Source organism: Bombyx mandarina, chromosome 05, assembly GCF_030267445.1.
Source record: "Bombyx mandarina strain Sakado chromosome 05, ASM3026744v2".
Classification (NCBI taxonomy): domain Eukaryota; kingdom Metazoa; phylum Arthropoda; class Insecta; order Lepidoptera; family Bombycidae; genus Bombyx; species Bombyx mandarina.
Window position 1 is genome coordinate 4,242,651 of NC_143212.1, and position 287,245 is coordinate 4,529,895.

General features: G+C 39.0%; 8 protein-coding genes, 1 long non-coding RNA gene and 2 other non-coding genes across 23 annotated transcripts; 5 read left to right on the forward strand and 6 right to left on the reverse strand.

Moving 5' to 3' along the window:
* Positions 1-355: 355 nt before the first annotated feature.
* On the reverse strand, positions 356-32,528 carry cd (peroxidasin homolog cardinal). The gene is made up of 14 exons (XM_028178364.2): positions 32,349-32,528; positions 25,349-25,482; positions 23,665-23,891; positions 18,595-18,832; positions 12,869-13,074; positions 11,945-12,115; positions 10,566-10,724; positions 9,088-9,306; positions 7,990-8,187; positions 7,115-7,251; positions 5,725-5,892; positions 4,626-4,867; positions 3,718-3,884; positions 356-2,430 (listed from the first exon to the last, which is right to left on the reverse strand). Exons 2-14 carry the CDS (start codon positions 25,477-25,479, stop codon positions 2,216-2,218), a joined length of 2,478 nt encoding a protein of 825 aa, XP_028034165.2. The 5' UTR covers positions 25,480-25,482; positions 32,349-32,528; the 3' UTR covers positions 356-2,215.
* Positions 32,529-41,898: 9,370 nt separating this feature from the next.
* Uba5 (Ubiquitin-like activating enzyme 5) lies at positions 41,899-52,460 on the forward strand. Its single transcript, XM_089727331.1, has 9 exons — positions 41,899-42,813; positions 44,053-44,188; positions 45,399-45,595; positions 46,100-46,286; positions 46,643-46,754; positions 47,286-47,383; positions 48,685-48,811; positions 48,988-49,061; positions 49,707-52,460. The coding sequence occupies exons 1-9, from the start codon at positions 42,677-42,679 to the stop codon at positions 49,818-49,820; spliced, it is 1,182 nt and encodes a 393-aa protein (XP_089583457.1). The 5' UTR covers positions 41,899-42,676; the 3' UTR covers positions 49,821-52,460.
* Positions 50,786-66,228, reverse strand: LOC114246050 (mutS protein homolog 5). The gene is made up of 18 exons (XM_089727332.1): positions 66,110-66,228; positions 65,789-65,870; positions 65,240-65,308; positions 64,239-64,443; positions 63,246-63,474; positions 62,077-62,247; positions 61,180-61,318; positions 60,781-60,843; positions 60,597-60,701; positions 60,009-60,105; positions 59,549-59,733; positions 57,612-57,657; positions 57,390-57,528; positions 56,670-56,890; positions 55,462-55,607; positions 54,650-54,859; positions 53,291-53,440; positions 50,786-52,533 (listed from the first exon to the last, which is right to left on the reverse strand). Exons 1-18 carry the CDS (start codon positions 66,205-66,207, stop codon positions 52,438-52,440), a joined length of 2,451 nt encoding a protein of 816 aa, XP_089583458.1. The 5' UTR covers positions 66,208-66,228; the 3' UTR covers positions 50,786-52,437.
* A 502-nt stretch (positions 66,229-66,730) lies between these two features.
* Positions 66,731-75,047, reverse strand: LOC114246049 (caveolin-3). The gene is made up of 3 exons (XM_028178429.2): positions 74,722-75,047; positions 68,376-68,555; positions 66,731-67,102 (listed from the first exon to the last, which is right to left on the reverse strand). Exons 1-3 carry the CDS (start codon positions 74,791-74,793, stop codon positions 66,914-66,916), a joined length of 441 nt encoding a protein of 146 aa, XP_028034230.2. The 5' UTR covers positions 74,794-75,047; the 3' UTR covers positions 66,731-66,913.
* A 3,408-nt stretch (positions 75,048-78,455) lies between these two features.
* On the reverse strand, positions 78,456-202,428 carry LOC114245984 (uncharacterized). 4 transcript variants are annotated; one of them, XM_089727337.1, is made up of 21 exons: positions 202,245-202,427; positions 161,064-161,118; positions 116,104-116,226; positions 115,688-115,813; positions 115,342-115,462; positions 114,957-115,087; positions 113,493-114,496; positions 112,877-113,106; positions 111,935-112,111; positions 111,204-111,367; positions 110,365-110,520; positions 108,242-108,535; positions 107,817-107,944; positions 107,035-107,170; positions 85,322-85,470; positions 84,717-84,831; positions 84,449-84,571; positions 82,581-82,716; positions 82,295-82,463; positions 81,733-81,781; positions 78,456-79,945 (listed from the first exon to the last, which is right to left on the reverse strand). In XM_089727337.1, the coding sequence occupies exons 3-20, from the start codon at positions 116,191-116,193 to the stop codon at positions 81,775-81,777; spliced, it is 3,456 nt and encodes a 1,151-aa protein (XP_089583463.1). In that variant the 5' UTR covers positions 116,194-116,226; positions 161,064-161,118; positions 202,245-202,427; the 3' UTR covers positions 78,456-79,945; positions 81,733-81,774. The 4 variants fall into 4 exon arrangements, with proteins under 4 accessions (XP_089583463.1, XP_089583462.1, XP_089583459.1 ...); XM_089727336.1 differs by lacking the exon at positions 81,733-81,781 and having other exon boundaries at positions 108,242-108,490; positions 202,245-202,428; XM_089727333.1 differs by lacking the exon at positions 81,733-81,781 and having other exon boundaries at positions 202,245-202,428.
* TRNAA-AGC (transfer RNA alanine (anticodon AGC)) lies at positions 86,605-86,677 on the forward strand. Its single transcript has one exon. It is a non-coding gene; the product is annotated as a tRNA-Ala (tRNA).
* Positions 189,016-189,087, forward strand: TRNAW-CCA (transfer RNA tryptophan (anticodon CCA)). Its single transcript has one exon. It is a non-coding gene; the product is annotated as a tRNA-Trp (tRNA).
* A 17,880-nt stretch (positions 202,429-220,308) lies between the features above and the next one.
* On the forward strand, positions 220,309-231,314 carry LOC114241243 (Bromodomain containing 7/9). 10 transcript variants are annotated; one of them, XM_089727541.1, is made up of 15 exons: positions 220,406-220,462; positions 220,495-220,605; positions 220,699-220,808; positions 221,157-221,183; positions 221,522-221,644; positions 222,411-222,617; positions 223,615-223,815; positions 224,240-224,263; positions 225,780-225,912; positions 227,321-227,458; positions 228,106-228,246; positions 229,492-229,628; positions 230,299-230,471; positions 230,867-231,045; positions 231,122-231,314. In XM_089727541.1, the coding sequence occupies exons 2-15, from the start codon at positions 220,578-220,580 to the stop codon at positions 231,214-231,216; spliced, it is 1,716 nt and encodes a 571-aa protein (XP_089583667.1). In that variant the 5' UTR covers positions 220,406-220,462; positions 220,495-220,577; the 3' UTR covers positions 231,217-231,314. The 10 variants fall into 10 exon arrangements, with proteins under 10 accessions (XP_089583668.1, XP_028027837.2, XP_028027838.2 ...); XM_089727542.1 differs by having other exon boundaries at positions 220,309-220,605; positions 225,783-225,912; XM_089727546.1 differs by lacking the exon at positions 220,406-220,462 and having other exon boundaries at positions 220,559-220,605; positions 220,890-221,183.
* A 10,953-nt stretch (positions 231,315-242,267) lies between these two features.
* Positions 242,268-254,738, forward strand: Hey (Hairy/E(spl)-related with YRPW motif). The gene is made up of 3 exons (XM_028171957.2): positions 242,268-242,792; positions 244,426-244,634; positions 252,893-254,738. Exons 1-3 carry the CDS (start codon positions 242,596-242,598, stop codon positions 253,417-253,419), a joined length of 933 nt encoding a protein of 310 aa, XP_028027758.2. The 5' UTR covers positions 242,268-242,595; the 3' UTR covers positions 253,420-254,738.
* LOC149502911 (uncharacterized) lies at positions 247,557-255,456 on the reverse strand. The gene is made up of 3 exons (XR_016323110.1): positions 255,290-255,456; positions 255,087-255,196; positions 247,557-247,743 (listed from the first exon to the last, which is right to left on the reverse strand). It is a non-coding gene; the product is annotated as an uncharacterized LOC149502911 (long non-coding RNA).
* A 13,158-nt stretch (positions 255,457-268,614) lies between these two features.
* LOC114241257 (uncharacterized) lies at positions 268,615-279,113 on the reverse strand. Its single transcript, XM_028172059.2, has 2 exons — positions 278,779-279,113; positions 268,615-270,179 (listed from the first exon to the last, which is right to left on the reverse strand). The coding sequence occupies exons 1-2, from the start codon at positions 278,824-278,826 to the stop codon at positions 269,724-269,726; spliced, it is 504 nt and encodes a 167-aa protein (XP_028027860.2). The 5' UTR covers positions 278,827-279,113; the 3' UTR covers positions 268,615-269,723.
* Between the last annotated feature and the right edge of the window lie 8,132 nt (positions 279,114-287,245).

Here is a 287,245-nt window from a genome sequence, read left to right on the forward strand (position 1 = left end):
ATAGTTATGCCGGAACAAGTGTTCTTTTATTTAAAAAAATAAAACAACGTCAAATATCGTTGACATTTTTGTTAAAGACCCGAGCGGAGCCGGAGCGGTCCGCTAGTAAAATATAAATTAATACATTGTATATATTAATATTATTTAGAAATGAACAGAAGTTATATGACAGTTATTATGGCTTAAGCTTTTGCTATTAAGACACTGTATACGAGTTTTTCAAGTATGGCCAACACCGCGCCAGTGGGCGGTCGATCCTCCTTACATGCTTTACAAGAGCATTAATTCCTGCTCTATCTACGCTAATAACAACTACACAATTCTATGCCAACAATAAGAAAACAATCATGAGTTCTTTCTTAGTTTTATTTATTTATAATAATTAACACTCGAATCAACATACATTACATTAATAAAGAACTATTATTTAAAAAAAGTGGTTTAAATTTAAGTTGACATTTGATCAGAAGATTAGGTACTTGATAACTTTAAAATATGTCATTAGTAATACGCAGGATTGTTTCCGTAGATAAAGCTGCAATAACCAATCGATAAACAACGTTCATTTAATATTTTAAACTAGGCGCTTTAGATAAAAATTCTAAACCCGTAATGTAGGCAATGACGGACAGATAGAGACAGTCCCGCGCTCCGATGTGTCAGTTAATCTACTATCTATCGTGCTAAATTGTGTTCGGAGTTAGCAGCGTTCATCTCATCTTCACTGTCGAATACGGCTCCAATCCACATTAACAATGAAGCTTTGTCATTTCATTGTTATGTATACAAGCGTACAATAATAAATTAATTTTATTAGCTTACTACAACGGGAATTACCTGAGTTGTTTCACAGTTTAAATCGAAATGTTTAAACAATAGATAAGTCGATTAAATCCAATCTATAATTATGACAAAAAAAAGACAATCCAAATTGCGAGATTGTAGACGTATGAAAAGTAAATGTGTTTTTGATTATTACACGTTTGACGAAATTTTGTATCGACTTGTCAACGTCCTTTAACACATGCGTAATGTTCCAGACAATAAACAATTCAAGTGTAAATTGATTGAATGCTATGAACCGAATTCAAGAATGATTTGTGGCGCACTAATTATGTAAGGAATTGTAATTACGTAATTCAAATACGGATGCTCTTATTGTCATACCAATCGACACCGGAAAACGTTGTAAGGTATCAGTAAACAAAAGTGATAGAAACGTTATCTTCTTGGAAATTTTTATCATGCACCTGATTACTTCACGCGCCTGATAGTATTGCAATACTAAAAATACGAGTATTTTTCTCATCTTTTCATATTTTATTAAAAATAACTTAATATGAGAATGCAAGTTGTTAGATTTAAAATTTGAAGCGCCTAAATAACTGATATTAGCAAAACAATTTTTCCAGAAAATAGCTCAAATGTCTTAGTTATAAAAAAAAAACAATCTCATTTTAAAATATAATTTCCATTTGAACAATGTGTCGTTTATTATAAATAATTGTGTTTCACTAATAGGAGGTATTTAATAAACAATAACACAATAATATTAACAGATAATAGGTACATAATTACATTCATTGATATATAAAAACCCTACATCAATGATTACATCAAAGTTGGTACTACAACAGACAATAATAAAATATTACTTAGTCATTATTAAATGCAATACTTAGCATTGAATAATAATAACAGTGGCATTGGTAACATAACATTTTTGTAATGAAATTTGTTTGACGTAGACTTGTTTTAGCAAAAAAATATCAATAATTTAATTGCCATGACGTTCCAATGATTAGGTCTTTTAATCAAAATAGTAATTACACTACAAATGCTAAATTAGTAATGTAAAAAGCACTTCATTTACCGAATTATTATTAATTAATGATTAATCATGTAAAAGGCGGTCATGGAAAACAATTTTCAACTAAATTGAAATAAAATGCAAAATGTTCACGAAATGTTAGATGATTCTTCGAACTGGTAGACTGGATTGCTGTCGACTTTAAGATACTTCTGGTTTAAAGATAGACGCTGTCATTACCACAAGCCATCTCCGGAAGCGCAGACCAGGGTCGAAAGCGTCAAGGTGTTAGGCAACTTTGAATAGAGCATGATTTGTTTTCATTGGTTTGTACTTGCTTAGCTTATACATCTATAATATATTTCTTATCGTAGTAACCCGAATTGTTACATGGTGGTGTATACACTACTTCCCTTTCTTCTTCTTGCCGGGTTTGTCGGTTTTGGTGTTGGTTCCGTCGGCCCAGGGCTTGAAGCTGGGCTGCGGGAGTTCCATGCAGTCCACGAGCGGGTTGGTGGCGCTGACGGCCTCCATGACGCGCGGCTGGGCCACATCCAGCAGGGCTTCGTTGGCGCAGATCACGCCCGCCAGAGTCGTCTTCCGTATTTCCGTCAATTGTTCTGAGTAGGAAAGTTTCTATCAGTGTTGTCTGATTTTTTTTGCCTTGTAGCGTGCAACATTCGGTCACATTCGGGCGTCATCGGTCGCGATCGGCATTCCCGAACGCGCAGGTGTCCCGTGACGTCATGCAACAAGATTGGCGCGCGTCGATTTAAGTTGAATGTAAAAATTATATTTTTTTAGTTTATATTTTAATATGGTACACATTATAGATATTGTTGAAATTGTGTGTTGGACTTTTATATGTTCGGAGTAAAATATCCCGCGAATGCGAGGGACAAATAACAAACCACAGCCTATCTATTCTAGTAACCTCGAGGGGTAAATCTAGTAGGTATGAACTAGATTCACAGAACTGGTAGAGGCACAGAATTTACGGCGCTCTGACCTGACGTTTGCTAACACTAGCCCGAGTAAGAGCCGTGCTTCACAGAATCTACAACCGGATCGGAAACGCGATTCACTGAGAAGATCGGTCTGAATGAATGCATCGCGGTGTGATGAGTATTAAGTCTAGAGCACACCACGAGACGGAACTGTAGGAATGTTATCTTTCGAACTCTAGTCAAAAACCAGTTTCTGTTTTAGTTAACTCTCTCAGAATAATATTTAATGCAACTATCTTTAAGATTTAAAGGCTTTAATGTTTTACCAAAAGTAGATTTGCCTCATGCTTTTAATTTTTAAATAATTAACTTAAATACCGCATAATTACTCAGTTTTAAAATGTATACAGGGTGTCCCAGAAAGAATAGATAATTCTGAAAAACCTCATAGTAGAGCTATTGAAGATTCAAAAAAAAAATAAAAAAATAATTCTTAGGTAGTACCCAAATTAAAAATAAAGAAAAAATACCAAATCCCTCTCATGTTTAAATTTAAGTTCAGATTAACTTTTGTAAAGAATTACACTAGCTACTCATACGATTTCCTGCATATTCCTTAGTATAGTCCATGTAGAATATTATAACACCAAAAAGCCTAAGGATTTCATTTATTGTAGCTGTTGTATATTCCAGAAATGCACAGCAGTATGGAAATTACCAACTTTTTTTTTAAAATACGTAATTTGGGTACTAACTAAGAAATTTTATTTTTATTTTTTATTTTGTGTCCCCAATAGTTCTACTTTGAGGTGTTTCAGGATTATCCATTGTTTCTGGGACATCCTGTATATTTAACTACGTACACATTAATTATATTTACTGATAAAAACACATAACATCCATTTGTTAATTTATTTAAATATGAACTGGAAAATTCTATAACTCGGTGTTGGTACTTACCGGCGGTGAAGCCGACAACCGTGTCAGAGGTCTCATACCAGAAACGGTCTCCGATCTTCAGCCTTAAGAACTGGTCTGCGATGAGACAGGTGAGAGTGGGTCCCAGGAGTCGACCCTTAGGATCCTCGGCCAAAGCGCCCGTGTACAGATCTATGTCCTCCACGTTACTGGTGACAGATTTAGTTGATTTTATATCATAAAATAGTTTCAAACTATTTTTGTGTAAACTATAGGTAAGTTAAAAAAAACGTTGTTGCCACCGCCCGCCCGGGGACTCTTTGAACTCGCTGGTGTGCTAGCTTCGTGGTAGGACCTCTTGTGAGTCCGCGCGGGTAGGTACCACCGCCCTGCCTATTTCTGCCGTGAAGCAGTAATGCGTTTCGATTTGAAGGGTAGGGCAGCCGTTGTAACTATACTGAGACCTTAGAACTTATATCTCAAGATGGGTGGCGCATTTACGTTGTAGATGTCTATGGGCTCCAGTAACAACTTAACACCAGGCGGGCTGTGAGCTCGTCCACACATCTAAGCAATAAAAAAAAAGATATAGGGACGATGGTGGCACGGGTGGGACCGAACTGAAACCACGTTCTGGCACCAGCCATCCACTGACTAATAGTGGTAGTAAGTAAACGTATTCTTAATTCAAATTTATTAAAGTTTTTTTTTCTATTTTTTAGTTAGATTTTCTATAAAACCGTATTTTGTTAGTTTTTTTTAAGCTATTATTTATTTTTCACTTTTTAGTTGAATTTCAATTTTTCAATTTTTTTTAATATTGAATTGTCATCGGTCCTTAATAAGTATACCCGAGTTAATGCGACGTTTTGAAGGGGGACAAAATCATTTTTAAAGATTCCGTTACATACTAACATACATACGTCTGAAGCGTATTAAAAAGAGCTTACTTGTAAATCTTGTCGATTCTGCTCATGGAAGATTCATCGAAGATGTCACTTAGATCACTGAAGTTGTGCGGTCTGGAGAGGCCGCAGTGCTCCCTCCAGTGCGGGTAGGAGGGCAGGCCGTGGTCCCTGCCGCGCTGGATGTTCAGCGACACCAGGTCCAGGCCGCAGGGGCCGAAGGGCCGCGCCGGAGTCGTCGCGTTGCCGCTTGCCACCGCCGGGTTCTCGAACAGGTGATTGCTCAACTGAAAGTATTTTTGATCCAGTTTTACTGAATTGATAACCTACCGCAGGTCGATAAGGATTTCTTTTCCAGCACCAACATAAGTAGCAGACTACTGAGTAACAGTATACATGTGGTATCTGGAACTCAAGATTATTTTATCAAATTGCAGGGTTCACCGCTAGAGCAAAGTCCTCAACCTCAAATGATGTTACCTATCCACACCGTCAGTAAGTACACATATACATATTTTTTCCGAGTATAAGTATATAACACGATGCTATTCCTCCACCGTGAAAGTCAATCGTGAACATATGTTTATGTACGTATTTAATTAGATAATAACTGAGAGAAGGCGGCACGACACGAAAACCCTCTTGTCGTGGCCGCCGGTAATTACACACCTGATCCTTTGGACCGAATGGTAAACAGTCGTCCTCACCCAAAACACGTCATTACGGATCCTCCCGATCCATTAACGGTGCTTTTAGGTACCTCAAGCACCGGTCACCGTCCTCGCCGAACCCATCGCTTGCGACGAAGGGCTCGCGAGTAAGCTAACCCATAGACACAGCCCACTGAGTTTCTCGCCGGATCTTCTCAGTGGGTCGCTTTTCCGATCCGGTAGTAGATTATTCGAAGCACTACTCTTGCTAGGGCCAGTGTTAGCAACACTTTCGGTTTGAACCCCGAGAGCTCACCTACACGTTAGGGTAAAGCTGAAATAGTCTCTCATGGCTATCAGCATAGCTAGGAAAAAAATAGAAAGTTCGTACACGTCTGCCGGATTCGAACACCGACAGAGTCGCATCGCTCGACACGAATGCACCGGGCGTCTTATCCACTAGGTCACTTGGGATATTGGTATTTATTATTTACCTCGCTGGTAACGTGAGGATCGACCGCGTGCACGAGCGTGTCCATGGCTGACTTGACGGCGTTCTTGCTTCCCTTGTCGTTGTACAGTGTGTAAGGGTTGAACAGCATCTGGTGGAGCTGGATGTAGTTCACTGTTCCGTTGTTCGCTTCGACGTTGTGAATTAGGCCCTGAAAGAGCAAAGGTAAAACTAATTCTCACGAAAGTTTTTTTTTGGAACGAAATTCCTTATGGGACGATGCGGAACCGGGAAAAAACGTCCGTAACGTAAGATTTTTATTATTTATGTATAGTCTTAGTATGATGGCCATACAGTGTCTAATGTATAGTCTACGTGAAGACGGTTATTATTCTTTTTCATATAAATAGATGTTGCTTTGTATGTTATCTATATATGTATATAAAATGAATTGCTGTTCGTTATTCTCGTTAAAACTCGAGAACGGCTGGACCGATTTGGAAAATTTTGATCTAGAATTATTTGTGGAAGTCCAGAGAAGGTTTAAAAGGTAAATAAATAATAAAATAATAAAGTAGTTTTATTTTTATTTTTATCAATCAAAAATCATAATAAAAATGTATACTCGAATAATTATTTTCTATATACCTCGAATAGAACTTATAATTAATATTTTTATAATAAGGAACTTCGTTCCAATCCGGTGTCCCACGACACCACACATCTTTTTTTTTATTGCCCTTGTAGGCAGACGAGCATACGGCCCACCTGATGGTTTGTGGTTACCGTCGCTCATGGACGTCAGAAATGCCAAGGGCAGAGCTAAGCCGCTAATTGCAGATGTGCTAGATGTTAAGTGAAGTGGTTTCTAGAGATCACAGGCTACTTGAAAGCCACCGCTTCTGTTGAGATGCAAATTTCAAGATCCTAAATATTACTGTTCAACAAAAACTTTGGTTCAGATGTTCGTAACCATAAAAACGGGTTAAACTGATAATTGGTACTTTAAAGCCTCAACTGTCTTAGGGTAAGCAGCGATTTGTGTGGAGCCGCAGCCGGTGGAAGATAATCAGGCTACCGCACAGGTAGGCACTACCACCCTGCATATTTCTGCCGTGAAGCAGTAATGCGTTTCGATTTGAAGGGTGGGGCAACCGTTGTAACTATACTGAGACCTTAGAACTTATATCTCAAGGTGGGTGGCGGCATTTACGTTGTAAATGTCTATGGACTCATGTAACCGTTTAACACCAGGTGGGCCGTGAGCTCGTCCGCCCACTTAAGCAATAAAAAAGAAAAAAAAGATCTATGATAGATGGCCAATACTAATGGCGACTTCCTTAAAGAATCAAAAAACTTACAATCCATGAGCATCTGTCAAAGTTGATTTCAAAGTAACTAATAGCGTTGCGTGTCGGGAACTCAATACTCACGGGCAGGAGTGTGTGGGCGAATCTGAAGGCGGCTGCAGAGAAATGGTTGGCGACGGAGGGGTCCACGGTCGGGTCGTACATGTCGGAGTAGCCGCTGTCCTGCACGGTCAGGTTCAGAGCCCACATAACGTCCTCACCTGGAAACAATGGCTTTGATGCAATAATAACATCTGTACACTCTATATTGCAACCCTTCTCGAACAAGAAGACAGGTTTTTTATTTTTTATTGCTCAGATGGTTGGACGAGCTCACAGGCTACCCTGGTATTAAGTGGTTACTGGAGCCCATAGACATCTACAACGTAAATGCGCCAACCACCTTGAGATATAAGTTCTATGGTCTCGCTGTCTATGCGCCATTTTCGGAACCACTGTTCGAAGGTTACGGCGGTGCTCTGGAGGTTTTTCGCTATAAGGGACTTGTTCCTACTCGAGTAGTAAACGGTTGTATCGTCGGCGAATAAAGCTAACTGGGTCGGCGGCGACCGGGGAATGTCGTTGATGAATAAACTAAAAAGGAGCGGCGAGAGGACATAGCCTCCTGGGACTCCAGTCGTGAGCGGTCGCGGTGAGGAGCACCCGCTACTCGATATCGAAAAGAGCGGTTCGACAAGAAATCCCGATAATGAGCACGAGACTGTCCGGCACGCCCATGCGGTGTGTCGTACTGTACGCACCGGGCTTTTATAAATATAGGTTTCTTAAATTTATTTCGATTAATTTTAAATTGGATGCTACGTATAATAAGTGGTTAATAGCGGCTGAAAATAAAAATGATTTTTATTTCTTATAAGGTATTTAATAAAGTTGTCTCAGAAGCTTGAAGCAGTGCGTTTGTTTAAATTCCCACGTTGTTATCTAAATTTCATACTGACCTAATATCGACGGCAAGAACTCAGAATAAGTGATGTGCTGCATCTGTGCACCAATAATTTTCCTGGTCTCCTGGAAGACGATCTCATCGGTCCACGTGGGGTTGTAGATGCGCAGTAACGTCGCCACGCGGTTGTGCTGTCGCGCCCAGATCAGGTGCATGGTCGTCAAGTGGAGGTTCTCGTTGGCGCGGTCGTCGCCTGACCAATAGAGATAATTTTTATTTTTGTATGAATCAATGAGCGCGTTCCTGAAATGCTGCTACCTACCTTGAGGCATGAGGTTTAGCTCTGTCGTATTGTATAACGGCTGTCCCACCCATATTCAACCCAGGCGACGGGGCAAAATAAAACCACCGTCGCCCAAAACATGTCTTGTCAGATCCCTCGGATCCACTTTCGGTGTTTTTAGGCTCTTTTAGCACCGAGCACCGTCTTCGTCAAACTCGTCAACTCCGACGAAGAGTTCGACGAGCGAACTAGCTTATAGACATAGCCCACTGAATTCTCGCCGGATCTTCTTGGTGGGCGCGATTCCGATCCGGTAGTAGATTCAGCGAACTACTGCTCTTGCTAGGACCAGTGTTAGCAATTCTTTCAGGTAGAGCCCATGAGTTCATCTACCGGTCCGCGCGAAATTGGAATATCCCTTTAGACTACCAAGGATTAGGTAGGTAAAAATGTCCCACCCTTAAAATCGGAACGCGTTACTGTTTCGCGGCAGAAATATGCAGGATAATTATGTCCACCCGTGCGGACTCACAAGAAACCATATTACTAACATCATGTCTTAAAATAGCGTATGGAACCCTTTTAATTACGTTTTACTCTGTTTGTCCATTTGCCACAGAGTTTACTTAGATACTGTTGGCACTAATAATATACTTTGTATTTTTGAATGATACGTGTAATTTACAGGCTTGTACAATGGCTTATCGAATTTTTAAGGAAGTACTGTAGTTTTGGTCGAAATCGAAGTAGATCTATTTAGTAACACAATGCAGTAGTTGGCAAACGGAAATACATGAAGATCAGAGAATTTTATAAAAGTTTTTTTTTTTCATGATTGAATATTAAAATTAAACCCAAAAAAACAATCACCTGATTCAAAACAATAGCGTCCTTTAGCGCTCATCTCAACCGTATTACAGCCGTCATTTGGATCAGTGGAAGGAGGAAGGAGATCTCTACTCCCGACCCTCAGCATCCTCAGAGTTCCACCAGTACCGTTTCGGAGCTGGCCGGCTCTGGCAGCCGTGTACCCGTAGACCGTGGAACCATCGATAAAGGCTGTGGCTTGGTTCAGCTGCTCACGGGGACCTGAACATTTACTTTTTTTACTGGAATCGTAGAATTCACAGCATTTATTCCTTGAAAACCTTTGAGTTCAGAGTGTCATGAACGTCTCTCTAAAATCTATATATTAATACGTGAAGCAAAAACTTTGTATCTATTTTTACGAAAATCGTGCGGACGGAGGAGTATGAAATTTCCCACACTTATAGAGAATATAGAGAAGGAGTGCACAATGCTATTTTTTTTTAAATTATGCATTATGTTGGGGTTCAAGGGGAAGTTTGTAGAGTTCCAAAGAGTTAGTATGTTGTTTGAGCACCTTTATTATATTGGTTAAGCACAGACGGTAACGTCTTAACGAGTGCGTGTTGCTAAGTGCACTGCGCTAAGAATGCAATAAAATAACCTGACACCACAATGCATCGTGCATTGTGCACGGCGTGTCCACGTATTGGTTAGGTATGTGCAAACCGTACACATTAAAAATACATTAAATCAATAAAGAAAACATTACACACACTACCATGTATTTGACACACACACACTACTATAGGTACTATACTATTTGTTTTTTGTCAAACTTTTGTTATTGCTTAAAGTCTGTGGTCAAATTGAGAATAGGTTAATATTGTTTATCTTTAATATTACGAGTATAGTCTATAGTGTAGTCTTGGCGAAATCTGTGACTATAGAAATATAATAAATAGTATTTGATAATAGAACCATAATAATGCATGCGTGCATTTCGTAAATAATATAATTAGTCACCACTGCACATATAAGATCTTGTATCAGGTAATCATTTATTTTCTTTTTTTATTACATAGATCGGTGGGCTCACAGCCCACTTGGTATTAAATGGTTACTAGAGCCATAGCCATAGACATCTACAACGTAAATACGGCACCCACCTTGAGATATAAGTTCTAAGGTCTCAGTATAGTTACAACGGCTACCCCACCCTTCAAACCGAAACGCATTACTGTTTCACGGCAGGAACAAGCGGAGTGGTGGTACCTACCTATGTGGACTCACAAGAGGTATTTCCACCAGTAATTATGCAAATTATAATTTTGCGGGTTTTTATTACAAGATGTTATTCTTTCACCGTGGAAGTCAATCGTGAACATTTGTTTAGTACGTATTTCATTAGAAAAATTTGTATTAGTATGAACTTCATACGTCACGTTTGTCCAAAGAAGTTTTGTTATATTTTAGAAAAAAATCGCTTTGCAACTTTTGTCATGATTGTAACTGTGAGGTGAGGAGCGTGTAGATCTTACCGTAATTACAAGTGAGTGCTGGAGCAGATCTGACGAACTCCATGCAGGTGACGTTGAACGCATCGTAGAACGGATCTTCCACGTCCAACTGGACCGGGAAGCACTCCGGGTGCGGCGGCTGGGAGGGGTCGCAGCACGACAGCGCACTGCTGTTCTGACCTGGAAACGAAGCTCACAGTTAACTAAGCACAGTTATTGGTGGTAAGACCTCTTGTGAGTCCGCACGGGTAGGTACCACCTCCGTGCCTATTTCTGCCGTGAAGCAGTAATGCGTTCCGGTTTGAAGAGTGGGGCAGCCATTGTAACTATTGAGACCTCAGAACTTATATCTCAAGGTGAGTGGCGCATTTTATGTTTACATGTCTATGGGCTCCAGTAACCACTTAATACCAGGTGGGCTGTGGGCTCGTCCACCCATCTAAGCAATAAAAAAAGCTGTTTTAGAAGTTAGACCATTTAGATCTCCATATCTGCACATTTTAACGCAACTATATTATATTTATCGTGATAATATGGTGTCTATGCACAGTTCAGGGCTTTACCAGGTTGCTGTCACGTACATATACTATTGTTACACAATAATTGACCTACTATTACTGCTGCATCAACTGTCTGCGGCAGTACTCTACACTTCCCTCTAATTCAATCATAGGGAGTGATAGTAAGGGTGGTTGCTATTAAGGGTGTATATTTCAGTAACAAAGCAATCAGGGGCCGCGATCTCAACGGCAGGATAGCCGATATAACTCAACGCAATTGGGACTTCGTGAATTCACAGAGGGGGTGGCAAAATTCAAGTATTTTTTATTCCTATCTATTCTAGTGAACTCGAGGGGTCATACTAGATTCACCGAGCGAGTAGGTGAGCTCACGGGGCTCTGACCTGACATCGTTAACACTAGCCCTAGCAAGAGCAGTGCTTCGCAGAATCTACCACCAGAACAGAAACCCGACCCACTGAGAAGATCCGGCGAGAAACTTAGTAGGCTGTGTCTGAGGGTTGTTCAAATCGTGATATTTGTGGGCTTCGACAGGGCTTGACCAACAAAAGAAATGAGTTATCTATCTCAACTCATGTTTTAGCTGAGGATTGGGTTGAAAAATGACCGAAGCTATACTTCATGGTGGTATGACGTGCCAGGTTCTTAATATAGCGTCCAGGCTTGGGCCAGTTCGGCTTTAATCAAGTTGAAATTTGTAGTGTGCAGCTCGCCCAACCTTATATTTGTAACTGCACACACTAAATTATGACAGTATTACACGAATTGGGGACTTGAACAGTTCTCTTTTATTTTGCCTACATCACTCCAATACATGGCGAATTAACTTAGAGAGCAGTTCACGTATTAACCCGACGATAGTATAGATGCATATCTTACCTTTGCTAAGAGCAGTTGCAGTTATGTCGTGGTCTACGAATTGTCCCCACACGGCCAGCATCACAGTGAACTCAGAGTCGTGAGCGTAGCTTGGTCTGTGGACAGTCACGCTGACGTCTCGCGCACTCGGCAGAATTGTGCCGTTGACACCCGTGCGAGGGGCACTTATGCCTGAAACGGGCATTTATAAGTTACGACTTATATTTTACGAGAAAACTTAAAAGTCAAGAATCAAATAAAGAAACGATAATTGGTTATTAAAAAAAGTACTAACTATTAAAATGTTGGTATTTAAAAAACGAATTATTAGTCCGGTGGGGTTTTTTCGCAAATTCTTTTAAAGAATGTGGCGGTTTTTTTTTGGAATTGGTGTTAGAGACAACATGTTTCGACATTCGACAAGTATGTTTTAATGTCATTTAATTTGAAATAAATGATTTGAATAGGAAGTAAGCGCCTTGATGCGTATTATGGTGATGCGAACTATCACAAGAGATGAGATTCGGAACGCGTCTATAAAACCCCACAGTTGATACTAACCATATAAAGCGTAAAAAATAGTATTTCTGTTTACGTGCTTAAGCATGTGTTGTTATTATGGATGAATACTGAAGGGAAAAGAGGACGCGTCAAACATCTCAGGATGGGCACCAGCGCAGAACAGCTATAATGAAAAGGAGCATTTCACTCTGTCATTTATGTCATGAATGAATGCTAGAGCAATATTTTATAGATTATGTTTACTTAAAATGGGGGATACCGTGAGTTTCAGTTTGAAGAGTAGGATTTGACTTGATTTGTCAAAATACGCGCGAATCCATTCATGTTACGTCTGTGGACTCTGCCAACCACTTAATACCAGTTAAAGCTCTATCCTTACAACACATAAAAAGCGCTGAACTGGTTCACTACGAAATTTCTTACCGTCAGCATAATCTGGTGGAAGAACTCTTCTGAACGGGATCCGAGAGACGCCAAATTTGTAAGGATTTTTCAAATTGTTACAGCTGCCATCTTGAGCTCTATACTTCGAAGTTGGACAGGGCGGTGGACTGTCAACGCAGTATAGCGGCTGGGAGAAGGTGCCGTTGATGAGTGGGCCAAGTCCAATACTACCATTGGTGCTTATCCTGACAAGAAAACGATAGATATTAGAGCAAAAAGGGATTTATTTAAATTAATTATCTATGTAAGAAGGTCCAATTAATTGAGTACCAAAATGAAATGAACGATTATGAAGATTAGATTAAATTCGATTAGATTTTAGTTTTTAGTTTTTTATTTTTTATTATTGTATTGTGATGTCTTTTTGAGGTCGTTGTTACAATTTTTTCTTGACATGTGTATTCGGTATCAGTAGAGGATGACGCTTACTGTTACTTTAGATATTTTCAAAAATATGCGATGCGCTGTTTAGCTTTTAAAAATTAAAATTTAGACAAAATGTCATCTAAACATTTGAACATTTTAATCCCAAATTTGCATCAGTCCAAATTTTAGTCAGTACGTAGCAGTTGAGACTCCTGTAACGAGCTTGGCAGCGGCTTTTGTTGTCTATGGATTCTGGCTTTAGAAACATCTGTTGTGTTGCTTAAGACACCGTGTATAATCGTAACGGGAAATGAAACTATGTTTATGGGTTCAAATCTCTCGGATCGGTACTTTCAGATATGAATTAATGATCGTGTTTAACTACGTGCTATAAATCTGCACAGATAGGGACTACCATCCTGTCTATTTTATAGTTGCATTCCGGATGGAACGGTGAGATGGGAGGTGAGACGATTAAAAAGGAAAATTGGCTGAACTTAACACCAGTTGGGCCGTAAGATTGTGTACACATCACTACATAGTATAAAACAAAGTCGCTTTCTCTGTCCCTATATCCCTATGTATGCTTAAATCTTTAAAACTACACAACGGATTTTGATGCGGTTTTTTTAATAAATAGAATGATTGAAGAGGAAGGTTTATATGTATAATAACATTCATTAAATAGTGGAGAAATCAATAATAAATTACAGTTTCCGAAGCGAAGCGAGGGCGGGTCGCTAGTTTGCAATAAACATATAGTAACAACTAACATAAGCCCGTTTGCTCATCTAAAATTTGAAAATTATGGCAATATTTTTAATTAAGTCGTAAGTTGATAATGTATGTACATAAATGAACAAAACCAGCTAGTTCTCTCACCTTATTTCGTGAACCAGTTTTAGAAAACTTACTGTGTGGCTGTTTCGATCTAGAGAAGATTAAAATTCATATATCCATAATTCGAAGTGTTTTAATTAAGTATTTTGCTGCTTAGTGATATTATTCTTAAAATTACTCATTCTATTTTTACTTTTCTAATTTGAAGATGTTGTCAACTATTGCAATATATGTCTCGATTGCATCTTGCAAGGTTTCATACTTCAGTGATCTTGCATGCAATAAAGGTGACATCTGCCATATACTTATTGCCAATTTGTCAATGTTTCGTATTGACGATCTCATTGTCGGTGCAGCTAAATCAATCTATATCTAATCTAATATTATAAAGAGGAAAGATTTGTTTGTTTGTTTGTTTCGAATAGGCTCCGAAACTACTGGACCGATTTGAAAAATTCTTTTTCCATTAGAAGCCGACATTGTCCCTGATGAACATAGGCTACTTTTTTTTATTTATTTTTTATTAATTTTTTTTGGTTTCATGTGTGTTTTAATGTTTCCGAAGCGAAGCGAGGGCGGGTCGCTAGTAAATAAATAAACATGGAATTCGTTTTTTAGCACGTGTCAGGCTACTTAGATAGATACCTGGCTTTGGACTTGCGACCCGACATAGTCTCCTTACTCGTTGCGAATACTCATTAGACGGGAGACTGTTTACAGTGGACCATAAATTGTACATTTGAACAGTTATTGAATCTTGTAGAACGGTCCGTGCCGGTATCGAGTAGAGGGAACCCGCACTCTCCCTCGTCACATTACGGCGAGAGCGTCGCAAGGCTCCGCTCTCTCCCCTTTACTATTTTGTTGGTACATCAACGATCGCCGGCGAGCCATCTAGACCTCTTCGCTGATAGCACTATCTATCTGGCTATCTACCATTCGAGTAGGAAGAAATTGTTAATTTATCGGCGACTCCAGACCGCAGCAACTACCATGGGACAGTGGTCCCAGAAGTGGCGCATCGACATCAACGAAAAGCACAGCCCCCTCCCCCCCCAGCGAGTATCTCAGGCGTGGTAACGAAATCACTCCATTACCCTCTTTGGCCAACCCATACCGTGAGACTCGAAGGCCACCTATCTAGGCGTCACCTTCGATAGAGGAATGACACACCATCCACACACCAAATCAGTCCGCGACTGAGCTGCCTTTTTACCCAAAATACTCTATCTCACAACCTGCAAGCGAAGTAAATTGTCCCTTCGTAATAAGGTGATACTATACAAAACTTGCATCCGTCTCGTCACAACTCACTCGCACTCACATAACCTTCTTAATGGGTCGCGGTTCCGATCCGGTGGTAAATTCAGCAAAGCACTGCTCTTGCCAGGGCAGATGTTGGCAAAGTCTCCCAGGATGAGCCCTGTGAGCTCCGATTCGTCTACACGTCCGGTAAAGCTAGCACAACCCCTTGAGGTTACTAGCAATATGTAGGAAAATTATTTTAAAAAGAAAATGTCGACCTGTATAAACTATAAACTCTCTATTTTAATAGCCTTGTTTTGTAAAAGAAACCGTGGTTCGATCTACTTACAAATAGATTGGATTATTTGTGCGTCACCCGATACTGCGGGTTACTGGTTTCGGCATGGAGCGGTTGACCAGTCAGAATGAAGCCAGACTAAGCAAGATCACGTTACATGGTTTAGTTGCGCGATATTAAGTTACTGCCTCAACCAAACAACAGACTATATCGTGGATTTTATTCTTGTGCACGACGTTCAGTGGTTTTAGCGTGCCTATAGTCACAGCTCACAGATCCGAGGGAGTAATTGGGATATTATCCCAAATTAAGCTTTATTTTCTATTTATCAAAACGTTTCGGCGAATCTAGATAACTCGAGCTGTCATTATCGCACCCCATTTTGCATTTGCGGTACCTTAGCGTGGCATTTTCACGCTAACGAGCTATTTGTTATCGGTGCAATCCATGCTACATACTTAATTCCATTTAGAGTTTGCGCTTATCTCATATGAAATGTTCTTGGAAACAGTAGATTTATTAACCAAGAGAATAATCTAATCAAACTATATAGTAGCTACGGAAGTAATCATATATGCAAGTTAAAAAAGAATAAATATACCTAGGGTTTCTCTAAATATCTTCAACGAACTCGAGCTGTCTCTAACGGGGAATTGAGCGCAAGCGTTTTCTTACTGAAGGATAAGAACCCAGGAAAGCGACCAACTAAAGGACATTTATAAAAAAGTTATAACATTGAAAACTCCTTTTTTATTTCGTGGCAGATGTAAAAGGAAACGTAAGATCATAAATAATCTTTATGACTTATTACTGTTCAATTGGACGTGGTATAACAAGATGGGACCAAATAAAAACAAGTAGGTTATTTCAATTAAACTTATTGTAATATTAATTATGTATATGTATATAAAAATTTCTCTATCATAGTCTATTGAAGACAGAACTGGTGAGAAGAGACCACCGTCGCTTTGACAAACGGCTGTTAACCATTAAACAATTTTCAAAGGTTTATAAGGGATATTGCAATAGGAAACACCAGAATGAGACGTCATCTCATGAAGCTTACAAATCTAGTGTTTAAAAGCCTAATTTGATCTATTGCGAATATTTTTTCTTTAAATTAAGACAATACATTATTCACGATTCGAAAATATTCATAATGTCTCTAAAAGTGGACATCACTGACTCCCTTTTACATAACAGCATCCAATTGATGTAATAAGTCCGGACGTCAACGAGCACAGAGCTCCAAGATACTAGGTCGATCAACACTAATCCTACAATCGATGGTTAGAACGCGGAAAAAGTAGAGGTATTTACTTATTAGATATATCAAACGAAGATCGTACTTTTGTACAATGAGGTATACCTATTGCAGCATATTAAATTTGAAACAATTTGACCCTTACAGGTGTTATGATTGCGTTGATGTACTTCTGCGAGTACAGAATTTTGCAGAAACTAGGAATGCGGTATGGGAAAGAGCGCTATTCCCTCTCGGCACCAACCCATCGCTGTCGAGCTGGGGCTTAGGATAGGAATCTTACTCGAATCCTGGTCCTGTAAGCGTTTCGTGTCCCTTCCGTATGGGGTCCGGCGAGGGAAACTCAAGAAGACGACGTATATGCTACTCTATACCCGTCTTAGGCTGCCTGTCCACCGGAGCGGAGCGCGGCAGTGAAGCGGAGAAACAGAGAAATATTAACCAATAAGATTTCACAAAATCTCCACTCCTCTAAAGTGGATAGAGATTTGCAAACTATATAGTTTATAAATTCATACAAAAACCGGTAAGCGGAGCGGGGAAGCGAGAGCTGGCGCGGGCGCAAGGCGCGCCCGTAGTGAAAACTGACTCGTCGCATAGGTACTAAACTCCGCTTCGCCTTACTCCGTTACTCCGCTCTACTGCCTCGCTCCACTCCCGTGGACAGGCAGCCTAATGAAAGAGTCAGCGATGGCGATTGATCGCACTCCCCAACCCATGTGGGTTCTAACTCAGAGCTGTATAGCGGGAGTACGAGTAAGCGGAGCCGCCTAGGATGGCTACGGAAAACCCGTCGGACGAGTGACTCGATGATCATGTCGCCGACGATTTCGCGTAGGGGGTAGGATATAGGGGAAAGAGGTGAATCCATACGAAACAATTCACCCCACACGCGGGTTATTGAACGACAGGCGTTTTAGCCAGTTCAACTGCGACATGCAACTTCTACCGCCTCCAAGGCGTAGGCGGAACCGCGCCTACTTATCCATATGTTGTCTAGCTAAAAATAATACTCAAACTTTGTTTTAATAGCCTACGAGGATACGCCATGCCCCATCTGGGCAGTGCAAAAGAAACTGACATAGTTTTCAGAATAGCAGCTGTTTAGCAACATTCACATTATGTATTATTTCATAATATCACCTATACGAATGTGAATCAAGGTATCAAGAAAAATAAAAAAGTTAATTATTAATTTATCGTTTGCCAAAGGACTTTGGCACTAAGTTGCTGGGCGCTTCGAGGTCGCATTTAAAAAACGTTGAAAAAAATGACACGTAATTGAATGGAGGTTATTTTATTATACTGTATAATAATATATTTCGCTTCATTTGTTTTATTGGTAGCATTATGAAAAATACTCGACAGTAAAATATTTGTTCTTTGAAAAAGAAAAAAACAATTATAAAATTGAAACATACAATTTGTTGGACTTCTACTAAAATAAAATGATGGAAGTTTTTTATTTTATTTTTTGTTTATTGCTTAGGTCGGTGGACTAGCTCACGGCCCAGTTAAAACGGCTGCTCCACCCTTCAAACCGAAACGCATTACTGCTTCATGGCAGAAATAGGCAGGATGGTGGTACCTACCCATGCGGACTCATAAGAGATCCGACCACCAGTAAAAAACAACGTACCACGGCCATCCTTGGCCAATATTACAAAAGTATGAGTGAGGAAGAGTTCTTACTCAGTAAACAGGGCTTTAGTGGTGTGCTCAGCAGCATAGGCAGCATCAGCAAGTGGCTTGACGTCACCCCCGGTGGCCGCTGCTCTCTGCGCCTTGTTGGCGGGGTCGTCTCTCTTCAGTGGCTTCCGAAGATTTTCGACTTTTATCAGATCCTTTAAAGCAGCTTTTCCTTTGAGCACTGCATCATCGATTTCCTCTTTTGTAGGCGGCTTCCGTGACCACGGTGGCGATTTTTTATCTGTTAATGTAATAAAGTTATTTTGATTTTTTTAATGACCTCGAAAGCTGGAGGTTAGCAGAAGCCGTCTTCCTGTCGTCAACCGTTAATTGGAGCCTTTGATTAATAAAACTGGAAAGGATTTTTACTGCCCTTGTAGGCAGACGAGCATATTGCCCACCTGATGGTGAGTGGTTACCGTCACACATGGACTTCAGCAATGCCAGGGACAGAGCCAAGCCGCTGCCTACCGCTTAATACTCGCCACAAGCCTCATTTGAAGAAGGACATGTCATAGCGCTCGGGAAACACCACGGATGAACTCTACTCCGGTGGCGGGCGGTGCGATGGTAAAAACGAGATGATGGCATCATCTCGAATAATTCCTCAGAGCACTCCCCATGGAACATACGGTACAAAATACAGAGGTAAAAAATAAAGAAAAAATACAGTAAAAAATACAGAATTACTGAGAGGATTGAGTTAAAAATCAAGGTGAGGATGTTATCAATACGAAAGGAAGATTACCCACACAATTATTTCAGAGCTGGTTGACTGATAATTTGTAATCTTAAAAAAATACCTTTCTGTATACCCGGAAAGATATAATCATGATCTTATTCTTATTTAATATTAGACACATCTTGGCCTTAATAGTGGTTCCCTTTATGTACACGTGAACAGCCTTGAATAAAAAAAACAAGACTATAAAAATACTTCAATTTGAATAACCTAAAATTGATGGTTGTTTGTTTGGTATTTCATTATAAACTTTGTTGAAGGGTCAATTAGTAGACCAATATTTTTTTTTGGTATATTCGTTGCCTGAATGAGCCTACCAATATCCGCCTACATAAAATGAATGTTGTATGGTGGCAAATTCTTGACTGCAAAGTGACCGCCGACGACCGCTTGACACAGGAGGCTTAAGGTCTTTATTCTGTCCAAATCAACATTAAGCCTTAAGATGTTTCGTAAAGATTTCTGCTTCCATTTTAGTATAATAATATGTTAAGCGCGTCGTGATGTTACAAGGTTGCAATTTTCAATCCTAATTAAAATAAGTAAATTACCATGCGTTATCTGTTCAGTAAAAAACCTGATACGCTAACGATCTAGTTCAATTAAAATCTACTTTAATGATTACGCAATATTTCGTAATTTAAGGTGAACAATTTATTGGGCTAACAGGAAATATCTAAAATACCCTGCCTATTGGTTTAACTATCTTGTGCGTCAGGTACTGTTTTTCGCTATTTCACAAAGAACAAATGGAAATTAAATTACAAGGGCCAGCAAAGTCCAAAATACCGGCGTGGCCAATTACTTTTTATTACATTGTTATGTTATCTGTTCGTAATATTAGTAAAAGCCGATTTCTACGTATTTTTATCGAAAAACACTCTTATGTAACAGGTTTAGTTTTTACTAAGAAACTCCCTAGAGTTGTTTGTTTAATATTGATCAGTTGAATAAATATGGGTAACTGCCATCCTAGGATTCATTGCCCAGTCTGCTTAGTGCGAGTTTTTTAATATTCTCGATAGCGGAAAAGTTGACTCAAATTTGTATGGAGTTGGAACGTTTGCCTACGTTTGCCGCTAAAGGCGCTGTTCTAACTGAATACAAATTTGAGTTGGCTTTTACGCGATCGAGAACATTAAGAAACTCGCACTAAGCACACTGCGGACTATTAAAATTTTTGAAGGAACTGGTATTGCGTTAGTAGCTTGAAGTGTAATAAAATGCACAATACGGTGTAATCTGGAATCTGTTGTTAATTATGGGCCATCCATAAATTGCGACACACGAATTTTAGGACTTTTTAACCTCACCTCACACCATTCAGAGCTCTCATAATTTTTTAATTTTTTTATTGCTTAGAGGGTGGACGAGCTCACAGCCCACCTGGTGTTAAGTGGTTACTGGAGCCCATGGACATCGACAACGTAAATGCGCCACCCACCTTGAGATATAAGTTCTAAGATCTCAGTATAGTTACAACGGCTGCCCCACCCTTTAAACCGAAACGCATTACTCCTTCACGGCAGAAATAGGCAAGGTTCTTAACCCGTTTTTAACCTGTTCATTAATAATAAGCCTAGGGGTTATTATAAATTACGTCACGGGTCTAAGGGCTATCACCGGAAAGGAACAACAGCTTTCTAATTACTCAGTGGTCACTGAGTAATTAGAAAGCTGTTGTTCCTTAATTTTTACCGCAAAATCTAAAATAAAAAGCAGAATCGGACCTGTTCAATTTTTTATGTAGATCGTATATATTTTTAAAGATAAAATCCATTTCATTATCATACACATAAATATTTAAATAATTTACGCATGTATTCCGACCTGTTTCATTATGTTGCGGTAGGTATTTTAGAAATGGTATTTAACGAATAATTCATTTTTAACTAGTCGCATTATTATTTTAAAAAGACTTGGGGCATTACGCCAGGGTGTCCTCGGTGTGGCGCCGCGTGTCTGGTTGTAGTGTTGACCGCGGGAACCCCCCTACTCTAAACGGGTTCTGACCCCGGACGGAGATCGGACGTCGGGTGTAAGAGTGCAGGGGAGTCGTTTAGTGGGTGGGCCCTAAAATCCTTGGGCCCGCGATCGGCTCTCAACACCTGCAGATCGTTGAGTCTCACATACCCCGCGCGCCCCCTAGGCGCGGGGACCTCGTAGGAGGTTCGGCCCCGGCCCGAAAAAAAAAAAAAAAAAAATTACGCCCCGTCTATAACTCTACATCAGTGATTCTCAACCTTTTTTTGTTGCGGCACATATTTAACGATTTCAAAATTTGGCGGCACACAAAGAAAAAGATAAAAATAATTTACTTACTACCGAATCACATTCATTTGCCAATTTTAACGAAAGAAAATATGCAGTAACTACTATGCAACACCTTGTGAATCCCAACTATCACTAAAACAACACGTTTTGTACGCAGAAGTGGCAAGTGTGCGCCGACTTGAGACAATATTCCTATTGCTATGCACGCCGCTTCATCATAATTTGGCACTAAGAAAAACCGCGTTGCAAAGCAAATAATAAAATAATTTATTTTTTTGTGGATTTAAATATATATTCATGTTAAAAATATTTTTGTTTTTAAATGATATAATTTAATAATATTAACATTATTATATATTTGCAAAATTTGACGGCACACAAAAGTGCCGCGGCACAGTGGTTGAGAATCACTGCTCTAGATTATTACTCACTTCAACCTTATACACTACTAGCTGTACCCGCTTCGCTGGGCATTTAAAATTAACATTATTATTTTTCACCCCCACAAAGATTCTCATCATTAACGCCCCCGCAACTGGTGTAGGGAGTCCAACACTCATATAAATATTAGCCTATCCATTAAGTACATGTATGTTCTACACGGATACCAAGTTTCAAGTCAATCGGATGCACGGTTCAGTAGTTAAGCAGAACATCCGTAAAAACCACTGTAGATTTATATATTAGTATAGATAAGTAGATTAGAAAGAAAACTGGAATCTCCCGTGAAACACACTAATACTCCTTCAGTATAGTGTCTAAGGGAAACATACTGTCGGAAATATACGAGAAACTTACTGTGTACGTCTAAGGGTATAGATTGCCCTGGCAAGGTCTTAATCGTGGTCTTAATAACTACGAAAGACGTGGAAGCTAAATATTTGTAGACAGTTTTTGGGCGACTCTCTGGCATGTATCTTATTCATTGCTGCAGTAATTACTTAAAATTCAGTCTTTGACGAGCCCGTAGTATGATGCTACAGTGGCAAATATTATTCTGCCCAGTTATTTATAAGATAAAAACGGATATAATATCCTGACATTTTAATATCAAGCAAATATTGTCCGACCTTTAAATTTTGACGGGTCAGGATCCAACGAATAACGCAGCTTTGGAGTGGCACTGAATTTGCATTAAAAAATTATGTTTATTACCCTACTAACGAATGATTATTTTTATTTTATTTTGTTTATTTTATTTTATTTGGAAGACAAACAGTGAACTTAAAATATATAGAAACTAACCTTACAACTACGCACCATTTAAATCTCCGCATTTAAATAACTAAGTAAACGATTATGGCCTCGCATCGCTTAGATTTAAATAATTAACACAAAAAGTAAAACAAATACAAAAATAACACAATGAAAAAATAAATAAATTGCTTAATAAATAGAAAATAATTATCATTGAGAAATAAATAATTATGTCACTTGTGTAATAAAAATTGTAAGTGGCGCTAAATTCGGTGTTTGATCTCGACAGCTAAACAATTAAACATTCCGATATTTTAGCTACTTAGTTAATTATACCTTCAAGAGTTGTTGCGTTTTTCTGTCTCGATGCAAACATGCATTGCGATTTGAATTTGGATTGTTATTTTTTATATTGTAATACAATTGAGGTTTTGACCCTGTGAAACAGGCTGGGCGAAAAATTCACACTGCGGTCTTTAGTGTAGAACGTATTCATACTGTGATACTGGGTAACCACTAACACCTATTAAACTCTGTTCTAATTATAATTAGAGTAATGAAGCTTCAACGGAATTGTCCACAAGCATTATTATACTTTTTCCCCAATCTATTCGCTGATAGCCTAAGGGGCTATTTCAGCTATACGCGGACGGGTCAGTGAGTTCACCGGGTCAACCTGAGAAAATTTGCTAACACTAGCCCTAGCAAGAGCAGTGCTTCGTAAAATCTACCACCGGATCGAATTGCGGCCCACTGAGAAGATTTGGCGAGAAACTTATATATCTATAATCACGTTGGTCCATATGCATCCGTAACGAACAAATTTATGCTAAATAAATAAGTAATTCTAATTTACCAACCTTTTAAAGGCCACTGTAAGTTGAGGAATGGCTGTAAAGACGGCGAAACAGCTGTGAGGTTCCTCTCCACGATCAGAGGGAGTGGAACATCAGATGGTATGATCACCGGCTTAGCCGTGGTCTTCGTTGACAGTGTCTCCGTACCATTTTCATTTTCAATGTCATCGAACACGCCCTCAGCGAGATTATAGGACACGGTCACCAATAGTGAAATCCCGAGGATGGCGCTACAATAATATTGGCTTACTTTAATGTTGTAAATCACTATCTGGTTTTCTAAGCGCAGTCTTAAAGGGTGGTAGCCTAATAAGATAAGTAATAAGGTAAGGTAAACTTTTGGCGAATAATAATACTATTTTTCTTAATTGAGGGCAACTAACCGCTTTAAAGACACAACAAGATGACGTTATCAAAAAAAAAAAAGTTTGTGAAAAAGGTACCAAAACATCGGCACAAGTGTATCAAGATACCATTCTTGAGAAGGTAGTGAAGCCCCTTAACAACACCATGTCAATAATTAATCAAGAATGGTCCTTCCAGCAAGACTCGGCGCCAGGTCATAAAGCTCGGTCTACGCAGTCTTGGTTGGAAACGAACGTTTCGGACTTCATCAGAGCTGAAGACTGGCCGTCGTCTAGTCCCGATCTTAATCCGCTGGATTATGATTTATGGTCAGTTTTAGAGAGTACGGCTTGCTCTAACCGCCATGATAATTTGGAGTCCCTAAGACAATCCGTACGATTGGCAGTGAAATTTTTTCCCATGGAAAGAGTGCGTGCTTCTATTGATAACCGGCCTCAACGGTTAAAGGACTGTATTGCAGCCAATGGAGATCACTTCGAATAAGCTTTTTATACTCTAAATTGTTTTATATTTATGTATTAAACTAACACACTGTAAAAGTAATAAATGTTATTTGCAATAGAATTTTTATTATTTTTAATTGTAACAGTATTTATGGCCAGACTAAGTAGACTAATAGGTAAATTTTTTGCTAGTCTATCTATACGGACGATAGTGAGATAACGCCTTGGTGGACATTAAGCTGTTATTGAAGCTCAATTGATTCGCGAACGGCTTCGACTTTCGACATAACGGTCCTGGCGACAACCATAATAGAAATCAAGTCCACACATTTAGATTCGGATTATTATCCAAGCCCCTATGGAAATTATCTTTATGTGGCATTAATAACATTTAATTTAAAATTTAGATTAGCAAACAGGCCGATGATATGTGAATGGCCCCCATTTTATATCTGTAGAGTCGTTGTTGATTCCGTGTGTCTAATAGTTTTCAGTGTTACATCATCTTACCAGTAGGCTGGTAGTAGGACGCTTCGTGAGGACTCTCAAGATTGTACCTTCATTTACATATCGTCTATTTCTGTCGAGATTCAACCAAATGTTCCAATTTCAAGTTAAGTATAAGGATTTTCCGTTCTTTGATTTTCTGTTTTATCAGAGTGGTAGGTATTCGCTCAGCTAGTAAAATATTTTTTTTTATTATTGTCCTTGTAGGCAGACGAGCATACGGCCCACCTGATAGTGGCCACCTGATGGTGAGTGGTTACCGTCGCCCATGGACTTCAGCAATGCCAGGGGCAAAGCCAAGCCGCTGCCTACCGCTTAATACTCTCCGCAAGCCTCATTTGAAGAAGGACATAAGTACAATGCATACTTACATGAGTACAACGCATATGGCACATTGAAAGTGCTGTAATCGTTTCTGGTATCTGCGGCCCACACCGGAGTCGTACACGTACACCGGCTGCACCAGGGGCGTACGCTCCGAACTAGTGGTCGGACGCTGCATCGTCTGTAAAAAAGCTCAATTTTAACCCAAATAGCCACTAATATGGCACATTACTGGTTGTCGTGGCGTGCAACCTCTATAACAGGACATAATAAGACCTACAACGACTAGACATAGACACAGACTAAGACAGACACTTGACAATAATTCAAAAATAAAGAGAGAAATCAAACGAGGGCGGACGTGACTAGCGGCAGGCAGTACATTTTTTTACTTCCTAAATGACGACGAAATGAGACGACAAGAAACGAATTGACCGTTCTCATATGTATATAAAATAGACGACAAAAGAACGAACTGACCGTTTAACTGGTTGTGGGACCTCTTGTGAGCCCGCACGGGTAGGTACCACCACATTGCTTATTTCTGCCGTGAAGCAGTAATGCGTTTCGGTTTGAAGGGCGGAGCAGTCGTTGTTGCAGATTTTTCTCTATAATGAAAACCGAGGCCTATGTAAAATTAGCCCACTGAGTTTCTCGCCAGATCTTCTGGGTCGCGTTTCAGATCCGGTGGTAGATCTAACAGGGCTAGTATTGGCAACGCCTCCTGGCTTGAGCCCTGAGAGCTCACCTACACACTAGCCTAACGCTGATATAGCCTCTCAAGGCTATCAGCATAGGTAGGAAAAAATATATATGTAAAATTGTGAAATTCCAAGCATTTCAGCACAGTTTGTTTTAGACTTCTAACCAATAAAAAGGCATTTTAAATCATTTTAACGTGTTTCTTGACGTAAAATGTGAACTAAAACGCCGAGTCGCCTGCCTGCGTAAGTTTAAAAAAGCGTTTCATTGCTCCGCTATGTTACAAATTGTATTTAAATAGTGGCAAGCTAAAAAACATGAAACTAAGAACACATCCTTGAAAATAAGATATGACGATCAAAGTCAACATGTATTATAATACTTACAAGTTGTAACTTACCTAGTCGAACATTTTTGATAATATAATTATAATATAACAATTTACATAATTTTCAATGAAAAATTTTATAAGCATTCAAGTGTTTTTTGATGACCTATTCTCCATGCGGTATTCCTTGAATGTCGAATCGCTTATAATGTGTTCCGTCAATAGATTTTCATTTAACGCATTTTGGAGAGCTTCCACACAAGCCAATCTCTAATATATTAAGTGTATAATCTATGACACAAGCTGTGGTGATGGCGGCTCTGTCTGCGAAGCCAACAGGGCTTTCAAATCGGTTTTTGTCTTCGACTTTCCTTGACATATTTATCACTATTAATTTTTAGACTTTAGTGAATTTTTAGGATATGCAGCGTAGAAAATAATTTCACAGTTTTGGTCTCTTATAAAAACTATTTTATTTATTTATTGTTAACATAGAAGTAGAAATACAATCATAATTTGCATCTGTGCTTGAACTAACTGATAAAACCTGTATCTCAAGCAGCAGTGCTCTCGGACAAAGAATACAACAGCTATACTTCAGATACAGGAAAATATAAAATTACTAGACAAACATTATTGTCCATGTAGGTAGAAAAGCATAAGAATCTCCTAAAATTTTAATATAATGCTGGCGCAATGTTGACTTTGTTGTCAATGACGTAAAGTAATATTTGAAAGCCAATACTAGCCGTCGTGGCCTAATAAGGATAAGGCGCGCTTTGCATTGGTATCAAGCGATGCACCGGTGTTCGAATCCTGCAGGCAAGTACCAATTTTTCTAATAGGTACTTAACAAATGCTCACGATTGACTTCCACAGTGAAGGAATGACATCGTGTTATAAAAATCGAACACGAAAAATTATAATTTGCGTAATTACTGTTGGTAGGACGTCTTGTGAATCCACACGGGTAGGTACCACCCTACCTGCGTGATGAAGTAGTGCGTTTCAGTGTGAAGGGTAGGGGACCCGTTGTACTGTAAAACCAGAGATCTTAGAACTCATGTCGTCAAGTTTGAGCCCCGTGAGCTCACCGACTAGTTAAGGTTACGCTGATATAGCCTCTCAAGGCTATCATCAGCTTAGATAGGAAAAAAAAAGAACTCGTCTCATGCGCTCCGGTAACCTCTTAACATTAGGTGCTCACCCCCGATTACTCTCTTTAGACAACCCATACCCTGGGCCAGGAAGTTCAAGTACCTGGGCGTTACCCTGGATGCATCGATGACATTCCGCCCGCATATAAAATCAGTCCGTGACCGTGCCGCGTTTATTCTCGGTAGACTCTACCCCATGATCTGTAAGCGGAGTAAAATGTCCCTTTGGAACAAGGTGACACTTTACAAAACTTGCATAAGGCCCGTCATGACTTACGCGAGTGTGGTGTTGCTCACGCGTCCCGCACACACATAGACACCCTCCAATCTCTAACTAGTCAGGTCATAAGTATTGTCACACAGTAAAAACTTTTCTTTTAGAATGCTGGCCACAAAAAAGTATATTGAATTCGAATTTCGAATTGTTCATGAAAATAAAAATGTATACTTTTAGAATTTTACTCATTTTTAAATATGGAGTGGGCGCTTAAAGAAGACCGTGTTGCAGTTATTGCGTTGCATCGTTGCGGTTACGCGCCAATTCAAATTTTTAACATACTGAAAAATTTGAATATAACCAAAAGATTCGTATAACGTACCATCAAACGATACAATGAAGACTCTAGTGTAGATGACAGGTCAAGAAGTGGTCGCCCTCGGTCTGTTAGGACTCCAGCAGTGATAAAAGCTGTGAAGGCGCGAATTCAAAGAAATCCCAAACGTAAGCAGAAACTGTTGGCCCTTCAGATGGGGTTAAGCAGAACCACGGTGAAAAGGGTGTTAAATGAAGACTTAGGGCTTCAGGCATATCGAAGAAAAACAGGACATCGTTTGAATGCTCGTGTAATGGACCTGAGACTGAAGAGATGCCGCGCTTTGTTGAAGCGGTACGCGGGAAAAAAATATCGGGAAATTCTTTTTTCGGATGAAAAAATTTTTACCGTAGAAGAGAGCTACAACAAACAAAATGATAAGGTGTACGCACACAGTAGTGAAGAAGCGAGCAACCGTATTCCGTGTGTCCAACGAGGTCATTTTCCATCCTCGCTCATGGTATGGTTGGGAGTTTCTTATTGGGGATTAACAGAGGTACATTTTTGTGAGAAAGGTGTAAAAACGAATGCAGTTGTGTATCAAAATACAGTCCTGACGAACCTTGTGGAACCTGTTTCTCATACCATGTTCAATAACAGGCACTGGGTATTCCAACAAGATTCGGCGCCAGCTCATAGAGCGAAGAGCACACAAGACTGGCTGGCGGCGGGTGAAATCGACTTCATCCGGCACGAAGACTGGCCCTCCTCCAGTCCAGATTTGAATCCGTTACATTACAAGATATGGCAACACTTGGAGGAAAAGGCGTGCTCAAAGCCTCATCCCAATTTGGAGTCACTCAAGACATCCTTGATTAAGGCAGCCGCCGATATTGACATGGACCTCGTTCGTGCTGCGATAGACGACTGGCCGCGCAGATTGAAGGCCTGTATTCAAAATCACGGAGGTCATTTTAACTAAACTTTAGTGTCATAAGAATCTATGTTTTGTTAAGTTCATTTTGATATATGAATGGTTACATAATGGATAAACTTGTTTCAATTATTTTACATTAAACATGTGACAGAATTTATTAATATTTAACCTGACTAGGTACAATCCCGCTTTTGCAGGTTAGCCGTCGGAGCTCCGTGGTTCGTGAGGAACGTTGACCTACACGATGACCTGGGCCTCGAATCTATCCAGAAATACATGAAGTCAGCGTCGGAACGGTACTTCGATAAGGCTATGCGTCATGATAATGCCTTATCGTTGGCGCCGCTGACTACTCCCCGAATCCTGATCACGCAGGAGCCAGTCACAGTCGACGCCCTAGACACGTCCTTACGGATCCATCAGATCCAATAACCTTTGCATTAGACGCCTTCAGCTCTAACACTAGGAGCAGGCTTAGGGACCCCGGTAACCGTACTCGTCGAACTCGTCAAAGAGTTCGCCGTGCAACCTAACCCATGAATCAGCTCGCTGAGTTTCTCGCTGGATCTTCTCAGCGGGTCGCGATTCCGATCCGGTAGTAGATTCATTCGCGAAGCAGCTGCTCTTGAGCTATTAGGTCTCCTTCGGAGGCGCTCGGGTAGCTGTTAGCAAATCCCACCCCTCCTGGCTGAGCCTTTGCTCGCCCACCTGTCCTGGTGAAACTGGAAAGGCCTCCGGGCCACCAGTAATTCTTCAATCTTAAAAAAAAAAACATTAGGTGGGCCGTGAGCTCGTTTACCTATTAAAGCAATAAAAAAGAAATTAAATTACGTAATTTAAATAGCTTTAGTAATAGTACGTAATAATAATAGGTGATAGTTATGTTTATGGACATTAATTAGGTCAGGGCATAATGAATTATTTGATGAGTACCTAGAAATTCATTTGTTCAGGTAGTACTGATTTAAAAGCATTTTGGTTTTAAGACTCGTTTATTCCCACATTTTAATAACGCTTACCACCAAACTATTTTATACTTTAAGGAATAACAAACCCAGTCGAAATTTATTTTACATTTTGTAAAAAAAAAATAAGCATTCAAATTGGCGGTTATTAAAATTTCTTGAATGCTAAAATTTGAATCTCATAAATAGAATCCAGTTTAAAAACTTTTAAATAAAAAAAATTGTATTTGTGTCAGAATTTTGAATAGGAATGTATTTTGTGACTAGACTACTTTGTAAAGCGTAAGAAAATTCGAATGGAAAAATATAATTCGTTTTATTGAAGAAAGTAGAATAACGTTTACGATTAATAGTGATGATTTGGGTCGCCATAGAAAATAATGCTCTACCCTTGCATAATATAACCTTTTTTTAAACTTTTTCTGGGTCTATGCTTTTTATTAGAGAAAGGTATATATTATGTTATTATTTAATGGGTATTCTTCAAATTACAATAAAATTGATTTGTTGTTAGTTTTCTCAGTTTCATTATGGATAAATTTAACATCACATGGTTAGAAATTTGAATTTTGTTTATTCTATTTTAGTATTTTTGCTGTCATTTAGTTCGTTGACCTTTTTTTTATTAACAAACATTTCGAATTAAACTCGGTTAGCTTTAAAATATATCGTGACGTTGGCCATGGCGTTAACGAGCTTTTAATCACTAATATACGCAAATTCAAATTCAAATCGTTTGTAGGGGCGTAGTCACCGCAGAACACAAGCTATGCGACAGATACCTGAATATCGCTAACGACATTTTCAAGGTAGGCTTGCTTAAGTTCCGAACAATAACGTACGGACCCCTGGCAAGGAAGCTTGGCATTGACTATTCACAGCAATGACGTAGCGGTACTCCTTTCATTGCTTAGATAGGTTGACGAGCTCACGGGCCACCTGGTGTTTAGTGGTCACCGGAGCTCATAGACATTAACCGCGTCAATGCCACCGCCTTTTTTGAGACATGAGTTGTAAGTTTCAGTTTTTAAAATACAAAGTCTGCTCCGCTATTTAAACCGAAACGCGTTACTGCTTCACAGCAGAAATAAGCAGGGTTCCTACCCGTGTGAGCTCACAAGATGCCCTACCACCATTAGTTACGCAAATTATAATTTTTGCGGGTTTGATTTGTTTTACACGATTCCTGTAATTCGTGTAAGTTTCATTAGAAAACTTGTAACCTGCCTGCGGGATTCTGTGATTCTGCGCTATCTAGTCCACGCAACTATCCAGTAAAATCATTAACTTTCTGTCTGGCGAATTCAATATATTTTTGCAATATTTAATTTTTTCAAAGACGTAATGCTATGCTAAAATTTTATAATTATACTAGCCGTACTCGCCCGCTTCACTGCGGCATTTAAAATTAACATTATTATTTATTTTCATTATTATAAGGGAATCCAAGACTCATATAAATATTAGTCTATCCATTAAGTACATGTATTTTCTACATGGATACCAAGTTTCAAATCAATCGGATGCATGGTTCAGTAGTTATAACGGAACATCCGTAAAAACTATTGTAGATTTATATATGTATTAGTATAGATATGTTTTATAATAATTTTAATTTCCTCTGTGCATAGGTATCTTTTAAAATTTCATTTAAGTTGTAAAACGACATTAAAACAAACTTTTTTCATAGACTGAAAATTTGTGACAATAATGGAGATTTAGTTTTTAGTTTTCTTTTTCAGTATTTGTATAAAAGAATTTACGGTCCACGTGGGCTTTTGTTTTCTACAGCTCTGAAGTATCGCAACGTGAATGCTGTTAACTTCGAGAATTGGGGCCTGAGTTCCAATTGGATTGGTTAGCGACTGTCCCATCTGTCCAATTAGAACGCGCGACTGTTTCGTGACGAAATAGGAAATAGGCAGAAAGGTGGGCTCAAGCAATACGCCTTGCCATGAGTATATTTATGGAAATTTTATTTTTTCTTATCATATTTTGATAATATCGGTTTTATTATTAATTATACTTGCATTGTGCAAGTCATTTGCCAACTTGTGCCAGGTCAGTTAGGTATTTATTGCTTAGACAACTTGCCGGTAAACAACTGGTAAAATGAATTAATCATTTTTTTTCAGTCTTGCTTTCAATATATGTATGAATTTAAGAAACAAATATAAAAATAAAAAATATTACCAAAAAAGAAAACCGACTTTATGAAAATTTAATGAGAACGTCATTAATGTAGTCGAAGACAATTTAACGTGTATTATTAAAGATAACTCAGAAACTATTAATTGGTCTTAATAAAATTTAAATAAGAACTTTAAAATCGGTTCACCTATAAAACAAAAAATACAGTCTAATTGAGAGACTCCTACTTTTTTTGAAGCAGGTAAGTTCAGAATGGAAACGTTTTAATACTCACGGTAAATCGAAAGGAAACAGTTCTTGTATTAATTATCTAAATAATCACAGTCACAAACGTAGCATTATTAACAATACGAAATAGAAAAAAGCCAAAATACATAGGATATATTTAAAAATAAAACAAGTAAAAAACACAACCGTTAGCTTTCGTTTCTTGGCTCAAACTAAAAAACAAACAGGTCTATAACTCCGCTCCGATTAAACTATAGTCTATTAGCTTTATTATAGTACCTATACCTCAATAGTTGCGCTATTGGTTTGAATTGTTTAATGTTACTTCTAGTATTGGCTAGTACTAGTAAACTAGTAAATTGGTGGTTAACATTACACTATATCCAGCTAAGAATTAAATGTTTACATGTTGCACGAAACGCATTACTTGGGTCATGTTTTGCGGCAGAAATAGCACTTAGCCTTCGTGTCAGTTTTCTTGTGACCAAACTTCGCACTGGTCAAGAAATTTCACAGGACAAGTTTTTCCAAATTATACATTTTGACCTGTTACACGGACAAGCCAGGATGAGTACGAGTGACATTAAAATGAAATCTTAAACCTTGAAATACAAAAATATCTAATAGTATATTTATACGTACCTATGTACGTACGTATTGCTATGAGCGCATCCCTACATCTATAAATTTATCTGTTAACGAAAAATGTTACACAAGGAAGTGAAAAGAGTTAAAGTCAAGTCAGAATGTTCTAAAATATTGATATCACACAATTATAATATGTCTAAGCAATGAAACAAGCAAATCATAGTCTATTACAAATCTATTACAAATATATAGTCATAAAGTGGGTTTAAAAGCAATGCAGCACATCAATAAGGTCATTGACATTAACCTGCAAGGCTAAAAATGTATGTTGTTAAATGAATATAACTTAGATCATTTAACTAGTTTTGCTTGGTATATACGTATGTATGTATAGGTACTGTGAACCTCTCGAAGAGGCTGTCAAACTTGTTTATTTTTTGTTTTAAAAATTTTGACTTGGAAAGACGGCTTCCGCTGTGTGCCATGGTCACAAATGAAACCGAATAAATTGTAACCACAGAATGAACATTGTATGCTGCCGTCTTGTGTTATTGGTTTATTGTCTCTCAACGAAGGTTGCATCCTGCAGTACATCCCGCCAATTTCTGCCGTGAAGCAGATATACGTGTTCATTTCAATGGTAGGGTAGCTGTACAATTGACACTACGACCTCATGTCTCAAGGCAGATAGCGGCGGATTCATTGAGGTTAATAAAATCATGTGTGCAGTTCACACGTGGTAGAAGTGAAACCGTCAAAAGTATTCTATTTCATTCTCCCACATGTTAAATCCTAGATATGTATGTAGGTACAGGCTTGTATTTTTAGTGTCACTTTTCGAGTATCATTTCCGTTTCAACTAGTTGTTTCATCGAGTTTCAAATCATAGCACAGCTAAAAAAAATTCATTTCCAAAATAACTATACTCGTATTTCACGATCCCAAAATTATGTACACATGTCGTCTGCTGTCTGAACGAAATATCTGGAATTTTTTCACATAAAGAAAGGTAAACATACATACCTTTAACATTTAAAATTAGTTTCAAATGTACACCATGTTTCGGTAAGCAGCGGCTTGGTCGGTAGGCAGCATCGGTAGGCAGTAGGTAGGCTTGGCTCTGCTCCTGGGCTGAGCATTGCTGAGTCCATGGGCGACGATAACCACTCACCATCAGCTGGGCCGTATGCTCGTCTGCCTACAAGGGCAATAAAAATAACTGAGGTTGTAAGACAATTTTGCATCTGAGAAAATAAACATTTTAGTAAAACATCATATTCTTTTATTTCTTGATTTTCAAGGGGTTATCAAAGGAGCCCTCATTGTTGAATGCAAACTCTGACGTGATTCCTTGTGATGCAGCCAGACCATTTCACCCTACTAAAGACTTCTTACAAAGCTTATGAAATATTATAAGAGCATTATTAAAATAATGTATAACACGCAAGTAGATATGTGCCGTTTATACCACTGTGTTAGTGGACTGATAATGCGACGGTTTGAGCAAAAAATCAATTTGTATGGTTCATATGAGCGTATTCCGGAAAAAAAAACATTTTTTTTAAATTAAGATGTCGCTTAGTAGACTATAATTTATAAGTTCTAATTCCAGACAGCCTGAAAGATGGGTTGGAGTAATGCATTTTTCAAAGCGGGTCATTTTTAACATATAGGTATTTTCACTTTATTACATTTAAAAGGTAAACAAAATGCGTAAAATTTTCTGCCGGAATCATGTTTCACAATAAATATCCTAAATTAGCAGTCGAAAGGCAGATGTAAGACCCAGGGTAGGTAAATCTAGACGTATTCCGCGATGTGACTAAACCGGTGCTCTCACGAGTGAAAATACAAAGTGAGCCATCTAACGTTATCCATGTAGTGACGGTTGTACAATGTACATGTTTTTTTTTTTTTTTTATGATTGAAACTTTACTGGTGGCCCGAAGGCCTTTCCAGTTTCACCAGGACAGGTGGGCGAGCAAAGGCTCAGCCAAGAGGGGTGGGATTTGCTAACAACTGCCCGAGCGCCTCCGAAGGAGACCTAACAACTCAAGAGCAATTGTTTCGCGAATGAATCTACTACCGGATCGGAATCGCGACCCGCTGAGAAGATCCGGCGAGAAACTCAGCGGGCTGATGCATGGGTTAGGTTGCACGTCGACCTCTTTGTCGAGTTCGACGAGTACGGTTACCGGGGTCCCTAAGCCTGCCCCTAGTATTAGAGCTGAAGGCATCTAATGCAAAGGTTATTGGATCTGATGGATCCGTAAGGACGTGTCTAGGGCGTCGACGGTGACTGGCTCCTGCATGATCAGGATTCGGGGAGTAGTCAGCGGCGGCAACGATAAGGCGATTATCATGACGCATAGCCTTATCGAAGTATCGTTCCGACGCTGACTTCATGTATTTCCGAATTGATTCGAGGCCCAGGTCGTCGTGTAGGTCAACGTTCCTCACGAACCACGGAGCCCCGACAGCTAACCTGCAAAAGCGGGATTGTAGGGATTGGAGGGTGTCTATGTGTGTGCGGGCCGCGTGAGCGAACACCACACTCGCGTAAGTCATGACGGGCCTTATGCAAGTTTTGTAAAGTGTCACCTTGTTCCGAAGGGACATTTTACTCCGCTTACAGATCATGGGGTAGAGTCTACCGAGAATAAACGCGGCACGGTCACGGACTGATTTTATATGCGGGCGGAATGTCATCGATGCATCCAGGGTAACGCCCAGGTACTTGACCTTCCTGGCCCAGGGTATGGGTTGTCTAAAGAGAGTAATCGGGGGTGTGAGATTCCTCCTCCTAATCCGGGAGGAAATCCGTGTGGAGCTTCCCCTCTGAAATAGCACCGCAGTACTTTTCGCTGGGTTGATGTCTATGCGCCATTTTCGGAACCACTGTCCTAGGGCTAGGGCTGCGCTCTGAAGCTTCTTCGCGATTAGGGACTTATTTCTACTAGAATAGTAAACAGTCGTGTCGTCGGCGAATAAAGCTAAATGGGTCGGTGGCGACCGGGGAATATCGTTGACGAATAAGCTAAATAGGAGGGGTGAGAGGACAGAGCCTTGCGGGACTCCAGCTGTGAGAGGTCGTGGGGAGGAGCGGGTTCCCTCGACTCGATATCGAAAAGAGCGGTTCGACAAGAAGTCCCGTATGATGAGCACGAGACTATCCGGCACGCCCATGTTGAATAGTTTGAAAATCAAACCATTGTGCCAGACTTTGTCGAACGCTTTTGCGACGTCGAAGAAGAGAGCTCCCGTGTATAAGGGTTTTGGTCGATTAAGCCCCACAAGAATGTGCTCCGTGAGGCGGTGCACCTGTTGAACGCATGAGTGATTTGTACGGAATCCGAATTGTTCATCGATGAGAATGCCCTTGGATGAGACGAAGTCTCTGAGGCGTTTGTAGAGCAGACGCTCATACAGTTTGCCTAGAGACATGAGGAGGCTAATCGGGCGGTAGCTCGTCGGATGATTTTTTGGTTTACCGGGTTTATGTATGCCGATAACGTCCGCTTCTTTCCACACCGCGGGAAAGATACAGTTCGCCATAGCGGCATTGAAAATAGATGCCAACATCACGATGAGTTGGACGGGTAGAAGTTTAATAACGCGGTTAGATATACCGTCGGAACCGGGAGCCTTGCGAGGACGTAGGTCTTTGATCAAGTCTTTAACTTCTATCGGGGTGACGGGTGGTAACGCATCCGATGGTGGCAAGGAGGCTCTGCGTTCTACCTCACTATCTACTAATTCTACATGAACAGGGTCCACGGATTGAGTGCTGGGCGTGCACTGGGTTTGCAATGTATCGGCCAGCAGCTCTGCTTTTTCGTCATCATCGAACGCCGCTAGTCGGCCTGAAGGGCCTACGAGGTGGGGCATAGTTACTACCGTATCCGATTTGAGAGAACGAGCTAAGCGGTAGTAAGACCTTTGGGAGGGCGCGAGTCCTTCTAAGAAATCAGACCATCTGGCATCTCGGACTTCGGCGATGCGAGACTTTACGTCGCGTTGTAGGGCACGCATTCGAATACGATTTTCCGCGGTAGGATACCTGTCGTAGGCGCGTATCGAGGCGTACTTAGCTCTAAGGAGTTCCCTAATATCGTCGGACAATTTGAAGCGGTGAAGGAAGTCCTCCGCTACAACTTGTTTCGATGACCTATCTAATGTCGAGGTGATGTGTGACGTTAAGATGTCTATGGCTTCAGCGGTAGCCTGAGGAGACGGGATAGAGTCCGGGTTAAACGGGAGCGATGGTGGATCAGATTCAGCCAGGCTGATGCCCAGCGTGTGCCAATCCACCACAGTCCTCGTGACGGGAACGGAATCGGGAGCGCGACCGAGCTTCAAAACGACGGGACGGTGGTCTGAATCTAACTCTGAAACTACTTCGATCGAGTGTAAGCGCAGAGTTACGTTTTTTAATAACGCTATGTCGAGTATATCCGGGCGATGCGCGATATTTAGCGGGTAGTGAGTCGGGGTTAGCGGAGCGACGATATCGAAGGCGAGATCATCGACTAACGCGTCAAGCCGCCTGCCATTCGGGGTTGTGGTGTATGAGTTCCACCTGATGTGTTTACAATTTAGGTCGCCCGCCAGAATGACAGAGCTCCCCATACCGAGCAGCGCCTCGATATCACTGCTTAGAACGATCTTATCCGGTGGAAGATAAACGGACGCGATAACGATCGGCGCGTGTCCCGTCAGTGAGATTCGGCACACTGATGCTTCGATATTAGCGAGCGCGGGAGGATCGAGCGGGACGCAATGCAGGGCTCTTCTATAGTAAATGACGGTACCACCACCACGGGCAGAGAGCCTGTCGTTCCTGACCATATTATAGTTCGCGATTTTAGGGTCACGGCGCGCGGGCTTAAGTAGGGTCTCCTGCACTAAAAAGATATCAATTTGATGGTCACGCAAAAAGTCAGAAACCTGATCACGTTGATTTGCGAGACCGTAAGCGTTAAAAAATCCTATCGTTACGGATAGGGGCTTTATTCTACTTATATACGCCATTGATTACCGGCGGAGTGAGGGGAGGACGTACGTATTTAATGACGCGTATACGTCGGCGTATTCTTGCACAACGGCGATAAAGTGTTGTGCAGTGGAGGCAGCGCGAATGGCGTCGCCCAAAGCGTTAACGCGCTCAAAGTTGATCGACTGAAAGAAGTCGATCGCTAAAGCGAGATTGTCGGACGCGGTCGGAGGACAAGTCGCGGGAGAGGGACGAGTCGCGGGGGCGGGACGAATCGCGGAGGAGGGAGTTGTAGCCGTGTTCGTGTACGGCAGCGGTTTTGCCCAGGCCGAGACACTGGGCACCGCCGCCGGAACGAACGCTGGCTTAGCCTGCGACGCAGAGGGTGCCGTGGCTTTGATGTCTGGGCCGGAAGCTCGGAGGCGGTTTTGGCGGGCGACGCGTCGATTTATTTTAGGGGCTCGGGGGCAACCACGGTAATTCGCGGGGTGACCCTGTGTTCGACACAGGACGCAGCTAGGCGGTTCCGTCGCGGTTTTTTGGTCGCGAGCGCAGAGGGCCGTGGCGTGATCGCCCAAACACTTAACACATCGGGGACGCGCGTGACAGTTACGGGAAGAGTGCCCGTACAATTGACAGTTATGGCACTGGCTAGGAGTGCCTTTTTTATGGGGGGCTTCGATGGCGATACCGGAGAGCCTACAGACGGTCTGTGTGTTGAAGATTTTCTTACCCTCGGGGGTAGGCTGGAGGGTGACTAGAACCATATTATATGGCTCCCTACCGCGACCGGTGTGCATACGGTGCACAGAATTCACTGGAAAGCCCTGTTCTAACAGATCGGCCTTGACGAGCTCTACATCTAACTCTTTAGGGATTCCGCGTATTACAACGCGGAGTTCGCGCTCCTCCTGGAGCGTATAAGTATGGAAACTTATACGTTCCTTACGGAGGTAAGAAGAGAGGGCCCTATGGTCGTCGGGTGTTTGAACCTTAATTTGAATGCCGTTCGCGAGGTTACGGGCATTCGTGAAGTTGATATTTTTGGCCTTAAGGGCCAGGCAAACTCGATCCCAAGCTGCCTTCTCCTGAAGGATAACCGGGGGAGGGGTCTGGGTTTTATTTTGTGCCACCGGACGCGGCGACGGAGTGGCACGGGCTGGGGGCGCAACGGGAGTCTGAGGGCGGGGGCGCGACGCGTTCACGGCTTTGCTAATTTTAGCGGCCGCGGGAGCTCGAGACTCCGCGGCACGCTTCTTACCCTTCTGTACCAGGGTGAATCCATCCGTCGATGAGGCGGGGGCGAGGTCGACCTCCATGTCCGAGTCAGAGTCGGAGCACGAGGAGGCGAGTGCAGGCGACCTACGAGCAAGTGTAGGTGTTTTAGAGGGCGCGACGGAGGCCGCGGATGATCGCTCAGCTGAAACGATGGTCACGGCGGACGATGCAGCAGCTTTTCTCGCCAGTATAGGCGACACGGGAGCGGCAGGCACGACAGAGGCTGCGGTGCTCAATGCAGAAGCTCTGCACGCAGGTACAGGCGACGCAGGAGCAGCGAGCGCGGCGGAGTCCTCGAGAGGGCTCGCAGTGTGATTGGCCTTGAAGGCCAGAAACTCTGAGGCGAGCTGTGGGTGGCGAAGTCGGAGGAATTCCGCGAATACAGCGTCCATGATCGCTGAGTACCCAGGTGGGGCGGTCCCGGGTCTTGAAACACTCGCCTTGCGGCGAGGCCCCAACTTCTCGGACCTGAGCGGTTCTATTGAACACAGGTGGCAATGCGGTGCGATTACTACAGGACAAAGAAAAAGCACAACAAAACAGAAATTACAAAAAGAAACAAAACAGATAAATACTTGCAGGAAAACACTTTGTCGGCAAATGTTCCACGAACACAAAAATAACTAAAACAAAACAAATAAAAGCTTCCAGGAAACACACTTGGTCGGCAGATGTATCACGAACACAGGCCGCGCGAACAATGGCCGGGCTAACAAAAGCCGGGCGAACAAAGACCGGGCGATCGAGTGGACGATGAGCACGTCCGCACGTGACGGGTGCCTCTATCGGAATGATATGTACATGTACATTACCGCCATCTCATCTCATTTCGCTTTGACAAATACTTACCGTCAATCGTAAAAAGCGACCGAAATTTCTCCGGAGAATTAGTAGCAGCGTTTTATTTTTATTTTTTATTGCTTAGATGGGTGGACGAGCTCACAGCCCATCTGATGTTAAGTGGTTACTGGAGCCTATAGTCATCTACAACGTAAATGCACCATCCCATCCACCTTGAGATATAAGTTCTCAGTATAGTTACAACGGCTGCCCCACCCTTCAAACCGAAACGCATTACTGCTTTACGGTAGAAATAGGCAGGGTAGTGGTACCCACGCGCGCGGGCTTGAAAAAGATTATTTCACTCTTTAAATAGAAACAATATTTGCATAGAATATGAGTTCTAAGTATGAAGTCTAAGTAATAGCCGGGGTGGTAGCCTACCTGTGCGGACTCACAAGAGGTGCCTACCACCAGTAAGTCTTCTCTAAGTATTTATTATACTGGCGTACTACGACCGTCTATCGGAATTTACTAGTCGTCTTGTGTACCTACTTGTACTGGTAGGTACCGCCAACAATCTGCACCAAAGCAGTAATGCGTTCCGGCTTGAAGAGTGAAATGGCCATTATACAATTAAGACTTAAACCTGATTTCAGGGCAGATGCTCTTCACATAGTGATATGTATGGGCTCTGGAAGCCACTTACCACCAGGGGTGGTGTGAGCTCTTTATCCGTCTAAGCAAAAAAAAAAACAGTACAAAGAAACGTATGACAATTTTTTTTTGTTTCGAAACTATTCTAAAGTTCAGAATAACAACAGCTAGTTGGTGATTCCATGACTGCCGGTGTCGGGTTTAAGAAAATCTTTAATTAATAAATATATGAAATACTTACATGCATTAAGAAAAAATTAAGTAGATTTATTTCAAATTGTAATAATCCATTAGGATTTATGTGTAGCTGAGGTAAAATGGAATTAAATAACATTCAATTAAAACTTGGGAATTTACTGAGACTTTTTGGAAGAACTCAAGAACCCACGTCCAACGACTTTGTTGCATTTTCCCGCAACTATGCACTTAATAAAGTTACCATTATTCTACTTTTAAAACAGAAGAAATAGGTACTAAATTAACTAATTAAAATAATTCATACAACTTGGCTTCTCGCGTTCTTCAACAGTAGTTTCAAATTAGACGAAGGCTTGGATACGAGGGCGGCACTGAAAATTTCGGGAATTAACAAAGTGACACAACATTACTATTTAAAAATGTATTTATTGCTTTTCGAAGTATTCTCCGCGAAATTTTACACATTTTTCCATACGATGGAACCAATCATTGAAGCAACCATTCCATTCGGAAGTTGGGGTCTCCAAAATGGCCGTTTTGTAGGCGTCCACAGCTTCTTCAGGTGATGAAAATCTCTGTCCACGCAATTTATTCTTTTTTTTAGGGAAAGTATAGAAATCATTAGGGCTTAGGTCGGGGCTGTACGGCGGATGGTCTAATAATTCTATGTTTTCTTGCTCTAAAAACTCTTTTGTTCTGTGCGCGGTGTGAGAACTCGCATTGTCGTGATGGAGGATGATGCGGCGGTTGCAGTTCTTTTTACGGAGTTCAGAAACGACCTGTGGCAAACAAATGCTAGCATACCATTCTGCATTAACCGTTCTTTGTCCCTCAAGAGGAATAGTCGTAACATGGCCGGTTTTGGAGACAAACGTGGCCACCATTTTTTTTGCAACACTACGTGAACGAACAATTTTTGTTGGCTTTAACTCATTTTCGAACACCCAAACTCGTGACTGGTTTTTTGTTTCGGGTTCGTACGCGTATATCCAGGATTCGTCACCTGATACAATGTTGTATACAGCATTTGAGGATCCTGCGTGGAATCTTTCGAGAGTTCTGACGCACCAAGTAACGCGAGCCGCTTTTTGCTCTTCACAGAGCGAATGCGGTATCCATCGGGAGAACAACTTTTTTAAACCTAATTGTTCATGCAAGATTATTTGTATTTGACTCATGCCAATGTCTAAAGTTGCCTGAATTTCGCGGTATGTCACATGTCGATCTTACTCAATCAGCTTACGCACAGCATCAACGTTTTCTTGAGTGACTGCAGTTTTTGGACGACCTTGACGGGGATCATCACTGAGCTTGACACGTCCACGTTGAAACTCAGCAAACCAGCGATAAATTGTGGTTTTGGATGGGGCTTCATCACCAAATGCAGAAATCATCCGGTCAACACGCTGTTTTTGTGTTAAACCACTTCGAAAGTCGTTATAAAACATCGCTCTTGAATTTTCTCGAGTCAATTCCATTTTCTCAACGACTAAACAAGTTTGACAAAACCTCGTGACAAGACCGAGAATCTTTTTTTAAATAAATAAATGGTATTCGATTTTTAAAACCAAGGAGTTTTCAATTAAAAAGATTTTAATATGACAGGAGCAGTGGAAATATTCCATTCCCGATACTTTTAGTGCAGCCTAGTATATAACATTACTTTTTTAAATGTTGCAAGAGAATTTTGAGATATGTAATTTTCTTATATGTACACAATACATAACATTTTGTTGAAATTAATGAACGAACATTTATTAAATACATTACACCGTGGCATGAGACGTCACCTTGACGTTGACAGATAGCACTAAATCTTCGAACTTTGTTGGTCTTGGTGAAAATTTCTATACCAGGTTTAGTGGTAAATTTATGTGAAAATGGCTTCAGTGGATGAATTGCAGAAGAAAATAAAAGAGCTTGAGGCTAAATTAGCCGCAGTTGAAGCAAAAGGAGGTCCAATGCGGCAGAAAATTGAAGTTATGTCGTCCGAAGTAGTGGATTCTAATCCTTACAGGTTTCTAAATGTTTTATTATTTATTTGAATTAACAGATACATATAAGTTAATTTAACTTTATTAAGTTAAAGTTTTTATTTTGAGTTTAATCCAAGTTTCATGTAGAACATGCAGAAAAATAGAAATTTCACAGTAAATACCTTCCCTTTAAAACAACTGACATTACGCTTTCTCAAATTTCAATATGTTCGAAAAAATAAGCTCTGCCGAGAAGAATATAGACAAACACATACAATTGAGCGAATGTATATTGTTGAACCAATGAATATATGAAGACATTTATGAATTTAGACTTATAACTTTTTTAAATGTTGATTTTGCAAAAGGACAGCATATTGTTTGGCCATTGCTTAATTTAAGGTTATGGGTTAAAATTTTAAAGAGCTATGTTTTAGAAAATCTAGTCACTTATCAATACTATCAAATTTTTTATCATTAGTATTTTATTCCCAAAGATTTACATTATAGAGAGCAACTTAACTAAATTTATAGAAAATCAAACAAATTGACTTGGTAAGCATTTTACACAAATTATTCAATCCAGGATGATATAGGTAGTTAACCCACCTAGATTTATTAAAATATCATTTTGTTGGAGATAATGTATTGACAAATTTAAATATGAAATTCTATAGAATGCATAAATTTAGATAAAAATCTAGAAGGAAGATTATAAACAGATAACTATTGCAGAATAAAATGAGATCATCAAAATTTGACAAAATCATTACCCCATAGTCTCATCTATCAAGGTTTTTATATTTTATTGGATATGGAGCCTTGAGCAAATAATATTGTAGTATATTATTACTACTTTGCCTCTCATGTTATACCATATAGATGTATACAAAAAAATAATTATATTAGCAATCTGAACTAAGAAAATTATCTTGGTGCTGATTTTAAGCTAAATTAATAACATTACTGTATTGTGATCCCTGATACAAATGTAAAACATTCAGTTAATTGGTTGTCTTGAAGTTTCTGAAAATTTTGTTGAAAGATGTATGTAGGTAGATCTTGGTTAAGCTAATAAATGTGTTAAAAAGTTCAATTCTCTAATAGTTGTATAATTTATTTTAATGAAAGTATGAAGTAATTCTTTGTTGATGTATTATTATTTCATGGAAAAAACAAAACATTTCTCTAAAAAGTTACAACCTGCTTAAGTTATAATCCTAAATGATATTTATGAGCTTACATGCTGAGAATTCATAGATATTCCAAAATGTTTCCAGTCGTTTAATGGCTCTCAAAAGGATGGGCATTGTAAACAACTATGAACAGATTCGTGAGAAGACTGTAGCTGTAGTTGGTGTGGGAGGTGTCGGTAGTGTGACTGCTGAAATGCTGACTAGATGTGGAATTGGGAAGGTATGTATGATTCAAAATATATTGAAATATGTAGACTGGCATGGCAGACCAGTTAGGGTATTAAAAACAATAGTTCCATAACTGTGTGTATTAAAAACATGCTGATTTTGTACAACACAAGTCCTATGTCATGTTCAGGGTAATGACAACATTCAAGTTGTGATGTCTATGGAATCTGGTGACAATTTTAATGGTGGTTGACTGTGCACCCATCTAGAGTACTAGGAAAAAATGGTTGTGCAAGTGATTGCTGATATAACAATATTAAATCATGACTAAACTCATATAATTTACTCTTTTTTTTTTTTATTGCCTTTGTAGGCAGACGGGCATACGGCCCACCTGATGGTGAGTGGTTACCGTCGCCCATGGACTTCAGCAATGCCAGGGGCAGAGCCAAGCCGCTGCCTACCGAAACTCATACTATTTGCACCTTGTAGTATAGCTGTGCAGTGGTGTAGCGTGGGTGTCAGCCGCCCGGGGTGGAAGACAATTTTGCCGCCCTTTTAATTAGGTATTTCACTTTGATATCTATACTAATATTATAAAGAGGAAAGATTTGTTTGTTTGTTTGTTTCGAATAGGCTCCGAAACTACTGGACCGATTTGAAAAATTCTTTTTCCATTAGAAGCCGACATTATCTCTGATGAACATAGGCTACTTTTTTTAAATATTTTTTTATTATATTTTTTTGGTTTCATGTGTGTTTTAATGTTTCCGAAGCGAAGCGAGGGCGGGTCGCTAGTATACATTCATTCTAGAATGTTTTTTTGGCAAGAGCAGTCATCATTATTTTGCATTATATCTACAGATAAGATTTTAAATAAAAAAAGTTTGCACACACACACAGACGGTGTTGCCACTTCAATGGGTCAAATTTGTAGTTGCGATAAAAATATGAAATGGTTCAAATATTTTTATTATTTATTGTAAAATTTTGCAGCCCCCTAAAAAGTGCAGCCCGGGGCGGGCTGTCCCCGCCACCACGCTACGCCACTGTAACTGTGTACCATAGTATCATATAAGATGTAAGATCCATGATTTCGTCTGATACTGGTTTGAGTGTCCACCGGATGCCTGATACAGAGTGACAGTTCACAAAGTACAAACATACAAAATATAAAGTATGCTTAGTTTAGTAGATGTGTGTTGTTTTTCATTATTATTTACTGGTTTCTGGAGATGCATCATAAGTTTCTCTATTTGCAGCTTATCCTCTTTGACTACGACAAAGTAGAACTTGCCAACATGAACCGGCTGTTCTTCCAGCCTCACCAAGCAGGGCTCAGCAAGGTGGATGCAGCTGCTGCCACATTACAGAATATTAACCCTGATGTCACCATTGATGCTTACAACTATAATATCACAACTGTTGATAACTTTCAAAAGTTCTGCGATACAATTAGGTATTCAATTAGTTAGATTGTTAAAAGTTTGAAAATTACATGTGGTTCATTAGATTAAATAACTTTGAGCATAATATCAAATTCCTACATTTGTAACTCATATTTTATGAAAAAATTGTTTCTAGTGTGTGTGAAATAATCTTTTTCAAGTTCCAAAATATTTCAAGCATGAGTTTGATATGAATTACCATTTTAAAATTTTGACAGTGAGACAATCATTATTAACTTAACTTATGAGACAATTAATAAAATAAGAAAATGAGTCATAGTAATGTTGTTTATAGTGTTGTTATTTCACTAACAAAACATATAAATAATGTTTATATATTACTATTATAATACTATAAAAAAGGAGTCCTTAGAATTTATATCTCAAGGTGGGTGGCGGCATTTACGTTGTAGATGTCTATGGGCTCTGGTAGCTACTAAACACCAGGTCGATCGCGAGCTCGCACACTCAAATAAGCAAAAAAAAAAATGTTATTGTCGTCTGTTTGTTTACAGTAAGGGTAGTTTAACCGGTGGCGCCGTTGACCTAGTCCTTAGCTGCGTGGACAACTTCGAAGCTCGCATGGCCATTAACACAGCTTGCAATGAATTAGATCAGAAGTGGTTTGAGTCTGGTGTTAGTGAGAATGCTGTCTCTGGACACATACAATTCATTTCACCTGGGGAGTCGGCTTGTTTCGCCGTGAGTCATTCTTGTTAATTGTGTCTCATTTATTAATTGATTCTGTAGTGCAATTAATTAAATAATTATGATGATTAAGGAATAATTTTGTATAATAAAGTATTAATTACTATATTACAACACAAAACACTTAATGGCCTTTGAATCACAATGTTTATAACATTGATGGTATAAGGAGTAAAATAGTAACTATACGGAGATCTTAAAACTTATATTTCAAGGTGGGTGGCGCATTTACGTTGTTGATGCCTATGGGCTCCGGTAACCACTTAACACCAGGTGGGCTGTGAGCTCATCCACCCATCTAAGCAGTAAAATTAAAATAGAATAACGAAATGCATTTTTCACATTTTCAGTGCGCCCCTCCGCTGGTGGTGGCCACTAAAGTAGACGAACGCACGCTGAAGCGGGAGGGAGTGTGTGCGGCCAGTCTACCGACCACCATGGGAATCGTTGCGGGATTCCTTGGTAAACGAAGCTATGTTATCTGCAGACGGCGATCGAATAAGCTTTGATTTTTGAAGTGAAACTTCGTTAGGCGCCTTGAGAGTAAAATGTAACTCACGACAGATTCGTTACGGCTAGAGAGAGAATATACAATTTAAGACGAGCGAGAGTGAGAAAATAGATAGAGCGTCTCGCGAACCACTAGACCGTGGAGACAGGGAACGGACAAAGCGAGCTAGGTCGTTTTTATTTTATAAACAGCGTTCTCTATTACAAGAGAAATTTGATTTAGGGATGAAAATGAAGATAACTACAATAATGCACACCGCAAAAGAAGTTTCACTTCTTTCATGTGTACCAAGTTGCACGCGTACCACTTTTTTATAAATTTGCTTTAAAAAAAAAAATGGTGTCTGATGACATGACACGTGCGCTAATTTTCAAGTTAATGGGACGTATTGAAATTAGTCAATTGCGCTGAAAGATTCCGTCGCATAGATACTGAATGAGCTCAGAGCGCCTTATTCTACATAATAAAGTATTATTTTTCAGTACAAAACACTCTGAAGTATCTATTGGAGTTCGGTAATGTCACCCACTACCTGGGATACAGCGCGCTCACCGATTTCTTCCCCACGATGAGTTTGAAGGTAATGCTCCAATCACCTCACCTGTGATTTATTGCTATGGCACATTCCGGTAAAAAAAAGGAAAAAAATAGTTTTTGTTCCCAAAAAAATATTTTTAGTTTATTTTGTCAACTTGTTTGCCATTATCATAAATTAATAATAAAAATTAATGTTACCCTGAAAATGGTCGTTTAGAAGTACAATATAATAGTAGGAAATACCGTTTCAAATGATAACCTGCCTATTTCTGTTTAAGAAATAATAATTAAATAATAATTGTAAATAGATACGCTTTAACAAAAAACGTCTTCAAATAGAAAAAAAAAAGATATTTCAAAACAAATTAATATACACTAAAAACAATAATCATCGAAATCGGTTGGCGTGATATTGAGTTGTTCGTCTATTTGTCACGCACGTACTTAATGCAAAGGACAATGCCCATTTTCTTAGGGCGTTTGGACCCCTAAAAAAAGTTGTCGGTTGATGATGGTTTTAACTTAATTTGATAGACAAAGAAATATCGTTTCATATTTAGAAAACGATTTTTATATTCTCACCCAGGTTTAAGAGGAATCTGTTTTTTTCTGCAATTAAAATTAAGTTGTTAATTGTTTTCTTCGAAATCAAAAATCGCTCTCATCATTATTTACAGTATTAAATAAGTTAATTGTGGTTAATGTTGCTAGAAATAAGCCCTTACGTACATTTTATTATTATTATATCCTCATAATAATAATAAAATGAAATGAAAATCCGGAAGCCTGCAACGATATTGTTGTTGTTGTTTTTAAATTCGCCAATAAGCAGGCGAAGAGCGTAGCCTATACAGCCTAGTCTGTCGTAGTTATATTTTTTTTATGTCAATAAAAACGCCACACGGGAATCATCAAAATCGATTCACCCACTCAAAAGTTATGAGGTAACAAACATAAAAAAAACCATACAGTCGTAGTGAGAAACTCCTGTTAACGAATCAACGTCGCGTCATACATTGATGGTTGTGATTGGCCTATGATGACGTCACGAACCAATCTTAAATCAGGAAACGTAATATTGGCACCAATTGTCAAAATTTAAATTATTACTCGAAGAAAAAAGATGGACGCGCATGTCAATTCTATTTTGTAAGATAATTAAAAAATAATATAATGAGTATGTATTTGAAGAAGTTAAACGCATTTATTCATTTTCTTGGCCACCTCAAGATACCTCTAAGAAATAGACGCAACACCTCCTCCTTTTTGTGAAGTCGATTAAACAAAAAAACATGCAGCCCTGGACATGCGACTTGATACTTCCATTGTTGCGACACGTTGCAGCCCAACCCCACGTGCGACGACGCGTCGTGCCGCGCGCGCCAGGAGCAGCGCCGCCTGCAGCCGCGCGTGGAGCTCGCCGCCGAGGTCACCGAGGACTGCGGACCAGTACACCAGGACAACGATTGGGGTACGTGCCGCCAACACACTCTAACTAATGCTGTACCAGTACCGCCCTCCGTGTGGGACATACGGCAGGACGGTTACTGCACACGGATGGGCGGTCAGGAATTAGTAGTAGAGGACAGCAGCGCCATCTCTGGCTAGAGAACAAATGACTAACTAGAATATTGTGTTTCGTTCCAGGGATAAGCGTGCTGGAGGAGAACAGTCCCGCGGACGAGGACTGCCCGGGGCTGAAGCTAGTGGACGGAGTCCAGGTCGGTCACATGCTTTGTGTCTATGTAAACGTGTCCAGTTATAAGGTTGATGAAACTATCACCTCTCATAATTTTACATTCGAATTTTAATTTTCCTCTAATGAATACCATAATAGCCGTCATACTGCACCTATATAGTCAAAACATTTTTTAATGATTTTCTGAATTGAGTTAATATTTTTTCAAACAATAAACTATTAATGTCTATACTAATATATAAATCTAGTGGTTTTTACGGATGTTCCGTTATAACTACTGAACCATGCATCCCATTGACTTGAAACTTGGTATCCATGTAGAAAACACATGTACTTAATTGATAGGCTAATATTTATATGAGTGTTGGACTCCCTACACCGGTTGTGGGGGCGTTAATGATGAGAATCTTTGTGAGGGTGAGAAATAATGTTAATTTTAAATGCCCAGCGAAGCGGACGGGTACAGCTAGTTTTATTATAAAAAATTTTACATACTTTCTTTAATTTTATCCTGTACCTTACCTAATTGTTGGCCACATTATCTGGAACCTCTGGTATTCCAGCTAGTTTTATTATAAAAGTTTTAGTATACTTTCCTTAATTTAGTCCTATAGCTTACCTAATTATTGGTCACATTATCTGAAACCTCTGGTATTTATATATCCAGGTGGCGTACAGTATCCCGGTGGACAGCAGCACCCCGGAGTCCAGCACGGGCGGCGCCGTGGCCGCCTCGGAGTTGTCGCTGGAGGACCTCATGCAGCAGATGAAGACGATGTAGACTGCTCAACCGACCACCGCGAACTGTTGCTCCAACACCGACCCGGAACGTGAATTATATACCGCACACACGGTGCTATAAAGTCACTTATGCAATTTTTATTAAAACTGAACTGTGTATGAGAAAATACATTTTTTTTATAGTTATTAGTGAGACGAGCGAGATGTTTGCTTTTTCTGATGAAGTTTAAAGTTGTAGTTTAAATATTTTCATTTTATTTCTATGGCCTAACATAACTAAATAAGATGTTGAATATTCCAACGTTTCTCCTGAAAAATTACATAATTTGCATAAGTGACGTTATTGCAGCGTATGTGCGATATCGTAGAGCGCGTGACGTCATCATTGACACGTCACTACTGTTGTTAATAAACCGTTAGACCCGACGAGTGGGAGAATCTATATGACACGTACAGTTGTGTTTATTCATTAATGAAACGTTCCACCAGCCTCGTAACAAGTTCCGTAGTGGCTCGCGCAGTCAATGTTTAACCGTTGTAACTATGTTGAGACCTTAGAACTGATTTCTCAAGGTAGGTGGCGCATTACCTCGTAGATGTCTATGGGCTCCAGTAACTTCAAATAAAAACTTTATGAAGTTTGTGATTGAACCACGTGAGGTCACGATTGTTGATAAATTTAAACAGATTGAAGCGCTATTCCGATCATAAACTGATACAAAACAGTAATGAACATTTAAATATACCACATATAATATAAATTGTGTGTATATTTTAAATATAATTTATAAATATCTAATTTGAATATTTAATGCTATTATGTTAAAAGAAATTTTTATTCGATAATTATTACAAATATACCCATAAAGTTCAATTTTGGAGCAACACTATATTAAAATGGCATATCCTATTGTATTAAGTATTTAAATGTTGTCTTCTGTATACGTAGATTGATATCATATAGAGGTGTGTTTTTATAAATGCTATGCCGGAGACTGCAATGGTTTTCAAATAAAAATATATGATGCCAAATTAATAAAAAAATATTTATAAAAAAACAACACCCTTTGTTGCCGATCTAGATCTGGGCTAAATCTCACTTTTTTTGCTATAGTTGCTTTGGCTTCGCTTCTTTTTACGCAATATCGCACGTATTCAAACCTCTAACAATAAGATATAAACTTAGTTTCATGTAATTATTGGATTCCACACCCTGAATAACTTTACTACTTTCTTAGTTATGAGCGAATTAATTGAATGTAAATTCGCGGCTGACAAAGGCCCAATAATGTAGTGAAATAATAAATTTCATTAAATTCAAAACTACATGTCTTAAATTCAAAACTACTGAGTATACAATCTGTGAAAATACTACGTGAAATTTGAAAAATTTGAAAACTTATGTATGCGAATTTCAATATCTAAAAATATAATTCGCTAAAATGTGTTGATTTAGCTTCGCCTGTAGTAGGTAGGATAGCCGCCTCCGAGCCGCCTCAGCGTCGCGAGCGATGCCGATGTTTGCTGGCGGCGGACGGCCTCGTGTAATGTTACAAATGTTAAATTCCAATTACGACAAAAAGAATATTAAACGAACTACATTACAGCACAAATTTGATTGTTATAAAATTGTTTGTATAAATATTGATGTGTTTTGTCGTATCGCATCGCAAGTCCTTTGATATAACGACGGTGCTTTTATTTTATTTTATTTTTATATTCTTGTCTCTAAGTTTACTTAAGATGTGTGTAAGTTCCACACTTAAAATATATTTTTTATTTCCTTCGTTGTGATTAAAATACTTTATATACTTTTGTACATATTGTTATGTAATGCGCTTGCTAAATGTAATTTACATAATTGTAAGTTTTTGTATGCTTTTTTTAATGAAAGAGTAATCTTTTGTAACAGTTTCTGAATATGGTTGTGCTATGTAATTGAATAAGAAGTTACTAGATAGACGCCAAGCTTTTTTTTTATCTGTAAGTACACGATTCTCTGTAAACATCGGTCTATGGCGTAGATTAGTCTTGCCTTAAACTTTTTGTCATCAGTAATGGGTGCTTGATACATTTGACAGTTATAAGCAACGTATATCATTATTTTTCTTGAATTATTTCATTTATATTAATTTTAATTAATTTCATTTTTGAGACAGTAAACTTATTCAATTAAAGAAATATATAGAGATATGAATAATATAGAAAAAAGTAGTATGAAGTCCTCATGCAGCTTGGCGTTAGTGAAATTGGTCACAAAATGCTATTTTATTTCGTGACAGCGGATGCGCGTGAAACTAAACATTCCGGCTTGTGAATTGTGTACGCTTAAATTATATAAAGTAACAACAATATAATAACTATTATATCAAAGTATTGAATGTTAATAAGTATATAAAAAGGCAATATTTGTTTCTTTTTTCCAATCGTTATTTTATTATTTCAGCCATTTGGATACGATGTTCTAGTGCTTATAAACGAAAACAATGAATCAATAAAATTGATGTCCTGTGTTTTTATAAATTGAATTTGGTGTATTTAATCTTTAAAAATACTAAACTGCAATATCAATTTACATTTTATATTATTGTTAATTTAGCTAAGATTAAAAATATCAAAATGTGAAATAGAGAAAATATGATGTATATTATGTGTAATTAAATAATGTCCTTTAATATAAGTTTTTTGACAATTTCCACGCGACTCCTCAGCTTGGACGTTATCTGTTCATTAGCCGGCGGTAGATCGTTGTTCTGCAACAGAACAACTACGACTGATCGTTTACGCTAATATTATCGTAATGATCGTAATACGCTTTTATTTTATTGTTAGTTTTTTTAAACTATTATCTATTTTTAATTTAACCAACCGACTGATCACCGTTTCAAAACATCGAAAAATGCACACCAAGGTAGGTACATGATAAATGTCACCTCAATTCTGGATTGTCATATTGAATAGAGAATTACAAACGATTTAATTAAATTTGAATTTTACAAAATTAGCAGAAATATTGATGGAATGATTCGCCACTCTTTGGTTTTGGTAGTAATCCAAGTTTTGTATCAAAGATAGCTACCGCCTTAATAGATGTTTTTATTGCCAATGCATATTTTTAGGTTTCGTAAACTGAAGATAGAATCACAATATCATTTGAGATTATACAGCGGGGAAAGGGTTTGAAAAATTGTGTGTAGGGTTTGAAAATGTTAACTATATATAATAGGGTTGCCACCCGTACTTTATAATAAATTATTGTACGTTATTTCAGGTAATTGTACTCTATACTTTATGTGAACAATAAAGTACACGAAAATACTTTATTTGGCATGATTTGGATTTTTTTAAGATTTTGAAAAGTTTAATCATATGTATTTTTTTGTTAGGCGAAATACATCGATTTCAAAGTACAGGAGATGTTTATGAATTTGTCTATAGTATTTATCAGGAGCCGTCTGAGGGTGCAGTGTCTCATATATTAAGTGTATAATGTATGGTGCAGTGGATGACCTGCAGACAGCGCGCCAGTAGGTCGGCGCGGCGCAGCGCGGGGCCGCCCAGCCCGGCGGCGACGTGGCGCGCCAGCCCGGCGCCGGCGACGCCTGTCCGCGCGCGGTACAAGAACACGGGGGAGCCGTCGCGCATTACGTGATCGAATGTCTGACGCAACAAACGTATTTATCTGCGGTTACACATTTACCTTCAATATTTCAAATATTCAATATACTACAATTTCTACCGTAAAGTATCACTTGTCTTAGAGGGGTACCTACGACACTTGTTCCTATTCCAAACGAATTGAAGTCTCAGTCTTAAGTAGACATTGACAGACATGTGGTGACGAACCCCAACCCCAGTGTGGTCAGTTCACGGAGGGCCCAATTTCGGCGGTTCGTGCTGGGGTCATGGTCCAGGCGGCTGGCCGATCCTTCGGCTGGTCGTAGGACCGTCGAGGCGATTCGCCTGGTCCTTGTAAATTGGGTGAATCGTCGAAACGCCTCACTTTCCGCCTTACGCAGGTGCTTACTGGGCATGGTTGCTTCGGTGAGTTCCTGCATCGGATCGGAGTCGAGCCGATGGCAGAGTGCCACCATTGTGGTTGCGACTTGGACACGGCGGAGCCCACGCTCATCGTCTGCCCCGCATGGGAGGGGTGACGCCGTAACCTCGCCGCAAAAATAGGAAACGACTTGTCGTTGCCGAGCACTAATGCTCGGCGGCGACGATTCACGGAAGGCGATGCTCGACTTCTGCGAGTGCATCATCTCGCAGAAGGTGGCGGCGGGGTGCTTGAAAGATGCATAATCCCGCTACCGTCGAGCGGGGGCCAAGGAGGCGAAGCTGGCCCAAACCCTGGCCCTCTAAGTGTTTCGAGTCCTATCACATGGCGGTCTGGGGATCGGCGAAGGGGACCTAAGAAGATGACGTGCAAACTGCTCTGCACGCGTTTTCCGCAAGAGCATCTGGGTTATGAAAGGCCGGCTATAATCGACCCACGCTGGTTCTGACCTAGCGGGGTATTCTCATTTTAGCAAATTCTAGCAAAACGCCATCTAGACGGGCTTCGGATAGCCTACCGACCGAGAGGGCTACTGGGCAGTGGGCCGACCACTGGTCTGCCTTTTCATGAGTTCTGACTCTTGCGAGGTTCGGACGTGGGTTGTTGAGCGACTAGAGGTTTTAGTCAGTTTGTCTCTGACATACCCCGCCCTTCATCTCTAGTGGAATGCGGAAGTCCGGCGATTTCCTCGTGACCAAAAAAAGGTCGTGGTACCGCTTTACATAGCCTGAACTGTGAACTTGGTTGTTAGGTTATTAAAATAGAATATAATCTAAAATGTTCTATAAGAATGGCGTTGTTAATATTACCAAGAACGTGAGTAGTGGCGAGGGAGCGATGTAGTGGTGCAGCTGCAGGAAGTGCGTGGCGAGCAGCACGTGCGGGCGGCGCGCGCGGGCCAGCACGGCGCCCAGCGCAGCCGCCAGCAGCGCCGCCCCGTCGCGCCGCGCCGTGCCCTTGCCGAACTCGTCCACCAGCACCAGGCTGCTACTCGTCGACTCTTGTAGAACCAGAGCCATCTGAAATGCTCCTAACTTTCGGTGCCTGTGTTTTGATACCGGCACCCGATCTATTTACTGGCGGTACGACCAGTTGTGAGTACGCGCGGGTAGGTACCACTCTGCCTATTTCTGCCGTGAAGCAGTGATGCGTTTCGGTTTGAAGGGCGTAGCAGCCGTTGTAACTATACTGAGACCTTAGAACTTATATCTCAAGGTGAATGGAGCATTTACGTTGTGGATGTCTATGGTTTCCAGATATCACTTGACATCAGATAGATATCACTGAGTTATAAGTGAAAGCACTAAATAATTATATTTAAACGTTTAGACAATCAATGACAGTACACGTATGTTCTATTTTCGTCACTTGAAGGCTGACGTCTTCAACCATTGCATACAAGCAAAATTGCAAATTAACTTATCTACGTCTTTAGTTACATATGTAACAAAGAAACAATATTCTAGAAAGCTCTCTGCAACTTTTTCGATGTCAATATTTGTATATATTGGCTGATCTTTAACCATTAGAATTATGTACGTATTCAATTCTAAGTAATCTAATACTAGTACAATACTATTAATATTACAAGTACAATACTACTAACAATGCTAGTAATCACCTGTCTCAAATCTATTAGGAAAGCAGACATGTGCGCTGCGATGCATTCAGTTGACTGCATCCTTGTGAATATGTGACTCACGATGCCTATGACAGCCGAGTCAGCCGGCACGAAGCTGCCGATGTGAGCTAAATACACTATCAGACCTGGAGATATTAATAGTGTTTTACTATGCTCCTGATCAATTGGCTGATTGTCTGAGGAATGCAATTAGTATTTTAGATTTTAGTAATTTCGTATCTTCACCCTACCGAGCTTTTGATACTGTGAACTGCCCGTGTGGTGGAATGTAAGCGACATATTATGACAATTATTTAAGTACGTTTACTTTTAAGAGTCACATCTGGCTTGGAGTGAAGTTAAGCTATTTCTATAATCGCATGTATTATCAGAAGTCACAAAGTCTTCCAAAGTGCAATAGAAAAGGCGCACGGAGTTTCCTTACGTGATCGGTTTAGGAATGAAGAGATACACAGGAAAACCATGATAACCGCCGATAAAGCCGATGTTGAATTGGCAATGGCAGAACAGAGCACATTGCACATAGAATATGACCAATCATGTGGACCGATAATTTAATGAATGCGTGCAGCGCAGAATCGATCATTGGGGCGAATCATTGAGGAGGCCTAAGGCCAGCTGTGGACTTCTGTAGGTTGATAATGATAATAGATGCATGTGATGTCTTTTGCTTGATGAAATAATCTTAGCATCGAACGAAATACAGTTTAACTGTCCACCTATTTTAAGAGATGATTGTGTTGAAGTAACGCTCTTCAAGATAAGAGACCAAATATAAACCTAAGAGAGATCTAATTTCGCGGCAGACAACGACGGTGACTTTAGCCAAAACTAAGCACCCGTATGAACATCCTTTTTTTTTGAGGATTGAAGGGTTACTGGTGGCCCGGAGGCCTTTCCAGTTTCACCAGGACAGGTGGGCGAGCAAAGGCTCAGTCAGGAGGAGTAGGATTTTCTAACAGCTGTCCAAGCGCCTCCGAAGGAGACTTAACAACTCAAGAGCAGCTGCTTCGCGAATGAATCTACTACCGGATCAGAATTGCGACCCGCTGAGAAGATCCGGTGAGAAACTCAGCGGGCTGATGCATGGGTTAGGTTTCACGTCGACCTCTTTGTCGAGTTCGACGAGTACGGTTACCGGGGTCCCTAAGCCTACTCCTAGTGTTAGAGCTGAAGGCGTCACTTACCTATCTGCTTCATATAAACAGATTTTCCACTAGAGTTAGGGCCGGTTAGGATTTTAACACAGCCAACTTGTTCGTTGCTCTCGAAGTCGTTGGGCACAAAAGCCTCGCACGTGGTCATGTGCAAGGGGTGCTTGCCTTGCTTGATACTGATCGACTTAGTCTCGACTAGAGTGGGCTGGGTGTAGCCGAACTCTTTACTAGTTTTCGATATTGCTATGAGACTGGGACAATTCAGTGGAACTTTATATTGATTTTCTAAAATTTACGAGGAAGATAGCGTTTAAAAATAAACTACGGCTTATTTATATAAAATGTAGTGCTGTTATTATGATTTTGGGACGTGTTTTTCGACTTGTACAAAAACATAATTTCCCAATATTCATTCATTTTCAGAATGGATACGTCCTCTCTATGGTTCAGAAAATTAAGGTTTTTATTTTATAAGATGGAGGAGGTTATTGAACACAAAGGCTTTTCTAGTTCCGCCAGGAAGAATGGGATTTGCTAACAGTTACACCAGTGCCTCTGAAAGAGTCTGACAGTTCGATTTCTACCTCATGTGTCAAGGTGAGTGGCGTCATGCACGTTGAGATATGTATGGGCTCCGATAACACCAGTAACACCGGGTAAAAACATCTATGTTATAAAAAAGAAGCTCTGGTATCAGAAATATCTTTGTAAATGATTAAAAGTGACCACATTAAGTATCGATAAACTAACCAATCTAGCATTGCACAGTTATCGATAACGCTAGCCAGGGTGTGGAGGTGCTCAAGCAGTACTGCAGTCAGCCTCATCATGATGCGGGTCTCATGAGCTACTATCTCGGGATACGTGTCGCCGAACATCACGTCTAGTTCTGATAAGTTAATTATTTATGAAAAAAATTAAATTTAAAACAAGAAACTAAATGTTACAGATACTACATACATACATACATACCTTCGCAACCCTTACTTTTGTAGTGAACGAACTCGTTGTTCTGAAACTGAAAGCATCGTACCTAACTATGCAGGAAACATTACAACACTATATAGATTATTCTATTTAAACACTAGACGTACCCGGCTGTTTCACCCGCCGTTCTATCTGTAATTTAGGAAGGTTAGCATTCGCTGCGTTGTCCCGGAATAGAGAGTTGTGTCGCCCGCTGGGTCAACAACTACCAGCCGATGAGTAGATTTATCGGTACGAAAACTCACGAACCAAAACTGTCAGATTTACTTTAAGATATCTTTATGCGATTATTTCGTCAAATTCTGTTCGTTTTTTTTTTGCTTTGATGGATAGACTAGCTTACGGCCCACCTGGTGTTAGGTGGTTACCGGAGCCCATAGACAATAAATGTAAATGCCGTACATGAGACTACATTGCCATTGAGACATGAACTAAGTCTTAGTTTTTACAGTACAACTTAGTTTTTGTGTGATTAAGTAACAAACGTAATTAATAGTAAAAGATTTTAGTTGATCTCTCGTCTTCCTCGGTTTCAGCGATCACTCGAAATTCGTAAGCACATGTGAAGTTGTGGCCCAGATGTTTAGTTATGAAGCCAAAGAATCAATTCAAACCGAGACGAGTGGTTGTTTTGTTGCAAGAATGAGCAGTGTGTTTAGTGCGAGTTTTTTAACGTTCTCGATAGTGTAAAAGTTAACTCAAATATGTACGCAGTTGGGACGTTTGGGCGCCGTTTCAACTGCATACAAATTTGAGTTAACTTTTACGCTATAGAGAACGTAAAAAAACTCACACTAAGCACACCGGACTGTAGACAACGTACACGTACTACAGCGAGAGGAAGATGCGATCATAGACTATATAAATGATTTTTTGTAAGAAATATCATTATTGCCGTAAAAATGTTTTTTTTTTTATTGCTTAGATGTGTGGACGAGTTCACAGCCCACCTGGTGTTAAGTGGTTACTGGAGCCCATAGACATCTACAACGTAAATGCGCCACACACCTTGAGATATAGTTCTATGGTCTCAGTATAGTCACAACGGCTGCCCCTCCCTTCAAACCGAAACGCATTACTGCTTCACGGCAGAAATAGGCGGGGCGGTGGTACCTACCCGTGCGGACTCACAAGAGGTCCTACCACCAGTAATTACGCAAATTATAATTTTGCGGGTTTGATTTTTATTGCACGGTGTTATTCCTTCATCGTGGAAGTCAATCGTGAACATTTGTTGAGTACGTATTTCATTAGAAAAATTGGTACCCGCCTGCGGGATTCGAACACCGGTGCATCGCTAGATACGAATGCACCAGACGTCTTATCCTTTAGGCCACGACGACTTTTATTACCGACGATTATTACGAATATTACCAATGAATCTAGTCACACTTTTATAGGTTTAAGAATCAGTGAAAGATAAGTGAACTTTATACAGGAGAGTAATTAGGGTATTTTTATAGAGCATAATTGAAGACATGAGTGGATGAAGGGGTTAAGTACCATTTTTAAGATTATTGAGTTTTTACATTGAATGATGATATTATGTGCCTATAAACCATATTGGACCTTAAAACTCGGGGTTCAAAGGCTATTTGATGATTGAGTTGTGTACGAAGAAAAAGTACAAGTGATAAAAGTTTGTTGCCCGTTTTTTCAAAATAACTAATTGTATCTTAACCCCTTGATCCACCCATGTCTTCAATTGTATGAAATGATATCATCACGGGCGTGTGCCCCGCCCTGTGTGAAGGTTGCCAGTCGGACACAGTCGTTGGGATAGCCGTCTTAAAACACAATGAAGATTACAAATTCATGTCTCAAAACAGATGGCGGCATTTACAATTATGTCTGTGGATTCACTCGAGTAGTACCTAGTACCAAATAATTTCATCATTGAAGAAATATGTACAGAGCCTCACCATAAACTTCAGGCCGGGTAACTCTTCCCTCGCCCCCATACCGTCCCAAGCTTTCACGGCGAGTAAGTACCCTAAGTGCGGCATGTAAAGCATGCTGCATTCTTCTATAAAAGAGGGCAGTCTTTCCAACTCCACTTTAGCAGTTTCCGACATGAGCCCGTGGAGACTGGCCATTGTTCGCTTTTCTGATTGTTTTCAAATTATTCAAGACAACTTTATATTATATGTGTAAGTGACTTAACATGAAACTAGATATACTTAATAAGGTATAAAAAAAAACTAATTGTGATTGAATGTCATTGAAAGGAAATTATTGTGAAATCTTGCAGGTACTAATTTAAGTTTTATTTTTAAACATGGCATCATTGGTTCTATAACAACAGTTACATAGAGATAAATCAAGAGATAAATAGAGAATCTTGAGGGATTAGATACCTATGTACAAACTCATAATACTTACTTCGATCTAATTCAGGATCCACACCGGATTTTACAGTGAATTTTCCTTCAGTTTTAGACTGATCAAAGTCTATAATGCGATTCATGTATAGGGCCATCTGGTATAAATACAAAAATATCCAATTGATTTCATTATACTATTATATCATTTTCATTACTAATTCAAAAATGTACCTACCTTGATAAAGTTTATTTTAATAAATTATAAAGTCATATAGGTTAGATTTCGACCATTTGTCTTATATGTTGTTGACGGTACTGACATTGGTGTGCTAGCTTGTTTTTGTACTACTTATTCGCTGCCTTGCCTCACCTTGGTTGCATAAGAGGCTATTCCAACTTCACGCGGACGGGTAGGTAGAGCTCATGGGCTCAACCTGAGAGAATTTGCTAGCCAGCCCTAGGCCTAGCAGTGCTTCGCAGAATCTACCACCGGATCGGAATCGCAACCCACTGAGAAGATCCGGCGAGAAACTCAGTGGGCTGTGTCCATAGGATCTTTAGCCATGAGCTCCTCCACACATATACTCGTATGTATATAACAACAATAACAGGTTATTGACTATTTAAATAATATTTAAATTCTGACCTCATAAAGTTTCTTATTATCGCATGAGGCAAGCTGCTCTAAAAAAGAACTGGATTTTCCGGCGTTCTCACACATCTCGCATATCAGCACCGCGTTGTACAGGGTCTGATGACGTGTTATTCAGACTTAGAGTTTTAAAAACAAATATTTAAGGTACATAGTTGTTATATATGTTTATGCTTACGTTGTACAAAGATTTCCATTGATACGGTTTTGCTGAAAGTGCCTTAACTTTGGCTAAAATACCCTGAAATATGTAGACTTTGTAAAGCCAATTATAAAACAATATTGCTAAACAGTATATGAATAAGCTTTGATTGAAGTATCTCCACGTCAAATTAATAACAGTAGTCAAAAATTCGTGGATAGATGATATCCCATAAAAGAAATCGTATCCATAAAATGGCCGTAAAGATAGTTAATTATCAGTAATACATGGATCAATTAGTTTTAAAAGTCAAGACCATATAATAATATATTCGTGTCTACAATCAAGATGTTTATATATATATCACGACAGTATTCTAATTTATCCTGAGATTTTTTCACGTCAAATAAACTTCGCGATAAAAAAATAACTAACATTAACATTCCTAATGAACCTTAGCGCAGAACAGATATTCCTCATTAAAGGATCATTCTGTGATCGTAAGAAGTAGGCCACGACTTCTTGGCGGCGGCGCAACTCCGCTATATCCCTGCTCGGATGCTGCATCAGGACCCTAGAGATTGTCGAATTAAAACAGTTTGACAACTGATGATCAGCGAACTCTCTCTAGCCTAGTCAAGCTAACTAGACTTATTTCCTTCGCAACAAAAAAAAATCGGTGTTGTAAACGTGGTTCGAACGCACTTTTATGATTTAACCTTTTGACTGCCATGTAGGTCCCCGGTGCCCTACGTGGCTGAAGGCACTGAAGTTATTGTTACGATTTCTGTTACTATCTCTTCTCTTCTTCAATCCTTGCCCACCCAAGGCTGAGTGTAGGTCTCTTCAAATGCACCCCACTCTTGTCGGTCTCTTGCCTTTCGCATCCAGTCCCTACCAGCCGTTTTGACCGTATCGTCGGTTTACCTCGTTGGTTGTCTGGTTGGTTGGTTGCTTGGTCGGTTTAAGGCCAATAGCCTTCTGTTACTATAATTACTTTATACTTTATGCATATGAAATGAAGAGTTCTTTATTTTTTATTTTACTAAGTATCAAGCGTCTATGAGGAGAAACAAAAAATAAACGTATGGGAATTTATCTAGAAGACTTTGCGCGATGCAGGTACAACGGTAGAACTTTATATATGTATATCTTCGGAAGGAGAAAACATATTGCGCCGACCCCAAGTGACTGGGAGAAGGGCAGGAGAATGATGATGTATATATCCGGTTAACCTGTTGATTTTGTAATAGCGTAACAAGTTACGAAGTTATGTTCTATATTTCATTATCACTAAACTAAACCTAACCTTAAATAGGATAAATATCTGACCTCATTTTGCTTTGTCCCACCTTCGAGCAGCACCTACTAAACAGATGGAACAAGCTAAGCCCTTCCCTGTTGCTTCCCTGGACGCCTCTCTTGAAATTGCTGGGATGTGAGATGGTACTGAAGATCTGCAGGCCGCGGTACGTGTCGTCGTCGATCGTTACAATGTCGCGTCTAGTGTGTTCGTATTTAAAATAATAGGCTTGGAGAAATGAGATATGATACTTAATCTTTTAATATGACGTTATTTGGTCAATTGTGTAAATATGATATTAACACATTGGCTGCCAGGTAGGTCACCGGTGCCCTACGCGGCGCACTGAAGTAATTATGTCGATTTCGGTTACTAAGCGGATGGATTGCCGAACTTTACCCTCTTTTGTTTTTAATGTATATTTTAGTCTTTTAGGTCTCTTGAAACTAGATTCAATCTCAGTATCTTCGAATTCGTCTTTCCACAGAGTCTACTAGATATGCAGACGCCTTAGTAACCACAGAAATCGACATGATTACTTCAATGCGTCACGTAGGGCACTAGTGACCTACATGGCGGTCAAAGGGTTAATACTAAGGAATGATGCGACAACATTTCTTTTCGTCTTTGAGTTTGTCGATTTTTCATTTCTGCGTCGAGAACATTCGACGTAGGTAATTGTGGCGGGTAGCCGAACACAAGATATCCGACAGATGCCTGAATCGCACTTATGACATTTTGAAGATAAGTTTGCATATATTATAATATATGTACAAGTTCCAAACAACAACATTTGCCGGTCATCGTTCTCGTCGCGCGTAAATTAACCCACAGACACAGCCCACTGAGTTTAACGCCGGATCTTCTCAGTGGGTCGCGTTTCCGATCTGGTAGTAGATTCTGCGAAGCACTGCTCTTGCAAGGGTTCGTGTTGGCAACAACGTCAGGTTTGAGCCCCGTGAGCTCACCTAATTGTTAAGGTTACCCTGAAACTGTTCCTCAAGACCATCAGCTAGGTAGGAAAAAAACAAGTCGCCGTCGGTCTACCGAGCAATATCACCCGCTCGGTGGAAGATCTACCTTCATAGTTAAACCCCCAAATAATTAAGTGCTCTTGTAACGTCGATCTTGTTAGCAGCTAAAATGCAAGATCGTGCGCTCTTATGAGTATAAATAAATACAAACGAGATTAACTTACAAAGAGATTGTACGCAAACTTAAAAACTGCGGCTTATTGTGTAAGCCCACGTTCAAAGAGCTCCAATGTAGGTCCAAATACCGTAGTAAGGCACCGAGTGAGTGAACTGTCTGTGTTTGACTAAAGTCTACGACGGTCCGGAGGAAGAGGGTGCGTTCCTCCTCCGTGCAGTGTGGGGGCTCGCGCGGGAGGTACAGGTTGAGGATACGCCGTTTGCAGGCTTCGTAGTCTTGGATAAACGGAAGAAACTAATACAGCCATACTGATAAGACATTAAATATCTTTTAAATGTGTTTCACTAGATGATAGTTCGGCAAATCATCTGACGATGATGGCATTACTATAACTCGAGTATTTCTTTCCGGAAATTGGTAAAGGTTTTAATGTTAATTCTATGATTTTGGATGCCACATTACATTTTATGGTAAGCTTTGCGTCAATCAACTAATTTTCATCGTCAGCTAATTTTCGCCATTGTGAATTAAGTTATGACTTATTTCGTAATTTAGACATATTTATAGCCACATTTCTATTGCTTCAGACTAAATATATTTCTAGTGGGGCGTGCCCAGTCTAGAACTCACCATTCACTTAGAACCCGAGCCAGTATTACGTGTTTCACTTTTACGCAAATACGATTGTACAATTTTTTTTAACGTTTTTATCATCGTATCGCCCACCACCGGAGTAGAGTTCATACATACTACCTGGAGCCACTGCGCTCATCCACAGTGCGTTTCCAGAGGTATTTTTCCGGCTTTAGAATGAGCTCCCCTCCACGGCTTTTCCCGAGCGCTTTGACATGTCTTTCTTCAAACGAGGCTTGTAAAGAGTACTTAGCGGTAGGTAGCGGTTTGAATCTGCCCCTGGCATTCTGAAGTCCATGGGTGACGGTAACCACTCACCATCAGTTGTGCCGTATGCTCGTCTGCCTACCCAGGCAATAAAAAAAATATTACTATAAAATTTTATTATATATTTTATTAAACTTACTATATTCCTTCGCAGACAAAAAAACCAGCTTACATCTGCCCAAATCATTGGCATCGTTTTTGAAAACGATGGTTTTTACCAGTTGCACAAAGGAGCTTTGGTTTTTGCCGTCCAACAGTATCATGAAAGGTTCAACTTGTCTGAATAAGTTGCAGAACATTTGGAACTCTGGGGGACGATCGACAATTTCTTCCAAGATAAAGAGCTGGTGATGGTTTGTAAGGAAATATATGCAACCTTTTAGGTGTTCAACTTTGCATAAGCATTTATAGTTTGACTGTCACATCATAATAATATGTACGTAACATTACAATACTTTGATTCCCAATAACTTTGAGTTTTATTATTAGAAAATGAAACATTAACTGTGTAATTCAGACGGGGTGTTTCTCTTGAGAAACTTGAGCTTAGCATTGAAATATAAAATAGATTTTCCTATTCAATGCTTCAGCAACTATATTTGATATACTATATAGGTCTATGATATTTAACAGTAAGAGTGTGACAAGTTCAACATAAACAGAACAAAGCTTAGTGATTTTGGCACACTTGTATTTCCGCAGTGCTTCCCCGATACTTTATTTATTTATTGCTATTATGGGTGCACGGGCTTACGGGCCCACGGGTGTTAACTTGGTTTCCGGAGCCCCCAGATATCAAAAAAACGTTATTGCCGCCACCCACCTCGAGATATGAGTACTAAGATCTCAAGTATAATTACAACGGCTGCCCCACCCTTCAAACGCATTACTGTTTCACGGCAGAAATAGGCAGGGCGGTGGAACCTACCCGCGCAGACTCACAAAACGTACCAGCGCGTGCCACCAATTCTTATGACAAGTTATTCTGGAGTTCGGAGAGAGTAGTAGCATCGATATGCAAGTACGCTCTGCTAATCAACATTCGATGAGTTCAAATCAAGCTTCGTTTTCACGCTATATTTTGGAAATTATTGTTTTTATATACATTTAGCTAATACATTCTATGGCTCAGGAGCATACCTCTCCAGTTTGAAGAACGTAGTAAGCGGCACCGATCTTTCCGGATCGAAAGTACACCACCAACAATTTCTAAGCGAATAAAAATTAGTTTTAAAAGAGTTAAATTCAGGACATATTCTACCACTGAACCAAAAAATCAATAAACAATAATCAATAAATAGCTGACGTAGAGGATTTTAAAAATCAATCACATTTTCATCAAATTTTAAATAATTTTTTCTTTGATTTTGGTATAGAAAAATTTAAAATGTCCTACATTCAATCACTCGCAAGTTAAGATCTCCTCTCATATCAAGAGTATTCAAAACTTATATTCAACACAAAAACAACAGCACAGAGAGCTTGATGCCATTTTGAACAATAATACCGATTTCTACGGAGAATCTAACCTAGATCCAGTACAGTAGGTACTCAAACAGATAGGTCTAAAAAATCATACACACAAAGAATTTGTAATAGATGTGAACTGGAAGATTCTCGTTTCATTATTGACGATTTAATTAATTTTTTAAGATATTTTAAATACGATGAAATTAAATAAGCCGTTACCTCTTCAGCATCAGTGTCTTCGGTATACTCGTCTGGATTCTTTAAAGCGTTGTGATTTGGAGTTATCGTTATATTAGTATTTCTGTAAGATAATATGATATTAGTGATGTCAGACATTTATACTTATGCCAACCATCAAATGTTCACACAAAACATTGTCACGCATACTACATACAGTAACTGAAAATTCAAATGAAAGATCGCGTCTTTTGGGTTGTTAGCTGATTTATGTTTCCAGTTAGTAAAATCATATAATTTTCTTTTGAGTAGTACTCATTAGTTGATACTTTGAGTGCATAGCTAAATTTAGAATTTACTAACCTTCGACAAGTCGATATGATAAAATGTTCATCTTTTTTGTTCAATACACTATTACAGCTTGTGTTTTCTGCAAATGATGAAATACTTTCTACGTTCATTTTAAAGTTAGAATAAAAATAAATAACTAGAGATATTATATTCAAGTCTCTATCAGTATAAAATCAAATTTCAGTTTCCCGCCAAAACAGATTAATGTTCGTTCTTAAATGTATTTTACGGCAAAGGAATTATTAAACAAGGTTTCTTTTTTTTTTCTTAAATAACTTTTTATAATTTAAGTGTTTTTAATTCGGGTAGGCCTTGACATCTGCCATACGTCTACGACATGGGAAGAGTAGATATTCTTGATCGTCATGCATCACCGTCATACGCAATTTAGTGACACAACTGAGCAAAAACGGCAAGAAAGTCAAGAAGCTTAATGTAGTTTTATGTCATAATATTGGTATAAATAGGTTGAAAAACAATACAATAATAATAAGTTTATTCAAAGATTTATTAAGATGTTACATGTTAGCATATGAGATCATTTAGTATAGTTAGTGCATTTCAAAATCACAAATACCACAACTGCTTTACAATTATACTAAGATTACCATTATACTTTTCTTCTAGTTGTTGCATCAGTTGCATCTTAAAAATAATATAAGCCGTTGTTGTTTTTTTTTAAATCTAAGATATATTTTTATTGTAATCTATTATTATGTTTGATATTTTACATACTACATAATATGGTAGAATATGGTAGTAGAAGACCATATTTACTTGATATAAAAATTAATTGTCTGTAATTATTCGTTGTAACTATACGATCAGTAAATCGCGATCTTCGGCTGCGTCTCGGCGGAAGTTGACGCGAACGTTACGACAAACATGGCCGACGGCTTCCGCTGCGGGCTGCACTGTCGCAGCCATGCACGCCTGCACCATAGTGCGTAACGACGCGCAGTATATCTTCAGTGAGCGCAAGCACGGAGCGGTACACCAAATTTGCTGTAAAGCATTTTAAAATAAATAATAATTAAAACAAAAACAAAAAAATTGGCTTTTATAAAAAATCCAAGTAAAAAATTTGTAAAAAAAAGCGTGGAGTGCATGGTGTCAAATATTTTATTGATAGATATGAGTAGAAGGATTATCATTTTGATAATATCTTTAAAAGCAATCCACGCTTCATTAATATTTTTGATTTTTTAGTTTAATTAGCATTAAGTATCATAAATGATTCAATAATGTACATTCAGACAAATACAACAGTTTCCAATTTAATCTAAGTGAAAAAAAGAAGGCGCTCAAATGAATTTGTTGTTGTTGACTGCCGAAAGTAAATAACGGGTCTAACTGCTTAAAAATAAGAATTGTCATCCGTCCCTGATAAGTACGCCACATTTCGAGTCATCCCGACGTTTTGAAGGGGGTCAAAAACATGTTCAAAGATTCCGTTACATACTACCAATACATACGTATGAAGCTAATAAAAGCGTATTAAAAATAGGAAACAATCCTGCAATGACTATATTATTTATTTGTTTATTGCATAGAAGGTTACATGAGTTAACGGCTCGCTGGTTGTTAAGTGGTTACTGGAGCCTATAGAATTACAACATGAATACCGCCATCCACTTTGAGACATAAGTTCTAAGTCTCAATTGCATGTATAGTATGACGTCTACCCCACCACTCAGACTAGAATACATTACTACTTCACGGTTGAAGTAGGTAGGACGGTGGTCCCTACACGTGGGGTCTCACAAGACGGCCTATAACCAATAATGTATGGGCAGAAAGGTTCCAGCAAGTCGAGATGGTAATACTAATCTCGATTTCAAAACACGCCCTCCTTAGTACAGTGGATACCAGGGAGGAGTAAATTAAGGAAGTGGGAAACAAAAGGAGTAGATTGAAAAGAACAGTTAATTGGAAAGTGGTACATAGTTACTTGCACATTAGTTAATTAATTTAGTGATGTACAGGGTGTAGTCATTTTTCTTTACTAACGTAAAATACCCCCTATAATTCCCCCTACACCTTGTTTTTTATGTTTGAAGGATTACTGGTTGCTCTGAGGCTTTTCCAGCTTCACCAGGACCGGTGTGCGAGCACAGGCTCTGCCAGGAGGGGTGGGATTAGCTAACAGCTGCCCGAGGGTCTCCGAAGGTGACCTAACAACTCCATAGTAGCTGCTTCGCGGATGAGTCTACTACGGATCGGAATCGCGACCCGCTGAGAAGATCCGGCCTTACACCTTGTATGTATGGGTACTTACTTCAAATGCTAAACAAGCGCACCCACAGCCGAGGAGCAGGGCACACGGAGGGGCAATCAGCACAGCGAGCAAAGTGTAGCAGCAGTTCCTGGATTGTCTGAAGCACACATGGCTGAGTTGCCAAGCGCATTCCGGACTACGTACGCCTTCCGGCTCGCCTATTATATCGTCCCATACTATCTGAAATTTAAAATTACGTATATTTATAATTGAAATAAACAAAACATTTTCAAATAGATACAACTAGACGATCTCGTCGCCGCACTCAATTGGGTGATTATTATTTTTTGCTTAGATGGGAGGACGAGCTCACAGCCTCCCATCCCATGATGGTGAGTGGTTACCGTCGCTTATGGACGTCAGCAATGCCAGGGGCAGAGCAAAGCAGCTGAAGAATTCGAGAAGCCATGTCCAGCGGCTTTGTCTCATTTTACCACATTTGTGGCCTTTCAAAGACGCTAAACAGTTTCATCATTCACGTTTATCTGAAGAAAATTTAAATTAACAAAATAAAACAGTTCACACAACCTCGGTCCACGCATTCCCGCCAGAGATTCCATCAATATATTTACTAAATTAAGATCGATTAAAAATATTTTTCAAAAATACCATACAAAGAATATAGAGTCGTTGGTGGTTGGTGTCGTAGACCACTGGTAGACATTCCCCACCATATGCGCCGTTTCAAGAATGACTGCTTTTTGCATCATTCCCTAACTAGGGATTTATTATAATAATTAGGGAACTGTCTTAACTACTTAAATACTATAAATAAAATACATTTAAGAATATTGTTTTGAATACTTTACAGTTATTGTGGTCATGGAAGGATGACTGAAAATTGGTATTTTTTTTTTGTCTACGACATTCGACTTCCTATAAAATAACAAAATTAAATTGTTTTAGATTACTGTTTTCAATTTCCACAAGGTTTCATTACTTAAAATATTGTAGCCTTCAATATTTAAAAGAATGAGCACGGAATGAAGAATGCGAATGATCCATCGAAATACCGGCACTATAAACTGATTGGCCCAGCCCCGAAGTATTCACGCGAAATCGCTTTGCACCCCATTTGACTGAGTGAATTGAATTCTTGATTGAGGGAAAGTCGATTAGTTTTTGCGTGTTAGTGTGTCAATGTTATAGGTCGTAGTACATGTTTACTACCAATATTTGTAAAGTCTTAGATCGGCGAATGAGTTAGTTATTTCAACGGCTCAATCTTTATTGGTAGTTGAAGCTCACCAGTGCGCGTAATAAGGGCGACGGAGACTTTGTTATCTGACGCTGATCAAACTATCGTACCTAAAACAACTTAATTACATTATCAAAAGGTTTTACCTACTTTACGTATCAGTAGTTTAGTTTCGGACATGCAAACTCTAGTATCAGACTATGAGTTTTTAAAACTGATAGTCTTGAAAGACCATTTTAGCGTAACCTTAACTAGTAGATGAGCTCACGGGGCTCAAACCTGACGTATTAGACTATGAAAGACTATCCTACGAAAAACATTACATTGATGAAACTTACATTACAATTGAGATTTTGACCTCAAGCCAAGCGGAGGTATTCGCGTTGTCTATGGGCTCCAGTAACCACTTAACTGCAGGTGGGCCATAAACTCGTTCACCCATCCAATATAAAAATAAAAACATTACGATAAAGCCTATTTAAATTTTCATCAACTGCTTTACAAGGTTTTATAATATATAGAATGCTGCCAAAGTAGATTCAATTTAAAGTCGACCGTAATAACTGAAATCTAAAATTTTAAATTCATTTTATCTAATATTTTTTGATATAACAGATTCTGAAAAACAAAAAACTATTTTTTTTAAATGAAATTGGTAACACTAAAACTCATCAATGGCTACTGTACAAAACCTCTTTTATTTAATAAAACAGTTTAGTTTTTTAAAGGATTTTTATTCAGTATCAATCAGTGTCATGGAGTCATTCAGTAAAAAAGAAAGCTCAGTTTTGTATAGTTTATTAATACTGTTTATTATTTAACTAGCGACCGCCCTCGCTTCGCTTCGGAAACATTAAAACACACATGAAACCAAAAAAATAAAATAAAAAAAGTAGCCTATGTTCATCAGGGACAATGTCGGCTTCTAATGAAAAAAGAATTTTTCAAATCGGTCTAGTACTTTCGGAGCCTATTCGAAACAAACAAACAAACAAATCTTTCCTCTTTATAATATTAGTACAGATTTTTAATATTAATTTTAAAAGTGATTAGGGGCTATAAATGTTGTTTACTTATTATATCACTGAAAACACAATTAAGGCTTTATTGATTATTCATTTTGATATACTCCATATCATTATATATGTATTTATGTGTATACTTAAAAGAAAATGGTGTCCAACTGTTTTGTCTTTTTCTGTTTATATCTAGATGTTGATGACATACAGACATGGATGAATCCTATTAGCCGCAACGAAGTGCTAAAGCTGAAAGCCGCTACCTAATGGGCTTAAAGTTTTACCTGAAAATCCTATACTGTGTGATTATATCTCAGTCTACACTGTGATGCGTTAAATTGTTTTGTGGTCTGACATTATTAATCATTAATAATCACGAAGTTGTCATATCGCCGATTTCAACATGCATCGCAATTTCCTTGGTGTATCATGTATGACGAATTAGCTTCTGTAGCAACTAAGTGGTGGTAGGATCTTGTGAACCCACACGGGTAGGTACCGCCCTGCCGATTTCGACCGCCAACCAGTGATGTGTTCCAATTTGAAGGGTGGGGAAGTCGTTGTACTAAAGTTTTGAAGTCGTCGTAGCCTAAAGGATAATACGTCCGGTGCATTCTTATCTAGCGATGCACCGATGTTCGAATCCCGCAGGCGGGTACCATTTTTTCTAATGAAATACGTACTTAACAAATGTTCACACGATATACTTCCACAGTGAAGGAATAACATCGTGTAATAAAAACCAAACCCGCAAAATTAAAATTTGCGTATTTACTGGTGGTAGTACCTCTTCTGAATCAGCACGGGTAGGTACCATCACCCTGCCTATTTGTGCCGTGAAGCAGTAATGCGTTTCGGTTTGATGGGTGGGGCAGCCGTTGTAACTATACTGAGACTTTAGAACTCTTATCTCAAGGTGGGTGGCGGCATTTACGTTGTAGATGTCTATGGGCTCCGGTAACCACTTAACATCAGGTGGGCCGTGAGCTCGTCCACCCATCTAAGCAATAAAAAAAGAACGATTCCATAGTCTATAATGTCGTAAGGTCGGTGGCGGAATTTTCTTGTGGGCTCTATCATCTATGGGCTGCGGTAATCACTTAACACCAGTTAGGCCGTGAGCTCTATTACCCTTGTAATAAAAAAAAAAAAAAAAAATCTTATCATTCAAAACACCTACATAATTTATGTCATAAATTAAGATTAATAAAAAACAAATCAGCGTATTAAATTAATATGCACTCAACAGATTTATTATCCATTTGAATAATTGAAAAGTGAATTAAAATATGTAAAATGAAAAATGGGTGGTCGAAAATGTCAGGGGCTTGCGTGAATCAGATAAGGTTTATTTTGTTCTGGCCGGGTTGAAAGTACTGGGCATCTAATTAGAAAACTGGAAGGCTTAAGTAATTCACAGCGGGCGCCCGGCCAGTGGTCACGCGATTCCCTTATTGTTTCATTAAATATTGTCAGGATTCGTATTAAACCACTGAATGTACACTATACGTACGGTACTACGGTACTACACTATATGTACACTTTACTGTTTTCCATTTTTTTTATTGCTTAGATGGGTGGACGAGCTCACGGCCCACCTGGTGTTAAGTGGTTACTGGAGCCCATGGACATCTACAACGTAAACCCGCCACCCACCTTGAGATATAAGTTCTAAGGTCTCAGTATAGTTACAACGGCTGCCCCACCCTTCAAATCGAAACGCATTACTGCTTCACGGCAGAAATGGGCAGGGCAGTGGTATCTACCCGTGCGGACACACAAGAGCTCCTACTACCAGTAATATTCCACCAGTCCATATTTGTATCGAATACAGAATTTGTGGGTTCCGTTGATTATTCACTAAATCTGATTTTATTAATAATCTTATGGCGTTAGCTTAACATAAAATAATTTTAAACTGGCTATTTGAAGCGATATGCTGTTTCGCTTGATGTAACAAATTAATATCTCTGGTGATTAATATCACTAAAGTATCGTGATTGTATAGCGCATATTAAGAATCCTATAGGATTCAAGGCATTGCTTACAGTATTTAATACTTTTAGGAAAAACGTTTAAATAATTTTAATTTCCAAAGACAGAGATTTCCAATAGTTAATAAGCTAGTCAAGCTCCGGAAATCCAAATGGATGTAAAAACAATTCAACCTAAAATAATAATGATTCACTAAGTAAATATATACCTAGAGCGCCTTTACGTATACGCGTAGCAATAACAATAAAATGGCGTTCTTTTCCGAACTGTTACAAAATAAACAAAGAATACCAGTCTGGCTAATGACGTCACCTAACGAAGGGCTTTTCATGGTTCGACCTTCATTTTCCATTTGCCACTTAAACAAAATAACATAACACATATCATGAACGGGTTTTTTATTCAGTTGTTTTATGTAAATTTCGCGTCCGGCGCTGAAACACGAATCTATTTTTAAGGGTTGTATTTTCATAACTACAAAAGATGTTATTTGTTGAATATTATGCTCTATAATTATTACCCGTTTTTTTGTAAACTCATAAAGATGAGAAAATTGTTTAAATGGCATGGTCCATGTCAAAAAACTATGCTACATTATAAGCAATCATTTTAACGTCAAATCCTATTAAAATATAATTTAATCTCTTTTAAAACAGCTGAAATGGTTCGGCATGGAATGGGTTATTTCTCTAGGAATTCTTCCCTAATACCTATGTTGAGTCTTGGATGGGGAATGCATTAGACACAGGCACTGATATCTCCGTATCATACATTTCTTGGGCGAAATTAATATAAGTCTTTAAGGAGAAATAGCCGTGAAGTGTCGTGGCTCGGCGACATTCTTAGTTTGTTGAATCTAAGCGATTCGGTAGCTAACTAAAGATAAGTAGTGGTCATTGAGAATATCTACCCATTACAGTCTCGATCCTGCGGACCGAATTTCGACGTCGCCCAAAACACGTCATTTCAGATCCTTCCCGATCCTCTAACGGTGCTTTTAAACTCAAGCACCGGTCATCGTTCACGTCGAACGTCGAACAAGCGACGGCACTTGCGACGAAGGAGTCGGCGAGTAAACTAACCCACAGACACAGCTCACTAAGTTTCTCGCCGGATCTTCTTAGTGGTTCGCGCTTCGCGTTTCCGATCCGGTGGAAGATTCTGCGAAGAACTGCTCTTACTAGGGTCAGTGTTGGCAATTTCGCAAAATTAATCTTGAGATTAGGCAGTAATGGTAGTATTGCATCAAATTAAATAGAGCTAACAAATATTTCCAATTGCAATAAAACTAATAATTCAAATCGAATGTCATGTAACGTAATTAGCGAATCATCAAATAAAGTATCTCCGGTGCCAAAGAGCCTCAGTCTTGAGAAGGTAGGCTAAAGAGCAGTCTGAACAACTTCAAATATATTCCTATTTAAAATTTAGCAACAATTTAATAAATGTATAAAGTAATTAATGTCAACATACAAATTAAAAATAATTGGCATTTAGTGAACTCAGTCCTGGATTGACTTTCAGATTATGATTACTGGAAACACTTACGAAACGAGAATAAATATACTCATACGGACCGCCATACCGACTTAGATCAATAATAAAACCAAGACTTCAAGGTATAACAATCTGATTATTATAAAGGGCACATTCGTAGTAACATCCTTAATATTTAAACGGCTGGTACTAACCCATAATAGCACAATTTTAAAATATCGTCATACAACACTTTAGCCTTCCGCGACCACGAAGTCTGTAAACTATGTGATACTCGGAAAAATTATACCATAAACAAAGCGAGACTAAGTCGTAAGGATAATAATAAATATGTCTACGACTCGCAAAAAGCACAGAAAATACTAACACACTCATCTTTCCTTACGTTTTTTTAGTACCTTTGTAGGCAGACGAGCGTACAGCCCACCTGACGGTAAGTGGCTACAGTGGGTTATAGACTTCCGCAAGTATAGGGCATAGCCAAGTCGCTGCCTGTCTTACGTAAATGCCTCTGCAGAGAAGGAGTTATAGCTTATGGACACCAATTACCGCTAAACATCAGTTATGCCATTAGTCTATAGGTCTGCGCTAGTAAAAAGAACTTATAAGACATCCCAAACAAACAACAGAACGGTACCTGTAAGTGCTGATTCAAGTTGTTAGGATCCCTATCCTCCAGCGCTTCTCTTACTCCACTCTTCGCCGTCATTATCCTAATAGGCGGCGTGATCCTAACCGTCTCCAGTATTTCGGTGAGCTCCGGTTCAGTCCGGTCCGGTATGGGTGTCGGTATGAGTACCGGCGGAGCGGAAGCCAGTTCAGCTATGTTCGGCAACAGCTTGGCTTTGTGAGCGCACGCTATACACTGACGGGACGTCGAGCGAGAGAAAGGGACGGCGGAACCGCCGGATCCCAACGGTACGTCTTCATACGCCACGTCGCCGTGTGTGAACACACCTCTCGCGATATTTTTCAATTTTTTTATCGGTTACTTTTTTGGTTTGTACTTAAAGTATAGCTCTAATAACGTCATTTAAGTTTAAATCAAAATTGAAGGCATACTATAAAAGCTATAATAATTTTTTGCCATTTATTGCATGCACTATTCTAGAAAACATTAATGAAAGTTAGGGTTTTCGAAAAGTTGAATTTACATTAATATAGTTTACAGTAGAAATATGAGTTAAGAAAAAAAAAGTTTCCGGTCTACGAATTTTAGAAATTTAAGTCTTCTTAAACCAAACAAAAACTTAAAAATTAAATTCGAACTTTACAAGCAAAAACTTTGTTTAAGCTTAACCACCGACACAACTTTCCAAATGCTCACTATTTGACATAACTAAAAACATTTCCTTCTACAACGTCATATGTCATGCGCATGTCAGTTCTTCTATGACAATAGTTAAAGTTAGACGTATAAATACCCGATATAAATTAAAAACGCGATAGTAGGTATTATTAGTGCTTTTTATAGATTGGCGTTTCTTTTGAATGGCTAAAGAGCTTTCGTGGAGCAATTTAGTGCTGACGAGGCGTTTTATGCATACATTGTGCGAGTTTTTAACGTTCTCGATAGCGTAAAAGTTAACTCAAATTTGTATGCAGTTGGCACAGCGCCCCTAGCGGCAAACGTACCCAAACGATCCAACTCCATACAAATTTGAGTTAGCTTTTATGCTAATAAGAACGTTAAAAATCGCGCACTAAGCACAACTGTAACTATATTTGAGACCTTAGAACTTATATCTCAAGGTGGGTGGCGCATTTACGTCGTAGATGTCTATGAGCTCCAGTAACCACTTAAAACCAGGTGGGCTGTGAGCTCATTCAACCATCTAAGCAATAAAGGTCCAGCAGTTAGAAATGACAGTCAACAAAGCTCTCTAAGTGGCAAAGGATAATGATAGGTGGAGAAAATCAGTGAAAAAACTATAGAAAAGTCACGTTCCTCAACAAAGAGAAACCGATTGAGAAGTAGTGTTTTTGTGAGCCTACATCATCGTTCTACATATCAAGGCCGCGATGTAGTCGTGACGCGTGTTTTAGTTTTAAAAGGTCATGCAGCGGTTATTCAATCGGCCTCATGTCTCAAGGTGGGTGATTCAATTCACCTTATGATCTTTGTGAGTTCCAGTAACGACTTAACATCACATAACAATACCATAAAAAAAAGTTCTGTTTAGTCTTCCGGGTCATCTGTTTTGAAATTGTGAATGATAAAATTTTTTCCTCTGGTAGGCAAAATCATATCCTACACCGTGTCTTGGTCGTATTAGAGGCAGGTACTGCGACTTTTGTGAAATTAACCCTTTGACTGATATGTAGGTCACCTGTGCGCTACGCGGCTCACTGAAGTAATTATTTCGTATTCTGTTACTAAGCGCCTGGATTGACTAGCTTTGCCTTATTTTGTTTGTTAATGTATGTTTTGGTCTTTTAAGTCTCTTAGAAATAGATTCATTCTCAGTATATTCGGATACATCTTTCCCAGAGTCTACTAGATATACCGACGCCTTAGTAAGAAGATCGAAGGGAGAGATAGACATAATTACTTCAGTGCCCCACCTAGGGCATCGCTACATGGCTGTCAAAATGTTAATAAGAAAGAAAAAAACGTACATATTATTATTTGGTAACAAAACAAACAAAGCATTAGTATTACGACAATCGATCAGGAATATCCATCAGCAAGAGTCCGTCGACCGGGCTTAACCGGGTTACCGCCGCGCCCCGGTCATAACTACCCTTTCGGACACGTCACCATAATTCATTAGATTTGAGCGATTTAAATGTAAAAGTCAAACTACGTCGAAAACGTATGGGTTGGTTAGGGAATGGTTTAGTATGGCACGTAATGCATTAAAAACTGGGTTACAATTATGTGATATATTTAATTCTTTACACATTCGTACGCCATAGAACCGATTGAATTGAAACTTTGTAAATTTTGGCAATTTTTCAGAAAAGGATTTCGGACTCCCATCAGGCGTCGTGGCACAACATAGTGGGAGTATTTTTACAAATGGCTGTTTTTCATACATGTACATAACTAAATAGTGATTAAGTTTAACTGTTAATAGGTTACATTGTTGAAATCCTACTCCGGTTTGAGGGGAGATCCGTTGTACAGCGCAATTAGAGTTGATCTTGATCAAATTTAGATGGGTGGACGAGCTCACAGCCCACCTGGAATTAAGTGGTTACTGGAGCCCATAGACATCCACAACGTAAATGCGCTACCCACCTTGAGATATAAGTTCTAAGGTCTCAAGTATAGTTATCAAATCAACTGTCAGATCAAATGGAGCCTCATCTGCTAATCTACGTCACTAAAAATGTTACGTGGTTTATACTTGCTTTTCAAGCAATTATATATTTTGTTAGATTGCGACTGAAATTCAGTTAGTTTTAATTAATAGGAAGAATTGAGTTTCTCGCCGGAACTTCCCTCTTCTGTGAAACATCGCACTTGCTAGGGCTAGTGTTAGCAACTTCTCTCAGGTTGAACCCGTGGACTCACTTATCCGCACGTAGTTGGAATAGCCCTTTAGGCTACCAGTGAATAGATCGGGAAGAAAAAAGAAGAATTCACATCCTGAAATTAATCGCCTATGAACTGCTACGAAGTTCAAAAAACGATAAGCGACCTCCCGGAATATTCATTTTTAAGTACCTACTGAAGTCCGATTGGAATTTGTTCTTTATTATCCTAATTTGTTGCAATTTCATATACATTGACCATAATCAAATTTAATAATGATCAAATTTTGTCCTTATTTTTATTTATTATGTGCTAATAAATTTTTTTATTTAAAATATAAAATATTGTAAGAAAAGGCAAAAATGTTTGCAACTGAAAATTTTTAAACTGATCCCGTTAAAGAACATAATTAAGGTGGTTTGGTTTTAGTGAATATATAGTACGTACATATTGTATAAGAACCGTGTAAAGACAAAGGTATGCTAGTATAGGTAATGCTAGTAGAGTTATTAAGCGGTAGGCAGCGGCTTGGCTCTGCCCCTGGCATTGCTGAAGTCCATGGGCGACGGTAACCACTCACCATCAGGTGGGCCGTATGCTCGTCTTCCTACAAAGGCAATAAAAAAAAAATATGCTATAGCGCTCAGCGTCGGCAAAGTATTGAGAGACGTTGCCCATGGGAAATTTTTTCAAGTAATTTGCGGCTGGGTAGTTCGGCACAATATGTATTCAGGTTGTAATTTGATTTGGATTAGTTACAATCGACCGCTGGCTAGTCGTTATCCCTATGGTGGTGGTGGTGGTAGTAGTTAGGTAGTTGGAAAAGAAAAATCGATGCTGAGGTTATGTGACAAGAAAAAACCAAACTAAAACATAAATAAAAAACCAAAAAAGTTCTTAAGTATATTTTTCCATTTTTTACATAAGCATATTTTTATTTATATATTATCCAAAATATCGATGACTACTCTATTATTTGCTTTAAAATGTCAAAGATAAGAGAGCACTTTAAACAATCCATCAAGTATTACAATAAGAGTTAACAAGTGTCAGAAACCGTTTCTTACGTCCTAATAATTGAATTTTCAATGTTACGGGCTCTCTTGTAAAACACATAAAATTTCATTTAAAACAAGTCATATTTCACCTTTCGATATATCGTATAATTATTAACGTAATTTATTTAAACATACAATAATATTATTCTTGGTCTAATATGTATTAAGAATAGCACCACTGCACTCTATTTAAGACTATATTAAAGCTCGGATATTTAAGATAATTGGAAGACTTTTTAAACTTATCTATAAAATTAAGATTCCTTTACATTTTTCCTTAATAAAAAACTATATTCTTATAACATTAAAGCACTCTTCGGAGTCAATACATCAAGATATAAAACTATACGCTTACATACATTTTAAAATATACAACTACTTTTATTGTTTATGGTTTTGACCGCCATCTTTTATTTTAACGCGTTGTGTCAAAATTTGGCGGGGAAATGTTTTTAACTTTTGTAGCCTATATCAGCCACAGTAAAACAGGCCCGCTATGAGTGTTTCTGAACAAACTTTTTTATAACGACAATAGATCATATTATAACATAATATGAAATATAACCTATTGCTTATTGGTTCCATAAGGGCGTATATGTGAAATTTATTGGACAACAATCGTTTGTCTTCAAAGAATATAAAAGAATACTGTAGAGTATTCGACTATTAAACGTCAGAAATTGTCCTTAATGTGTTTTTAGTTAGAACTAAAACGTTTTGATAGATATGCAACACAAACAGCTGACCAGAGGATAGCGTGACCTGTTCGTATCAGGTTTAACGTTCACAAATCGTTAGTTGGACACATTTTGTGGTTATGACAAATAACATGTTCGAGTAAATCAGTTGGCTTTTTTATTTGCGTGTCGGAGTTTCTTTAGTAATATTTTAAGTCTCTAAGGTACATAACTTTTTAAATAATTTATTTTTTACATTTGACTTCACTACGATTACTAACAGAATTCTAATCGCATGAACCGATTAAAGCATTTTTTTTTATAATTCAACGAAATTAATCCTTTTCATGTATATTTTAATTGACTCATAGATGGCTGAAAACATCATGACGTCTGCGAAATGTAATGCTAAAAGCACTCTTATTTTTTTCACTATTAAAAGTTGATTTTAGTTAATGTAAAAATACATTTAAATGTTCCAATAAAAGTTTTAAGCTTAAAATAAGAATTACTCTTCTATTAAGGCTTTTCATATTATTATGTGCCGTGTGTGCTCAGCGGATAGCGACAGAGGCTCGCGCGGGCACCGATGGACGAAGCGTAGGCACTATAGCAGGCTCTTCAGAATCTTCTTTCGTAGTATCGCTACAGAAAATTACATCATACAGTATGAGTAAAAACGTAGAGTTTACATTAACACCACAATCGACTGAGGCATAAGGTCCAATCTAGTTTTAGCAAAATCACTTTTATAGTGTTTTTTTTGTGTATTCAAATTAAGACTTTAATTTTAGAACAGTGAATGATAGATTGAATATCAATAAATAGAAACATTATCCTAAAACGACCGCAAAACTATAAAACGTTAGAATCAATTACATAAAGAAAGGTACAGTTTGCAAAACTGTTATCGTGGATTTCGGATCCCATGCCACTTATGTTGGATCAAATTGTCCAATAATTCCTTGAATCTTTAATGAGATAAATGAAATTATATTAATAAGAATAATTGGGAACAAATCACGGTCATCAGGTCCCAATTTAGGATTCCCTCTTTTATGGGTACCAGAGACTGACATACATACTTATTTACGTTTAATTATATAGATAATAAACAAACCTGTTCATCATATAATTTTTCCCGATGTGGGAATCGAACCCACGACCCTCGGCACAACAGTCAGGAGTGTTAACTATTGCACCACCGAGTCAGAAATGGGTGGTAATGGTGTTACTCCATTTGATAAAATACAAACTGACCAATACATTTTATTCATTTGACTTTGATTGTCAAACAAGATTTTCCACCAGCATTTACAAGCACTCTGAATTCGCCCGTATTTTCATGCTTAGGCTTTAGATCATTTTCAATTACTAAACATGCTATTACGACAATTATTTGTACGATTGGTTAATAAAGTGTTACAACGCGGCTCTGCCCCTGTAGGCAGGCTCGGTAGGCAGCGGCTTGGCTCTGCCCCTGGCATTGCTGAGTCCATGGGCGACGGTAACCACTCACCATCAGGTGGGCCGTATGCCCGTCAGCCTACAAAGGCAATAAAAATAAAATAAAAAAAACTTTAAAGGTATTGTGTTATCAAACTACTCTGTTAAAATATTGTACTAATTTATCTTGCCAATCTACACTACACCATCCCCGGTCATGCCGCTAACAATGTCCAAATCACGTGTTAAAATTAAATATACTGAGCTACGTCACTTAATAATGACGATTCGGCATCCATGTGATAGTGGTACATTTTAAAGGCAAGTCTGGTTTAAACTTTTCTAAGCGCGCCCATATACGGACACATTTTGTATTGGACCCCGCCATTTGACGGAAATTTAACGAGTAGGTTTCTCTATATAGTAGTATCTCTCTAGTATCTCGCTGTAATAGTATTCTAATGCTTATAACAGGTAGAAATACAAATCAATCCAGCATGGATATACGATCAATTTTTTTTAATTTTTATTGCCATACCTTTGCGTATTATTGTATTTGTAGGATTTGTCAATTATTATTTGGTTATTTAGACTTTATCGTACAACGATATAAATTAGTTGAAAAAAACATAGTTTTTTTGCCGCTAAAGGCAGACAAGCATACGGCCCACCTAATAATGAGCGGTTACCGTCGCCCATGGACTTCAGCAATGCCGGGGGCACAGCCAAGCCACTGCCTACCGTATTTATTTTATCTAAAGACGTCCAAACGTGACCTGACCACGAGTCTCCGTTACAAAAAACGATATAGAAAATGACGCCTCGTTCCAACCCGCTATCCATAAGACACTCGTCTTTAGTATTATTATTTTTATTAGAAAACATATTATGGTGTTTACAGTTAAAGCTCAGCATCTACGGCGCGTCGTTATCTCAAAGCTCCTACAATAAGTCGTAGAGCGCTGACAAGCGACTAAAGCACTCACCTGTATGAGTTAGTTAGACAATAGCTCTAAACGGCCACAAAATCACCACCTTAAGGGAAAATAATTGTTATTAATTATAATTTGTAATCATCTCAGATTTCGTTTTACTAATAAGCTTAGTTTCACTACTGTATCATGCATTTTTACGTTGTCTGCGGGTATTATTGTTTTAAATTTATATATTTGATTACTTCATTCATATAACATAATAATTATAGAACATATTTATTTTGTAGCTTTATATGTTTAAAAACAAACAAACTATTGTTCAGCATAATTATCAGAAGCAACACAATTCAACTGTTAATAATTAGTTAGAATTTTTTACTTTAGGCCGCGACATAACAGCATCGAGGAAATTATTATTTATTAATACACTTTTATTAGCTTCAGACGTATTGTACGTTTGTAACAGAATCTTTTTTTACTATAAAATCATTTTTTCTTAACTGTTTTCAATTCAAATTTATTTTCTATTTTTTAGTTGAATTTTCTATAAAAGCGTATTTTGTTAGTTTTTTTAACTATTATTTATTTTATAATTTAGAATACGATCAAATACCTGATTTTGATGGGTTGTCTGAGCGAGAGTTCGGACCCCGAGGAGGAGGGGGTGCGGCCGGCGGCGACGAGGCGGGGGGCGCGGGGCGTGCGGGGTGAACGGCCGCGCGCGAACTCAAGCCTGTAGTTGTCAGAGCGTGGGCTGCCACTAAACGCCTCCGTCTCCGCAGCTGCACGTGCGGATTGACAACAACATTAGTTACTGGTGGTAGGACCTCTTGTGAGTCCGCACGGGTCGGTACCACCACCCGATATGCTAATTGATTAGTTTATTATCGTAATCTAACCGTTGTAGAGCGCTTGAGTAGACTTCGGCATGCGAGCGGTGGCGGGCGGGTGGTCGTGCGCCTGCGCGGCGGCCCAGTCCCGGTAGACCCGACCCGCACGCTCTGTGCGCCATTCCGACAACTCCACGCAACGGATCTGCAAGGATGTGTGTGTGTACAGATTAATGAAACGCTCATATTGTGTGATATGTTTTTTTTTTCAAATGTTCTTGATATTGCCATTACTATCCTTAGTAGATGGTTTTTAAGACGTGAAAAAAGTAATAAATGAGATACATAATATTGTGTTCATGTAGTTTGAAAATGGGTGGCTTATTTTAGGTCACATTTTGAATCACCATGGCGAGAACGAATCGATGTTCATGTTAGACATTTTTGCAATTAGATCAAGTGTAACCCTAAATAAAATGGCATAAAGGGTACATAAGACACAACGTCCATCCAAAATAATAAATCGCAGAACTGCAGTTAACTAATTTAACTATCTACCAACACGCGATCCTTGAACCGGTCTAAATAAAACTGTAAGCCAAGTCTGCCTGTGTTGGCATCCTTGACAATAGTTGTCATGAATCGAACCCAATCGACTGGTCGTACACAATGCTACCGATATGGTAACAGAAGCACTCGCATCGCGTACGTCGGTCTGCCTATTGTACTTGACCCAGTATTTATTTTGTGCACGCATTAGCGTTATTACATACATACATAAGTAATGTATTAACTTTACTTATGCACTGAAAATACAGTGCAACCTCGATATAACAAATCGAAAGAGAACTACTGGTGGTAGGACCTCTTGTGAGTCCGCGCGGGTGGGTACCACCACCCTGCCTATTTCTACCGTGAAGCAGTAATGCGTTTCGGTTTGAAGGGTGGGGTAGCCGTTGTAACTATACTTGAGACCTTAGAACTTATATCTCAGGATGGGTGGCGCATTTATGTTGTGAATGTCTATGGGCTCCAGTAACCACTTAACACCAGGTGGGCTGTGAACTCGTCCACCAATCGAAGCAATAAAAAAAAAAAGAACAAGTAATTAATATCCGTTATATCAAGTAATTCGGTTAGCTGAGGTTTGTTATAAGATTGGGTTGGTCTACCATTTGTTATAATGTAAAAAAAAGGTTTTATTCACCTCAACATTACATACTCATGTTGTTATAGCGAACAACCTCTACTAATAAATGACAACACATTTTTATCAAATTGCAGTAGGTATTTTCTATTTAAAAACCATTAGGTAGGTAATAATTATTCTCAAACCTGTCGAGCCTGATTCGCATACTCTGGAATTAAGGGTCATATCGGTGAGAACGTTATAAAGGCTTTGGGTTTACAAAATTCGTTAATAAGAGGTATTTTCCCTTTTTTTTAATAGTTGAAAATTCGCTATGAAGAAGTTGTTCCCAAGAAATCTTCGCAAAGTAAAGGTATATTTTACATCGACTCTTATGGACAATTCAAGAGGATTACGAAGAATTTGTTAAGTCGAGGACGTCGTTATTAAGGTTGAAGTGTAAAAGAAAAAAAATATCTTATAATAGTATAACATACGACGGTTTACAAGCTGTCAGAAGATAACTTTTTATTACTGGTGGTAGGATCTCTTGTGAGTCCGCACGGGTAGATACCATCGCCCTGCCTATTTCTGCCGTGAAGAAATAATGCGTTTCTGTTTGAAGGGTGGGGAAGCCGTTGTAACTATACTGAGACCTTAGAACTTATATCTCAAAGTGGGTGGCGTATTTACGTTGTAGATGTCTATGGGCTCCAGTAACCATTTAACACCAAGTGGGCTGTGAGCTCGTCCACCCATCTAAGCAATAAAAAAATTAAGTCCGGCGTTAAACTGAGTGTGTACTCACGGGAGTGGTACTCTTGCTCCTGGCGCTGATTTCCGAGGAAGCATTGCTGTGTCTCTGGCGCGAGTCCCGGGACCTCTCCGCGGCAGGAGAATCCCGACACGAACCGTCCGGTTCATCGCGTGCCTGGAAATTTTAACAACAAATACAATCTATTCTTTTACGTCCCTTTTCAAACCATGCATTTTGTCATATGTAAGAGTTTATTTAGGAGTGGCGGGATATGTCTAGATGTGGACCATGGTGGCCGACCTCGACATGACGAACTTACTTTAGAGTGTGGGGTGGTGGTGGGCATGCTGGCGGCTCCACTGCTCACCAGCCGGAGCTGCTGTCTGATATTCGCCTTCTCCCTCGCACGCTTGCGTTGGAACTCTTCTTCTACCCTGGAATCCGAAATACGGCAATAAAGCCGATACTCATAACTAGTTCAAATATTTAAACATACTCCATTCTAATTTTCATTTTGTGAGGTGTATTGCGGAGTTCTAATGAAGATATATCACTCTTCCCCCTATTTCTGTTGCGAAGCATTTATATGTTGCGGTTTGAAGGGTAGGAAAACAATTATTCTAATAGAATTGTGAAAACAATATCATATTATTAAATATTAAACAATCAGCTTTCCACCTGAAGAATCTTTCGCATTTCACTTTGTAACACGTAGGCGAACACCTACGCTGTCCAGTGGAATTGAAAGCTATATCTTTCTAGGATTCGCCTTACCACATTTCGTTAAAATCTGTTTAGTACCTTGGGCGTGAAAGCGTAACAGACACGCGTTGTTCCCATGGCGTTTTTGGTGAAGATATGTTTTCACGTCTTCATTTTATCTCCCTACTTGGTAAAAATCACAAGGCTATACCCAAATCCTACCTCCGCATGGCCTCCAGTTCGGTTCTTCTCTGTTGCTCCTTGAGGTCAGCTTCTTTGGACAACTTCTCGGCAAGCTTCTTTCGCTCTAGCTGTCGCACTGTAGATTGGAAGGTGAACCTCTTCGCTCGACCTTGTTGATTTGATGATTTCTGTGAGACAAATAAAAATAACATTTTCATTGAAAAAGTTCTTTATAAATTATTCATCTAAATTTAAAGCTGAATGCCAAGGTTTGTAAGGTTTGAGATTGAAGTTGTAAAGTTGCCCACATCGGACCTATAATTAATAGTTAGAAGTGGCAATCTGCAATGGTGACGGACGCCGAAGAATCTAAAACTGGTGGAGAAAATGAGTTCCTTTACGGAGACCTTAAATGTACAAACGGCAGATAAAAAAAATCCAAACATATTTTACTTGATACGTGTTATCTCGGAAGTTGGATACTTTGAGATATCCTGTCACAATCATTTCTGCATCGCACCACGCGCCACTGGAGCGCTTTCATCCATACTTCTTAGAGCCATTGCATTCAATTGTGTTTCCAAATGACTTTTTTGCCTGTCTATGAAATGAACCCGCGTCTATGCTGTTCCCGCCATAACTTATCCATCTACAAATGACGCTTGAAAATAGTCCTAAAAGATAGGGCTCCGGTAACCATTGAACACCAGGTAAGCTATGAGCTCGTTCACCTAATTAAGGAAACAAAAAAAAGTAGGCTGCAGTATTGATTGTGTCCATCAGTATAGGTTTGTAAGCATCGAATACGCGATGAAAAATATTTCATAATCGCATATGTTTAAAAAGTAATTGCTATACAACAAATCAAAGCGGATGATGGATTTTCTATTTGATTGAAAACATTTTAAATAGGCTGACAGGATGTTTGCCACCTCTTAAAAACGGAATAAAATAAAATTCTTGTAAATAATATATAACATATATATTTAATTTCAAAACGTTTTCATGTGTTTTCATTATTCATAAGTTAATAAGTAATTGTAAAGAAGTATGTTAGAGCTACAATTATCGTTTCCAAAGCTCGCTCAGCTGTTGGCATCATTTAGATTAAGTAGATAAACAACATTAATGATTCTATCACAATATATTATTATGGCGTCTTGTGTTTTGTAAAGAATCACGAAATTTTTTATACACTCATTCCGTTTCAAAAGTGATTTAATAAAACTTTACAATACCCTTTAATAATTTAAGTAATGTAACTGAAAATAATATTGTATAATAAAAGTTTATAACAGTAATTTTTGCATTTCTATTCCGTTGGGGGCGTAGCTCAGATGGTAGAGCGCTCGCTTAGCATGCGAGAGGTACCGGGATCGATACCCGGCGCCTCCAATATGAGAATAGCACGTATTTTGTTATTCAAAACGATTTTATTTTTGCAATGATTTTCTTTTTAAACCACATTTCACTGAACTTGAACTTTATAATATCTTTATACTATTATTCTTTTACGAAAATACCAACCTCGGGAATTGATGCCCAAAGATTGATTTAATTTTGGGCTGTGAGCTCTTCCACCCATCTAAGCAATAAAAAAAATACAGTGGCTCGTATTGTATCAGTTATAGGCTATTGATGACGATTATATTAACTGAAAGAGGTATGAAGTTAAAAATAGACTCATTATTTCGATCACAGCTTCGACTTCAAAATAAGATTAAAATACTCAAATATACTTTTTTGATTCCAAAAAATCCACTCAATAATCCTCTTTCCCCCGATGTTATACAGTGACCTCACATATGATTGGTCGGAGGTGGCTTACACACAGTTAATTCCTATCTTCTTTGTCAATTCATTTGACCCTTAAAGCGTTTTGAAAATAACACAATAAAACTGGTTTTCTTTGTATGAAGTCCCGCACAGTAGGCTTCACGATAATGTGAAAGAAGTAAAATTTGTACTTACAATATGATAATGACATTTTAAATATTTCGGCTTATTCAGTACGATGGTCATTAAGGTCTCTGCCGTGCTTATAATGATCAAGTACATCGGGAGAGTACAATATTTAGTTGAATTAAATATGTACTCTTGAGTATGTTTATAGACAATTAATAATATTTTTCAAAAACACGTAGGTATGTTTTTAAATGTTTGTTCATATACCTTAAGCATTTAACTGTATACAATCTTGATTGCTTTTTAATTTGTATTCATATTCCCTGCTTGTATATTTATTATCCTCCTCAGTGTTTCTCTAACGTCTACTATATTGTGCACTTATTATAATGTGTTTTTTTTTTTTGCATAGACGGATGCACGAGCTCACGGACATCTTGATGTTAAGTCCTTACCGAAACCCAAAAGGCATCATGACGATGCTGCTAACCACTCCAATACTCGAAGTAGCTTTAAAAAATTGTATATTTGTGGGTTTGATTTTTATAACACAATGAAACCCCATGCGTGGAAGTCATTAATAAAAATGCGTGCCCAAAAAATCCCATGTCATGCGTTAAGTGCGTATTTTATGCGCTTATGCGCTTATACATCCGAATGCACTAAGCTTTTTATCCTTTAAGCTCCCACGACTACTTCGAAATGTTTAAAGGATTGCTACACACTAGCCGGTGGAAAAAACAAAATAATAAACGAGCTAAAAGAGCATTCACGTTAGAAAACGTAGAAAGTTAAAGTCAATGAATATATTCTCGTTTTGTTGAAAACCACGCAGTAAATATTAGGCACATATTATTTAGAGCGTGCGAACAAGATTCCGTGATAAAATAACCCAAAAATATTACGCCAATCTATTTAGAACCTTAGCTGCTTGTGATTTAATAGAAAAATTGAATACGATGCCAGCAATGCCGTGAATAGTCTTAATGCGTCTAATAATAAGGTTTAATTTACTAAAACAATGAAATATTTTCGTGCGTAATTGTATATCTGTTTGCACATCAAAACCGGCGTTAGTTAGGTAATATTAATTGCAGTTTTATTGTAATTAGATTTGATGCAATAGAAACTAATTCACTGTGCGTTTGCAATCTATTTGCATAATTGATGAATTTTTTCCTGTTTTCTATGAACATTTTTTAACTGACGTAGTAATTTTTTTTATCTTTTGTTAGAGTAATTTCCTGTGTAATCCTAAAAAGCTACATTATCTCTGAAATAAATTCGACGCCTTCTTCCCTTAAAACAATTACGAACTATGTATTATGAACGAACTTTACGGTAAGCCGCGACTCACTTTTCAAGTATTCTTTGTGCAACCAAATTTTAATACCTTTTTTATACCTTAATGGACAGATGAGTATACGGCCCAACTGATGATGAATGGTCAGCGTCGTTCACGGATGTCAGCAATGTCAGGGACAATGCTTTTATATCGTTTAAGTTCAGTAACTATTCCAAGGTATTCTAAATTATATTAGGAAGCATTTAAAATTTAGTGAGCAATGTATTTACGTTATAAATAGCCTGAATGGGAATTGAGTGTCTTTGGTTTGGTAATGCGAGCTCATAGTCTACTGGTAACGTGCTTAGCACGCTTAATCTTTCATGTCAATGCGAATATATGCAGTGTTAACAATCAAGAATCCTCATGAGTACACTACACGATACGGTCATGCTTGAAGAAAACTTTGACGATACTTATGTTATTGTTCTCGAATCTGCAAGTTCTCATGGAAGGCTATAAAAATACCATTTTCTTTTTAAGCCTTTTCTTGTATCCCTTAGTAGCATTTCAAGGAAACTTATGCACGTTATATTAAAGCTTCGATTTTTGAAGGTATATTTCATTCAGACATAACACAAATAGATCTACACATAATTACGTTTCTCTGCGAGTATTATCCTCAAAAAAACTTTACTAAGCCCATCATAAAAGTGAGTTATCCCTTCAATAAAACAAAAACATTTTGTCACGTGCATCAAGATTGTTTGGCCTCACTAGATATGACCTCGAAGATAATGTTCGTATGACAACTACACAGCGGCATGGAACATAGAACTTTATCATAAATAGCGGACAGGAATATGCGTAAGATTCAGTATTTTTGAGTCTTTTTGGTGAAGAATTTAGTGCGTTCAAATCGAAACCCATATTTATTATGAGAGTATTAGGGTGAATGAAGCTACGCGACCTCCCGATATCATACTTTCCCCACGTCATTTTGATCTTCGGATTGGTACCGCTTGCTAAATATATTTGGAATGGGTTTAGATATGTACTTATTCCTGTCTTTGATAGTACTAAATTGTATTTTCTGGTTTACCATGATGAAAATTGGTTTATTCGTGGTAAGGCGTCTTGTGAGCAAGCACGGGTAGGTAGGTAGGTACCACCGCCTGCTTATTTCTGCTGTGAAGGGTGATCGGGTGCCACCGTTGTACTTTAAAACTGAGACTTAGAGCTCTTGTCTCAAGATGAGTGGCGGTATTTATGTTGTCGATGTCTATGAGCTCTGGTAACCAGTTAACAACAACCACTCATTTGATATACAGTCCTCACTTATCAGTCATTCATTCACTCAATTACTGTTCAATATATAGTATAGGTATAATTTAAGTGTGCAATTGAATTTGTATAATTCGACATTAATATTGAACAACACAGAAATACCTTGTAGTAACGATCATGGTAACATATCGTGAAATTATGCGTAAAATTATTAACGGTACAAAAATATTACCAACCAAAACAAACTTGTCAATACTAATGAAATATTTACAAGTCAAGCCGTTTAAGGATCATTGAAAGGTCTATGTATATTGGTAAGAGAAACAATAGAACCTCCAGCTTAAAATGAACCGTCTGTATTCAAAAAAATCGGAGGTGAGAAATTTTTTAACTGACCCGGAAAATTTTGTGTCGTTTAAGTCATGATACGATGCTTATAAAATACACAGATTTGGAAAGAAAGGAGAACTAAGTAGAATAGCTATTTCATGAGCATTTGTTAGGTTAAGAGGTATCAAACGAATCGGTGAGCGTACAAAAATGCTCCATGGGTCCAGACTATTAAAACATTTGGCTTTGCCGTAGTCGGATAAGAATCAATACAATTTATCAATTTGTGAAATAGCTGTTTGACGCACCGACCGCACTATCAAACTAGGGTAGGATTGTATGGATTTCATCATTGATTTGTAGGTTGGGATAGCATCTTTTTATTTTCATATTTGGCTTGCCATACAACATGTCACTATTTAAGTTGTGGGGTAATTGACTGGTTGTTAGCTCCACAGTGGCGGATCTATCAAAAACATGAAATTTTCTTAAACCATTTATTTTTATTTTATAACTAGCTGACCCGGCAGACTTCGTAGTGCCTCAATCGATAAATAAAAGACCGACGGGGGACACATCAAAGGGAAAACAAAATTGTTATTTTTATTTAATTACGAGCATTTTCATAATTATCTACCTTTTGAATCTTCTCTGGACTTCCACAAATAATTCAAGACCAAAATTAGCCATATCGGTTCAGCCGTTCTCGGGTTTTAGCGAGACTAACGAACAGCAATTCATTTTTATATATAGAGATTTCGGACGTATCGAATACTTTTAAGGTTTTCTTTTTAAATGGTCACTGACAATTGATCCGCCAACTATTTTGTTTTTATCTGCACCTCGCGTAATCTAAAGCAAATTTTATTTCGTTTCAAAATCTATAGGAACGTTTTTTTAATTTCGCTCATAATTCGATATCCATACATATTTGACTGCTTACTGGTTTGGTTTTACATAACAAAGTACGATTGCCATAGTATTTGGGTCGTTTGATTGTCCCATAAAAGCGCCATGTCCTTGCAGACCGTCCCGCATTCATGGTTATCATGACCACATAACAATGGCAAACTGAATCATTGGAATGTAGCTGACTAGTTTTTAAAGTGATTAATACTTTTTATTGTTTGTAATAAAAGTCTTTGCCCCCGATATTAATACTGTTACTAGATTATTAACAACCCATAAATAAGCAGCCGTAAATTTTCACATGACAAAGTGATTTCCAGAAACTGAAAAGTTAGTTATGCATAGATGGAACACGGGACCTATGTGCTTAGTGCGAGTTTTTTAACGTTCTCGATAGCGTAAAAGTTAACTCAAGTATGGAGTTGGAACAGCGCCCCTAGCGGCAAAGGTAGGCAAACGTTCCAACCAAAATTTTAGTTAACTTTTACGCTATCTAGAACGTTAAAAAAATCTCACTAAGCACTCTGGTGGATGTGAACGCATGATGAATCCCGGAATTGACGACATTTGAAGTAAAGTGAGAACCTACCAAGTCGCGAGAAACGATGTTTGTGAACGTGTCGGTAAATATGGATGCTTGTTCAGGTGCCGATGTGTTTGCTCGGCACAGTTACTGAACGTCGTGCTGGTACTAAAATCGAATATTGTTTTCGTTTCCACCGATTCAGCAATGGGATATGTCTTTAAAATTTTTATGTGAACAGTTAATTTTTTTCCCTCACCATAGACGGATTCTAATTAGTATTTTCCTTAAAGCTGAGAAGCCAATATGTAATAAACTTGGCACGATATGCGAATAATGTTGGTAATTTAATCTTCTTCTTTTTCTCCACCTTGTCCCACTAGGTGGGGTCGGCACAGATAATTTTTCTCTTCCATTCTCTTCTATCAGCCGTCATCTCAACACTCACTCCGCTCTTTCTCATATCGTCATTCACACACTCCATCCATGTCCTCTTTGATCGATCTCTTCCCCTTCTACCTTGCACTACCATTTCCATACATATCCTTATCACATGCATCTTCTCTCTACGCATCACATGTCCATACCACATACCAGATATGTTGGTAATTTAATCATATTATTAAAATGACTTAAGTGATATGAACTGATATGTAGTAAAAAAAGGCGAAATTTATTCAATTACTTTTCACCTCGTGGTCGAATATCAGCTCAAAATTCATTACATCTGAAAATTTTGATTTATTTAATGTATAAATTTTTCCTATTTTTTGTGGAAGTAAGAAATGAGATTTTTAATATTTTTATTCATTGATAACACTAAATAATGAAGTCTGAAATGTCCTTTTGTAGCTTATTGGGAACGAGTGTATTCCTTGATAGCTAGCTCTCCTGTTTTTGTGACCTCCGCTTGGGTACCTCCTAAGAAGTTGTTATGAAGAAGTTGTAACTATACTTGAGACCTTAGAACTTATATCTCAAGGTGGGTGGCGCATTTACGTTGTAGATGTCTATGGGCTCCAGTAACCACTTAACACCAGGTGGGCTGTGAGCTCGTCCACCAATCTAAGCAATAAAAAAAATATGTTACCACACAATTAATTTTTAAATGAATTGCTAAGTAATGAGCAGTGAGTCTCCTATAAGGTTGTAAGTCATAATTTATTTTTTAAATTCCTCAATATGGTTCCGAGTTTTCACTACATTAGATAAAGCCTTCGACATCATTTTTTCGCATTTTTCGTTCACTATTTTGGTCGCACGTATAGTTAGAATACTAATTGGACGACCAGATCTTTTCTGTCACCAATCGAAGATGGAGACGTTTTATTAAGCACAAAAACTTGACTACAAAGGGAATGTAAAATTTATAAATAGCATTTGCTTTCATACTTTCTTTGTGTAATGCTACTCAATTCGATACTCTTTAGCAGCATACTCCATTTTAATATCACAAGAATCTTTAACAAGCTTTGACGCGAAAATAATGAAACATATTGAATATAATTATATGCTGTTGCAAATGTGGTGTTATTTTTTTATTGTAATAGTAGGTATTGATGCTCAGACTGTGTATTCCTATTGTTTCCCTCTTACCATTAGACCAGTAAATTTAATGAGTTAATCGCCAAAATAAAATTTACGAATGTAAAATACGTAAATAAAATATGCTTAGGTACGTAATGTAAAATAATACGATTTCGTCCGAAAGGTATTTTTGCATAAAGTAAATACAAGTTAATGTTTCTAAAGTCGATGGATAGTTTGCGAACGTAAAAAAAAAACAACAAACAAAAAACTTATTTATTCAAATCGAATAACGTACCAAAACGAATCTGTTATCCGAGCTAGATACAACCTAACAAGGTATACTCGTAGGTATAAATAATTCATGCGATAAACTTTGTTTTAAATTTGTTTATATGCAAAATAAACGATTGCTTCTTAACTAGGAAGTGACCTTTTATTGGGACGTACAAAAAAACAGATTTGTAGTGTTCTTAAGTTTTTTAGTAGGTATCCTTAATCTTAATTACCGATATTTCTTGGTAACGGGTTATTGCATTTTTACTATCGCATCAACCTTTGTATCTTAATCTGGGAGTGATTGTTGTAATAAAGAAGGGATACCTAGATATTACAACGTCACCGCTATCAAGGTGCGAAGATATATTATCATATATTTATATAGATATATTACTGGTGGTAGGACCTCTTGTGAGTCCGCGCGGATAGGTACCACTACCCTGCCTATTTCTTCCGTGAAGCAGTAATGCGTTTCGGTTGGAAGGGTGGGGCAGCCGCTGTAACTATACTGACCCTTAGAACTTATATCTCAAGGTGGGTGGCGCATTTACGTTGTAGATGTCTATGGGCTCCAGTAACCACTTAACACCAGGTGGGCTGTGAGCTCGTCCACCCATCTAAGCAATACAAAATAAAAAATAGCGAATTACAACTTTTAACAATAATTACAATCTTTACATAATTAATTCCGATTCAATTGTAAAAGTTTTATTGTCAGTAATATTTTGCGTTGTGTATTTAATAATATACGCAACCACGAGTAGAAAATATCTAATTAAAACGAAGATCATTTATTTTAACTGTCATCTAACGAAATCATTGAATGTCGTAGTAAACTCTAGCACCGGTTATCGAAGCAGCCACACTCATGAGACGAACCGGCAATGAACTCAACAGGCCATTCTTTTTTCGTTTTCATTAGATAATTAAGAAAAAAATAAACAGTTAAGTTTTATAATTGTTGCAATCAACGCAACGTTAGAACCGAAACAAATGTGTGTAATTGTATGTCGGTTATCGCGATACGTTTTCGTTGGAACTTAGGCGCGGGACAACTGTTTTTGTAACGGCATAACACGTCTAGCTTCCCTGTTCGGATGGCGCAGTCCGCCATAAATTTTTTTTTTATTATTGAAGTATTACTGGTGGCCTTTCCAGTTTCACCGGGACAGGTGGGCGAGCAAAGGCTCAGCCAGGAGGGGTGGGCTTTGCTAACAGCTGCCCGAGCGCCTCCGAAGAAGACCTAACAACTCAAGAGTAGCTGCTTCGCGAATGAATCTACTACCGAATCGGAATAGCGACCTGCTGAGAAGATCCGGCGAGAAACTTAGCAGGCTGATGCATGGGTTAGGTTGCACGTCGAACTCTTTGCCGAGTTCGACGAGTACGGTTACCGGGATCCCTAAGCCTGCTCTCAGTGTTAGAGCTGAAGGTATCTAACGCAAGAGTTATTGGATCTGATGGATCCGTAAGGACGTGTCTAGGGCGACGACGGTGACTTGCTCCTGCGTGATCAGGATTCGGGGAGTCCGCCATACTGAAGATCACCTAAGTCTATTGATGGCTCAGTTGGATTTGTACCACAGTTTAAAAGGTATACTCTTAAGCGGGATAAATATTTCGAAGCAGAATTAAGCAGACCGGTGGTAACCTCTCCTTTCGGGTTTGCGCCACGTACGGTCACGCGTACTTAACGAAGTAGCTAAATTGGGGTGTTAGCGATTGCTGCTTCTGCAGATGGATAATAGGGAAACAGCAGAAGCCGGAAGAGGTTCGCATCCCTTACCTTCAGCAGAGCAGAATACATTTTTATTTATTGCTTAGATGGGTGGACGAGCTTATGGCCCACCTGGTTGGTTTCTGGAGCCCATTGACATCTACAACGTAAATGCGCCACCCACCTTGAGATATAAGTTCTAAGGTCTCAGTATAGTTACAACGGCTGCCCCACCCTTCAAACCGAAACGCATTACTGCTTCACGGCAGAAATAGGCAGGGCGGTGGTACCTACCCGTGCGGACTCACAAGATGTCCTACCACCAATAAAGAGAGTACATTGAAATCCTGTGACAGATCTCTGTCCGCTACGTACCCAATCACCTCCCAAACTCTCTTATAGTCGAAACGTGTAAAAACCACTGAACCGTAATATAATATAAGTTGAAAAAAAATACAAAACTAAAATATTTTAATAAACATTAACATAAACAGATCTGACTAAGAATTTAGATGTCGCGTCAACGAGATTCTAGTCACGCGTAAGCCCTTCGAACGTGTTTATTAACAAATGTTTTGAAGTTGTAAATTTAAGATTTCTGTGACTTGCTAACGGAATTATGTTGGTTTAAAAAATGGATTCTTATGTTATTCGTCAAAATATACAGCGAGTATGTAAAACGAACATAAATAATTAATAGGCGGTGGCAGATCCGGTAAGACATCTTAACGTGAGCGCCGTCACTTTTGGAACATGAGTAATTCATATGAGGATTACATAGAGGGTCTCACTCTTCAAGTCCGGGCGCAAGACTGTTTCGCCGCAGACATGGGCGGAATAGTGCTACATACCCGTGTGGCTCTACACTGTAATCACACAATTTTAGGGGACATCCGGGCTCAGGGATGTCGGGTGAGTTACCGCCGCCCGATATTCGGCGTTGACTGTTTTGCGGTAGGTTTCGTCCACACCAACCCTCCTCCTCCTTTCTCATGCGGGCTTGGGACCGAAAACGGCGGACAGCGGCGGATTAGTATATCGGTAACGTTAAAACAGAAAAATGGGCCAAAGGAGTGACAAACTGGTGTCCAAAATATAAAAAGCGAAATAGAGGAGACAACAATGAATAGATGGAAAGATGACATCAAAAAAGTGGCAGGAACGACTTGGATGAGAAAAACGCAGGATAGAACATCATGGAGAATTCTTGGGGAGGTCTATGCTACAGCAAAACGATTAAGAAACCGGTGTCGAATAATAACACTAGATAATAAGTGTATACTTACATATTAAAAATTTTAAATACCTAAATATATCGCGCTAATGACCTAGTTATTAAAATAAATAAAAATGTTACTTAAATTAGATTGTTAATAAAGACTATCTTAATCTTAACATTAATGTCGGTAACGTTTACAACTCGTAAGTGTGAATGTAAGATAGACGTGTCGAATTATGTCACTTAAAATTTCAAAGACGTACAATATGTCTGAACAAGAACTATAAATATTTGACAAACATTCATGTGTAATTTCCCTAGGCAAATGTCATTTTACGTAATGTTTTGCAACAACCGTTCTTGGTACATCCGTTGTTCATACTAAGCACTCGCTTAAAGATAAAAATAAGAGTTGAAATTGAACAATACTAACTAAAGAAATATGCTAAAAATTGCAAATAAGGTGCGGTTTTAATGTGACGTAAGCCGCTTCTCAAACTATGTGATTAATACGTAATAATAACAAAGGTTATAGTAACCGGCAAACATCGTGAGCAAATGACCTTGGCTGCGCAGAACCGAATTTTAGATCACTTTGGTGGTGAGGGTGAGGCGCGACGGCAGGGGAAATCGTATCGAGCGCGTTATTGGTAGATCAGTCGAACCTTGCGTAAAGTACGCTTGCGTACAGTGAAAAATCTATCGTTATTAATCGTTAAGTTATATTTTATTATAATTGCTTGTTGACTTTGTTGCCATTGCTATTTGTTGAGTGTTTGTTGATTTTTTATAAAAAATACACTATGCCGCGACAAACTGGTGGAGTATTCAAAAGAAAGGGTAGAAAAATTGTGTACGACGTATATTGCTTCATTATAAAACAGGGGAAGAATGATATTATGGAAAAAGTAAAACAGACTTCGGAAGCAACAAAAACATCAGTGAGTACTGTTAGGTGCATTATTAACGAAGCTAAAGGCTCTGGCTTGCTCATCGTGCTTGGGACTCCGGGTAAGAAAAGATCAGGGAAGAAGAAAGTTACCGGAATGGATAGTTTCGTTCAATCTGTAATAAAAAGGCTTCGAAAATTTTAAAGAAGATATACATTTTAATGGCTCGGAATGAAGTTTACGACGAATTATGAAAGAGCTAGGCTTCAGATGGAAAAAAAAAACAGAAAATAATCGGAAGCTGGTAATTGAAAAAAGTAACATTCGATTACTACGAATCGAATATCTTCAAAAAATAATTAATTATAGACAAAAAAGAAGATCGAACCGACCGAGTCGTAAACTACACCGATGAGCCCTATGTCGACTTAACACCATGATGGCGACTCGGGTGATGAAAACAGTGATGATGATAATGGTCAAGATTATGATAACGAAAAAAAAATTACAAATACCAGCTTCGCTTCAACTGAACGAAGACCTGGCAACAGCTCTAGTTTTGACTTAATAGAAGGAATATCTATTTTACCCCAAGATTAAATTATTACAATTATTAACCTATATTTTTTGTTGATGTTCTAATAAATATATAAATAAATACATATGTTGATTTTATTAATTTTATTGCATTATGACGCAGAGTAAATAATATTTTTGCACGTGAGTGTACCATGCGCAAACTTACCCCCACTACGTCAACAAATGCTCAAGAAGTTTGCCGGCTATTATACATAACGTGTGAGACCAAAAACTAAGTAATTTGAATATGTCATTATGACATATTTCAATGAGTAGTTGCATTTAGACTATTGTTCTAGATATTTTTTATATCTTTTTTTATGTGGGTGGATGAGCTCATGGACCACTTTATATGTAGTGTTTACAGGAGCCTGTAGCCTGTGCCCCATCCTGCATTACTGCTTCACAGGAGAAATAAGAATTTACATAGTAACGAATATTTTTGTATAGCTAACGATTGAATTTTACGTGGCTGGATTAGTTCTTCTCTCTATCTCTTCTTCTCTTTCTATTTAGTTTTTAATAGTGAAAACTGTAATAGTAGGTAGCCTGGTAGAGAATAAGTAAGTGGAGAAATAGACGACCTTTTCACAGTATTAAGATACTAATATGTTGTTTTTGATAATATTTGAAGAGTTCTCCACATGGGTCTTGCTAGTCATTAAATTTCACAAGCAGTTAATCTGCATTATGCGAAGCAACAGTAACGTCTGTGTGTAAATTCTCAGTTTTCGCTCGTTCTCAGCATATTATTTTTGGGGTTAAATATATACAGAGATTGCACTTGTCGTACTGTTGTGTAATATTCCAGTAAAATTAGCATTTATGTAAACAACGCCTTAATATTTACCACGTAATGAAAATTCGTATCACTTGTGTAACAGCAGCTGTAGGTTTTTTTTATCCTACCTATGCTGACAGCCTTGAGAGGCTATATCAGCTTCACCCTAACGTGTAGGTGAGCTCACGGGGCTCAAGCCGGAGTGGTGCTAACACTGGCCCTAACAAGAGCAGTGCTTCGCAGAATCTACCACCGGATCGGAAACGTGACCCACTGAGAAGATCCGGCGAGAAACTCAGTGGGCTGTGTCTGTGGGTTCGCGGTAGGTACGAGAGTATAAAATCTTCAGTCATTAATGTCTAACCTTTGTTAGTAATAGGTGACGTTTTTGTTAACATACCATTTATTCATATTATGTAAATTAAATATACAATAATGAAGCTACAGGTAAATAATGAGATGCGTTACGTGACATCATTGATGTTCGAAGGCCGACGTTGTAATTGTGACCCCGAGCGGTAATTAAACATTAAACAGGTTCTTATAATTGTTTTAAACTTTCGCACCTATATACAACATACACTATTATTTAGCGAGTTCTTATGACGATAGTTTCTGATATTTCAGCGTTGTTCGAAAGGTAAAGTCCATGTGAAAATCGTTGTATAAACCTTTAAATAATGGTATGTAAAGTTCGGTTGTAAGCAAATCAACTGTTACTCTATAAAATTATTTAAAATTCATATTCCATCCAATGATGTAGGGTTTTGTAAAAATAATATTTATTTTCAATTCTTAAACACAACACGCATTGTATTGTTATCGATAAATTTACAAAATTGTGTTTCATTGACACGGGCAATACCAGGCAATACCAAGAGTAACGAACAGTTTAAAATCTAATTAAACTAAAGAGATAACGCTTTGACGATTTGACTTATAGCTGATATACTAAAAATGCCATTGCCAAATATTATCTTCCCCGTTCATAGGGACTCCTTTGCGATGGCAATCGCTTAAAGTATTTCCTCAGAGCATTCCGCTTGGAACATTTATGAAAATATCAAAGAAAGCATCGGTAGCCGTTTAAATATCAGACAAAACACCGATTAGATGCTTGTGTTACCAAATTTTTTTTTTTTTTTTATTGCCCTTGTAGGCAGACGAGCATACGGCCCACCTGATGGTGAGTGGTTACCGTCGCCCATAGACTTCAGCAATGCCAGGGGCAGAGCCAAGCCGCTTGTTTAAATAAATAAAAAAATAACTTGTTTTTAACAAATTTATATTCGTAATATATTTGAATGTACACGCACCGCCACAAATAGAGATGGAGAAGCCTCGCAAAAGCCGCGACCAATAAATAAAACGATAACCATGACCACTCCGCCAGGAATGTACCACTGAAGAGGAGGAAGGAGGATTGTATTCGACTATTATTGTTACAATGTCAACTATAAAAACGGAGAACGTACGAATAGCCGTTGCGATTACGTACAAAATTCTTCCTTGGTACTTGTAAATTTATGATATACTAGCGACCCGCCCTCGCTTCGCTTCGGAAACATTAAATTTTATTATTAATAGCTGAGTCTCGCGACGTTACCTGCTGTTATTGTCGTACCGTGAGTGACGCCACGGGGCGAAGCTAGTCTAAAAAAAGTAGCCTAAGTTACTTTTTATATCATCAGCTACCTATCAGTGCAAGTCTCGCCAAATTCGGTCCAGCCGTTCTAGAGATTGGCCGGAACAAACAGACAGACAGACAAAAATTGTAAAAAATGTTATTTTGGTGTATACGATACATACGCATATACATATATTCATACGCATGTAGTAAAAAGCGGTTATTTCAATATTACAGACACTCCAATTTTATTTATATGTAGATTTGGGGCAAGCTTTTCGGTAGATGCTTTGCCTGCGTATGATTTGTGCTGTGACGGGATGAAAGATAGCCTAAATTCTTTCGCGGGTTTCAAATTCTTATATCGAGTTTTGGCAAAATCGGTTCAGTGATTTGAGCGCGAAAACCTAACAGACGGACAGCTATTTTCATATCAACATCATTATTTACTATGTAACCTCTAATATTGAATAGTAGGTATTTTCATATCTCGATTCATGTTTTTTGTAACGTCTAATTTTAATAATACGTAATTACAACTATATTACGAATATATTCCGTACCGTAGTTTCGGAGTTGTGCGCGTACAAATAAACCGACAGACAGACAGACAGACAATGGTTGCTTATTTTCTATTACTATTCTTAGGTTATATACCGTTTTTCTATTTAATTACTTTTGTTCAATTACATATGCATAGATGGTAATGATAATCAACATAACAATACAGAAAGCAAACAGATGCAATTAATTCTTATTTTCTAATTTTCAGTACTCCTTAAGTAATTTATAATTAATCATTTAATATTCACTGCCAAGAATGACACGACTTCTGTCTGTTTATATCGATAGCTATTTTCAAATGTCAGTCGTTTGATAGGAATTAGAATGTATGTTTTTTTGTTACTTGTAGTGTAGTGTCTCATAAAAAGCAAGTGAGTCATACATGGAATTAATAAGATTTAAGACAAGATACATTGTGTAATAAGTTTACGTTTTTTTTTTTTTTTTTATTGCCCTTGTAGGCAGACGAGCATACGGCCCACCTGATGGTGAGTGGTTACCGTTGCCCATGGACTTCAGCAATGCCAGGGGCAAAGCCAAGCCGCTGCCTACCGCTTAATACTCTCCACAAGCCTCGTTTGAAGAAGGACATGTCATAGCGCTCGGGAAACACCGTGGAGGGGAGCTCATTCCATAGCCGGATGGTACGTGGCAAAAAAGATCTCTGGAAACGCACTGTGGATGACCGCAGTGGCTCCAGGTAGTACGGATGAACTCTACTCCGATGGCGGGCGGTGCGATGGTAAAAACGAGATGCCGGTATCATCTCGAACAATTCCTCAGAGCACGTAAAATAATAATTACTAGAAAATAGTTCGTCTTGACTTTCTCGTTTTTAATTACGATTTTAAATTATGATGTGATTCGAATGTGTTGTGTAATTATATTTAAATTAAAAAGTAAGTAATGATTTAAGCATTGAATACTATAATTTGAACAATGAAACAATTGTATGAAAAAAATCAAATGTGTTTAATAATTAGCATAGTAATGAAAATGAACATAAAGACAGGCAGACGATGGAGGTTACTCGACTGTGTAATGTAAAAGATTCTCGCATTTGTTTTTTTTTTTTTTTTTTTTTTTATTGCTTAGATGGGTGGACGAGCTCACAGCCCACCTGATGTTAAGTGGTTACTGGAGCCCATAGACATCTACAACGTAGACGCGCCACCCACCTTGAGATACAAGTTCTAAAGTCTCAGTATAGTTACAACGGCTACCCCACCCTTCAAACCGAAACGCATTACTGCTTCACGGCAGAAATAAGCAGGGCGGTGGTACCTATCCGCGCGGACTCACAAGAGGTCCTACCACCAGTAATTACGCAAATTATAATTTTGCGGGTTTGATTTTTATTACACGATGTTATTCCTTCACCGTGGAAGTCAATCGTGAACATTTGTTGAGTACATATTTCATTAGAAAAATTGGTACCCGCCAGCGGGATTCGAACACCGGCGCATCGCTTCAACACGAATGCACCGGACGTCTTATCCTTTAGGCCACGACGACTTCAAAGAGATGTTATGTTTGTAGAGATGTTAAAAAAAATACTTATTTAACACTAGCTGACCCGGCAGACTTCGTAGTGCCTCAATCCATAAATAAAAGACACATCAAGGGGACACATCAAAGGAAAAACAAAATTGTTTGTTTTTGTATAATTCCGAGCTTTTTTATATTTTCTCACCTTTTAAACCTACCCTGGACTGCCACGAATAATTCAAGACCAAAATTAGCCAAATCGGTCCAGCCGTTCTCGAGTTTTAGCGAGACTAACGAACAGCAGTGCATTTTTATATATATAGATATAGATAAATTAAACGACTAACGAATGAGTGTAAGCGGATAATTTTGGATGGATCTAAAATTTTGTACTCAATTCCTGAGATGGTTCTGAACTATGGAATTATGAAATGATTCTGGTCATAACAATTGAAATATTTTTATATTATTTGTAATATGGATGGCCGGTTCGAAAGTTATATGTTTTAGATAATGAAGATACATATTTTCTTTGCATGGAAATCAGAAACGATTAAAAAAACCAGAATCGCTTTTGATTTTTCAGAATTATCGTGTAACAAACATAAAATCGAAATCACTTACATATATGTTTCTATTAAACAGTGTTTCTATTAAGTTTGGGTTAATTTCGATCGAAATAAAGTTACCAAAAATATTTCGAAGCCAAGCTAGTTGACTTAAAATTTGAGGAACCAATAATACTAATTTTTAAAAACATTTGCACGGTTTAATTATGAATATTAATTTGTTCATCGTTACACCGATGTTTTGACTATCGAACTTATCGTATTCGCCGAAGGAAAAAAACTTGGAGATTGAAAATAAATACAACATTCAACTGTAAAAGTGCCAGCGATTATAAAAATATAATTAAAATTTAAACTGACCGTACAGCATTAAACAGGATACTGGCGTCAGCACGTGCACTTGTCCGCGAGTCGACAGGTGACCGGCACGTGTGGCGAGCTAGACTCTGCGGCACACATCCCTACTCCCGCGCACACGGTATCTCCGGTCGCACTGATGCGACTGCGACATTCGCGAAACACCTGCTCTTGAGTTGTTAGGTCTCCTTTGGAGGCGCTCGGGCAGCTGTTAGCAAATCCCACCCCTCCTGGCTGAGCCTTTGCTCGCCCACCTGTCCTGGTGAAACTGGAAAGGCCTCCGGGCCACCAGTAATACCGCATTCATAAAAATATGCGACTGCGATTTACGATGCGAATTAATCTAATGTAAGTTCCAAACGCATCGTGTGTGATTTTGTTGACATAATTAATTTAAACATTTGCATAATCAAATCTGTAAGTAGATTTAAAAATCCGATGCAAGTTCTTCGAGATTGAAACTTACAAAAAACAACTAAAATATAGTCAACTTAACAAGTAAATATTATTTTCCGTTAACATTACTGTAAATTATAGGTACGTTACATTGCGGCCTAGGAAACGGAGACATTTTGTTTATTTTTTTTTGTCAGTATGTTTATGGTTCTCATTTTGTCGCATCAATACAAAAGTGCATTAAGGCAACGTTAAATCAATTTGTTTATTTTGTTGATGCTTTTATGTTGTTATCATTTACAAGCGCGTGTTTACAAATTGCTCGCACTACTAACGATACGTTTATTTTTTGTATAATAAAAATAAAGGGATCAATAAAAATTCTGAAACATAATTGATTCCCGTGTTTTATATGAACTTCGATTATATTTTGTTTGTATGTACATCACTAATTAATAAAATAATTATAAAGGTAGCCATTACGTCATTTCACTATAGTTTTCTTTTTTTTACTTTTTCACTAAGCCAGTTGTTCTCAAATTTACTTAGTTTACATGAAATTGAATATTTTCGAAAACGGATTTTTTTATTGCTATTATATTTTTTGTATGCGGCCTACCTGATGGTGAGTGGTTACCGTCTCCCATGGACTTCAGCATTCAGCAATGCCAAGGGCAGAGCCAAGCCGCTACGTGCCGTAAATGGAAAAATGGATGGAATGAAACCGAAAAATATGATCTACTCTAATACACTCTCTGCCCGAAACGGGTTTGTGGACAAAAATTGCAGTCAGTAATCTCCGAGTTATAAAATCGCATGGCCTATCAATCGATAAATGCTCATATATTGTCTCTCATTTGTTATTACAATTACATGCTTTTATTAGCTTGGTATGTATGTTGGTTTGTGTGTAACAGAACTTTTGAATGTTATTTTCAACGACTTCATGAATCGGATGGATTAAGATGAAAATTGCGCACGCATCAAGTACATACCGTTAATAATAATTTTGAAACCTTTGCTCTCTAACCATTATCAACAGGATAAAAAAAAAGATAAAATTAATTATTCGTTCAGTTTGCTATTTAAGAGTGTTTTTGTTTGTTTTTGAACTATCTAATTTATGTATATATATTATTAATTTAGTATTCATATATATATTTTAAGTGACTAAATGTACTGCTGGAAGTGGAACCATGGTAGCCTCTTTGATCGGGTAGGACGAGTTTATAAAATTTCTCACGTTTGATCTTTTGGGCGTTCGTCCAAGTCGCAGAAGCTCCGTGAAGTTATAAAGCAGTTAACATGTTTCGTGTGAAGCTCGATTTGTGATCGCGCATGTTAATACGCACAATGAGCGATGTCCCGAGCATCATAACCAGATCCAATGTTTTCGGTAGAATGTTTCATTCAGTAAAGAGGCAGTCAGTTTTTAACAAATATTTAGTAATCTTCTAAGCGGCAATATACTGTCTCTTTTTTTGGGTCCATATTTAATCTTATCCTAGACTTGCCTTATTCTGTTGTTCTTGAATTTTAATTGATTTTGTTTCGAATAATCACTGTTTGGCCATCCTTTCCCAATGGTTTATGGTCCAGCGGTATTGTGAACACCCAGAGTGTAACACTCAGGTCAACATTAGATTTTCATACTTTTTGAGTCTTATAATTCTTACTACTTACTCGAAAGAAATACATAAAATCTTTGTGAGTCTGAGTGTCCTTGATATTTTTCCCTGTATGTTTCCGATATCTATAACACTATTTGAGATATTGGTTATGGACTGATATTTATTTCGTATGTACGTTACAAACTTTATACTAGGTCTTCAAGTGCTTACCATTTTTGTAACACATTACTAGTGTGTTAATGAATATATCGAGATATAACCTTATTTGTTCATGAAACATAGTAATCCCGAATAATACGAAGCGGATCTTAGCTAGCATTCTGCATAAGACCGTCTATTGTATTGTATGCACTCGCGATTCAGTTATCAGATCGGTTCGCAATGATTAATCGATTGAACAAGCACGATTTGAATAGCTGAATGCTAACACTCTAAAAAGGTTTAATGACTCCTTGAATAGCTGTGAAGTGAATAACATTAGCATTATGTAAGCAAATAATACGGATACGCTTTTATTAAAAAGCTTTAGACGCGTTCCCACACCGATGACGACCGGAAATATTTTAATCTTAAACTGAAGTAAAATTTACATAGCAATTGACATGGCATAAACTTAACTAAAACTACAAACGCGATTTTAATCAAAACCTGTTGAGTAGTTCAGCGGCTCTCAACCATCGACACATCGGTGTGTTGCAAGTTGTCAAGTAGTGCGTCGCGATATTTATAAATACTATATTTTATATAAGGAGACCGGGGGAAATTGCATCGTCTATCTATAGGGTAAATCTGCAACGGTTTACTAAATGTTAACTGTCAATTACGTTTAATAGATTAATGATTCGCTGCAATTATTGAAATTTTTGCATGAGAGTATGTGTCGTGATTTTGTGAAAAGTTCTTGAGTACGTCGTCGAGTAAAAAAGGTTGAGAGTCACTGGACTAGTTTATGTGGAAAATCTATTAATAAAAGATAGCAGCCGATAATTCTAGAAGGTCGTATATAATTCTCGGCTGCTACTATAGATAAACAAACTAAGGATCATTATAGTTCCGAACATTGAAACATTGTTCCCACGCCATTTTGTCATAATTATTGTCTGTCCTTTAAAAGATTTATATCTATGACAAACGACCTTCGAACAACGCTTCCTTATTCGTTCGTAACTGTAACTTAAAATCTATGCCGTATTTTTTGGAAAATTTATTTAATTTATTTTTTCTAACTTTTGTATGTAAATATATTCAGAAGTTTATGATTCGATCTAAAATTCACGTGTGTACATAATATGTTGTAAAGTCACTACAATGACGCAAGTCCAAAATAAAAGCCTAAAGTCGCATCTTCATAACCCCTGGACCAATATCTAAAGGGTTTTCTAAAGGGTTGTGTTCAAATTAGGTGAGCGATAATTTCTTGTCTCATGTTAGTTAAAACAAATGGTTGTAACAACATGGACACAAAAGCACAGTGTAATAAGTTCTAAAACAAAACAGATGAGCTAATACATGATCGATGGTGTCAAGATTGTTGATTTAGTTATGTGCAAACAGATTACGCCTTTTTTGTTGCTGTCGAAAGCTCTCAAGCTTACCACTATGGTAAGTTTTTACTCATGCGCGGAACTTTGATGGAAATGGCACAAGTTCATTTAAAGTCAAGTGTGACGTGTTTGCCATAAATGTGTGATATTATTAAAAACTAAGGGCTAGGAATGGAGTTGAATATGGCTCTGCAGGCTCTATATGAGACAAAAACAACCTGACATTGCTATTACATTAAAATTATAGAATTCCCCACTAAACTAGCAGTCCCCACTTACCTTAACGAACGTAAAAAACATCCACCTAGACCAAAACAACATTATAAAAAGAACTTATGTACTCACAGTGGTTGGTTCGACTCTAGCTGGGAGGGCGCGTGCTACCCCGGGCGACGCAGATCTTTCTCGTTCTCGCATCTCGCCGCCGAGGCCCCCGCGGGCTGCCCTGGCCGCTGCTTCCATACAACCACTAGATTTACTCCTGTTGGAGGGAAACCATTATAAAGCAACTTTTTTAGTCTGTGGTATTGAAGTTTGATTAGTTAATAAAAAGGGGGTTTAAAGGGAACTCATGGGGGCTTATGGGCTCCAGTGACCACACAGCATCTGGCTATGAGCTCGTCGTATACAGAAGACCAAAGTCTCGTAATGTACCAGCTACGTAATTGGTTTTTTTTCCTACCTATGCTGATAGCCTTGAGAGGCTATTTCATCTTCTCCTTGACGTGTAGGTGAGCTCACGGGGTTCAAAGCGGGAGTGTTGCCAACAGTGGCCCTAGCAAGAGCAGTGCTTCGCAGAGTCTACCACCAGATCGGAAACGCGACCCACTCAGAAGATCCGGAGAGAAACTCATTGGGTTGTCTCTATTGGGTTAATTCGCTCGTCGAGCCCTTCGTCGTAAACGACGGGTTCGACGAGGACGGTAACCAGTGCTTGTGGTGCCTAAAAGCACCGTTAATGGATCGGGCGGATCCGTAATGACGTGCTTAGGGCGACATCGACTGTTTACCATTCGGTCTACGGGATCGGGTATGCTAATTGTATGCGGTAACAGTATATCTTCGACATAGGCGAAGTTAGGGCGTAGATAAATCGTTGCCTAGAGCTAGATGTGAATAGTTCTCACCTCACAGGTCTTGCAATAGGTCCAATCATAGATAGAGGCTGTTCGGCGGCTGGTGGTGGAGGTAGGTACATGACGTGACCGCCCCACGATAGGTATGAAGCACCAGGTCTCCAAGGTGATATATCGCCCTAATGAAAGGAATCAGTATAAAAATACATTTTGATCTCTAATTTATTTACGTCATTTGTCTCTGTCTCAATTCTCATGGTAACATATAACCGACACAATAAAATAAACCAACAAACATATGCATGCTCACATTACACCTGACCACCGGAACTCAAGATAAAAAAGAAAGGAAGTATAGAAGTAGGTAGATATGAGGCAAATTCGGGCCCGGTATTTAAAATATTTAATTTAATAGTGATTGTTTTAGATTATTTCTTCAGCAGTAACTGAGCTATGTTTAAGCCCGATGCGTATACCTTTTCTGATGGTGGCGACGACTCCTCCTTGATGTCATCTTCTCCGGAACCTTTAGCTTTCATCGGTTGCTGATACAACAAGGGATTTGACAGAGAATTCGGTGCCGATTTCGTCAAGAACCAATTCTGTTCAGGTTCCTCTAGCATGGGTTCGTGCTCCAAATCGAATCTTCTCGAACCTAAAGCCGCTCCTAAGGCCCCCGTGACCGACTTTCTGAACTTTTGCAGGCTATTGAACCCCTGCTGGATCTGTTTTCCCTGGAAGCATTCGTAGAAACACGACATCGCTTTAAACTAGGGGGATGTTAGTTAAGTTCTAGGCTTTGGACTGACGAGGAAAAAGGTTGATTGGTTTTCTTCAAAATAAATAGTCGTTGTACAGAGTCCGGCCATTAATGAATTTAGAACTTGTATTGTTTTTGTATTTGTTAAATGTTATAGTACAATAAATTAATAATAGTGTAAGACAATAAAGAGCAACGATTGCTATGATCGAATTACACAAAGCAGTTATGGAGCCACGTCCCATAATATAAATCCTTTATATTTATTTAAATATATAATTCTATTGTACGTGTGTATGTCACTAAACTCCTCCGAAACGGCTGGACCGATTTGAATGAATTATTTTGTATACGTTTGGGTGGCACCCTGGATGGTTTAGATTCCCAAATCAACCCGGCAGATGGCGCTGCAATCGGTATCTAAACGGCTGGATCGAATTGAATGCATTTTTGTGTATGCATTATATAGTTCTATAGTCGTATAGTTCATATACATATCATATTAATTATATGAGTATCTGGTCCATAGACACACGTGCACTGAATACTCTTTAGAATAACATTTTCAAAGTGGCGTCATTTATATTATAATTTGAAAAAAATAATGAAACTAGATAATTTTGCTTTGTGCAAATGTCTTTTACTCTTGTTATTTTGATATAAGCTCCCTCAATACCAATAATGTACAAGTTGAAGTACAGTTAAGTGAATAGAGCAGCCTATTTGTTTACTTAATATTTATCAATAAAAATTCTCAGTTTCTAATTCATCAACCTTTCTTCCCCGTCAGATGTAACGGGAGGTTAGGTGAGTTATTAGTTTGTTAGTCACAATTTATTTTTAAGTTGTTATAGAAAGTTTATTGCCAATTTCATAATGTTCAGGTGTTTTGTTACAATACGGAGTGCATTCTGTGCCATTGTCTGTAATTTCATTTGCAACACAAACTTATATGATGTTTTCTTTATCAATGTTGAAAAACATAATGAGACCGTTATTTTTAATTGACACGGTAAAAAAAACTTCAGAATATTTTAAAACCAAATGGAGTAGTTATGGTGTGAAAATTTAAAATAGTGGTCATTTCTATTGAATAACATTTTCTGTGGTTATATTTATAACTTTTCAGCGTCTTATTTTGTCAACATCATTATAAATACTGGTTATTATTACTAGTGGTAGACTTAAGGGCTGGGTATTATTTCTGCTTCAAAGCAGATTTGTGTTTCACTTTGAAGAGTTAGTATAGCTGTTATACAATGCAGTTGAGATTTCAACTTCACGGTGGTGTCGGTATTCATGTGGTGATGAGTGACTCCGTACCACTAATAGGAGGGGGATGTGAGGTCTTTCACACATCTACCGAAAAAATAATTTACACCACTAAAACCAATGCCTCAACTATAACTATATATTTAAAAATTATGCATACCCTAAGTCAATTATATTCGTACATTGTAGGTGATTACCATATATTACGATTACTATTTAAATTAGAACACATACCGACAACCTTGTTTTGTTTACCCATTACCACACAAAATTTCGTGAGAACGGTGGGACACCTGTCACCAATCACCAATCACAGACCACAATAGATATAAAAGAGTGCTTCCGTTAAAACTGTTTCTAATTGTTGTTTTTCTACACAATCTTTGACCTAATTGACTGACATAAAAATCTTGAAAAATAATAATTAAATGTAATATAAGTGATATTACATTCTTTGGATTGTAATTTTTGAAGTATCTTTAGTCAATCAGATCGCAGACTCAACACCGATATTGTAACAAATCCACCGTCAACCACATAACGTCCCGTCTAGCTAGTGCGACTGACCGTGACGTGCGAGTCCCTTGGGAGGGAGAGGCTGAAGGGCTGCGTGCCGAGACGGTACGTGGAGGGAGCGTCCGGGACAGGCTCTGGAGGACCACTCTCGGAACTGCTCTCGCCCAGGTCCTGCTGAGGAGTCCAAGCAGGGACAGCTTCTGTGTTCTATGTAGTAAACCAATACACAATATCAAACATTTTTTGTATGATTTCAATTTAAGTTGTGGCATAATATTTTTTTAAAATATATTTTTTTGTGTCAAGAAATTTTAATGAGTAAGTTTTTATGAAGTGATATTTCGTGATTGCTTCTCTCTCTCTGTGCTTTCAAGTTCTATGAGGAGTGTTCTATACAACTATTTTAGGATGTCTCAGCATCTCCTTTGGATAACAGTAACCCTCGCCATTGGAATCCAGGCACAAAGGTTGAGTACTACACTACTATGGAAAGAGCTTCCGTAGGTATTTGCGCAACTCTGTGACCTGTCGTTGTAAAATGGACATGACCTATTAGTTAAAAAACTACTTAAATTCAAGTTTTTTACTGGTGGCAGGACCTCTTGTGAGTCCGCGCGGGTAGGTACCACCACCCTGTTATTTCTGCCGTGAAGCAGTAATGCGTTTCGGTCTGAAGGGTAGGGCAGCCGTTGTAACTATACTTGAGACCTTAGAACTTATATCCCAAGGTGGGTGGCGCATTTACGTCGTAGATGTATATGGGCTCCAGTAATCACTTAACACCAGGTGGGCTGTGAGCTCGTCCAACCATCTAAGCAATAAAAAAAAAGTAAGATTTCCTCGTTTGTTTTTGATATTAATCAAAATATACGAGGATTTTCAACACTTACATGATGTCTAGGAGGGGAATCCATTCTTCTATCCATATGTCCGTGGTCACCAGATATCCCAGAATCACCGGATTTATCCCCGGAGGGCTCAGACCGGGGGGAGGACTCCGCAGACACATCCCCGGACATTTTCGTCTCAATCGCCAGAGACACCGGTTGTGATTCTGAAACAATGCGTGAAACAATTTATTTAATGTGGACGTTGGGATTATATGATGCGTCAGCTTCCACATGTTGGGGCTGCAACTCCCGGTCATCATAGTAATGCATTTTTCTGTCACACAATCACATAGCTTGAGGGGTAGGATATATTAACCGACTCTAATGGAGTTAAAGCTACCACCCCGTCCTTTGAGACCAAAAAAACAATTCGTGCTGCCAATTAAGCCTGAGCAACTTTTTAGCGGAATCGTGTAGGCTGATATATTTTGCGGTTTGTTTGATTTAAAATATGCTGATTAATGATGCTGAGATATCCTAATATCTTGTCCTTTGGGTTCCACAGAACCTATATCTATCCTGTAACTAATATTAGTTTATTCTTTACGGGCATTACTCCGGCTAATCTTGGTAACATTTGGCCTTGGATTAGCCAGATTGTAACTTATTATTAGTGAATTCAGAACACAAAGTGAAGGTACGAATATGAGGCCATATTTAGTAATCGTGTACGATCATCTTATGATCAATGACCAATTCAAAAGTTGGTTCACATTTAAAAAACAACGCACCGGCGGCAAAATGAGTGTCTAAGCTGGCTAGTTGTTTCCAGGCAGCGGCAGGCGAGAACCTGGGCATCGTCGGCTGTTTCTTTGGTAGCGTTGGGCGCAGTCTTACCGCGATACCTAATGACCCATCTGATCCGTCACCTTCAGAGCCGTCGGAGGATAATGCTGATTCTGATGATACTGTGAAAACAGTAATAATGAATTATAAACGGATGGTAGAATGTATTATAGGACCGCTCAAGTAGATGCCACCATTTTGCATATTTTTACTATCAACAAGGCACTGTCATTACACAAATACAATTGAGATGTCGACCTGATGTCTTAAGATGGGTGGCGGTATTGACGTCATGATGTCTATGGGTTCCGAAACCCAATTTACATCAGGTAATCCATAAACCCCTTCAGCCATGTACGGAATTATAAAAATAAATAAAGTCGTTGCTTTGTTGATCTCGAGTTTGATCACTAATTATAAGTTCACAATAAAAATAGTAAAACAGAAAATACAGAACTTGTCCATTATGACCGCTGTCGTGTTTATTCAAAATAAAAATAAATCTCGGTAAGGATTTGGTGAATTAAAGTAATAATGTAAATCCGACCGTAAAATTCAAGATAAACATTTAAAGTTTTCGATATGAATGAAAATGCTCTATCACTTTCTTCTCACAGCGGGAGCTAAATCCAATTTGTATCGCACTCTTGAATGTTGTAATTGTTGTACAAAACAACACTCTGTATGTATAACAAATTCAAACACATATCCTTTATTTCTGAACAAATTTAAGGTTTTCTTTTCGTTAATAGCAATAATTTAAGATAAAGACTGTTCGAATCAACCAAAATTATTAAACGATCTAATTGGCTGACTCAGAGACAGATAGGGCATATGTGACGCATATTACTCTGAAACTCTAGCCTATTTTATTCATTAAAACTTACAATTTTTTATAATTTTACGATCATCCTTTAACTGGGATTTGAACTTGTCTATTTCGGCGTCTTCATCGCGATAGTTAAACAGCTTCTGTTCGATGAGGTGGAAGTCTGCAAACTCTTCGATTATCGGGCTACCCAGCCCTGGGAAGTCTTTTAGGTTGTCTTTTTTTTCCGTCTTCTTGTTCTCAATCATTCCGAAGTAGAACTGCTTTGATGGCGCGTGTGGCTTGTCTCTGGAATATAATTAGTTGCAGAGACGATTAAAAAACTTTTAGAATACATTACAATACTTGACGTAAAGAAGATTAAACTAACTTCAACCCATTGAATATAGTCCCATCCTATAGGGCGCTACAATGAACGATTCGCCTACCGTTTTCAATTCCTATCGACCGATTGCGAAAAGATCTGGTAGTGTAAGATAAAGCAGTTAGTATATTTACATTAGTAAATTCATCTTATAAGATAGATTTGATTGAGCAGTTTTGGGAATCCTCCTTTTTATGAACTAATAGTAAAGTAAAGCTACAATACTATTATTGTATACGCAGATGCAAGACAAAACACTATTTTCATGCTTAATGCGACATAATGATCTATAATATCATGAATTACTTACTTTTCAGATTTATTTTGATTAGCTGCATCAGTCTTTCGTGTCGGAGAATGCTCTGGGGTCGACTCTTTTCCCGAAGCTTGTCCTCTATCAGGAAGGCCTTTGCCATTAAATTTACCGACACCAATATTGCTACTGTTCACTTTGGGTTTAATCTCATTTCTGGTCAGAGGTCTTCTACTTATTTTAGAATCTATATTTTTGTTATTAAGACTAGATTCTTTGACTTTGTTAGATGGTATTTCTTTCTGTTTGTTGACCGATTTCTCAATATGACTAGCTTTAATATCGTTATTATTTCTATTGCTTATGTCGTTCCTAATTCTACTGGTTGCTTTTTTAAGTTCAGCTTGAAATTCATCTTTTTCTTCATTATTTTTTACTAATAGTGAAGGAAGAGATTTTCTCAGTGGTTGGTTTCTTTGTGACAGTGGACTCAATTGACTTTTGAGTTGTTCCCCGATAGCTTTCATTTTCATTTCGTGCAAAGCTTTAGGTGATTCGTTATCTGTTTCGTTCGTTAGGATGGTTTCATCAAAAGTCTTTTCTCTTCTAAGAACTGGTACATCATTTTCATCTTTTGTAAACCTTTCTGAGTGTCGAAAGTTCCTGCTTAAGAGCGGAGTTTTCCAGGCTTCGTTGTGTTCATTGGTCTTGGATGTCTTCGCTCTGCATCCACTCACCCTGTCTATTCTGGGTTTCTTGTAATCTTGTCTAATTTGGAGTAATCGTTCCTCTCTCTTCAGAGAAGCAGAGCTCTGGAGCATATCCCTATTGTCAGGATATTTAAAGTGAGGCTCTTTGTCTTTATGAGGTGACTTGTATCGTCTTTCAAATTGGTTGTCACTCAAGTCTAATGACTTATATTCGTTGATTCTATAATTTAGGTTACTATCTAGGCCGTTCAGCTTTTTGGTTTCGCTTCTCGTTTTAAATAATCTTAATTTTCTTTGAGGTTCCGCTCTCACGTTTACGTCACTCGAGTCCGGTGAAGAACCTTCGAAATGCTACAAATTGAATAATTAGTTTTAGATTCTTGAATCACAGATGACACGAAAAGTAATTAGCAAACTTAAAATTGATTAGAAACAACCTAACGTCATAGAATTCTTTAGTAACTTGATATAAGTCACTGATCACTGTTACAAACAGTAAAATACAAGTAGAGCTAGTACCTACTTGTTGGTAGTTACAGTTTATGAACGACTGATTGAAATTAAAATTTGTTCTTTTTAAACCTTCGATTACTTGGATGCTGCACTTTATTTCTAGTGTAGTAATTAATTACTGATGATCTAAATAAAACTCAATAGAATTCGCAATCCCTTGCTTTTTGTGCTAACTCAGTTTAAATCTTGTATATAATCTCGCAGATACTGTGCCATTCACTGATAAAACCACAACTTACTGTCGCTACAGGTAAAAAGTAGTGGGCGGTAAATTTTATCTAATAGTAATGAGACTTACATCAGTGTTAGGAGGTGGGGGTGCTCGGTATTTCTTTTTGAAATGTTTATTGTTGTTGTTCTTTGATTTTTGTTGCTCTTCCTCTATTCGGAGATCAGGTTCTGATCCGAATCTTTTGTTTAGACTTGTACCTGAAATATTTCATATGACTTTCATCCAACGTCAGTAAGAGTACCAAGCAATTCATTTGATTATTTATCGTGAAAACTAATTGATTTTGCATAAAATACGATTTTTAGTAAAAATTTATAATCAATTGAAAAGTTATTCATTTGTGATTGTGTGACGATCACTGAAATTAAAGCAAAATCTAAAATGGAGAATCGAAGAATAAAACTTTATCGTCGAATCAATGAGATTTTTTTAATGAGAAAAAAATGGATACCGTCATTCTGTCGTAAGTCCAAATTTGTGTGTGACCGGTGGAGTGGATCTCGTTCCCTGGATCGAAGTTCATTCCCGTCTCCACCAGTCCCAGTGGATCGAGACCGATATACACCTGTGTGCTGGAACATGCACGACATTACATACATAGGTGTGCGCATTTGTGGAAAACTTTGAATGGCGCGTTATAAACTTGAAATATCATTTTTTATTATCTTAGATGGAAATAGATAACCGGCTTTCAAACTGTAACGCTTCACAGTGGGAACAGTTAGAGCGGTAGTAAAACCTGGTCTGGCTCATAGTGTACCACATGGTTTATTTCATACACTGTATTACTTACTAACCTGGCCTGCGTCATGAGGATGCATCAGGGAGAGAGGTCTCCGACCGCTGATGGTTCCTCCTGAATGCAATATAGCTCCATTGTCAGTACTTCGGAGACAAGCTAGCTGCGGAGGGGCCGGCAACACCTGCATATTTTCAATACTTAAACTACAAAGTTCTTACAAGGAATAAAGCCATTATTAAATTTAAAGCACATAGCATTATAAATCATCGTTTTTGAATCCCGAATCGTGGACATGATTAAGAATAAGTTAATGCGTAACCGCTTTATTTTTCTTATTTATAATTCGGTTTCCACATCAGCAGACGCATTTGTTCTGTTCCTGACATCGGCAGGGTAAATTGGCATTTACAATTTTGAATTTTGGTCTAACTTTGATAGCATGCAGTTTTGTTCCTCAATAGTAAGCGTTACCTTAGGAGCATGTCTGGGCGGCTCGTGCGGAAGTGTGTTGGAGCGACGCGCGTGGAGGGTCGCGTGTGGAGCGCTACCCGCCTGCCCCATGCCGCCTGTGGATTGCTATACCGTGTACTGCATCTGTAACAGAAAATCCACATTAACTTACTTAAAGAACAGCATCAAAAAGAAAAATAAAAAAAAAATGGAGGAGACCGCTCCCGACGAAGAAAGAAGATAAGAAGGAAGAATGAAGAGAAGAAGGAAGAAAAATAATCCCACCCACCATCAACTTAGACCCAACTGACTCAATCCCGCCGCTCATCACCCCTGCTTCAATAGGCAGGGAGTCACAAGCCGGGGCAGAGGGGTTTTTATGAGGCCCATACCACGCTCCTGTAATGGGACGCGACGACCCGATAGTAGTAGTATTACTAGAATTTGAGACTTCAAAACTGGTGATTTGTATCGTTCCATTATTTGTGGTTTGGAGATTTTTTTATTGTTCCTTGTAGGCAGATGACGACACTGGCCAACTGGTGGTGAGTGGTTACCGTCGCTCAAGGACGTCAAGCAATGCCAGAATCGAGCTTCTGACTATCCTAAGTATCCCCCACAAACCACGTTTGAAAAAAGATATGTCATAGTGATCTGGAAACACCGAGGAGGGGAATTTATTCTAAAGCTGGATGGATGGTAGCGGGCGAGGCGATGCCAAAAACTAGATGATGGGATAATCTCAAACAATTTTCAGCGAACTGTTTGAAATTAACCCGTTTTCTGTATCCAGCTCTCGAATAAATGCTTCCTCTTACGAGGTTTACAATATTCCTCAGTAGGCTTTAGCTCGGTATTGCAAACGTATTAAACAACGCCAAAAAAGCCGTTATACATCAATTTAGATTTCAATTGAATTCTCGAGAAGCGTAGCGATGTTCACGTTGTGATATCTATGTTCTGGCGATTAGCTTTTGTACCGGCGCAAGCCTGAACATTACGTCAGCAGCTCACTTAAACAACACTCACAAATGTTTAGCACAGTTTGTGCCAAATTCTCAGGACACATTACTCATTTATCATCTTTGATTCGCAATTCAAGAAATTTTCTAAGCTACGAATAGTGTGATATTATTTTCGATGAACTAAATATCATAACTGCACTTGAACACAACGTACGACTCACAACAAATGAAGTCATTACGACAAACCAGATCTCCGGATTACCGACAATACCAATATTTCATAAAGTTTCTAAAATGAGAAGCATTAATCCTTAAAACCTATACGCAACGAGCGCCCATAAAAATATTCCTGCCCACAAATTCGTCTTAAAGGTAATTATTTCCAATGAGCCGAGATTAACTTTCTCCGGGTCTGGCCGCGGGCGGAGCCTGGTCTATCATTTCTCACGGAATGATTAGGGATTCCGTCGTCGTGGGCGGCGGGCGGCCTTAATTTGTTCAGGCCCTACGAACAGGTCACTATAATATCTATAATTCTTATGTAAGTTTCGTAACCCGTTCAATGTTTTGGTGAAGGTATAGTGTATAGATGTTATTAAGCACTTTGGACGGAATATTGGAGGCATATTCTAAAATGTTTTTAAAACTTCGAAATTTTTTTTTCGGTGTTATTTGATCTGGTGGTAGAACCTCTTGTGACGCACGGGTAGGTACATGCCATTTCTGCAGTGAAGCAGTAATGCGTTTCGGTTTGAAGAGTGGGGCAGCCGTTGTAACTATACTGAGACCTTATAACTTATATCTCAAGGTCGGTGTGGAATTTACGTTGTAGATGTCTGTGTGCTCCAGTAACCACTTAACAACCAGGTGGGCTATGCTCGTCTACCAACCATAACAATATCGAGAGTCGAAACACTCTACATAAATTCGAAAATTCATTAGCAATTTATTAGCGACAGCGATTAGAAACGTGAAGAACGAAAGTAGAGGATTGAGAGGCGACAGTGAAACTGCGACCGGTCGCTTCGTACAGGATGTTATTACTGCAGCGGCACGTGAAAACTTGGAAATGAATGACGGATAAATGCTTTTCATGTCCGCTTTGATAGATTCTCAGGGTTGTCGAATTAATGGACGGTAAAATAATTAATGAACCTTAAATTTTCGTTATGAAGTCTTCGTAGCCTAAAGGATAAGACGTCCGGTGCATTCGTATCGAGCGATGCACCGGTGTTCGAATCCCGCTGGAGGGTACCAATTTTTCTAATGAAATACGTACTTAACAAATGTTCACGATTGACTTCCACGGTGAAGGAAAAACATCGTGCAATAAAAATCAAACCCGCAAAACTATAATTTGCGTAATTACTGGTGGTAGGATCTCTTCTGAGTCGGCACGTGTAGGTACCACCGCCCCGCCTATTTCTGCCGTGAAGCAGTAATGTGTTTCGGCTTGAAGGGTGGGGCAGCCGTTGTGATTATACTGAGACCTTAGAACTGTATCTCAAGGTGTGTGGCGCATTTGCGTTGTAGATGTCTATGGGCTCCAGTAACCACTTAACACCAGATGGGCTGTGAGCTCGTCCACATATCTAAGCAATAAAAAAATTTAAATAAAAACAGTTTACGACAAAAAAATTTTTTACTGCACTAGCCAAGCGAAGGTTTGAAGCCGACCAAGGGTTACGTAATAACTTCTTCGGTTTTTGTGATTTTTAGATACAATTTAAACTATTTTTACTATTTGATCTCGCTGTTCTTAAGTCGTGTTTGAATCAGAGTAATGAACGCGGGTTAAGTGTTTACTAGAAGAGACAGCTCAATGCGAGTACCATAACTATCTATGAAATATTAAGTCGTAGTGACCTTGACTATTTAATATTGTAGTATTATATTTTTAAGTGTTTAATAGCAATAATGTGCTATAAAAGAAAACAATATTTGAGAATAAACAAAAGTAAAGCACATTTAATTTAGTGAGTGTGGCAGCCCTGTTCATCATATTGAAGGCAAAAGTGCACGTTGCACAGTGAATGCGGTGTGCGGGTTAGGAACCCACTTTCTTTATGGAAATCTTCGCATCCTCCTCGAAGGCCGGTTAATGAGGTGTGCAGAGAAACATAAGAGAAACATATGAAAGTGGCGTTTTAAATGATTTTCAAGGAAACAAACAACAATTATAGTTATATTGATTTTTTATTCAATAACGTGAATTAATGGAATGTGAGATCGGAGTTTATAGTGGGTTGATTAGCCTAGAAACCGGTTTTTTAGGAATGTCTCTCAAAGGTAAATTTAGACAAAAAAATATACAACTAGAAAGTGTTTTTAAAACGAATACTGAATCTAATACCCAAGTGGAAAGATGCAAATAGCGAAAGATGCAAAACGGAATGTTGAAATTAAAAATGATCATTAGCCGATAAAGGCACCTACCAACCTATGGACCTGCTAACAGGCTAACTTACAGGAACTTGTAGTCGAGAGGAGAAGAAGAAGCGACGTAAATTGTTTACAACTATGCAATGGCTTTACGACTAGGCAATACCATTCAGCGGTCAAGAATACCTGTCCAAGGAAAGTAGGTCAATTCATTTTGGTTTTGGGCATGAATGAAAATATGCTATACTTTAGAGATAATCACGAGAGATTCGCCTGGGACCTAGACACTCTTGTGGTCCCACCTCCCATCCTATCAACAATTCGTTTTGGCCTTTCTGTTCCGGGCTACTCTGTAATCAAAGGGCAGATTACCGATTATGATTTACGAGAGTACACGCCACACGCTCAGACGCAGTTTATAACGATTAGTGAACGGTGTATGGGGTAATTTATGGTGTCGAGATCACGGGGCTGGCATGGAGCGGGAAACGGCGGGCTTGGGTTAACGAGATATGATTAAAAACCATCCTCATAGTTTACCTCATACGTTTTCTCGACGTTTCGTATTTCTCTTGTAGGGATTAACGTCGTGTGTCTATTGTGGATCTAGCAAGTTCCTCCATCTCATAATAACGCTAAAATAATAAAAAAAGCGACTGATTTGTTTGTGGGATCTGGTACAAGATATATCCTAGAATTGACCGCAGTGCATCAAATAAAGCGCTGGAGAAAATTATAGCGCCATCTTCGTTTTTAAACATCCCTTACACTAATTATTGCTTTCCTTTAAGTGCTCAGGGTAAAACTATTTTCAATCTCATCTGCGACTCGTCAAAGCTTCAAGATAGGCGAAATTGAGAAGTGTTTTGAGTAAATAACATAATATAACAAGGTTTCTGTTAGGTCTACCATGATTTATCTAGATAGAGTGATGTCTGAGGATCTTAACGAGATCCATCTCTACTCTGGCCTCTACTCCTATCCCATTATGCATTGGCAGTAGACTCAATCATGTTGATATTCTATTCTTAGTTCTTATCTTACGGACCCGTTGCATACTTCATTCCGGCTCGAAGAATGATAAAGCCGTGCCACCAGTCCTTTTATCTCATACAATTTGGATAATTTAAAATTAAAAATTAAATTAAATTAACCTGACAGATGCACAATGAGCTCCTCTGTTTAACTAAGCTCATTTAAAAGTCATTGTATATTACAAAAATATCCTGTAGCTGTGCATTGTAGAAATAAACAGCAAATACTAGGAATTGGATAATTTCAACACATAGTAATTTTCAATAAAGTAACGATTGTATCGAGATGGGTTAGCGCACGTCGCAATTATCGGCTTGCGATCAAACGGTACGCGCACAAATAATCACTGTTGCCACTTACTGTTACCTTAATGCAGACGTAAGGCACGTAGGTCTGGTACTTATATAACGAATTTCAATGCATTATATCGATAGAATTTTCTATACGCGGCTTTTTTTGTTTTTATTAATGTACTGTACCAAAATTGGCTACTATCTCCTAGCTACTAGCTCAATAAGGCTAATAGTAATTTTAATTTAACGTAAGCTAATATTTTAACGAATGCCACTAAGAATAAAGTCCATTGACTTTACTTAGTGTCTAATAAGGCTAAACACTTTGATCATGTGTTCTTTAATTACGTCACTATCACTGTAACACTATTTCAAATTAACACTACACACTTTTTACTGGTGGTAGGACCTCTTGTGAGTCCGCACGGGTAGGTACCACCACCCCTCCTGTTTCTGCCGTGAAGCAGTAATGCGTTTCGGTTTGAAGGGTGGGGCAGCCGTTGTAACTATACTGAGACCTTAGAACTTATATCTCAAGGTGGGTGGCGCATTTACGTTGTCGATGTCTATGGGCTCCAGTAACCACTTAACACCAGGTGGGCTGTGAGGTCGTCCACACATCTAAGCAATAAAAAAAAAACTCAGAAGGCTTAGTCCTCTTGTGTCTTCTCACGAAGTCTTTGTAATCGAGGAGTTGGATAGCCTCCAAAATTAAATGGTGAAAATCATAAAACAGAAAACTATTTACGAAACTGAAATAAGCCGCTACGTTAATAAATATGTGTTACAAGAACTGACTACAGTAAAATACCGCTTAGCACATAGGTTAGGAAGAAGTAAATAACAAAATAATTCAAGACTCTGTAAATTTTTCGCAACTTTATCTCAAATAATTTGTCGAATATATATCGATATAATATAATATCGAAATAATTTTCAAGAAAATCGAAATTTTCGTTCAACGATCGACATAAAACTGCAAACTAATAAGGTCGAGCACACATTAGTGTAGCTACAGCGGCTCTCGGTTCCTAAGTTGCTTATGCAGCGATTCGCTAAGTAGGTAGTAACAAAGTGTTAATAGGTAACATTCAGTTGCGTGCGCTAGCACTGCCTTGATCGGTTTTGTATAAACACCGAGCTGGTGTAAGTCAATAGCGAAAGCGGAGCAAAGTTTTTATAATAACCGATTTGTGGAAACAACAGTTGTTTTTATTTATTGCTTCGGTGGGCGGGCGAGCTCACGGCCCACCTGGTCTTAAGTATTTACCGGAGCCCATAGACACCTACGACGTAAATGCCGCCATCCACCTTGAGATGAGAGTTCTAAGGTCTCAGTATAGTTACAACGGCTGCCCCACCCTTCAAACCGAAACACATTACTGCTTCACGACAGAAATAAGCAAGGTGGTGGTACCTACTCGTGCCGACTGACAATAGGACCTACCACCAGTAATTACGCAAATTATATTATATTACACGATGTTATTCCTGCACCGTGGAAGTCAGTCGTGAACATTTGATATGTACGTATTTCATTAGAAATATTGGTACCAGCCGGGGGGATTCGAACACCGGTGCATCGCTAGATACGAATGCACCGGACGTCCCTTTAGGCCACGATGACTTAAGCGTCCATTTACTGAGCAAATAAAAAAATTAAGATCGCATCTAACCTTAAGCACCTTAAAATTTGGATAAATTCGCGTGTTTTATTTAAAGTACTTATGACGAGTCTGGATGTGCCTACTCGGATTACTTTTATTTTTAATATTTATTTTTTTATTATAATTTATTATCAGTCTTTTAATTAGCTTGCACACTATCGGCTACATTGCTTGAAAGTAAAATATTCTAATCATTTATTGTTTTCGCAAATAGACATATAAAGGCAGTTTCATAAAAAATACTGCACAGTACTCAAAATATAGATGATCATTAATTATATTTATAATTCTTTTAAACAGTCATTTTCGATTATAGCCTATAAAATTCTAAAATAGATAATATTCTTTTATTTTTATTTTCCTACCTATTCTAGTAACCCCTCGATTATTCTAGATTCGCCGAGCTAGTAGGTGAGCTCACGGGGCTCAAACCTGACGACGTTGCTAACAAGAACCCTAGAAAGAGCCATGCTTCGCAGAATCTACCACCGGATCGGAATCGCGACCCACTGAGAAGATCCGGGGAGAAACTCAGTGGGCTGTGTCTGTGGGTTAATTTACTCGCCGAGCCCTTCGTCGCAAGCGACGGGTTCGACGAAAACGATGACCGGTGCTTGAGGTACCTAAAAGCACCGTTAGTGGAATCGGGAGGATCCGAAATGAAGTGTTTTGGGCGAAGTCGACTGCTTTCCATTCGGTCCGCAGTATCGGGAATGCAATTGCCGGCGGCCACGATGGGAGATTTTATGGTCAATTCTAAATACAAGCCATTATGGCCTAATTTTGGTCATAAAAAATGCAAAACGCAAAACTAATTCAAGAGTTTTGAAAATAATTAGAATATTCGTTAAAACGCTATCAGCTTTTGCTTGGTGCTACTGCACTATCTAAAATTTTAAATCGCATACACGCGTGTCATATCAGTATCAAGTGAAATCTTCCATTGATGCACCTGGCATTCGAAACAAACCAAGCATTTTATGTCCGTTACATTGTCAAGAACCAGCACCTTCCAGGAAAATTATTCTTAAAATATAAATAATTGAGCTAAAAACAAAACGACTATACCTACGTGTCAAAGTTAATTTTATTCCGATCTTACACCGCAATATACCTACTAAATTTTTATATTTTCCAGAATTTCTCTAAATTAAACGGCTGTCTGGAAGAGATCGCTTTTAGCTTTTAGATTGTTTTAATAAAGTGTGTTCTCTCTCTCTCTGTCTTACCTCTATAGTATATTCATAATATTGAGGATGTTTTACCGATCAGCGATCAGAGGGATAATATCGAAGCCACCGAGATATGATATAAGCAGTCGAGACGTCCACAGGCCCGGCGGCGGCGGCGGCGGTCTATTAAAACCGTAACAGTTAGCCGGCCGGGCACGGACGCGGAAAATTATTCAAAAGACTACACCGCTTCCGCACTCGACGCATCGCCGACTCGCGTCTCAGTATCATTCCCGTGTGAGTCTGTGTCAACCGCTCACAATGTATTGCGTTTAATTAACGTGAATATTAAAATTCTACGTGCGCCTGGTTTATTTGCACGGAGCGATGCGAATGTGTCCGTCCACGCGGTTAGAGACGTGTTCACAGACAAATTCCACGATGAAGGAATAACGTCGTGTGATCAAATGAAATTCGTAAACACATTTCAGCCCGTACACGCGTTTTACAGCGCCCGTTTACTTCTGCCACGAAACAGATCTGTCGGTAATGACAGAGCGAAGATGTTCCAGAGAGCTGCCGAAATTGCTCGCTGGACAGACGGTGCGAATGTTATTTTTCGGACACTTGTTATTAACGGATTCTTAAAGACCGTAGATTGCACTCGTTCGTTTTCTGATACAACTAGCTTTTGTCCGCGACTCCGTCCACGTGGAATAGTTACTTTGGCATAACGCTAAATTTTACTCCCCACTTCATTTACGTAAAAAGTGAAAATATTTTTGAATAATAGAATGTTAAGGAGCTATTTAAGCCCCTATTTTGAAACATTATTTATTGGTGCTCCGCTTGTATTGGTCTTACCGTGATGTTATATAGCTTATAGCCTTCCTCAATAAATAGGCTATTCTAACACTGAAAGAATCAAATCGGACCAGTACATAGTTCCTGGGATTAGCGCGTTCAAACAAACAAACTCTTCAGCTTTATAATATTAGTATAGATTCTTTATTTTCAAGAATGGCTGTAACAAAATCTAAGTGGCACATTAAGTATTTACTGTGGTAAAAAAATAACTATAATAAGGAGTTATAAGCCAACGTAAATATATAAAATGTGTTAAGGAATTATCAATTAAGAAATACGTTTTTTGTGCGAATAACATCAGGCGGGTTGTAACCAAAACGTAGATCAATAAAAAATGGAATTTAGTCAAATGTCTTGCTTTCCTTCACCGTGGAAGTCAATCGTGAACATTTGTCGAGTACGTATTTCATTAGAAAAATTGGTACCCGCCTGGGATTCGAATACCGGTGCATCGCTACATACGAATGCAATGGACATCTTATCCTTTAGGCCACGACGACTTCATTCGCTGATCTATCCAAAAAATCCATTATAAATATCAATAGTATTTTAACTTACAAACAAACTTTACTAACGAGGGATTTTTCATTTGTAATAAATGTCACTCAATACTCAATACCCAGATACCGGGCTCCCAAGTGGAGGATTTCCACATAAACAAGGCGACCGATAATGAAGGGAAACGTCGTCATTGTACGGATTATAGACGATTCGCCGATTTACTGACTGAGAACTTGTTAACGTAACAAGGCGCTGACCATAGAGTAAATGAGCGGAGAGCGGTCCAGTCAACAGGGATATTCCCTTTTTTTTATCCTACCTAAGCTTGAGAGCCTTGAGAGGCTATTCAGCGTAACCTTAACTAGTAGGTGAGCTCACGGGGCTCAAACCTGACGACGTTGCTAACACGAACAAGAGCAGTGCTTCGCAGAATCTACCACCGGATCGGAAACGCGACCCACTGAGAAGATCCGGCGAGAAACTCAGTGGGCTGTGTCTGAGGGTTAATTCACTTGTCGAACCCTTTCGAACGGGTTCGACGAGAACGATGACCGATGCTTGAGGTACCTAAAAGCACCGTTAGTGGATTGAGAGGGATATTCCCAGGAACATATGTTCATTTTATAGGCTAACATTTAGAAGTCATGCTACATTAAGATTGATTTTCACTAGTCTTATCTTATCTTATACCTTTAAACGAGCAATTCTTGTATCTTAATATATATGTATATAATCTGAATCTCGGAAACGGCTCCAACGATTTTCATAAAATTTAGTATACAGGGGATTTCGGGGGCGATAAATCGATCTAGCTACGATTTATTTTCAGAAAATGTTGTTTTATTCGTGTTTTCAATAATCAACTCTTCCCGACATCTATTGGCGAATAATAATACTATTTTTCTTAATTGAGGGCAACTAACCGATTTAAAGACACAACAAGATGGCGTTATAAAAAAAAAACCGAGCAAAACTCGGTCATCATCTAGTAATTCTATTAACTAACCAATTCAATAGAATGGGAAATAATTGTTGGTTTACTACAATCACTATTTAAATTTTCATGTGGGGGAATGAATGATTATTTAATGGCAGAAGTGCGATTTGGCGAGAAGGAAACGCTGCGATAAAAATTTACTGTTGAATATCCTCGCTTGTCCAGATTTTTGGCGGGAGTACGAGGAGTGGAGTTGTGTGATTTGTTTTATTTTGTCTATTTAGTGTTTCTTCAGGTTTAAATGTATAAAAACGGTGGTTTATTAGCTGTTAAATATCTGTGAAAATGCACAAATGTGCGAAAATGAAACAAAGCCGCTGGACATAACTTCTCGGGATCCACCAAAAAACCCACTGAAAAAGTCTCGGTTAAAGCTACTCTGCGGCAGGGATGGCGTAATCCATTTTGGGCACGAGACAGATCCAAAAAAAAACCTTATAGTAAAAAGTAATAAAGTTCACTGTGTACTTTACGAACAAACTTGAATGAGCCTACTGCTGTATTTTAACTATACTTAATCTATGCCTGCATGATGCCTTCGGGTCATTCTCATAGTTCAGTAACATTTATGATCTATGAATGATAAGCTCAGAAGCCGTTCGGCATATTATTCCAGTTAATTACGCAGTCCAGCTGGTTGGGCTGGACATATAGCGAGAATATCTGAAAGAAGGTGGATCACAAGAGTGGTCCTAGGCACTAGGCAAGAGAGAGAAGGGGAGACCCTTAAGCCCGCTGGGAAGATGACCTGAAAAGATCAGCTGGCATATACTGGCACTTCATAGCATAAGACAGACAAAAATGGACATCTTTAGAGGAGACCTTTTTTACCCAAGCCGGGACTTCTTGTTAATTTATAATAATTATTTTAATACACTTACTATATTATAGTATTACTAACGTAATTCAAGCTAAATTACTAACAAAAGTCATATTTGTTGTTTAATGTAATATTATAATCCACCTAAAATTGTATAACCAGAAATAAAAAGGCTTATTATTATTATTAATCACGCAGTCTACTAAAAGCAAAATCACAAACCTAAGGTAAGCCATACTGATGTTGCTTTAATTTGAATAACACGTAAAACTGAAACATTTATTATTATGTTTTGGTAGGCAGCGGCTTGGCTCAGCTCCTGGCATTGCTGAAGTCTATGGGCGACGGTAACCACTCACCATCAGGTGGGCCGTATGCTCGTTTGCCTACAAGGGCAATAAAAAAAAAGATGTGTGGTGTCGTGGGACACCGGATAGGAACGAAGTTCCTTATTATAAAAATATTAATTTTAAGTTCTATTCGAGGTATAAAGAAAATAAAACTAGAGGTTTCGCAACAACCCACGGTCATTCGGTAACGTGCGAACTTATTGTGGTTCACTTCATTCACGGTTGTTTGCATAAGAGCTAGTGTATTGCGTAAACGAACGCTCTGAGATCGTGGTCAATGAATGATAAAAAAATATGTTATTTTTTGTACGTTATTACAAAGTTAAGTCGTACACTGTGTGCATTACTAATAAGAATCTTACGTTACGGACGTTTTTTCCCGGTTAGGGTACCCCTCCGCATCGTCCCATAAGGAACTTCGTTCCAAAAAAGTTGTGCCATAAAGGTTCATCACCCCTGTTCTCCGGCAGCCGAGGAGCAGCAGGTGCAATCCACGGTCGGCTGCTCCGGTCGACGCGACGTCTGCTATTGACGTCGTCCACAATGCGATTACGTAACGCGGATTCTGACAGTACCACGACCACCGAACTCCGGTGAACCGGCGATAATCCATAACAAAACGCTCAATGGACCTTGTAAGCCATTATTGGCGTATTTACATGGTTGAGTTTCATTGAGTAAATTCAACGCTGTTTGCTTTAAAAGCTGCGGATAGCGATAGGAAGGTCACAAGGTTGTTTTACGTGGTGGTAGGATCTCTTGTGAGTCCGCACGGGTAGGTACCACCACCCTGCTTATTTAGTCGTTGTAATTATACTGAGACCTTAGAACTCATATCTTAAGGTGATGGCATTTAGGTTGTAGATGTCTATGGGCTCCGGTAACCACATTTTTTTTTTTTTTATTGCCCTTGTAGGCAGACGAGCATATGGCCCACCTGATGGTGAGTGGTTACCGTCGCCCATGGATTTCAGCAATGCCAGGGGCAGAGCCAAGCCGCTGCCTACCGCTTAATACTCTCCACAAGCCTCTTTTGAAGAAGGACATGTCATAGCGCTCGGGAAACACCCTGGAGGGGAGTCTCATTCCATAGCCGGATGGTGCGTGGCAAAAAAGACCTCTGGAACGCACTGTCTACCTACCTACCCGAGTAGTCTCCGAAAACCTCGGTTTTTTTTTATTGCCTAGATGTGTGGACCCATAGACATCTACAGCGTAAATGCGCCACCCACCTTGAGATATAAGTTCTAAGATCTCAGTATAGTTACAACGGCTGCCCCACCCTTCAAACCGAACGCATTACTGCTTCACGGCAGAAATAGGCGGGGCGGTGGTACCTACCCGTGCGGACTCACAAGAGGTCCTACCACCAGTAAAAAGTCATGTGATAGCGTTCGGTAAACACCGTGGAAGGAAGTTCATTCCAAAGTCGTATGCTGCACGGCAAAAAGATTACTAGAAACGCACTATGAATGAATGCAGTGGTTCTTGGTACTATGAATGAGCTCTGCTTTCGTGGCGGGCGGTGCCATGGTAAAAACGAGATGACGAGATCATCTCAAAATACACTTCAGAAAGCTCCTTATGAAATATACGGTACAAACTAGAGAGAACTGAAGTCCCTCCGTAGAGGTTCCAAACGATCTACTTGCTTTTAAATTAATAAAAAATACAATTTGGTTTGTTTATTCTAAGCGTTGCACCTCTAAAACTTTGTATGTCAATTATTGTTGACAATTTAGACACATTCAGAAAGATAAGACAAAGATATTGCTTCAAATAAAGAGTTTCATATTGGAAGCAAGCGTTCACTAATAACCGATTTCACGTTCTTACAATGACATTTATATATTAATACGTGAAGCAAAAACTTTGTATCCCTTTTTACGAAAATTGCGCGGACGGAGGACGTATGAAATTTTCTACACTTATAGAGAATATAGACAAGAAGTGCACAATGCTAATATTTTTTTTAAACAATGCATAAAGGATACATTAAATCAATAAAGAAAACATTACACACACTACATACCATGTATTTGACGCACACACGCATGCATACTATGTATTGTCAAACTTTTGTTCTTGACGTCTGTGGTTGACCACTTGGCGAAATTTGTGGTTAATCACAAATTCAAATTGAGATTAGATCAAATATTGTTTGTCTTTATTAAGAAAAATTTTTTTTTTCTTAAGAATAAAAAATTTATAGAGTAGCCTTGGCGAAATTTGTGATTATAGAAGTATAAAATACAATCATAATAGTCTACAAACTTACAATTCCAATTAATTATAGTCGAATTTCGACTACTGTGGGACCTCTAGTTTTAATAAGACGACAATGAAGGTACATTTTCCGTTTGCCTCATTCCCTAAACGCGCAGTCTGGTTCAACAGCAGAATGTAACAGTAAAGTAAGTAGTGATGCGTCCACAGCCGCCGCGGCGCCGGGTCGCGTGCCCCCAGCGACTCGCACCTGTGCGTGATGAAAGATCTCACATCTACACGCATCGGTTTACGACGACTACATCTAAGTTTGTGACGATTAAGAAACATTTAGTTTCAGTGATGATTTAGAATTGGGGGAGAATTTGGTGCGTTGTGTTTTGTATGTTGCACGAGGACAACATTATTGAACGGTCGATTAGTTCTTTTATTGTCTATTTTATGTACATATGAGAACGGTCAATTCGTTCCTTCTCGTCTGGTTCGTGTCTTTCTTTTAGGAAGTCAAAAAAGTACTATATAGTCACGTACGACCTCGTTCCATTTTTCTCTTTATTTTTTAATTTTTATTAAGTGTCTGTCTTAGTTTGTGTCTAGTCGTTGTAAGTCTTACATCCTATCAAAGAGGTTGCACGCCACGACAATTATCATTGATTCATTTCATACACTCTGTACCTACCATAAGTGATACCATTGGATAAGATTTAATCACTATTACCTGAAACAGTTGCGTTCATTTTGCTGCCACATTCAGGTAATCTGTATGCTTATGGCTTTCTAAAAATAAAAAACAAATTTAGCCGGCCCTCTTAAAAGCGCATAAATTTAAAACGCTTTATCTGAGAAAAGTTTGATGTCATTTTTATAGCGGTGATGCTGGTGAGGCAATAATGGAAAGTATTTACTTAGCATCAAATAAATTCCACGCATTCTCCGACATTAATAAATTAGGTGCTTCCAAATGAAGAAGAAGAAATACCATAAGGTTGTGCATTTCAATGGGAGCACAGAACAAGCAAAGTGGCAGACCTCGTAATGGCGCATTGTCATTGAAAAAACAAAATATTTCGGAATTTAATTACTAAGTACACAGACACAAAGCGTGTACATTTAAACGTATTACTTGTATGTTAGTTTCATGTGCAAATGTTTGTAGAGTTGTCGGTAATTAGAGCGTGGGCCGCGCCGCTCCACTCCCGTAACAAGTAATCCGAAAAATAAGACCCGGTCATCTATTTGTTTGTGTGTTTTTAATTAACTATTGTTAAACTATTGTATTACTTGATTTTATCTTACTCATAATATAAATCCACTTTCTACTATGGAAGAAACAAGGTTGTTTTTTTCTATTTTCACACAAGCCAATGGAATTTTATATGCATGCGGTGTATGGTTTTTCTCCTGTACAAGGTTCTCAAAATGTCCTAAAGACATTGTCTGAAAGGCGATTAAGGGATTTACAGGTATGATATATGAGATAAATAGATATGATATTTACAGAATGTATAGTAATGCGAAGCATTTTACTTGTCGAATAACTTTTAGGATCGATTTTTTATTGATTTAATAAGTGAATTGCGTTTTCTTTCAGTAGCGATACGTGTAGACATGTGTCGCGCCCCCGATGCGTCAAGTGCTTAGGCGATCACGCCACGGCCCTATGCACTCGCGATCAAAAAACCGCGACGGAACCGCCTAGCTGCGTCCTGTGTCGAACACAGAGTCATCCCGCAAATTACCGCGGATGCCCCCGAGCCCCTAAAATAAATCGACGCGTCGCCCGCCAAAACCGCCTCCAAGCTTCCGGCCCAGACATCAAAGCCTCGGCACCCTCTGTGTCGCAGGCTAAGCCAGCGTTCGTTCCGGCGCCGGTGCCCAGTGTCTCGGCCTGGGCGAAACCGCTGCCGTACACGAACACGGCTACAACTCCCTCCTCCGCGATTCGTCCCGCCCCCGCGACTCGTCCCTCTCCCGCGACTTACCCTCCGACCGCGTCCGACAATCTCGCTTTAGCGATCGACTTCTTTCAGTCGATCAACTTTGAGCGCGTTAACGCTTTGGGCGACGCCATTCGCGCTGCCTCCACTGCACAACACTTTATCGCCGTTGTGCAAGAATACGCCGACGTATACGCGTCATTAAATACGTACGTCCTCCCCTCACTCCGCCGGTAATCAATGGCGTATATAAGTAGAATAAAGCCCCTATCCGTAACGATAGGATTTTTTAACGCTTACGGTCTCGCAAATCAACGTGATCAGGTTTCTGACTTTTTGCGTGACCATCAAATTGATATCTTTTTAGTGCAGGAGACCCTACTTAAGCCCGCGCACCGTGACCCTAAAATCGCGAACTATAACATGGTCAGGAACGACAGGCTCTCTGCTCGTGGTGGTGGTACCGTCATTTACTATAGAAGAGCCCTGCATTGCGTCCCGCTCGATCCTCCCGCGCTCGCTAATATCGAAGCATCAGTGTGCCGAATCTCACTGACGGGACACGCGCCGATCGTTATCGCGTCCGTTTATCTTCCACCGGATAAGATCGTTCTAAGCAGTGATATCGAGGCGCTGCTCGGCATGGGGAGCTCTGTCATTCTGGCGGGCGACCTAAATTGTAAACACATCAGGTGGAACTCACACACTACAACCCCGAATGGCAGGCGGCTTGACGCGTTAGTCGATGATCTCGCCTTCGATATCGTCGCTCCGCTAACCCCGACTCACTACCCGCTAAATATCGCGCATCGCCCGGATATACTCGACATAGCGATATTAAAAAACGTAACTCTGCGCTTACACTCGATCGAAGTAGTTTCAGAGTTAGATTCAGACCACCGTCCCGTCGTTATGAAGCTCGGTCGCGCTCCCGATTCCGTTCCCGTCACGAGGACTGTGGTGGATTGACACACGCTGGGCATCAGCCTGGCTGAATCTGATCCACCATCGCTCCCGTTTAGCCCGCACTCTACCCCGTCTCCTCAGGATACCGCTGAAGCCATAGACATCTTAACGTCACACATCACCTCGACATTAGATAGGTCATCGAAACAAGTTGTAGCGGAGGACTTCCTTCACCGCTTCAAATTGTCCGACGATATTAGGGAACTCCTTAGAGCTAAGAACGCCTCGATACGCGCCTACGACAGGTATCCTACCGCGGAAAATCGAATTCGAATGCGTGCCCTACAACGCGACGTAAAGTCTCGCATCGCCGAAGTCCGAGATGCCAGATGGTCTGATTTCTTAGAAAGACTCGCGCCCTCTCAAAGGTCTTACTACCGCTTAGCTCGTACTCTCAAATCGGATACGGTAGTAACTATGCCCCCCCTCGTAGGCCCCTCAGGCCGACTCGCGGCGTTCGATGATGATGAAAAAGCAGAGCTGCTGGCCGATACATTGCAAACCCAGTGCACGCCCAGCACTCAATCCGTGGACCCTGTTCATGTAGAATTAGTAGACAGTGAGGTAGAACGCAGAGTCTCCTTGCCACCCTCGGACGCGTTACCACCCGTCACCCCGATGGAAGTTAAAGACTTGATCAAAGACCTACGTCCTCGCAAGGCTCCCGGTTCCGACGGTATATCCAACCGCGTTATTAAACTTCTACCCGTCCAACTCATCGTGATGTTGGCATCTATTTTCAATGCCGCTATGGCGAACTGTATCTTTCCCGCGGTGTGGAAAGAAGCGGACGTTATCGGCATACATAAACCCGGTAAACCAAAAAATCATCCGACGAGCTACCGCCCGATTAGCCTCCTCATGTCTCTAGGCAAACTGTATGAGCGTCTGCTCTACAAACGCCTCAGAGACTTCGTCTCATCCAAGGGCATTCTCATCGATGAACAATTCGGATTCCGTACAAATCACTCATGCGTTCAACAGGTGCACCGCCTCACGGAGCACATTCTTGTGGGGCTTAATCGACCAAAACCGTTATACACGGGAGCTCTCTTCTTCGACGTCGCAAAAGCGTTCGACAAAGTCTGGCACAACGGTTTGATTTTCAAACTATTCAACATGGGCGTGCCGGATAGTCTCGTGCTCATCATACGGGACTTCTTGTCGAACCGCTCTTTTCGATATCGAGTCGAGGGAACCCGCTCCTCCCCACGACCTCTCACAGCTGGAGTCCCGCAAGGCTCTGTCCTCTCACCCCTCCTATTTAGCTTATTCGTTAACGATATTCCCCGGTCGCCGCCGACCCATTTAGCTTTATTCGCCGACGACACGACTGTTTACTATTCCATTAGAAACAAGTCCCTAATCGCGAAGAAGCTTCAGAGCGCAGCCCTAGCCCTAGGACAGTGGTTCCGAAAATGGCGCATAGACATCAACCCAGCGAAAAGTACTGCGGTGCTATTTCAGAGGGGAAGCTCCACACGGATTTCCTCCCGTATTAGGAGGAGGAATCTCACACCCCCGATTACTCTCTTTAGTCAATCCATACCCTGGGCCAGGAAGGTCAAGTACCTGGGCGTTACCCTGGATGCATCGATGACATTCCGCCCGCATATAAAATCAGTCCGTGACCGTGCCGCGTTTATTCTCGGTAGACTCTACCCCATGATCTGTAAGCGGAGTAAAATGTCCCTTCGGAACAAGATGACACTTTACAAAACTTGCATAAGGCCCGTCATGACTTACGCGAGTGTGGTGTTCGCTCACGCGGCCCGCACACACATAGACACCCTTCAATCTCTACAATCCCGCTTTTGCAGGTTAGCCGTCGGAGCTCCGTGGTTCGTGAGGAACGTTGACCTACACGACGACCTGGGCCTCGAATCTATCCAGAAATACATGAAGTCAGCGTCGGAACGGTACTTCGATAAGGCTATGCGTCATGATAATCGCCTTATCGTAGCCGCCGCTGACTACTCCCCGAATCCTGATCATGCAGGAGCCAGTCACCGTCGACGCCCTAGACACGTCCTTACGGATCCCTCAAATCCAATAACCTTTGCACTAGACGCCTTCAGCTCTAGGAGCAGGCTTAGGGACCTCGGTAACCGTACTCGTCGAACTCGACAAAGAGTTCGCCGTGCAACCTAACCCATGAATCAGCTCGCTGAGTTTCTCGCCGGATCTTCTCAGCGGGTCGCGATTCCGATCCGGTAGTAGATTCATTCGCGAAGCAGCTACTCTTGAGTTGTTAGGTCTCTTTCGGAGGCGCTCGGGTAGCTGTTAGCAAATCCCACCCCTCCTGGCTGAGCCTTTGCTCGCCCACCTGTCCTGTTGAAACTGGAAAGGCCTCCGGGCCACCAGTAATCCTTCAATCATAAAAAAAAAAAAAAAAAAAAACACATGTGTCGATATTTCCTTTGAATCTTGTAAGTTAAATTTAACCAGAGGCCAATCAAATGGAACAGTAAATAAAAGATAACTGATTCAGTTTTTAACACTGTAATATTGATTTCAGTCTTTCGAATGGAAGCTAACAGTAGACGGCGGTAATAGCAACTGGCAGCGTCTTAGCAAAGCCCCTGGTATTGGTGATGAGCATGGGCGATGGCGACCCGTTTGTTCGTCTGCAGGTACGGCCATATAAAAGAAAGAAATAATCTACATAGTTCAAATGCCTTCGTTTGATTTGTGCAGAAACGGCCCTAATCCTAAGTTTAAGGATAATAATTGACTCCTAACAGTCAAGCAGGCTTTGTTTAGGTTTAGGTTACATTGACATAAGGTGGTGGGTGAAGGTAACCGTGGCGACATACATAATACTTAATAGACACCCAATGGCCACCAATCAAAAATCCTCTTCAAAGACTTAAAAAAGACGACGACGAAGAAGACTTAAAAACTTATTATAGATTTAAGACAAGATCCTTGTCTTAAATCTAAGACGTAACATCCTCGGGTATTTATAAGATTGTAGTATAATATACAAGAATAAAATATGGTCAAGTATGCGGCCTAAGAACTGGTCAACCTTTCGCATTCGTGACCCACTCCGACTCCGGATAAACCTGCTCACATCTAACTCCAATATTTACTCGGCAAACACGGTCGGTTATTTGTTTATCTCAATATCAATACAGCCTCCAAACGGGCTCTTTTTCAAACAAATCGTGTTTGAGTTTACAATTATGTAATTGAATTGTTCTCAAGATATTTGTAGGTTTTGGTTGGTTTGAAAGCATAATCGAGAGCCACAAGAGTCACAAAGTTCGCTCACATATTATATCACTATATCGCTCACATATTTATTACTGGTGGTAGGACCTCTTGTGAGTCCGCGCGGGTAGGTACCACCGCCCTGCCTATTTCTGCCGTGAAGCAGTAATGCGTTTCGGTTTGAATGGTAGGGCAGCCGTTGTAACTACTATACTGAGACCATAGAACTTATATCTCAAGGTGGGTGGCGCATTTACTTTATAGTCTATGGGCTCCAGTAACCACTTAACACCAAGTGGGCTGTGAGCTCGTCCAACCATCTAAGCAATAAAAAAAATCATCGGGTATTACATTTGATAATTATGGGTATCAGTTGATAATTTACTGTCCTGTATCTGGAACTGGAAATTTAGTAAAATTACGTTTACTGGCATGAGATCCCACCCGAGCGTAGCTGAAGCCCCATTAGGCTGCGAGCGATTAGGTAGGGAGAAAAGAAAAAGAATAAAAGGCAATTACACAGAAAGTAAATTACTGAACTGAAGATTTCAATTCTAATATCTGCCCTGTCTATCTTGAATAGTGGTCAGAAGGCCTGTGGTATCCGCGAATAATTACCACCAAATAGCGGAGGAATTAAAAATACCTGTCAGCGACGCACTCCCAAGCCACAGAACAGGATCAAACGAAGTCACGATCCTCAGCAATTGAAGAGAGAGAGAGAGAGAGAGCGAGTAATAATAATAATAATATAGTAGTAATGGTAGCTGGAACGGGCTGATATCTACAATGTTTTAAATGTAACTAAAAATTAGACCTCTATTGCCCTATTCATGCAGGTTGTAATGTTTATGTGCCCTGACAGTCGTTCTTACCACGTAGACTAAAAGCTCATCTAAGCATCGACATGAATAAAAGGAGCCAAAGGAAGCCTGATATTGTGGGCTATGCCACTAACCATGCCAGTGTAGCCGATAACTTTTACATCTGAACACTAGTAAAATATTTTACATATATAACTTTTATATCAAAACTCATGACAGCTTCGTGGCAGAAATAGGTTTCTCGGTGGTACCTACCCATGCGGGTTGACGAGCCCGCTAGTAATTACGCAAATTCCCAGCGTGCAGCTAATAAAACTACATCAATCCTGACATCACAATATGATATCACGCTATCACTCCTGACAGGGGCCGCGAGCGAGCGCTCACTTAATTACAACTTACACAATGCATGATTTATGAATAGTACAAATTGGTCCGTGGTACGTGTCACTTGTGTGTAAAACCAATTTAAAATCATTCAAACCAATGTTAAACGAATTTGATTTTAATGCGTACATAAATACAGGGCTTAGGTCAAGAGCGTGTCTGAAAATTGGGTTTTTATAGGCAACATTTATGGCACATTCATTGATACATTTTTTATTGTTTAGTAACTATGAATGAAAATGTAATAATGTTTTTTATTCTACCTTCAGTACAACGCAAACTGTTTTAATATAAGTAAGCAAATCGTGATTATTCGTTTGTTATTATTATATTTTATTATTAAATGACATAATTTACTAGTGTATACAATGGTTATTTAATATAGAAAAAGAAATGGTCTCATTCGGTCGGCATAATAATTTTATTCAACAATTTCAAACGGAATTCGACTTGAAGAAATGTATAATTTTTTTCAACTACAATATTTGTTGTATATAACCGAACGTTAGCCCGGTCCAATCAATCATTCATGATTAATAGAGCAGTGCTTACTAATAAGTAATTAGCTGAGCTTATGTAATAACACGATAAGCAAGCGAAATAATGAAAGTAAGTACTTCGTGTATTGTGGTTACTTCGTATTTACCACTTGGTATATATTGACATTTCGTTCTGTCGAGTAGGTTGATTTTTTTAAAGGATTTTATGACCTGGTAACTAAGACCTTTAGGTCAAGTCTTATTTGTGAAATGAAGATGATTAATTTGAGGCATTCATCAACTGGGATGAAAGTAAATGAAATGAGTTGAGATGATATGGGATGAAATAAAATCTCAGTAAAATGGTGGCCATTTATTGAGATTTTTTCAGTGGACTTTTTGGAGGATCCCGAGAAGTTACGTCCAGCGGCTTTGTTTTATTTTCCCACATTTATGCACTTTCACAGATATTAAACAGTTAATAAACAACCGTTATTACACATTTAAACCTGAAGAAACAGTAAATAGACAAAATAAAACAAATCACACAACTTCACTCCTCGCGTTCCCGCCAAAAAATCCCGAGTAGGTTGATGAACTCACGCCTCCTAGTATTAAGTAACGACTTCTATTCCGAATCCGGAGGCTGCAGCCCAATAAAAGTTACGACGCGACTCATTTGCGAAGTTGGTTGACCGCCGGAAATCCTAGTCTCGAGAATACTCCGAATCGCTTTGCAAACGACTGCCGCATCCTTCAAAACGGCACGTGCGATTGCAGCGCGACACAGATTGATAAAAAGGCGACTTTTTTGTGGTATATCAACTGGAAGTTGATCTCACTAAACAAACCCTTCATCGGTTTTCCGAAACAAGCAAATTTAGATCAGCAGTCTACAGCACCAACGGCGGTAGTTGGAGATACGATTGTCAGGCCTCCAAGTCAGGACCAGAGCCCGTCTAAAGACATTTTAATGCAGCCCTGGCATAACCCCTTGGATCAGAAACAGCGTGGTTGCGGAGCACCCGGACACTCGCGCGAGATTCCGTTGTCATTCTTACTTGAACTAGGAAAATTTAACTTTATTTCTGTTTCTATTCATCAAAGAGAACGTGGGTTAACAAATCTCTGAACTTACTAGAAAAAGCATCATTAAACTGAAGATCGATCTTCAGACATCCGTATTGCATTAAATTTGTTGAGAAATTCAAATTTTAAAGAAGAATATTTTCTCTATATTATCGAATGGTGTGGTGTGTGTACAAATAAAGATGGTATCGTTACTCACGGTGACACAAACGATAATTAACATACCTGAAACAAACAATAAACAATAATTATTTGTAATTATAAAACATACCAAGTAACCGCGCGTAATACTTATAATTCACTGTATCTGTGGAATGTATTGACGTAATCATAATGAATAATTTACTCTTTACATTCACTTAAAGATCAGTTTTTTTTTTAAATGAAAATAGCCAGTGTTGGTTTCGTGTGGATTGTTACAACTATTTTCGCATTATATGCAACAAATTTGTATGCTAAGATATACAAATTAGTATCTTTGAAGCATTTAAAATGCTGCTGTATAATGTCACGGACGATCTGTTCGTATGCAAAACAAGACTATAAGAAACACGAGATCTTGACCATAATACTTAGTCATGGTTTGATAATTAGAATAATTGATTATACGAGTGAACACAAACACCCTTGGTCGGTGTTTCCATGCTCTCTCTAAGTATGAGTAAAGTTCTTCAGCTGACTTGTCTTGAAAACTCCAGTACAGGTCGAGACAGGTGGGTTAGTGATAGCCAAAGTTTTAATAATCTAAGTTGAAGATTTTAGATATTTCACTCTACACGTGTGTCTATCGTCTCCACTGCGTAGATGGTAATCCGACGATTTCGACCTTACATAAAGAAGGTTTAGATTTGATATCCCATCGTATATTTAAAAAAAACAAAAGATATAGATAGAGACTGAGTCCACAACCCTGGTAGACCTGCTGCCACCGGAATATATAAATACATTTACATGAATACATTTACGATAGGCAGCGGCTTGAGTCTGCCCCTGGCATTACTGAAGTCCACGAGCGAAGGTAACCACTCACCATCAGGTGGACCGCATACTCGTCTGCCTACAAGGGCAATAAAAAAAGTGTGTGTGTCCGCTCCGACGCACGACTGGAGTTTACTGGATATAAAAAATTAAACGAAACAATACGAGAAATAGTTCTATATTACGACAACACGATACACAACAGATTATTAACAAATTAACGAGACACAAAACAAACGACTAACAAATATATGAAAATACAATAATGAGAGAAACGCGCGATCAGTACGAGGCTTTGTGGCGGACTGCCGGCGCAGCAGCCCGGCGTCACCTGCGATAACGCGGCCGCGCGTTGGCTCCTGATTGGCGCGCGCACGCATCACGCAATCAGGAGCCAATCAGGCGCATAACGCATTTCGTGTGACATGCTAGGCGCATAACGCATTTCGTGTGACATGCTAGTACGATTTTGGTCCCCATAATTTTCATACCCCGGGCCTATATATGTAAATCGATTCTAAAGGAGTAAACTCCAAAAAAAACATTCAATAAAATCATGATTACAAAATGCTTTATTACTCCGGTCTACATGTGGGAAAATAGTTTGATAAGGTAGAGTCGTGCCTAACACGACCTTGCCGACTGCCTCTCTACCGCAATATCTTCACGGTTAGATCTTGGTGTGAGTGTACATTATCAGTTTATAGAAACAAACATAGGGTTGTAAAGCATATATATACAAAATAATTAATTTTCAATGCGCCGCGCCGATTTAGTTGCATTTTTTGTTTATTATTCCTTTATGGTTCACGGAGAATAAGTGACTGTGGTCAATCGTAATGTGGTAACATAATAAGCGTGAACAATGTCCGTTGTTGTCCAATGTCTATTTAAATGTTGCTTCTTCGTAATTTCCAAATAAATGCACTGAAGCAATATATGCGGTAATAATATGTTATATATAAAGTTATTAACAGTAAACATTAACTAAATGCCAAATCGGACAACAGAACGGACACACCCACCGAATTATTTTGTGGAGCCTGTTCTAATCTAACACACAATGTTTTGTAACTTTTCAATGTAATTATCTATATGCATTATTTTAATAGTGTAAAAGTGAAATCTGATGGAGGAACTTTGATAGGGGCTCCCCTGGACTGACGCTGCCGCCCTGTGATGGAGCACCAAAGTACAATAGCCGCGACAGTCGATATAGGAAGACGATTGAAAATCCACTAGTTTGTTTTAAAACTAATTAAATTAATTTAACAAAATCTGAGAAAGTGCGTTCGTTAGAAAGTGTCCGTGTAACAATACGCAGCAACGGATTGATTTTTTTGCAAAGAGTTACTCGTAGATTACGCGTCGGAGCGATGTGGCCTACTTCTCATTTCGTTGAATAACATTTAATTAAAAATGACATATTTAATGCGGGCTACATCGCGAAATACACCAAGCCAAAAAGATATAGAATGTTATTGTTACTCAGATCGAAGGAATCTTCAAATTGTATATATTTTTGTCGCGAGTTTACCCGGCTATCAAAACGTAATGAGCGATTTCCACTATTTTCCTATTTATTAGTTCAGGGCTCTTCGCAGAGTCACAATCTCAAGTAAACTGAAAATTGCGAGTCCTGTTGGGAGCAGACGAACTTGTCTAACTGCTTTCTATTGTATTCTTTGTATGCCGTTGAAACTCAATTTCTTCTTCTCAGTCGTACACTCCTGGCGGAGTGGTCGTGGTTACGTGTGTCTTAATGCTTGGTTGCGGCTTCTGAGAGACTTCTCCATCTCTCTCTATTTTAAACTCAATAAGGAGCCCCAAAAACAAATAATCACAGTATTGACTGTTTGAACAATACTACAATACTTATAGACCTTTATTAGTTAAACTTACAGGTTGTGCGAGTGCTTATACCACAATAATATCGTTAGGTTGTAATATGCGGACGAAGTCGCAGGGAACTGATTGTGCAGTACGAGTGACCCGCCCATGTTTTAGATAGTTGCCGTGCAAGGTTTTCGGCAACAAGTGCACCTAAATAACTGGATCTTAATTAACCAGATATTGGAAATAATTGGAGTTTTCGATAGCTTTATGATGTAGACACTAAGGTACGCATTATGTTAATGAAGTATCTGTGTTATCTGCGTATTTCACTGATTGCCTATTAGCGATAGAATGTACAGTAGAACTATACGCAAAATACGATTGCTTTGCAGTTCCTGTAGGAATTTTCAATCATTATTTCAATTCAACGTTTTTTTATTTATTTTTTATGATTGAAAGATTACTGGTGGCCCGAAGGCTTTCCAGTTTCACCAGGACAGGTGGGCGAGCAAAGGCTCAGCCAGGAGGGGTGGGATTTGCTAACAACTGCCCGAGCGCCGCCAAAGGAGACCTAACAACTCAAGAGCAATTGCTTCGTGAATGAATTTACTACCGGATCGGAATCGCGACCCGCTGAGAAGATCCGGCGAGAAACTCAGCGAGCTGATTCATGGGTTAGGTTGCACGTCGAACTCATTATCGAGTTCGACGAGTACGGTTACCGGGGTCCCTAAGCCTGCTCCTAGTATTAGAGCTGAAGGCGTCTAATGCAAAGGTTTTCAACGTTTTATTAATGAGTGTAAATGTTCACCGGTATTAACTTTACTTTGAATTTAATTAATGATCAACACTTATAATCCGATAACAGCTATAAAACAATTTTTAGCGCAGTCAGTGAAGTTCGTTAGTCAGCTCATTCTCTGTACCCATGAACTTATTGTTATTGTTTTACTTGTTGTTGTACGGCCTTGGTCTAATCGTACAATAATCTGTACTGTCTGTACGTACTATAATCGTACTTGGTCTGGGTTCACCGACCAGTCGAACTTGGTATTTGGAGATTGTGTATTTGTTTTGGCTCGTATATGTCCATCTGGTACCCATAATGTGTTAGATTTGTTAGAAAATTGGATCGTTTAAAGTCATGCTTGGTAAAGTAACTGCTTGCTGTCCATCCATCCAATCGTTATCGCGCTCGGGTAATGCATGCCGGTAGCGCGTCAGCTCGGTTGAAGGCGTGATGCAGCGGATCCTTATCCTGTGGGATACTGTTGACTCATCCGCCGTCCGACTCGAAGCAAGGGAAGCATTCGTACAATTGATGGATCGAGGAGCTATCATAATGTCATTTGCACTATACATCAAGAATGTACGACTTATCTTTATTTCTAATTTGTACAAATACCACTTACAAACACTGATGAAATGCAGACCCGTCTTTTTCGGTATTTTTTTCTTATCTTTTCTTTTCAGTGGTACAAGAAGTATTAACTATAAAAATAGGTTAAAGCTTAGTCATAGTATAATTTTGGGATCACGTGGAAATTAAGGGAAGTCCTACTCTCACAACGGGTGGAACCTGTGTCGTAAGCGCCACAATCACCCGGCCTTTACGTACTCATTACGTATAGACTCCGCTTTTGGTATAGAACAGGGGTTTTCAAACTTATTTTGTTTACTGCCCACTTTGAGAATAAATTCTTTTTTTGCGCCCCCATTTTTTCACCTACTTAAAACCACTATAGCTAGAGCCCAGTCAGTGTCTAAGAGTCCTCCTTTTTTTTTTTTAACGCTAGGGAATCCATTTACGGATACCCGGTCGAGAGGGGTAATAGACCGGGTTATGTCGGACTCCGGCGCCTCCAGAGAAGAAGAGGGAGAAGAGGAAGACCAAAGTCCTCCTCTTCTTCCAATTCCTACCGGGAGACTACGCCTCGAGAAAGGCGCGCGAGGCGCTGCGCGGCGTCTACCACGCAGGACCCGCCCCGCAAAACTGACTACCGACTAAACCCCATCGAGCTCCACCACTCCGACTCCACGAAACCTACGGTACCGCACAATGCGCGCCGCAGGCTCGCCGTCGCCGGTACCCATCCTGACAATAGGACGGGATCCAATCCCCGGGAAGATCCCGCAGGACGTCGTCTCGGGAGACACCGTCAGTGGCGCATAGGAGCCACCTTGCGCCGCCTCACCACGGAACCGACAGCAGAGCACCGGGCGCCCCCGCACCCAGTACCCAACAGTCCCTACGGGAGATTAACGGGAGCATCGTGCCCGCGTCGCCCACTCCGCCTTCTGCGCTGAGGAGCCGAAGAGGGATTCCACTCCCTTTCGCGCTCCTCAGCCTCGCGGAACGCCATGACCAGGTCGCAAAATCTGGCCATGGCCTCCCACGAACTCTCGTCCTCTAGCATGCGGGCAATGACAGCCCGCAAGGAGAGGTCCCTCCCCAGCACCGCGATGAGATCTCGCCGCGGGTGCTCCCAACGCGGGCACGCTTCGAGTGCATGCTGAACGTCATCATCCGGATGCCCGCACTGGTGACAACCCGGATGTGGCTCTCTCCTGCAAACCCCTCCACAGGTACCTCCCGAAGCAGCCATGCCCCGAGAGGACATGCGTAAGGCGGAAGGAGAGCACGCCGTGTCGCCGATCTGACCATGTCTCCAGCACGGGCACCAGGGCCTCGGGAGTGCGCCGGCGGGTAGCTGAGGTTTGATGAAGTTCTTCCAGCAACCGCACCCTCCATTTAGCGTACGCCAGATGACGCGCAGCACGCCTCCACCGTCTAAGAGTCCTCCTAGATGAAATTACAAATCGCCTCCCAAGCCTCTACACAACGCCCCCCTTCTTTTTCTGGGTCTCTTACCGTCCCCCTTTAGGCCTGCAGCGCCGACGAGGTGGCGTTATCGCCCACTTTGGGAAAGTCTGGTATGGACCAATCGAAACCGTCAGCATACTATTGTTTCTGGACATTAATAGAATAGAAGCCTTAAAATGCGAGTAGTCAAATCAAAAACTTTCTACTCTTCAAACAAAGTATGTAATGGTTTGTTGGACGGACTTTCTACAACAACAAAAAAAAACAATTCATTGTGGCAAATTGTCAATTAATTTAGAAAACAACTTTAGACCAGATGCTGAACAAAAAACTATACAGCGTCACCGATATACAAGCTGCGAGAAAAAATAGTGCATAACTAATTATAATTAAACGAAGCTGTTTACTGGTAATTAAAATAAAAATAAAAAATACGTGTTTCCCGCGCACCATATTTATGCACAGAACATATTTTGGTATCTAGGTATATATTTGGATTATTCGTTGAGATTCACGGTGATAGGACTGAAGAATGCGAGTCGGCTAAGGGCTCAGGTACATGCAGCCTCAGGCTACGATTTTTATTGCAAAAGTAAAATGGGATACTTAGATTAACTACAACGTTTTTTTTTTGTTTTTTTTTATTGCTTAGATGGGTGGACGAGCTCACAGCCCACCTGGTGTAAAATGGTTACTGGAGCCCATAGACGTCCACAACGTAAATGCGCCACCCACCTTGAGACATAAGTTCTAAGGTCTCAGTAAAGTTACAACGGCTGTCCCACCCTTCAAACTGAAACGCATTACTGCTTCACGGCAGATATAGGCAGGGCGGTGGTACCCACCCGCGCGGACTCACAAGGGGTCCTACCACCAGTTATGACGCAAATTATAATTTTGCGGGTTTCATTTTTATTACACGATGTTATTCCTTCACTGTGGAAGTCAATCGTGAACATTTGTTGAGTACGTATTTCATTAGAAAAATTGGTATCCGCCTGAGATTCGAATACCGGTGCATCGCTCAACACGAATGCACCAAACGTCTTATCCGTTAGGCCACGACGACGACATTACTACTACTACTACGTTAGATTTTCGCGACGCTCCGTAGCAAATTCATCTCTATTTTATCTATTCCCCCCACAGCTTACCATCTTCTTAGATCGTGGCTTGATAAACACAATCTCAAACGAGTTTTAACATTCGATTGTTAACACGTACATAGCACAGCGTAATTCAATAAAGCTAATGTTATTTGGCATATTTTCCACAATATTTTTGTAGACCCCACATCAACCATATCCTCAATTTTGTTGATGTGATAAATCTTTTAAAGGCCAGTATAACTCGCCTCTAGAACTGACACCGATGTCCGCCGGCGACCGAGCAATTGTTTAGGCGAGGATTGAGCCGCAACTCAGTGTCAGGGCGTGACGAGATGATTGCAGGCTCTATTAATGCACGAAGGTCTTACTGAATAACTTTAATGAATTAATATGTGATCTTAACACGTAAACTTTTGTTTTCCAACGTCTTTGGATGAAATTGTGCGTTTCTTTTTTCACTTGCGTAGATAGTCAGCCAAGCTTATGTTAGTTTTTTTTATTTATTGCTTAGATGGGTGGACGAGCTCACGGCTCACCTGGTGTTAAGTGGTGGTACCTACTCGCGCGAACTCACAAGAGGTCCCATCACCAGTTATATGAACTCCATAAATTCAAAGGTGGTATGGACCTTGAGTTTTTTTTCTTTTTTTTTTAGCATTTTAAGCAGAAGAGCATGCGACCCACCACGTAAACACCACCACCATTCAAATAATCACTGTCCCTCACTAACATCAGTAATATCAGGGGCATAGCCAAGCCATTGTCTGCTGTTGAGGCGTTTGCTCAAACCTCGTTTGAAGAAGAACAAGTCAGCACTCGAGAAACATCGTGGAGGGGAATTCATTACAATGTCAAAAGAACTACGTAATAAATATATCTGAAAATTTACCTACTGTAGATGAAAGTGGCAGTAACGTAGCTCTGAATATTAAATATATTTTTTACCATTATTTTCTTAACTTATACTTAAATGTTTGAATTATTTCAAAAACAATTAAAAAATTCTCACGCTAGAGCAGTAGTCATGCTACCGTCTATTTATTATAAAAATATTTTACATTAATTCATTACGTCGGATAAGATACGCCCAGTGAAAGTCCAACAATGATGCAATACACAAAACAAATATCTCATCGTGACTCTTAATATACCTACTTTCCTCGTTGTGGAATAACTGTTTCGTTTGCAATAAAACATGTTGAAGCCTATAATGCCAATGTTCATTTCTAAGGTAGGAGTACCGGGAATGCAGATTAATCCACTCATTTATACTACGTACGTGGAATGAGAAACGCAAATATGTATTCATGCACCATTTGAAAGCGTTGGTGAAATTGTAAGCAGAGTATCCAGCGAGATTCAGGCCGCCATGAAGCTATTTTTTGGAATCGAATGGTGGGTAATCTTCCCGCGCAGCTCAAAACACAGAAAATGATTTTCGAAATAAAACGTGAAAGCCATAAATAAACTCAGCTAAAGGATCTTTCTTCTTCTTTTTCTAAGCTTCTTTGGGGCCTCTTTAGTGCAAGTTCAGATATTAGGGGCAATCTTAGGCACCAAAGTAAGGAATCGTAATGTGGCGGTAGCCCTCACAGAACACAAGATATTTGACAAATGCCTGAATCTCGCTTACGACATTTTCAAGATATGCATTGCTTGCTTGCATATATGCAAGTTCCGAACAACATACGGACCGTCGGTCTACCGAGCAATATCACCCGCTCGGTGGAAGATCTTCTTTTCGTCGTAAACCTCCACAGTAATTAAACTACTTTGAACCGATCACGAGGAAAACGTCTTTGTAATTAAAAAAACCCTGTTAAATAGCTGTATAGCATACAAATAGGTATTTTATCTTGTTAAGTATTTTGCCCATATTACGGAAAGGCATGCGAGAGAAACCACACCCAAAACTTAAACGGACCCAAGTAACTGGCATTACGTAATGTAATCGATGCGTTGACAGAAGCGTAATTACTTAAGAGTATTACGTAATTTGTAATTACTCGTAGAATCTCATACGGGTTTCATTGACGTTTTTATATTATTAAATTAACGGCGACATCGACAAGGAAATTAAGCTTTTAAAAGTTAAATTTGTTTACTCTGTTGAGTAAGTTTTTTTTTTTCATTTGTTTGTTAATATTTACACTTTGTAGTTAAATAATAAAATCACCAAACCCGAATTATTTCGGGTTTTCTTATCAGCTTCATAGCCAAGCTGTTGCCTACAGCTTGGATCTTGTTTCAAACGAGAAGAACTACATACCAGAGCTCTTAGTGAATGCCATGGAGTTCATTTCAGAGCCGGACAGAGCAATCGTAAAAAAGAAATTAAGGAATAATCTCAAACAGTTCCTCGAAGATCTGGTAGTGACTATAGAACATACCAACATCTAGATATTAACAAAACATTAAAAAACAGATAAGTTTGGTCTTATTAATACCAAGCTTCGGGTCGAACGGACCGGTGCAAATATCTCTTTTTTTATTGCTTAGATGGGTGGACGAGCTCACAGCCCACCTGGTGTTAAGTCGTTACTGGAGCCTATAGACATCTACAACGTAAATGCGCCACACACCTTGAGATATAAGCTCTAAGGTCTCAAGTATAGTTACAACGGTTACCCCACTCTTCAAACGCATTACTGCTTCACGGCAGAAATAGTCAGGGTGGTGGTACCTACCCGCGCGGACTCACAAGAAGTCCTACCACCAGTAAAAAACATAATTTGAAACATAATTTGATATTTGAGGCCAAGGTACGAAGGCCAAGGTACTTCTCGCGTATATGTATTGTATAAGTTTTCAGCACCTATAAGCAGGACCCAATCGTAGCGTGGTTCAATATAACGCGTTGACCAAATTGGAATAATTTATCCTGTGAAACTTATCATTGCTTAACGACAGCATTACTTGAGACAGCGGTTACGACCCCGGGCCCAAGACGTCCTACCGTCATACCAGTAAATTGCGAATTATACGCATGTTACAAATCAATATAATTACATATAAAACTCGCGGCATTGCAGGCATGTTATCGTAATGCGTGGAACTGGTTTTATTAATTTGGCCAAGGTGATCCACCACGCCATATGTCAGATGTACCGTATCCATTCATGGTTTTAACGTGAAAAGTGAATGTGCAGTTGACAACACCAATAAAAACATTGCTACGATTTAAACTTGTTTTTATTATTTTCACTTTTTTATAGCTAAGGCGGGTGAACGAGCTGACGGGTTAGCTGGCGTTAAGTGCAACCTAACTTGATACATAAGTTTAAATCTCAGTTCTATGGTACAACAGCTATTTCACCTCTCATACCGGAATGCAATAATTAATGCTTCGCAGTAGAATTACCACGTTGACTACCATGTAAGTCACCTTCCACCACTAAAGTCGCTTTCTCTCTTCAATCTTCTTATTAAGGCGCTGGAATATCTAGTAGACTCTGGGAAAGAGGAATCCGAAGATACTAAGAACGAATCTATTTCTAAGAGACCTAAAAGACTAAAAATATACATTAACAAAGAAGGCAAAGTTAGTAAATCCAGGCGCTTAGTAACAGAATACGACATAATTACTTCAGTGCGCCGCGTAGGGCACCGCTGACCTACATATCAGTCAACGTGTTAAGCAGGGTTGTATCTATCCGTGGAGGCTGACAAGATCCCATACCACCAGTACCTAATTATATTTTGTGTGGGTTTTATTTTTATTATACTACTAGCTTTTGCCCGCGACTCCGTCCGCGTGGAATAATTACTTTGGCATAACACTAAATTTTACCCCCCACTTCATTTACATAGAAAGTGAAGGAATTTTTGAATTATAGAATGTTAAGGAGCTATTTAAACCCCTATTTTGAAACATTATTTATTGGTGCTCCACTTGTATTGGTCTTACCGTGATGTTATAGCCTATATACATATAGCCTTCCTCAATAAATGGGCTATCTAACACTGATATAATTTTTCAAATCGGACCAGTATTTCCTGAGATTAGCGCGTTCAAACAAACAAACCCTTCAGCTTTATAATATTAGTATAGATGAGAATTTTTAAACATGGAAGTCCTTCGTGAACATGATTTAAGTACGTATTTGATAAGAAAAATTGGTACCTGCAATTCAAACAGCAGCACAGTCGCATTGCACGATACGAATGCACCGGTCGTCTTATCCTTTAAGCCCCGACTACTTCACATTACAATTTTCGGATCGTTCAGTACAGAAGCAACCGTAGCCTAAAGGGTGAGCTGTATGCTACTACGAGATACCCCTAATCTCCTGTTATATTCAATGATTAATTGGAAATAGAAAATTAAAAATAATTGTATGAAATATGACTATTGTTTTTGCGGCAAAGACCAAGTCCACTCTAATTGGATTTAAATAATAAATTCCATTAAAAGAAATAATGCATTAGGAACTGCTTAGTGTGTAATTGTCTTTATGTTGTGTTTTGGTATTGAGTGGTATATGTGTAAACGTAGAAATCCTACGGCACGTAAGTTCGTATATATGTACATATTATGTACCTACATAACACGTGAATACAAACATCTACCGCGAAGAAACAATATATCGAGGGGTGAAGAGTGGTTTAAGTCACATTTCGCTTAACATCCGACATTTCTCTTTGTAATTTAAGTTTTTTTGTTATGATAGTTTTTCCCAAATAGCAAATATGAGACTTCATGTGGCTGGTAAGTAACATGCCGGTTTTGATGCCCATGGGCTACAGTAACACCATGAAAAATAAGATGCGTATTAGATTCAACCAATAGAATTTATTTGTTCTCATAACATGGCGTATTGCAAACGAGCTCGCGTATTTTTGCAGTAACACAATCATGGTATCAGCTTTAAAGGAAGATTTTGCTTATATGTGATGATGTCCTTTGACAGCAGCCATGCAACTCGTCGAACCTCAGTACCATTAGAACATACCCCAATCTTGCATAATTGAGAGGCGTTCTGTAATTATAACCGAATAATAGAATTTTCAAGTTCACAATTGAATTATAAAACTAATAATCACGATGCCTATGAGCGGGTACGTCAATAGAGCGGCGCGTTTGATCTTAGCGTGGGAAAATGTATGCTTAAGGCGCAGTTGTAGCGATGGGTTTTGTTATATTAACAAAGAGTTAATAGCAATTTGGATTAGTCGTAATGAATGTCTCATTGTAGTAATTGTTCTAAACTAATCCTTCTTCTTAAGTATCAAAATATAATGGAATTACAAAAAAAAACACTATGTATAAGGCGACTTGGTTAAGTTTATAATTTGATTCAGATTTATTAATTTAGATCACCATACCCAGCTTCATGTGACTTGATCTATGCAGCGAAATGTGGACTTTAAATCTTAGGCGTGAAAGTCCCAAATACGATATCTGGGTAGATCTATAGAAAAACTCGCAGCCTAGATACGCCTTTGTATCACCTAAACAATTATTGTTTCGTTCACCTTAATATGCAATAAAAATAAATAATAGTTTAAAAAAACTAACAAAATACGCTTTTATAGAAAATCGAACTAAAAAATAGAAAATAAATTTGAATTAAAAATAGTGTAAGAAAAAATGTTTTATTGTAAAAAAAGCGTGGGGTGCTGTTTAGGATATTATCAAAATAACCCGTCTACTCATATCTGTTCATAAAATATTTATAACTACTGAAACCATGCACCCCACGCTTTTTATACAATAAAATCATTTTTTCTTACACTATTTTTAATTCAAATTTATTAAAATTTCTTTTCTATTTTTTAGTTGGATTTTCTATAAAAGCGTATTTTATTAGCTTTTTTAAACTATTATTTATTTTTCATTTTTTAGTTGAATTTCAATTTTTTCAATTTTTTTTTAAATTGAATTTTCATCGGTCCTAATAAGTATACCAAATTTTGAGTTAATCCGACGCTTTGAAGGGGGTCAAAATAATGTTCAAAGATTCCATTACAAACATACATACCTACGTCTGAAGCTAATAAAAGCGTATTAAAAACGTAATCTTTGAATCGTCAGATTGAAAATTTTACAGGAACTCTGCCCTCGACAGCGCTACATATGGCTGCAGTACTTCGCCTTAAAGCTAGGCGCCATACCGTCACGGCATGACGCAACATTGATGGTCAGGTGTAGCAGTTCGTGCCTACCCACGTACGTCGGCGGCGTGACGATACACATTCCTTTACACTTCGCCGTGACAATTTACGTTATTACGTTCCGTGAGAAACGCATTTCTGTTATGAAATGGTCTTGATAATGCAGTTGGTGATGCGCTAATGAAAAATAATAATGATCAGATCGCAGGTTCGAGTTCGGAGTAACAGTATTGTACCTACGATTTATTAGGCAGAATTCTTTATTGGAGTCGAAAGAATACAAGCCCACACTTCATTTCGAATTCTTCCGATCCACTAACGTTGCTTGTAGGTACCTCAAGCACCGGTCATCGTTCTTAACCCATAGAGACAGCCCACTGAGTTTCGCGGGTCGCGTTTCCGATCCGGTGGTGGATTCTGCGAAGCACTGCTCTTGCTAGGTGTTAGCAACACTCCGGTTTGAGTCCCGTGAGCTCCCCTACACACGTTAGGGCGAAGCTGAAATAGCATCTCAAGGCTATCAGCATAGGTAGGAAAAAAATACAATTAGGTAGCTGGTACATTATGAGACTTTGGTCTTCAGTATACGACGAGCTCATAGCCAGATGCTGTGTATTTAAATTAGACCACAGACACAGCATACTGAGTTTCTCGCCGGATATTCTCAGTGGATTGCGATTCCGAACCAGTGGTAGATTCTGCGAAGCACTGCTCTTGCTAGGGTTAGTGTTAGCAACGTCAGCAGGTTTGAGCTCCGTGAGCTCACCTACTCGTTAGGTTACGCTGGCATACCTATCAAGCTTAGGTAGGAAAGAATAATAATCTTACACCCCACTTGATTGTAACCATATAAGCATACCCTTCCTCCATACCTTCATCGTTGTTTTTAAAGCCCTATGTGCTATATCCTCCGGCACACATGGTTACCGTATGGCAGAAGCAAAATAAATCCGCGTTCGTCCGGTTCTTAACATCAATGTGATCAAAAATACCACAAAATTTCTCGTGCTGACCGGTTTGCTCACGTCAAACTTTGGTAGCGGCTTTAAACCAGGTGAACTGTGAGCCTATTTCGTATCAATACCATGAATTTAACTCACTGTATAATAAAATATCACTATTTAAAATAAAACTATGTAACGGTTTCTAAACGCAACGAAAAAGCGACTCTCTCTCACAGAATTAATGATGTAAATACATTGGCAACACAACCAATCGAAACCTTTAATACGATTTGTAAACACAAATATGTGAAGTGAAAATAAACGGTTTTTCAACTTCACTAACACAAACAAAGGCTCGTCACGCGTCCCATCTGATAGTAAAAGTATGCAAATGTTTATTGAAGGCTAACGTTGTAAATAAAGGTTCAGCCGAACCACTTTCTTGCTCTACGTTTAATCGCGATCAATATGCTGCAGTCAATATTGGATTGGGGCTGTTTGAAGAGAGCCTAGAATTCCATATTTAATATTTCGAAAGCAAATGTGTAATTACCGTTGAAGTCTTTTCAAACTTCCTTTGAAGAATATGTCATAGTGTTGGGAAACCTGCCCTTGAAAGAAGTCGTCAAATGATATCTGTTAACGTTGTAAGAGTGAAACCTGTAGTTAACCAGGTCTTTAGAGGAGATCTCAGCCAAGTGGAGTCCGGTTTCGAAAAGTTAAACCCGGTCACCGATTTGTTTGTGTGTGCTGTAGAAATGGACTTTCTATTGCGTAACAGAGCATGCATGTTTCTGTTCTTGGCCCAGAATTGCACCAGCCCGCCTACATCTGCCGCGAAGTAACAATGAGTTCCAGCTTAAAGGCTGGGACAAGCAATACTATTGAGATTTTTTTTATAGCTTAGGTTGGTGAACGAGCTCACGGCCCATCTGATATTAAGTGGTTACCGGAGCCCATAGACATCGACAACATAAATGCCGCCACACATCTTGAGAAATGATAAGACTACATTAGAAGTTCTATAGTACACCGACCGCTCCACCTTTCAAATCAGAACGCAAAAATAGGCAGAGTGGTGGTATCTACCCGTGCGGACTCACAAGACCACCAGTAATTACGCAAATTATAATTTTGTGGGTTTGATTTTATTACACGATGTTATTCCTTTACCGCAGAAGTCAATCGTGAACATTCTTCTTAAGACTTCGAAAACTCAGGTCTAAGAAAGTAATGAGAAATCAATAGCAAAATTGAGTCTGATATTTTCCCGCGATCCTAGACTACCTACAACACACAAGTGCGCCCCGAGTGGGCGGCTACATCACGTTTTGATGTATTAATATGTCGCAGTTATGATAATGAACCCGTCCGGGGGCACTCACGCCTTCATTCGCTAACATTATCTTGTGTTTATGACATGTTTACGATTTAATATGATGATTCTCTGTTAGTTTGTGTGAGCACGTAGACCATTTGATTAGAACGAAAACTCATTTTCGATTTCTTTCAACTCCGCCAATCAAAGACAAACGAATCTACCAACTACTTTGTCAATGTCAAGGACATAAGTTAAACAGCGGCCTGGATACATTACAAAAAAATATTAAAACTATTTTTTTAACACCATTAACAGAATCTTTAAGCGTCATTTTCATTAATGTCAAGACATTCGAATTTTCACACGTATCAAAGACCTTTTTTCCCTACCTATCCTAGTAGCCTCGAGGGGTTATTCTGGATTCACCGAACTGGTAGGTGAGCTCACGGGGCTCAAACCTGACGACGTTGCTAACACGAACCCTAGCAAGTGCCGTGTTTCTCAGAATTTACCACCGGATCGAAAACGCGACCCACTGAGTAGACCCAGCGAGAATCGGCTGTGTCTGTGGGGTGATTTACTCGCCGAGCCCTTCGTCGCAAGCTATGGGGTCGACGAGAACGATGACCGGTGCTTGAGGTACCTAAAAGCACCGTTAGTAGATCGGGAAGATCCGAAATGATGTGTCAACTGTTCACCATTCGGTCCGCTTAATACGCGACATTGTTTTTTTTTTTTTTTTATTATTGCTTAGGTGAGTGGACGAGCTCACAGCCCACTTGATGTTAAGTGGTTATTGGAGCCCATAGACATCTACAACGTAAATGCGCCACCCACCTTAAGATATAAGTTGTAAGGTCTCAAGTATAGTTACAACGGCTGCCCCACCCTTCAAACCGAAACGCATTACTGCTTCACGGCAGAAATAGGCAGGGTGGTGGTACCTACCCGTGCGGACTCACAAGAGGTCCTACCACCAGTAAATTATTTTTGTAATTAAGTAAGTCCGTTTGATTTGGTTTACTAATAACAATTCGATGTTTTTAATTGAGCCTCAATTATGTTTACCCTATTCAAATAGCTAAAGAAGTTTTTTTGCTATGATATTTTTTCCAAATTTTAAACTTTAATTGGCTCTTCTATAAAAAGTGTCGCTTAAACTAAATAGCCTTTGACCCTCGATATATTCATTGTATTTTTATCTCGCGTTTATTTTGCCTTTTACAATTTCCAATGTAACGAATACTTAGCAGTTCCCTACGCCGCAGAACAACTCGCTGACTGAAATAATTTTCTCCGAAGAACATGTGACATTTCACAAGAATACCGAAATGCACTCCCTGCATACACAACGTCGCTAATTACGTGAGACGAAATCTATTCTCCGCATAATTACGCTCCCATGTACACGTTCAGAAACATTAAAATGGCCGCGTTGAGAATCATTTCGTTTAAATAACTAACAATTATATGAAAATGTCACGTTATTTTATAGTTAAACACTCTTTGTTTCAAGCGATTATTCTTAAAAACGAACAAGAATAAAGCGAAAGTTGTCTCGTGTGTGATTCATTTTAATCATTTTGACCAACAAACACATAAGGATGTTCGTAATTGTTTCTACTTAAAAAATTGACTCAAGAATATTCGAAATATCATTATAAAGCATTTTTAAGTGATTACTGTAGATGAGAATAATATTTGTCGAATGTCTCTCTTATTTCCATCTTAAAATGAGGTGAGATCGCATGAGATAGAGCCACCTTCTCCACCGTATTCTGACACGTTTCGATCTGAAGGACAAGATAGTTGTTGATATATGACTTCGACCTAGTCTCAAATGGCTGATGATGAATAAAATATCCTGTGTCAAATAAAGAACAATTCGTGAAACAAATGGAATCTTCGATGACCAACGCTACCTTGGGGATAAGTTTTTAATATATAAATTCTTTTTTTTATCCAGTAATCAAAGCCTTGTTTTTAATTTTATACCCTATAACAATACAACGAATGACTTTTGGAAAATATAAAGTCAGCCCAGAGTCTAACGTCTAAATAAATAAACATACCTAATCATGGAACGAACAAAGTATTTCCTTTGAGGCTTAAAATAACATGATAAATAGTTTTAGCTATATCGTCCGATCATGTTAAAATAATAAATTACTTGTATCGTATAATTAAAAACCCTTTAATATTTAATTATAGAATGTAACATAGATAAATTTAGCTTATGATCAGAGATGGGATCAGCGCGAGTGTGGTCCGCCCTGCGTTGCGGCCCCGTCAGGAACAATGGACGCAATCTAGCATCTCCCATATTGTCTACCAAATGTTCTAATAGCTAGTTGTAGAGCTACGAGCGACTGGATGCGGCAGTTCATTATGTAGAGTTTGGTCAGTGATCCAAACCCTACATGTTTGGTTCCATTCGTCTCTCGAATCAAAAGGTCCAAGATTAAAAATTGCGCAACTACCAATGGTTACAGTTTCTTTCCTTATTGTACTTTTTTTTACAAATCTCAAGAACAAACTAGAGCACTCGGGAATATATTCTTATATCCTCGAGTTTGATGTACAGGTTGGTTATGTGTGATGCTCGTTTCGCTGTTCGTAAGTATAAAATGATTTGATAGAATATCTTACATGATCCGTAAGCGACTCTGTACAAATTGACACTAGATATTTCGTAACTTGTACTGCAGCTTAATTGCTATTTGCTTTTATGGTAATGGACGGCAAACCGATAGCGTATGACCCAAAAAGTTATAACTTTAGTTGCAAATGGACATGTTGAGTACTAATTTAGATAACGGTATTTAGCTCGCAGCTGCTTTAGGCACGTCTGCGCGACAGAACACTGAGGTATCAATACTATTGGATGAGAAGAACGCCTCATAAACTTATAGGTGTGAATTTCTGCTGATGGATATTAATGAACAATTAATAAATTAATTTTCAATTACACCTATGAGATATTATTAAATACTTACTAGATAAAATTAAAAATGTAGATGAAAATCAAATTTACCAAATGTAAATCACCAAATGATTATTAGCAAAAACATAGTTCTGTCAGATTATAATTGCTATCTTTTACTCTTTCTCTGGTGCTTGAAGAATAGCCTTGAGTCGTTTCTGTGCGGCAAAGAGCTCCCAATTACACGTAAAACTAAGCAGAAAACCATATCCGATAAAATGTAGTTCCCGTAGCTGATACAAATTAGCAACGCTAAGCGCAGATCGAACGATTGCAACAGAGATTTACTGGTGGAAGGACCTCTTGTGAGTCCGCGCGGGTGGGTATCACCACCCTGCCTATTTCTGCCGTGAAGCAGTAATGTGTTTCGGTTTGAAGGGTGGGGCAGCCGTTGTAACTATACTTGAGACCTTAGAACTTGTATCTCAAGGTGGGTGGCGCATTTACGTTGTTGATGTCTATGGGCTCCAGTAACCAGTTAACACCAGGTGGGCTGTGAGCTCGTCCACCCATCTAAGCAATAAAAAAAAAAAAGATGTCTTTATTTATTTTTCATTGCAATTGTAGGCAGACGAGTATACCTGATGGCGAGTAAGTAGTCGTCGTCGCTAATGGGTGTTAGCAATGCTAGAGATAAAGCCAAGCTGTAGTCTACTGCAATTCATTTTACTCGAAATATCATATGTACGATGAGATTAGTTAGATCCATCCAAACATACAATCAAACACTTGAATACCAAATTACGACAATATGTCAAAAGCTATGAGGAATAGAAGCTACTTTGTTAAGAAAAAAACAAGTTATGATTTCAACAGTCAGCATCGGCTAACCTAAAAGAGATTAAGATTTTAATGTAAAATAGTTAAAATGCCTTCTCCATTAACATGAATAGTTCGATGTGTTCGGTCAGGTTTACAGAGCCCGCGGCCCTGCTCTCTCATTGTTCCGGAGTCAGACTCTTGGTCCAGGCTGCTCATTGTTACTTTTCGCCACCTCTCCACACAACTAATGGTGTATTCATTTTGTTTTGCTATTGTACAATTCTGGACGTAGCTAGGATGTTAGATTCTTTGGCCACCCAGAGTTCAACAATCCCTACCTGAAAGTGACCACCATAGTCTACTACTAATATATGAAAGAAAAACAATTTTGTTGTTCTGCGCTATTATTCCTGATATTCCTGCAAAGTTTAGCAACAATATTACCTATTTCTAAGTCGTCGTGGCCTAAAGGATAAGACATCCGGTCCATTCGTGTTGAGCGATGCACCGGTGTTCGAATCCCGCAAGCGGGTACCAATTTTTCTAATGAAATACGTACTCAACAAATGCTAACGTACAGGTACCACCACTCTACCTATTTCTACCGTGAAGCAGTAATGCGTTTCGGTTTGAAGGGTGGGGCAGCCGCTGTAACTATACTTGAGACCTTAGAACTGATATTTCAAGATGGTTGGCGAATTTATGTTGTAGATGTCTATGGGCTCCAGTAACCACTTAACACCAGGTGGGCCGTGAGCTCGTCCAACCATCTAAGCAATAAACAAAAATTTTTTTTTTTTAACTATAATCAATAGATATGTTAAATTTACATAATTCATAAAATTATATCCTTCTATTTTATCAACATTTCTATTTACACAATAAAAAGGCTTCAATGCAAAGGCACGCCTGATGATCTGGTCGGCGTCCGGACGGAGCAGGTGTGAGCGATCAATTAAAAACGATCAGATTACAGCACGTGCCGCGACTGCACCGCTCATCTCAGGTGTGGTACAAGACATACGATCTTGTACTTCATTAAAACCACCAAAATTATTACGCAAAATTATAATTTGCGTAATTACTGGTGGTAGGACCTCTTGTGAGTCCGCGCGGGTTGTGGTGGTGCCTATTTCTGCCGTGAAGCAGTAATGCGTTTCGGTTTGAAGGGTGGGGCAGCCGTTGTAACTATACTGAGACCTTAGAACTTATATCTCAAGGTGGGTGGCGCATTTACGTTGTAGATGTCTATGGGCTCCAGTAACCACTTAACACCAGGTGGGCTGTGAGCTCTTCCACCCATCTAAGCAATAAAAAAAAACCTGCCACATTTTACCATGAAACAAGCATACCCGTTAAAGTTTTTTTTATTGCCCTTGTAGGCTGACGAGCCTGGTAGTGAGTGGTTACCGTCGCCCATAGACTTCAGCAATGCCAGGGCAGAACCAACCTGCTGCCTACCGTTAAGTACTCTCCACAAGCCTCGTTTGAAGAAGGACATGTCATAACGCTCGGGAAGCAATGTAGAGGGAAGCTCATTCTAAAGCCGGATGGTACGTGGCAAAAAAGATCTTTGAAAGGCAAAAACTGGTGGTCACTGTATCTATATATATAAAAATGAATGCTGTTCGTTAGTCTCGCTAAAACTCGAGAACGGCTGGACCGAAATGGCTAATTTTGGTCTTGAATTATTTGTGGAAGTCCAGAGAAGGTTTAAAAGGTATATAAATATGAAAATGCCCGGAATTAAATAAAAATAACAATTTTGTTTTTCCTTTGATTTGTACCCCGTCAGACGGATTCCTTTTGTTTGTTTTAAGTTTATTTACAAAATACACAATTTATTTTATTTATCGATTGAGGCACTACGAAGTCTGCCGGGTCAGCTAGTCAATTAATAAAAATAAGAATATTAGTTCCGTTAACATAAATAGTGAATCAAGTTTTCACAATTCCATAGGCACAATGATTTCTACGATAATTTTATACGACAATTTGGAAACATGAATTCCTATTAGAAATCATGTGTTTCGAAGACTACTAGGCGAGTAACGTGATCTTCCGAATAATTAAAAACTTTCTCATGAATTGGACAAGACTATAAAATATCGAAGGGAAGTCGTATCGCTCGACGGAGATTCGCGTCGGACGATATTCACGATCGTGTATTGCGGAGACAGACACAAGCTCGCTATGAATATTGAACTATGAATGAAGAGCGGTATTTTTATTACCATTTGTATATTTAAAGTTATCGGGTCTAAGGTATTTTTATGGCTTTAACCGTTATTTTTACACCTCATTTACAAAACAATTGTTTAATTAATTGAGAAACAAGCATAATAAATAAATAGATGAATAAGTAATAGTCAAACACTGTGTACTATTTTTACTGGTGGTAGGACCTCTTGTGAGTCCGCGCGGCCAGCACCACCACCCTGCTTATTTCTGCCGTGAAGCAGTAATGCGTTTCGGTTTGAAGGGTGGAGCAGCCGTTGTAACTATACTGAGACCTCAGAACCTCTTTCTCAAGGTGGGTGGCGCATTTACGTTGTGGATGTCTATGGGCTCCAGTAACCACTTAACACCGGATGGGCTGTGACTCGTCCACCCATCTAAGTAATACAAAAAAAAAAAACCCTGTATAAGAAGACGTGTGCGAACATTTGAATCTAGAGCACTAAGAGCAATAGTAGCTCATGTAGCATCAATAGTCCGCACGTAAACCGTAATTATGGAAGATATCTTGTATTGTTTTATTGGATTCGCTCCCGTTGCCTCACAGTAGAAGTCGCGCACACAGATGTGAGGTTCTTATAAGCATCCAACCCAGGCGACCCTTAACACAGATCTAAGTAATTCAGTACATCAGATTGAATATAACAGAGATCTAGATCGAAACAAGATGCGTCCTGAATACCTCGGCTCGTGAGAGCGGCGCAGTCTGTGTACACGCGTATTGTTGTATTGTATAGTTGTTCCGTACGCGGGAATGTAATCAATCGTGCTGATTTTATATCTGTGTTGTGCAACGTTTATAGAGATTTACGAAAAGTGACTTTAGGTTGTGCTGGAAGACAACTAGACAATTAAAAATATCTTACACTGCAACATGATTTGTTTATAATACACTAGGGACCCGCCCTCGCTTCGCTTCGGAAACATTAAAACACACATGAAACAAAAAAAAAAATTAAAAAAAATTAAAAAAAGTAGCCTATGTTCATCAGGGACAATGTCGGCTTCTAATGGAAAAAGAATTTTTCAAATCGGTCCAGTAGTTTCGGAGCCTATTCGAAACAAACAAACAAACAAATCTTTCCTCTTTATAATATTAGTATAGATAGCGTGGCCCAGACAATTTTTATTATTAACTAGCTGACACGGCAGACTTCGTTGTGCCTCAATCGATAAATAAAAGACCTAAACTTTTGTATAAAATAAACTTAAACAAACAAAAGGAATCCGTCCGACGGGGGGGACATCAAAGGAAAAACAAAATTGTTATTTTTAATTAATTCCGAGCATTTTCATATTTATCTACCTTTTAAACCTTCTCTGGACTTCCAAAAATCATTCAAAACGAAAATTAGACAAATCGGTCCAGCCGTTCTCGAGTTTTATGTATAGATAACAGAGGTGAGCCGAAGCTACGGCCGATCTAGTTTTAGCCTTTAGCATAAATGCAGGCTGACTGTACCACCAGTAAATTACTGGTGATACAGTCAGTTAGCCATTCCGTATTTTACAGTGGGCAGCCAGAAACCTAACATCGCCACTGCTTTCAGGTGGTTAGCAGTTCGGTGACCACTCATTAGCCGATGGATCGAAGACAAAAGCTTACCATCAGATGCAGTTCTGATAAGTAATGAAAGTTTTAGCAAAAAAAGTAATAATTGTCGCATTTTCTTGAATTAAAATGAATCTATTAATTTACCTTAGCGCTGTATCGCTCAGTGGTTGAGAGCTGCCCCGTAATCCGACACTGTAACCTGAAACAGCGAACATTTTACAAATTACACATCGTTTATTTTGCGATTTTAATACTTTATGGCTATTTTATTTACTGATTAATTACTCAACTGCCCAAGAAGGATAGTAGCATCTATTGCTTTAGCGCGCTCCGAGACTTATGGCAACGAGCGGATTGAATAGTAATTTTGAAATAAAACCAAATTATAATTTACATTTTTTTTAGGAGACAAAAGAAATTAAAGAATACGTCCTGACTTTATACCAGGTTTTTCTAAGTAAATATTACGCATCAACATACGCTGACTGGGAATATTAATAGTAACTAGTTTTCCCCCGGTTTTTACTTACCAGGAAATTTGACTATAATTAATGGAAATTATAAATTTGTACACTATTATGGTTCTATTGTCAGACTATTAAATTTCTTTAATCACAGATTTCGCCAAGACTAAACTTTAGACAAATAATATTAAAAACAAACAACATTTAATCTATTCTCAATTTGACCGCAGACTATAAGCAATAAGAAAAGTTTAACAATAAACAATAGTATGCATGCGTGTTGTATCAAATACATGGTAGTTTGTATAATGTATTTTTTTTATTGATTTAATGTATTTTTATGCATAATTAAAAAAAAAAATTAACATTCTGCACTCCTCTATATTTTCTATAAGTGTGGGAAACATACTCCTTCGTCTGCGCAATTTTCGTAAAAAGAGGTACGAAGTTTTTGCTTCACGTATTAATATATTCTTTGTTTTCTTTGAACCTCTCCTCTGACCTTATTCTGAGCCTCGGAACTTATAATCGATAAGGGCACACATGATACGACTACAGTGTTTTTAATTTATTTTATTGAAATGCTATAAACTAGGCTAAAAATGCATAGCTTGCCCCTAATAATCTTCAATATACGTATCTCTAATCCGTCATGACTTTAAAAAACTTTTTCTTCTCATTCGCGTTGTCCCAAAATGTGGGTTTCAAACAAAAAAAATGAGTAATATATTATGTTAATTAATCAGCATGGCGGTCGCTAAGCGGTTTTCAACTTTCCATAATTTTAGAAAGTACAGATGGGTAACAAATAACTTTTTGTTTTATTAATCATAAATCCTTTTTGTGCTTTATGGTTGGTAGTACCTGGTCTGGTTTATGTAATGTTTTGTTTTCATTTTTCTGGTTTATTAACGACACCATATAACTATGTGTACATATATGTAGGATTGGTAAGAACGGAACGTGCAAAAAGAGTGTGGAACGGAGCGTTAAGATGTGAGTGAGAGAAAACGGAAAGAAGAGAGAAGAGAATGACAGACAAACAGGAAGAGGGCGACGATGGTTAAAAAATGAGCAAGGCGTAATAAAAGTGTTAGTTTTTTATTATTATTATAACAGAAGAGTTTGAAACAGTGTAATTTTTATTTTATGTGGTGCGATTACTATTCTACATATATGTGGATATACTACAGGAAGTCAAATCCTAATTCGTGCTATCACTCATTTTCATAGATTTGGCTTAATTACAAATGTGTGTGTAGATCGAGATAAAACAAAAGTTATATGGTAGTAATACAAATATAGAAATATATTTTTTTAAACTACAAGTCATGTTACGTGTACATAATATATTGTTTATTTTTATTGTCACTCTGGCAGCCCTGATCCCTAGAATCACGGCCAAACGATGATGTGAAAAGTGAAAACTATTAGATAGCACGTGCGGTCGGTGACCTACGCACACACTTACATAATTAAATTAAGCACGGACGCTGAGCTGCATTCAAATTTTATTTCACAGTATTCTAATAGATAAATAAATGCCGCGATAACCACAGCCTCCGCTGCTCCTACATACCACTTTTGCATCATGAATTCGTAGTAGAATTTTAACCTTATCTGGACCCCAGCCTCTTCCTACTCTTATCTTGTTAGTATACAATAGAATTGTGTACTAATCGGACCCCAACATGTGTGCCTGTGGACGTCTCTTTAGAGCAGATAAGCCAAGATTATGCAAAGCCCATAGTCACTATGTAACGAAGCAGTGCACCCCTAAGCATGTTTTTTTTTTATTGCTTCGGTGGGTGGACGAGCTCACGGCCTAACTAAGTGGTTACCGGAGTCCATAAACATCTACAACGTAAATGCCGCCACCCACCTTGAGATATGAGTTCTAAGGTCTCAGTTAGTTACAACGGCAGCCCCGCCCTTCAAACCGAAACGCATTGCTGTTTTACGGCAGAAATAGGCGGGGTGGTGGTACTTACCCGTGCGGACTCATAAGACGTGCTACCACCAGTAAAGACGTGAAATAAAAAGACTGCGATAATCCCCTGACGATCTGTGGTGGGAGCCGTCATTCCGACTGCTCCCACCACGTGGTGCCGACCCGGGGGTCAGCGTGTTACCGCGTAATAAATTCGAAATCCGTAAAATTCTTGTTAACCTTCACCATCCAAAATGAATTCCGACTCCCAAATACATAATATTATCATTATTTGTCTGCTAAATTCAAATGAGAATAAAAATTCGTAACGCTTTTGATCTGAGCTGCTTAAGAACTTAAATAAAACTTAGAAATGGTTTAGTAATAATTATAAGATTTTATTTAAAAAATTAACGTTTATTAGAAGAGGCGCGCTTTTCTTTTAATAGCTAAATTAGTAGAAAATTAACGGTTAGATAAAAAAAACTGGAAAAAAACTCGGATCGCTTATATAAGTGAGCTCTCTATCTACGTATGAAATGGTCACGGAGCTCACAGACAAAGTTAATTCCGCCACCCACCTTGAGACATGAGGTTGATATCTTAATTGTATTGTATAACGGCTGTCTCATCCTACAGACAAGAACCCATTTTTAAGGCCTTTGTTGACTGCCGTGCATTTACGGTCCAATTAAAATGACTGATTACAATGCTGAGTGGCTGATGTCTTTCAAGTCGCTGTTATTAAGCCACCACTTGGTACTTTATTATACTATAACAAAATTTCCAGAATGATTATATTTTAATTTCCTGTCATAAATTGTTATCGGAATTATAATTGATTATTGCCATCCCACCTTTACTACCTTCTACTACAAGACACAGGAAATTGAAACTTTACGAACGCGGCAGCATCTCGACTTCTTTTATAGTTACACAATATGAATCGTTAATGAGTTTTGACGAATCACAGAATAACTAATCGGCCTAGTTTTTAACTTGCTCTAGATGCGTAGACGATAGCCAATGACCCGCCCAATAACCGATTTAGTCTAGTAACGAACGTAGTAATGTTGAATGATTTCACAGAATGACATGTGTTCCTGCTGAAAATTGGAATCTATCTATTTCTAGTCTGCAATAAGATCCATAGCGATTTAGAGACGGTTCTCAAAATATGGTTTTTTACTGGTGGTAGGACCTCTTGTGAGTCCGCGCGGGTGGGTACCACCACCCTGCCTATTTCTGCCTTGAAGCAGTAATGCGTTTCGGTTTGAAGGCTGGGGGCAGCCGTTGTAACTATACTTGAGACCTTAGAACTTATATCTCGCGGTGGGTGGCGCATTTACGTTGCAGATGTGTATGGGCTCCAGTACCCACTTAACACCAGGTGGGCTGTGAGCTCGTCCACTCACCTAAGCAATAAAAAATAAAAAAAATATATGGACAGGGAAGGAGCACGCAATGGGCTTGAAGGACCAACGGCTCGAAATAAGAAAATAAATAACTCGTCTAAAGGCCTAGACGGTTATGTGTGCACTTTGCCAGACCCACGAAAAGTTCAATTACCACTCGCTCATAGAAGTATACTGTCAAGTAGCATTTATGCAATAAGGTATATTGTAAAGTGAAAGATTTTTTACTAGATAACCCTGCGTGGGAGTGAAATACTCGCTCGAGATCTTTTCGTTCAGCATATTGTGATTTTTATACGTCTGTTTTGTGTTTAAATTACTAGTATGATGGCAAAAAAAACAGAACATAATAAAGGCAAGCTCGTTGATTTTGTTTCGCCGATTCTTCTATTGACTGTGACTCTTCTTGCAACCGGCGGTAGAATGTATTTTGAATTTCAAAAGAATACACAATCGCATCCAAATTGAAATAAATGAATTTGAATATGAATTTTCTTTTGGTTGTTTTTGAGAACCATTTAAAATTTTGCATAGAGAAATGAGTGCGGGTGTTAATTCAAGCGAATAGCCATAAGCGGAGCAGTTACGAAACAATAGCGGTCTTATCTCATAAGCCACAGCACTTGAACAAACATTCAAATGGTCGGTAAATATGTTGTATTTTGATTTCCTTTCACCGCGTTATTTGAGTACGAATATTTCAATTCCGGTGCAAGTTGTAAACTAAAAAATGAAACGATGTTCCATGAGGAAGCCGCAAGCATCGAAAACGAAATTCATTTTAAACCAAGATTTGTGTTAAAAACAATGCACGTTTAACATATTCAAATATAGATTCTTAGCTTTGAAGTCTTCGTGGCCTAAAAGATAAGACGTCCGGTGTTCGAATCGCGCGCAATTACTGATGGTAGGACCTCTTGTGAGTTTTCTTATCTTATTAAATATATCTATGGTATCTTGGTATTTAATTGACTATCCCCTAATAGCTTTTAAACTATTATCGTATATAATAACTAACGTATTTTATTTTTATGCGTGGGTGTACACACCCGGCAACATAGGATTAACTTAACATGTAATCTTACAAATGTGTTTATGATTTTTCATAGCCGCATTTTCGTTCAATGCCCATCAATCGTAACGTGCTCCATCTGTTTATGTCCGTACTTAAATTTCATCTCTATTTGGACATGGCTTAACGAGTGGCAAACGGTTAGTGACCAATAAAAACTATAACGGGAGTATCGTTAATGTTAATTCTAATGCTGAAGTCTCGAACATAATGATATAACACTTTCCCATTCGTCAAATCGAGACGCATGATTGCTTTGTAGCAAGATAGTTGTACCAACCTGTCCGGATTCGGTAAGATATATACATGATTTATCGCATACGAAAATTAATAACAACATTTACGATTACACAAACATTTCTAATGAATCATTACATTGGTCATAAGAAACTTTCGATTTTACGACAAATACTTTATAACTTTCGCGCTGCTTTGCTGCATATTGTTATTTCTCGAACTATTTCATTGCAGAACTGTAACAGCGGAATCTGGGAAACAACGAAATTCGCCCAAAAATTTTTTAAAATACATTTTTTTAACTCATCCAAGCTCGCAGTCCTATTTTGTACGTAAATACCGCCACCCCCCTTGAGACATGAGTTCCTAGGTCTCACTTTTTACAGTACAACAGTTGCTCCACCCTTCAAACCCAAACGCATTACTGCTTCACGACAAAAATAGACAGGGCGATGATTCCCGACGCGTGTGTGCCTACCCACACATCTAGAATTTGTAATGATTACGTATTTATTTTAACTATTTAATGACACTTTACTATTTAATTACTGTGATATAACAGGAAGTTAAAACATAAAATAATTAAGAGTCAATATAATTTCAATTGGATTCATAAAATTGCGTACAGCTTCCCGCTTTCCTGTTACGGCTTGTGCCGCAGTAAAACATTTATGTAATATTGTCCAACGACGTTTAAATCAGAAGCATGCCCAAAGGCAAATTAAAGATTATTTTCGTGACGTAAAATGGAAAAGAAAACCTACACTTATATACTCCGCACAACAAATAAGCTGTCTACAGTCTCTTACCAACGCATACTTAACCACTTTGGATACAGAAATCGCAGATATCTCGACAACCTCGAATAGCTGATAGTAGAAGACCATGTCAAAAAAATACATTTTTTTTATTACTTATATGGGTGGACGAGCTCACAGACCACCTGTTGTTAAGTGGTTACTGAAGCCCATAGGCAACTATAATGTAAATGCGCCACACACCATGCGGTATAACACCTATGCGTAGGGCAAAACTGATAGTAACACTCACCGGCGTGACTTTACCTGAAGTACTAAACACTGCCAATGATGAAGACATGCAAAGAACAGTCTTGCAATCATTGCTTAGAGAACAGTCTTCAAAGTAGACACGACCTTCAGAATGATGAAACCGACTCGGAAGAAGAATATAAAGAGAGGACTAGTCCCGTATTATTTAATATCTGACGAGATCAGTGGACCTAATATTTTCATGGTAATTTCGACCATTAATCGGGACATTTATGAAAACGGGCGCGGCGGAATTCTCGACCAACTGCGACTGCATCCAAAACCCTATCCATCCGCATTATAAATACCCTCATCTCGTTATCCCTATTCTTAAATCTCGCACGTGTTAAAAGTGATATTTGTTTTGCAAGCAACTTGAACGTAATCGTGAATGGTATGTATGAGCTCCGTTGTGGCCTTCGCAGTGCTGGTGTAATTAAATGAGAAGAAAGACTGGCTAATCCTTTTTTTTTTTCCTACCTAAGCTGATAGCCTTGAGAGGCTATATCAGCGTAACCTTAACTAGTAGGTGAGCTCATGGGGCTCAAACCTGACGACGTTGCTAACACGAACAAGAGCAAGCAAGCAAGAACCGTGCTTCGCAGTATCTACCACCGGATTGGAAATGCGACCCACAGAAGATCCGGCGAGAAACTCAGTGGGCTGTGTCTGAGGGTTTGGCTAGTCCACTTTGAAGGGGAAAAAAGAGCGAAAAGTTTACCTCAAACGTCATCACATATGTATTGTGTGAAAGTACAGGTCATCATCATAGTCGGTTGCTCTTGGCAGAATAGTCGTGGTCATGTGGAATTCTTATTTATTAAAGCCTTGACAGATGTTTTCCATAGTTTGCGAACTAAGGCTTGGCGCACAGGTACCTACACGAGATAACCGCGCATGAAAGCGAAACCCCGGTAATATATCACACACGGTAAAACACAAGTCGTCGTGGCCTAAAGGATAAGACGTCCGGTGCATTCGTATCGAGCGATGCACCGGTGTTCGAATCCCCCCCCCCGGCGGGTACCAATTTTTCTAATGAAATACGTACAAAGCAAATGTTCACGATTGACTTCCACGGTGAAGGAGTAACATCGTGCAATAAAAATCAAACCCGCAAAATTATAATTTGCGTAATTACTGGTGGTAGTACCTCTTGTGAGTCCGCACGGGCAGGTACCACCACCTCGCCTATTTCTGCCGTGAAGCAGTAATGCGTTTCGGTTTGAAGGGTGCGGCAGCCGTTGTGACTATACTGAGACCTTAGAACTATATCTCAAGGTGTGTGGCGCATTTACGTTGTAGATGTCTATGGGCTCCAGTAACCACTTAACACCAGGTGGGCTGTGAGCTCATCCACACATCTAAGCAATAAAAAAAGTGTATACAATAAGAATATTATCATAAGCAATTTATCATCAAAGCTGCGGGTCTTATTTTTTCATGACTAATTTTACACCTATAGAGCTTGAACTTTTAAGTTTTCCCCATTTAACATCGCATGGGCGGAAATTCGTGCTCACCTCAATACCATTATTGACTTAACTTCTCACATCTAACAATATAGAAATGAACTCCAAAAATATTTAAATGATGATCACTTTTTTGTAGCATCTGATTTTAATGAAACAAAGCCTATATTCTGCTCCAAACATTTTCACACACAAAAATATCTAAAATCGCTGGTTCGTGCTCTATCACTCTTCTTTAGCTATTTTTATTATTTTTCTGTAATACACAAGCACAGTGCATTATAGTGTTTTATTATATGTGCAATGATATAGAATATTCTTAAAGTGGTTAAACAATAATAAAATACTTAATTGCGTTTTCTGTACAATGTTAAGAAAACAACATTTAAAGCTTTTACCTATTTTCTACAAATTATTTTACACAGTATTCTTGAATTAAATAAAACTGAAATCGTCTTTCTTCTCAATGACAGAGTTCAGTCAATCTATAATAGATAACAAAAATCCTTTTAAAAAAAGCCAAAAAGATTATATAAAAATTAAATAAAAAAGGTTTTTTTACATATGTACATTTTGACTGTGTTGTTTGCACAAAAATATGCTAATCACATGATGATTTATAAATACTTGGAACATATCGATGCAATGGTCATTTATGTAACTACAACGATTCTTTCTAATTAGTTCATAGACGCTTTATCTGATTAATACAAATAAATGTCAATAAATATTAATGAAAACTAAAAAAGAGTTGGGCGAAGCCACACGCGTAGATACCACGGCAAGGGGTGTCTCAAGCTAAATGGTGAGATTTCCGCTGTTGTTGTCTGTGGACTTCAGTCCTCCCTTATCACCAGTTGGGCCGTGAGATCTTCCACGCGTCTAAGCAACAAATAACAATTCTAATTTCTTCATCATAATCACTGCGCTCATCGTTTTTTGATACACAAAAAAACTCGCTAAAAATGTCTAAGTGTAAATGAATCAAAATTAGAATCAATGGCGCTTGACGTGAAGCAAGGATGCGCGCCGTAACCTTAAACCGACGTCATCGCCGTACAAAAAAGGTTATAATCGATCGATTTTACGGTACAATCGATAGTTTACGCGCGTATCGATTTTTTGCTCAAAATTTCTTGCATTGAGACGTGACTCTAATGACTGGTGTGATCAATGACTTGATCTTGAACTTATAAATGGCTGGGTAGCGTTTCGTAAATTAGTTACTCGAATTATTTTTAGCCTTTTGCCTTAAGCTTTTTAGATTCAAAAAACCGTTGGTACTGTTTATAACGTGAAAATTGTTAACATACACGAATGAAGATGGTTAAGGATTTGAACGCAATAAGAAAATATGGATGAGTTCAATGTATAAAATATGTCAGTATAAGTAGTTCTCTGGGTACTGTACTAACAAGCTGCGATCTCCAGCCGGCTTTTACTACCAGTAGGTTGTTTTGTGTGTCATACAGGTAGGAGCCACCACCCTGCCTATTTCAGTTGCTAAGCAGTCATGCGTTCTGGCTTGAATGGTGTATAGCGGCAACTATCATTGAAGTGAAGAAATTTGACAAATGCCTAAATCGCGCTAAGGAAATATTCAAGAAGAGTTGGCATATATGCAAGTTCCGAACAATAGCATATAGAGCGTCGGTTGACCGAGCAATTTCATCCATTCGATGGTAAACATTTCCTTTGTATTTACCTAACAGGTGGTACAGCTGTTTTACTATAAAGTTGAGACTCTCACCATAGTAGGTAATGGATTCACGTTATGATGTCCATGAACCCGGTAACCGCTTAACACCAAACTCGTTTACTTAATAATGAAATACCAAAATGAAATTAAAAAAACCGCTGATTATGATGAAAATAGACTAGAATAATATACCATATAATATTCTTAGACTTAGGGAAGCAAACCAAAATTGGATTTTGATAATAATGGGGTTCGAGAATGAAAGACAGAATCCAATTCTAACTATACTTGAGACCTTAGAACTTGTATCTCAAGGTGGGTGGCGCATTTACGTTGTGGATGTCTATGGGCTCCAGTAACTACTTAACACCAGGTGGGCTGTCCACCCATCTAAGCAATAAAAAATAAAAAAAACTTGCATCTGAACGTGCAGTACAATCGCAAGTGTAATATGACATGAGTAGCATTGACGGGAACATTCGAATAGTAAGAGATTCGAAAACGTTTCTCAAACGTGTTAAGCGGCAATACACATATGAACAAAGAGTAAAGCTTATGAATAAAACTGGAGGTTTCGCAACAGCCCACGGTCATTCGGTAACGTGCGAACTTATTATGGTACACTTCATTCACGGTTGTTTGCATAAGAGTTAGTGTATTGCGCAAACGAACGCTCTGAGATCGTGGTCAATGAATGATAAAAAAATATAAGGTATTTTTTTTACGTTATTACAAAGTTAAGTCGTACACTGTGCGCATTACTGACAAGGAATGTCAGATTGAAAAAAAACGAGTATTTTTGAAATGGATGTAATCAAAAATAGTTTTATTAGATATTTCTTTAGTTTTAAATAGTATACTTTTTCTGCGTGGTCACGGACGACTGTTAAGATGTTGTCAAGCTGTGCAGGCTTAGAGCACGAGTTACTCCGAGCAAACGAGTGACGTCATTATACCTAGTACCTATTTCGGCCGTAAACAAGCATGTTTTCTAATTAGAAGAGTAAGAAAACTGATGATAATATACAATATAACTGAGACTTTGATGTCATGTGAGGGGGTGGTGATGTCGTCGTGATGACTATGGTAACCACTTTACGCATGGTTGGTCGTGAAATCGTACCTCATAAACTAATGTAGCGATCGGTCGGACCGCTTATCTAACGACTCTAATAACAAACAAATAATTCTCACGTCGCACTATTGAAATTTTACTGCCTATATTAAGTAAAGGCGCGGTTTGAACCTTGGTCGAACGAAATTCGTGAAATGTTTCCCAAACCTTCACATTTATAAAACTAACGGACTACATTATTGTATTTGTGTCTCACACCCTTATACTGGCCAAGTCATTGTGGTCGACAGACAACCTTAACAAAGTGTAGATAACAAAGAATTTTTCCATTGTTCTTTATTGGAAAATGGCGGCTTATAGGTAAAGACCTATTATTTTCTAAACTTTCCACAAATCGTATACTTCTAACAGGTTTTTACTAACTAGAATGCTAGCGAGTAAATTTTTTAGCTATACTCGTGTAAGATCGTCACACAATTTTGAATTACTTTAAAACAACAATCTCCCTTATCGAAATAGCAGGACTGTTGTAAATACTCACCATAAAATCAAGGTAATTTCTGTAGAAAATTAACGCAATATCTTCGACTTAGGAAAATGATGAAGCCGCAAGAAAAGCTCGCAGAGGCCGGCGTCACATCCCCATGTCTTCTGATTGTTAAATAGCCTGGCAGCTTAAGATCTAGCCTGGGACTTGTGTTAAAATATAACCGTTGTCAAGAAACTAGAGGTTACAAAGGAAATGCCGCCGATTACATTAATAAATAATAAAAATAAAATTAAAATAAAAACCTTTTATTTCAAGACATCAGTCTCATATTGTGTTAGTATTACAAAGAACTTACGAACTATGTTAGTATTTAAATAAACAAATCAATAAATCAACTAAATCAACTCCGGCCCTGACAACCCCATCAAGCAGCATGTAGAACATGCAACTTGATGAACCTACCCAGGGTCGGGCCATCCAATCTTCCAGCTAGTACCCTCAAGACGTTGTTGGTGCTTCCTCCTACTCTACGAATAATGGATGCCACCTTTTTGCGCATTATCGCGAAGTAGTCATCTGTGTGCGCATCGGCGAACATGCCTGATGCACTACAATAAGGTGGAAGCCTCAACAACGCCCTGAAGGCATTATTATATTGTATACGCAGGGCATTATCCGTTTTTTGGGTATGAGTAGCCCAAAGACCGCTTGTGTAAAAGGATTGGCAGTAAGCCTTGAAGAGGGTAATTTTGACCGGCACTGAACAACCTGCAAATCTTTGTGCCACTACATTCCCTCTGACAGCCAATGCCCTGCGTTCCCTTTCCATGTCCATATCATCTTTTAATTCCTCAGTTACAATATGCCCTAGATATTTGAACTGTGTTACTCTTTGTACAGGTAAGCCACCGAGCATTAGAGGCGGGACATGAGGTGGACTTTTGTTTACACCTCTGAACACCAACAGCTCACTTTTACTAGGGTTATATTTTAGGCCATGATCCTCAGCATAGGATTCACATATGGAAAGCAACTTTCTTAACCCACATATTGATGGGCTCAGCAGCACCATGTCATCTGCATAGCTAATGTTATTAAGACATAAATCATCTATATGACAACCAACATGTGTGCTGCTGAGCTCCTCGAGTAGCTTATTTACATAGATATTAAAGAGCCTTGGGGAGGTCAAACCACCCTGCCTTACACCACATTCTAGTTTGTAAGGGTCTGACAGTACATTGGACCACCTTACAAAGTTCCTCTGCTTCTCATACCACAGAGATAATATATTTACTAATGAAGGAGGTACACCCTCTCCCAGTAGCTTTTTCCACAAGATATTATAGGAAACAAGGTCAAAGGCTTTTGATAGGTCCAGGAAACAGGCATACACTGGTGTTTTCCTATCAGTGTAGTATTTGACAGCATGCTTCAGTGCAAAAATGGCACTCTCAGTAGATAGCCCAGCACAAAATCCAAACTGTGTATCATGTAGTTTAGTGTATCCACTGAGATGAGAGTCAAGTACGCTGTCAAACACCTTGGTTATGACGGTTGCCAGTGAAATTGGTCTATAATTTCCCTTGTCCGCTATGTCTCCTGTCCTGTTTTTTACAATAGGTACAACTATTGTGTCCAACATCTCCCTTGGTAAGTGAGAATGCCCTACAAACAAATTGAACAACATAGTCAAAACTCTCGGCAGGTGAACACCAGAATTCTGGAGATGCTCAATGCTGAGTCCATCATTACCAGGAGACTTGCCTCTTTTCATACCCTTTATTCCCTTGTAGGCAGACGAGCATACGGCCCACCTGATGGTGAGTGGTTACCGTCGCCCATGGACTTCAGCAATGCCAGGGGCAGAGCCAAGCCGCTGCCTACCGCTTAATACTCTCCACAAGCCTCGTTTGAAGAAGGACATGTCATAGCGCTCGGGAAACACCGTGGAGGGGAGCTCATTCCATAGCCGGATGGTACGTGGCAAAAAAGACCTCTGGAAACGCACTGTGGATGACCGCAGTGGCTCCAGGTAGTATGGATGAACTCTACTCCGGTGGCGGGAGGTGCGATGGTAAAAACGAGATGCCGGTATCATCTCGAACAATTCCTCAGAGCACTCCCCATGGAACATACGGTACAAAATACAGAGGGAACCGAAGTCCCTCCGCAGACCCAGAGGTTCCAAACGATCCGTGAGACCGGGATTATCGACAATCCGAACGGCCCTCCTCTGTATGGAGTCAAATGGAAGAAGCTGGTATTTGGGAGCCCCGGCCCAGAGATGGGAGCAGTACTCCACGCGAGGCCGGACTTGTGCTTTATAAAGCAAAAGCCTTTGTCCAGGCGTGAAGTACCGCTTCGCTCTGTTGAGGACTCCCAGCATTTTGGACGCCAACTTGGCTTTGCCTTCCAAATGACTCCGAAACTGGACATCGCTCGAAATGTCGACCCCAAGTATCCCAATACTCTCGGAAGGTTGCAGGGATACTCCTTGGAATTGCGGCGCCATGACAAAGGGGTCCTTCTTCGCAGTGAACGCGCAAACTTGTGTCTTTAACGGGTTGAATTGAACCAAGTTCAATTCACCCCATTTGGAGACTCGCCCCAGAGAGTTCTCCACTTCAGACACAAGTTTTGATCGTCTCTCTTGCACCACGCTCCGAGAGAGACTCTGATGGCCGATATATCGCGCATCCCCCGTGCTGTCATCCGCATAGCAATGCATGCCATCAATAGACAGCATGTCATTGATATACAGGATGAAAAGCGTGGGGGAGAGCACCGAACCTTGTGGAACGCCAGCGTTAATGGTCATGGTATCAGAACAGTCACCATCTACAACGACGGTGATGCTCCGCCCATCCAAAAAGCTAGCGATCCACTTGCAGAGACCCTCGGGGATTCCGTAAGATGGTAGCTTCGACAGAAGTGCCCTATGCCAGACCCTGTCGAAGGCCTTCGCGATATCAAGGCTCACAGCAAGAGCCTCGCCCTTGCTCTCCAAGGCTTCAGCCCACCTGTGAGTAAGGTATACAAGAAGATCGCCAGCTGAGCGACCGTGACGGAAACCGTACTGTCGGTCACTGATCAGCTGGCGATCCTCCAGATACTTCAGGAGTTGTATATTAATTATTCGCTCCATCACCTTGGAAAGCAAGGAAGTTATCGCGATAGGCCTATAGCTCGATGGGTCCGACCGGTCACCCTTCTTGGGGATAGGGTGGACGTGGGCAGTCTTCCATGAAGACGGAACCCTGTTAGTGCAATAAGAGAGGCGATACAAACGCGTTAGCGCAGGCGTCAGCTCAGGGGCGCACGTTTTCAGAACCACTGCAGGGATGCCGTCTGGCCCGCTCGACTTATGGACGTCCAGGAGTCGGAGCTCCCGCCTGACTGCACACTGTGTAAAGCAGATCTCCGGCAGGGAACTATCACACCGGAGGATGTTCGGTGGTGTGGCACCCCCCTCGTCCACAGTCGAGTTCGAGGCGAAGAGTTTGACCAGAAGGTCAGCCTTCTCTTTCGCACTATGGGCCAGACTGTCATCGGACTTGCGTAGTGGTGGGAGACTAGACCTGCAAAAGTTACCTTCTGCAGCTTTGGCGAGCGACCAAAAAGCACGGCTCCCAGAGGGATAGCTCTTCAGTCGCTCGCCAATTCTAGCAACGTGCTCCGATTTCGCCCTGGAAATAACCTTCTTGTAGGACCTGGAAGCGGCGTTATATTTCCGCCTTTCCTCTGAGATGTTAGGATCCCGACGTCTCCTAGCATCATCCCATGCAACGTATGCGGACCGCTTGAGGTGTGCAGCATCCCTGCTGGCATTGTTATACCAGGGTCTGCTGCGACCCCCAACGGGCACTTCAGAGGAGGGGATAAACAATTCCATCCCCTGGAGCACCACGTCTTTAAGACGGTCCGCACAGACGTCAGGATCAGCAGAGGAAAAGCAGAACCGCCCCCATGGGTAGGATGCGTAAAACTCACGCAATCCATCCCAATCTGCTGACAAATACTGCCAAACTCTTCGATACCTGGTCGTCGAACGACGACCAGGACGAGAGAGTGGTGTGGCAGCACGGATAAGGCAGTGATCAGACGATCCAAGTGGAGCGTCGACCACCACACTGTATCCGGCTGGATCGGTGGTCAGCAGAAGGTCCAACAGAGAAGGCTCGTGCCCCTCAATATCTGGGACACGGGTGGGCTGTGTCACCAGCTGGGAGAGGCCGTAGGCCAAGGCGAAATCGTAGGCAGCCCGACCCGGGAGGTCAGTGGTTCTGGACCCCAACCACTCTTGGTGGTGAGCGTTAAAGTCTCCAAGAACCACCACCTCCGCAGATGGGTACTGCTCAAGCACGCGGTTAGTCCCCTCTTGCACATGCTCTATCAGAGCTGAACCTGCATCACTGCTGTGGGACCTGTACAGGCACGCGTAGACTCGGGTACGACCCCCGTGATCTACGCGCAGCCACAAGAGGGACAGGTCCCGTTGTTCGAGGCTTCGTAGACGGCGACAACAGACATCAGCCCGGACGAATACACACACCCCGGCTTTACGCAGGAAGTTGTGCTCCAATACGTAGCCGGGGTATTCAAGGTACGAAGTATCATCCGGAGCAGATATCTGCGTCTCCGTCAGAAAAAGGAGGGCAGGCTGCGCCGTCTCAAGATGGTGGTGTACGGCGTCGAGGTTGCTATGTAGACCCCTTACATTGCTGAAATCTACATTAAATGTGGAATGGGGAATCGCCGACAAAACCCTTTTCCTTTTTCGAACTTTCATTATTTTTTTTTTTTTTGGAGAGTGGGATTGGGTGGGGTAGGATGTTCGAGGCGAAATCCTGACAATACCTGAATAAAGCGCGGAGCACAGTACGTGCTCGACCACGGGTTGCGTGAGCGACTGACGCAGGGCATGGAAGGGCCCCCAGTCCACCCTGCGTGCGATCGCCGGGATCCACTCCGGTCTCCGACTCCGGCACGACGACCGCACGACAGGATTTTACACCGGTTGGCGGGACAGCTTCCCGGGGCGGAGTTTAGTAGTGACACCCGGGTTCAGGTCCCCAACTGACCGGCGGGCGGCGGCGAACACCGTTTCACTGGGTCTCCCTATACCCCCGTCAAACAATCACGTCCCGCGAGCTCACACGCACGTCTGCTCCGCATGTTCCAGGTATCGCCAAGATTCACCCCCAACAAGGAAGAGGAAAGGGAAGGAATAACACTGGCTCTCCAACCCACACGCCGGAACACAGCTAGGCTATTTGGCGGCGGACTCTAGTTGGAGGGTGGTCGCCAGCCAGTCGGACAAGTCCTACCACCGATTATGTATTCGGCTCCCGTTTTGCACCACCCAGGGGTCACTTGTAGGGAATCGCGGGTTAAACCTACGGAAGCGGGAAGCAATCAACCCCCATACATACATACATCTTTACAAGTAAAATGAACTGGCAAACCTGATTGACAGAACTCAGCACCATTCCTCAACGATGCTGTCTTTAATGGAGAAATTACTTTAAAATGATCTTTAAATATATTTGCTATTCCAATGTAGTCACTCTCACCCTCCACGCTAACTGGAAGACTTAGTGATTTATCAAATTTTTTAGTACTCTTCCAAAATGATGAGAAATTTTTTTTTGAATGAAGAGAAGCCAAAATGTCCATTTCAATTTTTTCTTGGTTTTTAATGCACCATTTTAATCTAGATTTAAAGATTTTACGAGCTATTCTCATGTCCTCAAAATAATTAAAATTAATACCTGCGCGGTCTCGATAACATTGGAATAACGCATCTCCTATTCTTCAGACTAAAAACGAACTAATTCACAATAGGAATATCAATTCTGCAGAATCAACTCTATTTCATTATCAACTATTTTTTTCGAAATTACACCGGTGGGCTATTTATAAGCAACTTACTCACAAGCCAATAACAGTGTCAGTCGTTTGAAAGTAATAAATTTAAAAACTCTACTATGTACTATGTATGATTTACTATGTACATAATATGTATTAAGAGACGTGTGTAGGATGAGGTCATCGCACTAGAGAAAATCGTTCTGAATCGCCAACAGCATCAAGGTCCTCTGGAAAGCGGTTGTATCAGTCATTTCACTTTCTACCGGTCCCCGTATGAATTTAACGAGTTTTACAGATATGCCGATAATGTTGCCGATTGCTAAAATACCGGTTTTACTTTTCATTCGACGCTTTAATGTGTATTTCATATTAATGTATAAACGTAAATTCTTTAGTATTTGTATCGGCTTAGATTAGAATCTGGCCAGACGGCATTGGTCTTTATAAGTAATACTTTACACGTTGAGATCACAGGGCTACTATCAGAGTGCTATAAAATTAACTTCGAACAGAAAGGCCACACAAAAATCGTTAGCAGCAGTCATCACCATGAGCTTTCTAAAGTTCACCACGAACGAACTAAAAGAGACCTTACCTTTTTTTTCTACTTAAGCAGATGGCCTTGAGAGGCTATGTCAGCAGCACCTAACAAGTAGGTGAGCTCACGGAGCCAAAACTGACGACGTCGTTAATACTAACCCTATCAAGAGCAGTCCTTCCCAGGATCTACCACTGGATCGGAAACGCGATCCACTGAAAAGATCCAGCGAGAAACTCAATGGGCTGCGTCTGAGGGTTCATTTACTGAACGATTCATTGAACGATGGCCGGTGCTTGAGGTACCTAAAAGCACCGTTAGTGGATCGGGAAGATCAGAAATGACGTAAATGCATATTACTCATTTTCAATATGTAGTTGGAAGATTATATTGCATAGACGGCAAGCTAATAAAAAAAACTCTTACAGCCGGTAAAGAACTAACAGTATCTTGAGGTCTGATAGATTGTTTAACTTTTTCATCTTCACTATTAGTGGAAATTTCTGAGCATTGATTTTCCGGTGATTATGTTAAACAAGACGACTTCACCATAGCACCCAATCTCGTCGAGCCCCGCATATCCACCATGCTTATTACATTCGCAGCGATCGGAAATGGAGCGTGTCTCGTCTCGGAAGCGTCACGGCCGGCAGATCAGCGGCGCGCTAAAGAAAAGCTTACGGAGCGAAAACACGTTGGAGCACTATCGTCTTTACGCTCGTGATACATACTGGTATATACTTTACATACGTGATATAACGTGTTTGTTGGTTGTTTTGTGCAAAGAAATTTACAGAGCATCGATTAGAAATATTGAAAATGAAAATGAGGTTAGTAAGAGAGTGTTAATTATGAATGTGGAAGGATATAGAGGAAGAGGTAGACCTAAGAAGAAATGGATGGGTTGCGTAAAAAACGATATGTGTAAGAGGGGAGTGAGCGAAGAAATGGTATATATGGAAGGAGAAAACATGTTGCCCCAAGGTGACCTGACAAGGGAGAAGGTCAGGAGAATGATGATGACTAGAATTATTGAAATGATTGATAAGAATACCTTGACAAAAATGTTTTTTTAAACAACTTAGATGGATATAATGTGAAGCTGTTACCAGTTCCAATAATTCAGGTGGTATTAACCCGCGCGGGTATCACAGTACTGCATATTGTGGAGCAGTCCCGAGTTTGAGTTTGTATAGTGGAACTGCGGTTCAACTATGGGACTGAGACTGTTCAGATTCCTCAAGGCTGGTGTCATGCACATTCTGACAACTATGCGTTCCAGTAAACACGCACTAGTAGTGGCTGTGGGTGGGCAGAGCAATAAAAAAGATTTATGATGATAATATATAAAACTAATATTGGAATTATTCTTCTTGTCCTTATTGCGTAGGCACATTACTCTGTTCTTAGTGCAGTTTAATTATGTACAAAGAATTTCGACCAGCGCCTGTTTTCCTTCTCGATTTTCGCAGACCTGGGCATAGCTTCGGTTAGCGGGACAGAGTAAAATCATAAACTAAAGTGAGGATGCTGTTACTTCGCCACTGCGACTGAGGAAAGACGAGCCAGTAACGGTGGTAGCTCGAGGGGTTGCAGTAACGGTCCTCTGATGAATAGCCGTACGAAATATCTGACCTTCATTATTTCACCACTACATAAAATATATGATAATAGGCACAATAATAATGTCTTCCAGGAACTATTCCAGTAATTTTCTACAACAAAGTAATGTATTAAACGTAATTAACGTGTAATTGTTCTGTTTAAGGGCTGTCCATTCAAATATACCTACTTGTTTTCAGTAACTTCAATTTTTTATTTATTTCCAAAAGTCTATGTACGTTAGTAATGTTTCAAAAGTTGAATGTGTACCTATACTTCAATCAAAATCATTAGGTCGTATATACATATAATATAGATTCATCATATCTGAATTCTAATTAGAATTATTGAAATGAGATTTTCATTGCTGCAGCACACTTCGCGCCTATGTAAAATTCAAATTTTATTCATTATGTAATTTTATGGTACACGCATTGGCGGTAGATCTCATCATAGAATAATAGAAATTCACAATAACCTGAATCACGTTAACCACATTTTCAAAGTAAGTTTCTATAAATAAATTTGGGGCAAAATTCAGACCCTCGCCGCGTCAGTCAACAGAGCTATATTAGCGACCGGTGTAACAGCCTGGCCACGGGACATTCGCCGATACGAATATTCGCGCGGTGCGAACGGCGAAGCGTCTAGCGACTAAAATAAGCGCATAGAAATGTACCTAACAAGCCACGCGCACCGGCGACCGGCGAAATGTACCGAGCGAATCGCGCGATGCGGCGGGCGAGCAAAACAAATGCATGAATACGGACGGCGCGAGCCACGGAGTCGAGCGGTAGTCGCGGCGAATAGTACAGTGATTAAATGAGTTTAGTTGTTTTCGCCGCGAAAAATTTACGCCGAAATTTTTATATTTTTTTTTTATTTTTTATTTTATATATTTAAATTCGTCGTGGCCTAACGGACGTCCGGTGCAATCGTGTTGAGCGATGCACCGGTGTTCGAATATCAGGCGGGTACCAATTTTTGTAATGAAATACGTACTCAACAAATGTTCACGATTGATTTCCACGGTGAAGGAATAACATCGTGTAATAAAAATGAAATCCTCAAAATTATAATTTGCGTAATTACTGGTGGTAGGACCTCTTGTGAGTCCACACGGGTGGGTACTACCACCCTGCCTATTTCTGCCGTGAAGTAGTAATGCGTTTCGGTTTGAAGGGTGAGGCAGCCATTATAACTATACTTGAGACCTTAGAACTTATATCTCAAGGTGGGTGGCGCATTTACGTTGTGGATGTCTATGGGCTCCAGTAACCACTTAACACAAGGTGGGCTGTGAGCTCGTCCACCCATCTAAGCAATAAAAAAAAAAAGCTGAAATACTAGCTAGACCAGCTATTTGGAAGTCTAGCCACCCAAAGTATTTCTCGTACTTCTTGTGGAATTCTCCATCTATAGGTATACTCCGATTCTTATTCAAATCATGTACTTCACAATAGTTTCCAAATAATAGGTCCTGAACCAAAAAACTATTAATTTGTAAGCAATATCGAGATAATTTCGATATAGACATTTCGCTGTCGGACTTCCTTAGTAGTCGCGGCGGCGAACGTGAGTACCCGTGGCCTGCAAACGGTGCTGCGCGAACTGTCGCCTCGTCCACCGCTTCGCTGTTCGCACCGCCGATCCCCGTGGCCAGGCCGTAAGACCTTCCTTCTGATATCCTTCTGAGCGCCTTGCACTTTAGACGGGTTTTTTTATGTAAAACTACACCAATTTAAATACAGCCTTAAGATCGTAGTGGTATGAAATGAATTTTGTGAGAATGTTGGGATGCTCATACTTACTCATTTAAGGAATGCGTACGTGACATGATCTTGGAGATAAGTTTCTAATCTCTTAATATTTGTGAACCTTATGTTGTGTGGATAAGGTCCATAATAGAGAGTAATCGTTTATGGAAAAAAGTAACATAATATGCCGGAATTCTTCGGTGATAATTGGACATACGATGTCTATGAATGCGGTAATGTAGTCGTGGCTAACACTTAAATCCTCGGGGGCAGTAACATAATGATGCTGTGGATCAATCTTGGTACACGGCATCAGCACACGAACAGTGTAGACTAAGTACGTTTATTATGTACGTTCCAGTACTTCTGAAAATTATATCAAAGCCTCAATCCGAAGATATAAAGGCACTTTCTTATATGAGTGCTACCATTATCTATATAATTAATACGTGAAGCAAAAACTTTGTATCCCTTTTAACGAAAATTGCGCGGACGGATAAGTATGAATTTTCCACACTTATAGAGAATATAGAGAAGAAGTGCACAATGCTAATATTTTTTTTAAATAATGCATAAAAGATACATTAAATCAATAAAGAAAACATTACACATACTACATACCATGTATTTGACGCACGCACACACGCATGCATACAATTTATTGTCAAACTTTTGTTCTTGACGTCTGTTGTCAAATTGAGAATAGATTAAATATTATTTGTCTTTGTTACTATTTTTTATAGTGTAGTCTTGGCGAAATTTGTGATTATAGAAGTTTAAAATACAATCATAATAGTGTACAAACTTGCAATTCCAATTAATTATAGTCGAATTTCGACTACTGCGGGACCTATAGTACAATACATGTACATGTACTAGGACAATAATTAAAAATATAAAAAGGTTATATTCTTAAGACAACTTTTCCTTAAAAAATATATAAAACTAGGAATCAGGGACTCTTTTTAAGATTAACTTAAATTTAAAATCAAATTATTTTATTTGTACTTTTAAATTGCATTAATTGACCGACGCCAATAAAAAGTTAGTACGTTAGTGAACGCTGGGTATCGGGAGCGCGTTATTATACGCTCAATGATCTGTTTGACCAATGACATGATTGCTCATGTGAATTTTAATTCATTAACAATCAACATAATATATGCATTGTTCTAAGAAGGTCAACTGTCTTCTCTTTAGTTTTGTTCCGTCTAAAGCTAGGCGATAGACAACATTCACACACCGGTTTGATCAATAGGAATTAGATATTAAACAAGCGACAGTGTTACGTGGTCCTGAATTAGAATCATAGAGATTCATACAAATCAGTACTTTCATCGATCTTCTGCAGGGAAATTACTAGTTTGAAATTAGCCTTTAAGTCGCATGCGTCGTCTCATGCGCGGGTCATGTTGCTTGCCGTTTGCAATTGCAGCTGGGCGATATTGATGCTTCGGTTTGTCGTTTGGTCCGATATAGTATCTTAGTTTATCTGTACGCGCCCTTCGAAGATCGCAGGCTTCAGATTGGGCGTGTATCTATTTTCAGCTTTTATTGAGAGCATAGGGCATATTTAAGATGTTTGCGGGTACTCGCAGTCTTACATGATGATAGCACAACGATGGTTCAAAAGACACTGCTATACTATCACTGTCGTATCGTGAGGATTCTATCGTCTTTATCCTGTTTGATTAGTCAAGTGCCCCTATTCTTCTAATTCCTAACTTGAGGAATGAGCATAGGGCATGATGGGAACCCGAACAATTTGATACTACGGCCGGGTGTATGTCCGCCTTAAGCTTTTTTTTGTCTCCTACCTAAGTCGGTAGCCTTAAAGGGCTATGCCAGCGTGATCGAGCAAGTAGGTAAGCTGACGGGGCTCTAACTTGAGGATAAGCATCCCGTGCTCCGGTCTGAACAGCGAGTAAGACAGAACGGTGCCAATCCACGGGCTCATTCGCACATCTGTCCTTAAAACCCAACTAGCGACTGTTAGCGCTTACCACGTTTCTCTTCTGGACCATAGATCTATACTAGTTTTCAATTAATTTGAATTGAACAACAACAAGCCCGCCGATGTGTGTTGCACAACGCACTGATTTACTATGGTATGTATTAGTATGTAACGACACGATGATTATTACAAATTCAACAAGTTGTTTTGTAATTAATGTTTTGTAATGCCCAAGACGCCCGAGTGAAGATTGTAGCGATCTACGCAGTGGGTCGAAGAATGGAAACGTCTCGTTTTATGAAATGCTGGACTAGGATGCCTGAGCTCGTAATTTTTCTGCAAAATACGAAGATAACAACAAACAAGTCCTAAGCAAGGCTAGAAAATCGTATTCTTTGTGTATTCTAGAAGCTTCCACACGATAAACGTTGCAGATTATTTGTTGTGTCCTCGATAATTCACTTGCCACAACATTCTTTGAGGATGTAGCGAAACGATACAAGCTCACATGAGATCTTTAACATTGTCAGTGTGTTTCAAAGCATTGTTCAACGGCATCTACTGTCGAGAAACTAAACTATTTTTTTGACATAACATACTTTCATCTAAACATGCACCACGACGGATAATGGGACCGCCTGCCTTTAAGAACGTACTAAACATTTAAATTCATATGAACAACCCGTGAAATACAAACCTATAATTGCTTTACGATAGAAATAAACAGGATGTTTATCCCAGTTCGACAAAGCGCAAATAAAATATTACTTGAAGAAACATCAAGAAATTCTAATTATTTTTTTAAACAGATTAAAATTCAACTTAGCTAATTCCAATTTAAAAGTAGTTTTTTTTTCACTAGATAAATCTCACTACACTTTTTTTTTATTGTCTAGTTGGGTGGACGAGCTCACAGCCCACCTGGTGTTAAGTAAGTGGTTACCGGAGCCCATAGACATCTACAACGTAAATGCGCCACCCGCCTTGAAATAAAAGTTCTAAGGCTTCAAGAATAGTTACAACGGCTGTCCAACCCTTAAACCGAAACGCATTACTGCTTCACGGCAGAAATAGGCGGGGTGTTGGTACCTACCCGTGCGGACTCACAAGAGGTCCTACTACCAGTAATATGGTGCCAGTGGTTACCGGTCATATGTAAGTCATGGGGAAAGTAGAAGGCACCAGACCGCATGGAAAGTTTCCCAAGCGATGGACCGGCCAAGTCAAGTCGGCAGTTGACTGTTGTTTCCATGAATGTACCAGGCTCACCACAAACCGGGAGAAGTGGCGATTGCTCGTGAGGCACATAACATCTGCCCACAGCAATGATACTGAATGACGATCACGACTGCTCCGTCGAGCGTGATACGACAAAGATGGATCACCGGTCATAGTTATCGGTACGTGAATTCCGTCACCCACCTTGAGACATGAGGTGACGTCTCAGTGGTATTGTGCAATGATCGCCCGACCCTTGAAGCCGAAACGCACGACCGCTTCGCTACTGACATCGGTCCGTTGTTGATATTGTTGAAATTATATATTGTATTTTTTTATTGCTTAGATGGGTGGACGAGCTCACAGCCCACCTGGTGTTAAGTGGTTACTGGAGCCCATAGACATGTACAACGTAAATGCGCCACGCACCTTGAGATATAAGTTCTAAGGTCTCAGTATAGTTACAACGGCTGCCCCACCCTTCAAACCGAAACGCATAACTGCTTCACGGCAGAAATAGGCAGAGTGGTGGTACCTACCCGCGCGGACTCACAAGAGGTCCTACCACCAGCAATTACGCAAATTATAATTTTGCGGGTTTAATTTTTGTTACACGATGTTATTCCCTCAACGTGGAAGTCAATTGTGAACATTTGTTGAGTACGTATTATACGTACGTATATATAATACCGGTATATAGATATCGTTCCCGGAAACCGATCGGGCAGCATGAAATTCAATGATCGCAACGTTAGCTTCTCAGTTACGTCCAGGACCGGTAGACGTAGGCAGCCATTCCGCACATCGCGGCCGGCTGGTAATGGAATATCGCGTGCGCCTGACTTGCGTAAGGTGGAACTTTAACGGATGGTACAAGTTAAGGGATATCAAATCATACATAAGATATGTTTACCATCGGTTTACTATGTGTAGCACACAAAAAATATAAGTTAATATGGAAAAGCGAACGGAGGGACAACCCCAGAGTGTGAGGTGATGATGCGGCGACTCAACCTTCTGACTTAAAAACAGTACGTGACACAGAAGTGTTTCTTTCAGATGATTACATTCTATTGAAGTTATTCAGACATTAAGGAAATTTCATTGACATACTAAGTATAATATAGTTGGCAATTGCTTTGCCAGCCTAAACTAAAAAAGGCAACGCCCAGGAAATCCTAAGAACACAGCCATTATTATATATGAAAAAATACTGATCACGCACACAGTAATTAAATTAAAATTTTAGAAGAGAACGAAATTTAAATTTTTAGTGCGGTTAGAACACACGAAGAAGTTATCGTGGCCTAAGAAATAAAACGTCCGGTGCATTCGTATCGAGCGATGCACCGGTTTTCGAATCCCAGGCGGGTACCAATTTTTCCAATGAAATACGTACTTAACAAACGTTCACGATTCACTTCCACGGTGAAGGAATAACATCGTGTAATAAAAATCAAACCCGCAAAATTACAATTTGCGTAATTACTGGTGGTAGGACCTCTTGTGAGTCCGCGCGGGTAGGTACCACCACCCTGCCTATTTCTGCCGTGAAGCAGTGATGCGTTTCGGTTTGAAGGGTAGGGCAGCCGTTGTAACTATACTTGAGACCTTAGAACTGGTATCTCAAGGTGGGTGGCGCATTTACGTCGTATATGTCTATGGGCTCCAGTAACCACTTAACACAAGGTGGGCTGTGAGCTCGTCCACCCGTTTAAGCAACAACAAAAAAAACTTCTGACCCGTGACGGTGACGGATTTACTCGTTCTGCTCAAATTTACTAGCCGGCAGTTGTGCGCAACAAAAGATTCACATGAAATATTTAAGGAAACATTCGCTTGTAGCTTGCATCATCTCACAAAAGTAAGTCTCCCACGGTTCCCGTGAAATATCTTTCTCGCCTTGGTCAATACAATACTGTATCACAATCGACTCGACAATTAGACAATTGTTTTCGTAGCTTTTGTATACAGCGACCGAGAACTCAAGGAAACCGAGATCTACCCGAGATTTCATCTTGGACTGTGATGTTTTATGACGTGATTGCTGATCGAAAAAACTTATTGTAAATATAGACTGACAGAAAACAAAGAAGACGATAAAAATGGTTATGGCGAAATACGTACCTAATGCAAGCTCATTAAACAACTAATATTCACATATATTTCAACGTGAGACATGCGCCGCGGTTAAGCCCCCGTAAGATAAAACAATTACTATATCATTACGCTACAGGAAGATTGCGTGATTTTTTTGAAAAAAAAAATTGGTCTGCCTAATTATATTTCACCCAGTGGAGGTCTCGTTTCGGATCTGGACTCAGATCATTTTAATTATACTGTAAACCTTTCTATTATTTATGAGACGATAAAGGTGTACGACCGTCACATCCTGCTGTGATTTTTAGATAAATGTAAACACGTCGATTAGTTGATAATGCTAGTGTTGATAACAACATTCTGAAGTTTCAACTCCATGGGGTAAGCCTTGTGCGAATGTAACGAACAAACACAGACATTCGTTTTCGTCTAAAATAGATTAATCTATTACAAGATCAAATATGGTAAGAGTGGGACTAGGCCTTTACCCTGCTGTGGGACATCGCACGGAATGTTTGGAACCTCTGGGTCTGCGGAGGGACTTCGGTTCCCTCTGTATTTTGTACCGTATGTTCCATGGGGAGTGCTCTGAGGAATTATTCGAGATGATACCGTCATCTCGTTTTTACCATCGCACCGCCCGCCACCGGAGTAGAGTTCATCCATACTACCTGGAGCCACTGCGGCATCCACAGTGCGTTTCCAGATATCTTTTTTGCCACGTACCATCCGGCTATGGAATGAGCTCCTCTCCACGGTGTTTCCCGAGCGCTATGACATGTCCTTCTTCAAACGAGGCTTGTGGAGAGTATTAAGCGGTAGGCAGCGGCTTGGCTCTGCCCCTGGCATTGCTGAAGTCCATGGGCGACGGTAACCACTCACCATCAGGTGGGCCGTATGCTCGTCTGCCTACAAGGGCAATAAAAAAAAAAGTTGATAATACAAAACTGTATTATTACAACTTGAATTTTTGCGGATTATTTTTCAGATTTCAAATTATCTTTTAACTTTTTTTGTTTCTTAAGCAAACAAAAATTTTACGCTGTGACTTGAGTGTTGCTATCCTAGAACGACTACCTTAAAATAACTTACGATCAACTGAACTGTAAGCTCGTCTGTCTTACCAATTGACATAACAATTGCAGCCACTGAAAAAGCAAAGGAACCAAAACCTGATTATACTACATAACCACATATGACGTAATACGATCGAAGTTATTACATCAATAGAACTAGTTTTAGTACGCACGCAACAATGCGTTCACAATTCACAATACAAAACTGGGAAATTCACATGATAAGTTTTTATTATGTTTCGCTTTTTACTGTTTCTAACTTGAGCAGTACTCGGTACTAATAAGTAGCGTTTATAAATATATCATTGTTTTTATATAATTACGAGCATTTTCATATTTATTCACCTTTTAAACCTTCTCTGGACTTCCACGAATAATACAAGACCAAAATTAGCCAAATCGGTCCAGCCGTTCTCGAGTTTTAGCGAGACTAACGAACAGCAATTCATTTTTTATATATAGATAGCGACCCGCCCTCGCTTCGCTTCGGAAACATTAAAACATACATGAAAAAAAAAAAAAAAAAAAAAGTAGCCTATGTTCATCAGGGACAATGTCGGCTTCTAATGGAAAAATAATTTTTCAAATCGGTCCAGTAGTTGCGGAGCCTATTCGAAACAAACAAACAAACAAATCTTTCCTCTTTATAATATTAGTATAGATAGATAGATAGATTACGTAATTATTATTCTTGAAGAAGCTAAATTTTAGTACGTCATTTTGATGTTCAAAACTTTACAGCCGTGAGAATGAACCTTGTTCCCGAACGATCACAATGAAGATGAACAGCCAAGACAAGGTTGGTGGCGCGCATTTACGTTATAGATGTCTACGGGCTCCGGTAACCACTTAACATCAGGTGTATTCATCAATATTACAGTACATAAGACTAGTTAGTTACTATTATGTATCTCTCATGTTCCATTACTAAAACGTAATATCGTAATGTCATACTGCGATCTCGAGCCTATAAGCTCTATTCCAGAAACTAATTATTGATTCCTATTGTTATTTCCTTTGGTCATTGTGCTCTGTTTTTTGAAACACATAAATTATTTCGTACACATCAACAATGACTCCGTGGCGCAACGGTAGCGCGTCTGACTCCAGATCAGAAGGTTGCGTGTTCAAATCACGTCGGGGTCAAATTTTTATTTTTCAATTTTTATTTCTTTAAAAAAAATTGTATTTTAATTCATTTTAATTCATACAAAAATTTCAATACAGTACAGACAGACGGCTACGGATTTTTTTTACTAATAGTTTAATATTGTTTTTATCCCTGTAGATGAATGAAACGCGTGATTAAAGCTCGCGGCCTTTTTTGTATTAAGTGGTTATTTATGGACACGATTATTTATGAACGCCGCTCCCCTAAGCCTTCAATCTTGTGTTGAGCTCATAATTGTGCAACAGATCCCTTCAAAGCAGACCGGATGACCTCTCCGCAACAGATTTTCATAAGAATATATTTCCCGCGTCTTTTTGCCATCTGTCTCGGCTTTGGAAAGAACACCCTTTCTTGGATTTTGCCGAGCGCTATGACGATTTCTTCTTCGAAACAAATTTAAACAATTCATTTTGGTTTTCAAATAATAAACAACAACAAAAAAGTATTTAATTTAGAAGTCGTCGTGGCCTAAGGGTAAGACGTCCGGTGCATTCGTTTTGAGCGATTCACCGATGTTCGAATCTCAGACGAGTACCAATTTTTCTAATGAAATACGTACTCAACAATTTTTCACGATTGACTTCCACGATGAATGAATAACATCGTGTAATAAAAACGAAACCCGTAAAAATATAATTTGGTGGTAGGACCTCTTGTGAGTCCGCGCGGTTAGATACCACCGCCCTGCCTAATTCTGCCGTGAAGCAGTAATGCGTTTCTTTTTGAAGGCTGGGGGCAGCCGTTGTAACTATACTTGAGACCTTAGAACTTATATCTCGCGGTGGGTGGCGCATTTACGTTGTAGATGTGTATGGACTCCAGTACCCACTTAACACCAGGTGGGCTGTGAGCTCGTCCACCCATCTAGCAATAAAAAAAAATTAAATCGTAAAAGTGTTTGTCGTGTCAACAATATTCGAGAACTTCGGAAGCGGCTGCTATTAACAGAATCTACGGTAAAGCACAGCCGACCTTAATCGTTTAAATTTGAACAAACAGTACCTAACGGAATAGCGGAGATTAAGAGTTTTGCCTGCAAACTGTGACGTGTCGACGACCTGTCGCTGGGGTGTGTCATCCACTGCACGCAATAAGATACGAAGCGAAGCTCACAACACTTTTCGCATATGTAAGTGCTATCATCCACTGTATAAATGCGCTTTGTAAGCATTACACAGCAGAATTTTGCTAAACTAATTTGTTTGACATACAAATCTCTATAACTTAAGTATAAATAAATGAATCTCTGTTAACTAAGTAGCTTAAAAATATATTATTTTCTGTTTACTGATTACAAGGAAGAAATGTTCAATAGATCTACGCTTCAAGCTCCTTCGCCGCGTATTAAATGGTTTTTGTTCCGAATGTTACAATTTCATCACTAGACTAGACGAGCTAAGCATTTCTTGAGGGTTTTGACAGCCTTATGTACGTGACATCTGATAATGTACTGTTATATACTTCCCAAGTCCAGAAATACAACAATGTAGTCGCCGTTATCAACCTACGGATAAGATTTAAATATAAACAGCATCGATACATCGGCTGTACATGTTTAGTAGCCTCGCAGGTGAAATAAAAAAGATGGAAGTACTTATTCCTGCGGTTCCAAAATACTCAATTTTACCACCAGTAGGAACGGAACTTTTTTAACGGAAATTTGATAAATTTGCTACCACGGACGGACATTAAGGAAATAGTAGCATTCGCTTGAGCGTCTATGGTACATACCGTTACCCTCTGATCTCTATAAAACATATCATCTGAATTAACGCCACGAAAGCTGACAGCTGAGCGTGAGTGACGGTTCAGTTAAAATCCTCGATGGTCCACTGCCACTATTAAAGTATAAAAGTTTGTTATAATCGTTTTTAACAATATTTTCGATGCGCCTACTCTTGGCTAATTGCTAACTTAGCTTCTAGTTTTATCGCATCTCAACTGTAGGCGGTCCCTTAACCACTACGGTTTATATATAGCGTGATAGTATTTGGATGCAACAGTTCCATTTCACCGTAAAACTAGACTGGCAGAACATTAAACATTAATTTACATTTTTTGATGATAATTAATACTTTTTGCTACTTTCTCACTAATGTTTAATGTTAGACCATGCTAATACAATTGTCTCATGTGTCAAGGTAGGGAGTGGCAGGTACGTTGTCAGGCCGTGAACTGCAACCTCAAATAAACACTTAACACTAATTGGGTCGTGCTCTGTCATACCAAGCTAATAAAGGATAAGTACTAGCTGGAATAATGATGATCTCTGAATGGAATCGAATGTAACAATGCGGAGACAAATGCCTATCACAAACACTAGTAAACAAAAGTTTCGTAAGCACGGTAATTACAGATAATTGCAGATAACGGTGATCAACAGTTAGATCGGCGGCTGTGACACGGTTACAGCATAAGTTTAAGGCTTATCTATATATTAATACGTGAAGCAAAAACTTTGTATCCCTTTTTACGAAAATTGCGTGGACGGAGGAGTATGAAATTTCCCACACTTATAGAGAATATAGAGAAGAAGTGCACAATGCAAATATTTTTTTAAAATAATGCATAAAAGATACATTAAATCAATAAAGAAAACATTACACACATTACATACCATGTATTTGACGCACACACGCATGCATACTATTTATTGTCAAACTTTTGTTCTTGACGTCTGTTGTCAAATTGAGAATAGATTAACTATTGTTTGCCTTTGTTAATATTTTTTATAGTGTAGTCTTGGCGAAATTTGTAATTATAGAAGTATAAAATACAATCATAATAGTGTACAAACTTACAATTCCAATTAATTATAGTCAAATTTCGACTACTGCAGGACCTCTAGTAATATTAAAACAACCTATTGAGTCATCAAACTCACCTTTTTTTATAAGCTAACATCGAATCGTTTCACTTCGTCCTTTGTTGTGCATTAGTACAACAGTACTGCAACTTCTGCTAAAGTGACGGGAACTATTATTGAATTTGACAGGTGTTTTTACGCCTCTTCTTGAGACCAGTTTAGTCAGGTGATGTTTAAGAAGAAACACAACGCCGTGAAAATAATTTTTTTCTCGTCTCTAATTCAAATCACCTCAGTACGAATAGAACGAAATCGATTCTTTTTTTAGAAATCCATTTAGCTTACTTACTTTGCATAATATGTATTATATGCAATATTATATGCTGGATCTCTGAAAATATTGGAAAAAAATATTGTATATGTTGGAAGATTCGTAATTCTTCACCTTGTTATATTTAGTGTTTCGTTTTCATAACTTGGTTGGGAAAATTATTTTACGGAGCAACTGGTGTTAAGTAATTACTAGGACCCATAGAGCCTGCAAAACGAGAATGCCGCCATCCACGTTGAAACATGAGGTCCAAGTCTTCTTCGTGGCGCAAATAATAATAAATATACTGGTGATAGGACGTCTTGAGTAGTAGGTAGTTTAGGTACCACCGCCCTGTCTATTTCTGGCGTGAAGCAGTAATGCTTTCGGAAGTTTTTCGGTTTGCAGGGCGGGGTAGCCGTTGTAACTATACTGAGACCTTAGAACTGTTATCTCAAGGTGGGTGGCGGCATTTACGTTGAAGATGTCTATGGGTTCCAGTAACCACTTAACATGAGGTAGGCCGTGAGGTCGTCCACCAACCTAAGCAATAAAAAAAAGCAGAATGTTGCAATCTACATGCGCGGACCTGAAATATACACCAGCACCAATAATTACGCAAATTTAGTTATTCGGCAGATTGGATTTTGATTACACGATGTTTTATTGTCGAAATCGGCCGATACGTATTACCTTAAAAAAAATTGGTACCTGCGTGTAGAATTTGAGTACCATTACAGTTGCATCGCTACATACGTGTGCACCGGGCGTCTTATCCTTCGAGCCACGAAGACAATAATGCTATAAAATATTTACTCTAGAAGGCGCTTGATAGACAAAAAGCGAAACAGTGTTAACTCATAGGACGCAGTTTAATCACGCTTTTAAATGAATTTTGAACCCACTCGTTAACTTTAGCTATTAGTGAAAAATCAGCTATTCAGTGGGTATATTCATTAGATTAATCGAAATCTATAGTTACATAATTCATACGATACGCATCCTAAGCTATCAATTTAAAAGTAATTGCTTAGCTATGTTTAATTTTCTTTAATGTCCAATTTTAATAATTAATTCCAACTAGAATATTCTAGTTATAAAATACTGTTATATTCGGTTAGTATTTTACGAACTACTATTTAGTCGCCTTTTTCTAGACAATGTCAATCTTTTATGAGTTTTTGTTAATGCTGTATCTAACAGGCTATTCGACCTTAAATAATACTTTATTCAAATCGAAGTACTAAATCTATACGAGTTACCCAATAAACAGACAGTAGACAATCTAATAATAATGCGCTCACAATACATCGCATCGGTCCGTATGTCACACGCTCCAGTTTAGCACGATTCAAAATTATACTACGCTATTTAGTGTTGCTAAACTGTTCGTGTGATGAAACTCTTGTTTGTGATGAGGAAACGAACGGATTACATTAGGATTGTGATGAACGATCCGAAAATGCGGAACGCTAGTTCGTTTAGATCAAATACACCTAAATACGCTGTTCTCGTGTCGTGATATAGGTATAATAGATGCAAACTTCACGCCGTGTCACACAGCTGATATCTATTTTGAAAAGTATGAAAAAGAACGTGACCACGTGCTCGAAAATTTATAAAGTGAATATTTCAAATACAATATTTAACAAGAAAAAAATGTTTTATCAAAGTCTTCTAATGAAAGACCTTTCATTAGAACTTGTGTAGGTATATAGACTGTAATCTGATTATTCTTTGCGATTTTTTTTTCTTTTCCATGGCATATGTCAGTTTATATCTTGTAATTTTACAACGGCCTACTGTTAAATTCTTAAGTTAGACCTTTCTATTTAGATTGAGCCATCACAGCGATCTCCTTGTCCATGAAGTGGCTAGCGATTTTGTATAAACATTTAGTATTCCGGATCTATGTCATCTATGATATTTTCTTCTTTTTTCGAGTGTGTATAGTTTCAGGCACGCGTTAAACAGTAAGAAACTGAACCATCACTTTGAAATCTAGCAAACTCGACTAAAGGTCTGAACAAATTAGAGCCGGCTAGAATGAGCTCATAGGCATTGTGTATATTTTATTTTGGCTCACAGCGCAGTTCATTCAAGCCCATAGTACAAATTTAGCGACAAACAGCTTCAAAGTGCGTTCACAAGTAAACGACCTCGGCGACAAATAAAAACTAAACAATGCTGTACACCGAGGTGTGCCAATAAGAGGCTGGTGAACGCTCGAGAAAATATATGGAAAAAATCGTGAAAATCACTTACTATTGTTTCTCGAATATGGTATTGAATTATATGTGAAACGTTTTGAGTTTTATAACAGAAAAAAAATGTTATAAAGAATTGTACCAATTTTTTGTATTGCATTGAAGATATTTCATTAAAATACTTAATACGGATTACATAATTCTAATTATTTTTTTATGACTACTAAACAAACTATATACTTATACCAAACTAAAAATAAAACTAGATAATGTAAAAAATCAGCCCTTGGATCCCCCGAGGCGTCCATGATAATAATAATAATAACAATAATAATACCATAATCTAACGATCTCCTACATTTTTAGTTCTCTAATTATTGTTTTTGGTTTTTATCATATAACGGGTGTATCTCCCTCTAAAAACTAAAACAAGTTTTTTATTGCATACGAACGAGGAGAAGATCACAGCGCTTCTGATGTTTAGTGGTTTTCAAAGTTATGTATACGTGAATGCGATGAGATTGCACCATGAGAAATGAGGTTGTAATCTCAATTGTATTTTATAACGGCTATGCCACTCTTTACGCTGGAAGGCACGATTGCTTCGTAACAGAGACAAGAAAGGCGGTGGGATCAACCCGTGCGGGCTCACAACATGCCCTACCACCATTAATTATAGAAAATGAAAAAAAAATGTGATTTTCATTCTTGTTACCCGATTTACTATTTTATAGTTGAGACTGTTAGTGAACATGTCTTATCTACGAAGTTAATTAGCAAAATAGGCAGCTGCTAGCGAAACCCTATCATAATGGTACTACTATACGTGCACCGACCATACTTCATTCGTTTTTAGGTCTATGATTCGCATTGTACTATTATAAATGTTACGCTGGTAAGAGCAACGCCATCTATCGTCGAATAGCAGAAGCGAATATCAAAAGAAGTAGTAAAATCGAGAACGCTCGAGAAGTACAACGTCATCTATTGTCAAATGGCGGAAAAACATCGAAAATACTCGACTTATGACGAATGTTCTCGATAATTCTAGGGATGTCGTATCGACTATAAAAGCGTTGCAGGGATGTCACGAAGGCAGTTAGTAATCGGATCTACCCGAAGCGAAACAGCGAACGGATCACCTGATGCGAAGCGGAAGAAGCGAAATGAGTAAATGAGTGTTTTAAGTGTTAATACAGTTTTAATTTGTACGTCGCGTTGGTAGATTTTTTATTTATCCCGAACGCCCGCGTATCACATACAGATTTAGACTAAATAGCAGATATCGCTCTTCAGTAGCCAAAGATCCGGTAGCTTTTAAAGACAATAACAAATGCATTAACAATGAAACAAACGGGCGGTGTTGTGATAATAACTATGGTAGAAGAGAATTATCATAGAATTTTAAAGACATCGTGAAGTAAAGATAAATATGTGTTTGATGTCTAGGGGCTCGGTAATCATTTAACTCCAAATTAGTAGTGAACTCTTTCACTCGTAGAAGCAATAAAAATGGAGAAATCTAACAAGTATCTGAATCATGTTAACAACATTTTCAAGATTCTTGCATTAATACAAGTTCCGGACACACAGACCGGCGCGGCGTCATTTCACCGACCAAATATCACATGCTCGATGGATGATCTGCCTTTTGCCGATCTTCCAACTCTAAAGTAAAATTAATCGATCTTGTTAATAAAAGAGATATTTGAAAAACAATAAGATAGCATTATCTTTTTTTTTTATTGCCCTTGTAGGCAGACGAACATACGGCCCATCTGATGGTGAGTGGTTACCGTCGCCCATAGACTTCAGCAATGCCAGGGGCAGAGCCAAGCCGCTGGCTACCATTTCTTTTTCCGTATCTGTTTTGTATTGACAGTTTTATTTTAAAAACACAATGTTTATTATGAACTGGTATGGACCTCTTGTTAGTCCGCGCGGATGGGTACCACCACTCTGCGTATTTCTGCCGTGAAGCAGTAATGCGTTTCGGTTTGAAGGGTAGGGTAGCCGTTGTAACAACACTGAGACCTTAGAACTTATATCTCAAGGTGGGTGGCGCATTTAAATTGTAGATGTCTATGGGTTCCAGTGACCACTTAACACCAGGTGGGCTGTGAGCTCGTTCATCCATCTAAGCAATAAAAAAGAAACGTTTAATATTTCCAGTAAAGCCCTTAAAATACTATCGCTGGATGTGGCAGCTTTGATTGAGTATTGCGACAAGAATCGAGCAGTATTGCGACAAGGCGGCGATCGAGCCTACGCAGCTACGTAACTATCGTTGACAGTAGTTAACTGGTCAAATATTATTTCCGCGATTAGGAAAAGTAAAACATATTTCGCAACATTATATACTCGAGAGCAATGAATGCGGGTCACCTAAAGAAACCTATAAATCTTGGAAACTAAGAATGCTAGCTTAATAAGATAAACGGTGTTTAATAGACAATATAATACCTCTGCAATGACTGTTAATATATATAAATACATATAAATAAATAGAGTAAACGATGGTCGAACCAAATAGCGGAGGAACTGAAAATACCTGTCAGCGACGCACTCCACCAAGCTACAGAACGGGATTGATGGAGACAGCTGGTTGACGGAATCGGACGGAGTCACGATCCTCAGCAATGAGGGATCGATTGAAGAGAGAGAGAGAGAGAGAACTGACAGTAATAAATTTTATAAGCCACTACATTTTATTTATTAAAAATGAGTATAAAGCGGTAGGCAGCGGCTTGGCTCTGCCCCTGGCATTGCTGAAGTCCATGGGCAACGGTAACCACTCACCATCAGGTAGGCCGTGTGCTCGTCTGCCAACAAGGGCAATAAAAAAAAAGCTGCTGATCCCCCTTAAAACAAAAATAGGAAACATGAAATGTTTGTACAACAATGTGATTTTCATACACAATTTATTTCATTAAGCTAGCATTCTTAGTTTCCGAGATTTATAGGTTTTTTTAAGTGACTCGGGTTCATTGCTCTCGAGTGTTTTTTTTTTTTTTTTTTTTTTTCCTACCTAAGCTGATAGCCTTGAGAGGCTATAACAGCGTAACCCTAACTTTTGTAGGTGAGCTCACGGGGCTCAAACCTGATGACGTTGCTAACACGAACCCTAGCAAGAGCCGTGCTTCGCAGAATCTACCACCGGATCGGAAACGCGACCCACTGAGAAGGTCCGGCGAGAAACTCAGTGGGCTGTGTCTGAGAGTTCATTTACTCGTCGAGCCCTTCGTCGCAAGCGACGGGTTCGACGAGAACGGTGACCGGTGCTTGAAGTACCTAGAAGCACCGTTAGTGGATCGGGAAGATCCGAGATGACGTGTTTTGGGCGACTTCGACTGCTTTCCATTCTGTCCGCAGGATCGGGAATGTAGTTACCGGCGGCCACGATGAGAGGGTTCTCGTGTCGTGCCGCTTTATCGAAGTGGCGCATCGACGCCGACTGCATATACTTACTGGTGGACTCTAAGTCCAGGTCGTCGTGGAGGTCGACGTTCCTGACGAACCACGGGGCTCCGACGGCTATCCTGCAAAAACGGGATTGAATAATTTGGAATGACTTTAAGTGAGTGCGGGCCGCGTGAGCGAACACTACACTTGCATAGGTCATGACGGGGCGTATGCAAGTTTTGTAGAGTGTCACCTTATTTCTAAGGGACATTTTACTTCGCCTACATATCATCGGGTAGAGACGTCCTAGAATGAAGGCGGCACGGTCGCGTACCGTCTTGATGTGAGGGTGGAATGTCATCCTACTGTCGAGGGTGACGCCTAAATATTTGACCTTCGGGGCCCACGGTATGGGCTGGTCGAACATCGTGATTGGGCGAATGGCGGGAGCGGAGGTGCTGACGCGCCTAGTCGAGAGGGGGATGCTCAGCGTGGTGTTCGGAGGGCGACCCCTTTGAAGAGCACCGCTGTGCTTTTCGTGGGGTTGATGTCGATGCGCCACTTCCGGAACCACTGTCCCATGGTGGTAGCTGCGGTCTGAAGTCGTCGATGAAGCAACGCCTTCTTCCTACACGAGTAGTAGATGGCGGTGTCATCGGCGAAGAGCGCCAGATGGGTCTCCGGAGACCGGGGTATATCATTGATATACAAACTAAATAGTAACGGGGAGAGGGCGGAGCCTTGCGGGACTCCGGCTGTGACGTGACGGGGCCGGGAACGCGTTTCCTCGACTCGATATCGGAACGAACGGTTCGACAAGTAGTCTCGTATGATGAGCACGAGTCTGTCTGGCACTCCCATGTTATACAGTTTGTATATCAAACCGTTGTGCCAGACTTTGTCGAACGCCTTCGCTATATCGAAGAAGAGGGCTCCTGTCGGAATGGTCTCGAGTGTAGTTACTAGTGTTCACCCAATTATTTTAAAATTCCCTCATTATTTAAAAAATACATACTTTTTGTTATTGTCAACACTAACGCTCATCAACATATACTTACGCTTATAGACAATAACAATCCGAAAAGCTGAAAAGATTATTATTTGTTACCCTGGTGATCTTAGTCAGGATATTAGATCAAATAAATCAAATTAGTGCATTATAATCGATCCTTGATACATCTTTATTGTTACACAGATATATACAAATACAAATGAAACAGCTAATAAAAACGTATTATAAAGAAAATCTGTTAACAAACAGAAGATAAAAATGGCATTAAGCTTCGCTTCTTCTTCGCTTAACTATCCTAGCCTAGCTAGCCATCCTTTGTCTATTTATAGTATGTATTTTTATGCCAATTTTACGCAAAGAAGTACTTTGTTGGCCGAAGAAACTACTTTAAATCTCTAATGCATGAATTACCATTGAAAATTAAAATATCTAATTTAATCCATCGCTAGAGCCAAGTGCCTGCTTTCATTCGAAAAACGTGCAAGCTTAAGTCATTTGAAGAATAGGCTCTTAAGATGTTTCTGCTGTCTCGGTCCTCTAAAACCTCTCGGAATATAATACATTAAAACTAACAACTAATAAAGCGGCAGATCGGATTCATTATATCAGTTTCATGAGTTGGTGCGATTTCTCTATAAGGTATTTCTCAAAAAACCATCGTTACTGTTTCACGAAGGGATGGATCTTTATTATCTTTTGACAGGTTCTCCGTTTTCTCCGAACGGAATCGCCCGAACGATTGTTTCATGTTTTTTACAACTTTAGCGGATTTGAACTCGCATCACTGAGTTTTTTTTTTTGAAGTTATACTTTTTTAGGCGCGTTATTAAAAGTTGATGAGAGTGAAATTTTACGATGCGTGCGTACCGTGACACAAAATTAACAGAATGAAGTTGCCCACTAAATCGCTCATTACAATACGACCGACGTAACTTGGCGAGTCTGAATATAGCCGCAGGTGAACTTTCCAAACCGTACCGAGAATTACCGAATTTATACGATGTCAAGAAAAGGGATGTCCAATATGCGTGTTTGAAGATGTTGTTTAATCAATTTTTTTTTTAAATTGATTAAAATTTAAATTAAAAAAAAGAAATAAATTTAATAAAAATAAAGTATAACTTCTTACGCGCGTACATAAGTAGTGTACACGCACCCTTTTTTTCATTCTAGAAAAACTCGCAGTCAGTTTAAGCTTTTTAAGTGGTTAGTTACCAAAACTTTTCCACTTCCATTTGAAGAGCCGAAGTGTTCGGCATTGTTTGTGTTTATACCGTCCCATGAGAAGAGTTCTAAATAGTATTAAGTGCGCCATAACATAATATCCTTCTTCAAACAAGATTTGAAGGGAGTCCTCAGCACTAGACAGCGACTTGGTTGTACCTCTAGCATTGCTGATTTCTATGAGTAACAGTAACCCTTCATCATCAGGTACCATGCTGGTTTGTCTATAATGGTAATAATTATAAATTAATAATTGTAAATAGACATACTTTAACAAAAACCAACTTCAAATAGAAAAAAAAGATATTCCAAAACAAATTAATAACTTTTTTTTATTGCCCTTTTAGGCAGACGAACATACGGCCCACCTGATGGTGAGTGGTTACCATCGCCCATGGACTTCAGCAATGCAAGGGGCAGAGCCAAGCCGCTGCCTACCGCTTAATACTCTCCACAAGCCTCGTTTGAAGAAGGACATGTCATAGCGCTCGGGAAACACCGTGGAGGGGAGCTCATTCCATAGCCGGATGGTACGTGGCAAAAAAACCTCTGGAAACGCACTGTGGATGACCGCAGTGGCTCCAGGTAGTATGGATGAACTCTACTCCGGTGGCGGGCGGTGCGATGGTAAAAACAAGATGCCGGTATCATCTCGAACAATTCCTCAGAGCACTCCCCATGGAACATACGGTACAAAATACAGAGGGAAGCGAAGTCCCTCTGCAGACCCAGAGGTTCCAAGAGGGTACACTAAAAACAATCATCATCGAAATGGGTTGTCGTGATATTGAGTTATTGAGTTAATCATCTATTTGTCGCGAACGTACTTAATGCAAATTTAAGACTTATATGGTTTTCTCATGGATACCATTATCAGAACTGGACTAAATGAAGGTAAGAAACACTTCTCCTTTTTTGAAGTCGGTTAAAAAAAACCTTGTCGTCGTTGCAGCAATAAAACAGAAGCATACAAACCAAAGCTCAGATAGTGGAACCTACAACGTAGGCTTCGAGTATGTGCTATGTACTACTATATAACAAGTAGGAGTTAATACAATCTACCTACCGCTTATCTTCAACTACAATAAACTGTAATTAACTTTCGATATCCAGCGGATATTACTTCACTGTCCCATCCGGGAACTGCGTGTATTACCGCCACTTAACACTAACTTATTAATTTGCAGTAGATTTCTATAGTTTCACTTATTTTGAGCAGGTGTAATTTTTGTAATGTATTATAAATACGTGTACGTGCGGTAGGCAGCGGCTTGGCTCTGCCCCTGGCATTGCTGAAGTCCATGGGCAACGGTAACCACTCACCATCAGGTGGGCCGTATGCTCGTCTGCCTACAAGGGCAACAAAAAATAAAATAAAAAAAACTTAGCAAATGTTCACGATTGACTTCCACGGTGAAGGAATAACACCATGTAATAAAAATGAAACCCGCAAAATTATAATTTGCGTAATTGCTGGTGGTATAACCTCTTGTGAGGCCGCACTGGTTGGTACCACCGCCCTGCCTGTTTCTGCCGTGAAGCAGTAATGCGTTTCGGATAGAATTTTGGGGCAGGGAAACCTTCGAACTCATGTCTCAAGTTAAGTGGTGGTTTTTACGCTGTTGATGTCTTCATAGACATCTTTCATAGCTCATGCTCCGGTATCCCCTTAACACCATGTGTGCCGTGATCTCGTCTACCCAAATAACCAATAACAAATAAAAAAACTTTAATAACAAAAAAAAAGAGAAAATCATCTAAGATCCAACCGAGGCCAAGTTTTACGATAAAGTTTTAAAATAAAATTCGAGAAGTTTATTTTTGTAAAATTAAGCGTAGTAAAATCCTTTTTATTGCAATTAACAACTAGACTAGATTTAACGAACTAGATTTAACAACGACCTATTAAAATCTCGTAATGTTAACAATTTAATTACACTAATTTCTAAGAAATCTAAAAATATATTTATTATAAACACGTAAAATGCACGATCACGACATAATTATCGTGTACATATACATTCTTATTATATTGTACAAAACAAAAGGAATGCTAAATCAACGTTTTAACCGCTTCAATTAGTTCAGAAAATCACAAGCCGCGCAAATAACGTTAGAAAGCATCACACGAACATAACAGATCAAAACTTCTCACTGTATTTGAAACTCACCTCAATGGCCGTTTGAGTTTTTCAAAATATTTTTAAGTAATCCAGTTTCTTACACAGCACTCGTTCACTGATTTTTCATATTTTGTCACGTGTTTATCACAAGCGCGGGTTTGTTTGTAGGAAGCGCGAGTCGCGATACGTACGATTAACTCGGCGGCCGGCCCCGTTATGTTAGCGCGGTGAGCTCGCGCATGGAAAGCGGTCGCAGGCGCTGCTCTCAACATAGAGTAATGTAGATCGGTTGTGATTTATCAATGGTTGCAAGTGTTGCAATAGAGGGAGGCATACCCCTAGAGAAGGTTTGCGCTTTACCGACCAGAGCGTGTTCGCGAGTCGCGCTCTCTTTCAAACGAGTTTGAAGGGAAAAAGTTAAATTAAAAGAGATCCTAAGATCAAATAGCAACGCATGAGGACAACTTCCCAATGGATACATCCCAATGGATGGATTTCTCATAGTATACCAATTAGGACGAAGTACTCATAATTCAGACCATCGGAGATATAGATGTTTGCTATTTTTCAAACTTATGTACTGAAAAGAACTTTGGGGGTTTCTTCGATATGCTCCGCCATCGCACCTACAGCCGGAATGAAGTTTATTCACATTAGCCATACTGAATAATAAACTGCACTCACTATGTTATGTCCTTTCTATGTATCATTTTACCGCGTTTTGTCAATTTACCTACGTATGAGGTGATCTGTAATGCTATCATTCATCTTCTTCCTAGTGATACCCATTTTCAGAGCATACCGTTTTCCTCGGAATAAGCAGCTTGCCTGTCACCGAACTCAATAAAAAACAAATCTATAAGAACATGTTACATTAGAAGTACACTTACCCCACCATCACCTCATTTTGAATGAACAAGTTGATCATCTATAACGAATTATTCTACACAACACGCAAGATTATCAATGAAGATGGTCGATGGGGTCCGATCGAGGGAAAGTGCAAGACATGACCTCCACGAAGCCCTGGGGCTTCGGTTATGTAAGCCTGAGAATTTCGCCGGACACACTCGGCTGGTGCTAATTCGCTAAATTGGAAGTGCGACTTGCGCGGGAAATGAAAATATTATTATGTGTGTGAATCACGTTACATCACTATTAACAAATACGAGTATCACACATAAGTTCTTATTTTAAAATAAAAATAAAATCTTTAAATGATAGAATAGATGATTAGTTGTATATTTACTTATAATATTAAATTTAAAAATAAATATTTGGGGTATTCCATACAGTAAAAATAGATTGGTAAAGTGAGAATAAAACTTATTACTAAACGTAACAATCATTCGATGCGGTTTAAGGAGTGAGTCAGCTGATATAATTAAGAAGCTTCTTCAGAAGACTTCGATCAAGTAACCAAGGTAGCGGCATTTTTCTTCTCAATAACCTTAGTGTTTTACGTGGCTGCTTAATAGCAGATGGGCCAGAAGCCCGTCTACCCATCTTAGCATTAAATGACACTTCCTTTATCAAAATCATATACAAAGTATCCTTTCGAATTACATACTTTTGCCAACACGTGAATAATTCTAATCACACGTACATTGGCCTTGGACCGCTTTGCATACCAAACAAGGGGAAATGATCAGATCCTGGTATATGGACTAGAATACTAATGAAGCGTAGAGACGGAGAGAAAATGATCAGTGAAAGAGAAATTCCGTGATCTCATCTTTGTGGAACCTTAATAAGAGTCACCTGTCGTTGTTGGCACGTGGTGCACTTAAAAAGTTACTGGAAATAATAAGCGGCACAATGTCGAACCTCGCCGTCCAACTTGACACATGAGGCCAACCTACCCTTTAAATTAGATCTAAAAAAAATTTAGTAAATAAAAATTCTTGCAGTTTCCCGACATTATCAGTAAATGCCACTGCTATTTATAATTAATTTAGAAAAATTCAAAAGCTAAATACTATTTATCTTAGAGTATGTTCTCAATGTGGGATGTCTACTACTTTATTCCCGCCCCTCTTATTCTAACATTCCTTCCCTAATTAATGTGAACTTTCGTCTAACATTTCCCTGTAGCAAACTTGCTCATCTGTACATCAAGTACTGGCTCATCTTATTTCCACGAATAGCATAAGACCCAGAACTCTTCCTACCTTCGAAAGTGCTTGAGTTCATCTATACAGCATCTCTACAGCTCAGAAGCCTTGCCGAGCTCACACCAGTATCTTTTGAACATAAACACTTACTTACAAAAATGATAAAATACTGATAAAAATAATTTAATTATTTCTGTGACTAAAACATAAAACACGTTATTTATTGACAGATCGGGTCAAACACCGGTCGAAAGAACAATAAACCTGTGTTATTGTAATTATGAAATTCGTTGTCCACTACGAGGCGAGCTTACGTCATTACCAGAGATTTCCGCGGAGGTATCAGCAGGGTTGGCACTAATTCTATTACATATAATTACATAGTACATACATATAATTACATTACATACATACATAAATTATAATTTGCGTAATTACTGGTGGTAGGACTACTTGTAAGTCCGCGCGGGTGGGTACCACCACCCTGCCTATTTCTGCCGGGAAGCAGTAATGCGTTTCGGTTTGAAGGGTGGGGCAGCCGCTGTAACTATACTTGAGACGTTAGAACTTATATCTCAAGGTGGGTGGCGCATTTGCGTTGTGGATGTCTATGGGCTAAGTCGTAACTACTTCACACCAGGTGGACTGTGAGCTCGTCCACCCATCTAAGCAATAAAAAAAAAAAACAAACATAGCTCACTAACACAAATAAGTAGAGGAACTTACGACCACCCGAAACTATACTGAAACCTTAGAACTTATATCTCAAGGTGGGTGACGCACTTACGTTGTAGATGTCTATGGGCTCCAGTAACCACTTAAGGCGGGCTGTAAGCTCGACCACGCAACTAAGCAATAATAAAAAAAATTAAACGGTAACCTGTTACTGGACTGCCCAACATGAATTCCGCTTCTTAAGATTGATGTTGGTCCAAATTTCCGCTGCCTTTAAAAATTGCTGTCTCATCCTTGCAGTGTGTGTGTATATGTGTGTGCGTGTATGAGCAGAACCTGCAATAGTTTTTCAACAAAAATAGGCAGGTTCTGTAGTGGAACTTTTAGGCACCGTCGTGATTTATAGAGTCGAATGAACGTAAAAGCGACACTAAATTTAGCGTGCAAGAGAATGAGATACAATATTTCTTTATTTTCTAACACAGGAAACCGAATACAAAAGTTAGTAAGCCTCTCCTATCAATAGTTAGTTAACCTTCTTTTCATCCTGCACACAACGGTACGTAACCGTTAAATACAACCCTAAATTATATTATGATATTTTTCTTAGCTTTTTTCTCTACTCCTCTGTTTTGAAATTTCTGACATTATTATTCGAACTAGGTGAAAAAGTCGTATCGCTCACAAACCATCGTCATTCGCAAAATATGAAATGCACATTCAAACACCTTATTCTAATTTTTTTTTATTAACCTTGTAGGCAGACGAGCATACGGCCCACCTGAAGGTGAGTGGTTACCGTCGCCCATGGACTTCAGCAATCCCAGGGGCAGAGCCAAGCCGCTGCCTACCGAAAACAGTGAAACATAATGAAGTTCGTTGTTTGACTGGTAATTAGCGCTAAAGAGTTGTTCGTATAAAGAAAAGAAAAAAACAGATCAAATATGAGTAGTGTCGGAACAAAAATCGATAAATAATATTTATACTTTTTTTGATTGATTCATTGGTTCCAAAATCGACCAAATCCGCTTTGAATGTATTCAGAAAACACTGACCTGAACATAAGCCGCACATAGTCATCTTTAATTTAGTGTACCATCACCCATAAACCGGTAGACTTCGTTCAAATTTAAATAATAATTCCTCATGCAATCACATATTGTACAATATGTAAAAAATATATATTTTAGTTATCGGTTTGTGTTCACCATATGAACGCTCACCATATGATTTAATCTACTTCCAACTAGAAAAAAAATTATAAAAAAGGATCATTTTTTCAAAATAAAACCCTTTTTTTACTTTCACAAATCCATAAACCAGCCAACAGACTCAGAGCTACAAACCATCAAATCAGTGCAAACCTATAACACGTAAAACATGTATTTTAAACTATTTAACAGAACGAAATGATCTATTGATGAATAATTACATCTTTTAGACATACAATAATACGTAATAACATATCAGTCAAGACACATCCGATGGTAACAATGCTAAACTGCAGTTGGTAAGCGCGGCTTCTCTCTCGTTTGCCGGTTACCTTGTCATTAGCATTCTCAGCGTGTTTGTGGCTTGACATTGAAGAGTACTCGTTAGCTAGAAAATATACACTTAGATGTATCTCATATGGGGTATTTAGAGATCTAGAATAATTTAGGATGCAGGTGTCAGTTGATCTACGCCAACGTCTTCCTCCTCCTTCAGCAAGAGCATTGTTCTCCTCGATTCTCAATCTTTGTTTTGTTGCGTTGATGATCGGATGTGCTCGCCCTCCCGGCATTTAATAGTTACCGAAGCCCATGGATCTCACAACGTGAATTTGACAGTCAAATTAAGACAAAAAGTCCAAGTCTCAATTGTCATTTATAAAACAATACTCTGCAGACAGCACTGTTCTGCCGACAAGATCGATCTTTAGTAACGCAGATGTTTTTGAAAATTGTTTCCAAAACTGTTCCAGATCTGGTCCAGACAACGCCCTGAGCCGCAGACTTCTGGATCTCTTTCCACATTGCTATAGTTATAGTCTTCAAAATCATGACCATATTTTGTATGAACACGCCCGACGTATCACTTGCACAAATACATTATATTATGCTTCAAAAACATTTGGAGCATGAGTGGTCTAATTAACCGTTGCTATTAACCATTATATTTTCATCCCTTGGTCGCTAAGTATACATGAAGAGCTCAAGCTCAAATCTTATTTCAAAAACACCTTTTACAAGTAAGGATAAAAGATTAAGTCCAAAATTATTGCAAAATGTATATAGTGTACCAACCTTACCAAAAACACCTACGTGAATCCGATCTGATCACATCTTTATATAGTGCGCTTGAGGCCCCAAAATAAACTCAGGCAAGTTTTGCATCTGTATAAAATTTATGCAAAAACGATATAATATTATGTCTTAACGTGAAGTAACCATATTTTAGCGTATTTAGCGAACTGGTTGTCCAACCGCTATAATCATTAATAATGCTTGTAAACTTTTTACACAGAGGTCACCTTTGTTGTCAAAAACTTTAACAACTGTATTAAATAATTTAAGTAAATCATAAATACGTAGGTAAATACTAACACTGATATTGAATTTGACATTTGTCTTATGTAGACATGGCTTTCACGGCCGACTGCGGTTACGCAACTCATTAATTAATTTAATAATTAAGAAAACAGTTTCATTTCAGTTTCAGTAATCGACTATCAGTTTAAGCTAAAAAAGAATTCAATCAAACACAAATTTGAACAATATTATATAGGGAAATGAATTTGTCATTTCACGCAGGGACCAGCGAGTTTGATGTACCCCTAACGTAGCTGAATTTCATGAGCTAGACTTACCACTCACCATTATAAGAGTCCTAGGGACGCCTTCCGTCTAAAACAATGAAAAATATAAGATAAGATAGAGAAGATATAAGATAAGAAAAAAAATAAGATTAGACAAGAGAATAAGAAAATTATAAAATAAGATAACTGGAATAACAACAATTTTGCGGCTGCCGAATGATAAGGATCCAAGTATGGTAATGGATAATTTAAAGAAATAAACACTAACAATAACAATTTTAACAAGACTAAGACTACACAGCAAACTTAGTTAAAAATTTGCTTAAATTAAGATTTCTGTTTAAGAATCATCATTTTTGCGTGTAGAATAATTGTAGATACAACGTGGCTTATTAAATGACAGTATCTGTAACCAAAGCTAATTAAATGGAAACGTTCTAAAAATGCCATATGAAATTATAATTGTAATGTCTGCTAATTATTATTCGGAATCGTAACAATTAGCTGAACTAAACATTGGTATTATGCGTAACAATAAACAAACATAACATTACCTATTACCATATATTAATTAGTAGCATATTTCCGGAATAAAGAGTTGGTTGTGTCACTCTCTGGGTCATAAACCACCCGTATATTTATTTGTGCGTTGAATATAAAATGGCAGCTACTCCAAGATGGGTGGATAAACACGAACACAGCCTGGAGGACTGCAATGTGCTTACAACTCTCCAAATGCCTCTTTAGACCTAACAACTTAAGGGCAGCTGCTTCGCAAGTGTATAGACAGCGGTGTCCACAGTATTTACGGAGCGGTTGACTATAAACGCTCGCGTCAGGTATCCCTAGCTACCCTAGATAAGCCCTGAGCTCACCAATATATATCATGATTTTCCAGACACAAAAAATTAAGTCGTCTCAAACCACATCTCACACTGTTGTGAGATACTCATAGGTATACGAAATTGATTGCCGAAACAATCTTAAGCATTTGCTAATGTGTGATCTTAAAACATTCTGCTGAATAATTTTATGTAAATATCCTAAGACCGGTTTTTGATTTCATCTGGACTATAAGTAAGCATTTTGTTTGCTCTGAGATAATTCGTTCCTTTGTATAGCTGTTGAAGGTAGATCAGCTTGCGCCCACACAGGAATACCAGGTTTACACCCAAACTCCTAGACGTCATCAAGCATCATTCGTCCCTTCTTTAAGAGAAACACATGACGTCATAACTTATGTATGTAAGCAAAATTTTCTATCATCTATATATTAATAAGTGAAGCAAAAACTTTGTATTCCTTTTTACGAAAATTGCGCGGACGGTGGAGTATGAAATTTTCAACACTTATAGAGAATATAGAGAAGAAGTACACAATGCTAATTTTTTTTAAATAATGCATAAAAGATACATTAAATGAAATACAATCCTATTACAATACAAACGTTGAAAATACTATCATAATAGTGTACAAACTTACAATTCCAATTAATTATAGTCGAATTTCGACTACTGCGGGACCACTAGTTACAATAAACATGTGATCTATGTGACTGGGTTTCATTTCTCTAATGCCTAACCCTACGTTTTCTCATTTACCTGAGTTTAGTCTATTCTAACAGTGTTTTGTAATTATTACTTTTTATTTCCAGCGTGCTCATCCCGTACTCATCTTCCGGCGTGACCTAACAAATAAATAAACCAAATGTTGGTGTCGTAGAAAGTACAACAAAACCGTGTTATAGCGTAAAGCAGGTGCGAACGACCTTCCCGTCCCGGGGCAGTGACAAGGAATTCCACTGAACGAGTTAGTGAGCATTCATAACTCTGGTCAGGCAATTATCTTTATGAAGGGCACGATGAACAAAGGGAGAGATTATCTCCTTGTGAACGATAGAATTAAATTGTTTTCGAGCGTAGGAATTTTTCGGTAATTACAGAGGTTTTAGTATTCCCTGAGCTTTTTTAAAGTCAGAGAAGGGTCTAAAAATATTTCTCTATTCTTTAATCTAATTCTATTATCCCGGTAGTGGTCCGTGACTAGTAAAAACGTTTTTGGACATCCGAACTTAATGTAATGGATAAAATCAATACAACATCCAGTATTAGAAATGGGTAAAATGAATGATCCATCAAGTTTTTTACAGTTGGCGGGGTCTATGATAGTGTCGTTAGGATATGGACACGCACTGCTAACTATCGCTAAATTTATGAAATAACCGATTTGTTGAAAGCACTCTCGGGCTTGATGTATGCTAAAAACCTTTCCCCATGTGTCAACAACCGTTTCAGATTCACCGCAATCGGACGAATAGCTTAGGAAAGTAAAATGGACAAACATTTAAGACAGCAAAACTAAATATCATTTATTTTCTTAAAAATGTTGTTGTTCTTATTTTAAACTAAAGCAAAAAAACAAGTTTTACCTTACCTTTACCTATTTTTTTAATATTATAAACACCGCAGTGCTCTACAACGGGTAGTCCTTTTAATTTTAATGATTTCCCGCTAATTTGAAGCTGTAGCATCTACTAAAAGATGCTTACGTATAATAAATGTAATTAAACAGTGATTTTTATTTGTGTTTAAGTGGGACTGATGTTTCAGATCTAAAATTAGACGTTGGCGCTATAATCGTGATCTAGGTTTTTATTTACATAAAGGGCGGGACAAAGTTTACCAGTTTCGCTACTAACCTCAAATATATTTTTGCTTTCCAAAACCGGTTTAGTTTAATTATAGCTTTTTTAAGTCGAATGTTTTAAAGAAATGTCATCGTTTAAGATTCTCGATGAGCCACAAGCTCGTTCGGATAGAACTAAAATATGACTCAAGACAAAAATTGAAAAGTTCACTGCCAAACTAAGTTATTATAAAATGGCCGCTTTATGACACACTTTTAAAGACAAATGGGATTTTAAATATACTTAATTAAAATTGATTAAAATTTAAATTCTAGCCGCACCTGTGAATTCGCATTGGTTTCTAAATTCGAAATCAGTCGTGTCCTTGTACCTACCTACCGACGTCTTACCTACATTGATAATGTGTTCTATGAATACTATATTTTAACTAATTTATTTCATGGGTATTCGATTATAATTTTTACATATTTTCCGTCTTTTATTCATCCTCAAACGACACAGGCCGTGTCTGGTTTTGGCATTCACGTTGTGGTACGAATAGATTTAAAACCATAAAGATTTACCGCGTCAATTTCACCAAACACAAATAAAACGAAATTCATCTGAACATTATTTGCCTGTGCGAATATTTTTTTGTATATTACCCAAACTGAAAAATGCTCTTGTCACTGCGCCTTTATTAAAACTTAAAATCATCACTCAACCATGAACCAATGGCTAAAACAAAACCATTTAACAAGAGTTACATAATCTAAGCATTCGGATGAACACGCATGTTCAATACGCGTTAAAAACACGCGAAAATTGATCGATTTCAAAACTTTCACAAAATCGATTTTAAATTGGAAAAAACTTACAACAAACATCTCTTATATCACGCCAGTATAATTTAAGCAATGTGTTGCAGAATTTGTGTAGTATTTAAATTAATAAATATATAGAGTCCGAATAGTTTATTAGGTAACTTTTGAATTTATTTTAAGTTCAAGGTAAACGAGAATTTTGTTAGCTTTACGACACGATTGAAATTAGCACTGTGCCCCTTTGCTTTGTAGAACTAATGAAGAATGTTAGTAATCTGTTTTATTGTCCTTTTAATGGTGATGAACGCAGTGCTACTAACTTGGCTCTGCCCCAGGCATTACTGAAGTCCATGGGCGACGGTAACCACTCACCATCAGGTGGGCCGTATGATCTTCTGCCTCCACGGCCAATAAAAAAAAGCGCTACAAAAAACATTGTTAAAATCCCGCGACATTGCAAATAGTCAAATTTTTAAAAGCATAATGTGAATCAAATTTTGAATATAAAAATAATTCAACAGTTGCGCTACCAGCACTCTAGCGCGCTGCCGTGGAGTGAATAGAGCGACCGGTCGACGGTGTATCGCGTCCCGACCCGGCAGGCTGGTTCTGGTCCAGCGGGGTATTGCGGGACACCAGCGGCACCGTCTGGGCAGCCCGACGGGCTGCCGTACCGAGACGGCCGACGTTTCAGAACTTTCAAAGCTTTCGATTCGCCTCGAAGGCTCCGTCGGCTGGGCGTCCTTGGGGTGAGCCGCGCCGTCTGGTTGTAGTGTTGACCGCGGTAGCCCCCCTACCTCATCCGGGTTCTGACCTCGGAGAGGATCGGACGTCGGGTGTAAGAGTGCAGGGGAGTCGTTTAGTGGGTGGGTCCTAAAATCCTTGGGCCTGCTCACAACACCATGCAGATCGTCGTTCCGTCTAAACCTGATTACTGCCGATCGCAGCTGGTGGTAAAGCGTGTCGTCACACCATCGCCATATTGCCTATGTAGCACCGCAGCGAGACGATTCGCTTCAGGTTTCTCGCTTTAGTTGGATGTTATGCAGTACAATTAAAAACTCGCCCTCATATCTCAGGCTGTATGAGGTCCGTAGGCCTGCACTGTTACATCACACTACGAACATGTAACCTTGTATCTCTGGTACATTCGTACCTGGAACGAGTTCGTACACCTATCTTTCCCGGAATTATTTTGGCGCCTGGTTAGAAATCGCCGGGATACTGAGATTTAAAAGGAATCCTAACATCGAACAACAGATTCTTGGCCATGATCTTTAGTATTGATGGTATCCCTGAGCGTCGAAAATCTCTTACAATAAGTGTTTTGTACAGCACGACTGCCTTTCGAAGCCAGTAAATAAATGTATATTCACGAACACTATAATGCACTGTCAGGTCAAGAACCCAACTAAGCCCATAAAATAACAACATAAAATAATTCTATCAAGAGTAAAGCTAATATCACAGTATATTATCTTTGCACCGTTTCTAAAGCCGTGAACAACAATAGTTGATTTACAACAATTGATCTTGCGTTAAGTTCGCGCCGACTGCGGTCTACTTAATTAGTTTATCACACGAACTACACTACTAGTACCAAACGGAGCCTGTTATTGGATAGATGGTCTATAATATAGTGGACGAGCTCACGAAATACTTGGCATTACGTCCATTCGTCTTTCTCTTCCGCCTCCCCTTACTTATAGTAAAAAAATAAAAATCTTTTACATCGAGACATCATAGTCTCATAGTGTGTTATTATTAAAAAAATAACTTAAGCACTATGCCAGTTTTTTTTTAATTAAAATATATTTAAGTAGGTATATGTTTTTTTAATAACACTAAATCTAACATCTAATTGATGAGAAACAAAGAATATGAATAAATAATTAGTTCTCAATTACATTGTATTTAAATACAACCTTCCTGTACATTTCTGGTCTAAAGCCATAATGAGCTGGTGAGTAAACATGGTAGTTCTTTCTATGATGGCGTCGTTTACTTTGTGATTAATGGCCTTCGGCAGTCGCCTGAAATCAGGTGGACAGTTTGATTTTCTACCGAACTATGAAAGAAAGGGCGAGTTTCTGATTCAGATATGTAACCTTTTTTATGCAAGGCAATGATTAGTTGTCGTAATATACCCCAAAACTTCCTTCTAATCTCAAGAGTACTTCATAAACCAGCTTCGGGAACCGCCTAATTTTGTGGGCTATATATCCACCAACAGCAACGGCTATATATTCACCAACAAAAATATAAACAATTAAACAATAGCTTAATAGCTTCTTAATAACAATTAATACTGAATGGTTACTGTCTAAAACTCTCCTACAACCATCGTTACCTGTACCTACAAGCTATTAATTGGCAATACCATCAAGAATCGAATCGCGGTGCGCGCGTGCCGCGTCCATCATTGCGCCGCGGCTCATGGCGTGCTCTCAACAAAGACTACACTTTACGATAACTGTAATGATTTATAATATAGAATCTATTAGATACATTTAATGTAACTGTAGTTTGTTAAATATGGTTTGATACGAGGAACGGTTGCTTTAGTTATATTTTCAGGGTTAGTTCTGCTCGAAAGAATACATTAACGAACATGATGTTGAAATATTTTATCTATAATGTCACTCTGCGAACCATCCCGCGCATGCAATTGTCTTGTCGGAGACAAGTTGATTTTGAGTCAATCAATTGCACGGCTCATCTGGTGATAAGTACCGGAGAGACAAAGTCAAAGCCAAAAAGACTTCTAGAGAATTCTAATTGCATTGGAAGAACGTCATATCCTACCCGTCAAATCGGTATCGGTATCATAAGCGCTTCATGGCAGCGTTCTTTCAAATGGCGATATTTTAATATTATATGGATTAAATGGATCTGATGCTTAGTTACCCTGTTAATGCTTAGTTACTGCTTAGTTAATGCTTAGTTACTGTACCATGGTCTCATGGTTATATTCCCAGCTGGAACTATAATTCTTGACATTATTTAATATTTAGGGTTTAGGTGTATCCTTGTTTCGCTTGTATGTACTCGCATGTACTTTTCCTGCACCAGTAGAATATGAGGGAAGCCCGTTGCATGTGGAACGTTACGTTTTGTGTTATCTAACTATCCGTATTCGTCGAACTTGTCAAAGAGTTCGACATGAAATTTAACCCATAGGTACATCAGGCCGCTGAGTTTCTTGCTGGATCTTGTCATCCGCGTGCGGCGATTCCGATTCGGTTGTAGATGCATTCGCGAAGCAGTTGCCCTAGCGCTGTTAGGTCTAACGCCTAACTTTCTGGTAAAATTTGAAACTATTCAAATCCAACCCGCCCTGGTTGGTCCCATCGTCGTCCACCTGTCCTGGTGAAACTGGACAGGCCTCCGAGCCACCAGCAATACCATCCTCCAAAAAAAAACCAAATGAATTACATTATTGCTAAGACATAATTAAAACTGTTTTTCGGTTTAAGCTCGCGTTTATTATTGTTATTATATTATTTCCGACGTTTTGATAATTTTAGTTTTTATGGTCACGGACGACTCATCGTATTATTCTAAACAGACCTGTCCTGGTGAAACTGGAAAGGCCTCCGGGGCAAAAGTAATCCTTCAGTCATAAAAAAAAAATCTAAGCGTGAATATAATATTAAAATAATATTAATTATGTACATCACTCCAATGTCGACAGAGTTATTTTTTTAACATTAGATTTGTTTTATTTATTATATAGATGGGTGGATGAGCTCACAGCCCACCTGGTGTTAAGTGGTTACCGGAGCCTATAGACATCTAGAACGTAAATCCAGCCACCCACCTTGAGATATGAGTTCTAAGGTCTCAGTATAATTACAACGGCTGCCCCATCCTTCAAACAGAAACGCATTAGGTACTGCTTCACGGCAGAAATTGGCATGGTGGTGGTACCTACCCGTACGCACTCACAAGAGGTCTTACCACCAGTAAATATTTAATAGCTATTATAATAAAATATAACTACATATTATTATACCAGAGAATATAACTATTCCACCATAGACTAACAATCACAGACGACAAGTATAAAATTACATTGTTTTCATTTCATTACCTCATTATACACACTCTCACGCACATGGTAATAACGCTAAGTACACGTTATGTAAGTTGATAACAACAGATCCACCTGTTGGCGCCTACTTTCACCCAAATATTTGCCTGAAGAACGCATCGATGAGACTTGTTTGCAGCCACTATTTGTTGGGGAAATTTGACAAAGTTGGATAGATATTTTTTACCGTGTGTTTAGTGCGGGCTTTTTTACTTTGTCGATTACATTGCCTGGCAATGTTCCAACTCCATACAAATTTGAATTAACTTTTACGCTTTCGAGAACATTAAAAACTCACACTAAGCACACTGATCTGTATGATATAACATACTTTTTTTTTTTCGGGCCGGGGCCGGCCGTGGCCGAACCTCCTATGAGGTCCCCGCGCATAAGGGGCGCGCTGGGTATGTGAGACTCAACGATCTGCATGGTGTTGTGAGCAGACCGCGGGCCCAAGGGTTTTAGGGCCCACCCCCTAAATGACTCCCCTGAACCCTTACACCCAACGTCCGATCCCTTCCGAGGCCAGAACCCGGATGAGGTAGGGGGGTTACTGCGGTCAACACTACAACCAGACGGCGCGGCTCACCCCAAGGTCGCCCAGCCGTCTGAAACGTCGGCCGTCTCGGTTCGGCAGCCCGTCAGGCCGCCCAGACGGTGCCGCTGGTGTCCCGGAATACGCCGCTGGTGATATAACATACTGAAACAACGCTTTTTTTACATACCTATTACCGTCAATATGCGACAGGTGGCGTGCGGCTAGTTTGAATCATAGACCTTACTTCAATGGTTTGAATAGACGAGCGTTTGTCATGCATTGAGCGATACTCATTTATTTATGAAACGTTCATTGAAACAGAATTTAACTATCTTAATTTTTCTAGTTGTTAAGCACATGCGATAAGATATGAATGGAGCAACATGTCTTAAAATTTTCGTAAGAAATATTTCATTTAGTGTTTTAATTAAAACTACTTTTACGACTTATCCTCGCGTTTTTTTATGTCAATATATTATTTCCGACCGTGCCAATAAACTAGACTGTGACTATGGGCTATCATACAATCTAATCGATCAGAGTTAAGGAGTTAAGGAGCATTGCAAAATCCAAGAACAACCAGGTGCACGAGTCTGCAATTGGTCGACATAGGTACTCTGGACAATGGAGCCAACCAATTGCATAATAATATGATTTGACAAATATTTACTAAAGTAAACTAATTAATTCCACGTAAGATGCGCAGCTAACTTTAATAAAAAATATGCCTGGAAAGGAAATTGATGAAAGAAAAATCGATTTAGTGATTGGATTGATTAACTTCTAATATCGGAGTTCCCATTGATTTGGCCATAGATGCCCGAGCGCCGCCTAGGAAAGCTAACGTTTCGGGAGTAGCCGTGATCCTTAATCCTATGGAGGCTAATATTTTTAATCATGTTTTTACCTTTGTCAATGCCTAATGTTATTTGCGAAATTGACTTGACGTAATGTTATAACCGTTACGAACTTGCAAGGCAGATTTTCTTCATAAGAGGAGGTCATTGTGTTGGCGATACATTTATTTTATTCATCATCACTTCATTATGTTCAATGAAAGTGAGATTTGAGAGTTTTTTTATTTTTTTATTTTTTTTATACCTCGAATAGAACTTAAAATTATTATTTTTATAATAAGGAACTTCGTTCCTATCCGGTGTCCCACGACACCACACATCTTTTTTTTTATTGCCTTTGTAGGCAGACGGGCATACGGCCCACCTGATGGTGAGTGGTTACCGTCGCCCATGGACATCAGCAATGCCAGGGGCAGAGCCAAGCCGCTGCCTACCGCTTAATACTCTCCACAAGCCTCGTTTGAAGAAGGACATGTCATAGCGCTCGGGAAACACCGTGGAGGGGAGCTCATTCCATAGCCGGATGGTACGTGGCAAAAAAGATCTCTGGAAACGCACTGTGGATGACCGCAGTGGCTCCAGGTAGTATGGATGAACTGTACTCCGGTGGCGGGCGGTGCGATGGTAAAAACGAGATGCTGGTATCATCTCGAACAATTGCTCAGAGCACTCCCCATGGAACATACGGTACAAAATACAGAGGGAACCGAAGTCCCTCCGCAGACCCAGAGGCTCCAAACGATCCGAGAGAATGGGATTATCGACAATCCGAACGGCCCTCCTCTGTATGGAGTCAAATGGAAGAAGCTGGTATTTGGGAGCCCCAGCCCAGAGATAGGAGCAGTACTCCATGCGAGGCCGGACTTGTGCTTTATAAAGCAAAAGGCTTTGTCCAGGCGTGAAGTACCGCTTCGCTCTGTTGAGGACTCCCAGCATTTTGGACGCCAACTTGGCTTTGCCTTCCAAATGACTCTGAAACTGGACATCGCTCGAAATGTCGACCCCAAGTATCCCGATACTCTCGGAAAGTTGCAGGGATACTCCTTGGAATTGCGGCGCCATGACAAAGGGGTCCTTCTTTGCAGTGAACGCGCAAACTTGTGAGTGGATGAGAATCAAAATTGATCTTTAAATCTTTTTCAATCGTTTTTTTAAATCACTTTTTAAATCAGACATGTCTTTGGTCTTTTATAACAAAATTAAAAAATCAAAACTAAACAAAATATAAAAAACCAATGGACAAGAATATCAGGTATCAAACTGTCATGTCCAGGGACGTCTTAAACTAGGCTGGGGCCCTTGGGCACACAAGAATTTAAGGCCCTTTTGGAAAGTAAAAAAAGCTAATTATAATTTTTTTTTATTGCTTAGTTAGGTGGACGAACTCACAGCCCACCTGGTGTTAAGTGGTTACTGGAGCCCATGGACATCTAAAACGTAAATGCGCCACCCACCTTAAACATTATTTGCTGAGTATGACAATATATTATAGGTAATCAAATACAGTATGATATAATAATATTATTTAATTTATAATAATATTAATAACATTAGTTTTTTGGTTACGATTACGATAATGGTTTCTTTCGGGATTTCTGTTGAGCAAAATATTCCATTATATCTTTAAAGTCAATTTTTTGAAGGATATCACTTTCTACGCCCATAATTGACAAATTACTCAGCCGTTCTTGTAACATTGTTGTTCACAATTCATTTTTTATTCTCTTAAGCTGCGAAAATGACCGCTCTCGACTACAATTGGTAACCAAATTGTCGGTCCTTCGGAGCCCCCTGAGAATGGGGGCCATGGGCACGGACCCCGTGTGCCCTTATGGCAAAGACGGTATTGGTAATGTCATACTGAAACTAAAAATGAACAATCATCCTAATGCCGGCCACTGACATGCGCGCAAATATTCATACATTGTACGAATGTTTGCGCGCATGTAAAGGGCCGTCAAACATTCATTCGCAAACCTAGCGGCTGTGCAAATGGGTTCGCATACTCAATTTGCGAACCCGTTTGCGCTTCCTCCTACACTTGTTTACGAATGTCTCACGAATTTCTCCTCCTTTTTAATTCGTCAATAGAACATTGAAAAGAAAAAGATTATTGAATTCTTTCCCAGACATCATTAACAGCCATGGTGTTTTTATGGGGTTTCTTTTGATGAAGATACGCTACACAGTAGACGTCACGAACTATGAAAATGGCGATACGTCCGTTACCTTCGCAATCGTCGGCGCAACTGGGCAAACGAATGTGTGGGAGACTACGCGAAGGTTCCAGGTTCGCGCGCTTTGATGTCTGTTAAAAAACCGACACAGCTTGGAAAACCACGAATGCAGCGAAAACTTTGCATAATCATTCGCAAATGTCGTCCTACACTAGCGGGTTTGCGTATTCGTGCGCATGTGAGTGACCGGTGTAATAATCGAGGTAAATTCAGTAATAGTCTATGCAACACGCTTGCTCTGCTTTTTTTTTTAAAGGGATTTTATGACCTGGTAACTGAGACTTTTAAGTCATGTCTTATTTTAATTTATAATCATATTTTTATGAAAAATGATATTATGGAGTGAAATTATATGAAGATGATTAATTTGAGACATTAATCAACTGGGATGAAATTAAATGAAATGAAATGAGATGAAATATAATCTCAGTAAAATGGTGGTCATTTACTAAGATGCTTTCAGTGGACTTTTTGGAGGATTCCGAAAAGTTACCTCCAGTGGCTTCGTTTCATTTTCGCACATTTGTGCACTTTCACAGATATTAAACAGTTAATAAACCACCATTATTACACATTTAAACCTGAAGAAACACTAAATAGACAAAATAAAACAAATCACACAACTTCACTCCTCGCGTTCCCGCCAAAAAGTCCGCTTGCTCTGCTACTTTCTTGTTACCATAGATAATTGACTTAGCACATATTAAGACTATAGTCGGATTTTTTATTAGACGAAGTAAACTGACGTTTACTGTGTTGTCAGTTTTTGATGAAATAAAAATAGTGTTGTGACAAAGTGAACGATTGAAAAAACTCCTGAATTAATGAAATTGCCTCGATTGTCTAGTGAGTAGTTAGTGTGCCGAACTGCCGATATCGGGCACGGGGTTCGAATTTTAGCCGTGCTTTGTACATACCAACGAGTTTTCGACGAAACATTATGTTCCTATGGTATCTACCTGTACTGAATACCGAGTGTTTGAAACATTAAGAAAAACATTGCGAGGAAGCTTGTAAGACTGTCCTATTTCCAATGCATCATATAGTTGAAACTATAGATGTATAAAATATAACAATTATAGGTACATAGGTAATGAAAAAAAAAAAAACTGATTGTAGTTACATACTACTAGTAACATATTATTATATTGGATCACTTTAATACAATTTTATTGTAAAATATAAATAATATTCTTTTATAGTTTGAAATTAATGAGTAACTCTTCACACTTATTGTTCATTTATGTGATTGAACGAGAACTGAACGCATCACTATTACTTTAAATATAGCAACATTATTTCACAAAGTGACATTAGCTACTGTCAGCTGGCTTCGTCTAATTAAAAATCCGACTATAAGTGATCTGTGCAATGCAGCCATAGGCCATAGATTACACAGTGGCACTAAAAACAATAAAACACAAATCCACCCATAGATTATACACTTAAAATCCACCGTTCAATATAATAATACTGAAAGTCAACTAATATTTTTACTATTAATGGTATTAACAAAGAGTATGTAACACTACGTTTAGTATTAAGTACATATTACAATTATTGTTAATAGCAGTAAATAATAACAAATCGGTTATTAGATCAATAACAACGTGCGTCGTCATGGATGACATAGAAAAGCTGAGTTGCAGTAAGAAAAATAGTCTATAAACCTCTTAAAATCAAAGCTTACTTTACTAAATTAAATAGAAATACAAAACCAGGACATAATTTAATGTTCCAGGAGAAGAGATTTTAGAAATGAGTGATCTGGAGCACTCTGCAACCGACGATTTTAGAGAAACGGAAGGAAAATCAAAAAAGAAGAAAAGAAGACGCCGCGAAATAGATATGGTAAGGAAATTAGAATTTAATTCGTAAATAAACTGATTAGTTTATAATTACAACCAAAAAAATGAACGAAATTTTTTACAGAAATGTGTGCCATGCACATGGAATTACATAAATCCCATACTGTTGCTGCTGCGATGCTCGTTTTTCAGTGTTATAATAATCTCGCACAACAGCTTATAGATTGTGTTTGACCAACAATTATCACAACTTAGTATACAACGGGATGTACCTAATTGGAGTCCAGCCAGATAATCGATACTTGTCGAGTAACTTACCCTCAAGTGAAGACTTAAATCACATGATCAGTAATACCAACATGTAATAAATTAACCTTTCTTTTCTTTCTAGAACTCCGGGAAGCATATTTTTAAAAAGGTATGCATATAGATCATAAAAATTATAAAAGAGAACAAATTAATGAAAACCACTTAAAACTACTTTACTTAATACACCCCGCAACATACAAGCGATCTCGCACAGTGAACTAATAGTATTCACAGAAACCTGGTTTTTCTTTTCTAAATAGCAATCTAGTTTTATTTGTTCTAATTTAATTCTAGTTCTATTGAGAGTGAATTATAATGTCTTTAGAGTTATACCTAAGGCATCAACCCTCTTGAATCTAACAGGTGGGTTTACCAGGAGAATAATATTTTTCATATCATGGTGATTACCAACTCCAAATCCAAACTGATTCACAATAATAATTACAGATAAAGCTGTCAGATGACGATGAGACAGATGATGAGATTATGATGAAAAAAATGATGCGAAACTTCAGCCCCGGACCTAACTCACCAGCTTCTCACAGAGAACCACGGACTTGTGTCCTGAAGGTATCTGTAAAACAAAAAAAAATTAAAATATTGTAGTTAGATACTGCAGTATTTTAATGATAATTCTTTGTTTTAAATGTATAAATCTATTTTAACAGTTTTATTTTTATTTTGTGGAAGTAAACGAGCTCACAGCCGTCTAAGAATAAAATAGTTACTGGAACTTGTAGGCCTCATAACCTTGAAGTATGAGGTTCAAGTCTCAATGGTATTGTTAATAGCTGTTAAATTATTTGTAACACATGATTACTTTTGTTCTAAAATATAATTTAAAAAATTAGGTTGATATCATTTTTATTATTATACAATAATGATTATTTATTTAGTTATTCTTTTATTGTGGCAATAATTTGTGAACATTTGTTATATGCTACCCTACAAAAATGTATACCTGCCTGTGGTATTTTATTACTGGCATTGTCACATTGCTTGATATGAAAACACCTGACATCCACATCAAATTCCAAAGATGTTGATTAAAAAATCTTTAGGGCAGAACAGACTAATGAATCAGTTATTCTCATATTATGGTGTTCCATGACCTTTCTAGTTGAGTATAATATTTTGGCATACAATTACAAGCAACATCTCAATCTTGATGTGAAAACACCTGACATCCACATCAAATTCTAAAGATGTTAATTAAAAAATCTTTAGGGCAGAACAGAATAATGAATCAGTAATTCTCATATTATGGTGTTCCATGATCTTTCTAGTTGAGTATAATATTTTGCCATATAATTACAAACGACATCTCAATCTACAGGCTAGTCAAAAGCGTCGTCCACTCTCCCGTTTGCTTGAACAGCTACTACGGAACTTAGAGAAAAGAGACCCACACCAGTTCTTTGCTTGGCCTGTCAATGATAACTTTGCACCAGGCTACTCCACCATCATCAAGAAACCCATGGATTTCTCTACTATGAAGCAGAAGATTGATGATAATGAATACAAATCCCTTAATTGTTTTATTGTGAGTACTACATACATATTACATGTGGAATAGTGCATAGTGGTGATAGTCTTTAGGCCCTAATTAAATTTGTGATCACAAACTAATGGAACATTTAATTGTGATGTGTCTTTTGTAGTTTTCTACATGTTTTATTTATTTATTACACTATTTTGATAAACAATCATACTGTCTGCTAGCTGTTTATTGATTAACAGAACCCATAGAGGTCACAATATGATTACTGCAACTTACATGTTGAGGCTGAGGGTTCATTTTTGCCACAAAACAGTAGTCCTGCCCTTCGAGCCAGAATAGAACTCCTTTGAGATACGCTGTACAGAGGCTCGTAATACATCCTACCAGTTGTAATTATGATTGGAACAACAGCAGTCTTGTGGCTTAAATGATTACACTAACACTTGTTAATTGGGCATGAAGGGTGTCTGTGATCATTGCATTCAAGTGTTTGGACACTTGTTCCAATTTCCTCAAATGACTCTTGACTGAATCATTTCCAAATATCTCAGAATAATAACGTTTCTTTAGATTTCCAAAGGGTACCAAAAACGTAATACTGTAATATACAAGAAGAAGAAGATAGAAGAAGATATAAGATAACTTAAGATAACTTATATCTTCTTCTATCTTCTTCTTCTTATCCTCTATAAGATAACTTATATCTTCTTCTATTTTCTTCTTCTATATATATAAAGATGAATTGCTGTTGGTTAGTCTCTCTAAAACTCGTGAACGGCTGGACCGATTTGGCTAAATTTGGTCTTGAATTATTTGTGGAAATCCAGAGAAGGTTTAAAAGGTAGATAATTATGAAAGTGCTCGGAATTAAATGAACATAACAATTATGTTTTCCCCATGATGTGTCCCCCGTCGAACTGATTCCTTTTGTTTGTTTTAAATTTATTTTAATAAAAAATTTAGGTCTTTTGTTTATCGATTGAGGCACTACGAAGTCTGCTGAGTCAGCTAGTTTATGAATAAAAATGATTATTTTCAGAGCGACTTCAAACTGATGTGCAACAATGCCATGAAGTACAACAAACCAGGCACCGTGTACCACAAGGCAGCCCGGAGACTCCTGCACGCCGGCCTCAAGCAGCTCACTCCGCAGAAACTGAGGCCGCTGGGAGATATCCTCACCTACATGTACGAGATACCCATTAGAGAGCTGGGATTCGACATGGGGAAAATGGATGTGGTAAGATAATAATAATAAAGTTTTTAGTCCCATTCCAAGTTTTCACTTGAGAACATAAAGTAATAACATTAAAATCAACTTAAAGTTACATATTATGTAAATGTCTTCAAAGAAGTCTACATATTATTCCACTACGATTTGTTGCCACTATAGTTCTGTGAACCATGGCCTGTTTAACTGTGGATGTTTAACTATCCACTTGCTGTATGCACTAAAATTACTTACAAATATTCTGCCACTTATCGTGCAGATCTATCAGATCATAAATTACTTACTTTCATATACTATTCTTAAGAAACCTCTAATATTGAATTTTCATCAGGCATACACGTGATAAAAATACATTAAAATAGTTGGAAAATGTGAACGAATAATATTATATGCATATGTTTTTATGTAAAAATATGAACTTTTTGCAATGCAGCCCTGTAGGACGTATGGCAGAAAGGTGACAGTTTTAATATTAGAATGAGTAATGGACGCGAATCGATAAGAAACAACTTTGTTACGCTAGCTGCGGCCGGTGCATGAGTGAGACACATATTCACACGGCTTCCTCTGCCGTCAATTATATTTCTTAAAGCTTTACCCGTCGCGAAAATCCATTGACCTCGTACTGGAACTGATTTTAACTAACTTACATAAAAGCATACATCTGGTAGGCAGTGGCTTGGCTCTGCCCCTGGCATTGCTGAAGTCCATGGGCGACGGTAAACACTCACCATCAGGTGGGCCGTGTGCTCGTCTGCCTATAAGGGCAATAGAAAAAATAAAAATAAATAGAAGGTAGTTTCAAAAAAAGGTCATTTTTTATATTCAAAAGAGATGTTTGCTTTTGTAATTCCGTACACTACAGTAGCTGTACCAGCTGAGTATATTCAGGATTGTAACTTCCCTATTCGCAAACGATTCAAAAATTTTGGCAAAGGACATTTTTACATGACAGTAAATCCAATGTACCTTTCATGTTCAGCATTGTCATTAAAAATACAGATTACAATGGGTATGAATCAAACTCCAGTAGTCATACCGTAATCATGTAGCTGTTTATGAGCTGGTGACCACTTAACACCAGATAGGTCTGCCCTTGATCACTCGTCTATGCAATAAACTTAATTCCGGACTAAATTAACCAATACCTTAAAAACGAAATAGCTTGGTTTCAGTTATCTACACTATACACGGAAGTAAATTGGTTAAGTTTTCACGCTCAAATAACTGAACCGATTTTGACGAGATTCGCTGTGAAAACAGTTTGAACCAGTTTATGATTGTACATAACAAAATCAGCTCTTTCAAAAATTTCACTATCAAATTAACACAATTATACTTCTCACTCATGTACTTTGTCACTGATAATTTTGTAAATATAAAAAAGAAAACTCTAGATATATTTTTAAATAGTAAAAACCAATGAAATGCTAACAAAGTAGTTGTCTTAAAATATTTGCTCCGTTTTTTTTTGCGAGAAGTAGCAGAAACAGTATAGCGAACTTTTTGTTTGTTAGTAAACGCTTTGACATAAACATTAGAGGTGTGTGTTGTGACCTCCACCACACGTACTGCATGTCCTTACTGTGCCGAGTGTCTTTACGCTAATCCAACTGCGCGAACACAAGTTAACATCAATATAGTTATGTTCATCATTTATGTTAATGTAATTTTCAAAAGAAATGGAGGAGGCCTTTGCCAAAGTTGAGCAAACAGACGACGTTGTCAAAGTCATCGACTCGGCCGAGTCGTTAATTTAAGTTTATTATTTGTAAATATCCTTTTTGCGTCTGAATAAAGGCTTTTATTATTATCATTATTATTAATTTTCAAAATAAGAAAATTCAATTTGTTTCATTCTAAAGTAAAAGAAGTGACGTTAATGCAGAGATTAGTTTAAAGACACTCTAAGACGAGAGATGCTTGCGAACGCTGCCCCACGTGTAGCGACATACAGTCGTTGTGTACCCCAGCAGAGGGTGCTCAAACGGAACAGCCCCGTGAAGAGCGGGGGCTCCGAGCCCGAGGGCCCCGGGGACCCGGACTCCGTCAAGATACACATGGAGGCCGCACGCGAGCAGCACCGCCGGAGACTCGCCAAGAAAGGTCTCAACACATTCCAACACTTTCCACTGCCCTGTACTTTATTGTACCGTCCGTGTATTTTTCCACCTTGAAACACAAGTTCTAAGGTCTCAGTATAGTTACAACGGCTGCCCTGCCCTTCAAACCGAAACGCATTACTGCTTCACGGCTGAAATAGGCGGGGTGGTGGTACCTACCCGCGCGGACTCGCAAGAGGTCCTACCACCAGTACAAATTTTGTTGTTGTTTAGACTAAAAAAACCAATTGTTTTTGAGATAACTAAAGGTCTCAACAGTTTTTTTTATAAATGACCTTCAAAACAATCTACTCACATTGTCCCTGAAATTGTCCGAAGTCACTAATCGTTGTGGTACGATATGTAGAACAAATTAAAAAGATCTAACTTAAATAGTTTATTGATCGCATCTCGTGGAAGAAAGTTGGTGGGTGCGAATAGTACCCGTACATACTGCTCTGTCAAGAAAGTACCGGGAAAAGATCAATAATACACTAAATGTTAGTTATTCATGCAAATTTATTTCATCATCTTAAAATTAGCGGTGGGTGGCGCATTTGCGTTGTAGATGTCTATGGGCTCCAGTAACCACTTAACACCAGGTGGGCTGTGAGCTCGTCCACCCATCTAAGCAATAAAAAAAAGTGCTTTTTATGATAAAAAAAATTTCAACGTTTTTCCGCAATAGAGGTCAGTTCTCGCCGTGAATTCTTCTTTATGTCTTCTACCACGAAGTAATTAGTAGTTTAGGTTTAAGAAAAGCAAAGAAGATTTCGTTCAGAATGCTGGACTTGTGCATTTTTTCAACAAATCTGGCCTTTTTTGTCGAAATTGCTTTCTTAAGCTCCGGTCAAACAATAGTCTTTATCTCCGTTTCATAAAAACCGTGTTTTTGATAAAGTCGATTCACCGTCAACCTGTAACAGTTTCAGTGACTCCACACACGAAATTCCACTGACGATGCAAAATTTAAAACAAACTCTTTCTTCGATGTTTTATTTTTGTTTATTATGAAATTCGCAATAAACACTAGATGTGGTATAATTAATTTAAAAAAATCAACACAAAATCCGCACCAAAATGGAACAAAGATAAAACAATCTAACTCCAATAAAAAAAAATTGCATTTGGAACCATAAACACATCATCCATTCCCGGTACTTTTTTGATTGAATGTAACTGTCTGTGTACACAATAGGGCCAACCTAAAACTGCTGTATTTACCTAATTCTAATTTAACTTTGGAGAGCAGGATTCAAGGCTAATTAATTAAATATTTCAATGTTTTACAACGGGTCTTTATTAATTGTAAATAATTAAATCATGATCCATCTTTTGCATTACTAGTAAGATACAAACTAAATCAATTCGTAAGGGCCACAGGTAAATACTGAGTCATTTTCTCATGATAGCCTTTCCGAGAATGGACGCGGAAGGGAAGACAACATTGTGCCTGGTCACCAACACGGTTGAGGGGAACGGTGAAGACATACCCATGACCCTCGGAAAACTCATCGGGAAACTCAATCAGGGGACAGGAACTTTACACAGTAAGACAATAATATAAATCAAGATCAAATTGAAAAGCAAAATTATTATTTATTTTTTTTGTACCATAAAATGCTCTGGCTGTGATCTGTGACCTTATAGGGGAATAACCTGATGATAGTACTGATGTTAAATGTTGGAAACTATAATATTGAATTCCCAAATTTTGTTGTAGATTTGAAACTGGGAAATGTGTGTGATAATAATCAATACTATCTAGTTTGAGATTACATTACAATAGTTACAATAGCATTGTATATAATACATTATAATAGCATTAACATAATTATACTATTCACGAAGTGAATTTAGGTTCTGAACTATAGTCTATTATAGGGTTTCAGTTTTAATATCACTAGATATATTTAAAAACTAGCATAACAATGATATTACTAAATTATATTGTTGCCAATATTTATTACAAAAAGAGAATATGGGCTTCGTGCACTAAAAATCTAATAATGCTCTCTTATTATTGTACGATATCTTCTCTTACTTTATTATATAATAAAGATCGTTATTATACCCGTAATTATTGTATTGTCTTGAAACTTATGGCGGCACTTTCGGGGTAGGTTTTCGTTATAAATCTAGCGATAGTTGTTGCGGACCGCGGACAAGTGTCACTTGGTTGTTCCTAACTCGACAGCTCCACGCGAAGACCGTCGCAACGTGGCGAAGGGCGTGAAGCCCTTGAACTACGGCCCCTTCAGCTCGTACGCGCCCTCCTACGACGGAACCTTCGCCACCCTCACCAAGGAGGAGTCGCACCTCATCTATCACACGCTACGTGAGTCTAGCACGGGGGGTCGGGAATTTGGACGTCCTCACAAAATCCATTTATAATATTGTTACGCTCTGGGGTTCGGGATAAATAAAAATTCTACCGAAGTACAAATTAAAACTGTATTACCACTTAAAACACTTAACGAACACTCAAATTCTTAATTAAATTCTTCCGCTTCGCTTCAGGTGATCCGTTCGCTGTATTGCTATGAGTAGTTCCGATTACTAACTGACTGCGTTACATCCCTGCTACGCTTTATATTATATTCGATACGACGTCCCTAGAATTATCGAGAACATTCCTCACAAGTCGAGTATTTTCGATATGCGTTCCCGTTATTTGACAATAGATGACGTACTTCTCGAGCGTTTTTTAATTTACTAGTTCTTTTGGTATTCGTTTCCACTATTCGATGACAGATGGCGTTGCTCTTACTCGCGTAACAATATATAAATAGATATTATATTAATTATATATTAATACAAAAATAATTTTAGTAAAATATCCGAATTTCCCCCTAAAACTCGATGCAGTATCTGTCGATATTGATTTCACAATTCAGAACCCAAAGGTTGCTATGAACATACCTTTTGCTGCAGGCAATTTAACACCATAAAATCTAAGTGACAAAACTGGTAAAATTCTGTGGTCGTCGTGGCCTAACGGATAAGACGTCCGGTGCATTCGTGTTGAAGCGATGCACCGGCGTTCGAATCCCGCAGGCGGGTACCAATTTTTCTAATGAAATACGTACTCAACAAATGTTCACGATTGACTTCCACGGTGAAGGAATAACATCGTGTAATAAAAATGAAACCCGCAAAATTATAATTTGCGTAATTACTGGTGGTAGGACCTCTTGTGAGTCCGCACGGGTAGGTACCACCGCCCCGCCTATTTCTGCCGTGAAGCAGTAATGCGTTTCGGTTTGAAGGGGTGGGGCAGCCGTTGTGACTATACTGAAGATACTTAGAACTATATCTTAAGGTGTGTGGCGCATTTACGTTGTAGATGTCTATGGGCTCCAGTAACCACTTAACATCAGGTGGGCTGTGAGCTAGTCCACACAGATAAGCAATAAAAATTTTTTTATAAGAAGTAAATTGGTTGTAGCTAATCAAATACATAGCTTATCTGTTTAAACTGCAGAAAAACTTTTTTTATACTATTGTGATACCGAGACCAATTTAATTTACACCCTGTATCAAGTAACCATTAGGTTTAATTATCTCTGGCAACGTTTAACAGCATCAGAAACGGGACTAGGAAACGAGGAGATGCTGCGGTTCGCGCCGGACTCGCCCTGGGCCCTGCTCTACGACATGGAGGCGCTGTTCCCGGACAAGAAGCACGCGGCTGAGACCGCCCCCCCGCCCCACGACAACGTACGTACTGCCCCCCCTCGAACTGATAATTCTACTTGACAAATGACACAGATGCAAATTCATATTTGAGTCTTCCCGTATTTTGTTGTAGAATAAAAATTTATTGTTGTAAATGTATTAAAATTTTCTTCACATTGAAAATACCATGTGATTAATGTATCTTAGTGGGAGCTCTACGTATTCTGCATTATCGTATCCTTCTCCAAATAATTACCATGAATTATTAATTGGTCAATTGCCACCTATACATATGAATAAAACTGGAGTGTCTGTTTGTAATATTGAAATAACCGCTTTTTACTACGTGCATATGAATATAATATATACGGTACATACAACAAAATTTTTTATTTTTATTTTTGTCTGTCTGTTTGTTTGCTCCGACTAATCTCTGGAACGGCTGGACCGATTTTGACGAGACTTTCACTGATAGGTAGCTGATGATATAAGGAGTAACTTAGGCTTAACTTAGTAACTTTTTTAAACTAGCTTCGCCCCGCGGCGTCACCCGCGGTACGACAATAACCGCGGGTAACATCGCGGGACTCGGCTATCAATAATAAAATTTAATTTTTCCAAAGCGAAGCGAGGGCGGGTCGCTAGTTAAAACTAAAATTTAACTTGGGCTGACAGTGAACTTGTTGACTACTATTATTGATTATATTTATAGGAGCTTTCTAAAGTGAAGATAGACCTGGAGGAGTTGCGCTCGCTGTCGGCGCTGGGCGTGGACGTGGAGTTCGTGGCGGAGGCGGAGCGGGCCGCGCGCGACCTGGGGCTCGGGCCCGCGCTCGCGCACACCGCGCAGCTGCTGCAGCGCCTGCAGCACGAGCAGCACCAGCGGTAATGCACTGGACACACACTTTGAGCCCCACCCTTCAAACCGAAACGCATTACTGCTTCACGGCAGAAATAGGCAGGGTGGTGGTACCTACCCGTGCGGACTCACAAGAGGTTCTACCATCAGTAATTACGCAAATTATAATTTTGCAGGTTTAATTTTTATTACACGATATTATTCCTTCGCCGTGGAAGTCAATCGTGAACATTTGTTAAGTGCGTATTTCATTAGAAAAATTGGTATCCGCCGGCGGGATTCGAACACCGGTGCGTCGCTCAACACGTATGCACTGGTCGTCTTATCCTTAGGCCACGACGACTTCTACTCACAAGTTTATCAATCATGTCTGGATAACATTATATACCGTGTCGACAGTAGTATGTGTGTGTGTCGTCAGGCTGTCGTCCCCGCCGCCGTGGCACCTGTCGCTGTCCCGGGGCGCCAGCGGCTCGGAGCGCGAGGTGGCGCGGCAGACGGCGGCGTGCCTGCGCGCCATGGCGGCCCGCGTCACGCCCGCCGACCTGGTCGACGTCACCGCGCTGCGGAAGGCCATGGGGGTCACACTCGACCATTTGGGTGAGGAGATCTAGACCGTAGCGCACGCGTCGACACTGCGACGTAGATAATGTCACATTATGTTTTCTATTCTCAGACACTCCAATGGCCGTGGACGACTTCGAAATGGAAATGCACGAACCTAAGGATTTCATGTCAGATCCTGACTCTATGTCAAGCCACGACAAATAAGTTATTAAATGATAATATGATAAGTGCTAGACTAATGTATGAATAAGGATAATTAATAACAGTGACAAAATGAATTATATTTGGTACTATACTAAGTATTTTGTTGTTTTATTCGTTTCCTTTAATCCTGTACTGTATGACGGGATCGTCCGTAGATTACCAATATAATATCGTATTGGTTGTTCTTTTCGTAGACACCTCGGGCGTGGGTTCAAACAGCGCCATCTATTGTATTTTTCCATAACTTTTGTGTGTGCCAATAAGTTATTAAATGTCGCTAGAAAATGATTAAAAAAGAAACAGAAAGTGAGTCAATTTTTTTCCCCCTAGCCCCCTACATATTCGCTGGTAGCCTTCCAGCTAGGAGTGAGTCTCGTGTTTGCCAAAGCATCCATAACAGTTATTAAACTCGTGTGCTTACGATTAAATTCCTTTTTTTTTATATACTATTTTATTTCGTCTAATATAGGTATATACGAGAATGGTAGGTTTTATGCTTAAATTTGATAACGATAGCGTTATAAAGATAAACATAATAATACATTCGGGTGTTATTATTGCTAAGTACACCCGCTTATCAATCAAAATATGACTCGACCTCACGACCTAAGATGTTATTCCAGTCGTAGTCGCAGCTCTGCTAACCACTTCACAAATTGACCTCTTAAGTTCACCTAGTCCTACTGCCAAGCTTTTTTTTATTGCTTAGATGGGTGGACGAGCTCATAGCCCACCTGGTGTTAAGTGGTTACTGGAGCCCATACACATCTACGACGTAAGTGCGCCACCCATCTTGAGATATAAGTTCTAAGGTCTTAGTATAGTTACAACGGCTGCCTCACCCTTCAAACCGAAACGCATTACTGCTTCACGTCAGAAATAGGCAGGGTGGTGATACCTACGCACGCGGACTCACAAGAATTCCTACCACCAGTACAAGCTAAGAAAAAATAACTAAATAGCTTAAATTACCATCAGTGGACTCGACCATGAGAACCCTATTTTTATACAGCCCACATTCACCTGTTTTTGGGAGAAAAAAAAAACGAATTTCAAATACCGATCAACCCTCGATTGACTGCGCAAATAGACGCGTGCGACTGACTGCGCGCGTGCGATCACACGCGACACTGCAAAACAATACTTGCAGCACAGAGGGGAGACAGAGTTCACTTTTAAATAACCATGTACTTACGCAATTGCCCTAGGAAGTAAATAATATATTCGACTCATTTTTTAAAATAAATATGGAAATAGGCCCTTTAAAACGAAGTAGCTCTTTAGGCTGCTTAGATTTGACATAAGTGCCATTCGATACACCTAGAGTTAAACAGACCTTAAATAACTTTAAAAAAGAAGCTTTAAATTTAAAAGATCATTAATTTTTTTTCTCGACCTATTCTACTGACCTCGAGGGTTCATACTAGATTCGCCGGGCGAGTAGGTGAGCTCACGGGCTCTACCCTAGCAAGTTCGCTAACACTAGCCCTAGCAAGAGCAGTGACTCGCAGAATCTACCACCGGTACGGAAACGCGACCCACTGAGGAGATCTGTCGAGAAACTCCGTGAGCCTGTGTATGAGGATTAATTTGCTCGCCGAGCCCTTCGTCGCAATCGACTGGTTCGACAAGGATGGTGACCGTTGCTTGAGGTTCCTAAAAGCCGAGAATCCGAAGTGACGTGGTTAGGGCGACGACGGCCGTTTAGTTTACCATTGGGCGGGATGAGAGGTTATGAAAATCTAAAATGATTTCGATACTTAACAACTAATACACTTCCACTAAGTATAGAACGTAGCAGCAACAACCTATTCAGACGCAGTTGGGGTTAATGGCTCCTTTTAAAAATATTATAATCCTTTTTCATACAAACAATTCATTATATTTGACTCCATTATATTAAAATCTTTCAGTTCGACAAAAGGTCAAAGTATAAAAACGACTTATGCGAATGAACTCTAGCCATTGAGAGGTAAAATTATGAATAATTGAAGTTACGACAAAACAATTGTAGCTTATTTTTCGATTTGTCTGGTTTCTTATTACATGCCTTAGATGTATATTTGTTTTTAATTTCATACGTAGTCATGACACTTTCTCTAATTTGTCTCAAAGAAAAACCGGTAGAATTAATTTATTGCGCACCACAAATACTGGGAAACCGTGGGAAAACACTAAAACAATCACTCGTTTAAATGGATGAAACACTCCAGAATGAATTACAGAAAAGTTAAAATACAATACAACCCTGCCACCCCCATACATTCCCACGGGAACCTAACTAGACCACAATAATATTAACCTATTTATAAAACGAAAATCATTCTTAAATTATCGGCCACATGGACTACAAACACAGCACAAATAGATTTGTAATTTACCAAATTAGGTGTAAATGATAATAAACCTTAAAATGCTATCGAATAAGAGTTAGTATCAAATGTAGGAATAATGTACACTATTCGAGATTCTCTATTGACCTAGTATTTGTTACATAGGGTAGATTATTCTCTTTTTATAGTCAAATGTTTTTTATCATATAGTTTTTCAATCAAGGTTTTAGTATTAAATCAATTTACAGAGTTAAAGAGATTCGCGAGATGACATAGGAGTATTCTACAGTTAGTCTAAAGCGTTTGACTGAAAATGAGACATTGGTTACTACATATTATAGAGGTCATTTCTGATATGTTCATTTTCTCGGAAAACGGATAGAGAGATATTTATAACTATTGATAGAGTCCAACATTCCAATGTTTCTTTATTTTTATTATTTTATTTAATAAGATGAACAAGCTCACGGCCCAGATGTTGTTAAACGGTTACAAGAATCCGTAAACATCACAAAGGGAATGCCGACACTTGAGCTTGTCACACGGTAGAAGTCAAAATTGATTTGCGTAACGGTCCCTCAAAACGCATGATCGCTTCGCGGTAGAAGTGGCAGAACGGTGATTCTTACCCGTATGGGCTTAGAATGCGCCCCTACCACCAGTACAGTACAAGCACCCTGATCGAAGCGATCTATTCAGCAGACGTATATTCTATCTAGTTACCAATGAATCGACTCTGAATGTTTCTCAATAAGCTCTCTGTGGGTCGCCCCTTAGTCCCGCTGCGTTTTTTTCTTAAAAAGCCGCTTTATTGAATTGTTTTGCTATAAATTCGACTGTTCCTGGCGTATCTCTTGATTAATATTAGCAAAGCTGAAATCTCTGACTCCATCACAAAATTCAGACGCGGAATAAACAATAAATAATAAATATTTACTAAAAATCACGCCACGTTAACTGGTCCTGTGCTAAGTTCGTAAAGAACTTGTGTTACAGGTACCGAATAACGGAAATAAATGTAAGATTATACACATACATATCGACTGTCCCTACGTATAATATCGAAATTGAAAAACGGTACTTTACAGGAGAGCACTTTGAAGTTAATTTTGTGTACCAAATTGTCATTTATTGGCCTATCTGCAAATAATTTCAGATATATGGTAAACTTTTACTGGCAGTTAAATGTATATGTCATTTTATCCCAAATTCTTCATAGTTTTTGAGAAATGTTAGTTTCGATACTTTACTACGTTAATCAATTAGCGTGAACAATCGAAACTGCCCGTTTCGATTATTTACTTGGGAACTGTTTTATCAAAATTATCGAATGTGACTCTTTCGATATTTTACGTTGTACATTTAAATTAAGAAATTATCGGAAGTGTCACTTTCGATACAGTACGTCAAAGTATTTTATACGTTTCGATACTTGGCCTGTAAAACGATTTTAATTAAAACAAAGGCAAGTTTAGTTTACTAAGGTTTTAATTGATTTCATTTTAATTTATAAAATGAAATCAATAAAATTGATAACTAATATTGCAATCACAGATTTACGTTTAATATAATGATATCAAATGAAACACACTTTTATTCTTCAGTTAGTTAAAAATAAAATATAGAAAAAACAAACTTCTTTGAATAAAATATGAACATACTTAATTCTACAAAGTAAAAACTAAACAAAATAAAAGCTTTAAATTAACTTAAAATCCAATAACATTCGCATTTTTTAGAGTAATACTAATAATGATTTAGTATTCTTATTAAAATAAACATTGCTTATAATTTCTTCTATAAATAATCATAAAAAATTTAAATACTGAATAAAGGGAAGTTTTAAAAAGGGACGTCTTAAAAATTAAACTAAAGCAGTTAACATAACAGATTCAGGTAAGTACAGACTGTAGGATAACTGTAATATTGTATTTAGTCTGAATCGTCAGTCTTCTTCAAATGTGTTCCTGCTATATTTCAAATTCTTATAATAACTATGATATTCTTTGGGTATGACTCCAGTGTTACTTAAATGAATTATATCCTTATATGTATTTAGCTTCAGGTAATGGTTTGACTATAAAATTTATTTAATTCGATATTAATTACTTGCATTCTTCCATGACTTCTTGTTTCTATTTTGGTGTTTAAGCATGAAGGATTATCTTTAAGCTTGTATTTAAAATATAAACAATTTGGATCATCTTTACGCACACTAATTTCTTTAATAAAAATAAATTCCACTTCATATTTTCGTTTCTAAAATCTTTTTTCCACTTGCGATCATCCAATATAGCTTTAAAATTAAAAAGGTCATCTTGAGTCATTTCCACTACATTATATGGGGTTTTATTAGTTTTACACAAACGCACTAACGCAAACCATTGATCTGGGGTGTATGTATATCAGTTCATTTAGATTTCCTTCGTTCTGCGTGTGCCCTTGCTCTAAAAAGCGATGAGTAATATCGATTTTATATTATTTTGCCAGTTACATATATGAAGAGTATATTATTCGGTTACGGGATTTGGCCCGCGCAATTATCGGACCAAAAGAGAAATTCCTTGACACCTTACTTTACTTTTCTGTTAGCAAAATGAAGTAAGCAACTGCTTACTTCATTTGCTCCCCTTTTGCCTGTGCACTCTGTCTACATATAACACGCCTCTTCCTTCTTTCCAGTATGAAATAAAATAAAAGTATACACACAGAGCTTCCGTTTATAATAAAATAATCAATCCCACGTCACCATGAGGACGATTAAAAAATTTCTGGAAATCAAACGTGGCACAACTGTTTCAGACCACTTTTGAGCAATAATTTTATCATTATTTTTAAAGTCTCAATAATTATGTTTGTTATAGGCGCTAATTTGCTCTTCAGTTGGACAGTTTTCGTTAGAAAAACTGTGGCATTGGTCACATATATCCTATTCATGTTTTCATTAATTATGTCTGTATACTGGCGTAAAGTTTGCGCTTTGTTATTATAGAGATGAAGATTGTCCCACCCATTATATAAAGAAAACATTTTTCTCATTGATAAGTTGTTATCTAAATAAAGCTTGCTACTATTTTTTCGGGTGTAATGGGATTCAACTGGTTGCAAAGTGGCTACATGATCAGATACACTTTGAATAATATTAGAATCTATCTTAACTATATGGTTGCTTTCATCTGTTATGTGCTAAAGTGATACCTTCCTGATTTAGTTTTTGATGAGCAGTACGGACGAATTGATCCGTAATCAACAAGGTGCTCAAAAAAGTTTTAAGACTAACACGTCTATATTCGCAGGGATAGTTTTGACTTTCGACTGGATCTGGTAAAAAATACTGAGTGGTAAACTGTCTTCTAGATGTACTTTCAGTGGTAAAACGGCGCTTGTTTAACTTTTTGGTAAATTTGTTAATAAAATTCAATTTTTTAGCATGGTAAGCCAATTGCCAAAAACTTGTATGAATTTTCTGACGAGTTGTTTCATTAAAATGTTCGCAGCAATTTAATTTACAAGTTGCTTTATAAATCGGTCCCATTCCTTTTTTATTATGTACCTTTTCATTCCTGTTAATATATTGTTGACCAGTATTCACTACAATTTTTCTTTTAACATCTATCCAGTTGTCTTTGCACTTTTTCCTTTCCTCCTTTTCTTTTTTTGCTTGGGTTAACTTTAAAAGTAGATTTTATTTTTTTAACTGTAGATGACGAGTCACCTTCCAACAAGGTTATAAGTGAAGACTCACATTCAGTTCAGTTCGATTCAGTTATAAATGACGCGACACTAGGTATGGCCACATTAGGAGAAACTATAATAGTGTCCATGTATCAAATAAGTTAATAAAACAGAAATTGATTTGTAAAAAATATAGTTCTGTTGATATGTTTTAACATAAATTAATAAAACATAGAAATTGATTTTAAGAAAAGTAATATTCTATAGTAGATATATCGAATAAAAAATAAAAAGAATATAATTCCGAATGAAATCATCGAAAGTGGTATTTTCGATAGGCTCATTGACAAATATACCCGCGTATAATAATGAATGTACCAGATTCGATTACACAAGGAAATTAAACATCAGCGAATAATATCGAAACTGTCACTTTCGATACTCCAAAAAAAATGTTAATCGACGTACAAAATCGAATTTGGGACTTTCGATAGTATACTTCGGGTAAATGACATTTACTTTAAAAAACATTGTTTTTGAGGTAAACTTAATTAATCACAGAATATTGTTAAGGAAATCAGATTAAAAAACAAGGAAAAAATAAACATCATGCTCTCGGAATTAATAAATCTGTTAATATACTTATCAGTTTTCCGTTAGAACCACATTACTTCAAAATTGCGTCGGAACGCGCGGGCGCGCGGGGCACCGCGTATAGCAACGAAAGCGGTAGTTTCGTCCTGCACGCACGCTTCTTGTATCCGCGTATAGTACCGAAATTAAACATTCGATTTTTTACGCTGAATGATTTGTTAAGTATCGATATTATACTCATTGAAAAAATGGTTTAATATGTATTTTATAGCTTTTTCTCTTTTTTGTGTGAAAATATACATAAAAAGAAATATCTTAGTGTCATAAAAAAAAATCGCAAATTTTCAGTTTCGATACTGTACGTAGGGACAGTCGATATATTCAATATACATCCATAACCCTGGAAAAGACATTTTATATTTATCATACAAATATCCTCCTTTGGCGGGATTCGAACCCGCGACTCCCTTGTGTAGTGACCATGTCACTTGCCACTACACCAGACGGCCGTGAATAAATCGTTGAAACATCTTTTCCGCCTATGTTTTCTTATTTTATTTTATAATTAAATGTCGGTTCTGTTTATTGTAAAGATGTGAGTGCCTTTCATGTGACTTACAGTAATCATTACGCTACTCATCATTATGTCAGTCTTATTTTATATTTTAACTGTAGGTAATACCTATTCGCAGTCTATAAATTAATTAATTATAACTCAAAGTCAACGACCCTACTAAGTATTCAGCCTCATGATTTAGGATGAGCGGCTCTTCTCGTAGTCAGTATAAATAACATCAGCACACAGATTAGCAATAATTTGATTTGGTTCATGACGTCAATGTACCGAGCTTCTCACATATAATGTGATTCAAAGCCTAAATAAAAACAAACATGTTATCCGCAAACCAGTTGTTATTTTAACGAAAATAAATAAACTTTAGAACCCTATAACAATGTCTTCACTTAGATTTAGTGGTGAACAATTAGAACAGGGATGTATTTTAATATTTCAAGGTCCACACTTTATATGGTTGCACTTTTTTCGAAGTTCACAATGCTTGAGTCATACTGAAGATTTAAAACGTACACCCACGGACTACGGTAACTACTAATCATTAGACGGGCTGTATAGTGGTCAGTTTTCGACAACTGTAGAATAATAAATGATACGCAATGTATTCGGACCTACTTTCAGTTGATGCAGTAGGTATATTTATGTCGTCCTTCAGAATATTCCAGGTGATGAGATTTCGTCCTACCATCAGGATCGGTTACCAGCGAAGGCGTACTTTTGGCCTGCACTATGCGGTACCTTAGGTTCGGTCTAGCCGATGTAATGGAGCTCGATGAGGTTTAATCAGAAGTCAGTTCTCCGGGGTGGGTTTTGTGGGGCTTACGCAACGCGACTTTCTCAACGCGTAGTCTCCTAGAAGGAATTGGAAGAAAAGGAGAACCTCGTTCTTCCTCTGCTCTCACTTCTTCTCTGGAGGCGCCGGAGTCCAAGATTACCCGGTCTGTTACACCCCTCGAGCCAGTATCCGTGACACGATTCCACAGCATAAAAAAAGTAAGTTATATTTGTACCAACTATGATTTTTTTACAGATATTTTAATAACGTTTAAATGTGATTTTCGACTCCTAATTTTAAGGTCGGTACCATTTTTCTCTGCTTTTGCTGTCTCTGGTTTGGAAACAGCCTTTTGTAAATTGTCTAAGCTTTTAATATCCGTCTTCAAGACTGAGGTCCAAATTCAGTTCTGTTTGCATCTTTGAGGACACAGTATTTCACAATTCACAATAGCGGTACTTCAAAACGCAGAGCTTATAGAATACAATAGCGAAATCCAGTCGACTATCACCTGTTCGAGGGTCCCATCGAGTTTCTCACGCCCGCAACAACAAAAAAACGGGTTAAATCCGAAATATAAAGAAATATCTACTTCTTTCGTCATTTTAACATCTTTTGTACGTTTTATGTACACGCGAAAGACGGTCCAAGATATACCATTGGGATCAAAGCATTATTCCCTGCAAGATTAAATAAAGTCTTCAAATCAATAAGAGCAAGCCACCTTCAAAACACCTATTTATTTCTAAACTTCAATAAGTTCGATATTAAACTGCTTACTTTTTAATTTATGTTTTAATTGCTTAGATAGCTGGAAGAGCTCTCAGCTCATTCGGTGTTAAGTGGTCACCGGAGCCCATAGACATAAGCAACATAAATGCCGCCAACTTGAGACATAAGTTCTAAGTCGTTAAGCTAAGTTTATTTTATGTACCATGCTCAAACAGTTTATTAAAAGCCAGCAATAGTTATTTGCACGGAACAAGAATTATGCTATAATCTTAGTTCATTGTATTTTTTGGTTACATTTGCATATTTTTGATACTCAGGTATTGTCCAATTTCTGAAAAGAGAACTTGATTGCAAGCCAAACTACACAAAAAGCGTAAAAACACCTAAGGTTTTTGTTCAGAATTCTTTAAGAATAAATCTTGTTATTTGTACAACAGCATTGATAAGAGGATTACGCAGAGTACAATACCTTGAAAGGGCCTATTTTACGTGAAATCTGATGCGATTACGGGCGAAGGCATCTTTGGAAGGCTCATAGCAACCACCGACGGCGTTTCTTATCGTAAAACAGATTGTGATTTATCAGCAAATTTTGTCACTGTTGTTGTTTTGATCATTTTCATTTCCAAATAGGACAAAAAAACTTTACATTAAAGAACATCGTTGTGCCTGTAAAGTTAAAAAAACCGTTAATTTAACGGCTGTCTCATCCTTCAGACCGAAACGCATTACTGCTTCACGACAGAAATAGACAGTGGTGGTACCTACCCGCGCGGACTGACAAGACGTTCTACCAACAGTAATTACGCAAATTATAATTTTGCGGGTTCGATTTTTATTATTTTTTATTCCTTCACCGTGGGAGTTAATTGTGAACATTTGTTAAGTACGTATTTGATTGGAAAAATTGGTACCTGCTTGCGGGATTCGAACACCATTGCATCGCTTCATACGAATGCACAGGACATTCTTAGTCTGATTTTCTCAGCGGGTCGCTGGTAACGGATCGTTAGTCTGATCCGGTGGTTTGACTCACCAAGGAGCTGCCCTTAAGATGCTAGACCTCTCTCGGGGGCATTCAGGCAACTCTTAGCAAACCTTTCCTTTCCAACTGGTAGGGTACTGGTAGAATACAAGCTATCCCACCATCTCAAAATCGGGATATGTATAATATGCCTAACTTTATATGGGAAGATCTTTACTTCTGAACGAAAAACATTTTAGTGTTAGATCTGTGTAGTAAAGGGTATTTAAAAGTTTAAGAAATTATAAAATAAATAAATTATGAAATACATATACATAATTACTATCAAATCAAATCAAATAATTTTTATTCAACATAAATGAAAGTACATACTTGTTGAACGTCTAAAGAACTACCGCCAATAATGTACTTTCAACACAAAATCCTGATTCACATAAACTAATGTAATTTTTATTTGAACAAATTAAGGCTGAGCTCAAAAAATGAATTTTTCAAATTGATTTTAACCTGTGCGCTCACTGGAATAGGCCCGACACACACGGGCAGGTCGCGTGTGTGACGACAGCCGACACGCGCGTCAAGTTAAATATTATATTGTACGAAGCTATAGGCGAACGTCTATGTTTTTTAATAACATTGAACTATTCAGAGTTCGAAGTTAAGTGAGCTGTGATGGTGTTAAGTATTTTTTGTTAATGTTTTTAAAAAGAATTGGAACATGTAACCTTGGAAATGAATACAAATTATGACAATATTATTACGAAGCGCATATATTTTTCAAGTTATTTTACTTTACTTTGGATTTGTGCATTCAACTAAGCAATAAAACCCAGTGATGAACCTGGTGTTCACAGAAAAAAATACCGATTTTTTTTAAACAAGCAATTTAAAACCGATTATGATCTACAATATCTACTCAGTACTAGTATGTTATGTACAAACGTAATGTAGCTTCACTAATGCTAATCCATGTACAGAACCGTCCCACGGTCCTAATATCTGCGAACCCTTCCCCTCTCGCGGGCTCGTTCACACCGCTACTCGAATAAAATTGCGTTTCCTAATTGTCTCACTGCTTCCCACCGTGCGCCGGACACGAGGCGCTTTTAAATTACTACGCTAAACATTAAAGTGATTTTAATCATAAACACAATGCAAAAAAGACTGTTTTCACGTAGCAATATTTGCGATTAACAATCAGAAATATTAACATCATTTATTTCCCCTAACGATAAGCGATACTTTCTTATGACTTATCGCACAGAGCTCAAAATTGCATATCAAAAATGCAGTTTCGATTTCGTCCAACTAAATCAGTTGTTGCTTACTGCGCGGGGTATAGAGTCGAAGTTAGTTTTTTGTAGATAAGGGATGGTTTGGATAGGTCGGCTTGTGTCGCACAGGGAGGCGGCACGCGGCACGCACTCCGCGGCGCTCGACCCACGCGCGTGCACGTGTCGGTTGCTGCCGCGACTTCCTCGACCGTGCGCACGTAGCTTTACTTCGCAATCATGAAATTATTACTGACCCAGATAATTTTTTCAGGCCAAAAGAATTTGTGTTAATTGATAATGTTTAGTGACTTATAACTATTGCAATTTTGGGATTTTTTCGAGAATAGTTTTTGTGATGTGATTTGAAATTTTACTAAAACTTTAAAGTTCTTCATTTCTACTGGCTTATGAGTTTTCACACAAAGCTGTTTTAAGCGATGGAATCTTATCATCACCATCGTCACATGGAGCAGAGTAACCTGCAAGGTCAAACTCAGAGTTCTCAGTGGGGCTATGGGACATGGGGTCCACCGGCCCCTGCGCCGGCGCCACCTCCTCCGACCTCACGCAGTAAACGGGCACACTCTGAAAGCGAAGACGATGCATTCTCCGAAGAAAGCAGTAAGGATGCGCAGTAAGTTATCACATCAAATATAATAACATTTAAATTATAAAAATAATTTAATTACATAGTGACAAATTAAATTAAATTATATGTTTTTATCGTGAGAGGATAGTTGCAAAGATCTTATTTCCAATTAGCATAGTGTGGCGTCTCATATAGGGCCCGCTATGTAAGGTACGCAATATTGTAATAATTAAACATTAAAAAGGTGTAATATTTTAATCAAATTAAATCATCACGGGTAAATAACACGATATTATCCTTAAATTTGTTTAGTAACAGAGGTACGGGACAGTTCTGAAAGCAACCAGCTAAAGAAACTGGCTTCCACATCTTTCCTTATTTCAAAACACACACAAAGAAAAACAGTAAAAAAAATTAAATAAGTAAAGTAATGAAAATGTTAAGTGAATTTTGTATTAGAATGTATGTGTATTTGGTGTGCGTGTTGTAACGTTATTATGTTTAGTTTCAATAGAGTAATGTACTTATACTCTACAAATTCGTTGATTGACAAAATGTCATTTTCGAAATTTCATAAAGTCCATACTTTAATGTGGTTTGGTTTAATCTGCTACGCTTTTCTAAAGTTAATTTACATTCATGGAAGTCGCCTCGTAACCGAAGGCTACGCCGCGCGACCGTAGACAGCGCTACGAAATGTTTAATTAAAGCACAAAAAACATTATACTAATCAATTACAATCAACGATTATCTTTGTAATTAACTGTAGTAATCAGAATTTAGTATTGTAAAAATTATAATACTTTGCCGTTCTGAGCTTCTAAAGCTGAGCCTGCGGTGAAATGTCGATAAAAAAATTAACTCACATTATCTGAAACGACGCGCGCGCCACCTCCCTTTTCCTTACTTTATTAATAAGGAAATATTCTCACATAAGCATAAACTATAACTGTGCAATGTTTTAATCTTATCTTATATCTTTAAACGAGCAATTCTTGTATATAAATTTAAATATAATCTGAATCTCGGAAACGGCTCCAGCGATTTTCGTAAAATTTAGTATACAGGGGATTTCGGGGGCGATAAATCGATTTAGTTAAGATTTATTTTCAGAAAATGTTGTTTTATTCGTGTTTTCAATCATCAACTTTGTCGATAATCAACTTAAACACATCCTTTTTTTTATTGAAAGAAAATAACAAACAATATAATACAATGTCAATATGTAATTCGCATTTAAATATAATTTCTAAAAAAAAGAAAATATAAAAAAAAACCGTCATCCTTAAGTCTATTCTAATGAACGAAGCGCGAATGCTCACACGCACGCATGCAACACGAACGGACAGACAAAATCAATACTCGTCTTAAATAGGTTCTTTTTTACATGGAGAGCATCTTACAGCCCACGTGATCTTAAATGCCATCGCATAAACAGTGGCAATGCCAATGACACAGCTATGTACCCCTTCTTCTTCTTTTTCTCCGTCTTATCCCACTAGGTGGGGTCGGCATAGCTAATTTTTCTCTTCCATTCTCTTCTATCAGCTGTCATCCCAACACGCACTCCTCTCTCTCTCTCATATCGTCATTCAATCTGCGTACCCCTAAATATACAAAAACTGCTATGCTATCTTTTTTGCACATAAAATTGAGCAATCACCGTTGTTTCTCCAAGGTCACCCGGGGGAGACTCTTGTCAATTAATGACAAGAAAAAGACGTCGCGGCGTCATAGAGAAGAAACGCAGAGATCGGATCAACACATCTCTTACCGAGTTGAAGAGGCTAGTGCCGGCCGCGTGCGAGAAGCAGGGCAGCGCCAAACTAGAGAAGGCGGAGATCTTACAGCTGACCGTGGACCATCTCAAGATGTTGCACGCTAAAGGTTAGAGTAACAAACTAAATATTTTCTTCGATTATGGCGATTTTTTCTGGTGGTAGGACCTCTTTTGAGTCCGCGCGGGTAGGTACCACCACCCTGCCTATTTCTGCCGTGAAGCAGTAATGCGTTTCGATTTGAAGGGTGGGGCAGCCGTTGTAACTATACTTGAGATCTTAGTACTTATATCTCAAGGTGGGTGGCGCATTTACGTTGTAGATGTCTATGGGTTCCACCAGGTTAACACCAGGTGGGCTATGAGCTCGTCCACTAAGCAATAAATAAAAAAAGAATCATATACATAATCAAATATCACTTTAACAGGTTAACCTCGGGTTCATTATTTTCATTTCATTATTTCCGGTATTTCGAATTCTTTACAGTTTTCGTGGTCACAGACGGAATATTGTAATTAAGATCTTCTGACCGATACAGAGCTTTGAAATAGTCTAGACAGATGTACACCGCGATGATTTCACGACCAGTCTGGTGTAAACTAATTACCGGAGATCATAAACATCTTTTTTTAAGATTTTTGAAGTGAAACTTCTTTAGGCGCATGAGGGTAAAATTTTTACAGAACGTCACGCAGGTATGCAACGGAAGTGACATCAAACTACTATTGAAATTAAGTACCGTACTTGTCAAATGTCAGTAGTAGTAGTTGTTGTATTTTTCCAACTGGAAAGGTAAATGTATCATACCATATAGCCTAATATTTTATAATTTTTTTGTGAAAAATGTTAATAGGAATTGAAATGAAATGAAAAGAATTTGGAACATTAATCAAATAGCATGAAATTAAATTAGTCAATTTAATTGGCAAAATATTAGTCATTTACAATTTAGAAATCTAAACATAATGTGACTGTCAACACTGAGGTTTGAGATTGACATTTGACAGACTTTTGGCGGGAACCTTCCTTTTTCCCTTCCTCTAAGTCTCGAAAAACTAAAGTTTTAGATTTGTATTATCTAAGTTTTTAATTATTAATTATTATTAATCTAGTAAGCAAGACTTATAAATTAGTTCTCCAAAAAAGTTTCACTTCTGACATGTGTACTTTGTACGCACGCACTTTTATTTTCTTACTTATTCGCTGGTAGCCTAAGAAGCTATTCTAGCTAATCATAAACATCACTACGTGATTGCCTACCTTAAAACATGAGGTCGTTGGGTCATTTGTACTGTATAATGACTGTCTCAACCTTCAAATCAGGATACATGATTGTTTCGCGAGAGAAATAAGCAGGATGGCGGTACCTGCCCGTGCGGCACTACAATGCGACTTACCACCTGTAAAATAGTTTTTAAGTAAATCAGCAAGAGCCCCATAGGTATGTCAGTATGATCCTAATTCTAAATTCTGTTTGTCCCACGGATTTGCTCCAAGAAATTAATGGAATTGAACCTACATACATCTCTCCTTCATTTTTTATACATAAAAAAAAGTTAATTGCGGTAACCTGCCAGTTAACCGTTAGCTTCCGTTTCCTCTCAACACAAAAGACGTCCATAACGGTGTTGCCAAAATAATAAAAAGCAGAAATCTGCTATAGTATTCGATTCAAAAAAATACAGTTGCTGTCACTCAAAAAGGTCTCTTCAATATCTCGGAAAATAAAAATAAAACTTTACTTCGTCAGTAGATCGATTTAGTTAATAGTCAAAATTTGTTAGGAATTTTTTATTCTTCCGCAAATAATGCTCTTAAAACTCAATATTTCTAATATATACAACAATTTAGCATAAGCATGGCATATGTCATTGTTGAAAGAGAGCGAAAAAAATACGATTTCTCAATGAACATTTATTAATTGTATTTTTTTGTAACGAATATATTAAAGAGAATTATACAAGCAGTTGCAATTCAATTATTGGAGTATAAAAGTAATTTTATAAATTTTCCATAAAATACTCGTGAACATGAGGACAACATAACAGACTTCTTCCTTAATTTTCTACACAATAAAGGGCTAAAGGGTCAATGTACTCTTGGTCAGTTAAAGTCGCCTCTGTGCTTGCTATTTTTACTTTATCAAGCCGTGCTATTTATTATATTTTCTGTGCGTTATAAAGCAGAAAAAAGAAGATATTTTATTTAAACTTAACCTTAATAGGTTTTTAAAAATCCTGTTTCTAAAGTTAATGCGTAAACTTGCAAAATCTACACAAGTGACTTATGGTCGAATTTTTTGCCCGAGGAGTCGTCCTAAAGATACCTGAGCAACGGGAGCAAGCCTCTAATTAAAACCCACAAAAACAGCCCACATGGCGCGTCCGTAGCCACCTACACGGGGCCACGTTCCGGGTTCCCACGGTTCGTTTCCGGGTCGGGCGTCGAGCAGGTGCGCATTACTGCACACAAAGTTGCGATGCTTAAAGATATTTTACGCATTTCAACGTAAAAGGTTGACTTACATTCAGTAGCTCTATAGCTTGACGACTGTTAGCATCGGTGAGCACATTTAATAAGTTTTACTTCAACAATTTACAACTTTACTACCGTTTTCGCGATTTAATCAATTTTATGCAATAATATTTTTTTTCATCTTTCTCTAGCATGAGCGTTAGAAGGGGATGTACGGTCCGTTAAGTGTCCAACAGCTGGTGACATCTAATACATAATGTATGCACATAGTACCTCCCCGCGCACATAATGTTTAGTTATGTGTAAATTACATTCAAGCCAACACTTGCTCGCCTTCCAACTATATTTGCTACTAGCGCCCTCGCTTCACTTCGGAAACTGTAATTTATTATTGATTTCTCCACTATTTAATGGATGTTATTCTACATATAAACCTTCCTCTTCAATCACTCTATCTATTAAAAAAACCGCATCAAAATCCGTTGCCTAGTTTTAAAGATTTAAGCATACATAGGGATATAGGGACAGAGAAACCGACTTTGTTTTATACTATATAGTGATGAAACAATAAGCTTTTTAAATCAATTCATTTAATTACTTTTTAAAAATACTTCCGAAAGCCATTTGAAACAATCGGCTAGTTTTGTGGTCTCGCGGTCGCATCATTAAAACCTTTATGTGCAGCGTCAATGAAACCGCATCCTCTCCGGTCACGGGTTCCGGTCTTCACTCGCCAAATTGAACTAAAAGAAAATAAAGTTTTAAAAGGTTTACCCTTGTTTTCGGCCTGCTCCTATTGTTTCACGGAGTCAGTTACTTCCTTTCTATTAGTGGACACGCCTTACCGATTATCATTCAACGAGAAAACGCCGCGGTACACTCACCCTCTTATCGTGGTCGCCATTTAACTACATATCCGACTCAGGTGATGGGGAAAATACACAGTGCCGCCGTCACCCAAAAAACATCCCCTATCAGATCCTCCCGATCCATTCTCGGTGCTTTTAGGTGCCACAAGCACCGGTCACCGTTCTCGTCGAATTTATCGAATGCAACGAAGAGTTCGTCGTATAACCTAGCCCATAGACACAATACGCTGAGTTTCTCGCCGGATCTTTTCAATGGGTCGCGATTCCGATCCGGTGCTAGATTCAGCGAAAAACTGCTCTTGCTAGGGTTAGTGTTGCCAAGTTAACCCCCGTCAGCTCACCTAACAGTCCACGTAGCTGGACTAACTATTTAAGCTACCAGCGATTAGGTAGGGGAGAAAACCAACTGTCGCTAAGTGTCATCACGTCACTAAGTGTCAACTGTCATCACGCTTCTACTGGCTTCTATTTTATGCCTCTCTACATGTATGTAATGGAATCTTTGGACGGGATTTTTACCCCTCCACTACGTTGGATTAAATTGAAATTTAGTACTCATCAAAGTCAAAGGACAAATTGTTTTGATGTCCTGTTTTGACACCCCGCGCCTTTTACATTGGAATTAATTACTTTGTTGATAATTTAAATTTATAATTATTTGATTACATACTTTTTTTAAATTAATATTTAGGTTTTGTTATAGTAATATAGCTTGGCTATTCACTACGAGTAAACTATGTTTTCTGCTTTCTAAGTAGGTACATATAATTTTATTTCTATATCAAGAGATTATTTGTACAACAATCATAAGCCACACAGTATCACTTTTCACGACTTTTAAAAGATCTTAAACAAACAAAAAAAACGGTTCCTAAAACATTCTACTATCAACCCTATTACCATTAAATAGAATTCAAATAATGTTTCACTATTGCAGATTGATACAAAAGCATATGGTCAAGTTTAGGGTCTGTCATTCAATTGGGTCAGGTAGTGAGCCTTATACCTTATACCTGGCGCCACAGGAAACCAATTATAAACTACCCAGTACATTATACTGCAGTCATTAGTTACGTCCTCTGATCCACTGCATACGGCGTGTCCTGGCCAGCACAGGTTCCACATCTTCATAATTCTGCCGCAGTGCAATCAAAAGCTCCGGATTGAGTGCGTCGGCAGATATGACAAAGCTATGAGACTTCATTGTTTAAAGTTTTTATTTATTTATTGCTTACATGGTTGGATGAGCTCAGAGCCCAACTGTTTTTAAGTGGTTACCGGAGCCCATAGACATCTACAACGTAAATGCGCCGCCCACCTTGAGATATGAATTCTAAGGTCTCAGTATATTTACAACGACTGCCCAACCCTTCAAACCGAAACGCGGCACGGCAGAAGTAAGCAGGGCAGCAGTAGACATTAATGTTTTTATTTCTCTGAATACTGCAGTAGCAGCCTCCTAACTTCATATGTGATATGGACTTATCTACTTATATTCGCTAATAAAAAAATTTAACTGATAGCAATTATAAAAAATAGCGTAAGTACCCACAAATAATGGTAATTCGCATAGATTTGCTATCAAGCTCTTATCATATCGTGGCGGGGTGCGTGGGAAAGAGGGTGGCTGGAGTGTCCCACCCCACACCCCCTGTAAAGCTCACTGTAAGTGAATTATGATAATTCCGACTGTCCCCAAAGATAGCATAAATGTAAATTTATACTTCATTGTTGATTATCACAGAATTTATAAAAATAAGTAGGTATTTAACAGATTTTTCATCTTAAATTTTTTTATTGCTTAGGTAACACACCCACTTAAGTGGCTGTGTGGCGAGCTCACGGCCCAGGTGCTGTTAAGTGGTTAACGGAGCCCATAAACATTTTTTTATTTTTATTTATTGATGTACAAAACAAATTACAATCATTACAGTACATATTAGCTAAATCGTACAAGTATTACCTAGATCTAATCTGGATTGCAATCTCAGCGTGTGTATGTGCACTCAGCAAACCCGTATTAATGTACATAGCTTTGGCTATTGAATACAAAATGGCAAATAAGAATTAAAAACTACAAATAAAAATAAAATTACAAGTTCCAGAAAAAAGAAAAACAAAACAAAAAAATGTTGTAGCCGCCACCCACCTTGAGATAGGAGTTCTAAGATCTCAGTATAGTGAACTATAATATAATTGACTATACAAATTTTTCGTGGTAGTTAGCAGTTCGCAACTGCAATTGTATTAGCCGTGTCTCCAATCCGAGAGGAGCTACATAGGTTCAACAAAATCTAAGATTACAAACGTATAATTAAAATCATATCAAAGCTCGGGTACTTAATCTGCATCTCTCATATCCGGAGCACGCGCTGTATTGTGCGCTCAGTGACAGGCGGAAGCGAGTAGCGAGAAAAGGGTTGTCACACCTGCGTTCCGGGCGCACAAAAAAATTATGATATTATTATAAACAGTAATGGTTCTGTCGGTACTACTTAGGTTGTTTTGCCGCCAAATTAGTTAGCAAAATGATGTTTCGCAATTTCTATTATAATACCGTGGTTCTTACATGATACATGAATTCAAAGGCGAAATTTGATGTTTCAACTTTTTTGTATTTTAAATAGCGAATAATAACAAAATCCTAATAAATACATACATTTCACTATGATAAATATTTTGTTTCGTAAACACTTTATAGTGTACCTACAAACTTCTCCATTAGTGTAATATCAAAGTAACGTTCGTTCAATTGAAAATTTATTGGAGCGATCTCTAAAACTGTAGCATATCAAAGACATCGAGGAACCGGAAGAAAGTAAAAACACAATAAAGGGGAAATCAGTATTAGAAAGTTTTATTAAAAAATAAATGAATTCTATAGATGTCTTAATAGATTTGAATTAATGACAGCTAGGCCATTACAGATCCTGGCAAATCCTAACGACGAGTGGGCCGTGAGCCCATTCTCACTCGTCTAAACAATATAAACTACATAATATGTATTATTTGAAACACTTAAAATTGTTAAAGAAGAAGGGTCAGTTTTGGTCTCTTCTACAAGTCGCGAAGACTTACCGTTATCAGTAGTGTTATCAGTTTACGAGTCCCGATCTCTCGAATACTCTTCGTCTGTGACTGGACAACGATATTAAGCTTTCAAACTCTTGAAAACTTAAAATCATAGTTAATACATTTCTAGTTTGGTTCCGAGATAAGCCCGAGCAAAAATATGGAGCGTTATAACAGAAGAATGCTCGTGACCAAGGATTTAGATTTTATACTCTAAAATAAATGATGATGGGACTCGTACAATTTTATATAACAAAATAAAGTGGCAATTTCGTTGAAGTGTTTGATTTGTAGTTATATGTAAAAACAGTAACTGTTACCCGCGACTTCGCCGCGTGGTCAAGAAAAGGTGCTAATATATTTTTTTAAATATAATAATATAGTTTCCGGGGGTAATAAGAGTTTTTTGGGAGGAAATGTAATGTGATGTGAGTGGAAAAATGTATGTCACTCTCCTGACCTAACTCTATCACTTTAACAAAAACAAGACAGTCCATTTCTTCGTTTCGACGTAAAAGAAGGACAAACATACACCACTTTTAAATTTATAATATTAGTGTGGATAATAATTAAATATTTCATGGAATGCACAATGATCGAGCAATTATTCCACTTTGGTAATAAGCTGCTTAAGCGATGAATATTGGCTATCTATGGCTGATTTGACTGTCTATAGGCGACTGTGATCAGTCACCATCATATGGTGGTGGATTAGAAGGCAATAAAAAATCATTGTTTATCTTTAATCGTTGTATCCAGATAATATGGCACAAAGTCACCCTAACTTCTGGTAGGTATCTTATACTAGTCACCCCTTTACCTTACTCCAATAGCCCAGTACCCTACCCAAACATCTGAGACCTCCGATCCAAATAGAAACGATCAAGTGATCTTTACTGACATTATAGGGTGCTACGGCTCAACATGTTTTTGTTTTTTATCGGAAGAAAACCGGAAATATGGGGTTCCCGTTACGTTTTTTATATCTTTATCCCGCAAATACAATTCACTATTATCTTTCTCTGTCTTCCAGAGGGCTGCGTTGAATAGCTTGTTTTGTACTTTGATGTTTAAGATGACGATTCTTTTGAGAACAGTTCATTTAAATGCAAGCTTCACGTGTATTGCTATTTGACTCTAAAAATGGGGAGAATATATTTTAATACGTGTATCATAAGACAGCAGATGTGACCAATAAATAATCAGAATTTTGCACAAATATTTTTGTCACTCTTTTGGCTGTAGCTATTGTAAAGAATTCATTCTTCCTATGAGCCAACAGACGTTTACTGCTGCTTACTGATGGTAGGACCTCTTGCGAGTCCGCACGGGTAGGTACCACCGCCCTGCCTTTTTCTGCCGTGAAGCATTAATGCGTTTCGGTTTGAAGGGTGAGGCAGCCGCTGTAACTATACTTGAGACCTCAGAACTTATATCTCAAGTGTGTGGCGCATTTACGCTGTAGATGTCTGTGGGCTCCAGTAACCACTTAACACCAGGTGGGCTGTGAGATCGTCCACCCATCTAAGCAATAAAAAAAAACATAAACCTCCCTCAAGCCTCGCCACAAAGACCGGTCATGCGCTGCCTGCTTCCAGCGGATCCCCGCAAACCTCAATGGGTCGTCGGTCCATCTTCTGGACTACCCAGGACTAGCCTACACACGCTATGAAGAATTCATTACATTGATTTAATAATAAAGTAATAAAATAAAATTTTCATTCTGATCTTTTGTCAAGGAAACCGGATATTTTTCATGTTCATATGGAAGTCAGATTTCCGGTCGTGACATTGTACTCATATGTATGGGTTACGGTAGCCGCTTAATACCAGCTGGGCCGTTAGATGTTATCGATGTATGCTTAGCACAATATAATTTTTGAAGTCTTGTTCCACTTCAAGTAGTTTCAGTATTTTAGAAATGTTTAATAACATGTTTATATTTTTACAGGTCTGGACACATTCGCCTACGACCCTCAGCGATACGCGATGGACTACCACAGCATCGGCTTTCGAGAATGTGCAGCCGAGGTCGCGAGATACCTCGTTAGTTGTGAAGGCCTCGACATCCAGGACCCTCTGCGTCTTCGTCTCATGAGCCACCTCCAATGCTTTGCCGCGCAACGTGAGCTGGCAGCCAAGTCCACGAACTGGGGCTACCCTCAATACCCCACACCTGTGGCTCCTCAGCCCCAGCATCCGACCGGTTACACGGAGCTGGGACACAGACAAGACTTACCTATAACAACTGCTTCGACCACCGTGACCGCTCCGGCGATTGCTGCACCTTTGTCCGCAGCTCCAAGTTATCCACACTACCCTCCCGGACCTCCGGCACCACCAGCCCCACCCGGCCCTCATCCGGCGCCGCCAGCCCCGCATTACCCTACTCCGTACCCTCATCCACCGCCCCACCACCAGTATTCACAAAACAGTTCCAAGCCTTACAGACCGTGGGGCGCGGAGTTAGCTTATTAATTCTGTATTGAACATGGAGTTTGCGCTAAGTGTTGGTAGTACAATTAAGCGTTTGTCATCTGTTTTTATAAACTAACTAGATCAATATGAGACATTTTACCAAAAAAACAGATTGCGTCGAATATTAAACAGTTTCTTTGCCAGAACACTGTTGTTCAGTGTGCTTAGTCCGAGTTTTTTAACGTTCCCGATAGCGTAAAAGCTAGCTCATATTTGTATGGAATGGGTTCGTTTGTCTAAGTTTGCCGTTAGGGGCGCTGTTCCAACTGCATACAATATTGGGTTAACTTTTACGCTATCGAGAACGTTAAAAAACTCGCACTAAACACACTGGTCTCATAGATGTTCAGCGGAGAATAGCGGTTCCTACCAGTGTAGTTACCACTCAAGCACTGGTAATAGTTGGTTTATTGAAATACGTGACAGGCAAATGTTGAGGGATCTCATACCTAAAGTCAAAATTATAACAAGAAAATCTTTAACGAGATGTATAGAATATAGTTTTATATACAAATGAAAATATTTTATAAGATTGTGTGATATTAAAATTAAAGATATTTACATTAATAATGTGACAGAAACGTGAAGGTCAAAATGTCGAAGAGAAAACTTAAATAAATACGGAACAAAATAGTTTTAGGGCCATAGGACATTTTGATGTGTTTTTGCAAATATTTGGGGACCATAACGAAGCTTTAACTATGTGTTTGTTGAATGTGAGATTTGCTTTGACGATTTTATGTCAAAGGGACGTCGCGGTCTTTTGACGGACTTCCTACGAATTTAAAAATATCTTTGAACAAATGGTTGTGAAAGATTCAATTATTATAATGTACGTATTAAGTATTTCAAAGATTTAAAAAAAAGGACTGAATTGCTGATCATATACTGCATACTTAGAACTATCAAAAAGCTACTTTAGCTAAGCACTTATCGATAAACCGAATCATAGTAGTTTTAATGCTAGGGATATATTGTTATGCTGGAAGCCTCACATAGTACTACAGGTTATATGGTACATAGTACATTCAATATATTCTATACTTGAACATTACTTATACAAGTCATTGTGTTTCGAGTGACCTTTAATAATAGCTATAGTTAATATTGTTCTTTGCTTCAATTGCGAAATAAAACAGAATAAAATATTTTCTTTATTCAGTCACTCTTTTGAATGTCTCATTAAAAATTTGTATATTTAGTTTCAAGAAATAATTTTCGATTTTGTTTTGTAAATAATATTTTTTTATTTGTATATACGTGCGTGATCTAAAAATAGACAAAGGGAGCGAGAGAATAAATTATTATTTTTAATAAAACTTGGGTTTTTTCTTCATAGTTTATTATACAGAGAAGTTCTTTTTTTATTGCTTAGATACGTGGACGAGCTCACAGCCCACCTGGTGTTAAGTGGTTACTGGAGCCCATAGACATCTACGGCGTAAATGCGCCACCCACCTTGAGATATAAGTTCTAAGGTGTCCGTATAATTACAACGGATGCCCCACCCTTCAAACCGAAATGCATTACTGCTTCACGGCAGTAATAGGCAGGGTGGTGGTATCTACCCGTGCGGACTCACAAGAGGTCCTACCACCAGTAATTACGTAAATTATAATTTTAAGGTGGACGAATCACAAACCGTAATTGGGATAAATTGTAGTTACCGGAATTTAAATTCTGCACGTGGGCTCCCCTCCCCATACTTGTCGCTGTTATTTGCTCGGCTCCGATGCTGTTGGCATTTCATTAAATAAAATTAAGCTAAACTCGTAACCTGAAACGTGACGTAGAAATCTCAACTGAATAGTTTAACCGTCCGCACGACGACACTACGTAGGTACATATAATTCAATTAATATTAACTTACCTCCGTAAATTAATTATATGATTTCGCATACAAATAACTACCGTTAAACGAGTCAGCCACTAAGCATGACGGTGACATTAAGCACAGGTGCGAAGGTAAATGTTCAACGCCGTTCAGTGTGACGATGAAGGGGTGAATACCACCGATGCGTAGACTAGGAGCTAGCTGCAACCTGTTGATCAATAACGATTTTAAAAAGGTCGATTGCAATTTATTTAGCACATTATTTTGTCCTATTTAAGAGATACTAGTTTATAATTTTTTCTGAGGTCTTCGTGAATTGTCGATGCATTTAGAAGTGCTGGAAAACACTCATATAAAAAATGCCAACAAAAGAGTTTGGTAAGCCGTATGTTAATTATAATCAGCGTTCGTAGGCTTTCTATTTTGTTTTTCTTTTTATTGCTCAGACGACGTAAACACGACCACCGACCTTTGATACGAGTTCTAAATTGTCTAAATACCAGGCCATAAACTCAAAAAAAAAAAGAGTTCTAAATCTCAGTTCTATAGTACAATGGCTGCTTCACCCTCCAAACTAGTAAATTTTAGTTGGCAATAGGGTATGTGTGTAACACCAAGTGAGCCGAGAGCACTAGCTCATTAGTCCATAGAAATCTCCTAGCAAATGCGGCCACACCACTTGAACCTGTTAGCAAACCCCATCCCCCTGGCTGAACCTTTGCTCGCCCGCCTGTCCTGGTGAAACATGACATCATAGATGGCTTGAACGCTAGATCGTATTCGACTTCAGTGTGCTTATTGCGAGTTTTTTATCCTTCTCGATCGCGTAAAAATTATGCAATCTTCAAATTATCAAATCTTCTCCGTGGATCGCGTTTCCGATCCGGTGGTAGATTCTGCGAAGCACGACTCTTGCTAGGGTTCGTGTTAGCAACGTCGTCAGGTTTGAGCCCCGTGAGCTCACCTACTAGTTAAGGTTACGCTGAAATAGCCTCTCAAGGCTCTCAGCTTAGGTAGGAAAAAAAACTGTATTTGCATTATAAAAAAACTAAAACACAACTTGACATCCCAAACACTAACATCACTAGCTCCTTGTCCACATGAGGGTCAAACACGACCGTCCCACTGCACCAACTATGGGATACTTCCACCCCTGTGTTTCCCACGACCGCCGTCGCTTTCCTTCGTGAAATAAAACTATATTTGCGTCTCATTCTCGCATTACTTCCTCAGGAAGGGTGCAAAAACTTGACGTTTTTACTAGTTCGTGTGCTGATGGTTTTTTAGAAGCGTGTGTTGACCTTTATGTAGTGTGCTAATAATTTAATAAATTGATCACTTAGGGAATATTTTTGTTTAGGAACAAACAGTTTGAAGACTATACACTAACAAGAAAACTAAACGTCGGTGGTTTCTTGCCCTGAACTGCGATTTCCGAACAAAAGGTGAACTTTGACCTTCTCGCTATTTACAGCGAATAGAGTGGACACAGCAGAATTGGTTCCTAAAACAAATAAAATACGAAACACCCGTCTGTATTATTATTTCATGAACCAAATAAAGTAATGTTCGTAAGTGTTCAAACTAGTCAGGCGTACGGAGACATATTTGAAATGAACACATTCAACCACGGAGACCGCACACATTACCTCCACCCACGCGGCGAAAAGGTCACATAATACACTTATCAAATATACATATTCTCTTTATGATTTTATTTAGAAGGTAATGTCTGGAACTAATATGCCTGTGTCTACACTGTCTCGCTGTACACTGAGCCATTGTGTCTCTAAGGACAATACAAGCTATATATTTCTCGAGGTTGGGAGATATTTACTTGTGGTAGGACCTCTAGTGAGTCCGCGCGGGTAGGTATCACCCTGCCTATTGCTGCCGTGAAGCAGTAATGCGTTTCGGTTCGAAGAGTAGGGCAGCCGTTGTAACTATACTTGAGACCTTAGAACTTATATCTCAAGTTGGGTGGCGCTTTTACGTCGTAGATGTCTATGGGTTCCAGTAACCACTTAACACCAGGTATACTGTGAGCTCGTCCACCGATCTAAGCAATAAAAAAAACCATGGAATATTTGTAAAGGTTTCCTTCTGAGAGAAGCGCCTTGTGAGCCCGCACGGGTAAGTAAAGCAATGAGGAATAAATGTGGTATTAAAAAAGTGACACTTGGAATCCCATAGACACAGCTCACTGAGTTTCTCGCTTGAGTTGACGTTGAGCCCGTGAGCTCACCCATTCGTCAGGGTGTAGCTTAAATAGCCTCATAGGCTACGACCGAATAGGTAGCAAAAAAAAGATACTTGGCAATCCTGTTTAAAAGTGGGTCTCAGAATGAGTGGCCATTTAAGTTGTTGATGTCTAGGGACTTAAACCCTCAACACCAGGTGGGTCGTGAGCTCGTCCACCCATATAAGTCATAAAGAAAATTATAATAATAAATAGTACTTTACTCTTCCTCAACACCTAAGATAGTAACTGAAGGTGATACTTAGTCTTCATCTCGTGACGAGTCAATAATTAAATTAAACATGGTTTTATCTTCACGGCGCCGTTACTGATAAGGAGTAGACACGGTAATGAGCTTACAGTCACGTTTACTATTCTATACGTGACGTATGACATAGATGCCAAGAAATGGATTTTGTTCTTCCTGTTCAACCTGTTGTTGGTTATGATAAATGGAATGGTTAAAAAGTCCGTCCATTTAATTTGAAGTTTGACTTTTTGTCATTTCTCATTTCTCTTTCATTATCAACGGTTATTTAGGTATACCCAAGTGCAACAAAGTGTTTTGTGTCGCACTGCACTGAAATGATTATTTTTTTAAAGGCTAAAGTTTAATGTCGTAGCACTCTTTGACCTGGATACAAAATGTGGTGAACGCCATCATTAATATTTATGGTCTTCCAATCCTCGCTTAAAGTTGAAACAATTCAATCATTTGAAAAAAAAAATTGCTGAAAAACATTAATGAATATTTTTTCAATTTAAACCCAGTTTTGAGTATATGTTTAATATTAACCTCTAGTGAGTCCGCGCGGGTAGGTATCACCCTGCCTATTGCTGCCGTGAAGCAGTAATGCGTTTCGGTTCGAAGAGTAGGGCAGCCGTTGTAACTATACTTGAGACCTTAGAACTTATATCTCAAGTTGGGTGGCGCTTTTACGTCGTAGATGTCTATGGGTTCCAGTAACCACTTAACACCAGGTATACTGTGAGCTCGTCCACCGATCTAAGCAATAAAAAAAACCATGGAATATTTGTAAAGGTTTCCTTCTGAGAGAAGCGCCTTGTGAGCCCGCACGGGTAAGTAAAGCAATGAGGAATAAATGTGGTATTAAAAAAGTGACACTTGGAATCCCATAGACACAGCTCACTGAGTTTCTCGCTTGAGTTGACGTTGAGCCCGTGAGCTCACCCATTCGTCAGGGTGTAGCTTAAATAGCCTCATAGGCTACGACCGAATAGGTAGCAAAAAAAAGATACTTGGCAATCCTGTTTAAAAGTGGGTCTCAGAATGAGTGGCCATTTAAGTTGTTGATGTCTAGGGACTTAAACCCTCAACACCAGGTGGGTCGTGAGCTCGTCCACCCATATAAGTCATAAAGAAAATTATAATAATAAATAGTACTTTACTCTTCCTCAACACCTAAGATAGTAACTGAAGGTGATACTTAGTCTTCATCTCGTGACGAGTCAATAATTAAATTAAACATGGTTTTATCTTCACGGCGCCGTTACTGATAAGGAGTAGACACGGTAATGAGCTTACAGTCACGTTTACTATTCTATACGTGACGTATGACATAGATGCCAAGAAATGGATTTTGTTCTTCCTGTTCAACCTGTTGTTGGTTATGATAAATGGAATGGTTAAAAAGTCCGTCCATTTAATTTGAAGTTTGACTTTTTGTCATTTCTCATTTCTCTTTCATTATCAACGGTTATTTAGGTATACCCAAGTGCAACAAAGTGTTTTGTGTCGCACTGCACTGAAATGATTATTTTTTTAAAGGCTAAAGTTTAATGTCGTAGCACTCTTTGACCTGGATACAAAATGTGGTGAACGCCATCATTAATATTTATGGTCTTCCAATCCTCGCTTAAAGTTGAAACAATTCAATCATTTGAAAAAAAAAATTGCTGAAAAACATTAATGAATATTTTTTCAATTTAAACCCAGTTTTGAGTATATGTTTAATATTAACTTTACGATTTGTATACTCTATATAATATGTTGGTTTATTCAAATGTGATCGAACCACCGTTTTTTCATTCGTTTTTTTTTTTTTTTTTTTTTTTTTTTTTTTTTATGATTGAAAGTTCACTGGTGGCCCGAAGGCCTTTCCAGTTTCACCAGGACACGTGGGCGAGCAAAGGCTCAGCCAGGAGACGTGGGATTTGCTAACAGCCACCCGAGCGCCTCCGAAGGAGACCTAACAGCTCAAGAGCAGCTGCTTCGCGAATGAATCTACTACCGGATCGGAACCGCGACCCGCTGAGAAGATCCGGCGAGAAACTCAGCGGGCTGATGCATGGGTTAGGTTGCACGTCGACCTCTTTGTCGAGTTCGACGAGTACGGTTACCGGGGTCCCTAAGCCTGCCCCTAGTATTAGAGCTGAAGGCATCTAATGCAAAGGTTATTGGATCTGATGGATCCGTAAGGACGTGTCTAGGGCGTCGACGGTGACTGGCTCCTGCATGATCAGGATTCGGGGAGTAGTCAGCGGCGGCAACGATAAGGCGATTATCATGACGCATAGCCTTATCGAAGTATCGTTCCGACGCTGACTTCATGTATTTCCGAATTGATTCGAGGCCCAGGTCGTCGTGTAGGTCAACGTTCCTCACGAACCACGGAGCCCCGACAGCTAACCTGCAAAAGCGGGATTGTAGGGATTGGAGGGTGTCTATGTGTGTGCGGGCCGCGTGAGCGAACACCACACTCGCGTAAGTCATGACGGGCCTTATGCAAGTTTTGTAAAGTGTCACCTTGTTCCGAAGGGACATTTTACTCCGCTTACAGATCATGGGGTAGAGTCTACCGAGAATAAACGCGGCACGGTCACGGACTGATTTTATATGCGGGCGGAATGTCATCGATGCATCCAGGGTAACGCCCAGGTACTTGACCTTCCTGGCCCAGGGTATGGGTTGTCTAAAGAGAGTAATCGGGGGTGTGAGATTCCTCCTCCTAATCCGGGAGGAAATCCGTGTGGAGCTTCCCCTCTGAAATAGCACCGCAGTACTTTTCGCTGGGTTGATGTCTATGCGCCATTTTCGGAACCACTGTCCTAGGGCTAGGGCTGCGCTCTGAAGCTTCTTCGCGATTAGGGACTTATTTCTACTAGAATAGTAAATAGTCGTGTCGTCGGCGAATAAAGCTAAATGGGTCGGCGGCGACCGGGGAATATCGTTGACGAATAAGCTAAATAGGAGGGGTGAGAGGACAGAGCCTTGCGGGACTCCAGCTGTGAGAGGTCGTGGGGAGGAGCGGGTTCCCTCGACTCGATATCGAAAAGAGCGGTTCGACAAGAAGTCCCGTATGATGAGCACGAGACTATCCGGCACGCCCATGTTGAATAGTTTGAAAATCAAACCATTGTGCCAGACTTTGTCGAACGCTTTTGCGACGTCGAAGAAGAGAGCTCCCGTGTATAACGGTTTTGGTCGATTAAGCCCCACAAGAATGTGCTCCGTGAGGCGGTGCACCTGTTGAACGCATGAGTGATTTGTACGGAATCCGAATTGTTCATCGATGAGAATGCCCTTGGATGAGACGAAATCTCTGAGGCGCTTGTAGAGCAGACGCTCATACAGCTTGCCTAGAGACATGAGGAGGCTAATCGGGCGGTAGCTCGTCGGATGATTTTTTGGTTTACCGGGTTTATGTATGCCGATAACGTCCGCTTCTTTCCACACCGCGGGAAAGATACAGTTCGCCATAGCGGCATTGAAAATAGATGCCAACATCACGATGAGTTGGACGGGTAGAAGTTTAATAACGCGGTTAGATATACCGTCGGAACCGGGAGCCTTGCGAGGACGTAGGTCTTTGATCAAGTCTTTAACTTCCATCGGGGTGACGGGTGGTAACGCATCCGAGGGTGGCAAGGAGGCTCTGCGTTCTACCTCACTGTCTACTAATTCTACATGAACAGGGTCCACGGATTGAGTGCTGGGCGTGCACTGGGTTTGCAATGTATCGGCCAGCAGCTCTGCTTTTTCGTCATCATCAAAGGCCGCGAGTTGGCCTGAGGGGCCTACGAGAGGGGGCATAGTTACTACCGTATCCGATTTGAGAGTACGAGCTAAGCGGTAGTAAGACCTTTGGGAGGGCGCGAGTCCTTCTAAGAAATCAGACCATCTGGCATCTCGGACTTCGGCGATGCGAGACTTTACGTCGCGTTGTAGGGCACGCATTCGAGTACGATTATCCGCGGTAGGATACCTGTCGTAGGCCCGTATCGAGGCGTTCTTAGCTCTAAGGAGTTCCCTAATATCGTCGGACAATTTGAAGCGGTGAAGGAAGTCCTCCGCTACAACTTGTTTCGATGACCTATCTAATGTCGAGGTGATGTGTGATGTTAAGATGTCTATGGCTTCAGCGGTATCCTGAGGAGACGGGGTAGAGTCCGGGTTAAACGGGAGCGATGGTGGATCAGATTCAACCAAGCTGATGCCCAGCGTGTGCCAATCCACCACAGTCCTCGTGACGGGAACGGAATCGGGAGCGCGACCGAGCTTCATAACGACGGGACGGTGGTCTGAATCTAACTCTGAAACTACTTCGATCGAGTGTAAGCGCAGAGTTACGTTTTTTAATAACGCTATGTCGAGTATATCCGGGCGATGTGCGATATTTAGCGGGTAGTGAGTCGGGGTTAACGGAGCGACGATATCGAAGGCGAGATCATCGACTAACGCGTCAAGCCGCCTGCCATTCGGGGTTGTGGTGTGTGAGTTCCACCTGATGTGTTTACAATTTAGGTCGCCCGCCAGAATGACAGAGCTCCCCATACCGAGCAGCGCCTCGATATCACTGCTTAGAACGATCTTATCCGGTGGAAGATAAACGGACGCGATAACGATCGGCGCGTGTCCCGTCAGTGAGATTCGGCACACTGATGCTTCGATATTAGCGAGCGCGGGAGGATCGAGCGGGACGCAATGCAGGGCTCTTCTATAGTAAATGACGGTACCACCACCACGGGCAGAGAGCCTGTCGTTCCTGACCATGTTGTAGTTCGCGATTTTAGGGTCACGGCGCGCGGGCTTAAGTAGGGTCTCCTGCACTAAAAAGATATCAATTTGATGGTCACGCAAAAAGTCAGAAACCTGATCACGTTGATTTGCGAGACCGTAAGCGTTAAAAAATCCTATCGTTACGGATAGGGGCTTTATTCTACTTATATACGCCATTGATTACCGGCGGAGTGAGGGGAGGACGTACGTATTTAATGACGCGTATACGTCGGCGTATTCTTGCACAACGGCGATAAAGTGTTGTGCAGTGGAGGCAGCGCGAATGGCGTCGCCCAAAGCGTTAACGCGCTCAAAGTTGATCGACTGAAAGAAGTCGATCGCTAAAGCGAGATTGTCGGACGCGGTCGGAGAGCAAGTCGCGGGAGAGGAACGAGTTGCGGGGGCGGGACGAATCGCGGAGGAGGGAGTTGTAACCGTGTTCGTGTACGGCAGCGGTTTCGCCCAAGCCGAGACACTGGGCACCGGCGCCGGAACGAACGCTGGCTTAGCCTGCGACACAGAGGGTGCCGAGGCTTTGATGTCTGGGCCGGAAGCTCGGAGGCGGTTTTGGCGGGCGACGCGGCGATTTATTTTCGGGGCTCGGGGGCATCCGCGGTAATTTGCGGGGTGACCCTGTGTACGACACAGGACGCAGCTAGGCGGTTCCGTCGCGGTTTTTTGATCGCGAGTGCAGAGGGCCGTGGCGTGATCTCCTAAACACTTGACGCATCGGGGGCGCGCGTGACAGTTACGGGAAGAATGCCCGTATAATTGGCAGTTATGGCACTGGCTAGGTGTGCCTTTCTTGTGTGGGGTTTCGACGGCGATTCCGGAAAGGCTACAGACCGTTCGGATGTTGAATATTTGCTTACCCTCGGGGGTAGGCTGGAGGGCGACGAGAACCATGTTATATGGCTCCCTTCCGCGACCTGTGTGCATGCGGTGTATGGAGTTAACCGGTAGGCCTTGTTCGAGAAGGTCGGCCTTGACTAGCTCGGCATCCAACTCTTTAGGGATGCCACGTATGACGGCACGGAGTTCGCGCTCCTCCTGGAGCGTATACGTGTGGAAACTTATACGCTCCTTACGGAGGTAAGAAGAGAGGGCCCTATGGTCGTCGGGTGTTCGAACCTTAATTTGAATGCCGTTCGCGAGGTTACGGGCATTCGTGAAGTTGATATTTTTGGCCTTAAGGGCCAGGGAAACTCGATCCCAAGCTGCCTTCTCTTGGAGGATTACCGGGGGAGGGGTCGGGGTTTTATTTTGTGCCACCGGACGCGGCGACGGAGTGGCACGGGCTGGAGGCGCAACGGGAGTCTGAGGGCGGGGGCGCGACGCGTTCGCGGCTTTGCTAATTTTAGCGGCCGCGGGAGCTCGAGACTCCGCGGCACGCTTCTTACCCTTTTGTACCAGGGTGAATCCATCCGTCGATGAGACGGGAGCGAGGTCGACCTCCATCTCCGAGTCAGAGTCGGAGGACGAGGAGGCGGGCGCAGGTGACCTACGAGCAGGTGTTTTGGAGGGCACGACGGAGGCTGCGGATGATCGCGCTGCTGGAACGGTGGCCACGGCGGACGACGCAGCAGTTTTACTCGCCAGTATAGGCGACGCGGGAACGGCAGGCACGACGGAGGCTGCGGTGCTCGATGCAGAAGCTTTGCACGCAGGTACAGGCGACGCAGGAGCAGCGAGCTCGGCGGAGTCCACGAGAGGGCTCGCGGTGTGATCGGCCTTGAAGGCCAGAAACTCTGAGGCGAGCTGTGGGTGGCGAAGTCGGAGGAATTCCGCGAATACAGCGTCCATGATCGCTGAGTGCCCAGGTGGGGCGGCCCCGGGTCTTGAAAACACTCGCCTTGCGGCGAGGCCCCAACTTCTCGGACCTGAGCGGTTCTATTGAACACGATGCGGCACGATTACTACAGGACAAAGAAAAAACACAACAAAACGGAAATAACAAAAAGAAACAGAACAATTAAACACTTCCAGGAAAACAGTTTGTCGGCAGATGTACCACGAACACAGAAACAACAAAAGGAAACAAAACAAATAAAAACTTCCAGGAAGAGCACTTAGTCGGCAGATGTACCACAAACACAGGCCGCGCGAACAATGGCCGGGCTAACAAAAGCCAGGCGAACAAAGACCGGGCGATCGAGTGGTCGATGAGCACGTCCGCACGTGACGGGTGCCTCTATCGGAATGATTTTTTTCATTCGTTTCGCGTTGTATAACGTATGAATTACCAACATACTCGTAATGTAATTCTGAGTGAGCGCCGAACTGTTACTGTAACATCGTAACCGTTTTTAATACTAAAATCACCTTTACTCGTGTGTTTACTTGTTTATTGTTTTTGTTTTACAAATTCCGATGTCCCCGACATCGTAACAGTAATTCTACGACTTCAGAAAACCTAAGAAATTACATTCCCAATATAGTTATGTTGTAATGATATTCGAAAATGTTCGACTCATGAAAACATGTGAAACTTCAAATTGATTTCTAAAAATATATCGAATAAACAGACCGTCTACAGAATACTGTGTAAATCAATTTCAGTGAAGTATATTTGAGATTGATATTGACATACGACGACGAACACTCTTCGTTTGATGGACAGAGACGGATTTATCTTAAATACCTCCCTAGGACAGATAAAAATAGCGCCCTTTTCCCCCCTACCTTTTCTAGTATCATCGAGGGGTTGTATTAGATTCACCGAGCGAGTAGGTGAGCTCACGGAGCTCAACCTGGCGAATTCGCTAACACTATATAGCCCTAGCAAGAGCAGTGCTTCGCAGAATCTACCACCGGATCGGAATCGCGACCCACCGAAAAGATGCGGCGAAAAACTCAGTGGGCTAATGTCGCCAATAAATTGAGTTAGCGTTCGAAGCTTAATTTAAAACCAACAAAAAATAAAGTTCACTTATCCTAATTTATTGTATTACTTATTTATATATTCAATGCGGTTACACTTCTTAAAGTTTTTTCTTCTTAAAGGTAATGGTGAAAAACTATTTTAGGGCACATCCTACATTGTACCGTCTAAAGCCCTTAACTTCATCAAATAAATCTAGCAGTTCAGGACGGCAGGCTATTCGTCTACCTGTTCAGACTCAGAAGTCGAAGTTAATTGTTGGAAGGCGTCTCTTGGCCGATTAGCTACGAACAAATGTACGTCATTATATTCTAACTATTGTCGTTATACGTAACTATCACTTATTAGAACATATTATTACAATTATTAGATATTTGATAGAGTGTAATATTCGACATCCAACCTTCGGCCTTTTATGTCAAAAATATACTTTTCGCATGCTCGGAAACGAGTTTGCAAACCGCTAACACAAACACAGCACATGCTCAAGAGTAGACTGGGACAATAAGTTATTGTGTTCATCGTTTTTATCCCGAATGACTAGCGCTTAGCCTGTATCGGTAAAAACATGAATGAAAACTGGAAAAACTCGTTCTCAATATTACTTATTATCCGAACAACAAAACCGACAATAACCAATCTTTTATTTGAAAGTATTGGCAAAAATGTACTGTCGGATTTTTGTAAATAATTACTCACGGCTTATCTCTATATATATAAATGAATTGCTGTTCGTTAGTCTCGCTAAAACTCAAGAACGGCTGGACCGATTTGGCTAATTTTGGTCTTGAATTATTTGTGGAGTGGAGTAGATAAATATGAAAACGCTCGGAATTAAATAAAAATAACAATTTTGTTTTTCCTTTTATGTGACCCCCGTTGGGCGGATTCCTTTTGTTTGTTTTAATTTTATTTTATACTAGCGACCTGCCCTCGCTTCGCTTCGGAAACATTAAAACACACATGAAACCAAAAAAAAATAAAAAATTTAAATAAAAAAAAGTAGCCTATGTTCATCAGGGACAATGTCGGCTTCTAATGGAAAAAGAATTTTTCAAATCGGTCCAGTAGTTTCGGAGCCTATTCGAAACAAACAAACAAACAAATCTTTCCTCTTTATAATATTAGTATAGAGTATAGACAAAAGCTTAGGTCTTTTATTTATCGGTTGAGACACTGCGAAGTCTGCCGGGTCAGCTAGTTCTGTATAAAAATAACAAAACGGGCACGTTTTTGAGCTTTATTCAGCTCAATGTTTTGGTGTTACACTGATTTTTGTCACAGAAGTTATTTAATTAGAGGTGCTCCCGGTCTACCTTGCGCTATTATCGTCCGCCATAGACATCAATATGTGCTAACGACACCCATCTTAAAGCCATGTCGAGAATTGTTTAGTACAGCTTGTCCAATCTGAACACACGACTGGTTTACAGTGGAAAACGGAGTAATGTTTTTATCCCTAAGGACTTATAATCGCTGCTTTCCGTGTACAAGATATTATTGTCTGAGCTCGAAGGCAGGCAGGAATGCTAGTGAATCTTTAAGCGACGATACGTTACCTCTGAGCACTCGTGAACGTGAACACTTTTAGAAAAACAAGACTACCTTATCAAAAATTACTTTTAAGTAGACTAAAAACGTAATGAAACGAAACATATCAGAGCTTTTTTTTTCCTACCTAAGCTGATAGCCTTGAGAGGCTATTTCAGTGTAACCTTAACTAGAAGGTGAACTCACGGGGCTTAAACCGGGGTGATGCTAACACTGACCCTAGCAAGAGCCGTGCTTCGCAGAATCTACCACCGGATCGGAAACGCGACCCACTGAGAATATCCGGAGAGAAACTCAGTGGGCTGTGTCTATAAGTTAATTCGCTCGTCGAGCCCTTCGTCGCAAGCGACGGATTCGACGAGGACGTAATGACGTGTTTTGGGCGACGTCGACTGTTTACCATTCGGTCTACAGGATCGGGTATGTAGTTTGGTATCAGCGCGGTGAGCACGAATGACTATCGAAAAAGTATTCGTATCGCTATCGAGAAAAAAATTATAGGATTTAAACAGCGCCCCTACCGGCCGTAAAAAGAATTAATTTCAACCGCACGAATGAATTTACTTACTTTCGTTTCGCAATCGAATAGTCACGTTCTCGAAACTCGAAACTTATACTCATAAAGCACAAAAACGGCAACGTATTACGCCTCGAGTACTATCATCTAATCATCTAACTAGTGGTCCCCTCGTAGGTAGTCGAAATTCGACTATAATTGATTGAAATTATAAGTTTGTACACTATTATGATTCTACTGTCAAAGACTATTTATTATACTTTTTAGTCACGGATTTCGCCAAGACTACCGTTTAGACAAATATTAATAAAGACAAACAATATTTAATCTATTCTCAATTTGACCACAAATATAGTCATAGCAATAAGAAAAGTTTGAAAATAAACAAATAGTATGCATGCGTGTTTGTGTCAAATACATGGTATTTTTTATGCCTAATTTATTAAAATATTATAATTCTGCACTCTTTTTCTATATTCGCTATAAGTATGGGCATACTCCTCCATGCGCGCAATTTTCGTAAAAAGGGTAACAAAGTTTTTGCTTCACATATTAATATATAGATGATCCGTTTTCGTAATGTCCTCGATACGTCGAGGACATTACGAATTCGATAAATGTTCTTGCTTGACGTACAATACCTGGAAACTAACAATAACCCTGAGCCACACGTGCTTAGACGAACCTGTTTGTCAATATTGATCCTTCACACTTCTGAAATGCGAAATAAATTTCCCCTTTGTCAAACAACCGGTCGGCACTGTTTATTATCACAAAGGGTTGAATAATCTGTTTTATTTATGGAGCGATAAGGGTTTTTGTGGCTCAGGGTAAAGTCTACAATAAATACTATTATTCCCATTGATTAATTAGCGAATCAATGACCTTTGAGTAACATTGAATTGAATAGTGTAATGTTTTATAATGCTACCTTTATCTAGCGATGCGCATATACTATTAGCAAATTCTTCCTACCCCCTGTCTTCAACTACCCTAAGCGATAGGACAGTTTTTAGTGTAGGAAGACAAACAGGCACTCCCAAAAACTAGTTTGATTATCCTATTCTAAAGCTCGTGTAGGTAGAGAAACTTTTCAGACAGAAATATAGCACCCAGGCAGTCTGGGGCCAGCAGGAAATGAATAAAAAACATGTTTAACATCGATATATTTAAAGATTTATTTAATAGAAAAATATTTACAAACTTAGCTTTTGAGTGTTAAAAATATATTTGGCATTCTCTTTGTGCTGTATTTTTGTTTTCTTATTACGAAACTAAACATGTATATCCGATATAATTTAAAAAAACTTAATTCTAGGAAATCTAAATCATAACTTAAATTTAATTTTGTTTTATATTGATTTTAAAGTTAACACGAAATTTAGACGCTAAATACGCATCTAATTGCATCACACAGGTTCAATTTACAGTTAATTTGTATATTTTAGAAAACTTTATAAAGATGTTTGCTTCCTTATAAAATATAATTTAAAATAAAACCATTGTCAATAGTGAAATAGCTCGATTAATCTTTCAAATAAAAATACATTATCATATTCGTCAATCATAAATGTATCAAATGACGAAGAAAATGACGTCCAGAAATTGGTACATAAAAACATACTCTCGAGCATAAACTTTCCTAATTTCTTAAGTCAGCTACAATAGGGATTAATAAACTACATATAAAGAGATTTACTTATAGAGTTATTCTGGAATTATTGAAAACTGATGACTTTGTAATCACATAAGAATTTTAGCTATGAGAAGACTATAAATATGTTTCAACAATTTTATGTCATTTATGTACGTTTAAAACTATTTGTATCCGGGGTGTAGTTTTCTTAAAAGGCGAAAAAGTATATCAAAGAATATTCCAAAACTTTTTTTTAGTGCAAGTTAGTTATTTATACGGTCAATCTAAATTAATCTAAATAGACATATAATTGAATTGTTTTATCGTAAATATTAAATACAAATAAAAACAAAATATCTACCGTATCAATTAGTAAAAAATTTATTAAAAAACGCTACAGAAATTTTACTAAACCTAACCTATTTTAAACTAAACTAAACCTATTTTATTTTTAGACCGTCCGTAACCACAAAAACTATGAAATTATCCAAACGTTGAAAATAATATAATAGAATAATGGCCCAAGATTAAACCGTAAAATTAGTTTAATTATTCCAATGATTAGCGATAACCGAAGTAGATGCTACACCACATAAAGTTTCTAAAGATATCCGTCCGCACGTTTTTCATAATGTACTAACTAGCTCCAGGCTTTCGTTGATGATATTCTGCGTACTCTCGTCCTGTTCCAGGTCGCGGTCCGCGTCGTCGAGCAGGGTGTACTCCGTGCGGACGCTGCTGCTGTCCTCGCTATCGTTCACGTTGAAGTACGTGACGGTGGCGTGACAGACGCGCGCCGGACTACTCCTGGCCGAGTCATAAGCTGAATCCGTTCGCGATTCGTTTGTCCGGTAGCTATCCAGGCTGTCGACCCGCGAGCTATTGGAGCTGTTGTAGCTGTTGTAGTGTGAAGTCTCGTTGGTCAGTGGCGGTAAAGAAGTTCGGCAGCCACAGAATTTGTGCACGTCTATTTCTGAGCGCGCGTCGACCGTGCCGTTATACGAGGGTGAGCGAACCAGAGAGGGAGACACGCGGTTGCGGGAGCTCTTGCGGTGCTTGTTGCCTTTGAATAGCTTGAAGGCCTGTGAGGAAATAATCGTAATATTAAAATCAAAAAAATACAAAACATCGTTGGTAATCAATCTATACTTAATATTATAAAGCTGAAGAGCCTGTTTGTTTAAACGCGCTAATCTCAGGAACTACTTGTCCGATTTGAAAAATTCTTTCAGTGTTAGATAGCCCATTTATCGAGGAAGGTTACATAACATCACGCTAAGACCAATGCAAGTCGGTTAAAAAGCGTGATTTTTGGTAAAATAACTCCTTAACATTCAATTATTCAAAATTATTTTCACTTTCTACGTAAATGAAAAATTTTGCGTAGGGCCAAAGTAACTATTCCACGCGGACAAAATCGCGGGCAAAAGCTAGTAAATAATACAATCACTTCATTTTAACAACAAAATAATGAGTCGACTGATGGTTTACTTAATTTTCGTATATTCTGATGAACTAATTAAAGTGCATTTTAAATCGTATGAAATTACAAAAATAACAATTAATATTGGCCAATGTAACATAATATTTTGCGTTTCCCACACTTCACAAAAGTCATACATTATTTCATGAGATTTTATTCTCTAAGCTCAAACGTCGAAAATCAAATAAAATGAAAAGATATATTGAACCATCATTATAATAAAAAAGATCACAGCCGCAATATGCCGTTCAAGGCAACCTTATACGAAGAGATTTTATTCGGCAATTATTATCGTAGCTACTAATAATATGTTCAATTACATTAAATATATTCGGAATGAAGCTTGACACACACATGTACAAAATATACGCACATGATTACGTTATAAATACACATATGTATATCAGTATTGGTAACATAAAAGAGCCTGGTATATAAAATACGGACAGGCATCGAGCTACGTCAATACTGTAGCTGTTTTGTTTGATGTTTGTACCAATTTTTGACATTAAACTATATACTATCTAAAGATATTCAGATATAGTGAACGTTTGATGTTAACCGACATAGCGTGCCAGGGGCGACATGACAGCTTGAACACTAGAATAGTTGTCGTAAAGTGCAACTTTGTCAAAGCTGTATTTAAATTTAAGCTCTCCGATGACTTTTTTATGCTTCATTGAACATTGTAATTAATTGGTGACAAATATACAAACGAAATAAATGCATAATAATGTTTGTACAAATATAATTTTTTTGTTTATTATTACAAAGAGTGTACGATCTTACGGCCCACCAGGTGTTAAGTGGTTACCGGAGCCTATATCAAATCAAATTAAAAAAAAATTATTCAACATAAATGAAAGTACGTACTTGTTGAACGTCAAAAAGAACTACCGCTAATTCACAAAAACTAGCCTCTGTCCTGAGAAGAACTGGCAAGAAACTCAGCGGACATGTCTTTTTTTTTTAAATATTATTTTATAATTTTTTAATATAACGAGAATATTGTCACCAACTTTGAAATATGAAGTATCAGTCGTATATAACAGTAGTTAATGTTACGAAAAAACTCTTATCTATCCATATAATCGGGTTGTTGGTCACGGAGCACGGTCGGGACCAGTGTTTTCGTGAAAGTAATTGGATATCGATAGTCTGAGTGTTCTTGTCTCCTTAATGCTACCGCCGTCCGCGACCCAAGAGAAAATCCCTTTGTTTGCGTTTTTTTTTTTGTACTTTCAGCGTAAAGTATCAGCGTAAATTAATTGCTAATAAGAATTTAGGTGAACCTAATTATAAAGGGTTCATTAGCCGCTACAAGGTTGGCTGAGCAATGTCTACTGGATTCATTATTCCACCTATTAATAGGTACCTTTATGTTAGATACGAGAATAATTAAAGAGACGCTCAATTATAAGAGCAAACAAACGTGTTCATCACACAGTATTTGCCCGATGCGGAAATCGAACCCGCGACCCTCGACGCAGTAGTCAGGGGCGCTAACTACCGCCGAGTCAGTCATAAATAACTATGCAACTCGGAATTTCCCTTTGAACTTAGTTGATAATCGTAATACAGTGCTTAGTGCGAGTTTTTTTAGTAGTTAGTTTTTAGTGTAAAAGTTAACTTAAACTTGTATGTACCTAGTTGTAACAGCGCCCCTAGTGGCAAACGTATGCAAACGTTACAGCTGTATACAAATTTGAGTTCACTTTTACTGGTGGCAGGACCTCTTGTGAGTCCGCACGGGTGGGTACCACCACCCTGCCTATTTCCGCCGTGAAGCAGTGGTGCGTTTCGGTTTGAAGGGTGGGGCAGCCGTTGTAACTATACTTGAGACCTTAGAACTTGTATCTCGGGGTGGGTCTATGGGCTCCAGTAACCACTTAACACCAGGTGGACTGTGAGCTCGTCCACTCATCAAAGCAATAAAAAAAAAACTTTTCCGGTATCGAGAACGTTAAAAAAGTCGCATTAAGCACACTGATGCGCCGGCCGTCTGCCACAGGGCCCACAGGTGTAGCCCCTCGCCCTCGGGTTCCCACGGACCGGGTTCGCATTAATAGTCGTCACGCCCGAGAGCCCGCCGCCGCGCCGGGGTGAATATCATTTTGCAACATTTAACGCAATTTTAGTTTCCAGGAAAGTAAGTAATTTATTGTTTTAAATTGATTAATGGATGAACTTCGTTTTTTCTTGTTTTTATTGCTTAGATGGGTTGAGGTGGACGAGCTCACAGCCCACCTGGTGTTAAGTAATTACTGGAGCCCATAGACATCTACAACGTAAATGCGCCACCTACCTTGAGATATAAGTTCTGAGGTCTCAGTATATGTAGTTACAACGGCTGCCCTACCCTTCAAACCGAAACGCATTACTGCTTCACGGCAGAAATAGGCGGGGTGGGTACACACTCGTGCGGACTCACATGACGTCCTACCACCAGTAATTTATAATTTTGTGGCTTTGATCTTTATTACACGATTTTATTCCTTCACCGTGGAAGCCGATCGTCAACATCTGTTACGTATTTCATCAGAAAAATTGGTACCCGCCTGCGGGATTCGAACACCGGTGCATCGCGAGATACGAATGCACCGGACGTCTTATCCTTTAGTCCGCGGCGACTTCGAAACTGGTGCGTAATATTCATTATTACCTTCCCTATCATTTCTGCCACCAAGCAATGATACTTTTTAACCAAAAAAACCCTACCCTAATGGAAACTGAGACTTCAGATTCACTTATTAAGATGGAAGACGACATACCCGTATAAGTAAAGACTAAGCATCACCCACCGAGTTTCTCGCCGGATCTTCTCAGTGGGTTGCTATTTGGAGGTAGATTCAGCGAAGCACTGCTCTTGCTAGGGCTAGTGTTAGCAATTCTCTCAAGGCTAAGTTGAGCCCGTGAGCTCACTTACCAGCCCGCGTGGAGTTGGAATAGTCCCTTAGGCTACCAACGATTAGGTAGGGGGAAAAAAGCTAAGCATCAGGTGGGCTGTGATCTCATCTACCAATCTATCCAAATGAAGTACGTATCGTATATACTATTACGATAGTCGAAGCTAATGCGGGGGAAATTTAAATGTAATAAAGGACCAAGAGAGCTTCATTTACATAAATGACACAAATTACCTCGCAGGATTCAACTGGGTCGAGGCCGGCCCTGCGGGGTAGTTACCGTGGCTGCTACTTAATTAGTGATTAGCTCCTATACTCCTCCGAGTCGTGGTGTGTGTACCGCCGCCACATTCGCACTCTGGATCGCTTCCACCTTAAATGCCTTCGTGCCATCATGAAAATCAGATGGTCTGATAGAGTGCGAAATACCGAAGTCATGCGACGTGCCAATGTTGGTGGCATTGAGACCTATTTAATGCGTCGACAGCTTCGATGGTGCGGTCATGTATCACGCATGGCGGAGGAAAGAGTGGCGAAGCGCATCTTCCTCTCTGAATTGCCGGATGGCAAGCGAAAGCATGGCGGACAGCTCCTGCGGTACAAGGATGTCGTGAAACGACACATGAAGAGATGTGATATAGAGCCCTCTCAATGGGAGCGCTTGGCAGCACAGCGGCCAGAATGGCGCAGGATGGTGAACAGCAAAGTACGCGAGTTCGAGGATCAGCGTAAAGCTGACCTTGATTACAAGGGCGACCAGTTGAAGGCCCGCCCACCTGCCGCCATAACCTATAATTATGAGAACAGCGTGCTTACGTGCCCTCAATGCGCAAGGAGTTTTGCCGCGAAGATAGGCTATATAAGCCATTTTCGAGCGCACGAGCGCCAAATCGACGGATAGGAGTCAAAGTGGTCGCCATGGCCGAAATCGGTCGGAAGAATCATCATCATCATCAGTGATTAGCTAAGCGAATACGTGGATACCTAAAAGCTCAACGACTGGCAGCTCCAAATCCACATGATGCTCCATTGTTCGAATGCTTGTCAAATAATTAATAGCATAATTTCAGGTTTCATTGTAATTTAATTAATCAATGTTTACCCAATGATTTGGGTTCGACCGCAACCACTGTCTGAAGATTTTTATTTAATTTATGCATTACATTTTCTTTTTTCTTCTGCTACTGACATTTTGTCGTGTAGAGCGGAAAAAAACAGCGTCAGATTTATCTTATTGATACAGCTTGTCAAAATCTAGTAAGTAAAAAAACAGTTAAGTAAACAGGGGACAAACGACGCACTGATCTGAATTATTTTGTTTATAAATATATGTTGATTGAGTGAGGTCGTTATAACATCACGTAGTAACTATGCTTTTCAAAGTATGTACAAGGAAAAGTAGGTTTCTCTCGCGCTGTAGTAATATATAAGAGCCGTCCGCTGTGGTCATGAACCATTATAATAATAATATGGTCATCACGTGGCTTGTATTTAAACGATATTCTTACCTTTTTATTTAGAATCTCGTAAAACGTTTTCATTTAAAAACATATGTCAATACGCTCGTTGTCAGTACTCGGGATGATACAATAAATCTGAATAAACTAGAACAGTCGATTCAAAATTCAAACACGCGCGAGAAACGATCGAGCCAGTCCATTTCGATATCGATGAATTTACGAGCACGATCAAACGAGGTGAAAAGCCACGGGCTGACTTTAAAACAAATAATTATCTTCGTTAACATGATTGTGTTGTACTTACTACGAAATCAAAAGAGTACATTGACAATAATTAATGGTAAATTAAATCAATTTTCTCGGTATTTCCCGGGAGTATTTTATATTTCATTGTTGCGTTAATGCTACGTGTATTTCTTGCGAGATTCATGGAACTTCAGCAATTACAAGCGAATAAAAGTTTTACGTCACAATCTTCTTAAATATATCTTCTGATTTATCAAGATTTATGTTCTTGTTTGTTCGCGCGCATGTCAAATTGAAACTTTGTAGTGAACTACATAGTTGTTCTGGACGCTTTTTAGAACGCTTTTCTCGTTATATTATCTCAACGAATATCTAGTTCATGAATGAACGCCCGTCACAGCAGCGAATGACCGTGTTCCACTAGTGAATTCAAATGACCATTGTTACAAAACATTCCGATATCATTTTAGGCACTTCGGCTTGCCCCGTACTATACTAGCTCCTTAATGCTATATATTTATATGTAACTAATTAATTAAGATAACTAATTATAATAGAGCTAAAAGTAGGGCAGTGCGAGACACACTTCACGATTTAAAACATCCATCATTTTGTTTTTAAGTCTTATCCTCACGCATATATAAGCCCTAATTTATTTTTTATTTACATCATCATGTAGCGGATTTCCGAAAAATCGGACAGAGAACCGGTGACGTCGATTTTGCTAAGAACTAATCGCGATTTCCGATTTGAATGATAAAATAACCGTTACACGGTAATATTGATACTCTATCCAAAGGTGAACAATTGCTGACCAGTGTGCGGTGAGCGATGAACTCCAGCATACATCTATATCCATCAGCATGATATAAAAGCGATAATCCGACATTGTGCAAACTGCGACTGCGAATCGGAGCTGTAAATAGTTTTTCATTGTTTTACCCGAACATTAGTTGAAATAACAAACGGCTCATTAAAATCCCAGACAGCTTGGAGCTATCAAACTGTAAATCATTTCAGTTCACGCTAGTTCGATTCGACCCGAATACGAAATACCAATGATGTGGAGCACACTGAACAGTAAACAATTTTCTTATCTAAAACATTAATTATATTGATATTGTAATGCGAATGAACTGGGAATAGCTTGTCAAGTAATAGAACAAATGAGTTTATAATCTATATATTTCATTATCTATAGTTGTACCATTTTAAAACTATAAAAAACGAATTATGTTCCCGGTCTGCCTGGTGAGCTAATAACAAGCTTACTAATAAACTAAGGTCGGTGGACTTTATGTGATATTAATCTATACGGATAATAATCAGAAGTTCCAAGTATCCAAACTCACTTAGCACCTAACATCTTCTCCTGGTTTGTTTCTGAAGCTCTGGTAGCACCTTAGCACATAACGTAAATTAGCATGCTTCTACTTATTTTTACCGCGAAAAATAACAAATTCCGGTCTTCAGACTTTGTGAATGGATTTTATTGCCTAAATGTTGAATTGTTTGAATTCTAAGAATAGGTCCTTCAGCCGGGAGATATCCTTTATTCTAATGTAATTTAGACTCTATATATTCTAATCTCTCAAAGGGCTAAATTCACTTTGTAAGGTCAATGGACTTAGTCAACTTTTTATTTTATTTATTTAGATTGGTGGACGAGCTCACAGCCCACCTGGTGTCAAGTGTTCACTGGAGTGAACTTGTTCAGGTGTTTTTACTCAGTTTTTACAGTACAACGGCTACCTCACCCTTCAAACCGAAGCGTATTACTGCTTCACGGCAGAAATATGCAGAATGATGGACGTAATGTCTTACCACCGAATAATATCCATTTCCATCCATATTAACGAAAAAACAAAACATTATCAGTCAAGTACGTCAGTAGTGTCGCAGTACAACAAGCCCCAAGATTTTACATCAAAATCTCGTTAGGGAAGACTCTGTGTACCAAACTTTTAATATATTAGCTTATTGATTAGATAACAATAGATGTATGCACGTTTTAGTTAATTACTCAACTACATATTATTATTATTACTATTAATAGATAAATTTTCACTCATTGTACTTTTAGTAGGAGACGGCATTTTTATTGACTTAACATCAAACAGATTATCCGTTGCCGTCACTACTTCAACATTAATACAATAAAATACAGAATATTTTGTTAATACAAGCACGAATCGCTATCAGCAATGCGTACTATTATGCAAATAAACGATAAAAAATATTTACTTTAATTCACTTGGTAAATATTTGTCTTTCACACGGCTTGTATCTAATATCTATGTATTTGAATTAATTATCAATATTGTATTCCAGAATAAAGTACTTTTCTAAGTGTGGTATCACTTGAAATATCCTTGTCGTAAAATTATCAAAAATTAAAGCAATCCAGCTCAATGTTTCCGACATAAAAGCAAATTTATTAACTACTAGCTGACCCGGCAGACTTCGTAGTGCCTCAATCGATAAACAAAAGACCTAAACTTTTGTATAAAATAAACTTAAATCAAACGAAAGGATTGCGTCCGACGGGGGACACATCGAAGGAAAAACAACATTGTTTGTTTTTATATAATTCCGAGCATTTTCATATTTATTCACCTTTTAAACCTTCTCTGGACTTCCACAAATAATTCAAGACCAAAATTAGCGAAATCGTTCCAGCCGTTCTCGAGTTTTAGCGAGACTAACGAACAGCAATGCATTTTTATATAAATAGATTCGTACGGTTTAGTATATAGGTGGTATATTTACATCCTGTTAAAATAAGTTTAATCTACTATTAAATTAAAGAACATGAGCACATTGTCTTCGCCTTCGCCAGAGACAATGAGAGAAGGACCAAATAAGCTTATCTTTTTAATTAATCGACAAAGACTAACTTGAGTTAAAAATCTGTACGATTTTATAATGTTATACTTGTAATAGACTTGATGAAAAATAAATTGTATTTATAACATTGACTTAAATATATGATGAGTTTACGGCTGAACTGTTCATAGTGGTAGCATTAAAACAGGTAAATTGAAACAATAAGATAATTTATACATTAGAAGAAACATAATTCTCATAACCAAATGATTCTTCTGCATTATAATGTAATATATGCATATTATGCATAAAGGAGGTGCCCACTTTGCTACAAGCAATAATTACTTCAAACTTCAACTTACTGATCCGTAAATATTGTTTACAATTTAAAAAAATGATCTCATAACTCTAATTGGAAGAAATATTTAATACTGTTCGGTTCAAGTGTTTTATTAAATAAAGATAAAAGATAGAAATTAAATTTACACAATTCTCTTCCTAAAATACATGCAATCTTCTACAATACATAGCAATTTAGAATTTCCATTTTTATCATTTTTCTCGTGCGTTTTTTATAGTACCATTTCAAACTTTTCTGATACGTAATAACATTGCCGCCACGAAAGACATTTTAGTCAAATTCAAATCAAATACGTTATGAGCTTTTTGATGTTTCGCAAAAATCACGGAATTGCCAGACCGCCTGATTTATAATGCACTTTTACACCGACACTTCGATTAATAAAGTTGAAAAACTTACCTTCAACCAGCGTCTTCTCGTTTCAGAAAGAAAGTCGGCAAGCACCATTTTGCACAAGAAAAGTTCGAAAGTTTTGTATTAATGGGATAACGTTCACTCGATCCGGCTGCGAAGGAGGGAATGCGGGCATGGCGGGCCCGTGCACACTCTGCGTACTGCTGATTACGGGCCCCTCACACCGCCCCCGCTCGCGAGGGGTTGAAACTAAGGGCAAGTATATGTAAAATATATTAAGATAAACCATTACCGTTCACACCCATGGTAGATCTGCTGATTGAACATTCGGTTTTGGCAGGTTTTATATGTGCTTTCGCAGTCAGTGAACAATTAACAATAAAATAAAAACACAAAGTACAACGCAATCCAACAAAACGGAATTGAAAATTGTACACAGAATGCTAAAAAAAATTATTGCGATTTTGTCTCAAATTTGTTTATGTTATAATGTTTCCCAAAGTTCGCGACTGCATGTTGCATGTTGCCATGATGTTGCATGATTTTTAAAATCGCTGTGGCCCCGTGTAAATTCTTACTACTATTTTTTTCCCCTACCTATTCGGGCGGCTCAGCGCTCAGCCTGAGAGGATGTGCTAACACTAGCCCTAGCAAGAGCAACAATGCTTCGCATAATCTACCACCGGATTGGAACTGAGAAGATCGAGAAACTCAGTGGGCTATGTCTATGGGTTAGTTCACTAGTCGTTTACAACGAAGAGTTCAACGTGGACACTGGCCGGTGCTTGAAGAACGTAAAAGCACCGAATATGGATCCGGAAGATCCGTCAAGACATGTTTTGGACGACGGCGGTTTTTCTTTGTCTCGCCGCCTGAGTCGGATATCCGTAATCATGATCACCGAAAATTTACCTCGAATAGAAAAACTTCCATGTATGTAATTTTTTACATATTTACCCATTTATATTACCCATACATACTAAATTTTTATCTCTTTATAGACACCCTTAAAAACAAAAAATCCTCCGTTTACGTCATTGAAGACAAGAAAGGGCTACGTTACGCTTTCTTAGATAAGAAAAGTGCAAAAAGTTCTGCTAAAGTTACTTACGAATCAACGTTTTCTTCATAATCTTTTTAGCTCCACATCCTGAAAAATATCATTCAATTTTTAAATTAAGAAGTTTTAGAAAATTAAGAAGACACCAGGGTAACAAACAAACACAGTTAACTTCGGCATATAAATAATTAAATGATATTTTTTGAGTTTAATTTTGTCACACACCCTTTAGCGATGGAACTTATTTTTGTGTATTATGGACGTGTTTCTATGCAATACATAATCTATCCTTCTATTGTTTTATAATCGAATTCGGATTCAACTACCAACATGCCCCAATAAGAAATTTCATGTCATTGATCGCGACTGATCGCGCAGAAGCCAGTCACCGGCGACGCCCTAGACACGTCCTTACGGATCTAGCAGATTGCATTAGACGCCTTCAGCCTTAGCGCTAGGAGCAGGCTTAAGGACCCCAGTAACCCTACTCGTCGAACTCGGCAAACTCATGCATCAACCATGCAAGTTTGTGGGTGATAGGACGTCTTGTGAGTCCGCACGGGTAGGTACCACCACTCTACCTATTTCTGCTGTGAAGCAGTAATGCGTTCCGGTTCCTTCAGGTGGGGTAACCGTTGTACTGTAAAAAGTATGAACCAGAATTCGTGTCTCTAGGTGGGTGACGGCATTTACATTGTTGATGTCTATGGGCGCCAGTAACTAATTAGCACCAAAGCTGTGACATCGTCCACTAATCTAAGCAACCAAGAAAATCAGTAACATAACCTGAAAGCTCTGCAAAATTTTATGGCTCAATTTGACAATCGTTTTACCTTCGTGACTTTTGTGAAAGGTCACTGTATCAATACAAACATTTGACATCATTAAATATTAAATTTCCACCATTAACTAAATCGGCAAATGTCAGGGCAATAAACTTAGCATATTTGGCGAAGTATTTGTACGATAATTATCGCATTTTGAAACAGACGGCGTTTTATGTTTGAGATTAATTCTTTGATTTTGAGGTCATGGTGGTTATAAGGCTTTAAAGGATCGACCATATGAATTCTGTTATTATACCTATACATATTGTGTATTACGTGCACACTTGTAAACTGGCAAAGGCTTCAACATTTTCACATATTTGTCGTCGAGGAAAAAAGACGCAGTGGACCTAATCTACATCTATGTCCAATATTGCTTATGGACATTGGCATTGCAATGGATAAAGTCGCGGGGCTAGTGGTCTAGTTTTTTACACTCGTTCGAAAGATAAATGAGCGCTGTCTAAACACCGAGGAAGGGAAGTTATACCAAAACCGGGTAGCGTGAAAAGAAAATGAACTGAAATCTAAGCCTGTTCTAGTTGTGTATAATGCGATAGCAGCAAGAGAAGATGGGAGCAGCTTAAAGGAACACACGAGTCACGGCCGAGCTCACAGCCCACCTGGTGTTAAGTGGTTACTGGAGTCCATAGACATTTACAACGTAAATGCCGCCACTCACCTCGAGATATGAGTTCTAAGGTCTCAGTATAGTTACAACGGCTGCCCCACCCTTCAAACCGAAACGCATTACTGCTTCACGGCAGAAATAGGCGGGGTGGTGGTACCTACCCGTGCGGACTCACAAGAGGTCCTACCATCAGTAAAAAATACATAATAAATAATTCATAAGTATAAAAAGATAATAAATAATAAATAACTGGGAAAAAGCACACACAGTCTTCCGGGCCCACTTTAGGATACCCTGTTTTATGGGTACCGGCGACTGACAAACGCACTTATATACGATGATTCAATATATGTATACATTTATAGATAAACAACCAGACAAAGATCAAACAAACATGTTCATCACACGTTTGCTTGCCCTATGTAGGAATGGAACCCACGACCCTCGGCGCAACAGTCAGGGGCGCTAGTCACTGCACCACCGAGTCAATCAGCTTATAAGGACGTTATCAAATAATTAGTCCACGAACTCAAAAGTAGACCGGCCTTCGAAAGTATCGCTCATGCGTATTGGCCCTTCACCTGACGCAAAGTACGATTTCGTTATTCGTGTGAGTACGAGTGCGAGCCCACAGAGTGATTGATTTCAGCTGTAATACATATTACTCAGATTAAGCTAGACTACTGGAGGAACCCGGCTACACAGTAAGCCGGCAATTGCTCGTCGAAACTTATATTTGAAATCACTGAGAGACAATCTTATACCTTTAAACGAGCAATTCTTGTATATTAATATATATGTATGTCGTGGATAACGACTTTTAGTAATATTAAGACGGTGGTTTTGATTATTATTTTAAATGATGAAATGTTGTTTTGATAAATATCACAAAATGAAGGGTAGACTCCGTAACGCCACAGTATAAAATGGCGGTACGTGGACAGAGTCGTGGCATTCCGTGTCAGACAGTCATTCTGTCAGTGAGTCAGTCGGTCTGTCGGTATGTGCAACGAAACTGTCGGTTTACCCTGTCATTGTGAAAGTTGTGTGTGTTGAGTTTCAATAATTATTATTCAAAAGGTTTTATTGACTTTTTATAAACTGTGTTCAATCAAATGCGAGTGATGACGGAACCTACCGCTCAGCCATCCCTGATGTGTGCCGACATGTATATAATCTGAATCTCGGAAACGGCTCAAACGATTTTGATAAATTTAGTATACACGGGATTTCGGGGGCGATAAATCGATCTAGCTACGATTTATATTCAGAAAATGTTGTTTTATTCGTGTTTTCAATAATCAACTCTTCCCGACATCTATTGGTGAATAATAATACTATTTTTCTTAATTGAGGGCAACTAACCGCTTTAAAGACACAACATCGGTCATCGTCCAGTTATATTTAATTATCAGAATTTAATTACCTTTCAAAGATAATTCATCATAACTTTTCAAAATTTGATTTGCAAAATTGAGGTTCAAATCTAATGTCCTGATCGATTATAACCTCTCCCTTATTATACATAGCCTCACTCGGGTATAAGTTCGCTATTTTGTTAAATTTCTATTTACAATTAACCCAATAGTGCCAGGGACGACTTAATGAACAAGCAAAATTAGGTTTATATAATAGTAGGGTACATAGTAAAACATTTCATAATGAGATGAGAGCTGGGTGCGTGCACGAATACAGCTGATAGTTCAATATTCACGCCCTTAGTATTCACGTTAGGGTGTCTACAGATAAACGTTAAAAATTAAGTAGATCACAAGCTTGCCTTTCTATCTACACTAATGTAAAAAGCTAACTCGAGCGCCGAGATATCTTGCAGGAAACCATGTAAGAGCACTTATGGATCACCAACTGTACGTTTCAGAATCGAGCTACTAATAGATGTCAGGACACCAGTAACGGACCGACATAAAAAGTAATTTTCCCTTCTTTTTTTTTCTACCTATAGCTTGAGAGGCTATTTCAGCTTCTCCTTGACGTGTAGGTGAGCTCACGGGGCTCAAGCCGGGAGTGTTGCTAACACTGGCCCTAGCTAGAACAGTGCTTCACAAAATCTACCACCGGATCGGAAACGCGACCCACTCCTCGAGAGTCCGGAGATCCGGCGAGAAACTCAGTGGGCCATTTTTTCCGCTTCCTCCTCCAATCAATCGCTCTTTGCTGAGCATCGTGATGCACCCGCCTGAGATTTTTTCTTGTGAACTTATGTCGGTCAGTGGCACAGTGAAGCGCGCCGTTCAGTCTTGTATCCAGATGCTCGGACACTTGACCACTTCATCTTTTTTGGCTCCGTCCTCTGGTTCGTCTTCCATCCACTTTTAGCTCGTTGAGGATGGAAGCGTTTGTCCGGAAAGCCTTTCAAGGGATGCGCACCATGCGCCGCCCACACCACATCTCAAACGCGTCCGTTCATCGTCTATCAGACTCTTTTAAGGTCCAGGTCTCAGCGTCATATAAAAAGATTAGGAAAACGAACGTAACAACGATTTTCACATTCGTCTTCTTGTGTATGTTCCGATCCCTCCAATTTGCATAGCAAGTATTCTCTGGATGCTTTTGCTGGCACCGTTGACAGCTTTAGACGAAAAGTCTACAATCTTGCTCAATTAGCTTTTTCAGTTAAGTAATAAGGTATTTGGTAGTAAATGTGTAATAATGTAAGGTTTTCATATAATGTTATATCTAGTTTTTTTTTCTCTAGTATTATACAACGAACCGCTTTTTTTACCAATGCATGCAGTCGGTACCTGTAATTGTGTTAGCATTTAGTGTGAAACCAATGTATACATGACCTGTAATGTTCTGTGCTGATGTATAACATGTTTATACCCAATAAATAGAATTAAATAAGTAATTTTAAATTCAAATGTTCACTCAATCAGTAAATTTGTCCAATATCATCACTAAATAAAGCTTATTAATTATTAAGGGAAGCTGAACACCACTCAGAACGATGATATTACAAACGAATTCAAACAGCCACTCTGTTCTCAATCTCACTAACTACGCATTACGTGAAATGAATGGTAAAAGACTGAATGGAATATATACCTGAAAAGTGTTTCATTCAGCACTCGCAACCAACAACAACAACAAGAACAACAACAACAACAGCATAAGTATAAGTTTTAACTCAATGGAACGACGGCGATACGATTACGACAAACAAATGAACACATAACAATTGTATTTCTGTATACAATATGATTTACAATGTAAGTTGATTTTCAAATTCAATTACTATAGATGTAGTGGTAATTTATTTTTTATTGCTTGGATGTGTGGACGAGCTCACGGCCGACCTACCACCACTTACAGTTACTGGTGATAGGACCTCATGTGAGTCCGCACGGGTAGGTACCACCACCCCGCCTATTTCTGCCGTGAAGCAGTAATGCGTTTCGGCTTGAAGGGTGGGGCAGCCGTTGTAACTATATTGAGACCTTAGAACTTATATCTCAAGGTGGGTGGCGCATTTACGTTGTAAATGTCTATGGGCTCCAGTAACCACTTAACACCAGGTGGGCTGTGAGCTCGTCCACCCATCTAAGCAAAAATAATAATAAAATAAAAAAAAACCTGTGTTAAGTGGTTACCGGAGCCCATAGACATCTACACCGTAAATGCCGCCACCCACTTTGAGACATGAGCTTTAAGGTCTCACTTTTAACAGTACAACGGCTGCCACACCCTTCAAACCGAAACGCATTACTGCTTCACGGCAGAAATAGGCAGAGTGGTGGTACCCACCCGCGCGGACTCACAAGAGGTCCTACCAACAGTAACTGCGATGCTACAAGACATGAACAAGCAATGCTAACGTAAGCAACACGTTTGATCAATTTCAGCAGGATAATATAACAGGAATTTCATGTATTCTAAATCATCTGAAAGAATACATTTTTTTCTCCGTTATTTTTGTAAAATAAATACGTCAAAGAAACCTTATTGAAGAGGAATAAAACAAGTTTTTTATTTACACTGATATAAAGCTATAAACTAGAACTGCTATTATTAAATAATATCGGCAATAATATGTCTAATAGCATCGGTAAGAAAAAGTTTTATCGAACGATATGATAACGACGTGGATCCGCTCCAAGAAATACTTACTTAGTACAATTATTCGAAGTAAAAAGCATCTAACATGTCTACAAACCAATAGTATCTTTGATAAAGTCATGTAATTTAAATGATTTTTTTAGTCAGTGGATCGTTCACCTAACACCACTAACAAATAGTATCTAACGTTATGTAATTTTACATATTTTTATTTATTTATTTAGTAGATCCTCCACCTAACATTAGGCCGTAAAGTCGCTCACTTGTTTACGCGATAAAAAAATCAGTTCAACTCTAGACATTTCCTACCGCTGCTGACAAAAAAAACCGGTTTCGTATTGGCTATCGTGCTGTTTTTTTTTCTTTTCCTGGAGTTAAATAACAAATTTACTGTGTACTGTGTAATAATCTTTGGAAATATTTATCAAAACGAACCTATGAAATTGGGTCATATCTAGTATACTTGATGTCTTTAAGAGTAGTCGGCGACCACGCGGCTCCGATCGTGTGCTTGTAACTCAACGCAACGCAACGCGCACGTGCCTCGTCCGACTCTCGGCCGCTACACCGCTTCATTATTGTTACATAGTAAATAAATTATTAATGGTTAACGTTGATTAAAAAACATTTTCTAAATTCGTTTCCGACATTTCAATTTTAATACTGGTTTCACAGTTAAAAACGGAACGGACCTCAGCGGATTCGAAGTTTATTGATTCAAATCCGAGTTTGATTCCCGGTTAGAATTAAACTTAATTACAATTTAGGATTGGACATTCGGAGAGTCGATCTATTTGTAGATCGGGCACGTGAAATCAAAATTAAATTGTTTGTTTCTTTCGCAGCATTCATAGAACTATTTCTTTCTCTCGTGACACGTCCCATCTCTAAATTTCTAACCTAAAAAGTCGAGGTAATTGTAACCAAAAATATTTTTAGCACGCTAGGATATTTGACACGTATGTACTTTACCGTTTTGATTAACTGTGCTCCGATCGCGGTCACAAGTTGACTTAGTCTTATGTTGTGTAAATAAATTGTTGTATTTGGGAGCGGGGGTGCGCCGCACAGTGGGTCGATACTATGATTTGAGTGACTTAGGGACCAACTTTGTTTTTTAACAAATTTTTTTACGTAGATAGATAGAGCTCGTTAATCTCAATAATAATTGTTTTAGGCAAAAATCACAAAAACTTTATAGTTTGGTCAGAAAAATGTGTTTTGTGATTTTTTTGTATGGAGCGGGTCACATTAAATTAAATTCCTGCTATGTACCGTGAGGTCCCGCTTTGAAATTTTATTTTTCTTACACCTTGTCTAGTCTACTATCATTTGATGCTATGAACATGTGCATAAAGTTGCAACTCTGCCAAATAAATGGATCGAAAAAAATGAATAAATACATAGAATAAAAACCTTTATTTTTATTTTCGTAAGTGCTTTTAAGTTAAATTTGATATGGATTAGTAAGTAAAAGCACGCAACAATACCCATAATTACATAATACCTAACAAAAATACATTTAGTAGGTCTCTAATTAATCAATCTCTGTAATTATTAGGATAGTTAACATTAGATACTGAGGATAATTAGTTAAGCAGCCATTACTGGGTAGTAGAAAATATTGTAAACATTTGTGTCTCTCTGGAAGTATAAAAGTGACCATATTTATTATATACTAACTAGTGTTCGTTTATTCGTACTACTACTAACATCTTGTGATTGTCGTCGTGATCTTCCTTTTTCCGTTATAATGGTTAATTTTATTAACAATTTAGGATTATTTATGATTTTAAGAGAGCAGAGAGAGAGTCGCTGTCTGATAATAAAAAACTTTCAATTCCTACAAAATCAAATGAACGTGACCGAAGAGAAAAGTGTTGAGCCCCAAAAATTCTGTACGCACTTTTGTTCAAA

What these genes read in the sequence shown, in the direction of transcription:
- cd (XM_028178364.2), bottom strand. Translation starts at nt 25,479, where the DNA reads ATGCAGCGTCCGACCACTAGTTCGGAGCGTACGCCCCTGGTGCAGCCG. An exon ending in TCCACCAGATTATGCTGACG is followed by an intron (nt 12,116 to 12,868) that starts GTAAGAAATTTC and finishes TGCCCGTTTCAG; the next exon opens with GCATAAGTGCCCCTCGCACG. An exon ending in TCGCCCACACACTCCTGCCC is followed by an intron (nt 5,893 to 7,114) that starts GTGAGTATTGAG and finishes TTGCTCTTTCAG; the next exon opens with GGCCTAATTCACAACGTCGA.
- Uba5 (XM_089727331.1), top strand. Translation starts at nt 42,677, where the DNA reads ATGGCTTCAGTGGATGAATTGCAGAAGAAAATAAAAGAGCTTGAGGCT. An exon ending in AAGTTCTGCGATACAATTAG is followed by an intron (nt 45,596 to 46,099) that starts GTATTCAATTAG and finishes GTTTGTTTACAG; the next exon opens with TAAGGGTAGTTTAACCGGTG. An exon ending in TCCCCACGATGAGTTTGAAG is followed by an intron (nt 47,384 to 48,684) that starts GTAATGCTCCAA and finishes GACACGTTGCAG; the next exon opens with CCCAACCCCACGTGCGACGA.
- LOC114246050 (XM_089727332.1), bottom strand. Translation starts at nt 66,207, where the DNA reads ATGAACGTAGAAAGTATTTCATCATTTGCAGAAAACACAAGCTGTAAT. An exon ending in ATCATATCGACTTGTCGAAG is followed by an intron (nt 65,871 to 66,109) that starts GTTAGTAAATTC and finishes ATTATCTTACAG; the next exon opens with AAATACTAATATAACGATAA. An exon ending in TGTTTATATGAAGCAGATAG is followed by an intron (nt 55,608 to 56,669) that starts GTAAGTGACGCC and finishes TAATATCTCCAG; the next exon opens with GTCTGATAGTGTATTTAGCT.
- LOC114246049 (XM_028178429.2), bottom strand. Translation starts at nt 74,793, where the DNA reads ATGACGGCGAAGAGTGGAGTAAGAGAAGCGCTGGAGGATAGGGATCCT. An exon ending in ACTTGAATCAGCACTTACAG is followed by an intron (nt 68,556 to 74,721) that starts GTACCGTTCTGT and finishes TTTAAATTTCAG; the next exon opens with ATAGTATGGGACGATATAAT. An exon ending in GCGCTTGTTTAGCATTTGAA is followed by an intron (nt 67,103 to 68,375) that starts GTAAGTACCCAT and finishes AATGCTTTACAG; the next exon opens with CAAATTTGGTGTACCGCTCC.
- LOC114245984 (XM_089727333.1), bottom strand. Translation starts at nt 116,193, where the DNA reads ATGGGGCAGGCGGGTAGCGCTCCACACGCGACCCTCCACGCGCGTCGC. An exon ending in GGACTTACGACAGAATGACG is followed by an intron (nt 115,088 to 115,341) that starts GTATCCATTTTT and finishes GAAATATTTCAG; the next exon opens with GTACAAGTCTAAACAAAAGA. An exon ending in CTAGAGTCGAACCAACCACT is followed by an intron (nt 85,471 to 107,034) that starts GTGAGTACATAA and finishes TTTGTCTCACAG; the next exon opens with AAATCATCAAATCAACAAGG.
- LOC114241243 (XM_089727541.1), top strand. Translation starts at nt 220,578, where the DNA reads ATGGATGACATAGAAAAGCTGAGTTGCA. An exon ending in CACGGACTTGTGTCCTGAAG is followed by an intron (nt 221,645 to 222,410) that starts GTATCTGTAAAA and finishes CTCAATCTACAG; the next exon opens with GCTAGTCAAAAGCGTCGTCC. An exon ending in CAGCACGAGCAGCACCAGCG is followed by an intron (nt 230,472 to 230,866) that starts GTAATGCACTGG and finishes GTGTGTCGTCAG; the next exon opens with GCTGTCGTCCCCGCCGCCGT.
- Hey (XM_028171957.2), top strand. Translation starts at nt 242,596, where the DNA reads ATGGAATCTTATCATCACCATCGTCACATGGAGCAGAGTAACCTGCAA. An exon ending in GAAAGCAGTAAGGATGCGCA is followed by an intron (nt 242,793 to 244,425) that starts GTAAGTTATCAC and finishes TGTTTCTCCAAG; the next exon opens with GTCACCCGGGGGAGACTCTT. An exon ending in CAAGATGTTGCACGCTAAAG is followed by an intron (nt 244,635 to 252,892) that starts GTTAGAGTAACA and finishes ATATTTTTACAG; the next exon opens with GTCTGGACACATTCGCCTAC.
- LOC114241257 (XM_028172059.2), bottom strand. Translation starts at nt 278,826, where the DNA reads ATGGTGCTTGCCGACTTTCTTTCTGAAACGAGAAGACGCTGGTTGAAG. An exon ending in CGAGAAGACGCTGGTTGAAG is followed by an intron (nt 270,180 to 278,778) that starts GTAAGTTTTTCA and finishes ATTTCCTCACAG; the next exon opens with GCCTTCAAGCTATTCAAAGG.